Below are 245,046 nucleotides of genomic sequence, written 5' to 3'. Positions count from 1 at the left end.
ATCTGTTTTTGCCATCGAGCAAAGAAAGAAGAGGCCACAAAGGACATGGAAAAAACATATCAGAAGGGCATAACTGAGCCTTCAGCTGTTCCTGTGTGTCAACCATAATTCTTGTTTAAAAAAAAAAAAAAAAAAACATGGCAGATTTGGTTCCTGTGTAGAAACTACCTTGAACACTTTAAAAGGCTTTTCTCTGAGTTTCCATGAATAGATAATTCCCAAGACTCAGTAAAATTTAATCTGATTTTCAAATTGAATACTAAGTGAAGATTGGCAATAAAAATTGGCCCTAAAAATGAGAGAAAATGCTTTTACTGCAAGCATTCAGTGTGGTAGCCTTTGATTGTCGTAGTGGGCAGCTGCATTTGGGGCACTGCTAACTGCTCGAGGCTTTGGTCCAGGACTACTCCTGCCTTGCTCACTGCACCTACATAGCACCCTGGGCATGTGTCAGTACCTTTGAACAAAATAAGATATATTTACAAATAGGTTGGGGTCAACCCAAAGCTGATGGCCTGAAACTGCACCCAAAGTAATGGGGATTGTGTTAAAAAGAATGAATTTAGGTCCAACACATATAACAACTGGGAGGGAAATTCTACTGTAGGATCCTTGGACACCAGAGAGCTCCCCAGAGACTTCCAGATGTGCAGTTTTGAGGGACTTTAATCCTACCAGGGAAGGTTTTTTCCTGTGTTTTGGAATATTACATAACATTTGCATAAAAGGGGAAGGAAAACAATGTTATTTCACTGGTCATTGCGTGATCCACTATTCAGAGATTAAATGGTTCTTTTGACTTTTCCTCTGTTAACTGACCAGGGCTGCAAACCTCATTTTCAATTAGACACAGATGCTACTGTTTATGGACTGGGTATTGATACAGGAATTAAAATTACTTAATAGGATGACAGCCTATTAAGAGTAAAAGGCTAACCTCTCATGGGAAAAATTACCTTATGTTCTGCAGGTGCTTAATACTGTAGAATATGTTCACAGTACTTGTAGGAAAGAGGCTTCTGGTGGGAATGGACCAGCAGTGGTTCTTGAGATTCAGAACCAGAAGGACAACTTATTTCCAATACAGACTGGAATAACTGGTGCTATGGTTTTGTAGTAACCCAAAAGCGTGGACTGTGGCTTAACATTGACTGCTGTTGATGTCTTGTCCAAATAACTTTAATGTGATTGCACATGCCAGCCTGAACAAGCAAGGAGCAAAGAATTGATTGTTCAGGGCAATGAGCACGTTTGGGGAGAGGTGATTTTTTCCTCCTCTCCTGTATTTTTCAGAAGTGCAAATCTAGTGGAACAGTTGCTCCAGGGATTCCCAAGAAACTGAGTGATTCCCACAGAGAGAATCTGCTGCCAGAGTACTGTGTCATTTGCAACAGCCATCCTGGAATATAATCTGTCCCAGTGTGAGTGAAAACTCCTGTGTTTTTTTCACCTGAATGAAAACTGCATTCACAGTGGAACGGCTCAGAGTTTACCATCAAGTTCTGTATAAAAGATGAGAGGAAAGCAGAACATTATAAAGTTTATCAGATGGCTCTAGATCTACTGAAAAAGAAGGATGCAGTGTAATGTCATAATTTAAAAACTGCTGGCAATTTGATGTGTTGTAAAATGGTATGATCTCATTTGTATGGGTTACAAATGGATGTAGAAGTTGCTAGGAACCATTGAGACATAGGAAAAGACTCTCTTGAACAGGATTTTGCTAAGCAGATATTTCTGATATTTTTAATAAGGAGGAGTATGTATTATTTACTTGGGAATTTTGCAGCAGATCCCAAAATTATATAAAGATAAGTAGAGAAGGCATTTCCAGGACCCTGATTGCACTAATAAGTCTTGATGTCCCTGACCAGCCTCACCTGAGCCCTCTACTCACATTCCTTGAGAGACCAGGAGCTCTATTAAGCTCAGCCTGAGCCCTTCATTCTCTCTTTTAAGCTTTGCTGGAGAAATGATGGGTTAGAGCTATGCTATGCAGACAGATTTGAACCCATGCTCTGACTTCCTAGCTTGACCTGAACCTGCCTCATCATCACAATCTTGCCTGAAGACATGGATTCTCCATTGGACCTGGTCACCATCTCTGGGTTTGTGCCTACAGGTATCCTGAATCTCTGTGGGATGGAGCTTGGCCAGTGAGGCACCTGTCTTGGTGGCCCCAAAATTCCCCTTGGCTCACCTTCTTTTAGGAAATAGCCCTGCCCAGGTTGCTTCCTCACAGATATAAAATAGAGCAGACTGTAGCAAAGAAGATTAATTAAATGTGAAATTTTGGGGTGGCTCATACAGAGGTCAGAAGGAAGTTTTAAATTCAAAGTGTATAGATTGTGAGACTATAGGAAATTATTAAATACCTATCATCTCGGTGTAATGACTTCTGATATGATAGTGGAGGAATTTGGAGTGGATGCTGGCAGTTCAGCTGGTTTTCTTATCACCAAGAGGCAGAAATTAGCATTTTGTATTCCTTTTGAAGCTGTAGGAGTGTAGGCTAGTGCTCCTCACTCTTGTTTGGCGGCTGAAGACTTTGGGAAATCTTCTACCTGGAGGTTTTTTGTGGAGTAGCAATTATTTAGGTCATTCATAAGCCCTTTTTTCCAAAGGGAGAAAAAACCAAAATGTCCTACGCTTGCTGGGTGTGTTTAAAAACAACCTGTGATAAATGGGGCTATCTACTGCTGATATTCTGAGTGTGTAAGCCAGAAGTACTCCCCTATTCTTGGAGGTAGGTGCTGTGCTGAGACAAGACCCAGAGCACATGAGCCCTTCATTCAAAGGAAGCTTGGAGCTTCTCAGCCGGGGAGATCAGGACTGCAGGGTGTGCCAGAGGTCACTCTTTTTCAGTAGCAGCAGTGCCATTCCTCAGATAAAGAGGATTTGTTAAAAGCATCTCAGGCCCTGTTTGATTTTACTAGATCTAAGATAGTTCCTAAGTTTCTGGCAAATTTTGGAGATTATCATGTCCTCCCCACAGAACACACCACAGATGGAACTACTTGGAACTGGGAGTTTGAGTCCCTATCACTGCTTTGTGAAGTCAATGCTCATTTTATCTGTGATAATCACTGAGCAGCTGAATGGTTTGGGGAACTTCCAGTTCAGAAGAATTCCTGAAAATATCTCACTTAGATTTGATTTGGACTTGAATCAAGTCTGAAAAGCCCCCTCAAATTTCCATTGAACTGCAAATCTTGCTTTTGAGCCAAATTTGATTGGAAAACTTAAGCTGCCTAAACCTTGGATAGGGCCCTACACGAATCTGATGTGAATGCAAGTAGTGTCATTGGAGATAATTTGGGGTTCAGCCCTGGATATAAATTGTCATGTCCAAATGAGGCATTTCCATGGTTAAGATTGTTCTTTTCCCTTTCTCATCCTAAAATTTGGGAGAGTACTTGTCAATCTCAAAATTGCAAAGGCCATTTCAGTAAGAAGCTGTCCCCCCTGTCCCCCTCATTAGGACACAATGTGTGGGGTGCTGCAGCCACGAATTCCTGCTCATACACCTGACACTATTCAGGAGCCTTTGGTCATGTGTCCCTGCAAGCAGCCTGAAAGGAACCTGGGCATTGAGTGGAAAACTACAAAGACAGGTGCACTGAGCTACAATTTGGAGTAGAACATGAAAGCACAGTAATAGACAGGATAGTATCCCATAGATAATATAGAGCTATACTATAGATAGCTGCCTAAAGTAATTTGTATTGAATCCTCTAGAAAGACTCTTCTTCTTTTATTTCCCTTTGAAGGTGACATATAGGTGTCAACCTTCTGTCTTAAGCAGCTGTGATGAGTAAGTGAAGTTAACAGATAGGGCTGTGAGTTGTCTTGAATCGGATCCTAGAACTTCCCTTATAATTCTAGTAAGCCATAGGAAGCTGTAAATCTTCTTCAAGAAATACTGCAGTAGAAGTGATGGAGATTTCAATCCAAACAAAGTTATTTATCCAGAATCAAAGATACAAAAAGTCCTTTTTTGAGTCCCCTTCTGCTCAGGTCAACAGGGTGGCATCAGAGAAATAGCTGATCAACATGTTTCTCCTCCAACTGGAGCAATCTGCAATGGCCAAAGCTGTGAGTCAGCAGGTAAGAGGTGTTATAACACACGTGTTACTTGCTAGAATAGTTTTGACAGTTTAGAAACTAGTTTCTTTTATTCACTGCATGGATCCAGTTTGTCATCTTGCTGTTTGAGAATGCACAGTAGGAGGAAAAAAAAAATGTTGGCACAGGGAGATGTGGATCCTTTCACACTAAAGTTAAGGAATAGGGACAAGCACAAAGGAAAATTCCACAGTAGAACTTTTTTGTTCACAGTGCCAAGAAAAAGCATGAAAGATGATACTATTAAGGTTGGAAAATAGGAATCTCATGCCACTGATGTTAGAACCTCGGAAATAATGTGTCAAAGATGTTAGAACATTTAGAATACAATCTTTTACTGTTTCAATGTCATCAACATGTTGTTCTCGCTATTTTCTGAGACAGGAGAATTTATTGAGTCAATTTGTCTTCAACATGTTAAATGTACTACGTGTAGGAGGGCAAGTTAACCTTATTTATATAGTATTACAAGGGAGAATGCTAACTCACTTTTGCACCCGTGAAAACTGTATTTCTTCTGACAGAAAATGCCATGCATTCAACACTCAGGCAGGTGTGAGAATACTGTTTCTTAAAAGAATGGCTTCAACAAAGAAGAAATATACTGGGGGGTAGCACAACCTGTGGTGTTGAAGATAAACAGAAATGTTTATTTGGCTCTTGTTACTTTGCTTAAACTGCTCTCAGACCAGGTATTCATCCATCTTCCCTACGCAAATTATCTCTCAGAATGAGACACTAAGACATCTTTTCTTACTGACCTTGAAATATTCTTCCCCTTTCTGCTTCATGCATTGCTTCAATCTTGCCAGCTCCACTTTTTTTACTTGATTTTGTGTTGCTCTTTGTGATTTACAAAAATAATTTTTTCTCTTTTTCTGCCTTGATGTTAATTTTGTAACCCCTTTCCTGCAGGTGTTGATAGAGCAAATGAAACTCAACCTTTTGCATTTTTCTTATTTTTAACCCTGGCCACTTCATATCTGCTGTGTGATCCCAAGCATTTCAGTTCTCCAGTCTGCTCCTTCTGACTGAGTTGGTTTTTTGTCACTGTCTGGTACAACCTGTGCAGTACAACATCCCTCTCTGCTGCTGCACATACTCAAATCCAGCTGGAAGTTAGGCTACTTTGTGATAATTCCACATCTTGGGGCAATATTCAAGAGAATTCACCTCTCTAAGAGCTGCTTCTGACTGAGGTGCTCTTCCTACAAGTGATATTCATAGTACTGAATTTCCGTGGCTGTTCTTTTCACATCCCCTTTCCCACTTGGTAGCTGCCAAACCCCTTTGGTCTTTTCCCTGTTACTTTTCCTATATACCTGTTTCCTGTACACACACACACACAACTGAGATTGTGACTGTGTGTATTCCTGTACCTGTATTCACTGATACTTTCCTGCATTCTGTTTGAGATCAGCAGTTGTTTATTTGAAACTTTATCCTGAAGATATAATTTAAATATATGCTCTTTACGTTTTAAACTTTTGCCCTTTTCATTTGTCCCTGCACAAATTTCCCTTCTCAAAGCACATAATTCTGCCAGTCTCATCTTTTTCAAACCTTACTTTTTATGTTTTCTAAGTCGCTTTGTATTTCCTCCACTTTCAATGGCTGTTGATCAAACCTCAACATGTACATTTCTGCAGAGCAGTCATCCCATATAATTAAAATATCTAGAAGCCTTTTTACCCCCTAGAAAAGGTAGGTTTGGTAATATTTCTAGATCATTAATTAATCCTTAAATGCCTTCCTGTTTCTGAGAGGGATGCCATATGTTTGACTTTCCCCCCTTCAAGCAGAGGTGACGTAGCTGCTTTTGCTAATCATGTGAAAGGTGATATCAGATGCAGAGAGAGGATAACAAGCAGGCTGAAGCCAAACAAGTCTAAAGGGTTCACAACTTGAGAGGCATGGTCTGACACCTCTCTCCTTTTCCTCCCCACTCTGCCAAATATTTCTTCAAAACATGGCTGGCTTCTTCTCTTGCTAAAATAGGGGTCTTTGCCATAATGTGTCTTATGTCATAGATACTACAATCTGTTCTCCTTTGGCTTTATAACAGCAACCTTCCTTATTCAAGCTAAGCCACTAGATGCCACAGTCCTTGGATGTCAGTCTCAAAGCTTAGTCTCTCTTTCCCTCTCCACTTTAAATTGTTGTATCAGCTTTTCACACTAAGCAGAACATCATCAATTGCCTTTCAGCACTCAGTGCCTGTCTGGTGACATTTCTGTCAGTTTGAACCCAGCAAACACCCTGCTTCTACAAACTGGTATGGACCATCCTCCTTCCCTGCTCTCTTAAACCAAACCCATGTGCCTGGAACATTGTGCTTGATGTTGTGCCTTGCAGCCTCAGGTATCAGCTGCACTGCAGTAATCTTCTCATTCTTCTGAATCTTTATCATTCTTTATCATTAATGATATTAAATGTCAAAAATAAACAGTCCAGCTCTTAAATGTCAAAACTAGGCTCGTGCTTCATGGAGATGTACATGTCATTGTTCATTGTGGTGTCCCAAAGAAGAGCAATCTGAATGAAAATTTTGTAATGTTTGAGGTGTTTGCATGACTGCTCTTGCACACATGGATCCTTGATGACTAAAAATATCCTAATCTAAATAACCTTCTTTTCCTCAGCAGAGCTAATTGTAATGTTTCTGGTCACTTAATTCACTAACGCTTGAAAAATTTGGTCAGTCTGGAACCCATGCTGTCTGGCAAATTTGTTAAAAACTGTTAATGACTTGTGGAGGTATTCTGGGAGCGATAGATATGCATGTGCACACTGAGAACATGATTGCACGGATGAAAACCCTAGAAAGAAGCTTTTAACGTTTGTGGACACAATATTTACCTGTTTTATTGTTACACACCATGTTTATCTCCCCTCACTGACATACCTGATAATGTTGCCTCACTTTCTATTACTTTTATTGGGTGTCATTCATTCTTATACCAGCACTCCCTTAAGTTTCTGTGGATTTGAGGTTACAGGCGGCATGAGATTTCCTTCTCTCTTTTGTAGTTCAGATCATCATCTGCCGAAATAGGCCTGCAAAAATACCAGATGTCTGTATCCTGTGAACATATAAAATAATATATGTAAACTGCTTTCAAGGAACTCTGTAAGTTTGTGGGTTTGAGGATATTTTTACTTAGCACTAGGTAGTCGAAAAAATAGTTCTGAACCGATGTGAACTAGACATATAGATGTGAACTTGTGTATAGATGGAGAAGTTGGATACTTCTCTCGGTTTCATTGCTTTTCTTGAAAGAACAAAGAGTTCTGATGGCAGAGACCACATCTGTGTCTGCATTTTGGACAGTGGCAAGCACTCCATACAGTCATTGGTACGTGGGAAGGGCAATTCATAAATAGGGATGCTTTAATAACATTTCTAAACTCAGAATTTGGGCACTCCGTTAAGGTCCTTCAGGGCTTACACAATGTGAATCCAATTGGTAATAATGTTGGGAGCTTTATAAAATCAAGACTAAACAAAAAAAAAAAAATTAAAACCCAAAAAAATCACCAAAACTCTTCACTTGAGACCTAAAATTTTGATATTATATAAACCACAAAGGAAAATAGGGTGAGAAGTACAACTGTAGCTGTTGAAATAGGTCTGGAAGAATCCCCACTTAGTTTAAGTGATGCAAATCCTGCAAAAGGCAAGAGCTCAGTGTACTAGAGCAGGAAAGATATGAGTTATTTCTCTAGAGTGGATGAAATGACTGTGATATAAAAAATAACTTTTTAATATCTGATGGTGTTAGGGTTTTACCTAAAATGTACTTGCACTGAGAAATCATGACTTGTAATGGGACACTGCAAAATGAGGTCTGTCCCCATACTGTAATCTTCATGGTTTTGGATTTTACTGCGAATGTAATGAATTGGAGATAGGTTTGTCTAAATACGAGCAATAACAAGTGAGGTACTTAAAATTCAGGGTAAAAGAAGAAAACAAGATGGAGTTGCAGTGTCCCTGTAAGCTCTGTGGAGCAGGCTCTGATTCTTTCTCAGCACTTGCACCATGCCCAGATTAATAGAAGGACCCTAATTATGGATCTGGAGCAAGAGAATAGAAGATAAATTAATCTTCAAGAGACCCAAATCACAAAGCAATAGCATCTGAGAGGAAAATGTCATCAAATATACTGGAATTAAATCAACTAAGGGGATTCTTAGTCAGAAGATTTTATGAAGTTGGGTGCTTTTTCTAAAAAATTCCTATTGCATTCTGCATGTATATTAGGCAATGACTTCCAGCTTCCTAAATTTGTTATTTGTTTAATTTTTTTTCCTAATTACTCTCCTTAATTTTGTTTCATTACTTCTCACAATGTTAAACGACATAAAAGAACGTCTACAAAGTGAATTGCACTTATCCCTATCCAAAATGAAAGTATAAAAACCCCCTAGACCTGTTTACCTCGGCAGCTAGCTGCAGAATTAGGTCACCACAAAGGAAGATTCTTCGGTCTAGACTCACTTCTACCAATGAGTGATTCTGGATGTCATGCAGCTTTCACTGATGTTAATCTTAAAACTCAGGGTTTAGTCACTTTTTTTGAGTCATGCAATCTTACCCCTTGACTTACTTGGACAGAAAAGGAACTGAATGAAGAGTAGAGTAGAATAGAGTAGAGTAGAATAGTTACCTTTTTTTTCCCTGAAAAAACAATTCTGGGGAGGGAATGAAAAAGAGGAATGAACAAACTACTGGGAAAGGGAAGAATATATCTGAACAGGAGAGAAATTGAGAGATTTGAGTTGCTACACAAAGGGTTTCTAAGCAATGCTCAGATGTGTCCTTTGTCTTGTACCTAAAGTCCCTGTGAGGTAAACCTGAGTTTATATCTTTGATGCTTTGTTCTGGGGAGGTTCATGGAGTCTCTGCTTTCCAGGAAAAGCCCTAACTAGACAGAAGATGATTTTTTGGAATAGATCTATCTTCAAATCCCCTTTTTGCTTTTCCTCCAAAATTGACCTAATCATTCAACTACATAAGGCCAAATAATACCTCGCCTCCATTTGAACAACTTTCCTTATGAATCTGGCCACTTCTTTCCAAATCTTCATTCATCAGAAATAAAACATTTCAGGTCAAACAAAATGTTTCCTTTCACTTGAAAAGGAATGTTTTTCCTTTCCTTAAAGCTAAAAGTGCAACTATGGGTCATACTGAAGCCAAATGTATATTAGATTCAGCTACCAAAATCATTTATTAACACAGTTCTGTGGCAGGGTGTTTTTCATGGCAAATTAACAACTATAGTGTGCCTTAGGAACTTTGGATGAAAGGGATTATAGAACTGGAAGGGATCATTAGGTCTATTTAATTTGTCTTTTGTAACATAATGGAGGAAATAACCAGTATATTAAACATACATGAAATATTTTTGGAATGTGTAGTCTGTTGGAAAGGAATGAATAGTTCATGTTATTAGCTGAAAATGAAGTATATATAATCCACTGTGTGTGGTTGTCATCAAAGCCCTACTAGGAATGCAGGACTAAATGTGTTATTTTTACCTTTTTTCTTTCCTGCTTTGTTTGTGGCTTTGGCAGAACTAAAAAAGACCTGGATAAAATGAGAGAGATTGTTTTTCATTTATCATGATTGCGTTTGAGGTGCTGTCTTCAGCACGAAGGCACAATAAGCTTTTCATTTATTATTTGTATTAGAGTAGGGCATGGAAGCCTAGGCTGATATCAAAACTCCATCTCTAGGCACTCTGTGCTCATGGGGAGGAAGGGTCTCTGCATCTGAAGGGTTCATGACAAAACAGCTGTGGCAAATGATGAGGGGTGAACAGAGCCACAGAGGAGGAGTCCTGTGTTCACTCCTGCCTGGGACATCATGCCAGTGCTTGGTTTCTGCCCTGCTGCCTCCCCTGATCCCTAATGAATGCTCATCCCTATTGGAAGAGTGTGATACATGAGTCACTACCAAGTGCACACATACGTACCTGCACTATTTTAACTTTGTTGTGACAGAAATTTAAAAATAAATATATTCCTTTCACCTCCCAAATCTGGCCTGGCAAGAACATTCATTTTAAAAAGCTGGCGGTAATGCCATACAAGATATTAATCAGCCTTCAATCCATACCCTTTGTAAGAGAAAATGGGATGGTACATGCCTAGTCTTATTTTATTGCAGTATTTTAACAACAGATGCAATGCTGCCTTTGTTATTATCCTTTATTCCTCAGACAGTGTTCCCCCTCCTAATTATTACTTGTCGTCTTCAGTAAGATTGAGAAATGGCATTTTTTTGAGCTCAGGTAAATATCAAAGCAATCTTACTTGTAATGACAGAGCTGCTTTCACTGGGGAGTGAAGCGTAATGAACTAAAAAAGGAATTTAATATGCTTTCCAAATTAAATAATGTATTAATTTCTGCTGAACAGTGGTCCCCAGCCCCCTTGAAAACAGCAGGTCTTGTATAAATACCTGCAAAGTTTGAGGGTGCTTTAGCAATCAGTAGCCAAGAAGCAAAAGGTAGATCAGGGCCATCACCTTCAGATCAAAGTTTCCCGTGGTACCCATGGGTGGGCTTTGCCCAGGGTTCCCTGTGGGGACTCTGGGGACCCTGGGCTGTGTCTTTTGTCTCTCCCTTGGTTTTTGTCCCTTCCCCACTGGCAGTGGAGGGCCCCATTCCCACTCTGCGAGCCCCAGGTTTGCTCTCTTGCCATCCATCACAACGTGCTGCATCTTCCTTGCTGGAATCAGGATTATACCTCCCCCTCAAAAATGGCCGGGCTTCAGCTTTTGTGACAGCAGAGAACTGTTGGAATATAGAAATTCTAAAGGCTTGAAAATCAGAGGCATGTTAGAAAACAGGCGATTTCTCTTTAGTATTTCCTTTAGGCGGATAGTCTTTTGTTTCAGATACGTGCTTATTTAAAAGGAATAGGAGAAGATAAGAAACTCATTCAACTCAGTAGTTTTAACCTCGTGGAGAATTCTTTTGGACTGTGCTGAAAAAATCCATGCATTGAATGATTCCCCCCCCCCCGACAACATTTTTTTTTCTCTCTGAAATATATATTTTATTTCAGAAAAGGAACAAAAAAAATCCAAACTATTTTAGGTAGAATTTAGTGATTCCTCTCTGTAACATGCCTTAAGGTCATTAAAAGCACCATTGCTAAGAGCAAGTGTGGGCACAGAAACCTGTATTCCACCACTTCCACAGAATAACCATAGTTAAGGCTTTCCTATCTGGGCAGAGAGAAACAGACTCTCAAAAGTGTTAAGAAATAAAGGAACAGTCCCTGAAACTGAGAAATTTTCAGGCTATTGGTGATACAGTGGAACTCACAGAGCTGGCCAGATATTTGCTGTTTAAGAATTACTTTAAAAAAATCTAATTTAGTTCATTAAACTCAAATCCATTTCATTTAAATCAATACTTAATGAGTGAAATCATCTTTTTCACTTCGAGGAAAAAAAACCAAGGATCTGCTTCACAGGCTTAACTTTTCCATTTCTCTGCATATTATTCCTATTATTTGAAAACAAGCCAGTCGTACTCAGAGATATTCTTTATTTTTTTAGACCGAAGTGACAAAAGTACCATTTTTTTTCCTTAAAACATAAACAAGAAGCTGTTTCAATCAGAACTCAGAAACAGTTACTCATCATTATTTCTGCAGTAGAAGATTAAGTTCTACTGCACCACGGCGACGACTCGGGGAGCGCTCACATTCACACCTTCTTCCTAATACCTGGAATCAAGGTCAAAAATAAGAATTATACGTTAAAAAAAAAAAAAGTTATTTAACGCGAACTTTTCCCATTTTTATTCTTAACAGGCCCTTAAAAATATTTCGTCCGGAGAAGGATATTGGGAAGGCATTTCCTGTGAGGTACTGACCTTTAGTTTCCTTTTATGCTTTGCTTTTTATTACTCGGTTTTTCCCCTGGCTTTTCCGCCGACCCGGCCCCATCCCGCGGCGGCTCCTGAGGCGGCCGGGCGGGGCGGTGGCGCCCCCTGGTGGCGGGCGGCGGGAGCGGCCGAGCCCGCTCGGCCTCCCCGGGCCCGGGGCCTCCCCTCAGGGAAAGGCCGCAAGAGGAGCCGGGGGAGCGTTCATTTGGGTATTCGGGGTCGGGAAATTCTTCACCGAAAGGGGTAGCGAAGTGTCGGGACAGGCTGCGCAGGGAAGGGTTTGATTTGCCGGCCGTCACAGTGTTCGTGAAACCTGTCGATGTGGTGCTTAAGTGTGGGGTAAAATTCGCAACGCCGGAGGTTTATGTCCAGAAGAGAGACAGGAGTCATGTAACTGTATTTGAATAAAGAGAGAGGCCGTGGGGTGCTTCAAATTGTTGGGGGATGCAGCCCTCTTTTTATCCTAATTTTCCAGACACATCACCCTCTTCCTTCCCCCATTTGGCTGAGATACTTGGAAAGTACAGATTTCCCAAATCTGCTCTATGCCCCCCTCTAATATGCACCTCCCCTTTTTTTAAATCCTCTTATAACAAAGAAATATTCATAATTCCATTGAGTCTTTGTTCTTTTTCTCTAAGTCCAGGAATTTTCCTCAGCATTCACTAAGCAGCAGTCTGTGTCATTTAGGAACATTTTCTAGAACTGACAGTTTCTTCCATTACTTCCCTATGTACAAGCAGATTCCCATGGTTTGTTTGTAATACATTCACCCTATTAATTTCATTAGGGACACGGTTTGGTGGTGGGGCTGTCAGTGTGAGGTTACTGGCTGGACTCGATGACCTGGGAGATCTTTTCCAACCTTACTGATTCTGTGATCAGCCCCCAGAAGATGATCAGAGCTGCTGGGTTTCTCGCAGCTCCATTCTCTCCTGGCTTTGGCAGCCCTGCAGGGAGGACCTCGCTGAGCTGAACGCCCTGCCCCGTGCTTTCCTGGAGTTCCTTCCACGGGACTGTTGAGCTCATCCTGCTCCAAAGCACCTGAGTGCTCAAGTGCAAAAAAAATGGTGGGTCCTCAAGTAAATTGCCCATGTAGGCAAAGCAAGAAACTGAACTGTTTCCTTTCCCTCTCAAAAGATATGAAAAGGGATAAATTAAATGTATGACACACAGGCTACAGCCTGAACATGTTTCTCCCCTTTTTTTTCCAGACTAACTGGAAAATCTGCCTGCTTCAGACGTTTTCCCACAGATGTGTGGTCGGGTGTTTGCCTAAACTATGGGCTCTGTGTTCAGCTGGGGTCCAACAGATTTTCCTATATGGGAATAGAGCCTTGTGAGAAGAAGTCCTGTAGGAGCTTGTCCTGTTTCCAAAGAAAGGAAATATGTGGATCCTTTGTCTGTCTCAACTCTTCAGGTAACCGTGTTGTAGCTGGGAGAGTGAAGGGGATGATGACACTGCTCAGATCCTCAGCCCTGGAAACCTTAAACATGCACTGAAGTATTTCTGCTGAAGACCACACTACACACATTTGTAGTTGTTCATCTCTACACTCTACCAAGTTCTCGATCCTTATGCCCCATGTTTTTAGTATTTAGGTGAAAATGCTAAGCAGAGTCTGACTGAAGGCTGAAGAAACTCCAGGCAGTGATAAGTAGGTAGGTGGACAAATAACACAAATTGCTCACTCAGTGTATCAATGGGTGGCATCTTCCAGGTCATTCATTTATTACTGATGCAGCCTCAGAAGTGATGCATTAAAAGGTAAATATTTTATGGATTTCTTTTTTTTTAAGTTTTTGAGACAGTGTTAGATGCTCTTTGGGAAAAAAAGAAAGAAACAGGAACAGTTAGAACAACTCATTCAAAACAGTCATATTCTTTCATTTGACAAAGGGGGCAGAATTCTTTCTTTTGTAGAACTTTCCTATTATTTTTCCTTACCCAAAGGTGGAAAAAGGCATAAACAACAGCACCAAAACCCTTTTCCTCAAAAATTTGTATTTTTCCTTAGAAAAGGGAGTTGCCTGCTTTGTTTTACTTAAAAAGTGTTCCATTAATTTTTTTACTGGAGAATGCATGAGAAGTAAGTAAATGAGAAGGCTTCTTTCTTCTTACTTACATTGTCCTTTTTATTCCATGGAAGAAGATGGTTACAGAACATTTCTTCCCACACACTCTTATTTTCAGTTCTGTGCCCTTTTCTTTGAGAAGAAGGGGTTTAGAGATCACAGAACTTAAATAAATCCCTCCAAAAATCTTTTTTTTTTTTTTTTAAATATTTCTTCCTGTGAGAAAGGCAGATGCACGACAGCAAATAACAGAAGTGTTTTCTTTTAAAGGTGGTACTAGGAATTAAAGTAGTACTTTTCTTAGGGTTATGAGATTTTTCCCTTTTTCTGAAGTGTCTGCTGGGGTTTTTTTAAAGTTGTTTCATTTCTTTAGTCAAAAATCTGGAAACTGAAATTTTGTCTCAGAGTTTGAACAGAGGCAGGAAAAAAAAGTGAGAAATTTGGCAGGAACAAAAATCCTGCCAACGAGCTTCCATAGTTATACGAAGTGGGAAATGGAGCCATTGCTGGTGCTGCTGTTTCTTACTCACATGACATCTGGTCTGCATGAGAAATTCACATTGGCACATAAGGTGTAAATCAGGTGAGATCCTGTGTCCTCCTTGCCCTTTCTGGAATTAGGAACTCAATGGGGCTGTGGTTTCTAGGTAAAGCCTGGATTCCAGGACTGTCCAGATCAAAGACATGAGGCCATCCTAGGCAGAACAAGGATATGCCACCCTCACAGGAATGAAAAGGGGAGCAGGGAAAGGGAGAAGCAAATCAGGAATTAATATTTCTGACCACACTGATGAGCAAATACGGCAGTTACATACAGATTGAGGGTCTTTGTGCCAAAGAAGCAATCTTATACTTTTAGGAGTTGATAATTTTTCAGCCTGTGGCAAAGTTTAATGCTAATAAAACAAAACTTTTGAAGATTAAGCTACTCCTGCAGGTGGATTGCTCAGATATCTCCTTAAGCAGCTTCCAACCTCAGCGATGTCCTGCTCTGTGTTATTTCTCAATGGACTAGACATGCCCTGAAATGTTTAAAGCCATATGAGAAAGATGTGACAGAAAATGTCTAGGGAAAATTATTGCTGGGAAAACCAAATCTTACTGATATTACCTGTTGTCAGATTGTGTGCTGTGGCTTTCTGCAGTTTTGGTGGCTTCATTGAGATCTTTTGTAGAGCTCGAGTGTGAGGCAGTGATCTCACAGTCTGTGCTGACCTGAGCCTGGAGAGCACACTGTCCACATTGTAGAGGACAAATGGCACAAATCCCCATGGAACCTGCATTCCTGTGGACTCACCTTATAATACTTGGCAAAGTGCCCCAGAGGAGCTAAAACACTCAGTGGAGTTTTGTCCAGGGTATGTCCATTCTCATGCAGTTGTTATTCATCCTGTGTGATTCCAAGCACAGAAATCAAGAAGCTCTCCTGAGTTTCCCTTATAATCTCTAGAGGAATGTTTCTCCCACCCCTCCCCCTGAATGTAATTCAATTCTTAAGTAAGAAGCAGTGCATCTCCAGAGGATGATTTAGCTCATTCAGGTGGCTCAGATGAGCTGAAATCAGATCACCATCTCTTCTTTAATAGAAATGCCAGGATAGGCTCCACTGCACCTGGATCACATAGCAGTGAGTGCTAGCTGTTGAAGAAATTTGGGAAGCAGAAATATGAGACAAGGAGCAACAAAGATCTGATCAGTCCTTTCGGTGCTGGAGAAGGGCAGGCAGGGCAGTGCTGACCCTGACATGACCTTATTCTGGCAGGCAGTGCCTGCTGAGTCAGCACTGGCTCGTATCTCTCCTAGTGCTGGCCAAGGAGTGCCAGTGCTTCCCAAGCTCCCTGCACAGTCCCCTGTGCTGCTCTCTCCAGGGCTTCCCTCCCTACAAGAGCCTTTTCCAGAATGCCTTGTTTTGCTACTGTCTTCTGAATTGTTTTCCTCCTTCAGTGAAGGGTCAGGGTTATTTACCCCCACACCTTTTCCTCAGCAGTGGCACAGAGTAGGAGCACACATTGTTGTGCTCCAAAGGGGTGAGGGAAACCCAAAGTGGAAGTTCTATTTACAGAGTAACTGAACTCAACCAGCAGCACTTTGCTGCTTCCCTACCTGCACTAACTAGAGAGCAGGTTTGGGGCTAAAACAGGAGAAAATTAACTATTTTTTTTTCCTTCATGAGCTTAGTATAGGAGTAATGGGGATGTGTAGCGAGATGTGGTTTATTAATTGATCACTCAAAGCACATCCTTGGCCACTAAACCAGCAACAGTTACAGCCCGTGGGGCCTGTGCAGCTACCACAGCACCTTCATGGCCATCTCCTCACCCACATCCTTCAACAGCATCCATGTGTTTAGCTCCCATGCAATGTTTGTGTTTTTAAACCCAGCAGGTAATTAGAAATACTCTTGCAAATTGGTTTGAACTAAAAATGCTGTTGCACTCGATTCTGGTTTCAAAAGGAATTTTAGTTAAAGCATCCCAGCTTCCACAGGGAGGCAGCAGAATACCTGTCAATTTCTTTGCAGCTTTAAACTTGCTGATGCATTTTTTTCCTTCTTTTAAAGAGCTCTTTGACCCTGTATTTATATAGTTTGGATTAAGAGGTTTTAAGAATTTGAAGTTCAGATGAAATTTTTTTTTTGCCAAGACCAAGTTTGCCAAGATCAACATTCCCCTTATTTCCCTCTGAGCTGCCACCATAATGATTTGCAAGTTATATAAGAGCCAATTTTGAAAGAAATATGCTTTTAATTAGAAACTAAAAATCAGGGTGACTCTTTTGAGACAGTGTAGTTGCATTCTGTCAGTATTTCCATTATTTCAGGGATTTATCACCTCAGGAGAAGAAAGCATTCTACTCCAGTGAAACTTGGAATCTTAGTACTCAGTAGTAAAAATATAAAATAAGTAGAAAATAATACTATAAAGTACAGCATTTCCAAACCAGGCATTCAAATATCATGGAGCAGACATCCACCCTGACCCCTATTTATGTTATTGGCTTAAAAAAGGTGAAGGCTTTAAAATAATACAAATAGGGTTTTTTTTGTTTGTCTTCTGCCTTGTGAGACTTCATGGTCTCTACTTTTAAAATCTTTCTTTGCAACCACGGGGGCTAAAAAACATTTTGCTTTTTCTAAATGGAAGTTGAGATTTTTTTGCATGCTTGCATAACTCTAAAAGCTGAACTTTGGAAAAAAATTTCAAATATCAAAACTTGGTATCTTCACTAAATTCAGCTACATGTAACTTCTGAACTGACTATATGCCTAGAGTAGCTCTCTGGAAAAGAGAGCCAGAAATGTTTTAAATCAGAATGGACAAGCCAGGAATATTTAAATTATGTATTTGCTTCATTCATAAGTGGCTGAATTTAAATGTACCCTTCAGAGAAAAGATAGATTTTCACTTCATTTGGTTTTGGGTTTTTTCCCCAAATAAGCTTTCTCAGCTCCTTTACTCCATGTATTTGCAAAAATACTGCTCTCATGAGGAATCTCTTAATTGATCCAGGGTGGAAAATCCTATGTTCCTGGTGAGACTGGGGGTATTAGACTATTCTCTCAGGTTCAGTGGCTTTATATCTCTTTTGGCTATCTCCAGGAGACCAGATCTTGCTCACTTCATGGTCATTCTTTGCAGCACAGTGCTAGATTTGGTTTGTTCAACCCCTGTTTACTTAGGAAAAAGGAAGAGGATTTCAACAGAAATTTCAAAATTCTGTTAAAAGCAAAAGCCTTAACAATTCTAGTGCATTTTTACCACATACAGATATTTTCTTCATATCCTGTTTCATTGATTTACTCAAACAATGGGTTCCATTTTAAAAAAATCTGGTGAAACAGGTAACAGGTAGAGAGAGGTAGAGATAACTGCCCTGCAACAAACACACATTAAGTCAGGGAAAGCAGCAAAGAATGGTTTATGATCATAACCAAGGGACACTGTAAGCCTGTAACCTCGAGGTGGAAAGAACTCATTACCAGAGCTGTGAGCTGGGTACCCCCTTTGGAACATGGTTATAGGTAGATGGATGATAGAATTTGAATAACAGGTAGGTAGTGTCAGGCTCTGCTGAGGCCCTGGGTTCCTTCTCCAGCTCTAACATTGCTCTCTCTGCTTTGGAGGTGCTTCATTCCCAGTGGAAGCTGCTACCCTGAGCTGAAGGGCAGGGTTAGATGGCCCAGGGGGAGATGGATGGTGTGGCATTAGGGAAGAGCTAAAGGAGAGCTCCAGCTCCATGGTCAGTGGTAAACATGAACTGAAAGATTGGGCACAGCCTAGCAGTAGTTAGGATAACACCCCAGAATACATTTAACTTCCACAGCAACAGCTGGAAGAAGCCACCAAACTGTCAGTCCTGGTCCATCACCCTGGGAGTGCCTTAGGTCCCAGACCCTGGTGGGGCCTGTCCAGTTTCCCAGGCAGAGAGGACAATCCTCAGCCTCTGCCTAGAGGCACTGATGGACTTTGATACTGTGATCTAAGTGGAAGAACAGCTGCTGGGCATGGCGGGTGTGAGTCTTTCTGAGCCTTTGATTCCTCCTCAGTGTAACTGATGATCTCTATCTTGCAGGATTGCTGGGAGGGTGAATGCATTAGTCACTGTTCCTGTGAACTACAGGGATGGCTGTTGTCAGGTAATTTATTAACAGTCTTTCCTTCTTTGCAGCTTTTTTCTCCTGTGTTTGGAACTGGTATCATTGTGTCCTCCTGGTATTCACTATAATATTAAAAATAATCATCATATGATTAAAGGGCAAATGTACATCAGGCCCGAATTCAGGTAGGGCTACAGAAACATAGGACCACTGTGTTTCAGCAGTAACGAGGAGCCAAGAACCTGACAACAGGGCATCAATGAAGGTTTTTGTGATGTTTTCTGTTAAATAGATTCAAAGGCTCTGATTCAGGCTCAAGAAATTCATCTGCCTTTAAAATTAGCTGATCTATTTTTCACATCATAGCTGCAGTGTTTCTGTTCTCTGCCCTCCCTTTCACTTCATATGTAACCACATTTTAGTGGTAGATGAAGTGATTCCTATATATAGCATGTAAAACACTTTGTGATTCTTTCAGGGAATAAGTCCCAGATATATCAGATATTTATTTAGCACAGTACTTTTTAGTAGGATCACGGTCAGGAGCACAGCCTTGGAGCACTTTCTGGCTTCAAGCTCAAAGCTAAACCTACTGAATGTGACTTGACCAGAATGTTTGAATAGTAGACATGCTGAGAAGAAAAAACGAATTTCGTCTGCATCTTTGTTGTAGCAATGAGCTCCTCACCCTGGATTAATTGCAGTTTCCAAGGAGGCTGACAGTTCTGTCCATTTCCATAGGACAGGAAATACCAAAAAGTACACTCAAAGGAGGCCCTTTCCAGGAATTTAGGATTTGCTATACCTATCAGGTCAGATATCCTGTTCCTAACAGCTGTCAGGACATGATGCTTCAAAGGAAGTTGGATGAGTTTACGTAGCCAAAGCATGACTAACTAAAGATGGAGAGAACTGAGGTAAGCATCTCTCTGCGGTGCAGGACTCAGCTTTCTGTCTGTAGGAGGAGATCTGATTACCCCTGGCTTAGTACATCGTATAGCTGTAATGTTAGTAGCAATCATATTCAGACTTCTACAGTTTTGCCAGGTCATTACATTGTCCCTTTCAGTTAACCTTTTCAGCATCTGCTACTTTCTCCAAAGGTTTTACAACCAAAATAGGGTACAGCTCAATGAGGAGACACCACGTGATTTTTTTGTGGCCAGTTATGTGATTATTCTCTAATGTATTTTCTGCTGGGTCCTGATTTTTGAAACAGATGGAAAGTGGGCAGAGAGCTGAAAGCCTGAAGACCACTCAGCTTCAGCTGCTTTCCTGCCCACCAAATTACAAGGTCAGGCCTTCCTTAACACTTGTGAAAAGTGCCATATGCTAGAGATACCACCAGTTCTTTCAAGTGTCTATTGACTTCAGAGGCCAGACATCTTAAATTACCCTTTGCCAAGTGTGCTACTGAGGCTTCACACCACCAAGTATTTTATTCCATGTATTCTTTCAATGTGCCTCATCTTTTGAAAGCTTAGAGCGTTAACTAAATTTGTCATCCAGAGCAAATGGACTTAAGGTTTTCTAAACTATCTGAAAATTAAGAATTTGCGTACTTCTCATCTGCCTTCCCCTCCTCCTTGGGAATCATAAGTCATGTGGTGTTGTGCCCCTAGTGCTGCTCCCTTGCTTCTAGGAATGGGTTGACTTGAAAGTAGGTTGATAATTTAGTCACACTTATCTTTAATTATCTATACAGAAAAAGGATCCTTGAAAATGTTGAATAGGCAAATAAAACAGAGAAACAGTAACTTATTCCATACAGTCCTCAACTTGTATATGTTTTTTTTTGAAGTATGAGGTACAATAGAAGGAGAATATTTATTTTAAATTTTGTCGTGGAAAGGTAGGAAATTAAAGAGGTTCTATTATTCCAAATAATTTTATTTTAAAACAGAACATTTCTTCTCTAAATCTCTTGAGATATAATACATATCCTGTAGCATAGGAAAATCAATAGATAAAAAGGTTCCAGTTCAGTTTCCCCTGGATGTGATCAAGTACATTCAAATATTGAATGATAAATAGGCTAATTTACACATCTGCCAAACTGGCATTAGCATTTTACTAACTCCCTGCAGTGTCATGAGGTTTAATTAATGGTTGTAAAGCACTCCTCTGAATGAAAGGTATGACTTTTTACATTTGAGATTATGTAGAGCCATAAGTTTCTGCTGTATTTGTAACAGCTGTCTAAAAGACTAATGGCTTTGCAGATTTATTACTGTGCTGTGCTGCTTTCTGCTAGCCTGCACTTTTTGCAAGTTTGGTAGTGGTAGTAACTTTTAGAGATTAAGACCAATCCTAAATTTGTTTTCAGCCTGGAGACAACTCTTAATTGTTCAAGGCAATTTCCTTGTATTCTAATATCTGTAACTTGCACTGTGTCAAATTAATACAAAGTGTACCACATTATTCACAAGAATGGTGGTTTTCAAGTAGATGTGGAAAAAATGTCAATTTGTGCAGCCTCAATGAGACAACCCAGTGAAGAAATGACACCTTGTCTGGCTGCAGCATCTCTATGTTGGCTGCAGGAGCAAGGTAACATGCACTGACATCTCTACAAATGGGTTTAAGAAGAAGATGGGTAAAGGGGCAATTTAAAATATTTGTGCAGTTCTTATCTGAAGGCTCTCAATTTCTGCTTTTAGCTCAATGTGGTCTTGCATGCTACCCACTTGAGACTGCCCAGGGTATTCCAGTGAGATCACCAGTCCTATCTAAAGGTCATGATGGGCCCATCTTACTGAGGGACAAAGGACTTTTTTCAACTCTATCAGTCTGATAATTTGGTGTAACTACCCTTTTTGGGTGGTGGGAAAGGAAGAGATCAGAGTGAATGCATGGCCTTAACTTGAGCAGCAAAAATCTGCAGCCTGATCAAATACTCAGTGATTTTGGCCTTTGCCTTTTGGAGTGCTCCACATCACTCAGTATTGTTGACTTGCTCCAAAAAACATACCAGTTTTTTCTATCACTGGTTTGAAAACTAAAGAGAGACAAATAGAGCGTGGTTGCCTTGGTCACCCTGAAGACGTCCTATCCCCAGCTCCCATGGAGCTGCTGTATCCTGTCTGAAACCAGGAAGACTCCCCAGCTCTGCAGCTGAGCCCCAAATAATCCACTGCAATGCTCCATGCCTTATGCCATATGGATGGTCTCCTGAGGCTGACACAGCTGCCAGATCTTGACAGAGTAACCACCAGGTAGGCTTTTTTAGTATTATCCCATAATTCTATCAGATATATCAATATTAGACACAGATTAAGGCAGGGTATCCTGGGTCTATGCAACTAACAAGTGAATTATTTTACTTACAGAAGGATGTGGCTTTTGGCCACATCAAGTAGAATGATTACCCAAAGTGGCATTATGCATTCTTTATTGTTATATTGATCCTAAATATTGGGGATTGCCAACAACAGCCATCTCTGCTTTAATTACTTTTATTTGTATTGGCAGTGTAAAGACCAGGACTATAGAAGCACATATGTCTAAAGTGTTTGGGTTTTTTCCTTGCCTTTCCTTAGGATAACCAGGATAACTTAGAATTCAAGTGTTTTGAGAACCCAGCAATTCTCTGGCATTTATAACCGGAAATAATCCTGAATCAATCCAGACATGTGTTTTGATAATTCCTTTACTGCCTTTCTAACACAAGCATGGTGTTTGAGATGCACTATTTTTAACCAGTACCTCTCTGTGTGGAGAGCTAGAAAGCAGCCCAGCAAATAATTACCACCTCTGCATCAGTGTTGGAGCAGGAAGCAATGCTGTACCAGTGCTAGTGAAGGACTGAAAAATATAGAAAGGAGCTTTAATTACTGAGCAATTACCTCACAGCAGGTCAGCAACAAACTTCAATCACCATCATTCTTTTACTCTGTTTTAAATTGTTTCATTTTCCTGTGAGAATTATGACAAAAAACACCGTACAAACCTTATATGAGCTACATGTGACTGCAAAAAAAGATTTCAAAAGAGAAAAATCTCATTGGTGATTTTAACGAAGGTATCCTTAAAGGTAGTGAGTGATGCCTCTATGGAATGCATAGATACAAGTTGAAATTAAAAACAGTATATGGAAGTATGTAAGAAGGAAAAAGACAGGACAAGCAAATAAAAGTGTCACTGCTCTTGTATATGGAAGAACACGTCTAAGAGGCTGCAATTTCTTTAAGTAGGGAGAAGTTGCTCCTGAAGGATGGGCTTTTGCTCCTACTAACAAGACCGTACATCTGGAGCTTTTTGTCATCTCCTTCCATTGGCAGAAGTATTCCCAGCGATAGAAACCATGAGATCTTGGTAAGCACTCAGTGAATCCTCTATTTTCTTTGCAGAGAAGCAGCTAGAAGCCAGTAGCAGTGGGATATGCTAGTGGATAGCCCTCCTCTGTTCTGGGTACTTCCCATGAGCCCTGCAGGCTACTGTGGTAGAGGTGTGGGGGGTTGACCCAGGTGCCCACCAAAGCTGCTCTATCACCAATCTGTACCAATCAGATCAGAGCAGGATGATGAGAAATAAAACCAAATCTTAAAACCCCTTCCTCCATGCTTCCCTTCTTCCTGGGCTTAATTTTATTCACAAATTTTCTACCTCTTTCCCTGCAGTAGTGCAGGAGAACCAGGAATGGTGAGTTGGTCTTACATTATTTCTGCTGCTCTTTCCTCCTCAGGGGAAGGGCTCCTCACACTCTCTCCCTGCTCCAGTGTGGGGCTCCTCCCACAGGAGACAGTATTTCAACTTCTCCAACCTGAGTCCTTCCCTCAGGCTGCAGTTCTTCACAAACTGCTCCAGAGCAGGTCTCTTCCACAGGGTCAGTCCTTCAGGATCAGCCTGCTCCAGCATGGGTCCCACAAAGGGTCACAAGTCCTGCCAGCAAACTTGCTCCATCCTGGGATCCTCTCTCCACAGATTCTGCTAGGACCCTGCTCCAGCACAGGCCTCCCTTGGAGTCACAGCCTCCTTCAGACATCCCCCTGCTCTGGCATGGGCTCCTCCAGGGGCTGCAGGGGCTCAGCTGCCTCTCTGTGGGCTGCACCACAGGATCTCAGGGCAATCCCAGCTCTGGAGCCTGGAGCAGCTCCTGCCCCTCCTTCTGCCCTGCCCTGGGTATCTGCAGAGCTGTTCCTCTCATGTGTTCTCAGCCCACTCTTCTCTGTACCCAATTACAGCTGTGCAAGAACTTTCTTTTGTTCTTAAATCCATTATCCCCTAGGCATCACCACCTTCTCTGCTGGGCCCGACCTTGACCAGTGGCAGGTCTGTCCTGGAGCCTGGGCTGGCATTGGCTCTGCTGGACATGGGGGAAGCTTCTGGGAGCTTCTCACAGATGCCACCCTTGTAGCCCTCCCTTCACTACCAAAACCCGGGTACACAGAGCAAAATCAGGAAGGGACAAGTGCTGCAGCCATGCAGTGTCCTGTATCACCTCCCCAGGAGAGAACTGAGATTCAGCCTTGTTGGCCTGGTTCAGATTTGTGCAAACAATCCATTTGTACAAGAATGGAAGAGGGAAAATAACTGTAGACATTTTAAAGCAGAGAATGAAAGATTGACTTAATAAACAGAATTGTGCCATAATACTGTAATATATCCAAAGAGCCTCTATGCCTCCTTTGTGTTACCACCCACAAAGTTTGTTTGTAACTGTGTGGCACAATCTGCAGACCAATTGAAGGATGTGTCATGCCACTGATATCTGTTGTTTCATGACTTGAAATTGCATCTTTTGTTTGACATTAGACCACATTTGTAGTTCCTGAATTATTTTCTGTTGACATTTTAAGAACTGGATGCTGTTTCTAAGTAAAAGTGAATCCATCTATCCTGTCAGGAACGGTTCACTTTTAGGAAATAAAATAGCATTGTTCCTTGTCGTCTTTGTATTTTAACCAATTATTCTTTAGTCTTTATTCAGTATATTCATTTTACCTGAAATGCCACATAGCCCTCATGCTATACTTTGTATGTTCAATCATTTCTTTAGTAATCTTGATTTGCCTTTCAATTTCACCAATTAAGTAAGAGACCAGTTTGCAGGCAAATGGCCTGGGAAACAAATGCAAGAGAATTATATCACATAAAACCCCTCCAGTTCTTCTGTGCAGTCCCTGTTCTGCACAACACTATCTGGCTGTATCAGGAGCAGCTCATGGACAAGCTGCAGTGCACTGACAGCCTGTGTTCCTTGAGCAGGTGAGAGGGGAGTGTCCCACTTGGCTTTGTGCTTGTGTTACATGCTAAGCCCTTGAGGTTTATTGGCTGTGGACCTTTCCTACGTTTGTGAAATTTTGGCAAGCAGTGACTGTTGAGCAGGACGTGTTGCTGCCTTTCAGTGTCCAGTCAGAGGATGCTTTCCATCAGCCCCAGCATGAGGTTGGGTTATCCCCATTGGTCCAGGGAGACAAATAAGGTCATAAATAGTGGTTTGATGGTTTAGTACTGGGTTATGGCTCAGCCACTGCATAGAGAGCTGCAGTGTGTGCTCAGTGACATGTACCCACAGGCCATCTGCTTCTGTGCTGATGTGATTTATAAGTTAGCTAACAAGCTTCCATTATGGATAGAAGTGTTGCAATGTGTCCATAGTTGTCCATCTGAAAAAAACAAAATGAAAAATAAAAAAACCAAAAACCAACAAAACCCACTGTGAATTGAAGTTTTTTTGTTGTGGTTTCATCAAGCAGAGAGCTATTCCCTCTTTCCCCTGCACTGGGATGGGGGAGAAAATCAGAAAAAAGGCAAACTCATAGGCTGCCATAAAGACAGATTAATCGGACAGAAAAGGAAGGGAAAATAATAATGAAGATAAGAGAACATGCAACACAAGTGATGCACAGCATGACTGCTCAGTACCTGCTGACTTATGCCCAGCCAATCCCTGAGAAGCAGGTTCCTACATTCCAGCCAATTCCCCCAGTTTTAATGTTCAGCTTGAGGTCATATGGTCTGGAATATTCCTGTGGCCAGCTGGGGTCAGCTGTCCTGGCTGTGTCCACTCCCAACTTCTTGTGCAACCCCAGCCTTGCTTCCTGGCAGGGTAGTAGAAGCTGAAAAATCCTTGACTTAGTGTAAGCCCTGCTCATCAACAACTAAAACATCAGTGTGTTATCAACACTATTCTCATTCTAAACTCAAAAACATAGCACTGTACCAGCAACTAAGAAGAAAATTGTCTACCCCAGCCAAAACCAGAACATTTTTTAAGTGTGCTTTTGATATGGTGCAAAGTACAGTAGGAGCCCTGTGGACACACACATTTAGACAGCTAAGGAATTACAGCTTGGAAATTCTTTTCAGGCCTGGATTTCTCCTGACTCTCAGGTCCATTCCCAGGCTGACAAGCTGACTGCAGCTTCAGTTAGGGAGGAAGTCTCCCAGGGTGATAATATGGTGAAAAACAGAGTGGAATTCATAACAAAGATTAACACCTGGTGTCTTTCCCGTGGGATACATCCTGAGGTACTGTCCCAAGGATGTTTTTCCCAATTGTCCAATGAGCTCCTGTCCTGTCCTAGCTGCACATAACACACTTTAAATACGGGCTGTCTGTACAATAAATTGGCCTTTTTCCCCCAAAGAGGTCCGTGTGTGTTGCTGTCCTTTCTCTCTCTCTGCAGTGCAGTGACCACAGAGCCCATGGCAGAGTCTCTTGAGAGGCAGAGTGCAGACCAGTCTCTGCATTCAAATGTCACTAGCCTATTCTCATGCCCCATTTAGGTTAAAATATTTCATGTTCTTGGTTTTGAGACAAAAAGTTTAGACACACACTTAATGTCTCATTCAATAATGTGTTAGTGAGTTAATTATACCGAGAGAGCAATTTTATTTTACTGGCACCAAAAATTTCAGCAAATGTCAAGCAAGCTACAAATGAGGCAATTCCAGACTGGGCTTTTATTGAATTAAATGGATTATTTCCTTGGTGCCTTCAAAGTCTTCAAATATGTCTGGAATCTCTTGCCCATTTCTCTGAGTCTGCCGAAGCCAGATTATTAAAATGGCCCATTTTCCAAAATATCGTCCTGGGTTTTTCTCATCACTCCCCTGATTATTATAAATTGCGTGGTATGATATTTCAGAAGATTAATATTCCATCTGCTCTGCACACTGCCAGAGGATCAAAACACTTGGCTGCCTCAACTCAGACTTAATCTGCATGATAGGCTAACCCCTGTAAACACCCAAGTTGTTCATGGTGGGCTGGTCTACATGGGTGGTTTACACTGGTGGAAAACTGTCTCTTCATATTCAGAGATCTGTGCCACACATCACTGACAAAATGCTCTTACTTTTGTTGAGAGCTTTTAATTCTGTTGAGATTAGTAGCACTGTGGCAGTGGAATAAAAACTGTCGAGAATCAAGTTAATTTTGTCTGAGCTACCATGTTTTATTAGCTGTCCAGTTATGTTCATGTATTTCTTTGTGTCTCGTCCTGTCCATCTGCCTGAAGATTCCCACTTCTGGCCATCTGCTGCAGCACACTGGTAAATGAGAAAAAGGACCTATTGCTCACTGAAGGGGAGCTAGCATTAGTCCAAAGCTTTTTGGGACACCTACCCACAAGCCTGAATACATGAAGAAAATGAAATAAATCCCAGCAGTAATAGATAGCAGCCAGAAGTTTGTTTTGCTATGGTTTCTGTTTTTCAGCGTTCTATCTCAACAGCACAGTCTGTACCACCCTGTTCACAAGCTCTTCAGCTCTAGAGACTAAGGGGAAGTAATGTTGGCTCAATAGTGAGCCAGTAGTGAATAAGTATTACCTGGCAATTTATACTCTTTATCTGTCACAAAGGTAAGCTTCAACTCACAGAGGAACATGCTTCTGGTAATTTTTTAACACTCAGAACTAATCTGGACTGTAAAAACTCAAACACAGTCATGACAAAACAGTGCTGTTCACTTAGAGCAATGGCTTGTGGTTCTTCTTGCTCAGTATTTTTCTACTGGTAGCCTTTGCTGACCAGCTCTGCTCCAACTACTTCTGGTCACCATTGATGTCTGAAGCAAAAGGAAAGCATTCTGTGAAATGAAACACTGTGTTTTTGTGATGCTTATTTGTACATCTCTGCATCTCTCACTGAACAGGGTCAGCATGCTAAATTCATAACTTGGTGCAACCCCACTGTAATACCATAAATGAGGAATTAATTTGGTATGTTCTAAGTGGTTACTGGAATCACAATGTGTAGGTTGTTTAATCTTTTGTTTATCCTGTCCTGAAAAGAAACAATCCCCAGCTTGAGAACTTTTACTTGTTAATTTGGATTCTTTAGAAGTTGTTTCCCAACTCTTCTTTGGTCCCCACTGTTTTTGGTCCCCAGTTAAACTGCTAAAAACCATTGAAACTATGTGTGAGCAAAAACATATTATCTTATTTCTGTGTTGTTGAAGCAAACAAAAACTGCCCTGCTGGGTTTCATGCAAATATTCATTCTTCTCTGTGGCCAGGATTCAGAGCCTGAAACCTCCCAAACTGTCACAGAAATTTCTCTTTTGAGAAATTGAGTCTAAGAAGGCTTTGAGAACCCTCATCTGGTATTGAACTTCTAATTCAATTGGGGTGGAAATAACACAAAGGCAAAAAACACAGGTTTCTTAACACAGAAATTGTATTTCTAAAGGACTTGGCTGTACAGGCCTTGGGAAACGAGTCCACAGTTCCATTAATCCAGACCCACCACTTCCATATATCTGAAATTTTATAATTATTTTGTGAGTCTTCCTCTTACATCTTGTGTCTTGCAATAAAGTCACTGTATGTAGCCACCCCTGACCACACTGCAGCAATGGCTGCTCCAGTGCAATCTTCATCTCTCTTCCATGTTCTCCACTGAGTTCCTGGAGCCATCATGCTGCAGTTGTGGTCTCTTGCACAGGAGCTGTCCTGGTAAACAGTGAAGGGGCCAGAGCTGATGTCCCCAGCACACATCCCTCGGGTTTTCATTTTCTTTTTTTTCTATTTTCCCCAAGTAATTTTACTTGGCTGAACACCTTACAGTACTATGGAATGTGGACCTTACCATGTTCATTGCCCTACTTTTCCCTTGTTTTTTGGAAATTTTGAATTAGAAAGCTGTGATAAAATAATAAATAATCTCTTGGGGAAAATGAGAAGCCAATTTAGAACAGCACAATACCCAGTGTGTGTGTGCAGATCACTCTGCATGACTAGCTTAAGTGCCAAGGGACACTTTTTGAAGCAGGTGTGTTTGTCAGGGTAAACATAGACCCTAACTAAGGATTATTAGTGGAATTTAATTGTAAAAGTCACTCTGAAAAAGGTCCTGGATATTCCAATTGAATAAAGCTGGGTATTTTTTAAGGTATAATGGTGTGAATTATTCTTTATGCCAGTGCCAAGCATTATTTTTAGGCTCTTGAAGATGAAACCCTCTATTTTTCGAGTGTCCAACCACAGTGAGAGTCCAAAGTGCAAATTGTCCCAATAATTGTAATTGTTCTCCAGAACCCAATTTGCTACCAGATATTTAAACAGTCAAGAAAGGGACAGTTATTGTAGCCCTGAGAGAGTCCCACTGAAAGATGCTCTATCCAGTGGAAACAAAGACAAAATATGGTCATAATGAAAACTACCCTTTCTAGCAGAGAAAAGGTAGAAAAAGGTTCACAAGTGAGTGAAAGTATCCATTCATGCCAACTTCTACACTATTCTTTCTAAAATGGACTGTGAGGTTCTTCTAACCCAATTTGTTCAGCAGCAGCTGTTAGCTAGACACAAATGAAAAGAAACAACACATTCTGAAAAGTAATCAGTTTTGAAATTTGAATACATGCTAGTGTCTCTCTTTCACAGAAAAGCATCTTTTATCTGAAGAGTTCAAAGCATTCCTCAAACAATTTATTACATCTCACCACCTCCTCTCTGAGTCTTTTAAATATCATTTTCCTCATTGCAGAAGATGGAAAAATGGAGAAATCAAAAAAATTAAGTTACATTCCTAAGACCACACAGTGAGTCAGAATCAGAGTGAAGATTACAAGTCTGAAGTGATAACTTCAGCTCTGCCATTCAAATGCTGGATTATAGTTTGTCTGCAACATTCCCTAAAGGGAGAGGTAATAACTTTCTAAAGAACTGCTGTAATTCAACTTGCAAGTTACTGGGACAGATGTGTTAATTACTGGATGAAATTCTGTCACCTAGCTATTCAAAGGGTCAGGCTAGATGGTCAGAAAGGTCTTGTCTAGTCTTAAAATAGAAGAGTCATTGCCACCATACAAATTTATTTGCCCTTTCTCTCCTTCCAACAAAAATCAGCAATTAGTCGTGTTGAAAAGCTTGCTATGAAACTGCATTTTTCAAATCCAAGGCATATTATGCCAGAGGTTAGCAAAAATAGCTTCAGAAATCCTGAAAAATTGACAGATTGAATCTATCAAATCCATTTTTAATTTTATTTTGACAAAAATTCACACTGGGGCTGACAGCTCCTTGTAAAAACAACGTTGCTGACTGCAGTTTGAAACACACATGCTATAAAACCTTGGGAACAGGATTTATAATAGGAACCTGGCAGTCTCCTAACTCTACCAGTATTATCACCATGTGTGACAATAATATATTAGGACCATACTTCAGAGCTCCTTCATTAGATTCTGACATATGGAGGAGAAAAGAGACCCTGAAAACTAGGAGGACATAGAGTGCAGTCTCAGCTGTGCATATTTATCATCTAAATCAAGTGAAAGCTATTTATTGACTTATTGATTCTAATTCAAAATGAGAACTTAATTAAAAGTTTAGTTCATTACCACACAATTACATGGCCCTCAAGACATTTCCAGGATAGTAAAGTGCACATTTAATCATGTGGTATATTGGATCTTCAGTTGTTATAAATCAGACATTAGTGGTGCCATGCTAATTCACGCCATCTGGGGACAGGGCCTATTAGTTTTCTATGCAGGAGACATTTGTTATTGTTTTAAATAAGTGAATTACAGTTTAATGTTGCCCTTTGCTGAGCAATAGTGTTGACTTCCAACCAGAAGGCAAAGCAGTGATGAGAAATTTAGTTGTGGTGCCATATATACCACATATATATACCAGTTTCTGCTCAAGCAGTGTGAAGGACTGTCTGCTAAAATTATAACATCAAGCCCCAGAGAAACTGTTCTGCATTGGAAACAGACTTTGGTGACTCTGCTAAGAGAGATTCTGGCAGAGAAGAAACTTTTTTGCCAATTTCTCCACAGAAGCACAGCACTCTTGTGTCCAGATGCAGCCAGCATCTCTATCAATGTGCTGTGCCAGCTCTGACATCCCTTTTGGTTCTCAGCCTCCCAGGGCTGCACCTAAGCCTCACAGTTTGTACTGTTTCCCCTCAATATAGCCAGTGGAAGAGTTTGGTTAGGTAAATTTGCCTTCTGAGGTTCCTTGAATGCAGCAAATTTAGGATTTGTCCTTTCAAAGGATGAGAATCCTAACTCTATTTGTATTCACCTAATGCAGCATTCCAGGGCTTTAATCTTAAAGATTTTTGTGTCTTTCTGTATTTTTTGATCATTTTTACGTATTTACAAATAGTCAGAACTGACAGTCTGGAAATCAAATTGTGACAGACTTTCACATGCAGGCATGAGCTGTATTAAGCTATACAGCATTTGAGGGCAAGTTAAGCTGTTAATGAAGAATTATTGTGTATCTTCAGTGACTGAATTTCATTATCTAAAAGAGAAACTCCAAAAAAACTACAGATTGATACTATGCAGTGTGATCCACAATATGGCTTTGAAACTTTCACTTTACCTGGCATCTTTATTCATCTAATGCTTTCCACCTCTGAGCCTTGTAAAAAGAATTTGGGCAGACAATTTCTACATATGCTCATATTTTGGACTTTCAGCAGTACTGTGGGTTGGGCTAATGTCAAGGAACACAAATTTAACTGTACTTCTGACCTAAGGGACTAAAAGATTTTTCAGATTTTTCAGGTGGTATGTGCTGTACTTCAACACATTAGCCAGACACCAGCAAGGAAGTGGGACTAGAAAGAGTTTTCAGTCAATTTTTGGCTCCCATCTCCTAGGCTGTTATTCACACTTAAAAGAAAGTGCAGCTGGCAAGGCAGGTGCGAGCTGACTGAGCAGAGAGCACAAACTATACCTGTCCAATCTGAAGCAAGGGAAAGGCAGAGGGAAGGGAGCACTGAAGGGCACCAGACGCAGCCAGGAAGCTGCATTCAGGCATTTGTCAGCCAGCAGAGATGCAGGCTGTGCTGCAGGAAGCACAGTGATTATCCACCACAGGTACATGTGCTCGTGTGACTGCTGTGGTGGTGGCAACAGAGCCAGAGAAGAGAAGCCTTAAGTGGCTTTTGAAAACCCCATAGCCCAAGGAGTATCTATAAGGAATTGACTGGAGGAACAGGCATTTTAATAGCTGCTTATTAGGTGCACCTGCTACACTCAGTGTTCAACCCAACAGTATTTTCCAGCTATTGATTGAGCACATCCCAGAGCTGCTGAGGAGCTGTTTTTACATAATGCTGGATATTGTGTGTGACTTCTCTTCTCTGTTGTCTCGGATATTTCTGTAAAAAGGAAACACAGACTAAGATGGCCCCTGATATGTTTGGTTGCAGTATCTCCAGCTGGCAAGAACCAATGTTTTACCCATTACTGTTTGTGCCTTTCTAGTCCTTGCAGCTCTCAGCCATCACACTGAGTCTGCAGCAATAGCTGCATGAGACATTCTGCTCTCTCAGATCCCATTTACTGTTTCACTAATTGTCTTTTCTTTCCCTGCTTATGGTTTCTCCTAAGCTTCATTTTGGTAGGTTGAGATAGCACAATGTGTTTGTGTGTGGCCAGTAAATATTACTGGAAGGGACAGAGGTGTGAGTAAGGATAAACGAGTTTGTCATGCAGCCATGCTCTGTGCCATAGCTTGTAGACCAGAGTCGGTTTTCATTCTGCAGAACTTTTTTAGCATCTGAGAGAGAATTTTCCTGACACCTTATGAATCCTACTGAAGTCTGAAACTGAGTATTCAGGGCTAGCAGAGCTAAAACTGCCATCAATGTTAACAGAGCAATGCAGCCAAGCAGTTTGTCAGTGCTTTTCAGGTTTGCAGAAACTGATCTGATGCAGAAGAGCTCATGCTAGATAATTTTTACATTGATTTCAGAGAGTGTCCTAGTAGTGAGAGCAACTGAACATTACAATAGATGAAGGGGGCAGCATGATTGACACCACTTAGAGTCTTTAGGAGGCAGTTTGGATATCTTTCTAAAAGATATTCTTTCAAACTGGCTTTGGCATGAATGGTTCCTTCTGGCCAAGGAATCTGTCCAGAATGTATCATTCATTCAGCTCTTTCCTTCATATATAACAGGCAGAATAAGTCCTCAGCATGATCATGATTTGCATAAAGATAATAAAAGCCTAGGCTTCGAGGGTTTAGCTGGGTAACCACTGGGGTCAAGAAAGATTTTTTTTCTCTCTCTATACAATTAGCCAGATGTACTCTGGGTTAGTGTTTGCTTAGTTCCTCTGAAGCACTGGAAGCTGGCCATGCCTAGAAACCGACTCCTCCCTGGTGAACCTTGCAGTGTCCCAGGGTTACACAGACACTCCTCTCTGGAATACTGGGGGAAGCAGATTGCTCAGACCTCAGAGCATCTCCTGCAGCATGAGAGCACGGCTAGCTTGGTCTATCTCACTGTCTCTGAATGCTCTCCCAGCACCTGAGAGGCTTTGGAAATTAAACAAACTACAGTAAAGATTGGAGTGACTCCTTTGTTTCTAAATTCTGCTTCTTAAAACACCGTTTCTGGAGCTGTAAATGCCTTTCTGTGCTAATTTGGGGAAGACAATACCAAGAAGTCCCAAGGAGGGAGAATCTACATTAAATAATCAGGTTATATAGAGTTTCCTATATCCTTCAACCCTGCTGCTGCATTTTTCCACCCTGTGTAGGTGTAGCCACCACAATCCCATCACCTTCAGGCCCTCTGCCAGGACTGCAGATATGGGAGCTCAGGCACACAAGGGAGAGGTTGGAGGAGCCTGTGAAGGTCAGTGACACCAACCACACCCGAGTATTAAAACCTAGCTGGACATGCTCAGGGGCTGCAAAGCAGCCTTGCTGGGAGAAGGACATAGCACCCCCTGGGAATTGGAAGAGGAGATTAGAAGTGATAGTAACCTGCCAGTTTTGAGCTTATTTTCAGAGATGCTTGGCTTTTCAGGCATCTAACCTGTGTGTTGATCCACATTTGTAATGTGCTTGTGTCAGATTAATTTTTATTTTGTGGATACTAAGAACTGTCTGTATTATGCAGACTCTTAGACAAATAATAATTGCTGGGTTAAATCTTTCCTGTGTTAGTAAATACATAAATATAAAACCTATCAGCAACTCAACATAGATTTGATCCTTCTTTCCTACCTCCAGTGATTTTAATAGAGCAGGAAGAAGCCTAATGAGATTTGTCAGGAGATACCACTGAGATCGGGTGGCTGTGGCAGCTGAATGCTGGGTAAAATGTAAAACTCTTCATATAGTGCAGAGTGCTCAGGATGAGTCATTGACCTTTTACTATGGCTCCTTTGGCAGTAAAACTTCCATCTTTGAGACAAAGTAATGTTTTCATACAAATGGATCTCTAATACAGGGTTCCTGCAGCTCAAGAATGAGTTCTGATTCATTACTGTAAACTGTTGGTTTTAGTGGAGCTGCTCACAGGAGTTTGTCTCTCTTAATCTTGCCCAGTGCTGGAAAATGTTACTTTCAAACTTTTTTTTTACTCAGTGTGACTTCCTGTGGCTACTCTACTGCACAGGTTTGTTGGCTGTTAATAGGCTGGCACATAAGCTAATTCTTTCCACGTTCTACACAGTAGCTTTTCCCCTCTTCTTTTGTTAGGAGCTTCAACAAAGATGAATTTTAATGCTTTTTTTAGCTGTTGAAACCAAGGCTAAGGGAATATATCTAGTGTACCTAAATTCCTAAGGCAGCTCCTTGGCACAGAACAAGATCTGATTTGCAGTCTTCCTTTCTTACTGCTACACAACGATAACAGAAATATAGTAGAAACAGGAGATATTTTATGTATAACCGAAAATGTGTCTTGTGTAGGGTGGGAAAGCATCAAGTTTCTTAGAACTGAGTGTCATGAGATATATGTGTGCTCTGAGGAACTTCCTTTCAAACCATTTTTTTAGTATTTTCATGTGTTCTAATAGTATATATTTAGGCAGAGTGCTGATTTTTCAACAGTACTAAAACGGAGCTGGATTTGTCACATTAGATGTTTACAAAATTTTTCCCCCCTCTGTCCCATTGCCCCTTCCCCACGTATATTTATATTCTTTAATGTTAATAGCAGAGGTCCCTCAGAATTTTCAAAATCTAAGGAAAGAGTTTTCCAGAAAAAAACTCTGCTAAATACTGCTTGTTTTCAACCCTCCTGCAGAGTACTAAAAGACAATGGAATTTCTTTTCACTAAAAAATTTCATAAAGTCTAATTGTGCCTAGAATTTTTTGATGTTTTTCCAGTTTTTTGCTGCACCCACTGGATTTTGGGTTTTATGCTATTTGATAATTTTTTTTTTCCTTTGTAGGCAAAGATAGCACCTGATTTACCCTTAAACCTACTTCTTCTAGAACTCTGTCACCTTTCAGGGACTCAGGTGTGCAGGTTTTCTCCCTTCCTTTCTGAAGGGAACAGATGGTCTAGTTACAAGCCAATTTTCTTATAACCACAGTAATTCAAATACACATTGATTCTTAGTCCTGTCTTGCCTAGTGACACCGGTGTGTTGTCAGTGATGTGCCAGTGTGTGACACTGGGACAAACGTTTGCTCAGCAGCAGCCAATATGCCTGGCCTGGGGATCATAAACTAACTTTTACAAACCTTACCCAAAAAAGGGGAATTTTAGTTTAGAATATGTGTAGTTTAGATTGTATAACTGTTAAATATGAAGTGTTACCTTTAAAAGAAAATCACAGATGTCTGGTGTTATGCCAGTTGCAATTCATTTCTCTAAAAATATTTGAGTCAGGATGCAATCAAAAAAGAACTTATATTTTTCCGACCACTGCTAAAATTTTCCTTACTGACTCGTACTCATTTCAAAAATTTTAATCAGAGTTGCTTCTCCCACTTCCTGCAAGGTTTAGATTTGGTTGTTTGCTCCACTGTCTGACTAGGGTTGCAGTCATCTGTAAACACAGGGGACATTTAGAGTTAATAAAAGGAAAACATTGAAGCTTTGATCAGGGGAAAAGGAGGAGGTGGGTTTTGTTTTTGAATTTCTTCTTCATGATTTTACAGTTTATTAGCACCAACTTAAACAAGCTAATAGGTTCAAATTACAACAAAATAACTGCAGTTTTTTATAGAGCCACTATGAAATAACCTCCCTCCAATTTTAACCTTTCATCTTGGTCTCATTCTTATCTGTGGACTGCCCCTTTGCTCTCTTCTTCCACTTTTCCTGAAAAATAAGCAGAAAATACGTTTACATTATGTCTGTACACACGTCTAGGTTTTTTTAATATATCCCCAGAGGAAAGCAGATAAATAAATATACGTTTTTCAATAGCTGTAGAGCATTTGTTTAACATGGACTAACTCCCCAATAACTAGCAGAAGATTATACATGCAAATCTAATTTTCTGGCTAACTTAAGTTTCTCTTGGGAACCTTGGTGACTACTTGCAAACACTTTCCTTGAATCAGTAGTATCAGCAAAGATACATTAAGGTGCTAAAAGTATATAATGTAAAAAGTGAGCTAAAAAGATGGAAGAAGGTTTAGAAAGAAGAAGGAGATGGAAAAGGGAAGTACTATAAAGAGAAGGGCATCTATAAAGAGAGAGGGGTCTAAGCCTTTTACAATAGAGGCAGACTGAAATAACCATGGTTTCTTCTTTGAGTCGTGAGAATAGCTATTTTCTTGTTTAAAAGCTTAAAGAGCTATTAAGTTGGGCAAATCACTGGTAAAACAGCTGGAAATGTAAATAGCAATTTAAACAGTCCATTGCCCCTCAATCCAAATGTGGAATGTGCAGATCTACTTCAAAAAAGTTCCTCTGGTTTTATTATATTGTCAACGGTAAGAGGATTGAGTAGGCACCCTTTCTCCATGGGCTGAATGGAGACAGTGTGCTTTATTTAGAAAATCCACAATTTTTTTTTCCTTTTCTCATTTTTCTCCTTTTTCCCCCTCTTCTTTCCCCCTTTTTTTCCTTTTTCTCAATTTTTTCCTTTCTCTTTTTTTTTCCTTTTCTTTTTTTTTTTTTTTTTGCAAGTGAGCAGACGAGTCTCTAATTTTCACACCATTCTCCCTTAGAGACCTCCTTCAATTGCACCATTCTTTCATTATGTGGAACTAATGAAGTGCTCTGCAACCTTTAGGTCTCCAAAGAATCCATTCCATTGCTCTAGGAATATAGTCCTTAAATAAAACATGTTTCATTGGCTGACTTCAAAACACTATTCTTATGGGGGAGGGGGGATAAATAATTGGCCTGGAATCACTGTGTGAAAAAAAAAAAAAAAGAAGAAGAAGAAGAAATTACATTGGACAATTCTTTTAAATTATAGTTACAGTCAAAGGATACATTCAGCAATGGCAGTTTGGGTTCTTATTCCTAGTAAGCTGCCAAAATTGGAATATTATTTCTTTTAAGTTCTAGATTGCAAATCTTTTTATGACTATTGTCTTTTCAGTGCCTGTGTTCTATTGAGAGCGAATGGGTTTTGTGGTGTTAAAAAAAAATCCAGTAGCAGATCAATAAGACTAATAATTCAGCAGCTGAGTTGGAAGGCTGGCTGCTTGTGTGTCTTAAAAATTACACCTCACATTTTATAAATTGCTTTTCTTCTCCAAATTACCCACCAAACACTAACTCCGTCCTGTGGATTGTTTATTCAGCATGTGGAAGCACAGATCTGTTTTATCCATGAGGTATCAAATGCCTTATTCTCTCCTCAATATTTGTGGATATGAGGGCAGCTTATTTTCATCTGTCATTATGGACTATAGAGAACAGAGTTATTTCAAATTTGTCAGTCTCTTCTCTGTCTATGCAATGTCTGCCCTCTGGCATTTTTAATTGATTTGCCTTTTTTCTCTAAAGCTTTTAATTGGTCTGAGCCTTGTTTTCCTTCCCCTGTCCTAAAACCTTACAACTGAAATATGCTCGCTCATAATATCTTTGTCTGCATAATCTGCTTTTAAATTTAAAAAAAAAAAAAAAAAAAAAGGGGGTAGGAGGGATGGCAACGGGGGGAAATAAAGCTGTAGTTTAATGTAAGATTGCTTGTGTATGCTGGGTTTGTGTCTGAACCCAGCAAACAAATGTAAACATTTAAATTTTTATATTACTATTCATTTCCTTTCACATTGCTTATCTTTTGGTACTTGATTTAATTTGTAGCATATTGGATTCTGGCTTTTGGTAAACTGAAATAGCACTATCAGCATGATTATTGTTATAGTACTGGCAGAAGAGATTTGCTGGCTTAATTTCAGTGAAAACTAGATGTCTGTCTTTGGCTGTAAAACAATTTATATTTATAGAAGCTGTTGTAATCATTTATTTTTGAGTAGAAGGATTTCTTGGAGCATAACTGTTCTGCAATACCGAGGACTTATCCCACATTTCTAGTGTCAGAATAATATATTTAAGCTCTGTTGAACTGATTAGAAAAGAAAACAGTGCTTAATGAATGTAGGGCTTTAATTTTTGGGTGGCTAGGGATAAGTTACAGCCTTTAATTAGCTCCCACTGTATTTTGGTAGGACAGCACACTGCACTTTGCAATACTGAAGACTGTGGAGCAGCAGTCAAGAATAGGAACTAACTTTTGCCAAGGTCATTAGTAGCAGTGGTTGCCTAATTGTGGACCCTCTTGAGTGGCCTGATTTCAAACAGGCACAGAGCTTGCAGTCCCTGTGTCAAGCCACTCTTACATTTATAATGAGACACCTGAAATTCCTGCCAAAATCCTGGCTCTGACTCTACTTCTGGGTTTTCCTAACTTCCCATGTGAACTTGAGAAAGTAATGTAACCTCTCTGTATGAGCATTACCTTATCTTCTAGGGGAGAATAACACTCCCCTCTTTTGTGTTATGAGACCTAATTCATGAACATTTATCAATCTCTTTAAACAGAAGAGAGTTCTACAATACTGGCCTCATCATAAATAATTTTTGAAATTGCAAGTTGGAGACTTGCTGAAGTTTCTAAGCCTTGATATAGGAGTGATTCTGGAGCTGCACCCTCTCAGTTCCTAACGTGGAGCTACTTTTATGTAGCTTTGGTATCCAAAGACGTTTTGTTTTCTGCCCAAACGAAGTGTTCAGGCTGATCAGCTGCAGCTCCAAGCAGTGGAAGCACCAAGTGAGGCCCAGATGAGTCTGAGTGGCACAGATGGCAGCACTTGCTGCTGTGTCCCCAGGGATACCCCTGGTGGTATCCCTCCCTTGCAGAATGTGGACTCTACCACACCTCACTTGTGTCCAGGTTGAACTGGGACATGCATTTCAAACCTCCCACAGGGCTGACACTGCTGTTCTGCACTCTGCAGAGATGTTCATCACACTCTTTAGATCTTGCACACCCTTGACACAAATCTGAGTGTGCAACTGAAGGTCAAGCAAAGCTAGCAGAAAGCTCTACATTATTCTGAGATATATAGAGATTTTTGTGGGGTTGGACTTGCAGAGGCAGAAAGTAAATTAAAATTAAGATCCTGGTCAAGCATTTAATGCTCTGATTAAGCACTAGCTGAAGACAAAACAGACAGAGAGAGCTGTAGAAGGTAGGTACTGGCATGTCCTGTGTTAGCTCCATAAAAACATGTAGATGAAAATGTCTATTTCTAGGTTAAAAAAAGAAAAAGGATGCTGTGTTTCATGCAGGTTCTGAACATCAAGATGATCTTACATGTATTATCTGCAGTCTTGACACATGTAGATATATCTACATACATCTGGCCTTTTTTGTGTCCAAGGTGTCTTTCAACAGGAAATTGGTGACACAAGTATTGATTTTGCTTCTCTAATTCTATTGTATTTGATTGAAATTAATTCCAAATTATTTTAGATGTGTAATTTAAGTTGAGAAACAATGAGAATTTACCCGGGAGCTTTCAAGCAGTCAATAGCTTGTGCCTGCTGTATTTTCACTTTGTGATAAAATACATTTTTCTGATTTCATCAGCTCTCTGAGCACACTTTTATAAAGCTTTACTGTGCTGTAATCTTCTGCTAGCTACTTTCACTGTAATTTACTATACCTGTGTTAAGCCAATCCATCTCTAATGACATATTAATACTAACAAAAGCAACACTAATAATGGGTCTGCACTATGTATTTCATGTAATTTGAAAAGAGAAGCAATGAACATATGAGACTAAATCCTACTGTCTTTATTCATTCAGCCATGGCCTTTCAATAGAACAAAATAATATGCAGGATTAAGGTGAGTGGAATTTTACCCTTTCTATATCCAGGCCTCCTGAGGATGCTGCATTTAATTCTATTTGATAATCTTCTCTTTTATTTGCCATTTCACACCACCTGAAACTGCAGCTGCCTGTCAGGAATTGAGTTAGTCTGAGCTTTAGCTATCTCATAGGTAGCTTAGTGCAGTAAAGCATAGGCTCCTCTGCAGAGTCCTTAGGGAGGAGAACTCATTTAGCAGAAAATTATAATTGGGGCTTCCAAGTGGTTCTGGAATCGTCGCTGTATATTTGGATAGAATGATGTATTTTCAAAGCCTCTGCAAGTGTGTAACCAAGCAGGGTAGGCTTTTAAGGATGAAGTAGGCAACCAGAATGCCTTAATTCCTGGTCCCTTTAAAGGTGATAACTGGGAAAACGTGTAAGATGTACAGTCTAGCACTGAGATGCAGCATGCTGGCAGTACGAGGGGTCTGGGGAGGGCTGTTCCCCTTCTGTGCTGCACAGGGATCTCTGCTGGGTCCTTCACAGCAGTGCTGGGAAACGGGGCTGGTGTCTGTGCCAACATGGCCTGTGAGCCACAGGATCCCCACAGCAACTGCAACTACCCTGCAGCCACCATGGGACTGAAACAGAGTCCTGGGATAGGGAAAAATGTGCTAGAAGGAATGAAAATTTGCTGACCTTTTGTTTTGTTAAACTCAGGTTAGAACTGCAAAAATCAACACACATGGGTTATAGACTTTTTTTTCTTGTTTTATTTTGTTTTAAGAAGGGGAGGAGTTGGTTGATGTGGTGGAAAAATCTGAGGCAGAGATTTGAGCTTGGATATTTTCTGCATTATCTTCTCTGTTGGAAGTTTCTCGTAAACCACAGAGATCATGGCAGCCTGGTTCCATCAGATTTCTCTAGTGTGTTGACAAGTGCACCATGATTCTACACAGGACATGGACTTTCCTATTGTTCCCAGTTCTGTGGGAACTGAATTTTACTTATAGTATTCCCATTAAGAACCCAACTGTATCCTTAGGTCTAACTTTCATTTTTCATTTCCTTTGTCTAGTCTTTCCAATTAAAACACGTTCATTTTCACTGGTGGTGAGGCTTATAAGAATGCTCAGCATCAACAGTTTAAGCATTTGAATATCTAAAAATGTGAGAAACACAGCCAATATAAATTATAAAATAATATAATTCTACATTTTAAAATAATTCTACTTAATAATGTATATTTATTATAATTTTAAATTATTAAAATTATTTTATGCTATTTATGTACTATAAATTATACTATAATCTTGGGGTCTCTAGACTCAGTTGCCTTTATGAGAATATTAACTTTGCAATGCTGCATCCAAGTATTTTAAATATCCTACTGTGAGATTTATCCTTTTCCCTTAAAAGACAGTGAGGAAAAATAGTCTTCTCCCTGTTTTGAATTCTTCTTGTTTCAGAAGTACTATTCTGTTTACTGGAAAACAGTTGAAACTTCTTAATTGTCACAATCCTTAGCTAATCTGAGCATGCCTAGAAATGGAAAAGAATTACTACAGGACCATAGGAGACAGGACCCTCTTGTTCTCTTTCTGAACTTTTGATTGTGGTGCTCTGAAAGTTATTTTTCATCAGGTGAGCCCCACAGTGCTCATGTTGCAGGACTACAAGCCTAAATTGCTGCTGCTATGCCCCTGACACTCACTGGTCTCTCCAGATGACAGCTAGAACATTTCATAGTATTTTTTCACAGCTGAAGAGATTAAGACTACAGTGATACCAGGGGAGATGCAGGCTTCCTGATCAAAGCCCATCTCAGTTCAGCTGTGTTGAAGGAACCAAGCAACTGAATTAAAAGACATTTATATTTCAATATAGGCACCTACTTTGTAATAAAACTTTACTTAGTCTACACAGATTTTGTCTAGGATAAAAATTGTTACTGGTTATAGGCCAGGCATACTGGATAAAGTCAGGTCTTGAACTCAACCACATCTTTTGTAACATGATTCTTTTTTAAGATTAAGTTTATATGGCAATGAGCTTTAAATTTTGGATTGTGTGCAGTAAAGACTGCAGCTAAACAAGGGGATGAGTACATGTTTACACTTGATCTAAAATAAGCACATTGATTTTAGGAAATCTGTACTACATTGCTCTCACTACATAGCTGGCTTGGACTTGGATTGGTAAAGGGATTGATGCTCTGACCTGGTGCTTAGTCCTCCAGCTGGTTTTGATGGAAGAGTTTCTGTCCCTGCAGTGAATTGAACAGATGCTGCAATGCAAAACCATCTAAGTTTCAACAGCATTGGACTCTCTACGTGTTACAGCAAATTAAAGAGAAAATCTTGAGAGCAGCTTTGGTACTGTGGGCCTCCCTGAAGAATGCAGAATTTCAAATTAGTATACAAATCTCACTCTAGCTCTCAGTGGCTGGGTAAGTAGGGAAGGAGGAAAATTGCAGGAGCTGGCTGCATTACAGATGTTTTTCCTTCCTGTCTGGAGGAAGGTGTCCTGAGACATAATCTTTAATTGTTTCTGGAATTTTAGAGTCAGGAAAAGATTTTATTTGATGAAAAAGCTTCTGTTGGAATTTTTCTGAAGGTCTTGTTGCTACTATTAATATTAAAAATGAAATGGTTTTGGTTCAGGAAAGGTTCAAAAGAATTGTTGAAGGAGCCTTACAAGATCTTACCATGATTTGGCAAAATGTCCTGCCAACCCACCCACATCTGCAGCTGCTCTGCCAGGCTGCAGTTTAAATTTGCAGCCTCTGGAAGTTCTGGTGCTTCTGTGAGTGCTTTTGGTTTGTGCTGGGTTTTGGGCTTCCTTTTTTTTTTTGCTTTTTTTTTTTTTTTCTCTTTATTTTTTTTTTTTTGAGGGGAGGAAGGGCAGGTAGGCAGGGCTCTGAATTGCAAAAAAATTAAAATGTCACAATATTAAGTCTTCTGTGAAGCTGAATCAGCTTCTGCCTCTGAACTGCTGCCATGATGTGTCCTACAGAGCAGAGAGGAGTGCCCATGTGGATTAGAGCCATGTTAGTCCCCACAGCTGGTTTTGAGCTGTGCTGAAGGATAAAGGGACTGTGAGAGAAGGGCATGGCCTCTTCTCTTTATCCTGCACTCTACAATCCCAAATCTGTTGAGACAGACTTTGCAGAAGTCTATAGGCAAGAGTAGTCCTGCTGATAAATATGTGCATGCTTCAGTGTTCCTTGCATGTTCAGAGCCTTGATTAAAACGGGAAAGAGAACTGATAGCTGACCACAGATCATGGGTACAACAGAAAGCACCTCAGCCTGAGGGCCCAAAGTGCTTTGAAGAAGAAATCAGAGCCAGCTGTAGACATTTTTGAGGACAAAGTTCACTTTCAAACAAGAGGTCGGAAAATGTTTTCTAAAACAACCCTAAAGTTTTCTCTCATCTGCTGAGTTACTAATATTCTGTTTCCTGCCCTGTACAGTCCAGAGCAGTAAATGACTATCCAGAATTTAAGATTTTAACTAACTAACTAACTAACTAACTAACTAACTAACTAACTAACTAACTAACTATTTTAACTAAGCCTAAAATACTGAAGGCAGGGCTTTCCTCTGAGTTGCTTGCCATTTTTGGAGTGTGCAAACCCCGGTGTTCAAGAGGATTGTGTGTTAGAGCAGCATCAATACAGCATATTTCTTTGCAATCACAAAAATCTGTGAGAGTCATTTTGAGAGCAACTGAACTGCCAATGCTACAATACAATGGTAAGTCAACTGTAGAAGATTAGGAGCCAAAACGTGTATTAGCAAAGGTCACTGTTTTGAAGTCTTCAGTGGAGGAGTCATTGAGTAAAATTTTCATCCTACTCTAGTCTAAAGCTAGTGGATGCACAAAGAACAATTGGAATTTTTTTTCCCTTGATCTTTCCCTTCTGGCTCCTTTATGCCTCCACTTCCTAAAACCAAACCCTTTCAGAATGCCACTGCCCATCTCCTTGTGAACACAAGGACACACCACCACCACTTCTAAAACTATTTTGGCAACAGAGTTATCAAACAGGACTTTCAGAAGGTATCCTTTTCAGCTCTGTGTTTCCACAGCTCCTTGTCATCCTCTCCCACATGCTAAGGTATTATCTCAGAGCAGGCAGTAGGCACAATCTTGTTTTGTGAGTTCTCTCTTGCAGCTTTTAAAGGTGTCCCTTATTAATTTCAAGAGAGACTGCTGTAACCAGTCTCCTGTAAAATGAAGGTTATGAGGTTTTATCCAGATCTTTATACATCAAGTCCTTATTCACCTGTTTGAGATGTAACATCCATCTTGGCAAAATATGCTTTTACTTATAAAGGAGGATCTACTCTACTTTTCATGGTGATGGTGGTATTTTCCATCTCTTCATTAATGTTGTCATCTTTCCCTCTCAGTAGTTATAATTCAAGCAGGAGGGAAAAAACCAAACATCTCCATTGCTCTTCCTAGTAAGTCCCTCCTTTCCTGCCACTTTCTAGATGTTAAAGCATTTTTCTGAATGGAAAGCTGTTCATGAGACACTTAGGAGGAAAGAAGCTTATGGACTTGTAGATAGTAATGCTCAGTAAGCCTTATGAGCCTCATGATCCACTGTGTTAAAATAATTACAGGTTTAAGGAAATGCTTTGCATGAATCTTCATCTCTTTTGGCACCCTGGCAATGAAAGGGGAGGGACAGTTGGATGAAGCAGGTGACAAATTTTGGAGGAACGTAACAACACAAAGAGTAGCTGTCCTCAAGCATGAGCTGATACCTCGCTTCAAAGTCTGGCACTGACTTACACCTTTTTTTCCCCAGAATATCCAAATTTACCACTACTTCCACAAGGTACACATACTGTCTCACTGATGGGAGAGTGAGATAAAACTGATTGTGATCTCATCAAAGCTATGGAATAAATGTGCCCTCTTATCTGTTACATCAGCTGCTACATAATTCCCTGTTCCCTCCAATTAGGAAAAAAGAAGAAAAAATATCCTCATCCTCTTATATGCTGAATTTTCTTGTGCAAAACTTTCACTATAGATTATAGTGTACTTTTTTTTGTTGTTGTTTTTTACTTGCATGTACAAGAACAAATCATTGAATTACTTCAGCTGCATGCTGCTACTTGACTTCTGGGAAACTTACATGCTGTATTTTCCTGGAAAGAAGTAATAGAGCATTGAGTATGTGGTGCTATGCGTGTCTATTGCCTGTTAGTTTCAAAAGCTTCCCCTAAGTATGTGTACAAATGCAGAATGGTCTATATTGCTTTGAAGAGCTGGGCTTGCATTGTTCCTTTCTTCCTAATAGAAAGTACTTAAGTAAAGTTTGGAGATACATGGCTCGGGGTTCAAAGTGTAGGTGCTCCCAGAACAAATTCTAGCACTGGATTCCTTGTCCCCTGTCCAAGGGAGCCAGGTCTCTCTCCGTTCTTTGAAGTACAGTTCAGGAAAGGGATGAAGTTAAAAGGATCAGTGTTTATGTGCCTTTCAGGCCTCATGAAAATCCTCATTGAGGAGACAGACAAAATAAGTTCTGTATGTTATTTTGAGAGGTGCTGTATTAATACAGTGAAAAACAAGCCCTGCTACAGTGGGCTTTGACTGCAAATGGACAAGAGGGACAGAAGGAAGGAAGAGAAACAGAAATGGAGAGGTAAAGCAATTGGTTCAGGTTTGCACAGGCTGTTCAGTGACTGCTGTGATTCCCAGCACTATCAATAGCTTGTGCTGCCTCCTGAGGCAGCAGTGGCCCCAATATACAGGTGTTCATAAATAGCAAACCGGGAAACCAAATAATTGTGCAGGAGCTGTCCTGTCTTTTCAAAGCACTTTTGGAATGGTGCATATCTGTGGGAGAAGGTGTTCTGAAGGTGGGAGTACTGTTCTGCAGCCACAATTCTATTTATGCTCTTGCCTGATATGCAGTTTTTCATGGACCTTCTATTCCGTAAAAAGATGGCTCCTAATAAAACATACCTCTTTTATTATTAAGCATTATTATTATTTAATTGGGAAAGTCCCCAAAGCTTTAAGGGCATTAGTATGGAAGAACACTAGAAGCCAATTAACATGCTGCCCAAAGGTTTTTAGGTAGAGCAAAGTACTTTAGTACTCCACCTGCAGCCCGAGTAGCTCTTACCTATCCCCCTTACCCAGAGCAGGTTTACAGTCATGAATCTCCCTTTTACTGTCCACATTGGAAGAAGCTGCTTAGTCATTGCTTCTAATATTAAATTTCTCATAGAATCATTTGTGGAATTGATATAGAGATGATGTTAGATTATTATGGCAGAACGATTATTATGACAGGAACGTAATTACGGGTGGAAAAGGTGGAAATCCACAAGGATCCCTTTTCTAAGATGTGTCCTTTAGCAAGGAGGACTCTGAAAAGAGCTATCTGGAAATATTCAGCCTGGCATTGTAGACGATATTCTTTGTTTTATGTGATAATCCTGATTTACAGTTCAGGCCCTCTTTTGATAAATACAGTAGTTTTGTAATTCCTCATGTGTTCTATCTGTCAGGATCTTGATTTAAGGAAATACACAACAAGCTCGCTAGAAGATGGACACTGGATCTGAATGATCTTTAGCTTCCAGTTGTATGCCACCCTCAGAGTATGTGAGAGCATATATAGACAATGTGAGATTTGGGTCAAGGGGACTTCCTTTCCTGAGTACAGTTACAGATATAGTATAACTATAATATATAGATATATAGTTATATATCTATAACCACACAGGTGTTATTGACCATAAATGTATAGAGTCAGGCACAAGTGTGGTGATTTCTGAAACTCAACAGATGCAGCTAACATGACACTGACGCATGGCAGAGAGCAAGTCACCAAGGCAGTAAAAGTATTTTGTTGCTTTAGCAAACTTCTTTACTGCACTGTGGCTTTTAAAAAGTTGAGGTAGTTGGTTTTTAGACAATTCTAGTGGATTCCTTCCCGAAATACAAACTTCTTGGATTATTTATCCCATGACAAATTTTACTATTATTCCATGAAATTTAATGAAAAGGCCCGTTGTGAAATACTTTAAAAGAAACAAATAGGGGGGAAAAAAAGAATATCTATCCTGACTTTTCACCTAGGACCAAAGTCCTTGTTCCAGACTCTTGGAAAAGGACGGCGCTGGGGCGGCTGCGCCGTGAGGTGGCGCTCCAAGGCCCCGTGTGCTCCCTCCGGGGCCGGGCGGCACGGACGCGCCGTGGGGTATCCATGGAAGAGCCGGGCATGGAATCCCCGCTGCACCTCCGCCGGGTCACACACACACACACACACACACACACACACAAATAAATAAGCGTCCGGATTTAAAATAGCAATAGCCCTAACCCTAAGGGATTAAGGACGGGAATGCCCAAAGTAGAGGTGTAAACACGCGGAAAGCAAACAGCTCTGGCACCGCTCGATAGTGGTTTAGTTTTATTGGAGGGTAACGACCGTGGTGTGGAGTTTTACTAAGCACGCAGCTGGGCTGAGCAACTTTTCTTACATTTCCTTCCCATCTCTTCAAGCTTAAAAGTATTTACTAGCATTACTTTCTGGGCAAGTATGTTGTACTGATATACACGTACATTTGGGAGGAACTTGTCCAAAAGAGGCATCTAAGGCTATGATGGGGTGTGTTTGTCTGCCACGACAGACAGCCAGGCTCTCAGGGGAATTAGGAATTGAAACAACCTAAAGTAGCAAAGCATTTCAGCAGTGGGGAACCTGTGAAAGAAAGGTGTAAAGCCAAGAGGGGCGGCACGGCCGTAACAGGGATATCTGCCAGCTATTTCAGTCCTTTGAAGACAGTATGAAAAAGTTTAGGGTCATGGAACCTGCCTCGGAGGGCAGAAATGTCTCATGTTTGGGTTTAAAAGTGAAGGATTTTCGCCTCCAAGGTGGTAGTGACAATGACACTCTCATGGCTGTCTGCAGCGATTTTGGGGAGAGCATCTCCGCCGGGCCGGGCCGGGCCAGGGCCGCAGGGATCATTCACGGAGCTGTGGCTGGCCCGAGTGAAGAGCTTGGAGGAGCAAACCTGGGGCTGGAAAGGAAGCGAGCGGCTGGTGATGACCCGGGGCAAGCGGGAGCGGAGATAGCCGAAGCTAGGAGGTAGGCAGGGCAGAGGAGAGTTTAAAAAAAAAAAAAAAAAAAAAAAAAAAAAAAAAAAAAAAAAAAAAAAAAAGAGTTGTCTTTTAGCCTGAACCCGAGAAGGGGGAAGGATCCCTGGCCGCGGTTGCCACGGAGATGGGCAGTGTCCGCTGGCCTGTCTGCCCTCACAGCCACGGCGTGGGGGTGTCCGTCTGTCTGTCCGTCCGTCCGTCCGTCTGTCCGCCCGGCCCCAGCCGCGGGGGGGCGCAGCGCGGACGGTGGCCATGGTGCGGGGTCCCTGCCGGCCCTACCTGTCGGGGCGGCAGCGAGCTGAGCCGAACCGAGCCAGCCCGGGCCGCAGGCACCGCCCGGGCAGGGACCGGCTCCCCGCCGGCCCAGCACCCCCTCCCCGGGGCGGCGGGGCGCGGGGGCGGCTCTGCCCCCGGCCCGCCCCGGCACCGGCACCGCCCCCGCCGCGGGAGCCCCGGCGAATCAGCGGGGCGCTGTCAGGGCGTCAGCGCCGGCGGCTCCGCGCGGCCGGCCCCGAGCGCGTCCCTTATCGCAGACAGGCACCGGGGATCGCATCATTATCATGGGCACTGTTTGCTTTTCGCGGCGCTGCTGTTTGCTTTTCGCTCTCGCCTGGGCCGGCAGGTTGGCGGGAGGCAGCGGGGGCGCAGGTAAGAAGAGGGGGCTCCGCCGCCGTGCCGCCTTCCCCCGGCGCGGGCGGCGCGGAGCCGCGGCCCCGGGGGGACCGTGTCTGTCCACTCTCCTCTGCCCGCTGTAAGGTGCTCAGGGGGAGGTCACTTCTCGCTGCTCGTAGCGCCGAGGGTGTTGGAAGTTGCGGTGGGGAGGCGTTTTCTCGCGTGTTTGACACAGCCGGAGCCGAGGGATTTCTGCAGGGAGAGATGGGGAAGAAAAAGTTACTTTCCTTGAGTGCCTACGAGATAAGTCTGTGCCGAGCCCTGGAGACTCCGCAGAGCAAGCATTAGCTGGGATATCTTCACAGGTTTTCCCTGTCTGCGCATTAACCCAGAGACCTGGTGTTTTTAACAGCGGCGCTCGTATCAGGTTAATAGCTGTAATTATACTTCGTCTTTGCTTCGGTGTTTAAAAGAAACAAACCAAAAATCAAACACCCCCTCAATCCTATCTGCTTTGGAATGTTGCAAGCCCAAAGTGATTTCTGAAAGAAATGTATGCAGGTTTTGAAGTTGTGCGAGGAGAAATCTTTTAAGGTGAAGTATGAGTGGAGGCAGGCGCGGGGGGGGGGAGGGTGTGGAAAAAAAATCTCTGTTGCTCGGATAGAGGAGTTTAAATGTAACAAAATGAACGAAGTCAGCCTAAAAGTTCTTAAAAGTTCGAGTAATGCAATGTGAGATGTGGAGCAGAGCAGGGGCTCATACTTGGTTTTGCCCTTTCATTTGACTCATTGGCATTCACGCCTGACTCCCAGGCATCCTCTGGTTGCTGTGAAATGTCCCTCTTGGCTCAATGCAGTTTGAATTTTTGACGGCATTATAAAGAGTCCAGCTGTCACTTTTGCTGATCTTGATGGGAGATGGGTGCCGGTTTAATGACTCAAAAGTATGAACCAAAGCGTTAAAAAAAAACCAGAGCAAACTCCCCAGAAACTTCTTTTCTCTTTGTGCTTGACTGAATCTGTGCCTGATCTGGGCAACACCTAAGCTAATTCACGTAAATCATAGCTAGATCTGAACTGGCTCACTGTTAAAAATAAACGAATGGACAAGAAAGAAGGCAGCAGATTACAGCAGCTTTGCCTTAGTCCGGAAAAACACGACGCTCGGTATTCTGTTCCCCTCTTTCTTTAAAAAAAAAAAAAAAAAATCTCTACAACAACAATACAGAGTCCGGGCAATTCCCTCTCTGGGATTCCAGAGGTGCCCCGCGGGGCCGCCCCGCTCTGCACCTCTCAGAGAAGTTCTCTGCGGTGTGCCATGCTACAATGTCTGCTTATTCTCCGCTCTCTAAAGAGCCCCCTCCTGTTCCCGGTGACTTTGAAGGATCCGTGTGTTATCACTGGAGATGGCTGAGTGAGCACTTCTGAAACAATTAGCGTTAGGATTTCAGGCTAACAATAAAAACCGTTTTCACTTTAGTGCACCTTTTTGAGGATCTGTGAATGTAATTGGCATGAAACCGACTGGCCGTGCCTCTGTGGATGCCCGCCCGCCTCCCTGCGCAGCTGCCCTGTCCCCTCGCTCCTTGCTGACCACAAAGCGGGGGCTGTGCTCTGTGCAGCTCTGCGGGTCCCTCTCCGCTGCTCCCCCGCTTCCCTGCCCTTCCCGTGTCCTCCCGGGAGCCCCCGATGGGGCAGTGCCGTGAGGAGCCCGGTGCGGGGTGCGGGGTTGGTACCGCGCTCGTGGCCCGGTCCGGTCCGGCCCGGTGCGCGGTGGCACCGCAGCCCCTCGCGTCGGGAGCGGCCGTGGGCAGGGCGGGGGCGGGACAGCTTAGGCACGGCTCCGAGTGTTCCCAGCACATCCCATCCCTGGATAGGTCGGGCTTGGGGTTTTTTTTTTTTCCCTATGTTCACTTCATTAACATTCCCACGACCACCAGATCTCGACTCTGTCTCATCCTCCTCCCTCCCCATCCTCTTTAAGTCTAGGGGATAGAACGAATGCCCGTCACTGAAATGTTTGCTTCCTACTCTGAAAACAAGAAAAGCGGTCTGGGTCTCCCCTTTCAGAGTCAGACTTATCCAGTAAGGCACCACCACGACTGCTGGGACTTTTTTCCTCCTAAATGAGTGTTAGTCCAAGTAGATGATGTTATTGCAGGTTGCTTTCCTCTGCTTTACCTTACCGAGTTTCATATGGGCTTCCATGTATTTATTTTTTTGCTTCTCAGTCAAAAGTATTAATGTGGTTTTGCTTCTCAAATATTTATTTTTTCCATTCCCCCACCAGCATAGTTTATTTAAACTAGGGTCTGTCTTTATAAATTAAGAAAATCTCTGTGTCTGAACATGCAAGTGGTCTTTTTTTCTCCTCTTATAGGTAATTTAAGCATTCTCTTGTTTTACTAAGATATGGGTCTCCAGTATCAAACAGCAGAAGCTAATTTCTAGTGTCTAAGTATTTCATTCTTAGTGCAGAAATGTGAGACCGACTCCCTCCAGCTCCGTGGAGCAGTGCTTGTAAGTGATTTAAGGAGAATATCACGTTGTCTGGATTAGTTATTTGTCCTCAGATGTTCTCATTTCCATTATGACACTGAGAAGGCAGGGAGGCAAACAGCTTCAAGGGGAGTATCAATCCTTGGTGTTTTGTGTCTCAGGTCTCCCTTCTTATCTGTCCCCTTGGGGTTCCTTCTGTTCTTCCAGATGTTGACGAGTGCGCAGAAGCTACAGATGACTGTCACATCGATGCAATTTGTCAAAACACACCAAAATCCTACAAATGCATCTGCAAACCGGGCTACAAAGGGGAAGGGAAGCAGTGTGAAGGTAAGGACAGACCGGCTCCTCTCCTGTCTCTTCTCCCCTCCCTTCTTTTATTTGTTTGCTCTTTAAAAGCTTTTGTAAATAGCTGAATTCCTGAAACGATTAATGCAGATTTACAGCTGCTTAACCTCAAATCTGGGTGTTTATTGGCAAGCATCCCCCTGCTGCTTTTGCTAATTGTCCGGGCCGAAAAACGTTGTGCTCTCGCCAGCCTGCTCTGAAGAATAAAATAAAAAAGGGATGAGAAGGAGTAGCGTTCCCTGGTAGCACCAGCTTCTCCTGGGCACAGGTGGACCCAGGTGTGGCCCGGGGATGGCATGGGATGAGCCCCTGGCCAGCTCCCCAGCAGAGAACGGATGGAAAGGACTCACCATTGTTTTTCCCAGGCAAGTTACAGAAGGTGTATTTCTGTACCTACTCAGATGGGACGCTGGAGTTTGATTCTCTTTGACACTCTACATGTCATGATCATGTATTTCTAGTCTTTGGAACAATATTTTAAAAGGAAGCATTTCAGATTATTGTGTTTATACAGACTTGAAAAAACGTACTTTACTTCTCTATGTCCTCACATCAGTCTTGTAATTGAAGAAGACCTAGCAGGTTTTATTAGACTCTGTGTACACTTGTATTTTGGTATTTTGGATTTTATGCACTCTGTCTTGTCTATTGAATCTCGGCAGAGAGATCCTCTGATGAAAAGAACAAATATTATAATCGTAGCAGAATGCCTTCTAAGTACAAGATGCAAAGATTGTTATTTTTTCCTACTTATGGATGCTTAGTAGGTATAACATTTTCCTTCCCAGTATTTTTCTACAGCAGAATGCAACTTTTAGAAAAGTGTCAATAGACAGTCCATTAAAAAGATTGAAGACTTAGAAGTTAATTTGGTCTACAAAAATTTGAAACCACATATTATTCTCCACGGACCTCCAAAATGTTTGTTCAAGTGCCCTCAGAAAGCATTTTTGTGGTTGTCATATTTTTGTCTTTTGGGCTTAAATTGACAGAGACAAATTCTGATTGTCCACCTTTTGGTGCTGTAGCATCTCTGAGCTGCTGTTCCTCTGGAAGCCAGATTTTCTTTCTTGCAAACAGGATAATCATTCAGCGTCAGTTCTCTCTCTATTCATCCCTTCCAGGGAAAAGCTACAGAACTCTGGGAAAATGTACTCAAGGCCCAAGCTGTGGAGGTTACAGCATTGGTACTTGTATTGGTTTTCTACATTAAAAATTTCCTTATGCTTTAACTATTCATATTTTAGTTGTTGAGCTCAGTGTAGTGGTAGACATGGCTTATATTCATGTTTTTCTATTATACATCTGTCTCTTTGCCTGATTTGCCTTGGCTCAGTAAAGAAACGCCCAAAAATCCCAAACTCAGTAAGTAGTAAAAAACAACATTGATCCTTGTGATGATGTACAGAATAATGGAACATCTGATATCAAACTCATATCTAATAGAATGTAGTGTCTGACAAGCCTGATAAGTAAATTGGGGCAGACTCCAAGACGTTCTGCATGGATGTTCATGCAGCATTAATCAGGTAATGTAAGCTGTCTAAACCAGGTGCTACTGTGCATGATACAGAACTATTTTCTGCAATATTATGGTAACAGTTCTAAAGATTTTGTGCCGGTTCTGTGCCTTAAGTTGGTAGTCAATACCAAATTTTGGTAGAAGCAGAAAGCTTCAGAAAGGATCAGTGGCAGGTTTAAGATCTGCCTCGGGCCCTGCTGTACATGGAGAGTGGGCTTAATTTGCATCTTGAGGTTAAGTATTCAAAACTTACAGAACTAAACAGGCTAACTTAAATGATTGGTATTCAGTATTCTTTCACAACCTCAGTGATCAGCTGTTAGAAGTTATCTTTTAAGACAAAAGTGACTGTTAACAAAGATGAAACCCACTGGATTGTTTTTGTAGTGCTAAAACCAAAACTGAGTCATTAAATGGTTCTTGTCTCGAATCTAAAGCCCAGTCTTTATAACTGGGCTTTTCAAAGTAAGCCTTTTGATCAGTGGAACTAGTTACCTATGAGAAAAATATTTTGTACAGATAATGAGCCTATTTAGCTAAGTTGGTAGCAATCTACAAGTGTTGCTTCATGTCTGAAGAACATTTATTATATCATAACTGACTTGCTTATAGCCCAGGCTCTCTTGTACAACCAGATTTTACTAAACAGGTAGAATTGCCATTCATACAGTACAGTGAGCTTAAAGACATCATACTATCAAATTCATCCTGATAAATTTTAGTGAGCTTCTGGTTTAGGTGTTATTGAGGCATTGCAATTAATTTAGAAATGTACATGTTTGTTTATTTTAAAAAATAGTCTTAAATACTGCTTTAGTTCACTGAAAATCTGTTTTAGAGCAAGGGGTAGAGTATGGAAAGCAACATTTTTTTGGATGATTCTTAGGAGCACGTATTTGTACAAATATGTCCAGTATATCAATATGTATTTGTGTAGTCTTGTGTATTTATCTGTAGTTTTTCTAACCAATGGGATCCTTAGGCCAATGCAGTAAATGTGGAGCCCAGCCTGCTTGGGCAGGATTTTACTCAGGGTTTGCTGCTGTGAGCTGGAGGGTGGGGAGAAATACATATGACACAAATACTTCTTTAAGGACATGTGGAGAACTCTAGCATAAATTATATGGAAATGAAACATTTTCATGACAATCTGTTAAGTTTCTTCAGTAGGAAATTTCTTTCTGAACTTTGATTTTCTCTCAAAATGTCTTTTGGCCTGGGTTTCTCCAGAGCTTATGAGGACTGAGGATGACTTTTCAGTTCACTGATATTTTTCTTTGTTTTTTTTTTTTCTGGCTAGCTTTCTTGCCTGAGCCACTTGACCTGTTTCCACAGAGCACAGTTGTTTCTTTGGACAGGAGAGTTCCTCATTCTTATGTCTTGTCTTCTGCTTCCCTCTGTAGATTTCAGTTGACCTTGTTTTCTTTCTTTCATCAGGTATCTGTGGTGCTTTGTAAAGCCTCATGGTCAGCATTGCCATGATATTTTCCTGTATCACATAATCTATCAATATCCTTTGAACACAAATTCTCCAGCTGGCATTTTCATAGGACAGAATAATGTGTCCAACCCAGATAATCTTTAAAAAACAATTCTCTATTTCTAGTCAATATATGAAGTCCATTAATTTACAATTAATTAATTTACTTGCCCTGGCCCACCTGCTATTACCTAAGAAGCCTCCCCCATTGTGATTTTAGTTAGATTTTAGGATCTCAAATGCATTGGGCTGGATTCAGCTGCAGGCATGATCTTTCATGATCCATAGGACTTTGTCCTTGCCTTCTCAACATTGAATTTTGGCTTCCCCATAGGCTGATACTCAACAAAATTGTGTCAAAGAAATTCCTGAAGGTTCAAAAGGATTCCTGGTCTTGGGGTTCTTTATGCCTTGACAGAGCATTCTTTGTCTCCAATGCAATGTTGTGTGTTTGCAGTTGTAAGATATTGTCATTTAACGATGTATGAAGGGGGTTTAGCTCTCAAACCCAGTTATTTGGGGTTTTTACCCCATACTACTTCTCTGACTACTCCAAACTCTCATGCCATTAATGGTTAAAATAATCTGTATAGTTGTTGGTTGATGTTTACCTATGCCTTTTTTATATCTGGTTAGTGTTAAGTTTATTTTATAGGTTGATTTTTTCCTTAGCCTACTTTTTATCCTCAGTGGGACTGTTATTTCAGCGAGTTGCTCTAGCTGTTGGTTTTTTTCTTTTGGATTATACCTTACATGTAGGACCCTTAAGACACATTTGTGGGGACCTGTTGCTTCTGGATTTTTAAACTCCACTCTGTGCTTTCCCATATTGACTGAGATTTTCCTCTTGGAGCATTTTTTCTACTGTCTTTCATAGTATTTTCAGACCTCTGCTTCAGTTCTTTTAATAATTGATCTCATACAGTTGTTACAGTGTTTCTTGAACTTTTTGTGTACAAGAGAATTATTCACAATTTTCAGCTGGACTTTTTTGCTTTTTAAAATTCTCCTGTGAAGCTTCATAATGTTATTGATGGATTTCTTGCTGAGGGCAACATACACATACCATGGCAAAGTGTCTTGGTAGAGTCTGCCCTGAGAGGGTCATTTTCAGATTTCTGCTCACATTGGAAATTTGTGCTATATCAGCAGCAGTTCTACTTGACTGCCAGGTGAGTGGGATTGTGCAGTTCTAGTGATTTAAGTTGGTCATGTGTTCCTGTATTTGTAGTCTTTTTCTTTATGTAAATAATAATTTTAGATAAATAGGCAGGGGATGGTGATAATCTGCAACAAGGGCCTTTATTCTTGATTGTCCCAGTGGTAGCACCTCACTGGGTTTAAGCATGGTACAATCTCAAAATAAGTTAAACCATTCCTGCCTCAATCACAGGTATATTCAGCCTCTCTGTATATCCATTTGGAAACACAGAACAATTTTGTCCCTTCTGACCAGTCATTATCATCTTCAGTAGTTTTATGGATGTGAAGCCAAGTTTCTACTTCTACCTGTAACTGTTTGTTACATCTGTTTTTAATGGTTTTAAACAAATCTTAGCAATTGGAAAAACATCTCATCACTTTCATTTAAGTACTAATGATTGACTCTCTAGGCTTTACTTAATACTCCTCTTGCCATTTTAATCTTTCTGACCTGTTTAATCTTTCATTTTCTTAAGAAGCTCATTCATAGTCTCACTCATTGGATTTTCAATTTATTATGGTCTTTGAAATACCTGTTGTGTTATCCTCATGCTCTTGAAAAGTGAATCCAAATATTGTGAGAGGGCTGCTCTGAATCAATCAACCTGGAAACACAGGACTTTCCAGACTTCTCATTTCCTAGCTCCCAATCCAGTATCTCATACTAGAGCCTCCTTTTGTCTGCAGGGTTAAGTAAGTGAGGTGCTTCTGGATATCCTTTAAGTGGAATAATGATCCCATTTCTTTTAAGTCCCATCAATCCACTCTCAGCAATTCTTTCTCAAGTGAGTCATCTTCATCAATGATGTCCCGTGAGAGCTGGGACACTGTTGGGTCTTCTTTGGTTTCTGAAACTCTTGATGGCATCTTGGTGGCATCTTGATGCTTGCACAACTCCAGTGAGCTTACACTCGTTCTGTCTCTGCACAATAACAGTGATGCCACTGAGCAAGGCAGCTTAAGTGAGTTCTTCCTGATTGATGATTCTTGCAATTACAGTAGAAGGTGAATTAATACTTTCAAGGACTTCCTTGATCTCTGTGCATGAGGTCTGCAGTGGATATTAGGTGCTGAAGCTGCTGTGCTTTCTGGGGTTACAATACCTTGGCAGATGGTGCTCGTGTCATGTGTTGAAGCTGATGTCACCCAGCCCTAAGGGCCACGTTCCAGATGAGACCTGGTGCTCCTAAGTCTGTGCTGCTGGCTTTGTGGGGTTGGCTTGCAGCAGCTCATATGAGCACAGAGATACACACTCTGCCACTCCAAATTTTATGGATCAAATCTTCCTTCCCAGTTTGATTCTCACAGATTATGGCTTTATTCTGGGTGAGCTTCTGCACTGATTTCACTGAAGGCAGCTTTCACAATGAAGCAGTACATGTCAAAAATGAAGGAGGCAGGATGTAAACTAGCTCCTTTGATTTGAGCTGGTAACTGCTTCTTTATTTTCTCTTTCTTTTATTGGGTAGCTTGATGCATTTTATTTGGTTTGGGCTGATAAAAGTGTTCCCAGAATTGAATTCTGAATTGAATTCATCTATATCTCTGCTTTTTTCTTTCTCCTTTTTTGTTTTAATTGTCGGGTACTGTTTAATACTCAATTCTGACTTGCAAGTTTTCTAACTTGCACCAGGGGATGAATTTTCTTGGGGGATGGCGAAGTGGAGAAGTAGCAGCGAGTAAGAAAATACTCCTGAGAACATTCTGTATTAAATCAGAATTTTATTACAGCCTAAGTGAATTAACAGCTTATGATAACTTTTTTCTTTTTCCTCCTTCATGCTGCTTTCTGTTCAGTGAATAGGGCTTTTGTTTTGGTCAGTTGAGCCTTGATTTTATTTATTTATTTATTCAAATTGCTTTATTTTCCCAACTTTGTTCAGTAGTTCATCCACTAAAACCAGAATATCCCTTAGCTAAGCCGACATGCCCTGTTTAACTGCTCCCAGGGCCATCAGTCCCCATGTGTCACGAACCCTATTGTTTTCTCCTCTCCCTTTTCTTCCCTACCCTTGTCCTACCTCTCAGAGCAGCTTTTTGACAGCCCATAATGCTGCTTCAGTGAACAGCTCCCCCGGTGGTCCACTTTGGAACTCTTCCATTTTGACTTAGAAAAAGAATATTCACTCCAACTTTTTTTTTCTCTCCAGAAATGCTTCTTGGATGCAAGTATCACTACATTTTGCATAAACAAATACCATCCCATATGAAATATGGGCCTCATTCTTCAACAGCATTACACATCATTCTCAATTTGGAAAAAAACAGGGTTTTTTTCAAGGACACTTCTCTAAATAGTTGATAAGCTCTCTGTCTGCTGGATGGTCTGTGGGTACTCTGGGAACTTTTAAATATATATAAAATTTCACCAGCCTCAACAGTTGCTAAGCTGAAGAGCCCAGGGTGGCCTCCTGGCGTGATGTAAACTTGGTGTTTAGAAGGCACTTCTTTCCACCCAGATACACAACGTAAATTAACTGCCAGGAAAACGATACTGAAATGAAGGAGGATAAATAAAATGTACTAAGCTCCATAGGTCTGTCCTTATTTTGTCTTCATTCTTTTTACATCTGCCAGATACTATCCAGTTTTCCTTGTTTTCCCACCTGTCACCTTTACTTTTGGTGCAGTGCCTTTTCCTTGCAGTCTTCATTATGTTGTCTTCTGTACTCTGTTACGCAGCTTTTAACCTTGTCATTTCCCTACTGCAAATCCTGCTTCTCTTTTGTTCTTTTCTCATGTATTTTCAGTTATTTAATTTAGCTTTCCTTCCCCTGTCCTCTCTGGGGCTGGCTGCAGTTACAGCAGCATTGTTTTGAGAGCCAGTGTCCCACAGCAAGACCTCTGGGCTGGAGAACTGGCAGCTCTAAGTGTCCCTTACTGGTCTTTTCCTTTGAGTTTCATCTTTAAGTCAAAACAGCTTCTACCAGTTCTCAGATTTCCCCCTTTTTCTTGCTTTTTCTCCTTTTTCTCCACCTCTTTCCTGGCCCCCATCAGTAGCTCAGAGCTCACCTGTCTCTCAGCACATTCCCTGCTGTTTCCACCCCCTGCACACCCACGGCTCTTCCCTCAGTGGCTGACTGGAAAAGCATCTTTTCCTGGCTGATGGCCATAATTTGTTAGCTCCTCTTTTGTTATGGGCACTGTCTTCACGTGCATACACTGCACTGCTGGAATGCACTTTGCATTCTTTGATCTGAGGCTGATGCAGGACATGGCCAGGGAACCTCTGCTGGGATGGTGGCAGAGGAAGAGTTAGGGAATGTGACCTCCTGCTGCTCCCCTGCCCACAAAAGCTCCACTAATGCTGCTTTTGTCTCCTCTGCAGGTAGCATCCACTCTGTTCATTAGCACCCGTGCTGTCAGGGCACTGTGGAGGTAATGGGAATCATGGATGTGGATACTGGGTGTACCTGAGGAGGAGGATACAGTCCTGTACCCTTGGTACCAGTCCCAGGCTGTTCTAGCTGTGAGCATTAAATGCAGGGCAGGTTTGGCCAAACCTCGGGCAGTTTTGGGATGGAGGGTGTATGGTAGGAATTTGTAGGGAAAATGTGCGTGGAGTCTGGTGGCAAAATGAGTCGTACTCCCTCTGCACTGATTCAGGAAGCTCCTTTTCCTTGATGGTGCGTTTTTTTGTTTTTTTGTTTTTGTTTTTTTTAACACAGGGGCAATTGATGTGGGGCTATTCTGTGAAGAACATCACTGTAATAATACCCCCAAAGTGAAAGAAAATACAAAGGAGTACAGTCTGGCCCTGTAAGCATTTCTGCATTGAAATGTCAATGAACTGGGATATAGAGGTTGAGACACATGGCAGGGAGAAGGTAGTGGTGAATAAGGTGAATCGATTTCCTATCCTGGTTTAGTTTCTGGAGCCACTGTGGTGTGAAAGTACAGCATAAGGTTGAAAAAAACACCTACCAGAAGGACGTTTTGGAAACTTTAGCTGCCTAAATTTCAGAAGATGCCTGTTGAGCTTTGAGTTTATTCTATTCTTCGGGGAAGGGGCTAATGAATTTTTAGATTTTTTTTTGTAAATTTTCAGCCTAAATTCGGCCATCTTATTTCATCCTGAGAAATTTCCTGAAAGGTAACTTCCTGACACCTTATTGGAAACAAAATCTGAGAGTATTAAATCTGTTCAAGCAGTTGAGGGACATTTTTTTAAAAACATAGCAAAGCAGTGATTTTTCCATATAATCCTTTTAGAAAAAAGATAACTTCCTGGGTTTTTTGCTTAGTTTGTTTTAGTATATGTATTTGTTTTAAATTTTAGCTGAAAAAAAAGACTTGCCTTAAAGCAGAAAGAAAAATGTAGTTTGTGTGTAAATGTTTGGCAGAATTATAACAAACTGAAGATGGGGTCTGACAGACCCCCTTGAAATTTCAAGACTTTTCTGTACATTTAAGATGCTGAGCAAAAGGAATACCCTTATATTAGAGTTGGAAGAATTTTTTTCTTCAAGTGCCATGAATCACCAGAGTGCTCAAGCATGTGCTTAATAAGAAACTGTTATCTTTTAAAGTAATTCTGTTTAAGTGCTTTATTTAAATTTAAGCTACTGCCTTATTTTATGTTACAGTGCTGCTTCTCTGGGGCTTGTAGAAGGTAACAGTTTTTCTTTCAGTGACCAAGAAATTTAAAAAAAATCTGGATCATTGAAAAAGGTGATTTTGTACATGCTTTAGACCTAAACTTAGTGCAATTTGTTGGGTGCTGCAGGACCCATAGCAACGTGTTAAATTCAAGACCATGCTTTCACAACTACTGACAATGTTTTACAGTACAGCCATCAAAGAATCAGAAAAATTACATAAACAACTTTCAGATTGTTCTGATTCTTACAGTCAGTTTGTTAGGCAGATGAGCTGTTACCTCAGAGAATATAAAAGCCACTTTTCATTTACTCTCTCAGGATGAGGTTACTAAGCTTCATAATATCATTCCCGTGCCTTAATCTGCCTGAACCACTGCCAGTCCTTACATTTAACATCGTGCTTAGAGAGCATCAAAAATTTTATTGAGCGGGAAAAAAAACAAGAGCAATGCATAATACCAATTTGGTGATTATTAATGTTGTTGGAGGGAATGGTGCTGCTGCAGAAGTTGCATCAGACAAGGGGAACTTCTGCAGAAATAGGTATTTATTGAACATAGCATTGCTGAAAATACTACAAGATGTTACTGCTGTGCAGTAACATACTAGTTCTTGCTGTTGTAAGAGGGGAGCTGTACTGAAGTGCCTTTATTCTGATTTCATTATCTGGAAGCAGAGGTCACGTTCAGAACTTTCAGAAAAAGAGGTTACAGAAAAAGAGGTTGAAGTAAATGGGGTATTTGCTTTGCTGAGTAAGTAGGCTAGGTAATGCACATCTAAATTGTTTGCTGCACATGCACAGAAGGAATTTGATATCTGACTTCATACCTCTAGAGATGTCAATGTCTCTACCCAGTAGATTTGTGCCTTTATTCTATTTGCACATTTCTGTTTGCAGGACTTTGTTGGAAAAGGATTCCATGAAACCTGTGACTTGGAGACATGCCACTGCTTAACTACAAAGGACCAAAGTCCAACTTTATTTAGATATTTCCATTTTTTCCTGATGCATTCCAACCTGTCTAAAGATGCATGTGATCAAAGTTCCTCTTTACATCTCTGTCCCCTGCCTCCCACTTTTCTCTTAAAGCACCCGAATTCTTGCTTGCACAGTGGTGAAGTTCACCTGATCTTTAGTGCAGGTCTTGGTACATCACCCTCTGCAAAGGCAGGTGCTCTGAACAGTTTGCTCCTGCTCCCAGTTTGGGATTTTCCTTGGGATTTTCCCAAGGGCTGTTGTGGTGACTTTGTGTGCACAGGCACACTGGGGAAAGGCAGCGTCCTTTGACTGTGCTGCAGACCAAAGCCAAAGCCATGGGGGAGACTAACTGCATTATTTGACTACTAGAGGGCAGACACAAGAGGAACCCTCTGGTTTTTGCTTGGCTTGAATTCCTAAGGAAGTGAATTTACCTCTATTCAGATGGGAGCATGCAGACGTATTGAGAGTGCAGGAAACAAATGAGGGAGGGAGGGAGGGCTGCCAGGATTTCTCTGAGCTGTGGCTGCTTTGCTGTAAGAGTGAGCTAGGGAATGGGTATAAGAGAGGAATAGACAACCTCAGCCTGTTTGGAAATAAAAACCTGAGTACTAAAATGCTTTGGTTGGATATAGTCTGTTTCATTAGGTATAGAATGCTTCACTTTGTGAAAATGGGAGCAGCTTATTCTGCATACACACAGTTTTACCTTTAAGGACATTATGACTTCAGAATGGAAGAACTTTCATAATACAGTTTTCTCAAAAGCTTTAACAATGGAACCTACCCCATCAGATTGTTCCTAGTAAACAATCATACTAGAAACATACTTTTTTGTGATATGGGTAAACTCCAAGGTATTGCAACTTAAGTTTTGTATTAACAGGTGTATATTAAATGTATTTCTCTCCTTGGTCTTTCTGTCACTTTGCATCCTTTCTGTCTGTTTTGAAATTTTTTTTTCAATCTTTATCTTGAGGGAAGTGCAAGAACAGCATTATAAAAAAATACTTGTTGACTGCATCACATGTGGTCTTATGGAGAAAAACTCAAAACCTTCAGCTTTTATTCTAAATAGGAAATACACAGAAATCTATTCAGGATAGCAACAGCTGTAGCATTAATTTTCTGGAATAGCTTAATGACACATTTTACCTTGAGTTAATACAGAAGTTTCCAATGCACATTTCTGAGTTCTTTCACTGGACTTTGCTGCACAAAACCAAAAAAGAGTTACTAGAATATGTTCCTGTACTGCTCATGCTGAAAGGCTCTTAGTGATGTCCATAAATATTGATATTATGATTAGGTACTAGTCATAATTTTGAGCTGTTTTTAAGACAAATATTCTGGTGGTTTGTATGGAAGAAAAAAAAGAGAGTTGCTGTAGCCTGCTCCACAACATCAGTCTTTATCCTGATTAGGATTACATGATACAATGGCCTGAGTTAGCCAGAAATGGGAAATGGAAGGTGAGATGGGAATGCTTTAAAGTCCATTTATGTAAGTAGTACAAATTGTAGTTTACTTTTACCTTTATCTGTCAAGTACACACACAGCATCTATGCTTAAGACCATGCCAAGTATGAGCACAACTGAAAAGTCAAAAATACGGCACTGGGAAGTTTAGTGCATAATCTTATTATTGATATTTATAAAATTATGGGAAAAAGCATAATAGGAACAAACTTTATACTATATAAAACTGCAGAATTTATATTTTATATCTTCGGGTTTTTTTACTATTAACAACATATTGTTCCACTGAAAATCCAGTTTACCAAGAGTTTCTTCTTCAATAAACTTTATGGTCAACGAGGAAGTAAAAAACTTAAGAGAAATAAATACATGTCTTCTGGTCTGAATTAGTCACTGACATAGTCTTTTCTATTATAGTATTTGAAGCAGGAGGGAGTGCTTTAAATGCTTCAACCCATTTAACCTTAATTGCTTGGTTTTAGTAGACATTTGCTAACTAAAGGAACCAAATTATAGCTTGAATTAGGTCTTACTAATCTTAATTAAAAGCTCTACTTTATAATCGGAAACAGCCTATGTTTAAAACAGTAAGCCTTTCTTAAATGGCTTACTTTAAAATACTAGGGCTCTTTTGCTAATAATTGTTTAGACTGAATATGGGTTACCATTATTTTCCTTATATTGCACTTAATTAAAAATATCTCCTCCATGTGGTTTTGTGCAGTCTGCTGGCTGTAAAATTGTTTCACTGATGGGGGTGGGATTACTTTACTTTTCCTGTGGTAATTTGAAAACATGTTTCTGCCTTTGTTTTAAAAGTTTTCCAGGGTCACAAGTTACAAGACTAACATGTGAATCAATACAAACATTCGCTTCCTGCATTTGTCTGTCCTCAGGCAAACGCTTGTCAGTCACTTACAGCCATTAATAATACACCCTATAACTCATTCAGTTCAACATTCAAATTGTGCTCAGGCACTTGATTATGGTCTCTGCACTCCTTCAGAGACCTAAATTTCAGAATAAATCAAGTCTGTTGTACTGGGAGGGAGGCAGGACCTGGCTCTGTCTGTTGAGCATTTGGTGTATTAACAGAGCTCCTCTGCTTCAGGGCTGTCTGAAGAGGACAGAGAATGGATTTTATCTTTCCTAAGGTGGATCTCAGTAGTGCAGATCAGCCCATTTAAGCCGTTTGCTTTGCTTCCCCTTTATGGTTGAGGGAGAAAAATTTCCTTCATGCAGTTTTCCTTGCATTATTGGAGACAAAAATAGGTCAGATAAATCATGTCCTGAAAATAAGAGTTCTTTCTGACACAGATGTGGCCATCTACAAAGTTGGATGAGGTATATGAGGGTAAAGAGCCTGCAGCTGTGAGATTCAAATTCCATTGAAATTAATGAAGAATATTCTGTACTTGTGCTTCGAATTTAACCAGGACATGGTATTTTTAAGCTGCCATATTATCATTGGATTATGATTTAATTCATCCTCCTAGTCTCAGTTTTGTGGTTTTAATTCTTTCAAATTTTTTTTTGTGCATCCTACTCAGGAAGCACTACTAGACTGTGTGATCATACCTTTATTTCATTTGCAATGCTTTTAATTCAGTGGCTGAATCCCATACTGGCACAAACTAAACCCAAATTTAAAGTCCTTTATATGCTAAGTCTGCTTGACCTCTATATGCACTTGGGAGAAAATTCCATAAAAAGTCACTTGTGCTAGTTATGGAGATGGACAGAGCTTCTCAAATGTCAGTTTTGTTTGCCTAGTTATCAGATCTTTGAAAATCCCCTAAAGCATTTTTTAGAATTTCTCCTTGCTGTCCGGTCAGTTTCATGTTCTGTGTTGATGGAACATACAAAGATTTTTAAATTATACCCACTACAGGAAGGCAAAAATCAGGATTCTTTACAGTGGATGCAAAGAATCTGGTCCCTACCTAAGGGTATTTATCTTTTAATATCGAAAGTGTGTAAGCTGGCCAGACCAAGTTTGACTGAAGATCTTTCTAACATGATGTGCAGTCTTGACAGTGGCCAACAATGGATGCTTACTTTAGATTACAAAAAAATAAAAACTCCATGAAATGGAAGAATGCAGCTTGAGACTTAAAAATCTCCTGAACCTGAAGTTTCATTCAAATCACTGTGTTTAATGACATTTTCAGAATAGGAATAGAAAAATAAGTATGTTTGCTTCTCCAGGTATTCTGCAAAACTCACAGTGGTAGACAGGTGATTATCTATGCTCAGAATACTGGGAAAGAATTGTGCAGGAACAAGTGGTTGTGTGCACCTGTCTCTTTGCAGCCTCCTATCTAATGTGGTTTAATTGTGTTTCCCTGCATGGGCAAACCCTAGAAACCTGGGTTTTTGTCTTGGCAACTAACAGCATCTTCAGAATGATAGGCCTTCACATTGTTCTGAAAATGAGACTTCATTAAAGAGAGTCTCAAATCAGTTGTGAAAAATTAATAGGTACTTTGAAAAGCTTGACCTGGATGTTTGACCAAACTTCAGATGGCTACACTGTGGATAAACAACAATAACTCTATTTAATTTCTGAGCCTTCTACTGAGGCTGAAGTCCTTTATTATTTGTGGGTGAGTTAACTAGTCAGGCCTTGCTGCCCTGTTTTCAGTGGATAACCAAGGGTGTTAGGATGTGTTCTCTCCTTGACTTCTGTTTTTGTATCTTAGAAATACTGTGAATATACAGCAGAAACAGCTAAAACAGGGATTCTCTAGAAAGATGGGAAGAGAGAAGAAGCATGTGGAATTCATGAAGAACCTTCCAAGACGTAACATCTCAAACCTCTAGTTCTATTTTGGATGTACTCTCCAATTAAAAAGACAAAACAAAAACCCCAAACTGTTATTTGGGTTGTTAATCAAGTCTTTAGGCAAGACATTGCTACATTTTGCTTATCTCTGCATAATAAAATAACATTGTCGTGAAAGGCATCTCATAAGAGATCATCTGCATGAGAGTATTGGAAATAGGTCTACAGGACTAAACAATTATTTTTGTGACCTTAGCCACTTTTATCCCTGCACTGTTGGGGAGGTCAGTACAGTTGTACAGCTTGGCTTTCTGTGGTGCATTCTGTCAATAGCAGATTATTACCTGAATACTGCAAAGAAGTTGTAGGCATTCTTTAGTTCTCTCTACTTAACATTCTTCCCAGCATGATGAACAAATATAATTGCTTAAAATTCCCATAGGAAGCTATCCAGGCTATGACTATGAGCACTCTTCAATTTACAGCAAATGCCCATGTTATTATTCCTGTGTCTGCAGTTTCCTCCTTTTTTCATTTAATAATGTTAATGGAAGCTGTGTGTGCTTTCTAGTACAGGATATTTGAGCACTGGAGCCAAATTGTCTGATTTTATGGCAAAGCTGAAATTGCATCTTTTTGCCCTATCTCACTTTCTTGTCCAAACATCAGACGTGAGCACAGCTTATAAATGAAAATATTTGATGATTCACAGGTCAGCTATGCTGTTTTTCAGATTTGAATGTTAAATTTCATCCTTAGCACCTTTCCTGGACTTTTCCTCACTACGAAACTGGTGTTTGTACAGCTTGGCCTGGCCTCATCTAACCCTCACCTCGTGTCCAGCAAAGATGAGTGTGTAACTTCATTAATTCATGTTCCTGGTATTGCTTACTTCTCTAGTTGTCAAAGAGTCCAGGAAATGTTTTGAGAGTCTGGAAGGGGTAATAACGATGGAAAAGCCAGTGGGTTGCCTGCTACTGTTCACTATCTGAACATTTATGTCCCTGTTGTACACAGGTCAAAAACCAAAGGCTGCTTACCACTGTTTATTAGGTTTTCTCTGTGATTCTTTGTCTCTGGTGATAAACAGGCCTCTAGTTCACAAGACTAATTTCTGCATAGCCTTTTCAAAGATTGAGGAGAGCCTACATCATAGCTGATGAACTCTCTTTGTGGATAAAATTTTAGAATTGTCAGCGTGTATCAGTAGGATCGGGTTCTCTGTTTCAGGAATAAAAAAACTACATCAATGTGGTATTTGTTTGAAAATACAACCCTTTTGCATTCATCAACTACAACAACATCTAGGGCTTCTTGTTGATACTGGCCAGGTCCATGCTTTCAATAAAAATGGAAAACATTCAGTCTACATCCAAGCAAAACTGCATGGCAGGTACTTTACACGCTGTGGAGACAGAATTGTTGTTAAGAAGCTGAGAGAGGCTGTGCCAGAATTCTGAGTTGTGCAGAAAAATTGCCAACTGTTTTGGCATCTTGAAAATAGCTCCACATTTCATGCTTGTACAGTACTGATGGAGACAGCTTTTAGAGCTGTGAACTGTTTCAGACAGTGCTTGTGTGTGCTCACATTTAGGGTATCATCATTATTATCACAGGTTTAATAAGGTTAAACTTAATGAAAGTGAGATGCTGAAACATAAATCTGTTGCAAGCTTAAATTTTCATTACAGGAACAAAATGTGACTTGATCATCTTAAACTCTTGCATAGTAGCAAAATCTGTAGCCTAATAACTTTTGTACCTTCTAGATGGTGCACAGAGCCGAAGGGTGGCACACAAAAATGAGTTTAAGCTTTTTTGCAAGACTATCTCAGATTAAAAAACGGTGGTATTGTAAATATTTGATGATTTCTATTCAGTTAAGTCTTCTCAGATCTTTTTGAAGGGAATGCACATAAGTGAGCCATGTAAATGGCTTAATGTAGGGTCATCTCAACTAATTTTACTGTTTGTTTCCTAAAAATACCCATGGCTTTGCAAGGGACTCACGAGCAAAATTAACACCACTCTCCTGAAAACATAAACTAAATACAAATAATGCATCTGTATCTAGGCTGGAGCATTGAAATATATTTTTTTTAAAAAGTCTTCTTAACACCATAGAAAAGAGAAGGAAAGTAAGAAGTCTTCAGTATTATCTCCTGAATAAAAAGAAATTTCATATGAAATTAAATATTGGAAATCAGGCATTATGCTGGTATTAATAGATTACTCTTGCCAGAGGTACTCTGGAGTCTTAATTAGCATGAATGTGAGGGACTTCTCTTTCACTGAGTTTTAATGAAGGAGCAATACTCTCATTTTCAGTGCATTCCATGTGTTTCACAACTGTTTTACCATCATGTCCACCCTCCTAGACTGGATAAAAGCTTCTGCAGGTAGAAAAACTATTTACAGCAAAACCAAGCATAGTGATCCCAAACCGAAGATGGATCTGTGTTTTGATGAACCGAGTTACTGCCCAGTCATCTGCAGTTTTATGGGTGAGGAGTTAGAGCCTTTATCCCTGTGAAGGACTTAGAGTGGCACTCCTTGTAGGCTGCTCTTGACTGCTGTCTGCAAACCAGAATGCTGAGAGGCCTTCAGCTCATCAAGGATCTTTAGGTATGAAATAGTTTGTATTCAGGGAACAGGTGGCAAAATAGGAGGCAGAGTTGATTTCTGGGGCTTCATCAGTCTTGGGTCTGGCAGGTTCATGGTTTCCCTGTGGATCATATTTAAAAGCAGCCACACGACTTCAGTAAATGTTGAAATGAAAGGCAGCCCTGAGCAGGTGATTCCCTCATTGCAGGGCACACCAGAAGTGTAATGCAGAGCTGCTCTGCTCATAGATTATTTCTGTGGGACTGTCCTGACAGTTTTTGTAGGCTGGCAAAACTAATATCTGATATGCACCTCATACAGAGTAGGAAGTTTGACCAAGTGATACAAGATGACAGGAAGCCCTGTGTTTTACGAATCTTGCGTGATATATATTTCTATTCTATTCTATTCTAGTCTAGTCTAGTCTAGTCTAGTCTAGCCTATTCTAGCCTATTCTAGTCTATTCTAGTCTATTCTAGTCTATTCTATTCCCCAAGTGTTTAACCAGCACAGCCGAGTAGTTTTCAGCCAGGAGTCTGCAATGCCCCAAGGACTACTGTAAAGTACAGGTGGGAAAAAATAGTTTGACAAGGTAAGCTTGCTGTCAGAAGATGTAAATTTGCTATACAAGTGTTTCCACTTCTACTGGAAAACATACTAGTTCCTCATATCCAGGAATGTTGAAAACCACTGCTGTGTAGCCTCTCATACTGTTTGTGGTCTTGGCTTTTTCAGCCTGAAACTGAAGTGTCAGTGTGCCAGGGACTAAGGAAGCATGTGCTCTATGATACCAAGAAATCTTCCATTTAGCAGTGCACAATCTGCCACTGACTCATTCTGAAATAGGCAGGAAGCAACCTTCTGTTACTCTACATGAATGGCCACATAAAAAAAGTTAACATTCATTCACTGATAGGTAGTAAAGAAATTTACTTCAGAACTGAAGGCTGGGATTTTTTCCCTTGGTCAGTGGACAGACATTTAGAAATAAAACGCAAAGTAAGATTGGAGATAAACAATCTGAGAATGAGATGCCTGCAGAGTCTGAGAAAAAAGTAGGTGAATTATATCTGTATCAATGAACTAATTCCACTACTCGAAACATTCTTCTAAAAATTTTTAAGTGCATAACTTAAAGATCTAGGAACAGCCTACTGCCATGACTTACTGAAATAATTATCTTTAGGATGCATGCACACCAGCAGTGTCAGTAAGGACACAGAAATACTCTCCCATTAGATCGCCAAGAACTTTGAAGATTTGATGTAGAATCAAACATTTCCCATTACATTAAAAGAGGGAATTGGGGTGCAAATGGCTGGGATTTAGAAGTGGTGGGAAAAATGCTGTCAAATGTCATGTTTCACATTCATAACAGCTTGTGAACAGGAAACCTCTCTGCTTGAGCTTGTCAGGCATAGCAGCTACTAAATAAAGACAGACTCTAAAACTGTTACGTGCTCTGCAGGTATCCATCTTTATTTGAGTATCTCACTTGAGCTTCAAAGAACTTGCAGCCAATCTTTTAAATATCAGTTAAGACAAATGTCAAGCTGTTCCAAACTCTAATCAAGGGTTCAAGATGTTGAATGCAGGATTACAGTGATTTTAGGTTTATCTAGAAAAAAATATATATTTACTATATATGAAACCTGAATGGTCCCAAATAAATTTCCATCGTGCTGGTCAAGATGGCAAATGTCACACAGGGGTAATACTCAGATACATTAGTAGAACATAAAATGTACCCTAGGGACAGAACTGCTTAATTATTTTTTCCCATAAATGATTCCAGCTCTCCAAAGGTTTCAGGCATCCAAAAGGTAGTGTAGGTGAGAAGCTCTGTAAAACCTCAGTGTTAATGCAATAGGAAGACTTGGCAATTCAGCAGTCAGAAACTCTGTAAGGTCCTAAAGAGTGTTCCATATCACTTTTTTGCTCTCCTTCCCGTTACTGCTGCTGGAGTGTTATGTATGCCACCATACAGAGGATTTAGGTGGCTGGCAAGTGACACCAAATGCATGCAGAATCTCAGCTTTCAGTTTATGTTACCTTTTTTTTCAGTATTTTGCATATTTCTTACTTCATTGTACTTCATTGTTGGCTTTCCAGTGGCAAGGTATGTGTGGACTGAAGCAGGAATTCCTGCCTTGCACATCAGGCATTCTCAGAGAAGGAATCAAAGGGGTGGATTCCTGTGTCTGTTATTAGTTTGATTGGCATATCAATGCCAGCCACTAAAAATGTGCTTTCCACGCTTTGAACTAAGAGCTTAAATAAGGAGGGAAATGCACAGGAAAGAGAACAGTGACAGGAAATGGAGGAAGGGAAGGTGAATTTAAGAAAAATGGAAGGAAGGGAGTCTCCAGACACCATATTTCTTACTGATAAATGAAGAATAGGATGATTATTCACCAAAAATGTGAGCTATAACCATTGAGCTACTGCAGAAATTTTGGATTTTCATCATCTGTTGCCTTGTTTCATTTACCAGTGAGCAGAGTGAGCTTATAGCACTTGTTGCTCAATGCTGTCTCATCACTCGTGTCTTTAAGTGTGACTTTAATTCTCTTTGTATGATGCACAATATTTGAAGATCATTAACTAAAACTGGAAAGTAGCAAGTGCTAAACACACCTACATTTTCTACAGCTGATAAACTCAGCTCAATTACTTCATCAGCTCCTTAGAGAAGGACTAGTGTGTCTGAAAGCTGGTTTTGCCCAGCCAGTGAGGGTGACTCCTGTAAGGCCATCTGTACTCCGTGTGACTTCAAAATTTGATTCATGCTTGCTGTACATAGCAGAATAGTAGGAAAAAAAATTACAGACACAGGGCAAAATAGGGATTATTAATAGCTGTCTCTGTGCTTTCTTTAAAATGATAAGTTAATAATTGTGGTTAGGGAAAAATTATGAAATAATATTAAATTAAAAATTACAGAAAATTCACGAAGTCATATCTACAGGCATTAATAAATGGGATGATGTCTCATTTGTCTTTCAGATATATCCTAAATAGTTTTAGGCAAGATCATTCTAAGTATGAAACTGTTCACACTTTTAAAATATGTGTTTTGTTTAACCAGCTGGGCATACTTTTACATAGTTTGGTTTGTATTCAATTTCCCCCATTTCTTTCAGACAACACTTCTGCAAGATATAAAACGTGATGAACTTTGTGTTTAGCCATCACAGAAGGCAAGGAAACAAAACTGCTGCAGAGTACTTGATCTTTTCTGGAAACTGGATGAAACAGCTTCCAGAAAAACAGCACAACAATACCACAGATTGTATCCAAATCATGTCCACTAAGCTGGCATGGCCTTTTCATTTTATTGCTGGTTTAATACTGGGAAATAGGGGCTTGTGACATTTTTGAAGGAAGTTGTAAAATTGAAATTTTATTTTTTTTTTTTGATGAACGCACTAATGGGAAAAACATGGGAGAGGCAGTACCATAGTGGAAAGGCTCTTGAGGGATTTACACTGAAAAAACCTCGTGTTAAACAACGTATTGTACCTGTTCTTTCTCCTTCTCCACCGAGAAACATCCGGCTGCTCGCTCTGAATTTACCCTGATCCCAGCCTGCCCACCCTTGACCTTGCCTCTTAGAGAAGTCCTAATGGCTATCAAATTTTACAGTTTTCTTTGGCACCAGCGTCTTGAAAACATCATGGCAACTTGAAAGCTGTAAAAACTGCACTCTGTGTTCCTCTGATTCATTAGATTGTAACATTTACAAGGTCACAGCATCTAAAGAATAAAGATGTTAGCGTTTATGAGTCAAAAAAATAAAGTATCGCAGGAAGGGCCAGACGTAACAAATAATTTGTTTTATAAAGAAAGTGATTTAACAAGCTTTTTGTGGAAAGAGATTTTCAAAAATAGGCTTTTCTCTGAAGATGAAGTGGTTTCTTGGAGTAGAAATATTGAATGAGTCTAGGTATGTCAATATTTTCTTCATAAAATTTGGGCTTGGAGTAGATGCTGAATTCTGGTACCACAAAACACAGATGGAAATGGTATTTCATCAGGTCAGATTGAGTGAAATTGATAACATTTTCCCACCCAATTCTGCATACATGCATCAGATTTTGCAAATTTTAAGAATAGAGACTTCAAATATGTGGAAATGTGCTGATGCTAAACTCTTTATAAGAATCTAACATGTTTAGTATTGCTGCTTAGGTTGAGTGTTTCCCAGAGAGCTGCACTTCTGGCAAATTTCACCTGCACTTTCCCAGAATGGTCTTTAACCTATGTTTGAGCTTTTATCCTGGCCTTTGGATCTGCAACTGGTTCCCTTCTTAAGGAAAGTGCAACTTGATATGGGAAATACAAATGCCTTAGGTTCAGGTTGTCCAGAGTGTGATGTATATCTGCTGAAAGTATATTAAATGTAGACTCTGACAAACGTATATATAACTATATAAATATTTAATTAGTATTTATATAAATATAGAAATAATTAATATTTCTATAAATAGTTAAATATTCCCATGTATTTTTTACTTATTTTCACAGCAGTCTTAAACCCAGTTATAAAGAAGAATAAGATGCTGATCTGACCAGGACTGATCCAGTACTTGAACTTGTTTGTAGTTCTTGTCAGTGTGCATGTAACTTCACTTCCACCTGTTTCCTTTAAAGCAGTGCTGTCAGTGCTATGCTGCTGTTTGTTCTGAACTTGAAATGGGAACAAAAAATTTCAGTACTGATCCTGTCTCACATATCTCTCAACTGTAAATCCCAGAAAATATATCTTCCTGGCTTCATTAAGCCAGTGGCAAAAAAGCCTCTTGGCTTTTGTAGGATTGGGATTTCATCTCAGGCTATTTTATCTTTGAATTTTACAAGGTTACTTTCTTTCACAAGCATCTGTGATCAAGCTTGCATGAAGCTGTGCAATGGAGAGTTCTGCACTGCAAATCTATTCTTGATTGTGTAGTATTTAGAATCTAGGGGTGGGCCTTTTTTCCCTGTATTTTTCCATGGATATGAGGATAGTGCATTAGCCCTAGGAGGAACAGTGACCAAAAATCGATAAAGAATCAAGAACATTTTTAAAAGCTCTTAATAGAGAAGCCATAAAAGTGAAAAATATCACCACATGGAACCGTGGGCTCCAGCATCTTACAGTGTACTTTGCTGCATAATAGTGGTGGATAAGCAGGCAAGATGCTGCTGTTGCAGAACTGTAGGAAGACGTTTTTTAGCAGAAGACAACTGATAAAAGAAAATTTTGCATCTGGTATGCTTTGCCCTCTGTAGGGGCTAGCAGCAGCCCCTCTTCAAGCAAGAAGGTAAAGCACAGTTTCTTTCCTATCAAGTTTGTAAGGGCAATGTTTTTTACTGTCTCCATAGTGTCTTTCTGGCAGTATTTTGTTTAAAGCCGTTAGAAAAAGGAAGATGAATATAATTTTTTTTTTCCTTTAAGTAATGCAGAAATATATGGCATCATCCATCAAGATGGACTTACAAAGATCTTAATATTTCTCGCTATTTAATGGATCCAGCTTCTTTATGAGATATTCCACATGTCATAATATACCTCCACAATTGCTTTTGTTTGTGGTTCTCTAAATTAGAAGTTAATGTGGGCAGACAGCTTTCTTTGGCTATTTATTTGAAAGTGTCCAAGCACATAAATTACTTCTTTCAAAGTCAATTGAAGTTTTTGTTTACTAAATTAGCTCCAGATTTTGCTCTTATATTGCTAGTCAAGAAATACTTTTAAATGGACACAGATTTTATTCAATCCCACACCCATTTTGAACATCTTCTGTTGCATTGTGAGTGTTGGGATCTGTGGCCTTGACAGATGCCAAGATAAAAATTGTGTCAATGCACACTTTCCCATTTTCTGTAGAAATCTGTGGAATTAAACACTAAACACTGAATTTGGCTCATTGACTTCCAGGCCTCAGTCATTCTTCTTTTTGCATGTTAATAGCCATAAGGCTTCTTGTGACAGTTTAGCTGTGACACTCATCCAAAATTCATCAAATCCATGCAAGCATTTGCTTTGTTTCAGCAGTAGTGGTGCCCATGATGATCTGTAGCTGTGCTGACAAAGTCTGTTGCATGTGTTGGAATGATTTTTGGATATTCAGGAACTTAATTGCAAGTGATGCAGGGAAGAGTGGGAATGAATTTTTCTGGAGATAGACTTTTTACTTTCTTGACAAAAATTCTGTGCCACCTTCTAGGGGAGCTGGTTACTGCTTGGAAATGATGATTAGCACACAGTAAATTTCATGACACTGCTGAAAATGTTTAGACAAAATGGGAACCAGCTGTTTTGCAACTTCCTTGCTGTTTTACAGTTTGATTTGTCTTGTGGACATTAGTTATTGCATGCTGATGTGTCTTCTATTCTCTGCTGAAACAAAGCTGAAATATTGTGATATGGGAAGCAGAAGAGTTGGATTCTTGTTTTATTTTGAACATTTCATAGTTGTATGTGCTTCTGGAAGAGCTGCTTCTCTGCAGGGTGGCCTTGTGAGGCTTTTGAGATTTCCATCTCTTTGTGGCAGAATACACAAATTAAACAAATCCTTAGGGAGGGTCAGTTTCAACCCTAATAATGAAAGAAGAATCAACCCCATTATATATATAGGAAACAGTGGTCCCATCAGACTAAAAAGAATAAAGTCACTTGAAGAAGACAAATTCAGAGTCCCTCCCTATAACTAAAATACAAGGACACTAAATAATGGCATGTCCTCATGGTAACATATCCTCAGATTTTCTCAGATACTTGTCTAGGGGTTTCTTAAAAAGTTCTTGGGTGCTTGCATGGCTGTTGTGTAAGTAACACCACTGCTCCAGAGCATGGCTGTGTTCCCTAGGGATGTGCTCAGAGAGTTATTTCCAGACAGTAACAAAAAGATTCACTTCTGCTTTCCAGAAAGAATTAGGATGTAGCCTCTTTCACCTTGGTAAACTGAACCAATAGTCACTAGTACAGCCAAGTAAGCAAGTTTCTTTTTACTTCTTTTTTTCCTGATAATTCTATACTTTAAAACTTTACTTTACTTTAAAATGTTACTTTAAAACGAGTTCCAGAAAAAGATGATCAAAATTATTTTGCTAGCATCTGAGGATGTCCTTACATCCAGCCCTGGGACTGGGAGTTGCTGTCTCTTTTGAATACACTAAGCTCAGATAGGTTCTTGGCAAGTTGTGTCAGTACTAAAAATGTCTCTACATCTTCTTAATAATTTTGGTGCATTTAATTCTTGTCTGAGACTCTCATGATTCCTGCCATTGTAGTACCACATGAAATTAATTTCTCTTGGAGTGGAAATGCTGCAATTATCTTTTAAGGTAATTTCTTCACTAAACACCCCAATAGTTCCCCATCTGAACAGCTGGAATTTAAGGAATTGAAAGGTTTCTAAATATTTTGCCAGTGTAGATAAAAATTCAGGTTTCCCTTTGAAAAATCTTGCAAATTCATCAGCAGATGCACCTACATCCATGACAATTGCATGGTTGGATACCTACATTTATTTTTTTCTCTTGGTTTTGTTTTTTGTTATGGTAATTCCTTCATGATGAAAGACAATATTTAAGTGACCAAATGCTAAAAATGTTAAGCATAGTTGAAGCTACAAAATTAGCAGGGAAAACTTAATTTCTCAGAGGTGTTTAGAGTTGAGATTTTGATTAACACCCAATTCTATCAATTATAGGGGGAAAAAAAGAATAATAGGGTATGACCTAACCAAAAGGAAATGAACAAAGATGGCTCCTGCAAATTTTGAGGTTTACAATAGATGAAATGAAGAGCAAGCCTGCAGGTTTTATGTGATTGAATGTACTCCTGTTACTTTTACTCTAGATGAAGCTCTCTAGGGAAGCTGTATTCTGGCACGTCAGATGTAGCATTCTGTCCATAAATTATAGTTGTTCCAGACTGAGGCATTCTTTAAAGAATGTCTTCCTCCAGGTAAAAGAAAAGATGGAGTGGTGGTCACATTGTTTGCATTTCTCTTGGCAACTGGAGCCTCAAAAATGTTCAACATTTGGACTTTGCAGGCTTTGTGCATGTTTTTGTCAGGTTTTCTTGTTTGGTTGGGGGTTTTTTGTTTGGGTTTTTTGCAGGGGAGAGAGAGGCTGGAGGTTTTTTGGTGTGTTTTTGCTTTGATTTTTTTGGAAATGTAAATTCACCAGTCTTAGCTCCTTGGTTTTTGCTAGCCATACTGGAGATAAAAATTCCAACCAGCCTGCCAGGTGAAGTTTTAAATAGTTATGTGGGTTTTGGAGGGAAGAAATACCAAAAAGCCTCCAACATGGCTCTGAAAAGGAGGTAGAATGCTTGGCTCCACTTCTAGTTTTTTACAGCTATTGAGATGCAAAAGGGAGAAATAATTTTCTAATCCTTTTGCAATATTAGTTGTGACTTGAACTCCTAAGAGAACAAGATGCAAAGAATCTGTTTCTTTTGCTGTTTTTGTGGTTTCTGTATCTGTTACTTTATCCTTTCCATAACTTGAGTATTTGTATTGCATCATCACTTTGTGCTGCTAATCACAGCTTTTTAGAAATAAGTATTATATAAGGGGCAGTCATTCAAAAGGCTTCACATTTCTTTGATTTTTTTTGGTCCCTTTTCAAGGCTCTCCCACTGCTTATTTAAACAAAAAGTCCTGTTTGAGTCATTGTCTGAAATAAAAAGAGAATTAATTGCTCAACTCTTGGCATTCTGATACTGAGGAACATAACAGGTGATAACAGCTCCTTCTGAATTCCCTCTTCTGAAAAGACTTGTTGCTGGATAAAAGTTAAGAACAAACCTTGAAATGAAGATGCCATTTTTTTCTGAGTGTCCTGAGGGGAACCCCTGACACGTCTGACATCAAAATCATGTTAGATGCTTTGTGAGTATTGACTTGACCTGTTAAAACATGGCATTACTGTAGAGCTCTATTTTTTGTAGAGCTGCTGTTCCCTGTAGCCTGTAGGGAATGACAAGAAATTTCTGGAAATATTCATTAATAGTTATGAAAGCTGCAAATTTCTGCTGAGTGGAAAGCAGACTGTAAAATTTTGGGAATATCCACCCAGGCACATGGAGCTGTGGCCTAATGAGAGCAGCTTCTCAGAGACTGTATTGCAGGTTGTTTGGAATGAGCACTTGACTTTCTGGTTCTTGTTTTCAAGAAAAATCACAGATTTTATTTTTTTTTTTTTGAAAACTCTTTTTGTTGTCATACTGGACTTGGAAGGTAGAGCACAACCATGGCTGTGCCTAGTGGGCACTTGCACAACTCGTGGATGGAAATTGTTAGCAAGTAATGAGAACCTTCTGGAAAAGAACAATGTTTAAAGACTAGGAAATTTACCTTTAAGCAGCGGGTTTTATTTTTGTTTGGATCCTTTCTCCAGCTTCCTATATCTGTGATGCCAAATGCTGAGTTACAAATAGCCAGTTGGTTTTGCAGATGAAGCCGGGTCTGTAATTCCCTTTTCAAGGTGCTGAGGAGATTGTGGAAGGGGGACTTCAGAGCTGTTGGAGGCAGGTGAACAGAGACTTGGAGAATTCTGAGTTTAAGGTAGATTTTTGGGAGAGGCCAACGTGAGGGGGAAGACATGGAACAGAACCTGGGAGAAGCCTGTCCCAATGTGAGGAGGGACAAACCCAGCCAAACCCAATCCAAGGGCCAGGAGTGCTGGAAGCACTGAGTGCCTGAGTCTGAGCTGGCTCTTCAGAGGAGTCTGGTTTTCCCCAATCCACCTTGCCCTCTTGGGATTGCATCTGGATATGATACCAGGTAGCAAAAGTTTTTCATGGGGTACTTTTTAAAGGGGGGAAAAAAACAAAAAGAGAAACAGGAACCTGTTTCAGAAATACGTCAATCACCTCTGCAATGGGAGGCACATTTGAAATGTACTGGTGGGATAGTTCTGTAATAAAAACAGGTGGTTTTCTAAAAGGATAACTTTATCTGTTTATCATCTGCTGCCTAATTTAGGGAGAGTAGCTGTGGGTTTTGGTGTAGCACACCACAAATTTAGACCTGATACTTATCAAGCCATGAGGCTATCTTTAATCATTTATGTATTTTTAGTTGGTTGATGTACACCACTGAATTATTCACAAGAGTGACTGTGATACTGATGTTCCATGTAGGAGCCAAAATAGAGTTTGTAAAAAGAAGAAAGCTAGCATTTTCTAGAATGAGTGAAGAAGTGGGTTTTTTTGTGTTTTTTTTTCTTTTTGTATGAGGGAGGGAAGATCATAACAAGATTATTTGTAATTGAAACAGAATCCATCTCTCATCTTTTATGATCCTCTTTCAGATACAGGTCAGTGTGAAAAAATCCCAAACAACTCTATCATATCTTCTGAGAATAAAAAACTGGACTACTTGTGGGTCTTGTGGTGTGAATTTTTACAGAGGATTATACTTTATTTGTTACAAAAGGCATACTTTTGTCTCATGCCATACTAATAGTATGCTTCACATAGTTGTTTTAAGTCAAAGGTTTCACTCATTCTCTGCTTGATTATTTTGAAGACAAAAAATTAAAACTACATTTTAAATATGAAGTGTGCCAAAATCAAGTGTTCCTTTTTTATTTTTGACAACATACCATTGTTTACTGTGATGATACTCCAATTATTTTGGGAAGGAGTGTTCTATACATTGGCTTGTGCTTTTCAGACAAATATGACCCTGATATATTCAGTCCCTGACCATGTGTTGGATGAAGTAGGCAATATGAGCCTAAAAGAAAGATTAGGGATGTGCACATATCAGAAAATATGCTCATTGGAGAAATTATTCTGTATTGTTAGAATTCTGTTTTTATAAAAGCTTCTTTTTCCTCCTTTTGTGTTTTAGATATTGATGAGTGTGAAAACGACTTCTACAATGGGGGCTGTGTCCACGAGTGTATCAACATTCCAGGCAACTACAGGTGTACCTGCTATGATGGATTCATGTTAGCCCACGATGGCCACAACTGTCTTGGTAAGTAGTGAATACTGGCAAGAAACTTTCATTTCATCACGTGGCAAGAAGGCCTGATCTGTTTTCTGCATTTTCTCATCTAGCATGTCTTCAGTAAAGACTAGACACAATGAATACATTCAAAGCTGTGTGTTGGCCCCAGTGTGGTTTGGGTCAGACCCTTACAGCTGCCACTCAATCTCGACAGGCTCCAAGCAGCATGCCCATGTTTAATATTGCTGAGGAAAACCCTGACCCCAAAGCCTGTGCTGGATGCTTGGGCTTCTTCTTTAAGAAAAGTAATCTGTTAAATATAGTGAGATATATTTTGTCTGTTTCTTCCAACTTTTGTTGATGCCTTGAGGAGCTGGAACAGAGGCTACACACAGAGTTAAGGAGAATAAAATGGGTATTTATTGTGAGGCCTACAAAAACCACACCCCAGCAATACAAGTGCCACAGGTGGCCCCTGCCTGGATGGCTCCAAGATGGAAGGAAAGGAGGGGTTGGTCACAAAATCTCACACATTTATAGGTTCTGGTTTATTTGCATGAACCCGCCCTCCACCTTTCCACGTAGTTTGTGCTTAGGGCCTGAAGTTTGGAGAAACTGTCCTTGAGTTCTTAACTAGAATAGGACTGTTTTGTCTTCATCACCCGAGCACATCAGAAAAGCACATCCAAGGAGAACAGGAAAACTTAAAACTAAAGGCATCATTGTAATCCCAGTCCATTTTGTTATGGATTTTTTTCACACCAGTTACCTGGAAGTGAACCTACATTGCTATGTCCATTTTCCCATAGCTGCTTACTTGGTCATTTTTTTTTTAATTTCTGGTGCTTAGAGACTGTTTCTCACTATTCCCAATATAAATGCAATGACCATGTTTTGGTACAGTCCTAAGTTAATTTCAAAGTGATGTTTATAAAACAGTGTGTAAAAAGGATATTTTTTTCTGTGTCAGCAGCAGCTCTACTTTAGTAAAAACTCTGAGATATTTGCAATGAAATTCAAGAAATGAGGCAGTGGACCAGAAATACTGAAGTCCAGTATCACCAGTCTGCGCTAACTGAAGCTGTGAAAGAATTAGGATTTTAGGACAAGGATTTGGTTAGCCTTCCAGTACATGTATTTTGTACTGCATTTATTTTCAGACAGTAATATTTGTTCAGATGGATTATATATCCTGGCTATTGACAGGGATTTGACTCAAACTTCCAAATTTAATTTGTTATAGAACAGACTAAAATAGATTTATTTGCCTCAGCCTGAGGTAGTCAAATGATTAATGGTGCAAGAGGTGTTTCTTAGACAAAGAGCAGCTAAACATTAATTTTAAAAATAAAGAAAAACTCAATTTATTCTAATATTCATAAATTCTTACTAAAACAGGCCACAAACATAATAAAATAGTTCAAGTATTTGGAATTCAAATAACTGTGCATATGTGTTATTTCAAACAGCTTGCTAGTTTCAGCTTTGTCCAAAAAACTCCCATTATAGTGGGGGAAAAAAACCCTTTTGAACCGTGAACAGAAAAAGGAGTGACCTGATCAAGGATGAGCCATTAAGGAGAGCTGTGGGATTTTTTTGGACCTGCTGTGTTAACTGCTCTCTGGTCATGAAAAGAGGAGGCTAAATCTACAGAGAAAGTCACACTTCTAATGATATTTTCATTTATTTCTATTGAGCCACTTGATTTTTTTTTGGTGGATTTTTTTTGTTTTTTTAAGTTAAAAAAAAGGCCAACAATAATGCAAACAGGTGACTACAGTGAGAGTCATAGCAAAGATCTCCCTTTCTCCCAGTGTACAACCTTAGGACACTGAAAGAGGTCACAATTATCTTTCTAATTTTGATGCCATAGGCTGGGGAGGTTGTGTTTGCAACTAATGAATGGTCTTTACCAGCTCTTAGTAAAATATCTGGTTTTACTTACTGGCACTGAAAAGGGAATCAAGAGACATTCCCTCCTCCTTCCTTGCTTCTTTGAAATTTGAAGGAGTTTACTGAGGGCCAACATGTCTGGTTGTAAGGTTTTAGACTGAAGATTTTAATAAGATTTTAATTGTGACAGTGACCATGCTAGACTTGCTATGGCTGCTTGTTGTGTGCTGACTCAGATTTGGAACACCATTGCTAGAAAAGAGACCACTTTTTTTTTTTTTTTCTGGATGGCATTTTTCTGGCATTATTTGCACCCCACCTAGTTGCTGGCATTATCAGCTGGTCTGACTGTTGTGATAGCCTGGTTTTTCCCATTAGTAGAGTATCAGTTTTTGGAAAGGGGGCATTCTAATCCCTTCCCTTCTTGACCACCTTTATTTCCCCTCTCTTCTGCCTCCAGAAATATGTAAATGCAGTAAGAGGTTGCAGTGAGGTCTCAAATATAAACCAAATCCTGTATTTGCACATACAAATTTAAATTAGGATTTCTATAACATTTTGGAAATTGGTTTGCTTATTCCAAAGATTTTTTTTCACCACGATGACATTAAGCATTGAAAGGAATTAAAGTTTTGGCGAGTCCACTGGTTTCCATCTGTTCTTGCTTTTTGAGAAATCACTTGTTTTTCATGGATTTTATGGAGACAAAGGATGTGTCACAAGATGACTAACAATGGTTTTCACCTTGCAATGAATTCTTGTAATGAAAAAGATTGCATCAGAATTTCTGCATATCTTGTTTGACATCAGGATTTCTATGTATCTTGCTTGACTGAGGAATGTGCAAAATCTTAAGCCATCTCTTCTTGGATTTACATTCCTTTGGAAATCTTCACTGAATGTCTGTCTAGTAACCTCAGTACAGCAATATGATTAAAATCTTCTTTATAAATAGAAAACTTGGACTCTTCAATTACAGCAGATGATGTGAACAATTTAAGTGCTTTTTCCTGAGTCCTTCCTTCCTTCCTTCCTTCCTTCCTTCCTTCCTTCCTTCCTTCCTTCCTTCCTTCCTTCCTTCCTTCCTTCCTTCCTTCCTTCCTTCCTTCCTTCCTTCCTTCCTTCCTTCCTTCCTTCCTTCCTTCCTTCCTTCCTTCCTTCCTTCCTTCCTTCCTTCCTTCCTTCCTTCCTTCCTTCCTTCCTTCCTTCCTTCCTTCCTTCCTTCCTTCCTTCCTTCCTTCCTTCCTTCCTTCCTTCCTTCCTTCCTTCCTTCCTTCCTTCCTTCCTTCCTTCCTTCCTTCCTTCCTTCCTTCCTTCCTTCCTTCCTTCCTTCCTTCCTTCCCGATATCCTTCCTTCCCGATATCCTTCCTTCCCGATATCCTTCTTGACCTTCTTGATATCCATGTCTAGCTAAAAATTATTTTTGCACTTCCCTTTAATAGCAGTAGTTTTTTCTCAAAAATTGCTCTAAATTCTGCTCAGTGGATTCAAGACTAGTATTTGGGCTCATACAGTAGGTTTGAAATATGTTTTCCCTTCTTGTACATGAAATACAAATCTGGGGTGTTTTATAATGCTTATTTATTTCTTCTGATATGAATACCAATAGCTATGACCTGCTTTCATCTCTCCTTTTTGTCTGTTGGTTGGGGTTTTTTGTCATAGTTTCTTTCTCCTTAGATCTGATTTGTGATAGTCACTCTTTAAACAGGGAATAAACATTGCTTTTTTTTATAAACAATTCTTGGTCCCAGGCTGCACACGTTCTAACTCTTCCTTTTTCTAAAGATTAGGTTCTATGAATTCCTCTGCTTTTTAGTAAGCATACTAAAGATGATTGAAAGCTCTTCTTAGAAAGTATAATAAAAGATGCAAAGCAGCATGGACAAAAAAATGTATTCAGAGGCATACTTACTTTATTTATAGGTTTTTCTGTGGTCTTAATTGCTGTAGGAACATGCATTAATACCTTGTAAATAGTAACAAATTTGTCCTCAGAAAGTCCTGTAAGGAAAGGAAATATAATTTTCATTGTTTTATAGATTAATAACCAGATTAAGTTACCTCTCAGTCTTCACACAAGGCATCTCGATGTCTACACCATAGGCAGGAATAGAATCCTTACCCTTCTGCATCTCTGCTTTTATTTCAAATACTCTGTTTAGCTTTGGCTTCTCTTACAGAAAAATAGCAATTACTAAGTTTGGACATCTGTAATATGATATCTCAGTCGATCCTTTCGTATGTCAGACCTCCTGAATATAACTATAAAAGTGGGTTTTGATGATTCAATATAGTTTATGGTTCTTCAGCAGTTAATTCTTTGTCTGATTGAGAAGCATCCTGGGAAGCAGAGGGAGATTCTGGTCAGAAGTCAGGACAGAAATGCATTTCCTAGCGTGCCTGGTAGGTTCCATGGAGCTCTCTGCAGGAGCTGAGCAGACATAAGCACAGGTCAGCTGTGAATTGAATAGTGAAGTCCTGGCTGTGTCCACAACCTTGAAGGTGTGCTTGGGGCAGAAGGCCTGATTTCCCAGCCTGAGTAATGGAAATGAGCTTTTTATTTGTCTGTTCTCAGATGGTATTTTGCATCTCTTGACAAAGTGGCTAAGTCACTTGGAAGCCTGTGGGGAAGGAGAGGTGGCACTTTCCCCAGAGCACCTGAACCTGCTCCAGGGGTGGCATTGATTTGCCAGCTGTGGTAGGTGGAGCAAAGCAGCAATTCCAGCCGGGCACCTGGGAGCCTGCAGCTAAAGAAGAAACTTCTGAGACAAACCAGGAGCTGATGAGGCACAGACCTTGAGATGGCTGTTATAAAATAGAGCTTGGGATATCAAATCAGTATAAAAGTTCATGTTTGAAGTCACACACTTTCATTTTTTTTAAGGTCTGAGGGTAAGATCCAAGCCCAAGTGCCTGTCTTGAAGTGCTCCTTTAAAATCTCTTGGCTTATTTTAAGAGAGAAGAAGTTTAACCCTGGCATGAAGGCTTAATTCCTGGCTGGGTGGTAGTAATCTGCAATCTAAGATGAAAGAAACTAACATTAGTATATGCATAGAATCATCTAGGTTGGAAAAGCCCTCCAAGATCGAGTCCAACTTCTAAATGTATGTATCACATCATTCAATCATTTTTCAGTAAATTTTCCAGTGCTCTATGTCTTTCTGGTTTTATATTTTTTTCCAAAATAAACCCAAACCATTAGAAATTAAAATCTACCTGTTCCTACCCAGCTGTTCAAACATACACACTGGGACTTGGGATTGTGGCCTCATCTGACTGTCAATCTGAAGTGGGAGGAGAGTTGCAAATGTGTGAGAAATCATTCCTAAAGCTGACAGATGTATCTTGTCCAGAAGTATCACATAACTCAGGATTGCATAATCACTGGTGTGATTAAAGAGACCAATGTCTTCCTTTTAATTTAGCTGTATTTTTCTTCTTCTCCTGACAGCTGTACACAATTGTTGCTTGCTTAAACTCCAAGCAAATGCTGGTATTCCTGATGTTTATTTTTCTTTATGTTTCCCAACAGTTCAAATAGATTTTTTTTTCATATGAACATTTTTAATATAAAACTAAACAGCTTTTGCAAAGTTGTTTTTGGTTTCATAAAAACAAATATTTTAAAGAGGAGCTGAAAAATGGTTCATTTCCTTGGCCATCTTCTAGTTTTCCTTGCCCTTCTTTCATAGTTCCAGAAGACTGTTAGGTGAGCTGACAGTTGTGTTGTCCTTCTCTAGCACATTAGCAGGGTCTCTAATAATATTAGCAGTCATAAACTCTCTTACAAATTTTCCTGGTTAGTAATTCCAAGCTCCTTGGCAGATGGAGGAGGGTTGAATATACTCTATAGCCTTCTTTTGATAACTCTTCATTTCTATTAAAACAAATGTAAAATTATGGTATTTTTCTCAAGAAGGTTAATAATCTAAATCTTGAAGTTCTTACTCATTTGACACGTGGTTTATGCCTTAAGAGAAGCAGGCCAGACCCCAAATCAGGTTTCAGTAGTTGAGTAGCAAGGAGCTGTTCTAACTGTGAGGAGTCCAGGCCACAAGATGAGAATGGGAATTTATAAAATACATACTTATAGACAAGATGAGAGCTGTTGAAATGCAAGGTTTAACAACACATTTATCTCCATGTTTTAAACCCTTGTGAGCTCTGCCTTTCTGCAAAAGATGACAGATGGTGATCAGGTCCTTGGGGTGTACTGAGAGCCTTGAGATGAGGGGAGCTTCTGGTACTTAGGAACCTTCCCAAGACAAGCAGCAGTGAGCACATTCACACAAATCCAGGCTACAAATTGCACAGCAGACTGCCTTGTAGTGACAAATGTGTTCCTGCAGAATGAAAAACTTGAAAGCATTTTTTGAAGTTCTTTGGTTTTCAGATGCAAGCCTAAGTGACAAAGAAATTTGTTTCCTGATATACTTCTTCAGCAAACTGATTTTTACCATATTCCTGGTTTCAGATATTTTACCAGTCTTGTTTGGTCTGTACAATAGATTAATAAGAACAGCTGTGATTCATCACAGCAATTTTAAGTATCCAGTCTTCATGGTACAGTAGCATGAATCAGATTTTAGAACATGTATTGCTATTCTGCAGTTAGTGCTGATTGATGACTAGGTGCTGAGGAAATATGGATAGCTAGGATGTAAATGTTCTAGAGACAATTCTCTATTAGATGTTTACATGCAACTTCTGTATACATGTGTTTACTTCTGTTACTTGGCTGCCAGCATCCTGTGGAAGTCTCCACGGTGCCAAGTGGTAGCAGGCAGTCAGAAAACTAAATTAAATCTCTCTTTCAAGATGGGATTATAATATCTTAGTTCTGATGATCTTCCAACATCCAGTAAAAATGTGGAATTCTCTTTGTGATTAATGGAAAGATCTTTGGTATCCAGCCCTCTCTGAAGCTGGGATCTCAACACTGCTTTCCTTATCTTGCTTTTTGTATTTCTGTATAAAGTTTCCCCCTTTAAATGTTTGGTCACCTCACATTAATCTTTGGAGTTCAAATGGGATATAACTTTCTTTACATGTTAATTTGCCATATGTTTGCTTTCTTAAGCCAATGTGATCTGAGAAGTACCAAAACAAGTGAGAGTATAAATCAGCATAGACCAAAGTTTTCTGTTAGGTATGGGGAAATAATCAAAAGTGTAGAATAAATCTTGGTGGCTGTCAGCTATGAAGTTAGATTCTCAGACCATCATAATAAATTAGGAAACTGGGAGCTGTGTGACAGCAGCATCAATCTCAGTCTCTTGTTTCTGCAAGTCTTCTTGTTGTCTGAGCCTTTTTCTTTTTTTTTTTTCCAAATACTTACTCCCTGGAGGAGGTAATCAATCACAGCAAAGATTTCTCTACATGGAACATTCAGGAAAGTAAAGAATAAGCAGCTTAGAGTGTGAAGCTAATATGTATAAGTTATATCCCATATGGATGCTCTTAGTCTGATATGGCTGTAGAGAGTGTCTTGGTTCAACAAGCTCAGAGATACTGCATGCTTACTGCTTTACCTGGTTTGTGTTAGTTTTGTGTCTTTTGTCAATTCATCTTAACTTTCTCATAATAGCAAATTTCTGAGACAGTGTGGCCTATATTGATGTATACCTTAAGGGAAAAACTATAAAATACTATGCTATACTATAAAATTGAATTTATCAAAGCTTTGGGAGCTGCATCATGTTCAGCACTTACTTAAACGAAGGGAGAATGTGTGCTCACCTGAAGGTGCAGGATTCCAGCCTATAATGGGTGTGTCAGGTGTGTTATGGCATTCAAGCCCTCCCTAATGGAACGGTGCCTTTTTCACTCCTAGAAATGACATATTTCCAATTGAAACACTGAATTCATCATCAAAGTCATCTGATCCCTGATTTCAAAGAGAGTCACTGTCGAGCTATGCTTAGAATGCAGTCAGTTCTTGGCAGTGTTGATTTATGATAAACATTATGATTTATACAGTCAAGAAACAGCCATCACAAAGAATATCTGCTACATAGTTGCTGACTGTATTAGAAAATGAGACCTAACTCTTTTCCAGTAGGAATGAGCTCTAGATGAAAGGTTGGTAGTGAATTTCTTGTTAAGTAGATTTTAGGGTCTCAGATTTCCATAGTGCCCTGCCTTTGCTGTCTAATACTTTCCATGAATTTCTGTATCTTTACATTATTCTTTGGACTTCAGTGGGCAGTGTGCAAAACTTGAAAGTATGGATCAAAACCAAGATAGAGGCTTGTTTTTACTGCATTCATTACCTTCTGCAGACTTCAATTCAGTTCCTTTTCAAGCATCTCCAAATAGTCCCTGTTTCTTAGTGGAGCTGGATCAGAGCATAAGACAGTTTTGCATAAAAGAGGAGCAAGAAGGAACATGGAGTAGTTGATGACAGCATGTTTTAATGGGGCTTTTTTGATGACTGTAGCTAACATCAAAATAATAATAATTACTCATTAAAAAGTCACTGGACATACTTTTATAAGAATGATTGCTTAGAGAATTTGCAACATTTGGGATTAAAGCAAAATTTATGATTAAGAGCCTTATGAGATATGGAAAGAAATTATTAGAAGCAATTCACTCAAGTCTTCGAAAAGGACAAGAAAGAAGACCCAGGAAAGTAGAGGTCAGTCAGCCTCACCATCCCTGGAAAGGTGATAGAGCAGCTCATCCTAGATCCACATCTCTGAGCATGTGGAGGAAAAGAATCATAAAATCACTGAATGGTTTGAGTTGGAAGGGACCTTAAAGATCATCCAGTTCCACCCCCTGCCATGGGCAGGGACACCTTCCACTATCCCAGCTTGCTCAGAGCCCCATCCAGCCTGGCCTGGGACACTGCCAGGGATGGAGCAGCCACAGCTTCTCTGGGAAACCTGTGCCGGGGCCTCACCACCCTCACAGGGAACAATTTCTTCCCAATATCCAATATATCCCTGCTCTGTGTCAGTGTGAAGCCATTGCCCCTTGTCCTGTCACTGCAGGCCCTTGTCAAGAGTCTCTCTCCATCTTTCCTGTGGCTCCCTTCAGGCACTGGAAGGCCACAGTGAGGTCACCCCAAAGCCTTCTCCTCTCCAGGCTGAACAATCCCAATTCCCTGAGCCTTTCCTCCCAGCAGAGCTGCTCCATCCCTCTGATCCCTTGGTGTCCCTGCTCTGTCGTGGCTCCAGCAGCTCCCTGTCCTTGCTGTGCTGGCCCAGGGCTGGGTGCAGCCCTGCAGGGGGGTCTCAGCAGAGCGGGGCAGAGGGGCAGAATCCCCCCTCCCCTGCTGCCCTGGGGCTCTGGGTGCAGCCCAGCACAGGGGGGTTCTGGGCTGGGGCAGGGCCAGCTCTCACCCACAGCACCCCCAAGCCCTTCTGCCAGGGCTGCTCCCTCTGCTCATCCCCAGCCTGGATCCATCCCACACAGGGATGTGCCCAACACAGGGGCAGCACCAGCACCTGGTCTGGTTAAACCTCATCAGGTTCCCATGGGCCACTGCTCAACTTTGTCCAGGTCCCTTTGGATTGTCACTGCACCCTCAGCTCGGTGTCATCTGCTGGGGGTGCCCTCGATCCCTTTGTTTATGTGATGGATTCTCCAAGGGGAAATCACATTTGACCAGTTGGATAGCCTTCTGTGATGGGATGATGGGCTGGGCATGAGGGAGAGCAGTGGATGTTCTCTGCCTTGACTTCACGAAGGCTTTTGACACTGTCCCCAAGATCCTCGTGGATCCCCAGGGAGTGCGGGTTGGCTCAGTGGGCAGTGAGGTGCACTGAGCACTGACTGAACAGCACAACAGCAGTGCAGGGTCTGCCTGGAGGTCTGTCACCAGTGGTGGCCCCAGGGCTCAGTACTGGCCCCAGTGTTGTTCCTCTTACTCATCAGGCCCTGGCTGAAGGGGAGAGCACATCTGCTGAAGATCCAAAACAGTCAGGAGTGTCCAGGCACACCAGAAGGTGCTGCCACTCTCTGAGACCCAAACAGGCAGGGGAGCTGGGCAGACAAGAACCCAACAAAGTTCAGCCAAGGCAAGGACAGGGTCCTGCACCTGGGCAGGAACAGCCCCAGGCACCAGGATGGGCTGAAGTAACCTGATGGAGAGCAGCTCTGAGGAGAAGGACCTGGGCGCCCTGGTGGACAGTGAGCTGTCCCTGAGCCAGCAGTGCCCTGAGGGCAGGGAGGCCGATGGAATCCTGCATTTCCAGGGGCAGGGAGTGATCCTGCCCCTCTGCTCAGCCCTGGGAGGCACATCTGGACAGCTGTGTCCAGCTCTGGACAGGAGAGACATGAGACCAGCAAAGGGCTGTGTAGATGATGAGGGGACTGGAACATCTCTCCTGTGAGGAACCGAATGGAATCGGGCTCTGTGGAAGTCTGAGGGAGCAAGGCTTGGTCAGCCTGGGGATGACGTGACTGAGAGTCATGTCATGATCTTATAAATGCATACAAATATCTTCAGGGACAAGGGGCACAGTCTGAAATACAGGAAGTCTCCTTCTGAATATGAGGAAAAACTTTACTGTGAGAGTGACAGGGCACTGGAACTGGCTTCCCAGGGAGGCTGTGGAGTCTCCTTCTCTGGAGAGATTCAGAACCTACCTGGACACAATCCTGTGCAACCTGCACCAGGTGCCTCTGCTTCAGCAGGAGTGTTGGGCTAGATGATCTCCAGGGGTTCCTGCCAACCCTATCTGTTCTATGTTTTTGTAATGAAAATATATTTTGTTAAATAAATAAGAGTCCATATTGTGCCATAGGATGGAGCAAAAATGTTTGAAAAAGTTGAGAAGCTATTTAATTATTTGTGTTGTTTGTTTTGAAGGCGTAATTAAGAAACTGCTTCTGAAATTAATCAGAAACTCCATAAAAATTATAAGTATGACAGCAATGAAAGGGTTCTGGACCCAAGGATTTAGAGGGACTGGATTTGTACTGTGTGATCAGTCACATAGAGCTTGTTAGATAAGATGCTAAGCACTCTGGTCCCAGTGCATCAAAACTTCTGTGTGTACAACAGGTAAAAGTCATGATATCTTGCTGCCTGTACAACTGCAGTGCTTCCTTAAATGGGCCTGAGAGTGGCTGTATGCCACCAAGTGTTATTCAGTACTTAGAAAAAACTCTGAAACTCCCTGTATGAACATGTTAGGGAAGTCTAAGAGACTTGGTTTTAGTCACTTTAAAAATAACTTGAAGAACTCCTCCAAACTATAAAACCTGAGTGGACCACAGGCTCAGGCTGTTAATGACTGCACATTGAAAGAATGTGAGTACTCATTCTTGTGCTCTGAAATGACATGAATACCCCAGGCAAGGACTGAGTTTTGCTTTGAGTAGATTCCAGCAAGTGTCCACTTCATCATTTCACACAGGCTACGTGTCTGTGTGGGACCTCAGGGCTTTCAAGTTGCAGAATTTGTCAGTAGATGGTCAGTCCATTTGCCTTAACATGTAAATAGTTTTTCCTCTGATTTATGGTTCTGTGCAACCAATATTAGATATCTCAGTGTAAAAGGTAAGAAGGTTTTCAGTGGATTAAGTTGCCCATAGAAAGCTCTGCATCATTCCTATAATTTACAGATTAATTTACTTGCAAGAATCTATTGGATTGGGTCCAGCACAGGGCTGTGGAGATGATCAGGGGTCTAGAACATCTCTCTTATGAGGAGAGGCTGAGGGAACTGGGCCTATTTAACCTGGAGAAGAGACAACCAAGAAAGGATCTTACCAATGTCTGTCAGACACACAGAGGGTGTCCTGGCAAGAGGTGGGAGCCAGGTTCTCTTCAGTGGTGCCCAACAGCAGGACAAGAGGCAGTGGGCAGAAACTGCAGCACAGGAAGTGTTTTATGAGGAATATGAGGAGAAACTTCTTTACTATGCAGGCAGCTGAGTGCTGGGAGCCCAGAGAGGGTGTGAGGTCTCCTTCCGTGGAAGATCCTCAAAAGCCATGTGGACACAATCCTGAGTAATATGCTCTAGGATGACTCTGCCTGAACAGAGAGGTTGGATGATCTCCAGTGTATTCTTAAGTAAGAATTATTAAGGTTTTTTCTTTAAAAATTGCACACTACTGTATAGCTGTTAGAAAAATCCATTTATGTGTTCCCAAGTGCTGGCAAAAAGAATATACAGGTCTGGTGAATTTTACAGGGAAGGTGGAGTTGAGGTTGTTGTTTGTTCTGATTTATTTTGGGTTCTTTGTTTGTGTTGGCTTTACACTATCAAGCTCCAAACTTACTAAATTCATGCCTTCTCTACATAAATATGATGTTCCTGAAGCCGGATTTTTTGACTGCTGTTGTTTTTCATTGCTAATTCCCAGCTCAGGGCAATGCTGGTCTCTCTTTATAAGAGGTGAACGTGGCTGATGTGTCCATCTGTTGAGTTGCTTAGCATTAACACAACTTCCTGCAGCTTCCATGTTCTAATGGGTGGCTGCTGCTTAGCTGGTGCACAGGTGTCCAAATTTTTTGTTAAACCCAAGTAGTCAACAAAACCCCAACCAACCAGTCCAGCTTTGTACTGTGTGATACAGCACAACTGAGCTGAGTGGTAAGATAGTGTTGCCATTTCATGTTAAAAAAATTACTATTTGCTGTAAGATCTTAAATATGTTTCATGTGTTTCTGTCCAGAGAAATGAGAGAAAATATTTGTTCTAAGTACTGGATATTGTGTTGCTCATGTTTAGGAGAGTGGAAATGCTGAACTGATTTCCCAGGTGGCAAAAATGCCCATTTGCCCAAACATTTTGTGCCAAAGGAAGCATTCATTCTCTGAAACTATTCAGAAGCTGAGGTTGGGTTTATAAAACACTTTTCACCAATGGAGATAATTTCAGGAAAATGTGGTTGTTTTGATATGACCTACAGAAAGGATTTCAAGACTTACAAAACATTTTCAGCACTTTTCTGTTCCCCAAAAGTTTAATGAGTAATTATGTGTCTGACTAAGCCAATTTACCTGAATAAGACCAATATTCTTCTACTCCTACTATAGCTCTCATTTCACTGTATTGAAATTTGTGCTTGAGACTCTCCCATTTCTTCCACTTTTCATGGACCTCAAGTATTATCCACATGGAGCATGAGAATGACTTCACAGCCTATTGGAGGCTGCAGTGCTTAGATTAAAATCACTCATCTGAATCTAGAGAGGCCCCTAACTGTGTTGCTGATAGATAACAATGAAAATCTTTAGTCTGGCCATTTTCTAGACTTTTATTACCAGAGCTCAGGAAGGAAGTACTTCAAGTGGTATGGACCTACTTGGGATGGAGTTACTGTCTCATTTTTCATGTAAAGTTCATTGGTTTGTTTAACCCACAGCAAAATCTTTTTTTCATTATTGAAATAATAACAATACAACAACAACAAGTAGGTTTGAGTCAACCCAAACCAGATTTTTTTAATCTTAGTAGAATCTATAAGTAAATGTAACAGGAAGTAGGTATAGGCAATAATTATCCTGGAAGAAGGATAGTTCAGTTCAGTTTGCAGCAGTTAATGATGCTGAGGAAAAAGACAAAGTAAGGAGCATGATGATAATAGGCTAAATAATTTACTTACCTTGGATTTTTCCTTCAATTGATCTGGACTGCTGCTTGTTTGTATCTGTAATTATCTTCCCTCCACTAGTTTATGGAGTAATGTTAATCCAGCATTTGCCTTTTGGAGTTCCTACATATAGATGTCAGTGGGAACTGCAAACTCATACTAAAGGGGCTGTGGATATCTGTGCCTCACAGAAAGAGCTTCATGCCAAGCTGGAGGCTGCTGGCATTCCCTAGACAGTGACATAGATGAAAAGAAGTGTGATCAAATTCACACAGAATTGCCTTAAAACCTGAATCAAAGAGTGGATAACATGCACAAATAATTGAGCAGGAACTTGGTTGTGTTTAGGCACTGTTGTCAGGAGGCCACCTGTGAAAGGATAGAAACTACAGCTAAGGAGTCACATTCAGGACTTGGACGTTTATTTTGGAAATGCTAAAAGCTGTGAAAAGGGTTTTAGCTCTTAAGAGGACAGAGGGTGGTGCCCAGTTGTTTAAGAAAGGAATAAACAAGCGACATCAAGAGAGTTGAACTTGGTGCAACATCCACATAATATCCATGGGGCTGTTAGCTTTAGCTCAGCACATGGGCAGCAGTCACATGCAGCAGAGTTAAACTGTGAGTTACATGTGTGTTTCCTAGCTGTACAGAGCAAAGAAGTCTCTTGTAGCTGCATTTATGCCGTGTTTGCATACTGTGAAATTTAAGACATTCCACTGTGTGTCACAAAATAGCTCCAGAAATGATTCAAAGCATCCTTTTCAAGTTGTGCAGGCAAACAAGAAGGCCAGTCAGTGGGTGCTGAGTGGGAGTGGATAGGTGATTATAGCCCATTCAAAGACTGAATTCTCCAGGACAGATCACAGCCAACATTTTAAGTGTTCTATCCTTGTACATAAGAAAAGAGTTGTTCTAGGGATCAATTAATTAATCAATTATTTTAGAATGATTGTAGTATCATCACCCAGGAGCATTCCTGTGATTGTCTCTTTGTTTCCCGTCTGTAAAATGTGCTTTATTTCTCTGGGAAAAGTAGTTTTTCACACTTTTTGTTGGTTTGGGGGGTGTTTTTTATGTCTAGTTCAGTAAACATTGCCTACTGTAGGATCCATCTTCTGCAAGTGCATCTTTTCTCACCAAGGACTCTAGTGAATATTTTTGCAGCTGTGGGAGTGAATGAAGCATTGAATTCAAGGCTGTGGTGCCCTTTCTCCTTTTCTTCATCAGATTTTTCAGTTTCTGAAAGGAGGAGATAAAAAGTAGAATCTAGCCTCATGTGCAAATAACAGAAAATTTAGGTCCAGCTCTTACATTTTTGGTGAAGTCTGATTTCAGATCTGCTGGAGATTCAAGTGCTGTGCACAAAAGCAGCAACGTCTCTTGCCTCTATTATTTCTCCTGCTTGCTCATATAAAGTCAATCTAAGGAAGATGGTTTGGCAGCTCTTTCAATTAGCAGTGGTTCTTGTTTCCATGGCCCCTCAGCTGCTGCAAGGGATCACCCTCCCCACCTTCCCAGCGTGTCACTGCTTGTAGGAGCGTTCCAGCAGGAGCACCTGCCTGCAGCCTCTGATCTGATACCACTCCTACATGCCAGATTTGCTCTTTGGACTTACATGGGTATCTTGAGATCCCATCTTCCAAGACACCCACTCCAACAGAGCATCACGGTACTTGGAGGATTAGAGAAGTGAGAAGAGTGTGTTCCAAATGCTGCTGTCATTAAAGGTTAACTCCTAGAAATGAGCACATTTTGTTTTAAACATGATATACTAAAGTCATTTGAATTGTTTCTGTGATTATCTCATTTGTATGTTGCTGTGCTTCAGGGTTCAGAATAGATGAGGGAGACAGTACAAGGCTAAGAGGGATTTGTAAGATCAAGAAAAATTCAAAAAAAGCAAGTAGTGAATGAATATTTACTCTTTCTCACAATAATGGATTCTGGGGGCATTCATCCAGACTATGAAGCAGCATTTTCAAAATAAATACAAGTGTGTCGTTTTTATAAAACTTAAAATATAATCTCATAATTGAATTGCAGAAGTAATTTCCCCATCGTGTTGGGCTTATTGGAGATTAGAGAAATCCACATATCCAGTAGGAAAATGGTCTAGGAAGTGATTCAGGAAAGTTGATAGGTGTGTGATGGCTGAAACCTGGGAGAACATATCTGTAATGGTTCTATCCATCTTTACAGTCTTCTCCTGAGTATCAGCTACAAGGACAGTGTCAGAGATGCTGGGCTAGATGTGATTTTGGTATAATTATGACTGTAGTAAATACAGGAATGTGTTCGGGGTTTTTTTGAAAATTTTAATTAGACTTTCAGCCAGCTTTCTGACTAGAAATACTCAGAATATAATGTTTTTAAAATTCCAGAATCAGGCACCTACATTTTCCAAGCCTGTGGTTGCTAATCTTTTCCTGTACAATCCTAAGTGGTGTTTTGTTGCCAAAGTTTGAGAAAAATCTGCAGTATTGCTATGAGTGCTTCGTCTTTCTGTCACAATGTTCTGCACTGGTAAAGCAGGCATCTTAGAGACATCTTCCAAAAGTTTCCAAGAGTAGCTTAGAGGAAAAGAAATAGCAGGATCAGCTCCCTGGATCATGATCAAAATCCTGTTTTTAGAAGTCTCGGTGCTACAGCAAGTACATTTTACTATGGTTCCCAAATGGTTTGGAGATTTTGAAGACTCAGATTTATGAGGGGCTTAAGTGTTTATCAAAATGCTGACATGAAAGAGAAATGTCAGAAGGAAGGAAGAGAAGATCAGGGGAGGAAGAAAACAGTGGACATACTGTTCCTGGCATTGACTCTGTGTAGTGTTTCCACTTCTGTGTCTTCCTGCTGGTGGTTTTGGTTTCAGGTACCCTTAGCAGACCTTTCTCCCTCCATGGTATCCAAAGAGGACACTATGCTGGAAGAGCTTCTTTAGGCCAAACTCTGCAGGAAGCTCTGTGCCAGATCAGGGTGAAACACCAGTGAAGTTAATTTGAAAAATTCATCAGATAACTTAAATGAGAAACTGAAAACATTTGTTTATTTAATATATAAACCATTCATCTTTATCAACTGTAATATTTCCTACCCTTTGATACTGTTCCACACTACCACTCTCCAGAGGATCTCATCTTACTAAGGTACAGAACAAGAGTTTGATTATATGAAGGCAGTGGGCCAAAAAGCTAGAGGTCTTATGCAAATTGAAATCTGCATTGATTTACATAATGCTTCTGATATATAGATATAGCTATATATGTATGCATTTATGCAGCCATTATCTCTCTCTGTTGAAAGATCCTTCTCCTTTCCCAGCCTTTCCCTGAGCTGGCTCTTGCCCTGGTCCTGCTTGTCCTTGGTGAGGACTGGTCACTCTAAATCCAGGAGCTCCTCTCCCTGCAAACATAGGCTTGTCACTGTAAATTCTGTAGCAGCAATTCTTGCTTTTGTGCTGGTTGTCATCTGAGCTGTTTATTTGTGCTGGTAAGGAGCAGCTAAGAGCTGTGGAAACTGAGCTATTTCTAGGTGCTTCCAGCAGCAGTTGTCATTGGCAAACAGAATCACAGGACAGTTTTTTGTGATGAGTATTACAGAGAATGGCTTAAGAACATGTATTCACTCTCTACTGGTTCTTCATCCTCTTTTTGGGGGTGAGGGTTGGAGCAGCCATGTGGAATAACCATCTGAGCTCAGCTCAGGTGAGAATCTTTCAGCATTCTTTTGTGGGTTTGGACTGTAAAAACTTGCTGAAGTCTTCTTGCATCAGTGGGATTTTGAGACTCAGCTGTCCTGTAAGCACTGGATAATGTACTTTAGGAATCAGCACACTGTCGGGTGGGGAGACCAAGGTGAAGCTTTTGTCATATAAGGAGGCTAGGAAATGGATTTGACTTTCAATGCACCAGTTTAAAGGAATGGAGTCTTGCCCCTGCTACCTTGAGGCTGCCACCCTCAGAGAGAGAATCTGGTCCTGAATGATCAGTAGTACCTGATTTTATGTAAAAGTTTATGAAAGAGGACCTGTCTATTGTTCTAAAAGAAGAAAAAAACCTCTGTTTTATTAAGAATAGAGTAATAAATCAAGTTAGCTTTGTATTTGTGTGCAGTCAATTTAGAAGTCTTTTAATTGTTTTTATCTGGGGCTGAGAGTAGATGTTTGAGTGAAGGGATTTTATGCTATAAGTGACTTTTTTCGAATCTCTGGAGTTAGGCCCCTGGGGTACAGGTGTAAACTGTCACACAGTTGTCACACAATTGGCACCAATTAAAGCTCCTGAGAATCTACCCTCAGTTTTTTCAAAACTGTCAACAACCATGTTTGACATCCAGAGAGCCAGCAAAATTGGAGCTAAAAAAGCTTTATGGAAAACCTGACTGCTTATTTTGGTGTTTATGTGGAACTTAATCTCTAGAAAATCTGGTTCAAAATTCAGTCTCATCCATGCTGCACTACCGATGTTTCCATATTCAGGTGGATAAGTTGAGCTGCATTGAATGAGAATTGCACAATGAAAGAAAGAAATAGGCCCTTGGGCAGGTATTTCACTCGTGAGCTTTGAAAAAATTCAGAGACATTAAGGAATTACTCTGCCAGCTCTACCAAAACTTGAGCTTCTTGGAGTCAATGGAGTTCTCTTGCATAACTTCAGAAGACTATTTTATGCTGTTCTCTCAGCTGGGTTATTAATAAACTGATAGGCTGATCATAAAGGGCTTTATTGGAAAGAAATTCTACCAAGTGAAGAATTCAATAAATATTTTCCAGGCATCCACGTCCAGTAGATTGCTTGGTGTGGTGGATATTAAGCAATACTGCCTTTTAAGGCTGCAGTAATAGGAAGTGTTCCAAAAAGCCTAACCACAGTAGGACTGAGACCTGAGAAGAGAACATCCTGCAAAAGTAATCCTGCACTGTCACCAAGATCCATTGCAAGGCATGTAGTAGAGAATAGAGTAGTCCTAGATCCCAGCTATTTTCTTTCTTCAAATCTTTCTCATAAATGCATATTAAAATGATTTTGAGGCAAGTAATCGAACACAATTGGAAAAATTCCTCATAGAAAAGCTTTTTAAATAATTTTATTCTAGCCTATGGGTTTAGGGCTTTATGGTAAATTGATCTCTTTATGGAAGTAGTAAATCATTAGCATTTGCTACCAAGAGCAGAAGAGAAATGTTTACAAGTCATTGCATTCGTTTCAGATTATTCATCAGAGTTGAAAGGCAACTGTTTGAGTTACTTTGCAATACCATAAACAGAGCTCTGGGACGACCACATACTTTGTAGCATAATTTGGCGTTTGTGCATGTACCAACTGAGACTTTCCTTCAGTAAGTGTTCAGCTAATTTTCCAGAGAGGAGAATCTGGATTCCAGGCTGCTGTTCTGAAGGAGCAAGTTTGAGTTGGCAGTGATAGGGCAGCAAGGCTTGCTGGCTGACAGAGGAAGGGTCTAACCAAGATAGCCTATTTATTGTCCTTCTTGGGCAGCAGTAGGCAAGGAAAGTCTTGGCTTCCCCTTTTCCCACACACTCCCAAAATCTCTGATGGAGTCATGAAAATGATCAGATCTGGGAAAAAATAAGAACGGAGGACAGGGCGGATTTTGATACAGAAAATTCGAGTCAGTAGTGCTTAACATTTCCTGGTAAATAAAAAAAGGAGGGCTGTCTACTCACTTACATTGTAGTTCAAGACAGCATGAGACTGCCTGGTTTCCCTGGGTGCTGCAGTAATTACCCCAGAGCTTTTTTCTCTGTGAGAAAGAGCTACAAGTGCTGTCACACGAAGGCAGCACAAACAGCAATAGCTGAGCGAGCCAGCCCTGCATTCAGAGCTGCAACAGCACCAGCAAAAGCAGCTTGGGTTTACCTTAGTGTGCTGTGGCCAGTCCTGGTGGAATTCATTTCTGCAAGAGCTGTGCCAGCTCTTCTGAGGTTTGGAGTGTTGTGGATCATTCAGCTTTGTTGCGGTTTTTTTGCCCCTTCCAAAAATAAAATTAAAGCAAAACGTGCACCAACTCCATTGCCTACATGTTGGCACATACTGTGAAATAATTTAACTGGCTGAAGAGTCTTCATAAAAAAAGAAAAACATAGAATTTTCAGGTGGCAAGAAAAAAAGCAAAAATTAGATATGACTCACTTTCATAAGCAAAACAGGAGAATTGCAAAGTTGAATGTGGGTCAGATACCTAAGAGTGGCAGTGGTTTCCCAATGCTGATACATATGTGTCTGTTAAACACTGCAGAGTAAAAACAGTTATGCCAAAGAGAGGTGATGGGGGATAGGCCCTCAGAGCAGCCAGTAGCTAATGCTGCCTTTGTGGTTTTATATATTTGCCTATTAAAATGACAATACAGACATGGAACATTTAAGATTTAAGAAGCCTTCTTTTCACAAAACAACATTAAACAAACTGACAAAATAGGGGGTTATGACTCCAGTAATTGAAACATGCTGTTCTGTTCAAGACCAGAACTCCATAAAGACTCTTTTCACCCAGTAATGCCCTTTATGTTTGCCTGCTACCCCTGCTGGAAATTACTGTAGACCTGAAGTATGTCTTTCCAAGTGGAGTGGGAATGACAGAGTGCAACAGCACACTTGGCAGATGGGGTCACAACCTTTTTAGGTTGTTCATGTTCATTATGCATTGGAAATCAATTTGCAGCTCAGAATACATGAAGGCATTGTGGGATTCCTCTCTGCACTGTTTGAGGTTTTGTTTTGGGGTTTATTTCATGTTAACTTTAAGCCTAGGATGTAGGAAAAATAATTAGAAGGATTAATTTGGATTAACTGATTTAGGTAATCTTCACTAGGTTAATTTACAGCATGCCTTTTTGTGTGCTCCTCGCTCTTCTAGATTTATATTCTAAAGCTGTACATTATCCTGAATGTCTTTTTCCTTCTGTCTTCTAGATGTTGATGAGTGTCTGGATAACAATGGAGGCTGCCAGCAGATTTGTGTAAATACTATGGGTAGCTACGAATGTCAGTGCAAAGAGGGCTTTTTTCTGAGTGATAACCAGCACACCTGCATTCATCGCTCCATTGGTAAGTTTTCAGCATGTAAAATGTGCTCTTGAGATAACAGTGTTCAATCAGAAAAGCTGAAACAGTTTGGGGTTTGTTGGGCTTTTTGTTTTTTAATCTCCACAGTTCCCAAAATCATTTTACTGGTTGGTTGAAATTGATTGATTCCTCTGCTACCCAAACTTGTAGCAGAGCCATAAATAAGACAAAGAAACAGGCTTTGGTTTGACACACAAATTATACTTGGTTCACACAGCAGACCCTTTGTGCAGGCAGGGACAGATTTTTCAAATGGTAACTTTCTGCTTCTGAGTCTCCAGAACTTAAAATCTGTTTATTGGATAATGGTGCACCTGTGTTTCACCTTAGAAAGCATGGTATCTTAAATCCAAAAGAGCAGTTCGTTAGTTCTGTAAATTACACAGGTTACAGGGATTCTGCCCGTTGTGTAACTCATTACTTTGTTGCAGACTGATCATGGTTGCGTCTGTATTGACACAGGACTTTCCTTTGGTTCAGTACCCTGTCCTAGGTGGATTTAAAAAAAGTTTCTTTGTTGCCTCTGTACCAGCAATAGAAACAAGGAATCCTTGCAGAACTTTGATCCTTGTCTGCCACTGTTTTGAACTAGAATAAGCAGCTCTCTTTTCTGTAGATGTCAGACATGGAAGACAAGTTTGAGTGGAAAGGGAGAAAAGAAAACAACATAGTCATAAATCTTTGCAATTAACTGGACTCTCTCAGTGTTCATTCAGGCTTCTGTGACCCTGGCAGCAGTGGGAATATATGCTAGCAAACACATTTGCCAATAAGCAATACAGAATGACAAAGTAGCAAGATGAGACTGGTGATCAACAGTGTAAGCATGCTGTAAATATCAGCAGGTCACACAAATGCTTCTGAGCTATTATAACTGACCAATACTGACCAGAAAATCATACTTGAACACAGAGTATGAGTTTAGTTATTCTGTTGATAAGAAAGCAAAACGTTGTAGTTTTGCTACGACGCAGCATCTCAGAAATGTAGGTGTATTTCTGGCACTGTGTGTCTGCTTAAACAGAATTGTAACGACAAGTAGTGATTTTAGAATCGTGAAACTATGGAATATATTAACAGGTCCACTTTATAGCATGATTATTACATTTTAAGTATTTTGATTATGACAAGAATATTCAATTAAGCTACATGAACCAGTGCACGTTTGAGGTTGTTATCTAATAGCTTTTTAGTCATTCTTTAAAGCTAAATTGTCCAAATTTCTGTCCACCATAAAGTAACACTGACACAAAGATACCCAACAGAGCAAGGAATAGTAGCTGGAGGCTTAATGAAAAGCACTTGCAGAGTACTGCGCTACAATCATTATTTCAATTTGCACATTATAAAAATTCCCAGCTGCAATAAAAAAAGAATTTAGTTATCTGAGATGGAAACTAATTAAATAAATGAAAAATGAGACTCTAAAGGCAAAAGTTTATTCTAAGGAATAGTTTCATTGAGGGAAAAGAGTATTTTTTATGGCAGTTAGGATTCCTAGTTTGGTAAAAAGTCTAGGGGAGTGGATTTGAACACTGACTGCTGTGGGCATGTAATAAATATGCATGGAAAATATATTTGTGTTAACTTGTTTACAAAGAAAGTGTCTTACAAGACATAGATGTTTAATTTGAAGCAATATCTTGAAATTGGTTTAGATCTGAAAAAAGCCAAGCAAACTACCAAATAGACCAGTGGGGATTGCAGCGTGTTTTATGAGCAAATGGTTTGCAGCTTTTCAAAAGTAAAGTGTCAATTTACAATAACAGCAAACATTACACTGCAGTGTCATGATCCCTCACAGAAATACATCAGGTGGGTATGCTGGAGGAAGGAACTGAGATGAAATGATCTCTTTCACTTGTCAGAGGTGACTGAACTGCAAACAGTAAACATGCATGGTGAGAAAGCAAATGGCTTTTTTAATATCTGTGTTTACTCGCTTTCGTGGGTCTCACTTGTAAACACTGAGAAACTGTTGGAACACAAAAATACACATTAACATATTTATCCAGAATGGTGCCTGGGGCTATATTGTGACTGTACCTCTATTGGTAAACAGGGCTGGAGTGGACAAAGGCACACCACGCAGCCAGCACTGCAGTCCAAACACAAAGGCACTGACTTGCCAAAGCCCTTTAGCGAGTTTGTTGACTTTGTGCATAATAAGATCCATTCACTGCAGGATGGGTGCATTTCTATCTCTGTAAAATGCACGTGCAGTCACAGAATGTTGATGTCCCCAACATTATCTAAAGTCTCTCCAAGGACTCAGCTAGTCTAAAACCATCAGCCACAAGGATCTTCATGCAGTTTGCTGCCACCTTTCCCCTCCTGTTTTCAAATGCCTGGGGAAAAAAGGAAGGAGCACTGCAAGGTGCTTAGGACATGATTGGAGTTGGGATGAGTTCAGAAGGGAGGGAGCAGCACCAAGCCTAAGGATGCCTTCCCTGTCTGTGAGCCCAGCTCACCTGCCTGCATGCTTGGAACTCACCAGCACATTCGAGTAATGGGGTGGTTTCAGAGTTCAAAAAGGGCTTTGGGTATTGAGAGTTGAGCAGAGGAAGGAATACATCCCTTTCTGCACTTTCCAGGCAAAGGAATGGTGTCTTCCAATAAAATATATCCTCCTTAAAATTGTTGGCTGCTCTGTGAACTTTCTCATCTTCCAGAGATGCACTGTGCTTGTCCCAGTGTTTTTGGGGTGTTTTGTGTCACCATGCTCCTACCCACAAGTTGTGGTTAAAAGCCATATTAGAGTTCATGCTGGGGGCTTATGTTCTTGTTTCTCAAGTGGCATGTTGGCTTGCCATCCAGAAGTGGTGTTATTTCATGTAGACAAAAAGGATTAATGATCCACAGAAAAATAATCATTTTATACTAGTGGGAGGCCAGGCTTACATTAAAGTCAGAGCAAACCCTGGTGTCCCAGCATTTGCATTGTTTCCATGTCTTCATTACAGGCTTACTGGTTTCTTATGTTTAGTCCCGGTATCTTTTGGGAGGATGCTATGCCCAGTACAACTTACCTCATTTATTTTTGCATAAAACTTAATTTTGCTTTGCTGGGTCAGATTTCAGTGCTAGTTTACTCACAATAATAATGGCAAGAACAGGGAGAGAGAATGGGAGGGAAAATAGATTGTAGAAGTTACGGAGAACTTAACAGTTGTTTATCTTTGTGTATCTTAATTGCATGAGTGGATATGAACACTGGGGATTACACCAGAGACGAGATTGTGTTTGTTTCCTCATGACTTAAAGAGAAACCTGAATAAAAAAGCTGTTACTGTATCATCTCCAGCTCCAGAGGGAGCATGTGTTTAATAAATGTGGAGATTACTATCCTACACCACTGCTGTGACTGAGTCAGGTTAATGGGTTACAGCACCTTTTCACTGAATTTGAAGATTAACCAAAAGCCCTAATTCAGCAAAACCTTGGGGCAGATCCTTAAAGTCCTAATTTAGGAAAGCTGGTGAAAAACCTAGATTTGGCTTAAAAAGTATCAAAAATAGACAAAGTGCCTATAGATAGACAAAATAGACACAGTGTCTGTATCTCCTCTGAAGCTCAGAGTGAACACAGTGAAGGGTAGGGTACATCCCATTACAACTTACAAAAGGTATTTTGGGCAGAACCCTTGGCTTCAAACTGCCTCACCTACCTGAATTCCTACCTCCAGGGGCAAGTCCCCTAAAGCCCAAAGGGTTTTTTTGCCTACAGGAAACATACTGCAGGAGCCCTGTGGCCAGGAAGACTTCAGCCCCTTTAGATTCCATCCCCTGTCTATGTCTAGCATAGTTATATTTGTGGTCTTATGTCTGCTAATCATTCACTGCCAATGTTTTTATACAGCAAGTACCAAGTAAGCTGCAAAGGCAGGTGAATTATGAGTGGCAGTTACATGTGGAGATGAGAAGAGGTGGAGAAGTACCAGGCTATAGGAGGCTGAAATCATGGTGGTCTCATCAAGTGGTGAAAAAGCTTTTTACACAGTTGTCACTGTCATTTTCAAGGCTGTTAAAAAACCGCTTAGCAAGGAAATGCTTTTTCACCTCCCCTTATCCCATTAGCCTCAGCAGTTGGAGAATTCGACATAAAGTCAAGCTACCACAACTTAGCAAGATTCTCAAAACCAGCTTGTCTCTTTCTGTACTAAAACTGTGTGGGTTTAGACCCAGAGGAAATGTGCTAAGCCACGTTGTCTTGCACTTGCTGAGCAGGCCTGTGGAATGGCTTATCATGCTTTTGCTGATGCACAGAAACTTGTTAAACTTGATGGTGTGTTAAACCCTTGTTAATTTTGCAGTAGTAGCAGAGGAGTCCATTGGTCAGCTGACATCAAACTACTGAGTTTCTTCTTCTGAGGATTGTAAAGCCACCTTTGTTCAATTTTTTTCTTTTCTATTTTCCATGAATTTTTTTTGTTCTTTATGTGTTTTCTTAGTTCAGTGAGATTTTGTAGTGGTAGAATAATGTATTAGAACTCTGTGAGAGGAAGTGCTGTCCCCAGTCACTGAAGGAGGTGTCATAGTTGGGTTTCTGGGATTCTTTATTCCCATCTTTGCTGCTGATTCCTTGTGGGACTCTGGGCAAGAAGATTATTGTGACTCAGACTTTCTGCAAAGCACTTTAGAGGAAAGAGGTGCTTTTTCTACAGAAAACACAATAATCTATTCACATTTAAATTCATGTGGAAGGGTGACTTTAAGTGTTGCCAGCACTGTTCCAGACTTTATGAAGTAGGAGTTTCTCATCTCAACTTTGAAAGCTCTTCCATGATGATGTAACCAACTAAATTACTCCACTACCAGAACACACTTCACCATGGGTACCCTGAGTGCAGGCATCCCATACACAGAACAATCCTATTTGTCTTTTTTAGTTGGAATCCTAATGATTGCAAAGGAATCAATGTAAAGCAAATTTTAGAAAATAAATCAGTTACTAGGTAAAAGAATAAGAAAACATTTCAGGCAGCAGCAGTTTCATCTGGACCAATAGTGCAATCTTGGAAGCCTTTTCCTAAAACTGCACACATTATGACCTAAGTGTAATAGAAACTTATCTCTTTATATATTCCCATGATACATTTAGAATAAAACATTCAATTTATTATCTTTCACAGAATATAGGAGATACAGATATAGAAAAGCTATTTTAAATCTCACTGTACCCTGTTAGAAATGCATAACTTCTTAAAGTTGTGTATAACCCACAAAACTTGGGGTTCTTACTTGCTCCAGCATCCTGTGTGAAGGGCACCTTGCATTTTCTTTCTCTATTCCTCTGGAGTAGAAAGAGTTTTTAGTTTGTCTGGAGGGAAGATGCAACAGATGAAAATACGTGGCATGAATAAAAAGTAATTTCTGTTAGACCTGATCTCCCTCCTTTCATATACAAATTACTTATTAGGATTAGGACTAGTAAAATGAAACTGGTGTAAAACCAGTTTAAGTGTAACCTGACTTAGGTTCAGCGGTGAGAGGAAGCAGTAATGATCAAAGAATTACCAAATCAGTTTTAGGTGAAAGTTTAGGGCTAGATGTGATAGTAAGTAGTCTCACAGAATCCTAGAACAGCCCAGGTTGGAAAGGACTTTCAGCCTTCTGTGGAAAAGGGAGCCTGGATGAAAATACCAAGTTGTCTGTCTGGTCACATCTTGAAAACCACTAGCAGCAGTGATGGTAACTCCACTATGTCCCTGGGGAGATTATTTCACTGAATGGTCATTCTCATTGCAAAAATTGTCTTTCTTAGATCATAAAACAGATAAAACCCTGGTCAGTGCAACTTGTAACCATTGCTCTTTATCTTTTCTCCTTGTGGCTCCTTGAGAAAAGAAAGCCTCTATCCTCTTTGTAACTGCCCTCTAAGCACTATTCAAAGTCTGTCCAAATAAAACTGCAAAAGCAGAGTTTTAAGTATCAAAATTCTCAGTACTATTTTGTTGATTTTTTTTCCCCCCTTAGCTTTTCACTTTAGAACCTTCAGTAAATGTCAGCTTAAATGCTTAGGATGTCATAGAATTGGAGACAAAGGCATGCCATTTTTGGCTTACAAAAATTTTAAACGCATCTGAAACATGAGGCTGCAATCTTCCTTTTATATGTAAGAAAACTGAGGTGCAAATATTGCAGTATTGTCGAAGACTGTGTCTGAAATGAAGGACAGATCCCATCCATGAGAACTGCTGCAGTCCTGCTGCTTCAGAGCAGCCCAGACAGAAACCAGGATGTGAGAAAATGTTATGTGACATGAAATCAAGATAGAGTTTCAGTATATCCCGAGTTGCAGAGTTAAATACAGCCAAGTAAAGTTGATTGCAGTCCTCTGTTGAGTTCCTAGGGACCAGTTCAGATTCGTATCATACTTAACACTCAGCAAAATGTGACCAAGTCTCTGCACATTCTACTTCGGTTTTGTAGCTCACTTGCTTTCCAAAAGAAAAATCATGTGTTTCAAAATTTTCTGGGACTTTGAATTAGTTCTAATTCAGAAAGAAAACCAAATTTCATTGACTAGTCAATATTTATTGTTGCTTTGCTTCAGGTGAGACTGAATGCACTAGAAAAGCAGCAGTTATGAGGAGAAAATAGTGGTGAGTTAATTGAAACTCAAAGGAAAAGTCTGCCAACACTCAGGAACAAGAGCAGATGTCCAGATTTTGCCAAAATCTGGGGTTGAATTCCAAGAGTGTTGTGTGGAAGCAGTTCTTCAACAGGTACCAGATTTAAGCATACTGATCAGAACTGGCATAAATATTTTAAAAAGAAAACAGAAAACAAAAAAAAAGCTAAAAAAAACATAGCCTAGATGTGCTAGGAAACATCAATTGGTAGGTAATCTAGAAATCATATGGATATAGTGCTTGAATAGTAGATGCACAGCTGAATATGACTAAGTGGTGAACTAGGGCATGCAGATCATTTCTCAATGAGCAAGAATCTGAAATAGTTTAATGGTACAGTCTTTGTTTCTGCATGGCTCCATTGCCAGTGCCTTTTGGTGTGGAAAGGATGAAAACTAAAGGGAGAAAATTAGGCTGGAGGTGCAAAGAAGTACACCTTGGAAAGAGCAGCTGTTTGAAACACCCTGCAGCAGCATGACAGCCAGCCAGCTTGCCAGGGGCAGCTCAGGATTTGTAAGTGAGATGAGAAATCTCTGCACAGCTGTGTGACAGAAAGTGCAGCGAGCCGGCCGGAGCTCAGCAGCCGAGTGACTGGCGGTGCTGACAGGATGGGAAAACTACACGCACGAATGGGAAAACACACTGGAAAGCAGGACCTCGAGAAAAAAAATCAAAAGAGAAAACAGGCAAAAGAGGCTTTCACACTCAATCATTCAATAGCATTGGAAGCGAACCAATGTTCTGTTCATACTGTCTACTTTGGATATAGCAAGATTATACTAAATAAAAGAACTGACATGTTTTTTAAAGGCCTCTAGCATCCAGTTGACTGAAACATCAGGTGAGAAAGATCTGGGAAGAATATTAAGCCAGAGAGTACTGGAAAAAAGCTTGCATTCATGCAAAGCACAACAAATGGACTCTGTTTTAAGTATACCATATGTTGTATTTGTCATGTGTCTTTCTCTGAATGCAGGGCCTGCTCTGAATACTGTGTAAAGATGTTCAGCATCTTTCATAACTGCTGTAGTCACTATGGGTGTCTCTATGTGTGCCTCGTATTTTTCACTGTGCAGGGAAATCAATCACAGACTGTGTTGGAGGCACTGTTCCTCTTTTCTGCTCTTCATGACAAATCTCAGAGATGTGATCCAGCAGGAGCTCTAGAGACTGATACTGCAAAGTGTTTCTGGTTATAAAACAGTAGAAATTCAAGATATGAATAGCAAGTACCTGTTAATATAAACTGTTAGCCTCCTGTATGTGGCATGCATTTCATCAGTTCCATTAATTATTCAGTTCCATGTAATTATGTTTGAGGTTGCTCTGAGCTATTCTGAATTAATTCAGGAGTTAATGGAAATAAGAAGAGAGATGCATATATTTAATAGTCATGTATATTTCAAGCCTAAGAATACTTGCATGCTTTGTTAAATTTCTTATCATATAGAAGTCATGTGAATGCTTTCATAGCAGGAACTTTGTAGGAGCACCATGAGATATTTTTAAGAGGGAACACGAATGAAGATGGGAATGAGAGAAGGGTATGTCAGGCAAACAGAAAACAAGAGAAGGAGGAAGAGAAACAGCCAGCCAAGTGGGAATGAGTGAAGAGGAGGAGAATAGATAGAAAATGAAAAGAGTAAGAAACAACGTAAGGCAAAAATCCACACTTCTTTTCTCTCCTTAATTCCCTGTCCCAGCAGTAACATTTCTTTTCAATATCCGCTTCCTTTGAGTTTTCATGTAGGTAACTTCTCTCCTGTATAAGCCACAGTGCAGTCACAGGACAGTCATGGCAGCAGTGTCTTTGGAATGTTATTTTTTTCTCAGTGGAATGGATCACGTGCTGAGATGGCAATGTCAACCTGCAGTCATGAGCAAGTCGTCAGGATGATTTCCCTGCTTTGCTGCTCCCAGGATTCCAAAAATGGGGAAACAGAGGTGTTAAGTGTAACAGGGGGAGGAGAGCATCTGAACTATGTTCATTATTGATAAAAGCATTGAACCTGTGCAGCAAATCGATTAACCTGGGGTTTGTTCACGATGCATAGTATAACTAATCATTTCCCAAAGGCTATGCCTGACTTAACAGGGCTGAGAAGCTGCAAGTAGTCTTTCTTCTACTGTTTCATTATAAAACATTCACCTTGGAGTAAAAGCAACAACACTTTTGGCCCACCTTGATATGAAGGGTACCTTCTTTAAAAGTTCTGTGTTGATAGCTTGCCAAATCACTGTACATGCCATGTAAGCCCATATTATCCACTTTGGTGCTGCAAGCATTGTGTTACATTGGTGATTTACCAGAGCTGGCAGATTTTCTGCCTACACTTCATATGGGCAGAGGATGGTGAAATAGCTGCTATCTTCAATCCATATCAAACTGCAAAGTACTAGAAAGGCCAAAACTAAGAGCCTCCTTGCTAAAACATTAATATTTAACAGAAATCTACATGATCAGTGTTGGCATTTCAGTATTTAGTGTAATGAGAATTGGTTATTTAAACTGACATTTCTTTGCAAGGCTATAAATGCCAAGATGGGGAAGCAGGGAGGTGAATGTTCTTATGCTGTGTATTTCTTCTCCTTCTGCTTCTTCAGAAGTTACTTCTCCTAGTTACTTGCTTTTCTAATCCCTAGTTGGCTAGAGGATGTCACAGGAGTTTACAGGAACTACCTCAAGACTTTGCACCCCCTCTGAAAGAGGAGCTATTACACCATGTGCTGTAAGACATAGATGTGAGGGACAGAAAAGTTAAGTAATTTGCCTAGAGTTACACAGGAAGGCTGTAGAAATCACAGGAGCTTTCCAGAAAACCTGTGAAGGGATCATTTGTCAGTGCATGCACTTTACTTGATACTGTGTTGATTTCACCAAATCTGTTTTGTTAAACTGAGTATCTGTTTTTATGTATGTTCCTGCTATGAACAGAATGCAGATACCCTGAACCCCATTCTGTTGGTCGGTTTTTTAATGCCCTTCTTTCATCCCTGGTGCACTTTAACATCTGTGATTGATGAATTACACGTACATGTTTAGAGGTCAAAGTGTAGCACAGGGAGCCCGGTGGATAACAGTGCATTTCACAAATCCTGTTCTCTCCCTCCTTTCCTTCCCACATTTTTGTTGTCTTTGTTCTCTGCTGGCTCAGTGCTGTAAATTGAAAAATTTCTGATGGTGTCAGGCAGCTTGACTTCTCACTGAAATTCAGGATGCCTGCTGACTCTCTGCACTGTGTCCTTGTACTAGGAAGGCAACAAAATTGACATTGGAAATAGATAAGTTCTGAGAAGTGAGGAGGAATACAACCACCTGAAGAAGTCAACAAAATGTTGTCAGCACTATTTTTAAAATAAGTATATTCTCCCACTAAGCCAAATTTTGTTCTCTGAAGTAGCCGATTTTTCTGGAATAATAGTTACAATTATATATTTTTAAAAATTAAAAAATTAAAACCCCAAACTTCAAAACTCTGAAACATTTAGGCGTGGAGGTATTGTCCTTGGCACTGTGGAAGTGGTGTTTGGGCAGCCTTTTCTGCCTCTGTGGGTGGCTGTTTTATGGCACTGAGAATCCCTGGAGCCTCTCATCAGCCAGAGAGGCTGGTACAGGCAGCAGCTCAAACATGAAGCCTGATTTGCTGGGTGCAGGAGGATGTTCCTGCTAGTGCCTCTAAATCCAGTTTCCTTTCACAGGTGAAATTTTTCAGTGTCGGGGGAGCTTTGCAGGAAGAAAAAAGAGCGAAACAAACCCAAAGGGTCCTGCCTGACATCTGGGCAGTGCTGGAGGGGAGACTGGCCAGCCTGGGCAGCAGCTCTTTGTCTGCCTGCTCTTCTCCAGACTGGGATTCTGCTCCTCACCTTTCCAGACAAAATGCTTTCTGAGCTCTCTCCGAGCTTCCCAGGAAAAGCTATCATTTGGCCTAAGTGCTTACTTAATGGTCATTTGATTGTTCTGCTCTAATTTGGGTCTGAAAAACGTGTCATAAAATAAACAAACAAAGCTACCTGTAATGAGCTGGTTTAAAGCAGGATTTGTAGTTTCCTAGGCTAATCTGTGTCTCATACTTGAATGCAGATTAGTACATTTACTTGGAGATTTATTTTGAAAATGGTCTATGTGTAGATCTAAACAGGACTTCTGAGCATTTGGCATTGGTTCAAAATACTGTGTGTTGTTCAGTCTTCCTAGAATTCCCAGAAGGAAAGTGAGCTTTCATTGCTGTGCTGTCTCTCAGAGAAGCTGACCACTTATTGGCCCAATGAACACTGAATTAATCTGGAGGATTGCCTATCAGGAGCTCACCAAAATGCTCTATAAAACAGTCTCACAGCAAAGTCAAATGCCAGAAAAACAGTAAAATCAAACACCAGTTGTAATACTCAGTAATTAGAGCCTTTAAAAGGATCTAAAGGATCCTCCCTGGTGGGAGCAGAAGAGCTCTTTTCTGGTTTTTAGGTTGTTTTTGTTGGTTTTATGCAAAAGGGATATTACGTGACTAAAGGAATTTTCCTGTAGTCCATACTGTAGACTTGTTGTTTAACCCAGCTCTAGTGTATATGTAGTAGCATTCCTGAATGTGCATCAAATTCAATTCTTCCTATTAGCTATCAAGGGCCTAAACCCAAAATGTAAATAAATATACCTCCATCTTATTTTTATGTCATTTGGTAAAATATTTTTGGGCTTGCTTTGTTTCTTCATTTACTCCAAAAACACCTGCAAAGACTTCATTTTTTCTTAGTGTTTTTTATGACTCATTTCATGAAGATACTTCTGTGCTGAGCTATATGAAGTTGAGCTGTCTCAAAAACAACTTTGTGATCAGAAGTGTGGCTGTGTTGATGGACATCTTATTTTTCCTTTTTCATATTTATTCTCTCTTTACTTCCACAAGTCCTGTTTACAAGCAGAAACAGGTTTTCCTTGCTTTCCAATATGTCATGATGTCAGGAAAAGCACTGTCATTTTTTTCTGCTTAACCTTGACCACCAATAAATACCACCCAAATTAAAATCCATGCTCAGTGTTTAACTGATGCTTTTCATCAAAGTATAGAAATCAAATACAGCTGCTTATCAAGAAGAATTCTATTTTTTTTGTGTTCACCCAAGCACAGCAATATTGAATGCACTCTGTTTAGTCTTCTTCTGACCTCTGGCAAGCAGCTTGTAGATTCCTAAGGAATTTTCTTCACCTTTCATTACTTAGATCATTAAAGCCAGGGATTGCTACAAACCAGATATGCTGCTAGCAGATCTCATGCTTATTTCCATGTGCAGTCTGCCAATGCATCCTCCTCTTCACTCATTCTATCTTTTCACCTCCTAGCTCTTTTTAAGAAATGGAATACCAGTTAGGGCACACATGGTGACTAGGATGAAATAATACAGCATTTCCAGCCTATGAAATCTGTAGAGGCCAAAGACTGCTCCAGTCACTGCTGCAGTGTTCTCTCTGAAATGGAGATGAGAGCCAAGCCTGATCAAACCAGTTCTGAAGGCCACGGCCTCCCAGCAGTTTCAGTAATGTTTGAAATGGCATCACGAGACTGAACATATGCCAACAATGGAGACTGAATGAGAATCATCATTATTTCTTTGGTCAGGTAAAGAAAGTCAGGAATAACTGTACTACGATTCACTTCATGAAGAAGAAATTAGCAAATCATTTCACTAACCTGTAGGAGAGAAGTGACTCAAGGTTCTGTGCAGAGCTGTGAGAAACAGGGTAAAAAGCAAGAAAGAAACTGAGAGGTACTAAGAAGATTAAAGACCATTCAGTCCTGAAGAATATACTTGCAGAGCAATCACACAGCCTACTATTCCCAAATGCTACTAATGATTGTTATAAGAGCAGAGCTATAAACAGGGGATGCTCTTCACTTTGGCACAGAAGAGAGCCTGCTACTGTTAGGCTGAATAAACTATGCTGTGATGCTGAATAAGCCTCAATGCACAGAAAAAGAGCAATGATATGACAGCAGCAGTGTGGTTTGTGTACACAGTGGATGTTTCTCACCCTGAATGTGCCAGCAGAGCATATAGAGTTCTGAGAGAAGCAGGTTCTTCCACTTTCACACCACTATTGCCCTGTAAACATTTCATTCATCTCTGAAGTACAAATTGCAGATTAGACTTCCACTCATTGTGTTCTTGATAGCATTTGGTCTTAAATGGCTAATAACATAGGACTGCAATTTCAGGTGCCTCCACATGAAATCTGATGCTGAGTGCCCCAGAAAAAATTAACCATTTGTGACAGGAATGGTATCAAATTTGCTGCTTTGAGAAAGATGTATTTGCCTACAAATGCCCACTGTGTGTCTGTGTTAGGTGCTGGTTGTAACATTTGAACAGAGAAGCAAGAAGAATGTAAATGCTAGTGACAGTAAAAGCAGAAATTACAATTACGCTTTAAAATGGTAATATTACCTTTTGGCAATATTCTTGTTCAAATAATAAAGGATTTCGTTCCCTGAGGTAACTGGAAAATGTTTTTTGAGCACCTTAATGGCACTGTCTGAGTAAATCCTGATTGCAGGTAACTTTTCTGAAATGGCAATGAATTCATCATCCCCATGCTGCAGCCATCTTTCCCAAGCAGCTCTCACTTCCCCCCTGACCTAGACCCTGCAATGTCACCTTCCAGACTGTGAATCACTCACCTCTCTCCCTTGTGCCCCCACCAAATGTTATCATCACACCAGCTTGAACCCTGACATTTGATTTGTGCAAGCTACAATCGCTGCATGGCTCAGGCTGACATTTTATTCAGATTCCTCTTCTGAACTAAACTCAGGGAAAACACAGCAACATATTTTGTTTGCACAAAATGGCAAACTGGCTAACCATAAAAGCAAGTCCAGTAAAAAGTTTGGAAGTTCTTTAATACCTAAATAGCCCTTTCATATTTCAACTGGAAAACAACTTGGGTTGTTTTTTTTTTCTTTTTGGCTTAGAAAACGGTGTTATATCACCAATATATGTATATTTAAAATTTGTGTATATAAATACACATGCATTTTGTAAAAACGTTTGTCTAAACTATCCTTACCTTAGTGGCTGCTGTGACCCCACTCCTTGCTTGGTATACCCAAGGGAGGCAGCATTGATTTTCTTCTCTGAGTTTTGCAGGCTTTAATGAAAGCAAGGGAGAGGCTTGTGCCTACATTGCAATTTACTTTAATGTATGGGCAGTCTTTCAGACCTTTGTTGTTGGGACTATTCATGTGCTTAAGTGTTTTGCTGGATTGAAGCCACAGAGCAGTTAGCAAATTAGTGCACATACCAGGGTATAGCATTCTATTTCTTCTTCCCAGACATATGCATTTCCAGTATTTGTATAGGATACAGTGCGACAAGCAGCCTGTTTGCTTTATTTGTGAATTTGGATGTCAAAAAACGGGATATCATCTCAGTAGTTAGTATTTCTGTATTGCTTGCTGATAGATGATATTCTTCTTTTCTTCCTATCCAAACTCCATTCCCTACAGAAAGTGTGTGTGGTGGCTATGGTTGCTATGCTTTCTTATTTTCTGTGAAAGTAGCATTGTATGCATGATTTTTCCTCGTGGTATGTTCCAGACAGTGTTAGAAACAAAATTTAGCTGCCAGATGATTAGAGTGATAGTGACCACAGAAATTCATTGCAGGCTGACAGAAACTTCTTTGAAAGCACTTGCCTAATTCTGTGCTTCCAGCTGGGAGTATGGGAGAGTAGCTGTACATCTCCTTTGGAACGAAATTCTGGTGCTTGAATTGGAAAAACACACGTTTCTACACAGCTTATTAGGCAACAGATGTCTTCTCACTTCGCTAAATTATTTGTAAGCTTCTATATTGATACTTCTTTAGCAGCAAATTGATCAGGTGAGCCAAGGATCTCCACTCTCCCTCTGGCACTGCTTTCTGTGGCGTGTGCTCTCAGTCACCAGCCCTTTTATTCCACAGCTCTGTTGCGTTCTGCTTTCCACTTCTGATTAAAACTGAGTGGCTTTCTCAGAGCAAGGTCACACTCCAGTAGAGCCAAAGGCACCAGAGTTCCACCTTGCAGAAAGCAGGGCTGCTGACTGCATCTTACCTTGCATGTTGACACTATTTCCTGGAATTCTAGGCCTTTTTCTGTCCTGCATTCTGATGCTATCTCCATGCTTGGTTGCATTAACTTTTAATTCCTGTGTGGATTAGTAGGTCAGAAGTTACTTTAAGGCATGGCTATGTGTCAGCTATGCATTTGTATTCTCATGGTTCAGCTTCTGAGGTAGTTACCTATTTTTTTAATAGAGCACCTTTCATCCCGAAATATCCCAGGGTGCTTTAGAGGTGTGATCCTAGGAAGTGATTACCCTATTACCTCTGGACAGAGATGCTTGAATTTATGGACAGTATGGGATGTACATACAGCACGGGGTGGGTTTTACTGGAAACAAAGTGTGACACTACAGTCAAGTGAAGAGAATGAGGAGCTGGGGCAGACAACTGGAACTCATCAAGTAAGGAGGTATAGAAACAGGTGGAGGCACGAGCCTCTAAAAATAAAATAAGGTTTGTTGTCGTAGAGAGTGGAAATGCTGATGTGCAGCCAGGGTCAGAGTCAGTAGCAGGTGAAATTATTCCTTGAAGTGGGAGAAGTTCTGTGTAAGAGAGAAATAAGGAAAGAGGGGTTTGTAGAGAAAGCAAAGATGCAAGTGGTAGCTACTGTGTAGATAAAAGGAAGAAAACAGAAATGGTAAGTTGCAAGGAATATTATGACAGAAGAAATCTGGCAATGCAGTAGCTGTTAGCCAACGTGACATTAATCTGGGAGCTGGACACGGTGATCCTGATTGTTCCTGTCCGACCAGAGATAAGTTGTGGTTCTATGATTAGGGAAATTATCAAGAAAACCCAACAAAAAGAACACCACCTCTGGAAGATATAACTAGACTGAGATCAGAGAATGACAGAAGAGAATGGGATGAGTGATGTTAAAGAAATAGGGAGGGGGGAAAGGAAAACTTCCAGATCCTTGCTCGGAAGTCTCCCTTGCATTATATTCTCTTTCCCTTCATAAGAAGAGGCCAGTAGTTCTACTACCTCTGTGGGTTAGCATGTCCTTTTCTTTTGTACCCAAGGGCCCTGAACAGAAGCTCCACTGAGATGAGGCAATGAAGAGACAGGTTCTGGGCAGTGTACATACTTGAGCAGTTGGGCAAGGGACCCTCCCTTGTATTAGAGGATGCTTTAAAGAAAGCATATGCAATTTTTCTATTTCCAGGGACCCACAAGATGCATCAGATTGTATGGTGAGCTTTCCTGCCTTCACTGAGATCTAGAAGGGAGTAACCTCTACCCTGGAAAGTTAGCATAAATCTCTTGGAAGAGGGATGAGTAAATAATTTTTTTTCTTTTAAATTGCTGTAAACAGCCTCAGTAAAAAGTAATTAGTGGTAAATGTGTTGTATTGTATGTAGTACAGTACTCTGAGTTTGTTTAGCTACTGAAAACTAAAGTGGGAAGTGTGAAAGAAAACGTATCTGGGCACAGTAAAATCTCTCTGTGCTTATAGAAGGTGTATTGTCACATGCTGATTCATAAAAGTGTAAATCCCTTCACACACCAGTTTCATTCTGAAAATCCTGGAGCTTTCTGAAGATGTGTTGATATTAAGCATGTAAGGAATAGGTGGTAGAGGAGAGTTATTATCTGACACAGTGTAAGCACAGTGCAATATTTATGCAATCATTAAACTCTCTGCCTTGGATGGGTCATTTGCTAAAGTAATTTCTGCTCCTCGTGTTCTCAACTGGTCCCAGTTGGCAGTACCATTATGACCAACGGGTCTCAGGCCATCACAGCTGATGCCCTTTGGTTTTGAGTCTCTGATTATAAGTAAATGGATTTATTCTGGGATGGTATGAGGGAAAAGGACTTATGCTGTTTTCCAACTCTATGGAAAACGTAGTCATGCTGCCTTTAGCTGTTCCTGCCAGAAGAATACAGTGACTGTGTGTAGCACCCTCCTGTGGTGTCTTGTGGCTTTTACTGCTATTTTCATTTTCTCCTCTACTCCCTCTTTACCAAAGTTAGTGTCCTGATACCCACTACTTGTAGCCAAGACTGAGGACAGAAAGGTCTACCATAATGAGCAAATCTGTCCTCGTGGGTCTTACTCTTATTTCTGGATACTGCTTCATCTTTTCCCCATTCTGCTTGAAATCAGGATTTAAAAAATATTTATGACTTTAATCTTCAGGTTTCTGAATGTACTTAATCTCATGTTAAGAAGGTAATTGAAAGAATGAGGAATATTGTGAAAACATAGTATGAGAATGTGCCTTTTACAACATCTTTCGAAATTCCTCATTCTTGTTTGCTAGTGGCATCTCTTTTCCTTAATTTCTGACCCCTTGTCTGAGCAAGAGCTTGTTAGTCATGCTGAATTTAAAGTTTAAAGTCCTCATATGGAAGCATTCACCTCAGTGGTTCCATTTACTCCAAGAACTGAACACTTCCAGGGTGCAGTTCAAGCAACATTAGTCTGCTGTGATGCTCCTCCATTCCATACATTCTACTGTGTTCTAATCATCTTCACAATAAATACTGCAGTATCACTCTGCATCATCAGTAGAAGTTATTTCTATTGCATAGAGCTTGTTTTCTCATGTTTTCCATATGGTGTGTGTACAGGATCTCATCATTCATTTCTCCTTCTTCCATTCACCTCCAAGAATGTGTCTCTGCCATTAACTTTTACCTCAGAGTTACATCTTCGCAGAGAAGTGATTTTCTTTTTTTTTTTTTTGTTAGGTCATTCACAGTAAGGACTTTATAATTCCTTTGAAGATGATGAAAAACTGGGTGTAGAAGTCTTTTAAGATAAGCATCAAAAATTTGATGACACTTTAGTAGCAAGGCAGTGTAGAAACTTGGGGTGAACTTTATTGTGCCTAATCTAGGTAAAGCACTGCAGATTTTTGTAGCACCAGCATTCTGAAGCATTAGAGGTTTGGAGCCTGTCACCTTGCTCTAGTCCCATTGAAAGAAGATAACATCAAGAATTACTGCAGCCAGGCTTAGTGGCCGTTTTCTCTTTTAGGCACAAGGTATAGAAGATGCTGTAAACTCTGCTGTGATTTACTTACCAAGGAATGCAAGAGGCTTCTTCATCTGGGGATAGAACTGTCCAGTTAATATTTGACCAAAAGGGCCTGCAGAGTGTCTGCAAGCTGGTCAGAATCCTGTGTCCATCTGCATCATTTGCTGTGGATGAGCATTAGTCCCACTTTTTCATTATGATGATTTTAGAGGCACAGCTGAAGTGCTGCAGTGATATAACAGACTGCTGTTGTCTAAGCTTTTGGTTCCTTCAAGTACAGAATTTTTTATTAATATTATTTTTTCTCCCTTTTTTTTTAATAGATAAGCTCTGCTACATCCATAATAAAAACAGACACTATTTCATTAGGTTTGGAAAACATCCATACGAAAATTAGTTTGAACTGATAGATTTTAGACTCTTATCTGTGAGAGAATGTTGTTCCTTTTGTATAATATTAAATTGCTGCTACATGTCTCTGTAGAAACAAGAATGGTTAGATGGGTGATGGAAGATAGACTGGCAGAAAAGCACTAATTAAATACTGTTTTGCAAAGCCCTCATTGAAATTCATAGCTTGGTACCTTTGGGGACTTGAAAGCAGGGGAGATGGAAAGATTTCAATTAAAAAGGTATTTGTGTGGTTCTTTGTGAAGCCAATCATTGCCTTTTTAATATAATGCATGTAAGTATCTAATACGCTTTACAAACATCAAATATCTTGCCTTGAAACAATGAGTGTCTTAATAGGTCTCAGAGCAACATACTCTGAAATAAAACAAAAATCCCATAGACCTAAAATTTTATTCAAATTCAGTCTTTGCAGGTTTTTTAACACAATAGCAGTCTTATGTAATTTCTCTATTGACTGATTAGAAAATTTGAAAGGGAAAATATACATGCATAAAGAAATAATATTTTTAAATAACTAGTGTTATTTGTGTTTCATTGCAATTGTCATTTACAGATTTTTAATGTATATGATGATTGCTTTATTCTTGCAATACTTTTAGATTCTTTCCTAATTCCAGGGACTTCTGCAGCATTAATCTCTCATTGAAATGGTGTCTGAGCAACAAATAACAGAAATACAGCAATTTATGGCTACAAATTTATGGCCATCAGTTGAAGTCATTTGCAGGAGATACACAGTTCAGAAGGGTTCAGAGAACATGTATTCCAGATGCAACTAAATACCACGAGCCACAAAATGCTTGTCAGCAAAACAAACTCAAAACTTACATTAGAACCACAAAAGCCTCAACCATAATTTACCACAGTAAGAAAAAAGCAAAAATCCAGGCCATTGCCAGGTCCCTAGATCCTTGAAGTCACAGGGAGCATAAATGAAATTCCAAGATAACTCTAGAGTTCTGTGTCCAGTTGCAAGAGACTGCAAATTCAGACAGTTTGCTCTCAGCTTGATTTCAAAAAATAATTTCTCTTGTTCCTGAATTTCCTGGTCAGAATACGAGGGTGTAGCAACAGACAGACATTGGCAGGTGTTTTGCACAGCTGTTTTAAGAGCTGTAGAACCCACCTTGTCTCAGCAGTGTTCTTCACCTTCCATCCTCTCACTCCTACATATCCAGGCAAAGCCCAGGGCTTCCCACCACACCTCAGAGAATCCCAGCTGCAAGTGCAGATGCTGGAATTCAGAGCAAAGTGCCTGAGCAGAGGTGAGCCAAGGCAATTTTGCAGAGTCGTTTGGATCTCATTAGATCTTGTGCAACACTCAAAACCATATCTTGAAGCCAAAAAGTTTTCACCCTGTGGGTGTCTAGAGCATTGGCTGTAAAGGTATGGGGTTTCTTGACTGGAGCACAAATGGCAGCATATTAAATCAGTGCCCTTTCAAGGCAAAACTGCTCATGAATTTAATCATTTTTGCTGTGTCTAGGTTTTTGGGGGCATCTATGATGACAGCCCTTAATGGTTGCATCATTGGAAGCAGCAGAGCACTTTACACAAATACCAAAAGATGTGCCATTCTGATAAGACAAATTCTACCTCCCTTATTGAGTGACAGGAGGATGTAATGGAATGCCTTATTTGAAATAAATTATTTTACCTTATACCATCCCCCCCAAGGTTTGCTCATCAACTCCTTTTTTTTTTTCCCCCCAAAGTTGCCTTATTTTTCAGCTTAATCCACACCTATTCAGGAATCACTTTTCTGATTGTATTTCTGCAGATTTTTGATGTGGAATTGCATGGTTTATGTCCATAAACTTCCTCGTGGCTTTTTATCATGTAGCATAATTCAGGAGTCAGAAAATAACTGTGGTTTGGGGCCTGCTTGTTGTCTCATGGTCAGTGGAATGCTTTTCCATACTCATGCTACCAGAATAACCCTTGCTTAGTTGCACAAGCATAATTTCCCTGTAAACAGCAATGAAAACAAATGGCATTTAAGTAATAACCACAAATAATACCAATAGTAACAAGTAATAACAATAAATATCATTGAATTATTTATTTTATAACTGTTACTGCATTTTATTTTGAAGTAACAGCTACTTGAAAAGCTCAGATGCTTAGGTTTGCATTTTTCAGTTATGAGGTATTCTTAATTTTCTTTTTAAGAAGTTCTGTGCATAGCTTGAATGAAAACATATAGTCTCTTGAATATTTTTTTTTCACTTTTGGCCATTCGTTCTTGATGATTATGGTGGTTTTACCAGTTTTAAACATAGTAAGAACATAGTCTGCCAGTGGCAAAGCTTGTGCATTTTGCACTTTGGAAAAGCACATAACTATCACTTAGGTGACGAATATTTCAGCAGAGGAGCTGGCATTGAACAAGATGATGCTATTTTCTTTTTATACCACTGAGGTCTAAAAAAAGTTGCATCACTGTGGTAATTGCAGCACAAGTGGTAAAAATCTCTAATGCGTTGCATTTGTTTCGTGGACGGTACTGTGGCCAAAAAGTATATTTAGGTAGCACTGGTAAAGGGCTTGTGGAAAAGTAGTATTAATTTGTATTACAATAGCTTTTAGGTCTGGGTCTATTGTGTCAACTGCTATACAGAGACAGAGAGAGAGAGGCTGAGAGGCTGAGGCTCTCCATTCAGCCAGACAAAAGATGTGTATCCCTACTTTACAGGCAAGGAAGCGTGGTATTCGGAGGGCTCCCTAGAGAGAGAATGCTGCCTCCTGATTCCTAGCTCACTAGATTCCTAGCCTTCACTAACTGTGCTGGGCAAGATCCCACAGGCAAACTGTTCATTAGTTGAAAAATCATGTTTATATAACCTGGACTGATAAGCAAATTCGCAGAGGAATCAGAAAATTTTCTCAGAGAAACAGTAATTTGAGATGAATGCACGTACATTTTTTAGATGTTAGGGAGAAAAAGGTTAAAATATCTGCAGATTAAAAAAAATTATTTTGATTGTTTTTAAATGAAATTGTTGACGCTTCATTTTGCCAAGCAAACTGCAAAAATATCCACTGAACCTAAAAGAAACAAAACCCAAAAGTGTTTTAGCCTTAAAGCACAAAGCCATCCTCCCCTATGGATAGGATGGAGAAGCTCTCTGCAGCTGTAACATTCATGCTCAAGTCATTAATAGCAATGACTATGAATTCTAATGAAGCTGTGATTCAGAGTGCTTGAGTTGTGCACATCTCCAGAAGATCTCAGGAGCACTGGTATTAGATTCCTAAAATTAATACTGCAGATTTTTTTTTTTGCCCTTGAATTTGATGTGAATTCAGTACTGCAACTTAATGTCAACAGCTGGGAGCACAAGCTTACTTCCACTTGAAAAAGAAACCAGTGAAATCCTATTATAGGTCTACTTAGGCAGCAAGGAGCAGGATGCATTTGTTTCAGTCACAATTAAACCCCCACTAAGTAAATTGAAAAGAAATTTGCCTTTTAAATTATGAAACAAAACTCCATTGCACTCCAAATTTTATTTTAAATGGTAAAAATTGGTTTAAAGGTATTTTTAACCCTTGCAAATTAGCCTTTATAAATAAATATTTGCTGGGATTTTCAAAAATACATATCTAACTTTGCATTCTGTATTCTGAGGCTTGTCCACTCTTAATAATCTGGAAAAGTGGTTTGTAATCAATCCGAAAACTGCTGGGTGAGAGTAACTAGGATTCAAATATGCGAGTGTGTGAGTGCCGGTTTATTTCTGGGGAATTAGCAGCAGAAAAGCTAAAAAGAATAGCACTTAAGAAATGTTTCGTGTGCCCTTATGAGTAAAATAATTTCTTCATTATCCAGGAAAAGTGTGGAATGGTATAATCTGTTAATAATGGGAAAAAAACCAGAATATGTAGGCCACAGGGAACATGCCAGAGGGACTCTTCTTAGATAACAAGAACAGTGGTACTTGATCAGAGTACATGCCTGTCTTGCTGTAATAGCTGTCTCCAGTAATAGCCTTAAGTACCTAGGGAAGAGGAAAAGCAGGGCAGGCACACGTGATGCTTGCACTGAGTCCAGCTCAGGGGGATTTCCCAAGCCTGGTGTGCCTTGTCTGCCCTGTAGCCATTAGTGGATCCCTCTCACACACTCTCCTTGTCTGCCTTGACTGCATGCAGGCTCTCTGAACAGAACCCTTCAAGCCTGCAGCCTCTTGTCTCAAGAGCTGCCACATCCTGTTTGTCTCATCCTGGCTCCTGCTCCCTGCCTTTGGTGGCCTCCTGGTCCCAGAGGGGAGAGAAAGGGAGCTGTTGGTTTATGTGCACTCTCTCACACATTCTTCCTTCCTCATCCCCACACAGCAGATCTGCACATCCCCATCCATCCCCATCTCCCCATCCTAATCTTGCTGCATCTGCCTGCTCCAGCCTTGGCATGGGCAGCCCATGGCTGGAGGAGGTCAGCAGACCTGGGGCCAGCAGCAGATGCAGAGCCCTTCATGCTGATGTCTGTCAGAGAGCCACGAGAAACAGTGGGAGCTTGCTTGCTGGAAGATACTTGGTGTGATGTGTTTGAAAATGTAGCAAGGGAAAACCACGAAATATTAAGTATAAGAGAGATTTCTGAATATTTTAAGTGGGGCTTGTTTAGTAAAAGCATCAAATATGTTTCAAAGTAAGTAGTGAATGTAGCTGGAAAAAAATTCTATGATTGTGTTTCTCTCTGTCCAAATAGACCAATAGATCAACATAAAGTTCTGTTTCATGTAGGTGGGTTGCTACTAATCCACTATTAAGAATTACTTCTGTTGCACTTGGTAGGACAAAAAGTTCAATTTTTCTCCCTGACTTAAAAGATGCAGTGATGGTTTTACAGTGACAGGGAGCAAGCAGACATACTGCTTGCCCTCTCTCTGTCTTTGCTGCTGGTATTTCTTCCTTCCAACATGCTGTGCTGCCTAACAATTGCATTTCTGGTGTTATGGTCTTGTTTCCAATATGAGCACACCATTTTCTGCAACCTGCTCTACAGTTCTGTTGCTTTCCTGAGACATTAAGTTGGTACAGGTGTGAGGTGAGGCAAGAGGAAGCAGACTCAGTATCAAAGCTTCATCTCTGTGCTGAGATGAGGTAGAAAAAACAAGTAGCAGACTTGTCAACTGTGTCAAGGTAAAAATCTGAGTAACAGGGATGGAAATGTGTTGTTAAAAATGGTGCAGTGGAGTATTGATAAATCCCTTTTTGAATTACAGAAATAAATTTCAATTATCCTTTTACAGTTTATGCTGTGTAATGCGAACTTCTAGAAGCATGCTTACTCTACTCCATAACGATAATTTGATGTGACATCAGTGTGGTTTGTCAAAGATGAGCAGAGCTCTCTTTCTATGAAATAAAATCATAGGATGGAAAATAATGAATGGAGCCATGTTTGGCATGTAGTAGCAGCTTGTGGTACAGAGTATTAGGGCCTCTGTTTTGGCCCTAATCAGTTCTGAAGAAAGGAATTATAGAAGTGAACTGAAAAATTCAAAATTAAAATTGTCGTTTTCATATTTTTTTCAAGAATCACATTTAAACTGTACATTTCTGAGCAAACAAAAACAGTTATGGGATTAATCCAACACTACTGTATCAGTACATCTTTATGTTGAATTTAGCAGGATTAAACACATAATCACTGATTTTGTTTAGTTTCCAAGAGTTTTTCTACTCATGCTATTCTGCTGGAGGGTGTTAAGTTAGTTAGGTGTAATAGATTCCAATGAGCTATTACACAATGAATTACTTATTTTAAAAGCAATAGATTTCACAAATTATATAAAAACCCTTCTGCAAATAACTCATATTTAGTACCATTTGCATTATTTTCCCTGTTAGATCATGAAGCAAACCTGTGCTTTACAAATGTCAGTAGTGAAATGAACTTCTGACTCTAGGAGAAATGAGACTTATGCAAGATCTTTGTTCTCAGCTGGCATTCTGGAGCAGCAGGTGTGTTCCTAAGGCAGACAGCATGAGCATGATGTGAGGAAACTCTTCATCCTTAGCACAAGAAAAGTCGGTTTTCTATGCATACTTAAGAAAGATTAAATTTAAATTTATGTTGGAGACTGATACAGATGCACTTTGTCTAATGCAGGCATTTTGACACAATCTCTAGTATGACTGAACAGTTTTTTCAACAGCTTCAAGGAAAAAAAGTGCAGTGGGGCTTCAGATTGGAGCCATTTGGGTTTCTGGTTTTCAGCAGTGACAGGTGTGCCTGCAGATCCAGTTGGCTGCAGTCTGGCATTAAATTGACTAATTTTCAGAAGGAGAGTGCTTAGTAATTTCAGAAAATTTTGCTCCTTAAGCAGAACACAGAAGTTAGGTCCTGGAATACTGACACATCCATTTCTGAGAGCTGGCCTAAATAAAAAAGGAGCTGCTAAGTCACTGTCTCAGTCAATGGAAATATATGTCATTACTAATGAATACTGCATCAGACTCAACATGCCTACAGCAAGTGAATTCCTACATCAAGAACAATTCACTTAGTTCCATAGAAAGGACAGGGAACATTTGTGTTTAGAATAGGTCATACAAGTATATAGAGGTCCAAACCATTTCCTAGTGCTCTCTGACTTTCCCTCCTAAATTTTATTTTGTAATTTTCAAGGCTATTAGGTGTGAATCAACTTGCTTTCCCTTCCTTTGCAACCACCTTCCAATTACAAAAATAAGCTGAAGTGGATAACAGCTCTGGCCTTTTGCTCCCAGCACTCTATTTCTACTCCAGTGTGTTGTTTTTATGGAATGACTTAGGTGGTCTCGGTTCACATCCCGCTTGACTGTGGACTGTATTATAAAATCACTGTGTACAGATTCTGTGGAATTGGCAGCCCTTGCTTGAAATAAATCCAGGGCCGAACAGGCATAAAGAATTAATTATTTCTTGCTTCTGGAGAGGGTCTCTTTGGGTCAGGGTTGAAAGCATTGGCAGGCCAGTGTAGTGAAGCTTCCACTCCAGCTGCCTGCATTGAAATTAGGCTGTCGATAAATAGAGGACTACAGTTTTCAGAACTGCCAACTCCTTAGCCTTCATTAGCACAAATATTTGCTCAGGGTTTTATGAATGTTATATTTTCAGTGTGTACTGTTATATTTCGTTTCTAGAATGATCTCTCCAGGACAAAACATTAGGGAGTTATCTTTTTCTTTAATGAACATGCAGCAGCGTAAGCAAGGTGTACAGGATTCTGCAATTTTCCCAGAGAAGTTTCTGTAAATTTCTCAAAGCATTTCCTCTTGTCTATGGGTGTTGGGTTAGATGGTAAAGAGGTAGCATGAATTTTTCCTTCATAAAATAAGCAGGAGGCCCACAGGGACTCATAACTTGACTTCAAAAAACTGCTTTCTTAAGCCACTCCTTACGGCAAACTAGGAATCCCTGGAGAGCTGGGTTAGTTTGTGGTCTTGGCAGGGTTTTATTCTGGCCCACCAGGTCTGGTGCAAGCACAGGTAGTCCTAGGCATAAATAACTCTGATTTTAATGAAAAAGATTTATGTGGTCATAAAGGAAAAATTTCCCAGTGAACCAGTTCTGTACATACCTAAATACCTAGACACATATGTACAGAAAAATAGTGTCTTTTTTCTAGTATTATTCCACCACATTGACAATAGAGATGACTTCAGATAAAGTTCTCAGCACTGTGTATGAAGCTGATGGACATAAATTAAAGGAAAAATCGGCAGCGAATATCACACAAAGAGATACAGCATAGAAAAAACCTTTCTTCCCCAAAACAACATTTTGGGTTTGGACAACAGTTCTCCCTATTTCCTGGTTGTGAATCCAGTGCAGCATCAGGTGCAGAGAAGTGTGGATCTAATACATAAGTTAGGATGATCCATTGCAAATGTATTTTTGTGGATCTCTTCTAATTGTGACTTTCGTCACCCCACAAGCAGAGTTTAACAACAGGCAAGGGGCCCTGGAGCTCTGGCAGTGTGAAGGCATCCCCTTCCTCACAGGAATGGGACCTGACTGGAGTCAGATGCCAAAGCTCTCTCCATCCTTTTTTGAAGCAAAATATAGAGAGGGTTTGAAATGGTGAAAAATTAATTATATTGAAATTTCAGAAAATTTCAATATCGTGTTAAAGCCAAGGGTTTGCACAAGCAATGGAGTATTTCACAGTGGGATACAAATATCTTATTAGAGCTATAGGGCAGTCATAGCTGGGATCACCTAATGGCATAAGAAGCTTGGGGATTGTCAGAAGACTGGATTTTTTTCAGACTGACTTGATAGACATGGAAAACAAAAATGTTGAAAGGTAAATCTGAACCACGCACAATTGTTCTGTGTTTGACCAGATGCACAGAACAAAGCACTGGTTGTAGTGAGCAGAGGAGTGAAGGATGATAAAATCATTATCTCCAGTGTGGCAAAAAGAGGGATGGTAATAATTTTTCTTCAGGTGTTTCTCAGTATCTCCTCCATGTAGGTAACTTGGTGTATTTCATTGGTTTGTGTTTTTTGTAATAAAAATACATTGCTGAGGTGTGTCAAAAATACAGGTGACAAATATCACCAGCACAAACTTATCAGTAATTGCACAACAAATGGCTGAGAATTTTGTTATAAAATTCCTCAGAACTAGTTTTCTAATATTTAAAAAAGACATTTGACGAAACATAACATAGTTCATAGCTGCTGTGTTGAGAAATAGGTATCTGAGAAAGCAAGATCCAGCAATGCAAGACCCAATGTAACTTTCAAGCTTTGAACAAAAGATCTTTAAAGCAGCCTTCCAATCTATGTTATTCAATTATTTTATGAAACCAAGAGTTACTATAATTGGTGTTCTTTTGACACGATGGTGAGTTTGCAGGTAGACAGGTGAGTAAAGTGGTTGGGTTGGGTTGGAAGAGTGTTCTCTGCATCTAGATTGCACTTGTAACCCCAGGAGAACCTCAAAATGAATGTATATAATGAAGTCAAAAGAATGTGCTGTGCTTCTTAGTCCATATTTAACCCTTTTCAGAGAAGTCCAGCACTGAGCTGGCGGGAGAAAAAGGTGTCCAAACTTTTTAAAAATTGTTTGGAGACACCTAGCTTTTGTAAGTGCTTCTAAAGTTGCCCTTGAATAAACATGGAAAATAGTATCTCTGGCTGCATGACACTAAAACAATTATCCAAGGACTTTGAAGCTGAAATCTGTGGCTCAGGAGTTAATTTTTTAACAAACTTTTACAGTGGAGTCACTTCACATAATGATCAAGTCATAGTTCAAAAGGGGATATAAGGGGAGAAGGGAAGATTTCTGAGTATGCATTTCCCTTCTTTGCATTTTCAGGTTAGGGTGCCGTGTAATATTCTTTCCCACTCTACTTTATTTTATTTACAAAGCAAATTCCAAAATAGCATACAAATTATTTTAAAACTCTCCCCAGCTGGCTTTTCTATTTGAAGATTGCACAACCTACACCTTAGATGCTGCATCTCAGCCATTCCTGTCATCCTTAAATCCAGAGACAGTGACTCAGTCATGACCCTTTTCTAGCTTTTCCAGCCTTAGCTGAAAGATTGGGATGTTACAGGGATGTCATACTGTGACCTCGCCACAGAAAAATGAAATTTCCTATATTTCAGTGGAATTCTCTGTGTTTTAGTTTATGCCCATCACCTCTTGTCCCATCACAGGGCACCACTGAGTCTGGCTCCATCTTCTTTACTTCCCCTTTACTATGAGGTGTACACATTGATGAGATCCCACTGAGCTTTCTGTTCCTGAGGCTAAATGATCCCAGCTCTGTTGGCTTCTCCTCACAGGTCAAATGCTCCAACCCCTAAATCATATTGATATCTCTTCACTGAATTCTGGTGTGTCTGTGTGGAGCACTAGGTGCATAAACAAAAATAAACTCAAATTTCCAAGATTTTTGCTGCAAGATACTATCTCCAGGCTAAAAGAAACACTGCCATATCCTGAAGGCAAATTTGCATGGACTTGGACAAGTTTGGAAGGAGTTATCTCACACCCCCAGAAATTTTCTCTATTAACTAGCAGAAAGGCCATTTGTACTTTCAGGTCTAAAACTGACTGCTAACAAAATTATAGCATGTTTTCTGCTTGCTACCATTTTGTGAACAATTTTAATGTTCCACTATTTCAAGTTAAGCCTGTAAAGTGCACCTATTTCCGTGGCCTTTTTTTCTCTACTCTTCAATTTTGTTGTTTTCATTTCTGGTAGGCAAGTGTTCTTAAATGGCTACAAGAAAAAAATTATATCATTTTTAGACCAAAATACGTTGGTTTATTTGAAAAAAAGTTTAGATTGCTGTTTTTTCTGATTTTATTAGACTCATAGCAGGGATTCCTTCCCTAGTTGTAGGTGATAGGTAGTAAAAGGAAGTTCATCTTGGTTTCATGGCCTTATTGTAATCCAGTGTTACAAGAAGTACTCTGTCACACCTTGAATCTTGCAGTAGCAGAAAAGAAGAGTTTCTCCAGTAGTTACAGTTCAGAGCCTTCACTCACAAAGTAAAGGCTGTTTGATTAATCCATTTTTCAGTCCATATCTACATGCTCTAGAAGCTATATCTTCATGATTTATGTTACCACCATGGCTAGCACTCAGGTGTGAATTCTTGCTCACATACTCTCCAAATATTTCTTTTCATAAATAACGTGTAATTCCAGCTTAAAAATTGCCATTTCAGCAAAATGCTTTTGCCAGCAAATTATCTGAGTGAAATTCATTGAAAGCTTGCCTAAAAGGGGAATGCAACATTCATGGGCATTTACTTTAAAATACAGATGTACGTTGGGCATTAACAGTATTTTACAAGTATCTATTGCATTATTACTCAGGTCTTCAATCCTATGGAATTTCATAGCTGAGAACCAACATGTGTGTAGACCATACTGGTGATGATTTGTGGTAAGAACTGCACCATGTAATAGTAGGGTTTAGCCCTGAAAAATACCAGCAAATTACACAACTATCTCTTCTAAACCACACAGCAGTTATATGGTAAATACTCAAGGATCTGATTGAGCATAATTATCAGGTGAGCTGCAAAGACATGTAATTATTGTGAAGCCCTACCTATGATATTCACTGGTGGAGTTACCACATAAGTCAAATATACTTCAGAGCTCTGTACTCGCTCTGTCAGTGTAAAATCTTACCATTAGTTTTTGTCATGGTTTTTCTCCCAGGATTCCTTTATTTGTTGAGTTTTCAGCTCATGTTTCCCATTGCATCCTTACTGCAGCTGCCCAGAGGAAGGGCTCAGCCCACTTCTCACATGTGAGAGTCCTGAGGGAAGGGTCAGAAACCTTCCATGCCATCCATCTTCCCTGTCCTCCACTTCCTTCAGCATGCAGGTAGTTTTAATAATTTTGTTTTCTTGGGTATCATATGCTCCTGGCCTGCAGTCCCTGTGGACAGCAGCCAGCTGAGCCAGCAAACCTGACACCTTCATACTGCACTTCCAGCTTTGTACAGGGCAGCTCACGAAGAAAACCTACTTGTTCTAATAAAGTACAGTGCTAAAAGCTGAAAAAAAATTTCTACATGCCTCCCAAAAAAAGGCACCAGCTTGAAGAGATAATTGTTACCTACATTTCTTCATACTTGCATAGACAGACATGAACACCTAAAGGTGAAGCACAACCATGGCACAAATTGCCACCAGTGGTCCTGGTGGCAAGGAAGACTAAGAATAGTAGGATGAAAGTATTTTAAAGGCTGGGAGGATACATTGGTAGATGCTCCAGATGTAGTTGTTGCAGTTTTTGAATGAAATAGCTGTCATCTTTTCTGCTGCATTTTGTAATTTGTATCTCTAGGTGTGAAATCCTTTGCTAAGGAGCTTTTTTGCTTCGATGTTGTACACTGCACAGGACATGAACATCATAGTTTAACTGAAATGAAGCAGAGTAGCTTGGATGCTGGATAGATTTTTTGCTTGTTTTGAGGTTTCTTTTGAAAAGAAAAACACAGCAACTATACTCCTTTGAAACAAATAATGATTTCTTTGGTCGTCCTGTACTAGACTGTTGTCTTAGTGAGATACTTGAACACAGATCCACATGCACTTTTTTTAATCTCTTAATAATAGGAGTGTTCAGTCATATTTTCTCAAATTGATGTCCAAGTCTTTTTTGCCTCTTTATGTTATTAAAAGTGTGTTAGGTGACATGGACTGTTGGAGCAGGTCCAGAGGGAGGCCACAAAAATGATCAGAGGTATGGAACACCTCTCCTGTGAAGACAGGATGAGAGAGTTGGGGTTGTTCAACCTGGAGAAGGCTCTGGGGAGACTTTATTGCAGTGTTTCAGTACTTCAAGGGATGTTTGTAAGAAAGACAAAGTTTTTAGCAGGACCTGTTGCAATAGGAGAAGAGGTAATTGTTATGAACTAATAGATTCAGGCTTGATATGAGGAAGAATTTTTGTGTGTGAGACAAAACTGACATGATAGAAGACTGTTCTGCAGCACAGTGAACATATTCAGTCATCTTCCAAAATACATTCATCTGACCTCATGTTGGCAAAGTTATAGTTCACCAAAAAAACCTCTCTTTAAAAGGCTGAGGGAATTGCAGCACTGGAACATTGTCTCTGCACCTAATGTCATGTGTCTAAGAGAGAAGGAGAAAAGAGAGACTACATTTCTTCTAGAAACTATTTTAGATGGATTGTAAAAATACAGATTTCCCACTTTCACATCCCTTAGTTTCTTTGGAGTTACTACTGTAATCTTAGTAGTCTCAAATTTGGGTTTGCTGTTTGTTCGTGTAAAATGCAGTTGGTTTGGAGATTTCTGGGAAGCCGTATTTTTGCTGTGAGAAGTGGCAATTAAAATCACTGACTTAACTGGCCTTACTATAAAAACAACACTGTTTAATTTTCTTCAAACTTCTTTATTATCCTTGGAATCAGAGAATCACGGAATGGCTCAGGCTGGAAGGGACCACAGTGGTTCATAGGGTCCAAGCCTCACCTCAAGCAGGGCCATCTCAGAGCACAGGGCACAGGATTGTGTCCAGAGGGGTCTGGAATATCCCCAGTGAGGAGACTCCCCAGCCTCTCTGGTCTGTGTTCAGTGCCCAGGCAGTGCCCAGGGAAGAAGTTGTGCCTCCTGTGCAGCTGGAACCCCCTGGGCATCAATTCCTGCCTGTTAAAAAAAACTTCTGAAGATACTGAAAACAGTCATAATTACACATTCATTAGTTTGGAAAAGACCTCCAAAACCATCAAGTCCAACCTATGGTTGATCCCCACTGTGTCACTCAGCTCAGAGCACTGAGTGCCACCTCCAGTCATTCCTTGGACACCTGCAGGGACAGAGATTCCCCCATGTCCCTGGGCAGCCCCTTCCAATGCCTGACAGCCCTTTCAGTGAATAAATTCTTCCTGATGTCCAACCTGAACCTGCCTTGACACAGCTTGAGGCCATTTCCTCTTGTCCTGTGCCTTCTCCTGGATTGCACTCTCTTCTGTTCCCTATAATACTGATCCCTTGTGTCACTGCATGGCACAGGAATGCACATTAATTTATCCTTACTCCTAGAAAATAAAGTTTATCACTTGAGGCCTTTGACCTTGTCTGAGAGCATGAGAAATGACTTTACTTCTTCAATTTTAAGCTCTGAAAAGTTCTTACAGAACCGAAGAAGTGGATATTAAATGAAATAGAATACTTTCCATTGGTAACAAATCTGTCCACTACTTGTTTGTCTTGAAAAGGTATCTATGCAGAAGGGATCATTAAAAAGTAAGTTTTCACAACTTTTTCTTAATTAGCCATGTCAGGCTATCACAACCCATTGTATAATTTCCAGTGACAACAACAAGGGTAATTTATATAGAGTGACAATAAATTAATCTATCATACATTCACAATGAACCAGTAGCTTCAGTAATCATTCAACAAGTGGCTTGCATCATCTTAGAAGGAGGAGCCTGTATAATTTGCTGTCCAAACAGCCAGTTTCATTCAGATGCCCTTTCATACATTTTCCTCAGGGACTTCTTCTAGGATAACTTGTCATCAGGGACCACAAAATAATTTTCTGGTTTCCTTCTTGTTCTGACATTAGTGGCTTAGTTCAACCAAGTCAATCACAGTTTTCTTTTCTGTTCAAAGGGAGACCCCTTCCTAGCTAGTCCTTCATTAAGGAAATTAAGTGATGGTTCTGTGCTGAGTAAAAAGATTGCCAGTGATTATTGTGTAGTACTGTCCCTTTTGGATCTGAAGGCTCTTGCAACATCATAAATTCCATGCAAAAGAGCAATGACTTCTAAGTTACCAATCTAAGCTTGCTCAACATTTCATCAAAAACTCCTTTGGTAGGAATGTGTGTGCAAATGTCATCTTAGAAAAACACATTAGTGCAAAGCCTCTTACAAAGTACTACTTATTTGTAAGATTATGTGGGTTTACCTAAAATTGCTCTTAGATTCCATATTATTTCCAAATTGCCATCAGTAGAACTTGCATGCAAGAGAGAAGACCTGGAAGACAAGAGTCAGGGTGAAAAGTAACAGCAGCTCTCTCAGTACTTACGAAATCTGGCAATTGCCATGGTGAAGGGAGAAAGTAGAGTGGCTGCCAGTGGAGTTTCATAACAGAAGGAAAATCTCTGTCCTTTTGCTCTCGCCATGAAGTTGGAGATGGAAGTTCAGTGGCATCATTGTGGAGCAGCACGTTATAAATCATGTGAAATGGTTTCCTAGTGCTGGGAAGTTCACTGCTTTTAGACTGGGATGGGACATAACCTCGTTAGCAGATGTGCCAGACCTACAAACCTGCATGAGCAACTTGTGAAGGCGAGGTCATAAAAGCAATTTCCCAGAAGAATTGCAGTCAGAAGGGAAGAAGAAAGGTTTCCTGTAGCAGTTCTGAGAAGCTTAGGGGGTGCTGTCCCAGTTTTACTCTCTGGCACCCACCACTTGGCCAGTCTTCTTCATCACTTTTGGAAGAGCAAGCACTTCCAGTCTGGTAAACACACATCCTCAAGCAGCATCGTGTTCTCTTCCTTGGCTGGCTGAGTGATGTAGGTGGAGCTTGTTCAGCATATGTTGTGTTTAATTCAGATTGTGGTACCCTGTAATTTCCTAGGATGTGGATTACCATCAAACTGGATTTTAAAATTTGAAGTCAGGCCCCAGTGTGGGTTCTTTGCCTCTTTCATTGTTTCAGTGAGTGTAGAAAAAAAGCCCATGAATGATGCCCAAACCCAACAGTACAACATGTATTAAAATGGCATACAGCTCCCACCATGTGGGGACTTTCCAGATATACAAATAATTCCAAGTTATGGTAATAACACAGCCAGTTAGAAACATTGTCAAACCCACAAAGAACTCCACTTCTTAAGGACTAAAGAATGCTAAACTTATCCAGTCTCTTGCCTGGAGTCTGAAATTCCTGTTTATATCACAGGTTGTTTGCCCAGTATTTTGCTTCTAAACATAGAGAGTTTCCAGTGTTATGCTTTGGTGGATATTGATAATGATGGCCCTTATGCCAATGGCAGAGAGGAATGCTTGTTTTTTCAGTCTGATGTCACCCCACAAGCAGCCTGGGCACACAGAGCTGTGGTGAGAATGTCATAGATGAAGTCAAGCCTTCCCGAGAAATTGTATTAGAGATCTTGGAATGCATACAGGTTGTCAAGCCAAGAACTTGAGTGTCATGTAAGCAATTGTCATGTCCTGTCATTGAGGAATATGGGAAAGCTCGGTGGCACACCTTATCCTGGTGAGCCTCAAGGCTCTAGACAGTGACTGCTTCTGTCTGCTAGGCTTTCCACTTATTACTCCATTATCCTACTTTTTCAGTATTTTCTTCTGGGTTTTTTTCCTGTTTTTCTAGATGTAATGAATGTAGCTTACTGGTCTATGCAGGACACTACCTTCCCTATTCCATATCCACTCTAGATCACTTCCAGCAGTTGATCAAAAGCAGCTTTGCTTTCCTTCTCTTCATGGGACTTGCCTTTCCTTCTCCAGCATGGACTGTTACCCTGTCTGCTGGCTGCTCACATGCTGAGTGCCAGCATTATTCCTCATGTTCCCTACAGGCTCTGACTCAGTGGCAATGCCTGGCTGTCCCTTCATGCCTGTCCAGCCTTCTTCAGCTCCTTGTTTTTGCCTCCAGCACCCAGCTCTCATTTGCTTTCTCCATCTGAGCAATGCCCACACGCTTACAGCTTTCATTTTTCTCTCAGCCATGCATCTGGCAAGTTTCTTGGCAGAGATGTGTCACAAAAAGTATACTCTGTTACCTCCACGGTGATGAAAGAGCAGCTGTAAGATATTTGGTAGCTTTTGTTTTGCAGATTGTGGCCAAAAAATGTGTCATTAAATCTTTTCAGTGCCTTCTTTAAGAATATTTTAAAAATAATTTGGGCACCTAAGTGTAGGGCAAATACACCCATTCAAGTGGAAATTGTGATCATATAGAGGTGACTGAATCCTTGCAGAGGCCATCAAATCCTAAAGTTTTAATCAGGTTATATAATATGATATAGTTTGCTTTATTTTTTGACAGTCCAGCCACAGGCCACTATGGACATTAGGGTTCATCTTCAGGTTTCTTTTCTGCCAATATTCCTAAAACTGAAAGATCTTTCTCTTTTGAGAAGCACCATTAGTATTTAGAATATGTTAGCATAAGGAAGTTTGATTTTTTGACATCATTCCTTCTGCTTCTGCCTTAAAAATGATACCATTGTACAGGATCAAATGGAGGAAATTCCATCTGAGGATTCAGGGGACAGAAAAAAAGAATGATTTATATAATGCCTGATCATTGTGAAGAATTTAATTTTTTTTTAATTACTGGTAAAGGAGAATAATGTAAGTACTGGCATATCTTTTAAAATATCTCAGTAGCTTTCTTCTTTCATCAGTGTAAAAATTACAGAAGATTCTCTCAAAGATCTGTGTAAGAACAGTATCACACTGAAGTGACCCTTATGTATTGCATGTGTTCTGAGGTAACCTACAAGTAATTAATACTAAATGTCCTTTCAGTCACAGAGTTCAGCAGAGTTAGGAAACTGTTGCTTAATAAGACACATGTACACTTTTAATACTTACTTCATAAATTAGGCATATAAACTTCCAGTGGTTTTGAAATGATCTCAGAGGAGTTCAAGAGGCTTTTACCAATTCATCAAAACAATTGGTTTGTTTTGTTGACAGCCGTGCAGGAGTGTTGATCTGAGGGACTGGCAAACTGGGAATTACCATTCAGCTTTCAGCCTGCTGAGGCCAACTAGGAAATTACAAAAGTAGACATTTTCTTCCCAAGTCTCAGGCAAGTCGTAAGGGAAGGGAATCATAATGTTTCCTACCAGGAATTTGCGTTCTATTCCTTTGGCTTAAGAGATAAAGAGTAATGTTTGGATACTGAGAAACAGATTTCACTAATTGTTGTTTTCTGGGGAATTTGGTGAATAGCCCCTCAGATAAGCAGGGTTAGGCCATCAGCTGCCTTATTAAAGCCTTTCCACGGAGCTTTCTAAACAATTCCTAAATGTGTCGAAATCTAGAAAGAATGTGGAAGCTCTTTCTCTATTAAGGGGAACCCAGTCAGTGTTAGCATTTAAACTGAAGTGAGTAGCAGAAAACTTTAAAACATTGCAGAAGTTCTAAATAGAAAGAAAAAGAACTGGTTCCCACCATCTGCATATGTTGTTCCTCTTTACTGGATCACAATTCCTTTAGGATTTCCACAATGACAAGTTGAAAGCTGAAGGAGCTATCCAAAATGAGCAAGCATTATCTCTCTTTAGAGGTAGAGGGAGAAGCAGTGAGAAATCAAAGGACAGTGTAAGATCACGTGTGTAGAAAAAGATTCCAACATCTTGAAGCAGCCTAGCTAGCACAAACTTTCCATTGAAAATGTGGCCATATGATTAACTTCTTGTCTTTTACACAAAGACACTCAAATTCAGCTCAAGACCTTGGAATTGCATCATCTTATTGAATTCATGTTACTGCTTTAAATCTGATCTGTTTTCTGCTATGTATCTTGGCTGTCATTAACCCTGCTAGCCCTTTGGTCTAACTCTGTGGGATCTGCACATTCCTCATCTCCAACTCACACCACTCCTTTCTTCCTTTCCTCTACACTTTCCTCTTACAAATGTTCCTTTTACTACCTACAGGCAAGGAGAAGGAAGCAGAAGGTTTTCCATCCCCACCTTCAGCCTCTGACCCTTGTAAAGGTATTAAAGGAAGGACCAAAAGATACAAACAAGCCAGTGCACAGTACAGGGGCCTTTGCTTTATGTAGAAAGCACCAAGCAGCACATTCAGGGTTTGAACATCACCATCAGAGTCATGACAAAAGTGCAGTGTTTCAGAACGACTTCCTAATTATTTGCTATATGACTCTTAGAAGTCCCTGCAGTCAAATATTACTTTGGTAAAGGTTCTGTTATTTATGAACTGATTTTGTGTAAGAAGTGTATCTACCATTTTGCTTTGGCCACTGAGGTTTTAAACTGAACAGTGTTTTCCAACTGTTTGGTAACACATCTAGTGTTGAAATCCTGTTTCCCCCATTTGTACAGAATCAGAAAAGCTTCCTGTTATTATGTGACTTAAAAAGCCCAAGTTTCCCACTATAGACAACTTTAACCTGCTGGCTTGAAATTTATATTGATTCTGTCACTAGTCTAGTTGCTTTTGTTACGAGTCTTTTAGGTGAATGAGCAGGGTTCTGTAAATTTAATTGCAGCAGATGTTTCTCTGGGTTTTCTCTCTCTCATTTCACTCTGGATTTTAGTTGTTTTTCCTTGGAAAGGTACATGAAAGGGAAATCCTTGTATAGTCAAATGTTTGTTTTACCATCTAAAGCTTGCAAAGGGTCCTTAGCCTAGGCTGATTTCTTCTTGAAGAGCTGTAATTATTCATGGAAAGGGAAAAAAAAGCTTTTGTCACTAATAGGCTTCTTGGTGCTTCTTGTAACAGTCTTTATTATTCCTTTCTACATAATTTTCTATTGATGAGGTGAATAAAGGCTTCCTCTGCTGTTGAGAAAGAAAAGGTAATTGTTCTTTTTTCACATTTACCAATGCTTGTTGCGTTCCTTATGTGTTTAAAGGACAAGGATGCAGAAAATGATGTTATTGATGGCATCACCATGGCAACAGTTCTTTGGAATAACACATTCTGGCATTGTTATTCTGCACACACAAAAAAAAGGGGGACTTTCTTTTAAGCACAAACAGATTGTGCCCCTTTTAAATGCACCCATGAACTTTGCTTTTCTGAAGATTTACAGACTGGTTTGGGGCAGAAAGGATTCTGACATCATTTACCTCTCTGTGTACATCACATTATGGTGTTAAAAAAAAAAAACCACTTTGAAAAAGCTAATGGTTTAAAGAGACACAGTATGGGAAGGATACATAAACATTTCTTTGATCAGAAAGACAAAAAAATCTTGAAAGAATTTTGAAATTTATGAGCTCTAAGACCAGACTCACTAAATAATCAATCAAGAGACAGAGGAGACTGGAGGAGCCAAACACTCTGAGCTTATTAAAGTAGTTATTTAGTCATGACAATACTCCAGATAACATTGCTTTTACCCCAGACACTACACACATCCTAACACATTTTGATAGGAAGTTGAATTGCTTTCTCACAGGGGGTTTGCAAACATATATCTTGGCTTTCATATTCGGTCTTCCATCATCCTTGGGTATGTAAAATCCTGCTGTATTAGTGTTTAGAAGCAATAGCATTTTCTAAGGCACGGTATAATTTTATGCTTTTTGACTCCACTGCAGTTCTAGAAGGGATTACTTTATTTCTCAGAGACTCATCAGTGAAATGTATCTGTGTTTTTGTAAGAAAAAAGAGAAGGGAAGGTATCAAACTTTGGAATGTTTGAAATTCATTCTGCTCTCTGTGGTGCTTTTTCTGTGCCTACCTTCCTGTTACACTTCCCCAGAGAACAAACTATCTCCTGCATGCCAGTGGTGCATGGAAATGGGCTGTGCAAACCCTGGGACTTGGACACTTTGCACCTGAAATGAACTTGTGTTGTGTGTAAATGTACCACTTAAACCTACCCATAGTCTGATTTTTGAGAGAAACTGCAGTTGACTCTCTGGCTCCAAATGCACTGGTAAAGTTCTGGTTCTAAGTTGCATGTGACTTTTCTGCAAGTCACCACAGCTGGTAGAAATCAGCTGTTTGGTTGTTGGACTATAACTTTGACCACTGGATTTTTCTGCTCTCAAAATCTTGATGAAAATGTGAAACTCTGGGGACTATAACACAGCTTCCTATGGATGCTGCTTCACATTCAGCTTCCCAGAGCTGAAGTGACTCCCAAAAAACTGAACAGGAAGCTGGAAACTCTCTTGTTTTGTCTCTGACAAATGTAACCACCTCAGTGCTGCATGGTCCTTTCAGTTGAGGAATTCCTTAACATCCCAGTCAGTGTTTTTTTTATTTTGTGAGGAACAAGTTGACAGAATGAGCTTTAGATCTTTATCATGTTTAGCCCTACTACAAAAATTATACTCTTGATGTAAGAATATTCTTTGATCTGTGCTCTGTATTTACCTGGAGAAGTGTGAGTAGACTTCATTCTTTGCACAACATACTTTTGAGTTTAAGTAGCTTATATATGCATTAGTACATATAGAATGACATATTATTATGAATATTATATATAAAAATTTCTACCTATATAAAATATTATATTCTATTACAGTACATAATTATGTACTGTAAAATACGTACAATATGTACATCTATTACAGTACATAATATCTATAGATCCATATACTATAATGTCATGTATTGCTTTGCTAATTCTGTGATTTTGAAAGAAGTTGTGAAATTGCCCTGGGAAGAGTTTGGGATATGAAGGAGTTCCTGCAAAGAAAAGTGTTGTTGAAATATTTACTGTTATTCCATCTATCTGAATATACTCTGTGTGTTTGAAAAAGTGCCCTAGAAATATTTACCTTTAAAATATTTTATTAGAAATATTTCCAGAAACCAAGTCTATCTCATGTCAGTTGTGCAGATTGCAGAAAGAAAAAATTGCAAAATTTTAGTTGGGTTTTTTTTAATCCTATCCTCCCATTGCTTGCCTTATCTTTACACAAATGATACTGTAGCGATTTAATTTTTGCTCAGAACTTGTTCAAAACCTTCTCATGAAACAGTAATGAAAAGCCAACTTTTCAATTGATTTTTAAATTAATTTTTTTGAAAAGTGTCTTCTCTCTGAGATTATTTTAAGTCTTTTTATTGGAGACCAAAAACTTTACATCTTTGTGAGAAGTTTCACTTGGTAGAGGTGGTAAATGTTTGATTAAATACTGAATTTTCTTGTGACTAGGAAGGAAAAAACCATTTTCTTGCCATTGTCTGATCTTCTGCTATACTATTTTCCCATTTTATGAACAGGTACTAAGAGCGAAACTCTAGAGAAGAGTGAGACAAGTTTTCCTAACTCTAGTATGCTAAGAGCCCCAAAGACCTCATATGAATATTAAAAAAAAAAAAAAAAAACCCTGCAAGTTTCTTATTCTTGTGCCAACTCAAGATTTCTCTGTGTTTCCTCAATCGTGCTGTTGTGAGTGTTTGAGATCCCAGAGTGGGCTGAGGTGTGGCAGGGTGATTGTTCCACCCCCCCTGCCCAGCTGAAGGTGATGGAGCTTGTGGTGATGCTCTCCTGTCCTGGCTCTGCTGTAGTACCACAGCCCTGGTGCTCAGGATAGCCAAACTACTCCAGGTTTATTTGCTCTCACCGGGGCACCAAGATGCAGGAGAGCAGTGGTGAAGACTCAGATGCAGAAAGTGCATTTCTCTGCTCTGCCTCCTGCATGGCCTTTTCTCCCCTCAGGGTCACCTCCCTCTGCCAAGTGACATCATGTGGCAGCAACTCCCTGAAAAATCTCCCTTTCCTTTTGTTTTGCTTTACTCTTTAAGGAATATCTATTTAAAGATGAAGCAAAGTTAAAAGCAGGTTGTAGTGCTGACTGTGGTTTTTTTCTCTTTCCTTTCTTGTCCTTACCTTTTTCTTCCCTTGCCATTTATTTCCCTTTAATTTCAGGTGCCAAGTCTATCCTGGCAGGGATTCACAGCTGATTGTGCCAGAGCAGCAGTGGCACACGGCTTCTGGGCTATCTTGGAGAATTACTATTTTTTAGATAATCCATTTCTATGTGTGTGAAGGTACCAAGGACTATTGGTAGGAGTTTCAGCAAGCCTCAGCTTCTCTTGGTAGTTCTGCTACGTGGAAAAGCAATTGAGATTGCAGACCTTCTTTCATGTGTTCACCAAAAAGCCATCATATAGTCACAAGCTGGTCACAACCAGCATGGGATGGATTTCAGCCAGTTTTCCTTATTCTCTTCTCACTCCTATGGGAATTGATGACTTTTTCAGGCAACTCTGGAATCTGTTTCCTTTCCTTACTTCCATGGTTTTTCTCTTAAACTTGGACCATTCATTCTCATCATTCTCCTGAAACCACAGCACCTTTGCAGAACTACAAATCTGTGCTCTTACTGCTGAAAGGATGAAGTTATATTTCTGATACATGCCCGTTTCTAAATCTCAAGACAAAAACCCTCTCCATGTGGTTTCCTGGCTGCCACTCAGAGCAGGAACATCTTGTCAGAGATCAGACTGCAAGTCTGCCTTCTGAAGATGCTGGCCCTGAGCTTGTTTCAGATCCAAACTGAAAAGACATGTAATTGCTAAACAAACTTGAATTTGTTTATTTTATAATATACCAGCAGCTGTTTTCTTGTACAATGTCCAAGATTTCTCCAGACAATCTACTTAATAGTGTAGAATTCTGTTTCCTTGGGTCAGTTTGCCTGGTTTATTTGTTTTCTTTCCAACCTCTGTTGGGGTGAGTTGTAGTCATTGCAACAACCATTTTTTCTTTAGGCAGACGCAAGTAACTTATTTCAGAAATGAGGATGGGAAGAAAATGTTGTGTTCATTCAGTTAGCTGTATGAAAAGCATCAGATGTTTATACAGATGATTATATTTCCAGCATGCCCAGTGTGGGGTTTCTTACCTAGCTCTGGAGGTCTGTTCCTAGATGGATGCTTTGTACCTGTGGTGTTGTGATCAGCTGGGGAAGGGCTCCTGCTGAAGACAGCAAATCTTGGTGGGACTTTTGATCCTCAAGAAAGGACATTCTATTTTGAGATGAAAGCATGTTATTTGTCTCACTGGGGAGTAGAGCTCACCCAGACATTGCTCACATCCCAGAATCAGGTTCTTAGGAGGGAGCCAGAAGTGTCCAGAAGATCTGATGCAACTGTGCAGCATAAAGGTCAGATCCAGTCTGTTGGAAAACAGTCCTTTGGCTTTAATGATTCTGAGATCTGACCATATGTATTTGTTGACTCTAGTTGGGTTGTTGAGCCAAATGCTGCTTTTCCTCACCCTTGAGATGCACACGAGATCCTGGAGTTAGAAGGCAAAGGCAGGGACACTCCCAGGTGTAGATGGGAGAGCTGCTTTTCACAAGTCAGACAAAAAGTTAACAGTCTGTTTCTATATGACAAAAACTTACATGCATAATGTGCCATTTGGCTTAGAACAGCCGTCTCACATTTTCACTGACATCATGTTCCTGTCTCCATCAGAAACTTTGTGTCTTTTGGTTGGCTTGCATTCCTCACAAAGTAAGAACTCTGTGAGAGTTGTCTTTGTCAGTTTTCTAAACTGGCTGGTCATTGACCAGTGTGCTTTATTGTAGCACTGTAGTTTTACACAGTTTTTAAAAAGAGGACAAGAAAGAAATTCCTACCATGTTTGCAAAACAAGTAAAATGAGAATGTTTGTTTCCTCTTGTATTCTTGCCTCTCTCTGCTGCTGAAGATATATGTGATGCAACTTAGCAAGAGATCTCTCTGTGTACCTTGTGTTAAAATTAACTTATCAACAAAAAAGGGAATGTGATTATGTAGTTCTTAAGATTGAGTGGAAATGATGCAGATGCTACTGGGCATGTCAGTGTGTATGCATGGGTTAACTTCAAGATTTCCTGTATGTTCTTAGCATACTCAAGGACATGTAGTCTGACAGTATTGTGAAAGTTGTTGATGCAATTTAAAGTAGTCTTTTTCAGATCCTGTTTGGAATCAGCATGTTTATTTGAAATTTATAAAAACAGCAGCAATATAAATACAGAGTAAGTGAAATCATGGCAACATAAAGGATAATCTAAGCATATATGATGAGCCACACAGTAAAATAATTGCTATAAGTCTTAATTAAGATGAGACCAGACAGTGTTAATGAGAAATAAAGGCTGATCCATGCTTTAGTTGTCACAGTCAGCCTGATTTAAGCACTTTCAGGACCATTGAGCTGAAAACATTTTTAGAGCATAATACAATGGAGAGGCCATTATATCAGACTGAACATTTTGCAGAGCAGCACTATTAGGAGATTTGTGATAACTAGATGGCAGACTGGATTAATGTAGTAGACTCACATCCAAATCTCTCCTAGGCCAGGAACAAAAATGAATGTGGATTGTGGGTATACATAACAGTGACTGTCACTCTGCCATGAACAATCTTTGTAACATAGAAAAAAATTCAGGAAGGCAATAGAGTTTCTCAAGTCATATCTAAAATGCTGAGAGAGGATTTAGTTTAATTAGATCAGTGTTTTCCTTTCTAAAGTGACACTTCCCTTCCTGTTTATATTTTCCATTGGATTTTGTTTTGCTGTAAGGTGAATTTGCTGAGAATGTGTCTGTGTTTCAGAAGTTTATTTGACTGTCTACCAGCACTGCTGAAGAGACATGAACCCATTCTTGTGCTGGATTTAGAGATTACCTAAAGTAGCAGCGTTTGGGATTAAGACACTGCATTTATTAGCAGTTAATATATAAAACCTAGAACATTTCAACTGTGAACATTTTAGTGTCATGCTGATAAAGTAAGGATTTTGTGTGTGTGTGTGTACAGATTTCTCTCTTATCAACACTTAGTCTTTCCCTTCATTTGGGAGCCATGGTTTTTCACTTGACCCATAGTCCCATCAGTTCTAGAAGCTGGGACACACCAAGCACTGCAAAAATCAAGACGAGCTGGGAACAGCTCCTTGTGTTCCAAACCAGAGTGAGGCAGATGTGCACACAATGGGAGAGAGAGGGGGGTGGCAAGTTCTGTAAATAGTTCTGTAAATACCTGCTGGTGAGGGCTTGGATGGAAGATCCATTGCCTGGTACTTTGCCCAGGCTGTGTAACACACTGAGGCAAAACTGCAGTGGGCATAATTCTGCACTGACTTGGGAGAGGCCTCGAATAGTTCCCTGGGGTTCTCCCTCTCTGTCCTGTTCCTGCACTGCATTCAGCTCATGCACCATGAGAAGCACAGGGCACCTCTTGGTGCCAGGACCCATCTGCTGAGTTGGAGCTGATGGTGATAAGGAGAAAAACTTCCAACACATAAATGAGCAGCAGAATCCCATGCATTTTTTCCATGATAATGTTTTTTTATTATTATTTGAATGAGTAGTTTCCCCCCACTCCTTTCTGCAAATAAAGAAACTTCGACCTTGATTGTGGCAGTGGGGCTGGAGCCCACCTTGCCCTTGTCCTGGGGCTGAGCAGCAAGGCAGGCACTGAGAGGCTTAAATCCCCCTTCAACATTAGGGAAAGTTCTCCCGTGCTGTTACTCACACTCTGTGCCCCTTATGGAGAAAGCATGTGTGCATTAGGTGACTGCTAAACATTAAATAAAATATTGCAAAGCTTTCTTTCTCAGGGGGCAGTAGCAAGGAGAAATGGTAACTCCAACATCTCAGTGCTCCTGTGGCAGCAGTGTGAATTCACCAGAGCAGTTCTTCACTACCAGCAGTGCACCTTCTTCCACTGCAGGAAAATGCTGGAGATGGTTTATGGATTTCTGGTTGATTTTAAAGTTTGGACTACATCCTGCTCAAGAGAATTCTGAACAAAGTAACTTTAGGAGTATTTTTCTCTCCTATTTATATGCATTCGAATAGAAACTAAGATTAGTACTAGAAAGATACTTAGCATATTGTTGTATTTTCAGTGTTTCGTCTGTGCTGTATCATTAAAGATTCAGCATTGCCTGAAGAGTCAATTTGCAAAAAAGTAAACTTTATCAACAGTGATTCAGAAATTATTTGTGTATTTAGATTGATATAAAAGACATATGGATAAATACTGAATCTGAAAAATCTAAATCGAAATACTAATCTGAAAAATTATAATTTTGAATTATTACAATTACATGCAAATTAACACAGTTTTGGGTTAGATTGCATCTTTAGCAAAGTAAAATACTAATTTGCTGCATTCTTAATTTACTAATTTTTTCAGATTAAAAAGGTTTTGTTTAGGAAAATTTTTTGTAATTTAATTTTTAGGTATTTTGAAAAATACTGAAATAAAACTGAGGATTTTTGTTGTGCATGAGCTCCTGCTCTTGACTAAAAAATAATGGTCTATCATTTCACCAGAAAAAAACTTATATTTTCTAAAATAATGATTTTCAGGCTTAGGAGATTTCTGTGTTGTTCTCCAGCTAAACATGGAACTGAAATAGTTTTTAGACAATTCTGATTAATGCAATAGCTGGAATAATTAATACAGTAACTAAAATATTGTAGTCTTACACACAAATACCAGGATCACTTTTGTTTCTAAATGCAATGATTTTCATCTTCGTTTTCTCCCAATATTTTTAGCTGTGCACAGTCTCCGTCTTCCCGTAAAGGCAGATACTCAGTATCTACGAGTAAACACTGAAAAATCACTTGCTTGATTACACTCGTGGGCCATTAAATATCTGCTTTCATCTCTATAATTCCCCTCTTCTCAGGGCCTGGGCAGTGGGACTCAATCAGCCATGTGTTATCTTTCCCAGATCCCTTTCGGAGCATAGCGCAGTGCACAGGAATGCAGTTTGTCAAACACATTGTGTCTGAAATCCTTTGTTGGGAGAAGTGGAGAGAAAGAGATTATAAAATGCCTCAAACCCTTCAATAAGGCCATTCCCAGGTTTCTTGTATCTGTTCAGCCCAACAAAGCGTTCATACCTCGCTTTGATGTGTAGGATGGTGTATTACAGCATATAGTGTGTTTTGTATCTCACAGCAGCATCTGTTGTCCAGGCTGCAGTTTACAAAGAATAACTTACTTGGTTATAGCAACTTACTTTGTTTTGGCAAGTTTTTAGGCTCAAGGACAGCAGAGAGGGGAATTTAGAAGAAATAAATACATCTGTTGTCTATAATATTGGTTTTCATAGGTGGTGAGGTTTAAGACCCTGGTGTGTTTTGTAGGAGAGGTGAACAAAAATACCCAATCAGACCACAGATGTGTGTTTTTCATTATTCTGCTAATACATACCTCTCAGAGGTAAAGCTAAACAGTGTGAATAACTTCTTGAAGCTCTTAACTTCTGTCACCCTGAGGCAGTCTCTGTCTGACTTTCTGTAGTGTTTCCTCCTCAAAATTCTAGACACAAAAAACATTTATGTGCGATACACTGGCGCTGTAGGTTTAAGTTGAACATTTTGCACTGGAGTAGTTTTGAGAAATTTGCCTTGAATAGGTAGGAGCAGACACATTGCAAAGTGCCAAATGGGTTGCATTTGTCACTTACAGCAGTGTTTTGGGCAACACATGCAATTTTCAGCATAGCAAGCTGAGTTACAATGTGAATTCTCTGCCAATGTATTCTGAGAGAATTTGTCTCTCCTTTACAGGTCAGATATCCAAGGGGAAGTCTGGGAAGGCTTTGTAATGCAAATCTAGCTAGCCTTCGTTCACACAAGGAATGTTAGATGCTGACCCATAAGAGCTGAGTTCAAGATTTCTGTGAATATGTGGGATTTGAATTAACACGGTAATGAAAGGCTCTAAGAGTATAAGGTGCATTCAGTGTCTAAATCACTGACATGGTTTAGAAAGCTAAATTTGTCTCTATGATGATTAGAAGAAAGTTGGTTGATACTTTTCTTTGGCATAAACATTAGCAGAAATCCACCCATTGCACTGGGATGTTTGTTGAGCAGCTGGTGTGTTTTGTTTAATAGAGTAAAAGAGAAAAGTGGTAGTAGGTTTGTTGGAGATGTGCTGTGTTTATGGCAGATGACAGAGAATTGAGATGTAAAACAAATAGCAAGGAAACAGATCCAAGTAAAAATGCTTGGTTATATTATTTGGCAGATTTTGTGTGTTAGAAAATATAAAGCACATTAACAGCATATAAAAATGCACCAGACAGTAACAGCCACTCAATTTATACAAGAAAAAAATAACAGTGAGATAACTTATTCAGCTCTGTGGGACAGACAACTTCCTGGACTATTCTTTAAATCATGATATTTTCATGAAAGATTAAAATATAGATGCAGAATAGAGAAATGCCAAGTTTCTACATGAAACAGAGACACACAGTAGTGCTCATATTTGCCCCAGACTATGTTTGTCTTTTATTACACTGTTTTGTTGACTATATATCTCTTTTCAGCTCTATTCTTTTGTCTTGTAGAACACGGTCCAGGTGAAAAATAAAAGTTACAGATACAATTATTGGAGGACTGGATATGCACAATTATTTTGTAATTTTATTTTAATACTAAAATTTTCTATTTTTCTTTCCTTTTCCACAGAGGGTATGAACTGTATGAACAAAGATCATGGGTGTGCACACATCTGCCGGGAGACACCCAAAGGTGGGGTTGCCTGTGAATGTAGACCTGGCTTTGAACTTGCCAAAAACCAGAAGGACTGCAAATGTAGGTAGATGAAGATTACATTTCCAATGCCCAAAAATGTCTTGTTTTCTTCATTGTTGTTATGTTCCAGAAGAAGTTAATTTTGTTTTGGCCAAAGGTGATTTACAATTTTAGTAATGAGGGGTTTTTTTGCTGTAGAAGATGCATTTGGGGATGGATAAGAGGGATCAAATAATAAAATGTTGGCAGTAACTCATAACTTTTCTACCTTCTTATGAATGCAGAAAAGTGAAAGATCAGTTTAATCCAGACTTTCCTTGTAGACCAATACAAATAAAGCAAAGTGGATTCTGACTTGCAATATTTTGAAGGTCCACAAAGGTGGATGCATCAATGAATTTAATGATAAACCTACTAGAGCTATCGAATTAATAGTGTCAGTTCCAATTTTTTTAAGACAGAAATGATTGCTCTAATCTTGATTCCACTGCTCACAGTCTATAGTTATTTCTTGGAAAACATACAGCTGCATCATATATACTGTTCTTCAGAGAAAATCCCAGAGTGGTGTGTTCTTGAAGCTAGGATGCTAAAGATGCAGATACTCATTAGCCCACAAACTTAGAAATTGTTCTGCACAGGTTCAAATAATTGACCTCAGCATCGTCATCTGTAAGCTTCAGAACTGAAGAACTAAACTTTCTGATGGCTTCAGTGAATCTTAGATCTGGGTCCAATACCTTGCATTTCTGCTTGGTAGCTTTGAGAGAGAGAAAAGAAGTGCAGTAAAACAACATAGAATGTTTGTTGCTTTGCACAGGGCCAGTATTTTTACAACAGTCTTTCTTACACTTCAGTTTTTTTCTTCCTGAGATCTCCACTGTGTAAATACACATTGATGATATTATTTCCCAAGTACAAAGTCAAAAGAATCACTTTTGAATGTTATAAAGAAATGTCACAGAGTATTGTACAGCTTGATTTCTCCTTAATATTAAGAGGTTACACAGGGCCAAAGGCAAAAGCACAGAGAAAAATGCCCTTATGGTAATTTTCATTCTCAATGTTTATTAGAAGTGAATATTGCGTGCTGTTAATTGGAGTGCAACATCAGCTATATTGGTGAAGTGTGGGAGGATGTTTACTTATGTTGTTATTATTTGTTTCCTCAAATTCTTATATTCTTTGGGAGTTTCAGTAATAGATGGTGGCAGGAGGATGAGAGCCTTTTCTGGAACATTATAGAGTTTAATAGAGTAAAAACTTCAATTTATTCTGTGCCCTCTGGTGTTCAAACTGTAGTTGGAAGTATAATGAACTTTTGGTGACAGACTTCTAAGAAGGGACACTGAGTTTTCCAAGGCTGCAGAACTTTGGAGCACACCAGCCTGTAAATCCACAGCACATTCTTGCAACTGTGACCCAGAGTCTTATTTAAAATAATTACTTCTAGTCCTTCCAAATGCACAGAAGTATAGAGCTGTAGCCAGATAGCCTGGGACAATATGTGAGATTACAGCAGGCTATTTGTAGAAGCCTAATTCTGAAACCAAATCTCAACTTACAAAAAACCAAAAACTTTTTCACAGCTAACCATTTCAGTGGAATTGGCTTAAATCCTGACCTGCAGTTTTGCAATTGCTCAGTGCAGCTGTGTTGCAGGGCTGGACACCTCCCACTTGCCAGCCTGGGCTGGGGCTGTAGCCCTGTGTAACAGGGACTGGTAGGGCCTGATACACCCTTGTAAAACCCTGTATCCCTCTCAGCTGTGCTGGTTTATCATGGTTCTCCAGGAGTCCATGCCTTTCAGGGCTTGTCAGAGCTTGCTGCTCTGTTTTTTTTAATGTGAACAAGTGACAGAGAAAGTTTAGTACCTCTTAGTACATCTAGTACTTCTCTGGGTGAATTCTTATCAGCCAGTTTGGAGTTCAGTCAGACCACTGGGAGAGGTTTTCAAATGTATTGGCCCAAGGCCTTTAGAAACAATTCAAGTCTTCCTTAAAGGAAGGTCTTAAAATAAGTTAGAAAGCAGAAACAGTTGGAGGAAGGCTCCATGCTTTTTGTTCATGCATCACACGATTGTCATTACATGCTGGTTACATAATCACATCCCATCTTCTCGTTTACCTTCCCATGCTGATAAGGCAGTCATTTTTGCTTCATTCAGTGTCCATGATGGTCAGTGCTCATTGAACAGGCTTGTGTTCAGTAGCTTCCTCTCCATAATTTAGTCTCATGCCTTTCCTGCTGCACAGTATTTAAACCCTACTGTGAACATAAAATTTTTCGTTCCCTCATGGATTTTCCCATGATACTCATTACTGTGATATCAAAGTGCTTTGTACACATTTGTAATGTACAAATTTCAAAATACTCTTCTCAAGTTAAAAAGCACTGCTTTGACCATCTTACAAAAGAGAAATTAATAAAAATATATTAATGTCAAAGTCATTTAGTAGTGATAGGTGATTAACAAGAGCCACACAGAAACCAGCTAAGCATTTACAGCACATGAATATGATCCAAGCCAAACTCCTGATGGCTCCAGCTGTAGTTGCAAATTCCATAGGAAAAGGACTCTAACATCAGTAACCTGTAATAGAAGAGACACAAGTAACCTGCCAAGCTCTAAGTAGGAATTCCACAGTGAAGGCAGAAATAGGTTTGAGTTTTTAGGGCTCTTTTCACTGTCTGAAGAAGACTGTTCTTTCTTGACAGTCCATCTCGGGTTTGCTACTCACTCTGCAGCAGATGAGAAAAGATTCCCAGCTGTTTCCACAGCCCTGACTTTGCCCAGCTTCACTAGGCACTAAATGAGCAATTAGCGTTTTCTGCATTTGTCATTCAGGAGAGTTATCATGACACAACAGGTCTATGTATAAGTCTGGTATTTTGTAGCTTTTGAGTACTTAAGATTGCAGCCTTTATGGTTTCTTAGAGTAAATTTTAAGTATGTGATTTCGAGTTGCCCAACATGTTAAGAGAACACTGAAGTGTTGAGGCTGACAGAGACCTCAAGAGCCGTCTGGAAATACACCAGGCAGAATCACACAGATCCACACACGATCCCTCAGATGAGCTGCATCCTTTAGATCCAAAGCATCACTAAACTTCACCTTCTGGGAATTTACTGCTACTCCTGTAAACTACTTTTGTGGCCTCTGGTGTGCACAAGCCCAGTAGATTATGCTTTGTCAGTAATTTTCATAGATACTTGCTGGAAGCAGAAAGAAGATACTTCAGAGCAGTCCATTTGGCTCCACTTTATGTTGAAAAAAAAAAGGGAATTTACCTCTTCTTTCTACATCTGTATCCATGATAGATACTAAGATCCTGCTCCTGAGCACGATTGCATTAGAAATTTTTGATAAACTGAAGATTTCTTCCCCAAATATGAACAAACTAAGACATTTTATGTTCCTCGCTTTCTTGGCTGGAAGCTTAAAAATAAGAGGAAATCTAAAGCAGATTCACATACCTGCAAGTTGCAACCTCAAAGAGTTATAAACAATTGAAAGCTGAATCTTTTAATGAAAAATGCTGAGTAACCCTACCTACAGCTGTTTCTATCTGCCTCCTTGGATAATAATGGTTTAAGTGAGCAGGAAGGCTAGTGCAAAGTAATTCTAAAAATCCTGTCCAGTGCTTTCACAATAAAATGCCAGCCTCCCTATGCCAAGTGGCAGCTTTTCAGCTCCTGCTGAGAGTGTCCTCATGCCACTGTTTGCTATCAGTACAAAGATCTCCAGAATGTTAAAAATGTAAAGCCATACTAGAATAAATCATGTAAGCAATGTTGCATGCACAGCTTTATCACATAGAGGTGCCCATATATTTATGTAAATTATGTATTTAATGGTCAATTTAGTTAAGAAACAGTGCAGTTTTCAAGTTATCTGGAATGACAACATGCTCATTTGAAAAGCCCATTCTACAAAAAAGAAATATCTGTCTTGTGACAAGTTCTATGGCATCTGAGCCACGGTATTTATTTCAGTCCACATGTGGACAGGATCAGGACATTGTTATATTGGGAAATTTCTTAGGTTACCAAGTAATAAATGCTAGATTAAATAATTGGCCATGTGTTTTCAAGTACTTCTTGTCATGGCCATGTAAGATGGAAGAATCCAGAAAGAAGGTTCTGTGAAACTTCAGAGAAGCACTGAAAACAGGATTTAGGCTGTAGAGTGAGGCTGGATTCTGGTATTTTCTGTCTTCTGGGGAGGTTAGCATGGAATATCAATACTTAGTGGAATGCATTAAAATCCTTCTTGATCTTTAAGATGCCATTTCTCTTTCAAACAGTTGTTTCTCATTTTTCATGATCAAAATGTCATTTCTAGACTAGTCCATATATTTCTCTGGGTGCAAGCACTGGCCCACATGCCAAGCTGTGTCTCAGGACTGTTTGGCTCAGCCCAGTCAAACTGAATAGATGCTGCTGGTCCCAGTGTGGGCAAGTGGACAGGTAGGGCTTCATGCCACCTGCCAGGGCCAGAAAAGTGTCTGGGCAGCCCAGGACCCTGAGCATTGTAGTCAGTGAAAAGAATGAATCTGGTTTGAAGGCGCTTGGAAGCCCCAGTGTCAGCCCTAAAGCTCTTTATCCATATGGAAGAGTGCAGGGAGAGCTGACTGGTGATTTGGCTGCCAGCACTGGACGTGTCCAACGTGTCCCTGTGTGTCATTGTGGGGTTTCTCTGCTGTTGTAAAGGGCATTTCTCCCACTAAGGCAAAGAGCCCAGCATTTTGACTGCACTTAAGACACATGCAGATGCTGAAGCACTGTCAAAAGGTGGTGTTACTCTGGTTTTAAATCTGCCATTTGGGGATAAGTATGTCTAACAGATATGTGAATGTTCTCCTTTGGTAAAAAACCAAACAAAACAAACCCAACCAACCCAACCAAAAAATACTCACTATTTTCCATCTCTTTCATTTTAACATGATTTATGATATTTTAAGGTGATCTGTGTCAGTTGGGATTTACCATTTTGCCTCTGTTTCCCTTTTTAATATCACAGACTCTGAATGAGCACACAGTTGTTTGCATAGCTGCAGAGTCCAAATTTATCAGAAATAGTTTTTAACGCTTCATGAATGCTCACTGATACTGCTTTAATTCTTTCTGACAAAAATGGAGTAGATCTGGATGTCTATTTGCTTTTAAATAATTATGATTTTTCTTCCTCTAAGCAAGAGAAACTTCTCACTGTGTCACTGCCACAGAATGAGGGCTGGAAGAAAATTGAAGTGACATATTTTAGAAATGGATTTTGTGCCAATTTTACCTGTAGAGCTGTCAAACTTCAAAATGGTGACTCAAGTTACTTAAAATAAATAAATAAATTGTAGTCTGGACAGAAATTCAAATCCTTCAAAAACATGATTTACTAATGTTTCTAGGAGACAGGAAAAGGAACTGACCTACATGTGCATTCATGGACTGGCTAGAACAGGAACCAGTAAGTTTAATATGCAGGGAAGCTGTAAAAGTGTGTGATTCTGCAGGATTTGCTATAAATGCCATCAGCCTAGTACAATTTTTTCATAGACAAATATAGTAAGGAAAAGTTCCTCATATTACGTGGGTCAGAGCAAGCGTGTTAAGATATTTTCATCTCTGCCAGCAGAGGCTTTCAGCAAGGAATGCCAAAAATAACCACTGGAGTCACATTTTTAAATACACACTTTGTTGCTGATTGCACTTTAAAATCCTCAATAAAAATACTGTTGGCTAGAAATGTATTTAAACATCTGGCATAAACAACATCTTAAAGTTAATTTGTGATGGCATTGCAGTCTAACAAGGATAGAAACTCCACATAGTCCTAGAGGCATATGGGGTCAAGTAATAAGCATGTCCTCATTGGAAAGGTGGGAACTTTAAGAATAGAGAATTAACATAGAATTTTGTTTGTTTTGCATAAAAAATAAAACCCAAAATATTACTGTGTATTCAAGGGAAAGAAATGTTGCTTCCTTTGGATGCAAAGCAAAGCAGACTGATTTGCTTCAGCTATTTTTTCACAAAAATAAATTATTAGGTAAGCTATAAAAGTGGAGAAGGAGAAAGAATGCCCGAGGGTTGCTGTTCCTTAGGGAGTTTTGTAATGCAATTCCTTGCAAGTTTAGGATTCTTATGATTTGGGGTATATTCCCTCCTCTGCCTGGTTGGACTGAACCCACAATTTCCCTTTTCCAGTCTAGTGCACAAACTGTTAAGCTCCAGAAAGGGAACATGGATCAGGCAGGTCTCCCCATCTTTCTTACTGCCATTCTTTCCAGGTGGATAGAACAGTGATATTCCTGGAGAGTGAGGTGGGAATCCAGGCACTCTCTCCTCTCAGAGATTTGCACCAAGGCTGTTCCCTCTCTGTCTCTGAACAGCACAAGGGTTTTTATCCCAAGTGTACAGTGGGAAGGACCAAGGATGCTTTCACCTGTGGTGGCCTCAGTCTGTACTCACTTGAGAGGTGGACGATTCCTATTGTGATCTTTGCCAGAATTCAGGAGCTGAAATTGTAAACTTGTGGTTCTCATACTGGCAGGAGGTTTTAATGGGAATTCTGTTGGGTGTGCTGTGGTGGGTCTCCCTCAGTTGCTGTTTTTAGAACTGTTCCATTTTAAGCTAAATACTTCAGTGATTACTGAGAGTGGCATGGCTGCTCAGCACTGAGGAACTCACACCAGAGGTGGGATATTTCATTTCCAGTTACTGTGATGGAAAATTCCAGTCTACTCCATTTTCAGGAGCTAGAATTAAAGCAGGGTCACTGAGTTCAGTGAGGAGATATATGAACTTAGTCCTCTTGCATTAGATACAACCTGAGATTTTAGTTAGATACAGGATTTTCAAATCCTATTAATCATTGTCTTGATTTTACTGTATATTGCAACTTGCTACCCTGCCTCTTTTATAAACTCTTATCTAGACGGAAAATTCTGCTCAGACCAATGTGAGGAAGCTCCTTCTTATTACTGGGAGTCAGTATTTAAATAAATGTAGTCTGAATTTAAATTACTATAACATTTCAAAACATTTAAGTCCTCTGAAATGATAAATATAGAACTAAATAATGGCATATTGAATTTCCCCCATATTTGCCAGTATGTATTTACCAGTAAAGAACCTAGTCCAAATAAAGACAGTAAATTGAATTCAGAAGTCAGACAGATCAGAATTGTTATTCACCATCCAGGTGTGCAGCTGCAAAGGATGAAATGACACAGGGGCGAGTGAGAGGCTTTATTAAATCGTGCTAGCCAGCTTAATATTTTAAATCTGGTTTGTCTTAGCTGGCAGAAAATGCATTGTGTGACAAAGGTAATTAATTGAATCTGATCTATTGATTCATGTAACCTTCAAAACTCTACCTATTCTCACGAAAAATGTTTTCTTTAATGTATGTTTAGTACTTTTTTACCAGAGGGCACTTGAATTGCTAAAAGCTGTTCTTCACTATATTCCTGGAAATGAAAGTGGCATCTCCAGTGCTTCCTTCCTGGCTGAGGCCAGCACATGGCATAGCCATAACAGATGTGTATTTTTTGTTGCAAAGGAAAAAAAAAAAAAAAAAAAAAAACAAAAAACAAGCATTTCCTGTTTTATTTTTAAACTTGTTGCTTTAGGGGGCCAGCACTTTATATAGTGGATTTCAAGATTTTTGTGTTTCTGTTCTTGCTACTTGGTCTCTGCTTTCTCTACTGAGAGAATGAAGGGGCAACAAAAGACAGATGCTGTCTGTGAACCTGAAACTCTGCATTTGTATTGGTAGATTGTTAATTTCATCATGGATATGAAGCATGTAGCTTTTAGGAAGACATGGAATTGGCTAAGGGTCACACTAAAATTATTAATACAAATAGAGTGGGGAAAATACTTTTATTTTTTCTTTCTCTTTTTTTTCTTCATTGTATGGCTTGAGGGAGGGGGCAGAAGGAAGAAATAGAACTAATTGCAAGCACAAATGTTCTGTTGCCTTATGTCTTGGTATGTTACTGCTCTTCTGTGTTCTGAAAGGCTCTCAAGACTAATTGGTTTCATTGTCATTTTATTTGTATATACATATATACACATTCATTTGGGGCTTAACTAGTAACCTGTAACTATGGGAATGGAGGCTGCCAACACACCTGTGATGACACAGATACTGGTCCTGTGTGTGGCTGTCATCAGAAGTATGCCCTGCACTCAGATGGCCGAACCTGCATTGGTGAGTACTTCCCTGCAGCACGTTTGATTTTGGGTTGCTCAGAATTTCTGTGCCGTGTGTGTGGGGCTGTGTGTGTGTGAGGATGTGTCCCACAAGAGGTGTTCCAGCAGCTCCTGGCTCAGCCAGGCACACACGGAAGCGTTTGTGAGTGTTCTGTCGAAATGTTTGTTGGTGAAATATCCCTTTGTTACCCGCTTGTAACTTTTGTTTCTGTTCGTAACTATTTTTGAAGTAAAAAGGCGTAGAACGTTCATCGTTTTGAATGAAAGTTCAGCTCTTCACTTTTGTTAGTCAAGACTTCCTTGCTTGAGCAAGGTTAGAAAAAATACCTCCCTTTCTGAGTTATTACCAGGGAAAAGGAGTCATCATTATGTGCTTTCTTCCCTGGTGTATGTTTCATGATTCTGAAAACTACAACGCTTGTAGTGACTAAGCTTTCATTCAGAATATCAGCAGGAAAAAGCCGATCAAGACACGGAGCATCTTGGCAGATGCTTCGCAAATATTTATGATTATAAAGTGTATAATTTGCTTAACACCATTTCTTTCCACTCCACTTAAATTTTAAAAAGTGCATTTTTGCATAGTGCAAGTTAACATTTGAAAATTCTTACTCACAGATCAGAACCTGAAATCCATAATGGTTTTCATTGGCATTGCAGACGTGTTGACTTTTTTTTGTTTGTACAATTTCAAGTTCTTACAAATTCTTAGCCATTTCCTGAGGTTAAAAAAACACAGACACATATTTATCATATTTTCTCTCCTATACTGCAAGACAGAGCATTTGAAACTCACGGAAATCTGTCAGTTACCTTTAGCCAGTGTGTCTTGGTCAGATCCATGGCATAAAGCTCCGTGGCTGCCCAGAGCCTTGCTCTCTTCTCAGGGGTTTAATTGCACAAACTGTGGGGTAGGGAGAGGTTTATGCTGGCAGAGGTAAAGCTGGAGGGGGCTCAGAGCTGGGCTCTGCCTTTTTGTCTGCACAAGGTGTGTCTGAGTGCAGGGGATCTCTCAGTGAGAGCCTCTGGTAAGGCAGAGGGCTCCATCCTACAATCCCTGTCCTGGGCCAGTTCCAGAGGGAGAGAACTTGCAAGAGTGGGAGCTTTGAGAGCAGGGTTTATTGAATGCATAATTGATCTTCTATTTATTGTTGTTCACTAATATCCTTGGATTGATGTTTTATTTTGTCCAGCATGTAAAAAATTATTTTAAAAGCTGTGTACATTGCACCTTTTTTTTTTTTTTTTTTACTTTTTTTTTCCCATTTTTGTAATGTAATACATACAACTCCATGTTACATTCCTTGGTCTTGTGATGTAAGTCACATATTACTGCCTGTGCTGATTTTCTTCCCTCTAAAATAGTTCTTTCTCTTAGAATACTTCTAATTTATTTTTTTTTTACATTTATTTATTCCTGCTTTCTGGTGATGGTACCTGATTGCCTGTCTTGTCTGATAACTGACGTTTATTAATTATTTACAGAGAAAAAAAAAAACAAACAAACTCAAACAAAAGCCTCTATTGCAGCCTGATCCCATCTAGAACTTGTTAAAAACAAAACAAAACAACTTCTTGTTACCACTCAACCATGTAGAGTTGCCACAAACAAAACCTGCCAGCCTCCTCCTCCTCCTCACTTCAGTGATTCCAGTGTTTGCTGTCTTCAGTGGTGTATATATTCCAGGCATCACTGCAAGAATGCAAACTTCTGCAATGCCAGATAAATACTTGTTGACCCTTTGTCTAACATATTTTGTCTTTGTTTGCTTGTCTTAACCTTTTACTTTTTTATGTTTGCTGCATGTGAAAGACCCCACTTGCATTTTCATTTTTTGTTTTCCTAATGAGCATTTCCCTTTTCCTACAAATCATTTTATTTACCCAGCTGCTGCTTCTCCATTGCTCTCCTGTATCAGAAATCTTTAATTTTATTTCACCTACTGATCATCTCTTTCCACACTTGTGACTGTTTCTGTGTATTTCTAATGAAGCATAACCAAAGTCCTCATTATGCTGTATGAAACTCTTACATGTAGGATGTCAGAGACTACCTTATAAAGTGACCTCTGATGGCATCATCCTGCTCACTGCATGCTAATAAAATTACTAAACCCTCTTCTTGCAACATCTTTCCTAGCGTTGAATGTTTAGCTAGTAGTGTTTCATAGACAAGCAGGCAACCAGCACTGCCCAAATTGATCTTTTTTTGTGTTTGTTTGGTTTGTTGTTTGTTTATTTTTGTTGTTGTTGTTGTTGTTGTTTGATTTGCATGCTGCTGTTCCGTTTCTGTGTGTCCACGTGTTCCAGGCTATGGTGCATCCGTGCCCATCCATCACCGGACTCTTGTCTCTCTCTCTGTCTGTCTCAGTCTTCTGCCTGCCACCTTCAGATCCTGGTGCCCCCATTAGCCTCGTTTGTCTTCTCTAGTTTGTTTAACTAGCCTTCCTGAATTTTAATTTTCATCATTAACACCTCTCTGGGGCACCCACGTTAGCTGTCTCGTTCTCCAGTAGAAATCCAGCTTCCTCTGTGTGATTAATTACTTCTGAGTTGACCATTCTTCCTTCTCACCCTCTTTCTTCCTCCTTTCCCTAAACACCCTTTTAATTTTTTCCTGGGTTCTCAAAGGGAATTAACTCTCTAACGGGGATTTAGTGCTTTCATGCCTTGCTTCTTGGCTTTGGCTGTGCCATGCCAAGAAACTGTCTTAGGCAGCGGAAAATTGGGCTTGTGATTAACCAACTGCTCCATGTTTGTCCCTTACTTGTGTTTTAGAGAAGGATGAGGCTGCAATTGAGAGTTCTGAGTACAATGCCACGTCAGTAGCTGATGTGGACAAGCGGGTGAAACGGCGGCTACTTATGGGTAACACTTTTCTTCCACTTCCTTTGTTGTGCTCTCACTTTTGTCTGTATGTGTGTGGGGGGGAGGTTCTCTTTTGGTCTCATTTGGTTTTGGTCTCCTTTGGTTTTTGGTTTGGCCTGGTTTGTTTTTTTTTTAACCTGACTTCATCTGTGTGGAAAGGTCACCAATTTTGTTAAGTTCTCATCTGTTGTACAACTTCATTCCTTGTTTTTAAACTTTTTTTTTCCTAATGCTGCAGCTTTAATGTTCAATTTTCTCTGCATAGAAAGAAGCTTTTGCCATTAACCTTACTTAGCTTATGCAAGCTACTTTTTACATGTGATTTGTGTGTTTGTGTGTATGTGTTGCTGTAGAATTCCTGAAAAATCTCCTGTTGCAGACCTGCCTGTTGACTTAAAAGTGGATGATGATGATGATGACGATATAAACCAATGTTCTATTACATCTGTGGTGGTGTTAAATGAACAAGTATATTTGCCTAATTTAAATTTCCTGTTCTTTTGATTGAAATATAAATATTATAACTGGAAATTCATTGATTTCCTTTGTGCAGCTAGTTTAGTAACCACTGAAAGATCTTTCCCTAGTGACTAGTGAGCTTCTGTACATTCTTCTTTCTGAGGCATGGCTTGTTTCTCTGTGTTGTTGGAGCCTGAGTGTGGAAGAGAGTAGGAAGTGCACTGAACAGTGAAGATAATTCTTTAGCTTCTGCTCTCAGTTAACCCATTGCACACCCTTGTGCTTGTCTCCTTCACTTTACATTTCTGGCTGTTAGTCAGAAGGACCTTTTGGGAATAGAAAGGGTCGAGTGGCTGGGCCTCTGACAGGCTTTGCATGAGACAAAGAGCACAGAGTAGCACAGACTGCTGAATGATGCTTGGAGGTTTTCAGGTGGTTTATTTCTCTGTATTTTCCACTCTGATGCCCTACTCACCTCACAAAATTATTTCTACTGGGTTTTGAACATAGTGACCATTGGTGAGATGTACCCAATGGACCCACTTACAAGACAGGGCTTCATCACCACAGAAAAGATTCTGGCAGGACAAAATTCTGCTCTCCTCAGGGTTACTATTTCTTTTCTTAAAACCACTGAGTCCTTTGCAGACTGTCCTTCTGGCCTTTGGAAAGCTCAGCTCTTCCTGTGAGTATCCATACCTATCTGGAGTGACCACCTCGAGGAGCCCAGAGCCTCACTTTGACTATTTAGTTGATTGGTGGGCTAATAGTTGCAGTAGATGAAAATATTGATAAAGTTTCCATATCATTTGTATCTTGTCATCCATGACAAAAAATCCATTTACCCAGAGGCCAGCATACAGCCACTGTGTAGGAAATGGCACAGTGCTGTGACTCTGTAATGGTATTAGATGACAAGATTGAGGTCAAATATCTTCCTTCATGTGAAAACCTGGGCATGTGCTCCTTTATTTTTAGATTATCCATGATTGTTAATTTCCAGTTAGTTTGCACACCTAGCAAGTGGCCCATATAGTTTTATTTTTTAATGATACACAAGTTTAAATAATGTAACCTACCAAAAGCCAAGAGACAGCTCATCTTGCTTTATAAATGTGCTGTTAACACTTTTAGCTATAATTTCAGTAAGATCCATAGTCTCACGAAAAGTCAGGAACATAAATGTGCCAGAAGGCCTCTAGACCACTGTAAAATGCAACCCTCTGGGTCTCAGTGGTGAGCTTGCCCAACCACAAATAGTATGTACAGTATTCTCTAGAGGTACTGAGCAACATAGTGCACTGTGTTGATGCCTCAGTCTCTGAAAAAAATAAATTTCCAACCTGAAAATAAGCTCACACTGCTTCCAAGAGTCCAGGCAAAAAGCATTAAGAAGATTAGTAACAGCCTTCTTAATTATACCAGGTCTGCAAGTTCCAAGTTGAACATAGATGCTAGAAATAGGCTTAGGGAGAGAGTTTAAAATCCAGTTTGCAAAATACATTGTTGAACTCTTCAGTACCTGCTATATTAGCAGGTATCAGCTGAGAATTTCTGAACATGCTGTGTTTAAACCACTGATTCCTTAGAAAAACATTAACTAGAGAGGAAAATAAATTTAATTAGTAAGTAAGATCTGAGGGGGTGGCTTAATATTTACTGACTTTTCTACTTGCTTGTTTCTTCTGATTGCTGATACTCAGAAATTTTTTTTAATGCAGTCTTACTCATTTCCAAAGTGTAGTGGCATTTCCATGAAATTCCATATTGTCTTCAGATGTCTTCTAAACAGCTGTCTGAGGAAGTACTGGAAGGCTCCTCAGGAAACTTTTTTCCCAGTTTTTCTAAATGGACTGTGATTTTTGACCCTCCTGCAGGCAGTCTTGGGAGAGCAGGAAAAGCAGACGACTTTATGTAATTTTAGTATTCTGATGAAAGGTGCTTTCAGTTGCAAGTCCTGAGATGATAATTGCTAGTCCCCTGTCATTTGCTGCATGCTATCAAAATGAATATGATCTGCAGAACCCTTAATGTCAGCCAAGGCTCAGAATGAGCTTGACAAGATTGCTTTGGAACAGTGTTTGCCAGACAAGGCTGCCTATAGCAGTCATTTTGCTACACCAAGGCTGGCCAAACTCTGTGTCTCAGACTGGCTCTTACAGGAGCCTGTGTCTGAGTCATGCTGTAGCCCTGTGACTTGTGGCTAAACCTTAAACAGAGAAAATTAGTTAAATACACAATTTTCCTTCCTGTTAGATGCATTCTTATCTAGATCTTGTGAGGCAGATGAGAAACTGGTCTTCTCTAACGACCTACAAGAAACTTCCCTTTGGTACTGTCCAAAGATGCCAAGGAATTTTCATCCAACTTCTTCATAATGTTTGGACAGACCCTGAGGTCTTCCAGCTTTCACTTGGATTCAGAGTCAAGAGTGTTGCTGTTACAGAGAAGGCACTGAATTGTTCTTGTCTGGTCAGTGAAGGTTCATACAGCTCCTTTCCCTCCTCTTCACTTCCCTTGGCCATTGCCATCATGGAATAGAGGCAGTGCAGCCTTCATTCCTCTCCAGGGGGGCTCCTGGAAAGGTTCTGCCCCAGTTCCGTGGTGGCTGCTGTAATCTGGACCTTGAGCCATGAGCCTTCTGTAGATAAGGAAGGACATTGATCCTGCAGAAGTGCACAGCTCCAAAACCACGGTCCCTAAAGTACATTTACATTCCCTTTGTCGCAGAACACCTTGCCCTTGCTACAAAGCAGAAGGGCACAATCAATGTCTTCAGCTCTTCTTAGCATCTGGTATGGTTCATCTTGCAGTTAGTTGAGTACAGCCTTCAGCTCTTAAAATTATGTTTAAATCTCTGTTTTGTATGGTATAACAGAATTCTTTCTGAAAATATTTTGTGTGCTTCTTAGGAGCATCACAGAGACTTTCTCCATTTTCCTTTACCTTCTTTTCCTTGGAACCCCTTTGCCACAACTGTTTTTTCTGTCATAGCATCACAGCATGAGTCAGCCCTACCTGGTTAGAGTGGACTGGTGCATTTCACATATTTTTCTGTCTAAATCCAGAATGAGTATGAATAACAGTACATCTGCCCTGCCTACCTGTATGAGAGCCATTCTAGTATGGGCACACAACTTTAGAAGCAAAAAATTTCCAGTTAAGCCTACTAATACGCATAACTTGAAAATATTTTGTCCAGTGCTACATCTTCAGCAATGGAAGTTGCTTTTATTCATGTTTCCAGATCACTTTTTGCTGTTAGAACCATAGGTAGAATTCATAAATCAAACATGCCCATCATAGTCTAAAACTGTAAAAATAAATCATCCAGCAGCCTAGCACTTTATCATTAAATAAATTGTAAATAATTCAGTCTTATGGGCTTAACATTCTCCTTGGCCACTGTCCTTCGCTCAAAAAGGCTACAAGGTTTTTATAGAGCAATTTTCTGTTGATATCCTGAAGCTTTCTTTTAAAAACCTTTTAGAAACCCTCTTTTAGAACTTGATGTTCTTGTCACAGAAATAGAATTCATAGCATCAGTTATGCCATTGGGCTCCCTCATTACAAATAAGTACAAGTGCTTACAAAGAGGTGACAGGCAGCTGGAAACTTCCTCTTTGAGGAACCAGAGCTGTAGAACTGTCTGAAATTTAGATTCAAGGAGTCTTCCTCTCTGAGTCAGAGAGAATTATTTGCTCTTCAGCTGCTCTTTAAATCAACTCTTTAAACCAAGTAATTTTATGAAGTATTTTTTCTGTGCTGTCACTTGCTACGTTACCATCATCCCAGGCCATATTAGACTGTGTGAATCTGTAAAGTGTTTTAGCAACACAATCATGATGTTTTGTGCAGGCTCTTTGTTAGATCCTGTCCTCTGGTCAGCTCTTCTTCAAGAGGCAGACCTGACTCATTTCTCACTGTGTTTCATTTTCCCTCCTCTACTCTTTAGCAGTCAAAGGATCAGGTTCATTTTCCTAATGTGACTTTAGAACAACTGCCAACACCGTGCATCTTCCTCACCTTCAATCTCTTTCCCATTTTTCCCTGAGATCACTGTTGTAAGAACTCTCTTTGGCTATAAAATGTTCTTGCTCTGGCCCTAAAAAATAAAAAGTTGGTTCCTTCTTGTCACAGAAGAGGGGTGCACTTTTGAGTATAGCAAAGAGGAACACACCAATGAGCCCATCCTGAAGTAGAGGAATTGTTGTAATTTCCCTTGCATGCTTAAGGGAAGCAAAACGGACACCATTGCTAGAGGTGTCTTCAGAAATCCAAACTCTGCACAGAAATTCACTCCTTTACAAGACATATTCACCTAATTTTGTGTCAGGGCAGCTGAGGATTTTGCCATTGGACACCAACTTCTTGGATCATCAGTAAAGTTATTTGCAACCCACCTCAAAGAGAGTGATGCAATTCTCTTCCCTGGAAGCTGCTTCCTAAGAACCCTCCAAAGTCATATACTGTCAGCTGAAACGCTGGTAGAAGCTGTAAAGTGCATCAGAACTGTGCTGGTCTTTGTTACTTCTCAATTTTACTTCTGCCTAGATTGCTTCTGTGGTGCCGTTTGGAAACCAACCAGGACCAGCTTTGCCATGCTGGGATATATGTGCACCTGAATTACATTTCATCCCTGGTTTCCTAGGAGTTGTTCACAGGCAGGGCTGTGGTCTGGCTGTATTTCTGGCACATAACCAGCAAATAAGGTGGTATTTTCACTAGTTCTGTATTTCCCCTCATTGTGGCAAGAATCGTTTGATTTCTGCAGATGTCTCCTCTTCCATTATCTTACCAGTGGCTTTCCAGATGTTTATAATGAGCCCCCAGTACCTGCCTGGAGAAATGAGTGTGCAGTCAGCTAAGCACAGCAGTCACCTCTGCACAGCAATAACTCGAGATGTGAGCTATGGAAATTGCAATTTGGGCATTTCTGCCATGGATTAGTATATGACAGAGAATATCCTCCCTGTATGTTATGTGGGGCAGAATCATCTCTTTGTTTGCCTCTACATGCTGTGGAAATTGTTCTTCCCCATCAGCTCAACTCCAAGGATCCCAAAGGTTGCAGTAAACAGCCAAAGCCAGTTCAGAGTGATAGATCACAAGTGCAAGTCCTGCTCTGGCCACTTTAATGACATGCCAGCACTCCCTTCTCTGTGTGTTGGTCAGCTCTTTCATCCAGTCTTGTGCCTCCTGAAGGTACCTGGAAACATCAGCCCAGGTAACTGTGTTTATCCTGTCCTGGCCAAAGCTGTTTAGATTTCATATCTTTAGCCCAGTAGCTACTGTGGATTTTAATGAGCTGCTCATACCATATTAAATAAAAAACCCATAACTTGAACTTATGGCCATGACTTACAGCGTTTGTAGCAAAGGCAAGCATTTAAATATATGTTACATCAAAAAAAGGCAGAGAGATTTACAAATTTAGAGCTTGAGTTTACCCATTTGAACCAAAATTTGTACTCAACATCATATGCCTTGAGTCATCTAAGTTTAATAGTCAGCCATATGGCATCTTTTCTTAACCCTCAGTTATCTAAGGATTAGGCTGCCCTATTCATCCTGAACATCAAGTGTGCTTTGACTGACTTGTCTGGAGCACCTGACAAATAAAACACTTCTTAATTTCTCTAGTGTGCTTCTTTTTACTTCCACCTCTCTGTATGTCACACAGTACTCTCTTTGAATCACTGTTTTCTCTTCAGGAGAGACATCCAGCTTTTTCTTGATTACAGGAAAATAGAATCCACAAAGTTAACTACAATTACCATAATTAAATTTATTTTCTCCTGCCGTGTTTAAAATGACAGCATATCAATATGGAAATTTTCCTTCTGTAGTCTTCAACATCCAGAGATCTCTCTGCTGGTGACTCAGTGTGAATAACTTATCCAAAATCAAACATCTATCTTGAAATACTCTATAAACCACACAGTGACAGTGTAGATCATATGGAAATCCACCACTTTCTGGATTTCAGGACTCTGTGGTAGAGCCATGTTTAGCTTCTTTGCAGATCAAGCAAGGAGCTGTAGAACAGTAAAACTTACTGAAACCAACCATTCTTAACCTAGAAGAATCTTGTCATCTGATGAGAGTTTTCTGTCAGAAGCCTTTTTTCTTGAAAATAGGTTTTATGGGAAAACTCAATGTTTTTCACAGTGCTTTTGCCTGAAATAATCTTCAGAAACAGGGAGACAGAATGTACACAGACAGAACGTACTTATTAGAATATTCATTTCAAATATGAGGAAATTATTCTAAAGACCCTCTCACAGTGCATTGCCACCCCTGTTCAGGGAAAATGTTGTTCTGTAAAGTCAGACTAACTCATTATTGCCTCATGTACATGCTCCACCCTTGGGATCACTATTGGTAATCAATAGCCCAATAAGGGTTAGGGATTTTTCAGTTTCAGTAGACATAAAAGCATAGAAAATCTGACCTGGGTTTCTAACATGCAAGTTAATGCCTGAACTACCAAACACTGGAGTAAAGAATGTATGAGCTCTGGTTTGCCATCAGAAAATTTCCAAAAGTCTTACATTGTTTCATTCCAACCTGAATTAAGAACAGATTCTGCAGACTTTATTTTTGTCTTCCTTCAGAATGAGGATGATACTACTCCCAGGTTTCTGTCTCAAAGAGCAGGATGATGGACAAGTTAGTTTGTTTTCAAGTGTTCTTTCAAAGCAGTTAACTTCTATCACAGTTACAGCCTACCAAGGGTCACTGAGCCAAGAGCACCTTTGCAGTGTGTGCTTCAGTACCTAGCTTTGTTGTACTGCCTCCTAGGACTCTTTCCAATTACTTTAAATATGTCTTTATTTTTCTGAATGGCTTCTACCCAGCTTAGAAATGCTCACTGTCAGAAAACCAAGCGTGTGGGTCTGTATGCATCATAATCCTTTTGTGCTTTAATCAATAAAGAATTGCAAACATTTCATTAGCAGGCATATTGCTAGGAGTATAATTCAGTTGCTGACTGTGAAACCAAGACCTTACTTTAAGTCCTTCTGTCAGTTCTACTTTGCTGTATGAAATCATAGCAAACAGGGGGAAGGAATCTCTGAGGTCATTCATGCATTCTCTGTCTCCCAAGGGCAGATCTTTTCATCTTGAGTTACCGTCACTTTTATTCACTGAGTTTGTGAATGGTGTGCTATTTCCTGTAAAAATCCCTTTTCTTCATTTCTTTGCTGATGATAAAGACTCTGACCTTATCCAGAATTCCTGGCAATACCTTCCATTGTTTTGCTTTGCCATTTTAAAGGAAAGGATTTATCCAAGGTCAGGAGATAATGCTCCTTTGCGATGTTCAGAGAATTTCGGTTTTTCTTAAATGTAGTTTCTCTGTCTAGAGAGAGCACCACAGCTACAAGTGTTAATTTTAAGAACCCTGCTGGACTCATAGGATGCATATAAAACACCTGATCCAATTTATCAAGTGACATTCCCTCAATATACAGTGTTCCCTGAAGAGGAATCGAGTTTTTCTGAACTGAGAGCTGTGGGGTTCATGATTCAGTGTAAAATTCACCTAGTTGTTTCTTCACACATTCCGTATGTGGCAGAGCAGGATTCTCATCCTATTTTCATGCAAATAAAATTCTACCAATCATGAAATTGCAAGGAAATGAGGAGACAAGCATAACGAAGTGAAGAATTCCACATCCTGCAAGTTACCCTTTCGGTCTTACCTTTTTCATTCCCTGAATATGAAGCTCTTTCAGTTTCTCCTTCATCTGTTCACAGCTATTTGTTTCTTTCATTATACTCTTGTGAATGCTCTTTCTCTCTCCTTTCAGCATCACAGAGCATAATTTGCATGAGAATAGCATAGTTCTCCCTTAACTGAAAATTGAAATATTTTGTGTGTTTAGTTTCTTCTTGTGCTTGTTGTCCTTTGGGTCCCTCCCTGTACCCTGAACTCCTGCCACATAGCACGTGTACCTCATGTGCTGCTACTTTTAGTAAAATTCTTTTTATGGATGGCAACAGCAGTCTTAATCATCTGTTCTCTGTCTCATGGCTTTCTTACTCATACTGCATATTCCCTCTTATGTAAAGGCAAGCTCATTTTATAATCCACAGAATTTTTTTTTAATGGCCTTTCCTGAGATAAGTTTGAATCTCTTCCACGTTTCAGGCTTTCAGAATTTATGCATTTTTGGTCAGAATTTGCAGAAGATCTTCAGTGTGGTTTTTTAAATTCAGTTAGGAAGTCCTTGTTCTTAGGCATGGTCATGTGCTTCACCTACCACTAGTGGTTAAAATTATTTCTGGATTCTCTAGATAAAAATTAGAAGGAGGAGAAAGAACTCCAGTCCAAAACCCCAGTGTGTCTGGAATGCAGAAAGAGCTCTTTTTGGTGGAGATTGTGCTGTGGCACCAGCGTGAAGGAAACAGATGAGATGCACAGGCAGCCTTTGAGCCAGATGGAGCAAAGTGCTTTTTCAGATGTGAGAGGAGAGGAGGTACAAATTAAGGACTAATTTGACTCCAGACACTTTGTGTATCAAACTGAATGAATTCAACATTCTTTAAGGGGAGGGAGGCAGTACCACAGAGCTGAGCAGGATCTTGCCCTCTCATAGGACTGCTCTAATACCTTACCATCATCACTTTTTCAAAACTGCAGCATAGGTGGCACAATGGAGTTGGTCCTTATGAGTGCCCCAAATCACTACAGTGATGCAAGGAATCATAACAATTAATGGTTTCAGATTAGACCTTCTCAAAATTCTCCAAGCCAGATATTTGGCTATCTTTAACAGATGTCCTTAGTGTTTTCTCAGTTGTTTGAAGTTGGTGTTTCGCTGTGAATTAAATACAGAGAAATAAACTCATTTTTATGTGCTTAGGATAGGTGAACAGGTTATCTCTTGATTCAGAGACAGTAGGAGTTTACAGCAGCTTTAGTGACAGCACGTCTGCTGAGAAACAGATATTGGGAGTATTTATCCTTTTTGCCACTCCAGTTGCCAGCAATTATTACTTCAGAGGCACCTTTTTAGCAAAAAATGGTCTAATTAATCCATATACCTCCTTGTTGCTCTGGCTGAAACTGTGAGTGCACTAAAGCTGCCATCCTGCTTGCACCATTTAGCTTTAGTTGCATGAAGATCAAGTTATTCATGTGTCTGACCCCTGAATTTAAGACATTTATTCTGAGCATAAGATGCCATGTTCAGGTCTTGTGCAAAATTCAGACCAGGTGTAGAAATAGATACTATTACAATCTGAGTACAGTTACTCATAACTTTGCTTGGACTATGATTTACTTGACAGGACATGATGGATTCTCTAAATTCTGAGCTCCAGGCTACTCCATCAAGAATTGCTCTTGCCTAGCATAAATGTTGACTTAGAATAAGCTCAAAATAATGTGGCAAGAGTTTTGAGAGCACAGCCCAGTCATTCTGTTTCTGCTGACCCCAATGAGCTTCAGTCCACTGCAAATTAATTCCAAATAAAGGCAGTTTGAATTGCTAGATTTATTTAACTTGCCCTTTGGTTGGTGTTATCAATTGGGCAATCATAGGAACTAGGTAGTGGAAAAAAGCATTTTTCCACTTTCAAGACCACGTCAACCTGAACAGTTTATAGAAATCTGCCAAACTTAGAGAATACTCTTTGTTTTGGGGGAGTGCTGTATCTTTACCTGCAGCCTAGCAGTTGCTGCAAAAAATCCTTTTCCTCTGCACAAGGCCTTAAGACAGGGTCAGTCCAGCCTACTTCTCTGAATCAGAGGAAATGGCAATCATAAGCCCTACACAGCAGTCATTTAATTTAGTCCAAGAACGAGTTTTTCTGAGCAAGAAGGAGCCATTCAGTGTCCTTCTCATGCTTTTCCTAAGAGACAGATGCTGCAAGGCTGCCTTGAATGTAGGTGATGGCTTCAGGGGCTTCCCTCTCCCATTTTCACTTATGTTACATAGTTCTCTTTGTTTTCACTACATCTGGGTTTTTGTCTTCTGTTAAGACTTCTTTGCATATTTTATACACATTCTTGAGAGCAACTCTTATGTTTAGAGTTGTTATCCACTCTTTCCAGTCATTGTGTTATGGAATGTTCAGTAATCTGGAAACAAAAAAGGTTTTTCTGGATCCTGTGCAGACTGTACCCTTCAGACTGCCATGATGGGGAACAGAAAAGATCAGAAAACAACTTCTCCGTATCTCTAAAGAAAGCACCTTGGTGCTAGATCCCCCTCCTCTTGCCTTTATTAGTGTTTGCCTTGTCCAGTTTTAATACTTGTCCTCTTGATTTATCCAAGATTATGGAGAATGACCTAGTTAAGACATAGATTGGTGCATGATCCTCAGATGTATCCCTGTTAGTCTCAAGGACTTGTGTAATTTTGTTCTGCTTTGCACCATATCTCAGTTCATAAAACCGGTTTGGATCTTAGTCCAAATCAAAGTTTGGATCTTAGATTGAATCAACAGTGAATGATAAAAATCCCAAGATTTGCCTGATTTTGATCAATAGCCTTAAAATCATGCCATGTTCTTTTGTTCATGAGATAAATCGAAGTCACGGAAATTTGCTTTATAAACTAATCGGCTGCTTAAAAAAACCCAAAATAAACAGATTTTTATTTGAAACTTTTAAATTGTTATATTTACTTATTTCATAGAAGCTGAAAATCAGGCTTTCAGAAATATTCTCAAACCGTGAGATGTATTTGGAATTTCAGGCATTTAATGGTATTCAAAGCCAAAAAACCTGTCTAGTGTGACTCTTCTTTTTAAGAAAGTGACTTGTTGCAACTGGGTAGAGATTCTGCTTTAGTTCAAAAGCTTCAGACATAGAACCTGAAGAGCTGCTCTGTCACTGCTAAACCATTGCAGGCACTGGAGTAACTTCACCTGGCAGCTGAGTCAATGTTCCTTATCCGGTGCAGAAGGACTAACAGCTCAAGCTTGTGCTTTTTAATTGGATATTTTGATATTCAGAAGCAGTGCATATCCCATGTGGGCTAATGTTAAAGCAAGAGTTCCTGTGGATTAAAGCATAGCACATTGGTAATGATTTTATTTATTTCTTGTCTGTGGATCCATTGAGCAGATACACAAGATATTGTTCCAGAATTATGAGCTTACACTGGAAAAACACAATGTAATGTCTCCCAGACTGCCTTACATAATTAGATGTCCTTTTCTTTAGATCCCTGTTTCTGCTTGAATTTTCTGGTAGGAATTCAATAGGGATGTAGATGGGGCTGCAAACATCACTTTAAATTAACAGGAAGGTCTAATTGTTTCAGATTAGCTTTGTCATAATTCAAAAGGAATCTAAATGTCAGTAAGATGACACTGCTTTAGTTATGTCTTCTAGTTCTTTTTTCTGCTACCTTGTCAGAACAAAAAATAAATAAAAACAAAAATATGCAAAAAAAGCTTGAAATAAGTAAAACAAACAAGAAAAAAGGCTAAAACATTAAGGTTGTTTTTCACAGAGAAATAAAAACAGCAAAAATTGTCTGTAAGATCAATATCACCATGAAGACATGATCCAATTTTTAACATCTGTTCTTTCCCTTCCATAGCTTCTCCAGTGTGATAGAATGGAAATTAGTAATTTGCTTCTGCTCTTGGCTTGAAGTTGTATTTGTGTTTCAAATACATGCTGAGGTTTGGTAGTGGTGAGGTGAGGGATGAGTTGGTGTCACCCCTCTCTCAAGCACAGGTGGTTTCTGAGCACTCAGTCTGTGCTGTGTGTAGGTCTCAGCTCCTCTCTTTGATGTAGCCTCTTTCCCACATTCTGCTATTCATGTTTGCTTTCTTTTACCGATGTTTTCTCACGACCTTGAGTTTAAGGAATTTCATCAGTACATCTCTCCAATTATCCAAAGTGTGAGAGGTACTGTCACATGTCCTCTTGCTCACTTAGATCTTCATTCTGTTAAGAGTTCATCATGTATGAAAGTCAGAGTTGCTAGGAAGGTTGCAGGGTATTTATCCTTCTTGGTTTGTTTTATTAAATCTGTGTAAAAATAAGAAAAGCTGGCTTGATTCCTTCTATTTATACGTAGAAATAACTCTTGTTCATTGAATGACCCTTACCCTATAGATCCAGTCATCCATGCCATGGGAAAAAAAAATTGTTGTGTCTATTCATTTTCACTGGATGTCATCCAGAAAGCAGAAATATTACTGCTTATGTTCATGTTGTGTTGAAGCAGTGCAATAAAGGAGTCTTCATATGCCAGAGTTAATCTGCAAACAGAAGATTTACTGCTCTTTGCAGTGCCATGCCAAATGTAACCTTCAGCCCTTTTTCCTGAGTTTTAACCTTAACTCTTTAGTCCTGGTGAATCCTCCTGCCCCTAAACTGTGCCCAAGTTAAAAATTTTAAATGACATGAAACATTCTTCCTTCCCTGAAACGTAAAATTATTATTTGATATGTTGGTCCACAAGGATATGCACATGTTCACATACAAATGGCAGCATGTCACTTGCAGAATTCTTCAAGCAGAAGTTTCAGCCTGTAAGTCTATAAAATAGTGCCTCCCAGAGAAGTAGATGAAAATGAGAACTATATTGATTAAACAGTTAGGTTCAGGTCCTGCAAGGTGAGCAAGAACTGCCTGAAAATCAGGAGCTGCAGACTCAGCTCCATTTTCAGAAAGCCTTTCCAGAAAATGTATCCATTCATTTGTTAGCTGTGCTTCCTGGCAGTTATATGCAAATCCATTTCTATACTGGTAGCTCTTTCTACACGATGTTACTACATAGCAAACAGACATAAAAATTTCAAATCTATCTGGAGAACCATGTGTGAATGTATATGGGCTCAAAGATCTGTCCCATGCTGTTAATGCATGTGTGCCCCAAATCTGTGTTTCAGTTTGTTCTTAAATGCCAGGAGCTTATTTCACAACTGGTGGAGAGGCCAGTCCAAAAGAAAAGCAAAGACAGTTATACTTTTTTTTTTTTTTTTTTTAAAGCATTGAAGTCCCTCCAAATGGCCAGTCTAAGTTCACCTTGAGGGCAAAGCACAGGCTACTTTAAAATAAAAATCTTTTAGTGCTAGTCAATAGAAAAATAAAGCCTCTTCTGTTCTGTGTAAATAATTTTTGATCAATGTACTGTTCTAAGGCAATTCCCAATTAGCATATCCTATAGCTGATTGTCAGACCCTGTCCACAGGGTACAATTGTGACACAGGCTGTGAATATTCAGCAATAGGAGTCTGTAAATCTGAGTAAGTAATGACAAAGCCTCTTTAGGGAAAGAGGTGAGCTGAGTAGAATAATGGCAATCTTAGGGGGCAGTGGGGTATTTTAATTTAATCAAATCCAGAGCAACTGAAAAAGATACTATTAAAAGGACTTATTCTCTGAAGTAAATACTTTTCAGAAAAATGTACAGTTCAAACTGACGTGCTAAATTGGCATCCTTACATCCACTCCATTCTGTGGATCAAAGCAAAGTTAATCATTTCCCTTGCCTTTTATCTCTTTTATGGATGTGTTTGTGAGTATGTGTGCATATGCATGTGTACGGTGTGTGCATGTGCATACATGAGTAACACGAAACAATGGCAGCGAGGGAGGGGTTCTTGCTTTTTCTGTAATGAAGTTGGAGATTTTATTTATTTTTTTTTAATCTAGTGATACCTAATAGTCACTGCCCACTGTAGTAAAAGCTCAGAAGTATTGCAACTTTCTCTTGCCTGTGTTTGCCCAGCCACCCTTCTACACACTACAAGCACTGGGAAATTTCAATGACACAGCTTGGAATGGGTTCAGTGACCTCAATTATGCCCTCCCACCCACTCCAAACTCCTTTCAATTTGCAAAAAGCTTTAAGTGGACAAAACCCAGATGCCTTTTGCTTGTAGTTCAGTAAGAACAGATTGGGCATGTAGATTCTTGTCAAAGTGATATATGTAGTTCATTTTCCATTAACTCTTTCTTAACTAAGGGTTTAAAATTCTCAGTTCCAAGTCTAGCACTCTGCTTTGCTTCCTACTGTTTTTAAAGTTCATTATGCCTACAACATCATCTAAAAGTGAACCTTGAAATACCTCAGCTAGACATTGACTGATACAAAACAGAATGTTTGGTTCTGCTTTTAAAGGCAATCACTGTTTTTTACTTTTTCAACTTGTTTCATATATAATAAGCCATCCTATTGTCTAAGAGAGTTGAAAAACACTAACTAAATGCACTAAGTAAAGTCTCCAGTTTGGGAAGAAAAGGAAACCATGACTCGTGGAAATGATTTACCAGTCAAAACCGGTACATGAACCCTGATGACCTTGAGCTTGCTTCAGTCGGCTTGCTTAAAACTTATATTGCTTTTAATATGTTGTAATATTGCCCCAAAGAGGCAGTGCCCTTCCCCTCCCCCAGAGCATTTCATTACCCTGCCTTTCTCCCTCTCTCTCTCCCTGTGTCTCTTTCATTCTGCAGAAACATGTGCTGTCAATAACGGAGGCTGTGATCGGACTTGCAAGGATACCGCGACAGGGGTACGGTGCAGTTGCCCAGTCGGATTTACCCTGCAGCCTGATGGGAAAACGTGCAAAGGTCAGCCTCTGTTTGCTTTGCAATGCATCATTTGCCTTCAGCGGGTCCAGTACAAGGTGTAAATATTCAGTTATTTAATCAATACTTTTCAAGTCGAGGCAATACTGGTGTAGGGGTTGCAATTAAGTCCATTAGGTTTCTCCTTCCCCGGTTTTTATGTATTTACCTGGTTCAGTTGTTTTTCTTTTTATTTATTAGAGGGGTTTTATTACTGCAAAGAAATGAGAAGCAGAGGTCAAACTGTTTCAAGCTGAGCAGAGATTTAGAGGAACAACTCGGGGCTGCAAAAAGCCTTTCGTTTCAAAGGATATTCTGATACCTTTGTAAAACCTCAGTCATCTAATGGTGTCTGCATTTATCTATTCAGAAAGTGAGCTAAAATTGTCAAGCAATACTTTGGTACCTTGGGTACTTTGCTTATTGCTAAGTGAAGCCAGATATTGCTCACAAAAAAAAAAAACCAAACACTTTCTCATTTCTGCACCTTCAAAAGATAAATAGCCAGCTACAAAGGAAAACCAAAATAACATTTACAAATTCAGGAGTCTAAAACCACACAGCTGATGCTCAGGTTTTACTGCTCCAAAGGCAGCACGGGAACCTTGCTGTTCTGTCTTTCATGTGTGTGTTAAAGCTGAGGTCAGGGGAAAAGAGAGCAGAAAAGAGCATCTGATAGCACTGTCAGCATGTGCTCTCAGTTAAAGAGGCAGGGACAGCTCTCAAATGTCCCCACACAGTCACACTTTAGTGGCACATGAGGAGATTTGGGTACATGTTGGTAGGACCAGGCCACCCATCAACCCTTTTCCCATTTTTCCCACTTTCCTGTGTATTCCTTTTGAGTTTCTTTGCAAAAGACTTGGAGATGGAGATCCAGGAGGACATGGCATATATTCTTGTCACAGAGAATATTTTTCATCACTCAGTGGCTTAGCTTAAGTTGACCTAACATGCTAAGAAATTATTGTGACTTTTTTTCCTTCAAATTAACCAGAAAGGTCAGAATATCTTCAGTCCAGGGCTTGATGTTACTTAAAATAGTAAAACCCACAAAAATAAACAGAAAATGTGTGGTTTCCTCTTGCTCCAGGCTGAAAAATCCCAGTGCTTGGGCATGATCCTGTTAGTATTTATAGAAATAACAGTCCATTTGCCTGTTTATTTGAAAATAAAACATTTAAGCTGCCATCGCACACAATGTTAATAGTTAAGGGTGAGCACACATCAAAACTCAGTCATCTTAGTTCAAGCCACATAAAAATAAATCTTCATTTTTACCAGCAGAATAGCTAAGCCATAGCAGAACAGTAACAGTGATTCCACCAAGTGCTTAAAAAGGAGGCATTTTAATAATGTAACATACACCTAGGCTTGATCATAACGTTTATTATTGAAACTGTGTCATGAAAAAAAGAGTCATTCTAAATTTAGACGTTTGGCCAGAGAACTAATATGAAACAATATTTATATAATAATCAAGACCATAATTATTTCTGCAGACAAAATGAAATATTCTACTGATTCTCAAACCAAATACCTTAGCTCTAAGCTCTTTCACATTTTGCTTTTTCCCCTTTTTTATGAGTAGAAAATTTAAGAAACAGAATCTGTATTTTTATGATGCTGCTAGTTCTTTCTTACTTTCTTAAAATAAGCAGCAACTGGAAATTAACACAGATGGTGTAATAAAGTAATAAGCCATTTCTTTTTAACCTTTATTGACATTTTAGGAAATACTCTTTATGATAAAATGGTAAAATATACATTTTGAATTTAATTTAATTAATAAAATTTATCTTATATATTGCACTGTGAGATTTCTGGGCTAGATCCTGCTCTCTTGAAGCTGAAGTGATTTTCCATTTAAACCTGTGCACAAAGGATCCTGCACTTATACTGACCAGTGAAGTTTCTTGCACAGCTTTTGCAGGCAGCCCTTAGTCCAAGGGGATGCTCTGTAGGATTTGCATCTCCTGAAGGCAAAAGTGAACTTTTTGGTGAAATGACATTGATGTCCTGTTGGCTGATAGGTAAAGCCTGGAGAAGACCAGGCAGGAGAAAGTCAGTGTGTACATATTCCTTCCTCTGCATTCTCTAGAAAAGAAAAGAAGAAAGTTATCAGTACGAGTTTTCTCCTTGGACTTTTGTTCCTCTTTACTCTCCTTGATTTGACTGGTCCCCAGTTTCTCATATATCCAGTTCGTAGTTTGCTCCAGCTGTAATTTTACATCTGTGTGGTAAGAGCAAGGGATTATCTCTTGGATGCCCTTTAAAGCATCTTCAGGGATCATGGAGCTGTCACATCCTGTCTTTCCTGGGCAGTTTTCAAGTCCATCGAGTGTCACATCATGACCAAGTGAGGTTTCTCATAGAACATCATTTTAAGGGAGGCTGTGTTTCTAAATATAGAAGAAAGATATGCCATTGTCTGTTAAGGGAAAGGAGAGATGTAGGGCATGTAAGAAAAGCTGAGAGGAACTGGAAGGAGAATTAATATATTAACTGAAAAATGCAATTGTGGGTTGAGCAAAATGATTAATGTGTTTAGCTTTAATTTAGCAAATAATGTTGACCAAAAATAATGTTTTTATTGGAAAGTCTGTGATTTTTTTTTTAGTCCATTTTGGCATCTTCCTCTCCAAGCCATTTTACACAGTGCACCTACTACATGAAATTATGTAGATGCTTAGATTCAAGAGGCTTAAATAAGACTCAAAGAAACATCTGAAATTTTGGGTATTGCAAAGTGGACGTCGGGTAATTTATTAATGTGTAATTCTATCTCACTTGTAGGTGATTTCCTCAATACTGTGCTTTTGCTATACTGGTGATTCATGGAAATATGCTGATAGATTTCTTCCTTTTTTTTTACCCAGGGAATGAGTTAATTTAAAAAAAAATCATTAAATAAAAATACTATTTTTCTAAATAACAAACATTTTTTTATGGTTCTGTTCAACCATCAGGACTCCAGTCAATTTTAGGCATTGTATAGACATGTAATGGGGAAAAAAGTTTACTGACCAAAATGTCCACAGGTTTTTGTTTAGTAGTTGGGAATTACATTAATTGTTTAGTATACATAAAATTGTTTAGTTATACATAAAAAAGGAAAGACAAGTTCTTAAAAGAGTATAAGCAAATATGCTTGATTGCCAAAATGTGGCATGTAGGGAGACTACTGTCCACTGTTGTGGAGAATTGCTTTGCTTCCTGGAAACTGAAAAAACCTTTTTAATCTCTGATTAAAAATCTCTGATTTCTCTGTTACATACATTACTTACCTGGTCTTGCAGTGAAATAAGAGCAAAAGTGTTGTCTGTGGTCTAGTTAGGATGGTCTTCAGATGTATTAATGGTGCTTGGATAAAAGTTCATTAAACTTTTGCTGTCTTTTAAAAGTCAGTCTTGAACTCAAGTCTTCCTTCAGTTGGCTTGGCACACAGTGGAGAATGCTCCTTTATTCCCTTCAGCTTTGCTGTCAACTTGACTCTCAATAAGGCAAACCATGGAAGTTTTTGATAGCTAAGAGAAGAGACATTCCAGGCAGAAAGAATTCCATATTCTCCCTCTAATTAATGCTATTTAATTTCTACTGCCATTGTAACTGGGTGATGCTAGCTTGATGCTCAGTTCATTTGGTGCTGTCAATTATTGTGCTACACATGAGGAAGCAGTGTAGGTCACTTCCTTGAATCCCTACCAAGTTATCCCACAGAATTCAGCCAATTCAGACAGAAAGGGAGGCTGAAGATTAAAAGACGTAGAGGCCCAGGATGCTTCTTGCCCATTACCTCCTACCCATTTTTTAATATCCTCTGAGTTGTCCATATCAGGGGTTCTGTGGTCCTCAGCTCCCTTGTTTGTTGGTTTTTGTGCCTTTTTCGTGCTGAGTGACGTTTTCATGGATCCAGCTCCATTCTGCCCTCAGTTAGAAGATTCATCAGTTCAGCATTTTAATTATACTGAATACAGCTCGGGTAACTGATAATGCAGGAGGCTCATTTGCAGAAGACTTGTGGGGTTCAATAGGAGTGAAGTCAGACTAGATTAGATTTAGCAAAGATTTCTGAAGATTGTTTGAATCCATCTGCCAAACTGGATCAAACTCTAAAGAGCTCACCTTCCCGAGGGCAGCTACAGGAGGCAAGCTGAGCCAGGGAGAATTCTTCTCTCAGGACTCAAAGGAGAGAAGGACTGAGAATGATGGCAAAAGATGATGTCTGAGAGAGACAGGGACTTTCCTTTGTGGCTTCTCTAAGAAGTGAATTAGAGCAAGAGGAAGGGCCACAAGCTTCTAGCATGGTGTAAAATGTATGACCATGTGTGTGATATAGATGCTCTGTTTCTGCCCTGGGACTTAACAAAGAAACTGCCCCCAGGCACTCTTGTGCCTGAGTAAAGCAACTTCCCAGCACTCTGCACCTAGACACAGAGGAGCTGTGCAGGCTGCAGCCCTTGAGTCAAATGGCACAGCAAATGAAATTTTGAAGTGGGAGAAACTGGATTTCTAAGGGTCATTGAGCAAAAGCAACATCTCAACTATGACTTTTCCACGAATATCCATAAAGTGCTACCTCACTTTGCAATATAATAGCAAGATGTGGATTATTTTGTTCAGATAACTTGCTGTTTTACATCACTTCACCTGCATTTCATCATTTGATTTGCACCCTTAAGGGGAAGGAGGCTAACAACAGGATTTTGGGATAGTCAGCTGGGCTGGAATGTCAGGGGGTTTAGTATCAATGTGATATCACATGTTCATAAAGTGAACTCAACCAGCTGTGACTAAAAGATGAATTCCTGTGCAGGAATAGGTCTGTGCCAAGCCCAGGTGACCTCACAGACGTGTGTTTAGGAGACAGAAAGTTCCCTTCCCATCCCCACCTGGAGATGGAGCATTTTCCTGGCCGTGTGACACTGGCTCAGCCCTTCTGAGCATATTTAACTAGAGCAGTGTTACACTGGGGTTATGTGCCTGCATGGCAAACATTTCTCCTTCCTGCTGTCTCATTGTCATGGTGACCCAGCAATGGGGTGGGCTCTCCACTTCCTCGAAACAGGCCCCCATCCTTCAGCATTCAGACCTAGCAAAGAAATGTGGCACTTACACGCTTAAATACTTGCAGTGGGAGTATCAGAAATGCCTGAGTGGTGAATGATCTGTCCAGTAACTCAGCTCTGAAACCTCCTTTATCGTTAAGCAATCTAGGGAAAAAAAAAAAATTAAAAAATTTAAAAACCAGGAGCTTAGAGTCTGATGAGAAATTTCAGTCAAAGGACTGCATCAAAGTTTATTTCAAATAAAAGGGAAATTTAGCATTGGCTGTGCTAGCTTGATATTGTAATTACTTTATTTATCTTGCTTAATTGCAGCCTATTTACAGCAGGAAAATGTGTTTTAAATCAGTTTTGAGTACACAAGAAAATGAAACCCTGAAAGTGAATTAAATTTTGAAAATTGATTTGTTTCTGTGAGAAAAGAGTTTTTTGGAGAATGAGTTTCAATGAAACAAAGTATGTCATGTTTTTTTAAATATGAACTGAAAGGTTTCATTAAATTAAATGCCTTAAATTAATGCTTGACATCAGTTTGGTATAAGATTATGACTCAGATGCTGAAGGCTCTCCTCTCTTTTCATTCAGAACACACTAACACTAAGTGAAAAGCTCACAGTGAACAGTTTAGCTGGCCAATTTGGCTTCATTTCCTGGCTGCAGAGTATCTGTGAACAGTTATGATTTCCTCCATACTTATATTAATCAAAATTACTTAAAATTTATTTTAGATTTTTTTTCTCTAAATTAGATTAAATTGACTTAGCACTTAGAATTGCATCTCGTCAGTCTCAGTCAATTCATATGAAACTGAAAATGTTTCCTCTTTTTTAAAAAAAGAGTACAGGTTATTTTTACTGTTTATTTTTAGTCATATATAGGTGTTAATCTCGTACATCCACTATTAGCTTGCCTGAATTATGATAATACCTTTATTTCACTGTGATTGATTAGGTAAATTTCAGAGTGGTATGGTTTTTTTTCATTTGTTGCCCAAATGCAATGTTTTTAGTGTCAGAGTACCTTTGATTTGTTTGGAGTTTTGTTTGATTAATATCCTTGATCAATATGACTTGTTTTACATGTAAGTAAAAATTAGACAGTAAAATATAACCCAGTGCAAGAAAACCTCAAAAATGTATGCATCAGTCAAGTTGACACTAAGGCAGATAAAACTTTAATGGCCTATATGACCACATTTCTCACAACAATAGGGGTCTCAATGCCTTTAGAGTCAGGACTGTAAGTTTGGAACAGACCTTCTGAACTAAGATGGATCTGACCTAAGAGAAAAATACAAGACAGGCCCAAATGATTTCATGTGAATTAACTTTTTTTTTCCTTAGTTGTAAAGTGATCTCATTGAGAGTAGTCACCCAAATACAAAGCTTTCCTTGGTTGAATTCGTTCACATACATCAGCATTTTAAATGGAAAATTATTTAAATTATCTCCTGAAGAGTTTAAACTTTAACATTTAGAGGCAAATCTGTTCCTAGTTACTCCTATAGATTACTCCTGCTTTGATTGCACAGATTCTTTCTGTGCACCTCCCATGAGCAGTGTGTGCAATATCTGTGATGCTCCACGCACTGAAAGGAGTGTCAGTGGCCTTAGAGCAGGTCCTGGGGCTTACAAAGAGAGTTTTTCCCAGCTTACCTTTCTCTAGCAACATGAATGTTTTTTTCAACGAGTGTGAAGAAGTCAGTTCAGCTCCCTCCATATAGACACATAGGGTTTTTGAGGAACGGAAGCATTATGAGCCATTAGAAAAAGAAAAAAACAAAGAAAGAAAAAACATGGATGCATGCAAATGTTGTGAGAGTATAAACTCAAATGAAAGAAGTTGCTGACAGTCATCACCTCCTCTGCAGTCAGAGTGCTGTGGTACCAGCAAATGTCAGCATAAATGTCAGCTTCAAAATTACAAGCAGCAGTGAGTTTTTGAAGAGGATGTCTGGCGAAGCCAGAAAGGGCAGAGACCTGCTTGTCTTATTCCCTCTTCTTCTGATTACATTTTCTTTGCTCATTGCACCATGGCCATCTGCTTACATGTCTTATCTTTGAGAGAATTTAGGTAGTTAATAGAGTGATTGTAATTTTACATTTGATTCTGGTTCATAATGTCAGTGCTTCATGCCAGAGAAATGTGGTGTATAGCACATTAAATTTTGTAACATTCTGCTGAAATAGTGCCTGGGATTCATAGTTTGGTTTGGAAAGGAGCATATGGGAAATGGTCCCTTAGCCTTACCTTAGTCAAAGGTACAGTGCCAAGGAGTGAGGGCAGCTTTTCCTTTAAGCTGATGAGCAGCATCTCTGCTTGCTGCACATAAATGGAAATATCTGGGCTGGATCACTCTGGGATATCCCAGACCTGAAGTGTGCATGTTACTTAGAGTCTGTCAAAAGTACCTAGGGGAAAGACTGGATTACTCTCAGCCTACTTTAACTTACTCTGCTGGAAAAAAAATGCCCAACTTTGCAAGTAGAATGAGATTGAGGTATACTGAGTGCTTAGACTCTATGAAGTCGACCCAAGCACATAAACCACTTTAACCATGATTCTTGGGAATGACAAGTAGTACAAATGTTTAGAGGTAATAAGTCAGATACCCTTCTGACTTTTTAGGGGAAATTTTCTCAGACATTTCAAAAAACTGAATGCTCATGGGATTTCAAGTCAAGAACCTCAGTAGAAAAGGCACTGAAAATTGCTGTTTCATTTTTAAAACAGAGGTTGTCATCCTCAGGCCTTTGTTTAGACTCCACCTTCTGTAACTCTTCATTTGATCCCCAAGGCCACTCTTACCCTACTCTACTTCTACCCAAGTAGAATTTCCATCCTGCCTCCTATGCATCAGCCCTCAGAGGGCATCAAATTCGATTTCAGGGGGTATCAAATTCAATTTTGCACCTCACACCTTTTACTTCTCTCAGGAATCCCTCAGTGAACTGTGTTCTAGAATAGTCAGAAGGAGGGAAAATAAGCACATCAGCCTTTGGTAATTCCTGATGGGATTAGAGGTCTTATATCATGTGGCTCAGCTACCTCCTGTTTGTACAAGCTCAAAGAGATGTGCATTGGGAAATAACATGGGACAGCTGGTACCCTCTGAACTCATATCTTATTGCAATATCATGCTCCTAAGGACATGGAAAGAGTTTAATACCAGCCTGTAGGGTACCCACTTTGCTTGCCTTGGAAATAGCCTTTCCACTTCCCCTCAGAGTCTAATAAGGGATAAAGTGCCTCTCCTTGAGCTCAATGATAGAAACTAAATATAAGAAAAAGTCTTAATGTAGTGGTGCAAGGAGGCCTGTGTTGTCCATTCAGATGTGGAAGTCAGTGCAGGACAAATTCTCAGTCCCTCTCTGGTTTTCTTCAGTATTCCTCCCTCTGAAAAACATCCTACTCCAGAGGAATCAGAGTGCCTTGAGTTTTTTTCAGTGACAGGCCAAAGCCAAATGATTTTGTCAAATGATTTTGTCAAAGCCAATCCACAAGCTGTCTGAAGTCAGGGGGTAGAGTTTTAGAAGTTAGCTATTAAAATATGTGTTGTCTTTTAGCAACTCTTAATTGTTTACTGAAGTGGTTCGTTTTGAGCCATTCTTTCCCCCAGATAGATTTCTCATCAACTTAAGCCAAGAGTAAAGTTCCCAATAATCAAATCAAGATCTAGTTTCCATCATTCATTATAAGCAATTCTACTTCTGTCAGATTCCTTACACAACTCTGCTTTCAAGCTGCAGCACCTTTCCCTCCCAGTGTGTGCCAGGAGAAATAAGTGTGTGTTCAAAAATAAGCACCATTTGAGTTTGCTTCTCTGTACCTGCAAGCAAAGAGCTATCAGAAAACAGATCAGGTGTAATCACAAGCCATGTATCAAAACAGAGAATACCTTTGTCCTCTCCATGCTGATCATAAGGCAAATACAAATCTTGTGGCTGAGGTCTGTCTTTTAGCCTAAAAACAAGGAAAAATAAATAGAAAAAACCTCTTATGTCTTTGCATGGACAGAGGGCCATCTTTTCTTTGCTTGAGAAGTTGGCACCTAAATTAATTCATTAATGTGAGACTGATGTCAAGAATGATAGCAGTGAAAATATGGCTGCTGTAATTAGATTAGTGCTTTTAGGAGAAACAATATTCATTGAAAATAATAATTTTCTATATATGTGGTGCATAGATTAAATGTGCAATTAAATGTTCCGTTAAAATAGCCTAACTTCCTTAAAATTACCTCCAGACCAACCAGTTCTGACCATTATCCAGTACTTCTGCACAGTTAAAAGGTTTTGAGACCACATGCCATTTTCAGGAAGCAGGCAGGAAGCCTTCCTGGTAAAGAAACATTTATATGAATCCCAAACTGCTCAACTGATTTACAGAAACCAGCAGATTTTTTTGAAATATGTTGCAGCAGCTAGATCACCCTCTCTCTTTCCCTTCCCAATACACCTCTTTTTCTGACCAAACCATATGATTGAAAAAATAGAGGCATTTGTGACAAACAAAAACCAAAGGCAGCCAGTGGGTGACTTCATGCTGTGAAACAATAGATGTGTCTGCCCAGTCAAAGAAAAATTAAATGAGAGGAAAATTAGGAATTTTATCATGAAAACAGTGATCCTGTTCAGGGCTTGAGTACTGGCAAGACTTTCAGAATACACACTTTGGGAAGCCCCCAGAAGACTCCTATAGTTGGACCCACTAAATTCCTCTACAGGGAAGCTTTTGGCACATGAATCAACCCCATGCATGCTGCAGAGATAACAGGTAGGCTTGTAGCTGGTGAAAGAAGAAAACACAAAAGGAACTTATTTGCTAGAACTGACAAGTGAAAGACTAAAGCCAAAAGGGAATATTAAAACACAGAGGCAGTTTTGAGGTTACTTTTTGTTTGATGGGACTCTAAGTGAGAAGCAGGACCATCTGTGTCCAAAATAAACCATCATAAAGATTAGAGGGAAAACTGAGTAACCAGTGGGAGAGCAATAATCAAGTTCAGCTTATCAGAAGAGATGCTTGTTTTAGAAGAGGTGGGTAAGACTCTCAAATTGGAGGAGAGCACAAGTTCCCAGATAGCTCCAAAAGGATTTTCAAAATAACTACCTAAATGTGGATTAAAGAAGCAAACATTAAAGCCCTTTTGCTGATGCTGCAGTCATTTTATGCTATTCCATCCATGTTGTCCAGGTCTCAAGACAAAGAACACACAAGATGAGTCCAATGTGAGGAAAACAGCTCAGCATCCAGCAGGCAGCTGGAGCAGCTCAGTAGAAAGCTCTGTGTCATGTCCAGGGAGAGAACCACAAACATCTGGGCCAGCAATGCTGCCCTGGAAACAGCTGTTTCAAGACTTGCTAAGGCTGGGGAGTGACTCAAAACTAGATTTCTAATTTTTCCCCCACTTTTTCAGAGCAAACAGGGAGTTGGCTGTTGTTGGTGTGTGATAAGAGAGGTGATGGAGTATGTGACTGAGGAGAAGGCTCAGAAGAGCTCATGGTAAAACCATAAATAATGGAAGGGATGTTGGAGAGGGAAAAAGCTGCTGGTTACCAGCAAAAAATGAGTGAATGAGTGGGGCTTGAGGGAAGAAAAGATGGAAAACTCTTGGTGGTAGGTAGTGACAGTGGTCAGAAGCCTAGTGTGGCAGTCAGAAAAATGAGCAATTGGACACTCACTGAGGAGTATGTACGGGACTATTTGGTTTAGAGACATAATTGATTCAGACTTTCCTAGCGACAGCTGAAGTTTCAGACCTCAGTGATGAAAAATGAAATTATACACTCATGATTTTTTGATTAAAAAAAAAAAGAAAGGAAATGCAAGTTTTAGATATCAACACTGTTGAAATTTGTCAGAAAGAAGAAAACGGAATGAAAAAAAAAGTGAGAGAGAATGGAGAGCAGAATCCTTCTAACTGCTGCTGCAAATTTATCTAATCCAGAATATGTATGAAACTTTCACTGCCCCTTCCCTATTTTTAAGGGAACTGTCTTTTAGGTTTTCAGTTGGGCCTTGGGCTTGGGGTTTTTTTGGCTTCAAGAGATACAATTCATTTGTCTGCTGTAGACTTGTTCATGACAGACAAATATAATATAACAAATTATCTTCCATTAAAAAATTGCAGACTTGGGTCAGCTGCCATGTAACTCATTGTGTTTCATTCCCTCCCAAGGGTTCCATCTATCCCCACAAAATAAATTCATGTGTACTAAGTTAGGGTTTTTTTCATGACTAGGCAATATCCCTGTTCCCTGGAAACTTGCAGTTGTTATTTGTCTTTGTGAACCTCCCCTTTGAAAATGCCAAATCCTTTAAATTAATGCTTCAGAGGGTCATATTTTGCATTTCAGTTGTTGAAAAGACCTTGCATTTATTCAACAATATAAAGCCCCTTGAGGATCAACAACGACAGTATATTATGGAAAAGTGTGCTGTGCTTTCTGTTACTTGGGAGTTGATTACTCACATAATCATAACTTACAACATTCAAAACTTACAGTACTTTTTTTCCATTCTTTTATCATTGTCTTTTTCATCATAAAATTCAGCTTTTTTTTTTTCCTAATATGACTAGATCCTGCTCTCAGTGATGCCTCTGTCTTCCCTGGTACAGAGCAGATTCCCTGGCTGGATGAAGTAGGGTCTTCAAAAACTTTTGGAGGGTTAAATTTTGGTCAGCATCCAAATTTCCTTGATTGATTAAGAGCTATTTAAATTATCATGGGCTAATTGTATTCAAGTGCCCCTTTCAGAAGGAGTAGCTTTATCCCAGGAAAGCTAGCACAGTTTCACTGTGATTTTAGAGAGAACATCAGTACCTTTAACTGCCCTTAATGCCAATTTTATTTAATTAAACAAACACTTTTCTAGAAGCAAACTGAGATTCTTGGAAATCAGCACAGAGCTTTCCTGAGCAGTTAACAATTCCAAGGAAGTAAATTAAAATAACCATGAGTAAATGTAAATTGAGTTCATACATTAAATCTAGGGATTTTATTTTATTTTAAATTTAGGGATCTTGTACCTTGGTCCAGTAGTGCAGTTAGCTCACTTGCCCCTTTGCTCTTCATTCAGACTGTAAGGAAAAACTAAACACAGTGAGAGACAGGCCTTGTTTTTTAGTGGCACCTAGCACAGAGAAAATACCCAGGGATGTCATCCCCACAGTTCTGTCTGACTTACTCCCTAAGAAACACTGAATTAACCCTTTTATTCTTCTTATTTACCTGCAGCAACCCATTTAGTTCTTCTGCCTCGGCTCCTGCTGCATAAACATTACACATAGAGTTATTCTGGTGCTAGTGGCTGTGTGAATAATTATATTGCACATGGAATTATTCTGGTGCTAGTGGCTGTGTGAATAATTAAGGTAGGTAAGCAGCCAGCCCAGTGTATTTGCACTGTTTTACCCACAGCCTGCAGATCTGCCTGTGCTCGCTCACAGGTACAGCCGAATTTCCCAGAATTTGATGTCCTGTACTTTCCACATGCTCTGTAAAAAACAGAGACACATTCTTTGGTGCCCCCAAGTACCCATGTGTAAATGCATGGGAGATTGAACAGCACACTTATTTCTCCCTCTCCAGGGTTTTATAAAAAGCATTTTGATTGACAAAAGCATTTTGATTGATAAAATGTTACAGGAGGAGGAAAACTACTTTTATTTCCTGGGATTCCTGCAAGGTTTATCTTTGCTTCTGGCAGGGGGGTGGTGGGGAGGAGGGGTAATTTTAGCATTTAGCTCAACCTAGACAGTAAAAAGACTATCAGTCTGTATCTTTATGTCTCCAGTCCCCTTCACATTCTGGTGTCACAGCCTCAGACAGCTTGCACTGTTTGGGTTCGTAACATTGCACTAACATGTTTTTAAGGTTAGAAAAGAATTCAGTGTTCAGCAAAAATTTTAAATGAAAATCCTTTCTTTTCACATTAGATTTAGTAAATCCCTTCCCTTTTACAAATGAGAAATCTGGGCCTAACCTATTATGACAGCATTTCTGAGTTTTTCACCTGTGAAGGTTTTTGTGTTTTATAAACCTAATTAACTGTAATAAGAAAATAATAGGACATAATGTTTGTTTTACAAGGTGATTGATCTCTTGGCAGCCTGGCAGACTCTTTTATTGATTGGTTGGTGGATAATGTCAGAGTGGATATGTCCTGGAGGAGAATAGCTGACACCTAAATCCATATGTGACAGATTACCATCTGTGTTGGAAGACAGGTTTCTTCGTGAAATTGCGAAGATAACAGGTGAAAATTGAGAAAGTGACATGAGGGAAATGTGTTGAAACCTGCCTCAACCTTTCCATGCTCTAAGAGCATTTACACAAAGCTCTCTATTTTGTGGGCAGCCTGTTTTCAGGATGAGGGAGATTAAATTTTAATTACATTCATTCCTGTCTACCCAGTCTAGATTTAATCCTGTTAATTAGGAAAATGTCTTGTCCCACAACCTAACTATAAAGCTAATTAAACAGAGAATCTTCATTTGCTACTTAGTGGAACTTCAGTTCAGTAATGACTATCATACTTTACAGTTAATTAGCACAGTGGGAGGGAAAATGAGGATGTTGTTGAAGCACAGAACTCAAATTAAAGGTGCTATAATATATGCTTTATTTCATTTTGTAGCTATCTGATGCAGGCAAGTTGCACACTATCCTACCTGCCTCAGTTTCACATTTGTTAAAGAAGAATTAATTAAATGTATCTCTCCTGCAGAAGTGTTGTGTAGGTTTAATGTAATGAAGATAATAAGCTGCTGGCCTTTGAAATCCACAAGTAGAAGATACTGCATAAATAGAGTTATTCCACCCTGAAACATGGAAGAGGCAATGAACTATGCAGTTTCAGGTGGAGTGGTGGAACAATAATTACACCTCCTAAAGCAAACATGGCCCTAACAGTCCTGCAGACATTCACAAAATTTTCCAGTGCAGAGCACTGTCAGCATGGAACCTGCTGCTGGATCAAACCATTCTGAAACCCAGACCAGAAATTTCAAACAACTGTAATTTGACTTAAACATTTTGACAGCAAATTACTTGGATTCATGACACCTTGTTCCATAATAGTGCATTTTAAAGTATTGGTCCTGAGGATACCAAGTGATAATTACCAATCCCCAATTTTACAAATGAAGTAGAGCAGAGAAGTGCTACACCTTGTCCAAATGTTGGGCAAATCCATTGTAAAACTGGAACTAGGACATACAACCACCTGGAAACTAACCACACATCAGCTGGATGGAGCAGCAGAGCCTGTGTTCTACTTTGATTTAGATTTTCTCATAGTGGCACTGATCCAATGAATCTGGGGATATGAAATTATCTTTCTGCCTTAATGAGATATCCCTGGCATGTGTTATATAAGGTGCTATGCAATATACATTTAGAGTATTGCAGGTGGAGCCTGGTAGCTTCTCCTTATGTTAATCCTGAGTTTACAAGTTCTATTGAGAAGTGGCAGACAGATATCAAAATAATTTCAGTCTGAGCATTGGTGGCTCTGTAATATTTGTAACAGAGAACAGCATGCAGGACAAGGTGTTTTGTGCAAGCCTGTGCTGATTGGCACCCCAGGGTAACCTGCTGAGTTGTTCACTGGGCTTGGATTCAAGTGTGGATGAGTTAGTTATTTTTTTCTGTTCCTCTATTCCCCCACCTCCAGCATGGGGTTAAAAAGTTTTGTGGCTGCTTTATAAAGTACCTTGTGGTCTGTGCACATCAGGGAACTAATATCTGTGTCAACAAGGCACTAGTCCCAAATTTAAGGGGACACTGGTGATTTGTAAAACCATGAGAAAGAGCAAGGGAAGAAAAGCAAGGGAAAATTAGGAAATCAGGGAACAAAAAGGACTAGCAAACCAGCCCACCTCGCAGAAAATATATTTATACCGATGTCCACTGTATACTGGTAATAGCATGACTAATTCCAACACACTGGCTTTCATTATTAAAAACAAGGTTATGGAATTTCAGTAATTATTTTAGGTTGATCTGGGAGTATATTATTTTCCTGGAGCTAGGTAACATTTTAAATCTGCAAAGGATTAAGCAGACACAATGAGTTCAAATATTTGTCCAGCCATTGAAAGGAGGATCCTCACTTCCGCCTGTGATGAGGCTTTGGAAATCTCCATCTCCATCATTGTTCAACAGCTACGTGAAGATTGCATGTTGATTACCCTTTCAGTCGCCTTTAAGCAGCTTATGGGAAATGTTAAGTTCTAAGTTATCTTAAATCCCAACTTTTTAATTTGTTCCCTGGCTTGTATGCAGTGAGGCAAATCTCTGTGGGTTTATATGAACACACACAAGTGCATACATGCAGCCTGATCAGAACCAGCTCCTTCCAAACATGAATTGCACTGAGGAGAGCTTAAAAAAGGTGCAGGTGGAACAGGAGCAGGCATTCCCATTAATCTTCACAAGATCTTGAAAAGAAAAATAACAGTCTGCCTGCTTAGCCAAGTCAAATTGTAGGTATGCAGCTTAGCACAAAACATCTGAGTTTCTATACTTTTATTTGAAACTGTAAAGCTTTACTTAAAGCTAATTCTACTGCCTCCCTCACATTTTCAGAACCTCAGAGAAAATAGGATAATCTATAGATTACAGATTATAATAATTGTATTATGTTATGTTATGTTATATTATATTAATTATATTTACAAACCCAGGGTTTGTTTCTGGGTTCACATGGACACACAGCTTTTGTGATGGTGTTGCTGAGATCCATCTTGAGACAAATATTTGCAATTGGGGTTTTTTCCTTCAAATATTACAACTTTAAGGAAGGTGTTAGCTTCCTTGTTGCAAATCTTATCTTTGCTTTTGTTTGTATTTAATTGCTTGGGAATTCAATGAACCATTTTCAGAGCTAACAGGAGGCTTGAGTGCTGAGTTGCTTGTTAAACCATACCTTCACCTGATAGTTTTGACCATAATTTTCAATGCTTCTGTGGTTTCTCACTGGCCTGTATTTTCATATCTGCATGTGTCCCAGTTTGGTATTTTGTAGCAGATCATCAGCTTGTATGAGCAAGGTATCATTTAACAATATTGACTTACTGCATTGGGAGAAATCCTTTGGGATTTTATTCCCAGTGCACTGAAAGCCCATCAGACCTCCTGATCTGAAACTACTCTCACTATATCATCAGGGCATTTTGTGTGCAACCCCCATGGAGGAAATACAGCTCTTTACATCCTTTTGCATTTCTGAGGATAAAGGGAAGCAGAGCCTGTGGGAAGTTGGAGCTATTTTTCTGCAACCTGCATCTTAAGGAGCCACTTGAGGACTGTGTTTGAAGAGAGCAGGTTTATGACTGCTGCACAGACAGTCCCAATAATAGTAGGGGAATATTTGACTTAGTCATGTCAAAGCTGGTAGACACCACAATGGGTTTCCACTGTGTATTTTTGTCCAACACGAGAGGCAGACACGCTTACCCTCTGTGAAGTTCAAAGAGGCACTTGACAAAGTTGGGTACCAGTGAGGTTAAAGATGAATGGGACCTCACCTTCTCACACAGTGGAATTATTTATTTTCACATGACTCATAACACAAATTATTTATAGCCAAGGAAAGAAAAATAGTGGGGATACAGACTTGCTGCAATTTCTCTGAAGCAGTTAGACATGATACATACAATTGGATACTGCTCTCTTCCAAGTGAAATGCAGCAATGTGCTGCTCTCCACAGAGTGAAATAATTTTTACATGCCTTGTCAGTCTCGCTATGGCCATGGAAAGAAATACAGTGAAAGCAGAGACATTGGCACTGTTTATGTTATTTAGAATGTTTTTGCAGCTAACAGTTTTGACCTCTCTTCTGTTTTGATGGTCCCTGTTTCAAAAGGTCATGTCATGTTTTCCAGTTAGAAGAAATGAATAAATACTTTCTTTTCCTGTGGACTCTCCCAAGTTTAACCAAGATCCTGGTTCAGAATTATTCCAAAAAAATTGCTGGTGTAAAGCTAATATGCTGCATTGTCAGTGGAATTACAGTTATTAACAGCCTAAAATCTATACTCTGATACCAGCAGGATTTAATTTTTTCCTCTTATGGTCGTGAGAGACACAGAAAAGAGACTGGAATTTGGAATTTAACATGTGAAATCCAGGGGCCGTCGTTTAAAACATCAATCGTTACTCCAGAATGGTGTTTGACAGGCTGCAAGTAATTTCTACTTCAAGCAGTCTCAGGCAGCAGAGTAGCCCAAAGGTCATGTTGTTCTTATCACGGGTAAAAGATACTTTCTTCATGATGGATGACTGTTCTGGGTGTTTATGATGCATAACTTATTAGTAATTTTAATTCACAATTCCATTTGTCCCCCAGTTTTGTCAGGGCAAGCTAAACTGTAGTTAGGTACACCTGTGCTGCACGAAAGGATGGGAGCTGTAATCCATCCTAGCACCCACACCACAGTGCCAGCTGCACCTTAGGGAGCTGGGAGGAATCAACTTCTCCAAAAGGAAATGCCAGGCTGCAGGAATTGGGCCAAAAATTTTTGTCTTTTCACTGCCAGGCTTGGGCTGTGCAGATGATGACAGCCGAAACCAAAGGGTTGCTGCCTCCAGTGTCGTGGTGTTACACAGAGTGCAAGATCTGTGTTCTTCACCACATCTATCAGGTTGGGAGCTCAGGGTTATCTGTTCTTGGCCAGCCAAATGCCAGAACTGCAGCACCACAGACAACAAACAGACTCCTGATTTTGGGGCACTTTGGGAACTTTTTCCAAGACCCAAAGATTTGAGCTGGCTTTGCACAAAGCACTCATGGTGTTCCACAGCTGCTGCCTTCAATTTACCCTCATTCTTTTAATTGGATTGGATGCAAAAGCCACTCCTCTGCAGAACCAGGCACAAAAGGAATAAGCACCAGTATTAGTTCAGAGGGCCTGAGAACAAATTTCCCATCTCCTTGCCATAAGTGCAACTCATAAGAAAACCTTTATAACAATATACATTCCTGTTTGAGCCCTGGACATATTTCTGTCAGTTTGTGTGCAACAAAGTGCTTTTTTAGAAATGATGGCTGAATTTGCCTCTCAGCTATTCAAATTTTTAGATCTACCACCACACTCCTCTTGCTGCTGTTTATATTTTACATACAGAAATGTGGTAAGCACTGCACCACTTTCCCGTGTTGGAATCTTATGTTTCCAAAAATTAATTAATTACTTCCACTAAGAATCCTCCTAAATTCAAATAATTTTTAAATTATGCCCTTCATTCACCATCATCTTGCTGGTTTTGATAAATTTCCATTTCATATATTAGATCTTTTGCCATGTAGATTTGCATTTTTCAAGATTTGCTCTTTACATGGCCAGCTGTTACCTCTAAGTTTCAAAGATCTTATAGCAAGCTTTTCAAAAGGAAGCATCACTATCCATTTAGTTCCCTGAAAGATCTTGTTTTCAGTTCCAGAAGTGGGCAGCCAAGGCTCAATTACTTCTTCATTGTATGCATTCATAAAAAGAGCTAATTTTTTTTGCACAGTTCTTCTCCTGAAAAATAATATAAATACTTTTTTTTTTCCTTTTTCAAATAAATATGGATCCGTGGTTTTATAACTGGGGGAGGATGGAAAGATACCCTGTATTTCAAATGAGGTTTTGTGGCCTGTTACATACTTACTTCACCACCTTTTATGGATTGGAAAAGAGGTTGGTCATTCCAGTTGTTCAACACCTCTGGGAGAAGTTAAAAGGAGTGGGAAGTAGAATCATCAGTATGAAATTCAGAACAGAGGTCTTACCAAGTTCATCACTCCACTTTGTAATCACTGTTTGAAGTAAGAGCCATTGATCCTGTCCTTCATATACACACACACACATATATATATATATACGAGGCTTTCCAATGAAGGCAATAGGTGCTCTGTCTTCAGGATAACTGAAGAAGCAACGTTTCACATGCACTTACAGTTAGTTCCTTTCTGCTGCACCAAGTGAAAAAAGCTTGATATGTGAAAATACTGTATCACTGTGTCACTGAATAATGAGCTAAATAGCTTATAATGCTCATTTTGAAAAAATGTATCCTTGCATTTGTTTGTGTAAGTAGGATAGAGTATTTCTTCAGAATTCAAGTATCTCTTAGCTTTTTACTTTGTTTGTTATTACTTCAATTTTTCATGTGTTCTTATGTTTCGATAGTTCCTATACAAGGTAAAACGATTCACGTCCTCCGCAGGTTGAAGTCTGCTGTCAGGCAGAGCACTCCATCTGCAGAGGAGCTTCCCTGAATGTTCCCTAACACCAAAGTACCTCAGCTTGGGTCATCTGTTGGTTCCAGTTCTGAGAGAATCACCTCTATCTCCTCAACAGCTCAGCCCATAGCTCTCCTTGTGAGATAGGTGTGGGAAGGGACACATCTGACCAGCCTGGTTCCTGACAGGGACAGCAGCCTCCTTGGGGATCAGAGTATATGCCTGCATTCCTGCCCTGAACGACTGAGTTGCTGTCACAAACTACATTTTTTCTGTCATGAATTAAATCTTTGCTGTTCATTCCCTGCAGATATTGATGAGTGTTTGGTAAACAATGGTGGCTGTGACCATTTCTGCCGAAACACGGTTGGCAGCTTTGAGTGCAGCTGCCAGAAAGGATATAAACTGCTCACAGATGAAAGGACCTGCCAAGGTAATACCTCATTAACCTTACTCTTCGTGTAATGAGAGTGTTATTTCCACTGGATTTTGTTGTTGTTGTTGTTGTTTTTATACTTAAGTCATTTGTACTGCAAGTTTTAATTGTACTGTCATAGGAAGTAAGGTTAGAAAACACCTGTGAGATTTCTGTTTTCTGAGGTGGGATTAGAAGATTATTGGAAATGTCTTGTTTCAATGTTTTTAGTAGTAGGAATGCCAGTGCCCTGCTGAAGTGTAAAAATCCAAATGGCATAGTGGAATAGCCTGAGGCAAAGAGTCTTATGTTCAAATCCTCTCATTTGCTATGATCTGAATGGGACAGAGGCTTATCTTATTTAGACCAGAGTCATTTAGAGTAACCGACTGTAATACAGCATTTGCAAGATTTGAACTACAAAAAAGGGTTTAATTTGTGAGCTCACCTTTGCCTGAGAGAAGCTATTTATTAAGGGATAATGGTGGTGTTTTGTGGGAATTCAAATGAAGTGTGTTTTACATCGTTTGCTGTGAAGGTCATGATTTGTTACCTAAGTCATCTGATGTTATGTATTCTTTGACTAATTAAATGCATAACCATTTCCAACTAGTGACCATGTACCTTTGGAGAAATGACATTTAAACTCTATAGCTTTACTTTTTAAAAAACTCATAGAAAAGGCTAGAAAGATAAGCATGCATCAAAAGAGAGAGAAAGGGAAGGAAGATGTATTAAATTAAAAATTTGCACAGAAAATGCCATTTTATTAATACGTGATTATTTGCATGGATTTTGAATAAGTAAAAGTGATGAAGTCCAAAACAGCATTGGTATTTTAGATCTTTTTTGTTTATCCACAACAGAGAAGCCACTATCTGAAGATACATGTGTCATTCCGAATTTCTTCCATTGCTTCTCATTGGTGCTTCCATCCAGCATTTGAGAGGCCACCTCCACCCTGACTGTGTGATGAGGCACAAAGGAATTAGTGAAAGCTTGGTTTCAAGCTGGACAGGGTGGAAAGAGCTGAGATTAGCACAGCTCATGCCTCATGATTCAACAGTAATTACACTGTACGATCCTGTCAGACACAGGGAAGTTGTCAGGTTTTGATTTACCTGCTAAAAACAGGGATAGAATATTAAAAAGAAACGCTCCCTTCATGATGTATTTAAATATGGTTGGGAAGACCTTGTTCATGAATTTCATGTGTGATGACATCTCTCACTGCATCAGTCCAAGGTTTCACCATTGAACTAATTGTTATTACACCAGGGAAAACTCGAGAAAAGTTAGGCAAGAGCTGGTGCGGAATTTATTTGTTCATTATGCAGAGGGTTAATAGCAGGCTGTAAAAGCTCCCTGTAAATAATCCGGTTTCTGTGATGACAGTGAGAATCTAGAAGCAGCACTGTAAAGGCTGTTCGAGTGAGTTTTGTTTCTTCACATGCCAGAGCTCCAGAACGAGAGTCAGCAGTAACAATACACACACCGTGCAAGGACTAAAGCAGCAGCTGATCTCATGTGATCAGACATGGAATTATAACCATGATCCGGCCACCCTGCTTTTCCCATTGTCAGTGAGGAAGGGCAGGCACTCCTTCTTGCCTCTGCATTATACATTGACTGATAAACTGTGGCTTATCTGTTGCTGCAAAAGATAGATTCGTGCAAGCCCAGAGAGTTTTTGGGCTGGACAAGTTCCTCCATCCCAGAAACTCTGGTTCTTCATACCATGAAATGGGGAGGACAAAGTCATTTCCTGTTTAAAGTCTGAGGTATTTGGGCCCCAGCAAACATATGGCTGCTTAGTGGAGGGATCATTGTGATAATTTAGTTCCTGTCTGGTGCTTAAGGTGATAATTGGTGACTCATGCAGTCAGTATTAGCCTGCTAATGAAGAGAGAAGGAAAGTGAATGTAGAGCAAGAAATCACTGCTGTATGAATCACCTGCACTTTGCTTCTTCCCCTGCAAGAAGAATATAGTCAGGGGAAGTGGTTATAGTTATTAATGTCAGGTCCATCAGGAAAATGTGGTTTGGGGTTAGTGACTCTCCTGGGATATAAATCATCCACATTTTGTTATTTGTAACAGCCGGTCAACGCTGACCGTAAAACATTAATGAGAGATTCAGGGAAATTTATTTTCGGTGTATTAGCCTTTCCAATGAGTGAAACAGAACAGTCTAATTTCTGTTTATAAAAGATGCTGTTGTTCATGTTACATCTGTTGTTTTGATTCATAATAGAGTTTCCATGATTTATGATCTTTCTGTCAACATTGCCCTTCTCTTCTGGTTTTCATTTTTTAAATAAAGATTTCTTTCAGTTACTAATCAACATGTTTACAAAACATTCATTTAGGACCTTAGAAGTCCGCATTGTTTGAGACTGGGTCCTGTTTCGTTCAGGTGGTCTCCCCAGTGTACAGAGCATTCATCTCCAAACGTGTTCATCATTAATATCAGCACAAGGCAATTCTGCATGTTTCAATATTAAAAGTTCCTTCCTATTCACAGTGAAATTCTGAAATTGTCCCACCTCACCTAATTTCCTTCGTGTCCTTTCATTGTAGACCTCAGAGCTGACTTTGAGATTACAGGGGAATTGTATCAGTGGCAGACTTTGTTCTGGTTGTTTGCAGAGCTCCCAGCCTGGTCGTACCAAGTGCCTTCCCCACATTCATGCTCTCTGTGAAGAGGAAAGCATTTCTCTTTCAGTTTTTAGGCAGGAAGGGTGAAGCCAAATATAGTAGTTTGCCTAAGATCACACATATAAATGCCTGGACTGCCCAGAGAATAAATCTCCAATTTTTGTAAATCTGCCCCGCTCATTTGCCCATAACAAGGTATTATTTTGCTCTTGTGTTTGTGCTCATATCCTGATGGGAGAATGCCTTGATTTTTTCAGGAACTCTGACACTTGGTGCTCTCTTGGTGACACCCTGCATGTTGAGTGCCTGTATAAGCAGCCCTTGCCTTTGGGAAGGGCCTTAAAATGTTCTGCATTTGTCTGTTTACAGCTAAACCATTTTTAGCCCGGGCTGCGAAGAAAACCATTGTCAATCACAGATTACTTCTGCTGGGGAGTGGTTCTCACGCTGTGGCTCCTTGTTAGACAAGGAGAATGTTGGGGGTTCCCTTCCCTTCCCCTCCCCTGCATTCCAGCCATTTAAAAGGAAAATTATTTGTAACCCAGAAGGTGAAGAATCCAAACTGCCCTGCCGGTAATATTGTGGAGACTGATACTGTTTTCCCGGAGTCTCTTTTTTTGTTCAGATTTAAAAATAGATTTTTTTTTCCCCTTTGACAGGGAAATCACTGTATGACAATACCAAACCCATCTATTGTGTATTACTTTAATTGATCCCGTAAGTCTAAGGTATTGCAAATACTTTGGTGCAGGAAGAAACAGTTGGATCTATTTGTATAATCCTAGCAAAAAGAGGTCTGCATCTCCTTTGAACAAGTAGTAAAAATAACATAGCTATATTTATAGCAAGGAGAGCTTGTGTTTGTAACCTTTTTGGTAATTAATAGAAGGACAACAACTCAAATCAGTTCTAGAATGACATCAGCAACAAGCAAGCAGGCAAGACTTGATGCAGTGAAATAAAGCTGCAATGAATGTGTGTAAGCTCAGACATAATTACCTTAATCCTCAGCCAGTATGAGTGTTAGAACCAGTTAACTTAATTGCTTATTCAGTTTCTGTTTGTTGTGCAGTGATCTTGGAAAAAAATCAACAATAAGCAGTCTCTCTGCTCCGCTCAAGTTCAAGCTTCATTAAGCACCCAGAAAAATGTGTGAAATTCTATGGTAAATAATTTTCTCTTCCTGCTCTAGGCATTGCTTTTTGCAAAGCAAGACAGTGAGAGACAGCACACACATTTGTTATAAGTCTCTCCAGGGAGTGGTAGAGATAGAAAGACGCTTTGCCTTCAGGAAAAAAAATTGCTTTCAGTTGATCCAGTGATGAACATATAATATTTTGGGCTGCTAAATCCACACTCACCCTCTGCCCCTCACTACCTCAGTTCAAAATAGAGACAAATCCTCCCACGCTGAGGAATTTAAACTTTTGCAGGGGGCAAAGCTCAAGGCATTTACATCCTTCTGGTCCACTTACAGCCTCCAGAGTAGGCTTTAAGTAGGGTTTGATATCACAGACATGATAAAGTCTACTCAAGTTGCCTTCACACCAGCCATTTGAATTGGTACAGCCACTGTAATAAAAGGAGCTGACTGTCCACCAGGCAACAGTTCCTCCAGGGCATGTGGAATACCTGCATGGGCCACCTGGCTTTCTTGGGCCTTCTTTACAGCCACAGATGACAGCATTTTTTATTTGCTTTGAAGTATTGCCTGTTTGACTGTTGGTTATTCTTTACTACCTTCCTACCAGATTTTAAACAAATGTAATTGACCCTTTTGTAGCCAGGCACTGGAACACAGGGTCACAGTCTGCTGTTGATTCTGCTGGTGTCTGTCCAAAGAAGATTCAGTGATGCATGTTTCTGCAATAGGAAATCCCTAACAGAATTTGCCCCATTGCTTCATGAATAATTGAATTTTCCCTCTAGTGATTTATGGGCACTTTTTGCTATATTTGGATAGCTACAAAGCTCTTTAGTAGAGGTCCAAGTACAGCTGATTTGAGGTGCTTTACCCTCTCACTACAAGATATGAGCATTTACAAATATTTGATATTTGTACTTTTCTTTCATTTAAAACAAATGTGCTTCTTATGCCCCACTGTACCCCCCTTCCTCTCTCCTCAGCCTCACTTCCAGACAGTTGTTCCTCAAGATGTGATGCTCATGGAGTGGAGCAGCTGGGAGAAATGTTCTAGAGCAGTGATGCTGTGAGCAGATATCAAAGCAATTTCCTTAGTTACTCTGGCAGCATTTTGCAGTGCTGTCCTGCAATACACCTCAAACCTTGTCCAACTCTGGATTTCTTGTTTCCTGTTTTGTTTTGGTTTTTTTGTTTGGTTTTTGTTTTATATCTCTACATATCTGTTAGTAGAGGGATGCTTTACATAGGGCTTCCAATGCCTAGTGTCAGGAGAAGCTTTCTTTCATCCCAGAATGAGAGAAAGAAAAATAACACCTTGAAAATCACAGTAGCTGTCTGTGATCCAAGGATCCTGCAGGCCTGGTCCTGAAACATTGCCCTATTAACTGGATCGGTAATGACCTCTCATAATGTCCATCTTCTAACTTATTATACGAAATATGCAATATTTGCCTTCCCAAGGTAAGATTTGGATCTCCCAGCATGGTATCTCCGCTTTAAAAATTAGTATGAAATGAGGGATTAATCATGCAGGGAAGGACAGATAGAAGGTGTTTGTGGGAATTATTTTTGGCCTAAAGAAGCCCCTAAAGATTAGCTACAAAGATCTCATTATACTCTTCTGTATGGAACCATTGATGATAAATGTGGCTGTACAGGACCAGTTTAATCCCAAATAAATCAGTGCGTCCACACCAGCAGCTCTGAATCTCCAGCCATCTTTGACACAGAGTAACCAAATTTAAAAATTAAAAATGGCCAAAGAGGTTTGCACCCTTGGGTTACCTGACAGTGACTTGTCACTCACATTTGATCATATAACCCAACAAAGGAATGGGCTTTGTCCTAATGACATAACCTGATGAAGATCCCAGGATTAGGATGCACCCCTGGCATTGATTCATACAGGACACAGTCACTCATCTAAGATAACAAACTACATCAGAGCATAGAAGTCAGGGCTGGAGCATCTGGCCCCTCAGATTCAGTTTATCAACATTGTTTGGCCAAATTTCCAGTGAAAAGGGGTGGAAAGTTTCATTGTTGGTCTAACCCCTCTCTTTCCTTTTCTTCCCCTGTTAAATACATGGAAAAGCAAATGTGTTCATATACCCATCCCCATCAGACAGATGTGCCCTAACATATAAAATGCATTGCCTTGTTGCAGGCTGATTTTCATCCAGTCCAGCTGAGTCTGGCCCAAGTGTGTTTTAATTGTGGGAACTCTTCATATATATCCAACAGTGCTGGTTCAGGCATTGGTGCTCTGGAGGAGATACTGGGAGCTGCTTGTGGTAATCAGACTAGCTCAGAGAAAGAAAACTCAGGATGATTTCCCTGTCACTGATGATGTTCACTCCCTATGCAGATTTTCTCTGTGGCATTCTGCACCACTGAGCCTTACAAAAATATCTGGCTTACGACAAGCACCATATTGCTTCTTGCATCAAGATTTAAAAATGCTCCACTGGGTAAGCAACATGTTACACTGTCAGTGAAAGGAATACTTCTCAAATCCTTTCTGTTACACGGGGTGTCAGTGAGACTGTGAATATTGGTACAGTCTGCCTCTGTGAGAAAAAAGAGTTGCAAGATCATACCCAGAAACAATAAATGCCCCAGGTATGAAGTAAAAACAGCTCTAGCCAGTACAAGTTTGTTTGCCAAGTGATAGTATCTGCAGTGTTGGTTGTAGCAATTAAGTCTGCTGAAACATGAAAACAAACAGATCTCTCCACCACCTCCAGTTCTCCCCTCTGCAGCAGTATTTTCATAAGTTAAAGGGGAATGTTCTTTGGTTGCTGCTTCTCGGAAGGCATATTAAACCTCACAATCTAGGCTTTAAATCACTTTCTAATAGAATGAGCTCTAATGTGGAGAGGGCAGATGGGACAGATTATTCCACTTCTGTTTTCCCATGAAGCTTCTGACACAGGCTACTGTTGGAAGTTAGATAGTAGATTAGTTTGACCTCAGGTCTCATTCAGTATGGTAGCTCTTATACTGTTAAACTCTATAAAGTACACTGCTATCAAATTGCTTTTTACAGCTCTGTCTGGCCCCCTCCTCTTGATGATGTGTGTGGGAAGCCAAGCAAAACGTTCCATTAGTGTTTAGAAAGAGAATTTGAGATCTATTTTTCAGTTGATGTTGTAGGATTTATGACTTATATAGTGCAGAAATTACTTTACTGGACTGGAATCATGTTATGTATTAATGAATTACCAGGATATGAGTCAGCCTTGGAATAGTTTGAGCAGGAAGGTAGCATTCTTCCACAAACAATCATCTGTTGATAAATTGTGCTGAAAGCTGTAATTCAATAGGAATTGTTTTTAAAGAGAATCAGAGAAAGACTATATGTGTGTGTCTATTCTGCACTATGGGACATTAATGCCATGTTACTGTGCTCAAGCATTCAGTCACACTGATTATAGGCAGATAGCCTTTACCCTGAGTGCTAAACAGAATTGCAATAACATGACAGCCCTATTCCAAGTATTAAAGAGTTTCATTTTTCTGTGCTTGCATCTACACTCCTGGGCCTTTCAAAAGTGCCCTGGTTTGTTTATTTTCTTCTAATGAGAAATTTCTAACCTGTTGAAACAAAGGAATGTGATTTTTCTTATATTAGCCATGTTACGAACCACTACTCTTTGTTTTGGTGGCTTGGAGATGTGGCCTTAGTTAGGACAGGTGAAATAAAACCGAAGATCTAAGCTCAAATACTGAGTCAGAGGAATGGAGGAGTGTCTTTGGGGTTTTGCTGGGTGGAGGATTTTTGAGGCACGTTTGCAAATCATGGTGTTGGTGTTTTCAGAGCGATACCTGCTGGGATTCTGCAGAGGTCAGCCTTTCTGGGCAGGGTTTTTAAGCAAGCCTTAGAGGCAGAGCCAGAGGACAGCAATTCTTGTGTATATTCAGTGGTCCCTTGACTTCAGCAAGAGCTTGAAGCAAGCTGGGAATGCACAGGTCCACGGGAAGTGAAGTGCTGCATTTGAGTCCTCAGCTGAAAACTGAAACTGTGTTGTTGTACTTGCTCTTTCAGCACCATCAAATAACACCAGGCATGTTTTCACCCAGACTGGTCTCTTGTTCCTTCAAGAAGTCTCACTAGCAGCTCCTACTAAAGGGTGATAGAGACAACACCTTAGCAACCCGAACAGTTTTCTCTTTTCAAAAATATGGCAAGAAAACAAATGTACTGCAGGATAGATGGAATATTCCTTCCATAATACTGAAAGGATAAAACCTTAATTATGTTCTCCTCAGGCTGTTATGCTGCTCTTACAGAGTTGCTGTGTAAATAGTGGCTTGAGCAGAGTGCAGACTAGTAAACATATTTATGTTTGTAGGAAAACAAACCTGCCTGAAGTTTCTTTTAATGCACTTCTCTTGATATATGGCTTCTCCTACCCCAAGCTCTTGGAGTAGTAGCACAGTTTATTCCTATAATAGCAGTAGATAACTCAGCTTGCCTTTGCCTTGGGAAATTATTGATACTGGAAAGTTTTTAAAATCCTGGCGGTGTCTTGATAAAGTACTTCTTAAAAAACATTGGAAAAGTATTGACTTTAATTGCATTTTAGATTGTCCTAGCAAAACAATGGTAAGAGGATAAACGTAATAGGAGCCAAAGCCAATTGCCTCCTGCTGGGTTCCTGAGATTAACAGAGGAACCTGAGCACAACAAAACCCTCAAGTAATGGAGAGGGGTGGGCAAGAGCTGGGACAGGTGAGCATAGGCCCAAGAGCAAGGGTAATGTCTGGGAAGTCTAAGCATTGGCACAACTTCTGTCTCCAATTCCGAGATGTTCTTCCCACAGAAAATTAGGCTTTTGCCTTTCTGGTCACAATTTCTCTTTCACTTCATGTCCCAGCAGATTCAGCCCTCAAAGCCTGGAGGAGCTTGTGTTGCTGGGAAGTGATTGTGTCCAGCTGTCACATAGAGAAATACAGGTTGGCTCAAGAGGATCTTTATTTTCATACCATAAAAACCTCTGTTTCAAAATCTTATGTCAAAGACAATCTGTACCTAATGTGAGGAAGCTGTAAAGCCAATAAATTCAGTGTCAGAGGTGTGCTGAGGATGGTGCTCCCTGCTTCTGCCAAGCAGTGCCTTTGTTAGCACCAGTGCACCTTTCACAGAGCAGTGAAGATGTGGTTGCACAGATTGGTCCCTGAAATGCTCACACATTGGAAAAAGCTGTTATCCAAGAGCTGCATACCCTTGATGCCCACAGTGCCACAACTTCCTTGGTGTTAACACACATAGCAGCTTTCACTTCATCAGAAATGCCACTGGCTGCTGCACTTGGCATTCTCCAGGCTAAGCATTCAGGGGGTACAGTTTTAAATCAGGCTCATTTATCACATCTTTCTTGACCTTTCTCTGATTTGCCGTTGCTGAAATGTTGAAAATGGACTTGGACTTTCTTTGGCCTTCCACCAAGCACTTCCATCCCTCCTGATGCAATCATGAGAAGATTTTGTAGCTCCTGTGATCTGACTAAATGCTTGCTTTAACTCATTTCCTATTGATTTTAAAAGTAATAGGTTATAAAAATGAATAATACCATTAAGTGTACTTAGGCATTTTTTATGCTATTAGCTTTGGTTGTTCGAAGATAATGGTGCTTTACTCAGGTTCAGATCCCTATAGTGCATTTTGATCTGTTTAAAAAATCATTTCGAAATCTTCTTAAAAATTGTTATTCACAAAGACAGCAGTAAGGAGAAAAAGCAGGAAGAGAGAACTGCCATGAGCTTATGGTGAGGTTAAGTGTGATGTGCTCAACAGAGAACATCAGTACCAATTTGAAATCTTCCCTTCCAAATGCCTTTATAGAACACCTCCCTAGGCTCACTTTGTGCCTGTGACCTTGGACAGACTTACTAATTTTATACCATTGTGTCTAGTTATTGGTAGGTTTTTTCCACGTTCTATAAGAGACCAGGCAAACTTCCTTACCTAAAAAATATATATATATATATATATGTATACCCCTTTCTTTTTTTAACTTCTCTGTTTGAAAGTATCTGCAGAGCTGTCTCTGGTGGCCAGCATTGGTTTTCTCATTTTTCCCTCTGATAGGACAGCTGACCAAACTCAGACTTGAGCTCAGATGAAGAATCAGAGGAAGAGGGAAACTGGGCTTGGCATTTGAGGCCAGGCACCTTTTCTTCTCAGCAGTCACATGGCAAAAAGTTGACACTGCTGTTCCCCAGCTCTGCTTGCAGGACTGAGATTTAGCAAGTAGTTTTTCTCAACCATGTTTAAAATATTAGAAGAAAGAACTATTTGCCAAAATTTAATTTATCAGGTAATCCTCTACCATTATTCTGTTTTTAAGTTTGGTGCTACCCACAAAAATAGTAGATGATGGGACAGGGAAACATATCAGAAATCTTTTTTTTTTTTTTTTTGTCCAGCAGCAGAGAAATAATAATGTAATAATAATGGTGGTAATAATGATGATGTATTTCATTATAGAAAAAGCCTTGGTCCAAATCCCACCACCTACAGTCAAAGCAACCCCCAGAGACCCCAAAGTTGGCTGCCAATTTTTGCCTGGCTGAAATTGCCAGATTGTGCAGTTTCCATCCAAAAGCATAAACCTTCCCACCCCTTGGGCAAAGCTCTTGGTGATCCAAGAGCAAGCAAATCCATGGCTGATGCATGAGGCAGAACAAAGCCATAGTGCCTGGGAGCAGACTTGGCTCTGCAGTGCTGACAGGAAGAGGAATGAGTGGTGGTCACTGGGCTTGGCACACGAGCTAAGGGGAACACACACATGTGTTAAGGGAATAGGCGTTTACTGCACTGAGATGTTGTTCCACAGCCCCGTTTCCTCAGACTCAGAGGAAGTCCTGAGGGAAGCTTGTGGAAGAGAAGGAGCTTGTGGATTCTGTGTGGAAGAAAAACTAAATATGGAATTTTTGAAAGAAACTGAAAAGAGAAGGGAAAATTAATTTGTTGCTACTTGAGATCACGTAAAGCTCCCTTGGAAGAGTTCCTAAAGAAAAGATTGTGTTTACTGTGGAGAGGGAGCCTACAATTTTATTGCCAAGTCTGGTTTTTTAACCTGCTTTCCTTTTGTTTTCAAACCCCAGAGATAGCACAGTGGTTCACAGAAAGTGCAACTGGTCTCTTTTGATAAGGTCTGATAGCAGAGATAAGGAAACAAGCTGCCATTTGCCTCGCCCCAAATGTACTGTCTTGTTCCTCCTAAAAGCAGTTGCCTTTGCTTTAAGGTCTAGGTAAATAGTGGGAAACCAGTTGCTGTGATGTTAATGAGGGTGGTGAGTTTGCTGGGTGAAGAGTGGTCCCCTTGGTGCTCAGCATCAAAGAAGGATCTGCCTGCTGCAGTTCTCTGACACTGAAGGGGCCAATGAAAGATTGCTGTCTTTTGAACTGAGGTGAATTCACAGGAATTAGTAGAGGCAGCCAGCCAGCCCAAGGGAACTGCTTAGCTGGAATCATTCCTGCTTTCTTGCGTGTAACCTCAGGCCCAAGAAAATAATATGAGAAATCTAAAAGGATGTACCTGCTTATTCCTGAAAGGATCAGATGTGCATTGCACTTTTTAAGACAAATTATTCAGCCTTTACAAAATTTAGCAGTTAAAAAGGGTCGCACCAATTTGAACTCTGAACGTTAAATTGATGGAAAAGATTAAGGGATCTGTTCAGGAACACACCTAGATAACCCCTTCTAGGACAGGGATGCTTTTAGAGTTTAACAAGCAAAGACTGCTTAAGTACAGGAGCTTGGACTAAATGATTATGAGTATTTTACGCTGGTATTAAATATCCTCATTCTATCAAAATAAACATCCAATTTCTGGATTATGTCTTGGAAGACATTATTCAATTTCAGACATGTAGCAGAAGTGTGAGAACACACGGTAAAAGGAGAAGTCAGTGATGCTCGGATATTCCTTAGAACAAAATGAGAGTATCTAAAAATGATCAGACCAAAAAGATAAACAACAGAGACAGCTGTGGCTCCCTAAACTGCACTTGCACCAGAGCTATATGGAGTGTTCATTCTGCATCTGGTACTGCATGAAGACAGAGAAAGACATGGCCTGTGAGTGACAGCCCCAGGAGCAGAGATAGGGGGTTATTGAACTTACTGTGGGTACAGATAAGCTGGGAGGAAGGGGAAAACAAACTGTTTCCAGGATCTCAACATACTGAATAAAAACATAGAGACAGGATCCTCAGGCTGTGAGGCAGAGTTAGGTAGATGAGCACATTTTCCTTAGTACAGCTGTATACTGTGTGCCTGTCCCTGAAGCTGAGGAGCAGTCACTTCGTTGTGTACTGCTAAATCCTTGAAATACCTCCTCAGTGGGATGCTTACATAATAAGTCACAGGTTTCTAATTATTTATTGCCTCTGTCCCAAACATATATTGCAGGTTTCTTTTGTTGTTTATATACATGTATTTGTTTTACTACTTCTTTGCATTCTAACAAATCATCTCTAATAAAAAGCACATTTCCTTGCGAACAGAATCCATTTCCTTCAGAAGTCTTTCAGCCCCTGATTAGTGGGTTACATTTGGTCTTCACTAATCACATACTTAACTGTGAGCAATAAAGTTCTTAAAGAAATAAATGCTTTGGTCCAAGTCAACATTAGTCATAATGGAGAGTTTCCCACTCAAATTTCTGAAATACAAGATAAGACTGTGTTAACCTGGACACTTAGCTTCCCATTAAAAGTACAGCAATTAATGCCAGATCTGTTTTTTGCTGCAGGTCATTAGGTATGTTATTAACAATTAAGTCTCAGCAGCAAGATGACTTGATTGCAGCTCAGTAATGCAGAGGGAAGTCTAAATGGGTGTGGGTTTTCAATTACTTTTAAAGGCCTGGGGTTATGGCTATTTTTTTCCCCCTTTGTGTTAGCCTGTTCCAGAAGCACTCAGTGGGAAGGTAATGAAGTAGAAGATCTGTACATTACTTCATCTTTCCCTGCTTCCTTTTCATTGGTTTTATTATTGTAGGCTTTGAAACTTAAGGAGAAGTTAGCTGTAAGCCATTCCTCCCGATCAGGGCTGGCTGTGTATTAGAGAGCTGCATTCTCACATGGAGGATGCATTTTTACAAACTGTGAACAGGGCTAAGTCACTGCGGATCAAAAAACCTGAGATGTGGTGGGAACCCCATCACACGGCTGCTGTAGCAAAACAATGCCTTCCCAGCATTGAATTTAAACCATTTGTTGGGGAACATAGCTTGAATCATGGCTCCCTATGGTCCAGCAACCACTCAGATTAAGATATGTGGTTTCCCTAATGTCTGTCAAATATTGTTGGAAACGGGGCTGGCTGGGCTGTGAGGTGAACAACATTACATGGGTGGTATCAGCTCCCCACAGAAACTGGAGGTGGGGGAGGAGAAGACAGAATATAACTTTCAGCCAAAATACATACAAAAAAAGCATTAGTGTTTATTTTAAAAACATCATGTAACACTTCTTTAGAGTTTCTATGTATGTGTGCTTAATGAATGAGAACAAGGAAAGGCTCTGTTTCTCAGAGGAGCCGATAACTTGGAAGCTGAGAAAGGTGAACACAAAACATTCTGACTAACCTTGAGTTTGGCTTGTGTGCATGGCCTGGGGTGCTCCACATTTGGCCTGGGGGTTAAAAATAAACCAGAGCTGTGTTGAGATGGACAAAACAGAACTACATCTTGCACAAGGAGAATGTGCCTGGTTAGGAGATAACCCCAGTGCCCTGAGAGTGGCTTTGCTGTGCCCACTGCACTGGGACACCTGGGCCACTGCTCCCAGCCTGGGCTCAACCCCCACCAGCACCTCAGTCTGAAACCCACACATTCCTTGCTGTGGATATTCCTCATAGCAGCCTGGGCAGCAGTTATGAGGTAAATTAAAATCTTTGCTGCCATAACCAAGGTATACCTACCTTGGGAGAATTGGGTCTCTATGGACTCAGAGCTGTAACAGTACATTAAATTATTGCTGTAATATCAAAAATTACCATTTTTGACTGATCTGCCAGCATTCAGGGTGCCATCAGTCACTTCTACTGATGAAGGAGTTGATAGTAGAGATAGATACTTCCTTTTGTTTTTATTGTACACTCTATTTCTAAGTAAAAAATATATTTATGTTTTACTTCTCTTTGAAATAGTATATTTGAATTTATCTATTTTGCAAATATGCAGTGATTTAGTGCATACTTCATGTCTTGCCTCACCAAACACAGACAAGTCAAATATAAGATGGGTTCTTTGCTTACAGTGTCCAGAATCTTTAGTCTGCACTCTGTACCCCCTGCCTGATTGTTTTTGAGCCACTCCTGTCTTGCTCTCTGTAGCACAAATAGCACCACCAAATAACAATGATCTCTCCTTGCCACTTTTATTTTCAGATCAGGTGAAAAATACTCCAGTCTAAGACGAAACTCTGATGCAGTTGTGATACATGACCTGTGTTTTGGAAGGAGGTTCCCAGTTTCATAAATTGACCTAGCTGCTTAGAGTATGTCTCAGAGAAAAGCTGTTGAGACGACCATTAGTTTTCTCTAAACAATTTCTTCACTTGTTCTTAATATTAACAAAATTACATTAAGGAAAAGAGAGACGGGACAATCGTCGTTTTTGAAGCAGATTTTTAATGTGAAATTGGGAAGCTGGGCATTGAATTCTTTAGTTCTGTAACCACAACCCCCAAATCACACCTCTGTGCAAGTGAGTTTTGCACATGTGCATTCTGTCAGGGAGTCACAGCAGCTCCTGCATCAGTTTGCAGTTCTAAAACATCTCTAAATCCAGCAGGATTTACCAGTCTCACCTGTGTCTGCTTGTTTGTAATGCTAATGCTTTTTTGGAAATGTCCTGCTTTAGACTTTGATTTCCTGTTCATTGGTGCCATTTAATTACTCTGAAATTTATTTTAGAGCAATGACAATCAGGAGTACAGGGTACTGTGTCTGAGGGCTGGAAACAGGGTACAGAAAGGAGCCTTTCACTTCAGAGCTGCTGGTTGAAATCCAGTTCAGGTTCAGGTTAGCAAAAATCACCACTGTGTGATGGATCTGGGTGCCCTGCACTCTACATCCACAAGTGAGTCAGTGTCCACATCACACAAACCACAGAACAATTGGTGCTACTGTAATTGGCAGTCTAGTGGCAGCACCAGTGGAAAGGGCAAGGATTTGAATGAGCATGGAAAATGAGCTGCTTTATTCCCTGCTCCCTCAGGTCACCTTTGAGACACATCTGTTTGAGGAAACTTAGAAGAAATTCGATCTCTGGTAGCTCCCTTCTGGAGATAGAAGAATTTACTTTGCAGTACTGACAATCTGACACCCACTAAAAAACTTTACATTCAAGAAAAATAAAGATCATTATGGGATCGTTTAACATGGGAAAGCCTGAACTTAAAAAAAAAAAAAAAAAGAGCTACATATGATTGAAAAATCAACAATAAAATCCAAATACTGACTTGAAATAATAGGAACCTAGCCAAACTAATATTATCAAGCACGGCCACCACTGCCAAAAATTGCTTCCCTCAAAACCCCAGGGAAATCCTGCTCTTTTATTAAACAATTGAACAATCTCTTCCAGTTGAATCCCTCCTAGGGAAAAATTAAGGAGTGTTTCCTGAAACATTCTCTTTGGAGGTGAGAACATGGATTGCTAGAAGAGGTATTGGACTTTATTCAGCCTGAGATGATGCCTTGATGCCATGGGAACAGGGGCTGGAAGGAGAGCTGTCAGCAGCACAGGACACCATCAAGAGAAGTCTGGCACTGCCTGTGTGCCCATGAATCCTTGGAGCCTGGCAGGGACCTTTGGAGGTCACCTGCTCCAACTCCTGACCTTGGCACTTCACTGGGTCTGCTGTGAAGAAGGGAGCTCCTTTCTTAGATTTTATAGGTATCATTAGTATTCCTAGGAAAAGCTGGCAGGAAACTCACCATGTGCTATCAGCAGGGAATTTGGCCCCGTAGTCCCTGCAAGCTTCAAACAGCTCAGCTGTGAAGACACCTCTTAATGTGCTGGAATGACAGAGTCACCTCTGCTGATTGCAGTGGTGAAGGTGGCATGAATTTTTGGCTAAGTGAAAGTAAAAAAAAGTGTTTGATGTCAGATAAGTGCGTTAGCAAATCTGAAATGTTCGGAGACAGCTTGGACTACATGTGAATTTATGCCAAATGCGACCAAAAATAGAATACAAACTTCAACCTTAAGTTGAAGTTTTCCACCCCAGTTCCTCAAAACTACAACGTTTTGACTTTTGATCTTAAAACAGTTTAAAAAATTAATTTAAATAACTTTAAGTCATTTCAAGAGCATCTCAGACCCAGGAAGTTAATTTATCAGTATTTATTTTGGGGTGTGGGAGGGGAGAAATGCAGAGCAACACAGTACAAAAATGTTTGTGTGTTTGAGTGTGTAATGGGGATGATGGTGAGACTATAACTTGCCACATCTCTGCTTTTGTATTTTTTTACTTCTGCTCAGTAGATGAGGCTACCAAATTTTGTAGTACAAAAGGAGAACAGGGTTTAGATGCCCACGTTTGTTCCTCGTTGTTGTGGTAAAGCAAGATTTGAAACCCAAGGCTGTGAAGGTCAAATTCCCAACTCCCCTGGTCTCTTGTGAGATACACCTGTGTCATGAGGGTGGTGGGAAATAAGCAAATCCTTTCAGGCTGAATATGGAGAGGTATTGTGAAGCACCACAGAGGTGTGAGGGCCAGCTTCAAAGTTCCTGGGAGCCCAGGAATAACAGCATCCAGAGCACAGATTTCAGAGTTTCAAAAAAAAAAAAAAAAGGAGAGAGAGGATTTCAGCATCCTGTATCACACCACCAGTCTCTTGTAATGAAGAGTATGTGGTGCATATTTTTGCCTTTTCTATGACAAGTGCTGAATTCCTCAGGGGGCTGGTGATTGTGCAGACAGGGCTCTGCAGAAAGCTGAGTCCCTCCCTGCCTTCCCCAGCCGGGGCTGAGGCTCAGCCAGGGGAGCCTGCACAGGGGCTTCTCCTGTTCCTGCAGCCAGAGCAGCGTGCTGGACTCAGCAGACTGAATTTCTGACAGCAGCAGCAGGAGACGGGGATGAGGGCTTAAAAAGGTGAAAAAGCTGTGGAGTAGAAATGCATTTGGCCATCCCGAGTGCCTGTTGCTTGGCAAGCAGTGGCCGTGTCATCAGGCAGACTGTTCTGGGAAGTGCATCCTCCTTAATGTGAAGAAAAATAAGCCAAATAGGCAGCAACACGAAGTGCTCCATGTGAAAGCAGTGCATGAACACTGTGGACTAAACTAAGTGCAGGATAAGGTCACTGTTGAGGAATATGAAATTGGTTTTGAAAAAGAGACTCCCAAGGTAAGTCAGAGGCCAGAAAATGAACTGCTTTTGTAAATTTCCCACAATTCCACACAGCAAACGAGGTTACACATGAATGAAACCATGATGTATGATTTGGCTTCTTAAGCATTAAAAATCCTTTAAACTATAGCTGCAGTGTTCATTCCCAAATGATTTCACTTTGTGTATTTATTTAGAGAAAGCTGAAACAGTTTGCCATTTATGTGTATTCAAAAGCTGCATATTTCCAAGACTATAAAGGAAACCTTAAAAAGAAATTACTTTCAGAACTCAAATGATGATATTTTAAAATCGATTTTAAAATGCATTAAAAATTAAATAGATACAAGAAAGAGAAAAATCTCAGTTACCATCTTTTTGTGACTCGATCATAGAAGGTGATTGTGATGCACACATAAAAATGGATAGCACAGATTTCTGTTCATCATGTTTCTTTCTTTTTAAGTTATGCGTTTGCCTGAACAGTTGCTTCCCACATTGTGAATTATCTTTCGTGTTTGTTTTGAAACATTGAAGTTGGAGGTCATATAAAATGTAGCTGTTTGAGTCATCCTAAATTTGTGCATAACTCACACAGATTTCAGTTCGTGTACACATACAGGAGATCTTAATTTTATAGTTCTGGAAGGTAAGTATTTGCATTTATAAGGATAAAATGAGACTAGAATGTTTCATTAAATGTCAAAACTATGTAAATAATACTTGGTTATAGGAATTGGGTAGAATACCTTAAGTATGGTGAGTTTTCAAGTTTTTTCAGACACCAACAGTTTTCCAAGCGTGTACAATATGAAAGTCTAAGTTACATTTTGTAATGGTGTTGTTCAGGTTTTGTTCTTAAAAGGTTGTTCTAGAAAGTGTGCAAACTGTCATAGGAATGCTATTCCAATCATTTATAACTCAGGAGCACTGGAGGAATGAGATTTGTTGAAATGACCGCTCTCAAATAATGTCATTGTATTCAGTTTTCTGACCTATAAGCAGAAAAATTAATCACTGAAGAGAATTTATTAAAAAAAAAAAAAAAAAGAAAAGAAACAAACCAAAATTTACTCAAAAATGTTATTTTACACAGATATCTATTTAAGGTACCTTTAATATTTTCAGTAAGTCCATTCTGTCGGGACTGCTGTCAAATCAACCTCCACAGCACCTGCTCAGCAAAGCCTTTTTACTGTCCTGGAAGCCACATGCTCTTGATTGCTTTTTTCATGGCCTGCTGGATGGAAGAAGCTGTGTAAGCCAGGGTTTCACATTGCTGAGCAGTGATAATTAGAGATGCCTGACTTTTTTTAAGGGGAAGAGGTCATATTTTCTTAAGCTGGGTAGAATGTGGGCTTTGGGCTAATATTTTGTGTGCTAGGTGCAGCTTGTCCATTCCTTGTGCTGGCTTATCCTCCAGTAGTGTTTTGCTTTCCCTCTGCAAGTCTGTACAGTCTTTTAAGGCAGAGCAGAAGTCTGGGAGCAGCTCCCTATCCTGGTGGCCAACATGTCAGCATATTGGTCAGTGAAAGAGGGAATTGCTTGATTCAACCTAAACCTTTATTCCATTGTGCCACTAACTTCCCCAAAAGCTCCATACTCGCCCAGCCCTGCTGGGTCAGTATGATCAGAAGTTAAAGGTTGCCATCTAATGGGGAATGTACATAATACAATCTTCATCGGGTTTTACCAAATTATCTCTGCTTGTCCTTCTCCATGTGCCTATAAGTATTTTCTTTACAAGGCACTAGAGGAATGAGAATGATATTTTATTCAGATTTTACATGGGATGGTAAATGATTCTTTAGCAGTAACAAGACGTTGCAACCCAGTGAGAAAATCCAGTCATTCAGTGTAACCTGAATTAAATTGAATTAAATTCAATTCCTTAATGCCTTTTCTATTAATTCAGATATAGATGAGTGTTCCTTTGAACGGACCTGTGACCACACCTGTATCAACTACCCTGGAAGCTTTGAATGTCTCTGCCACAAAGGCTACACCTTGTATGGACTGACACATTGTGGAGGTTTGGAAACTGAGCTTTGCTTACATGTGTGTTTGTTTGCTTTGTGTACTGTTTACAGAGTCCCACATTCTTTTAGATTAAGGTTTTATAATTCAAGGTGATAAAAATATAACGTTAAAATAAAATTAAAATACCATGATTTGACTAAAATTTCAGTATCTCAAATTTGCTGAAGCATTCCCAAGAGAAAAACAATGAAAACCAATGTCCCACCATTTTTTGATCAGAACTTCCACAGGAGTGAGGTTACCCACAAGTGTAGGGAGGCTTCATATGATGGGCAGCAAAGAGAATAGGGGAATGATGTCAGTTTTGCACAGTTTGTGTATTTTGGCTCTGTTGGCATTTGTCCTTACCAGTCTGTGACATAAACTGCCTGTGAAATGCATAACAGAAGGCTGTGGTGGATCTTTCTCCCATCTTCTGGGCACATGCTTTCAACCTTTTTTGGTATGACTGGAAAGAATTGGTGCTGTAATGTTTCATTATCTAGGAGAGGGATATTTTTGAAGTGCAGCATTACCACAATGACCAAATTAGAGTTTCAGCTGATGTTAGCAGCAGCAGATGCTGGCCCCTCACTTCTGAGGGCTGAGTTCACCTGATTTTGTAATGTCAGCATGAGACCCTGCTAATGGTATCTCTGCAGGGCTTCTCTTTTGGGAGACAGGTGCAGGAGGTGTGTGCTGGTCTCTCATGTATGGAGAAGTATCACGTGAATTCATGGTAAGAGTAGAGGCAGGCAGGAAGAGAAATAGGAATCCATCTAAGGAAGTGATTTGGGAACAGACCCCACTTGAAAGCAGTTGTGAAAGCAAATTCAGAATCCAAAAGGTTTTGGGACTTGTGTTATGTGAGATGTGGAGAGACTTGTCTTCAGTTTCACTGTTAATGCCTTAATGACTTAATGTACTAATTTGGGGAAAGCCTCAATGTTTGGGGTTCTGCCTCAATCTTTAAATAACCTTCAGCCTTGGTTCAGCTTCAGCTTTTCAGTAAGACTGAAGAAGGACCAAAACTCTACCTGGAAATACTCAGTGCTGAACTTTGACCAAAAACATAACCAGATGCAAACCTCCTGCTTTTTTCCATTATGAGTAGATACAAAATCACAGCTGTGAATCCTGACTTGTCCAGGCCCCAAGTTTTCTCACTTAGGCCTATCATTAGTTTTAGTCCTTGCATGCTTAATTTTGAGGTCTAGCAGTGAGCCAGAGCGTTAGCAATTCTGTGTATTTCCTGTTGATTCGGTGTCATTTCAGCTCAGTAAATAAATAAATGTCCTTGCTGCTGGTGGGAAGAGAGGAGATGAGAGATTGACCTTGTTGGCATGAGTATATGAATTCTGAATGCGTGGACTAAAAAGGATACACCTCATACTGGCTAAATACCTCTCTAATGTAGCAAAAGTTGAAAGATTTTCTGTGGAATATCAATGATAACATATACAATAATGTCTTCACCTTCTTGCAAGCTTTACCTTTTACTTTTATTCAAGGAATAGAAGTCTAAACTACACTTCAACTGCTTAGTTTCTTTTGAAAGCATCATTTCCTCTTTCACCTGAGCTTCTAAAAGAAACTTTGAGAATCACTGTGGAGAATTTATCTCCTTGTTCTGCAGAAGTGATGTAATCTCATAGAGGTTTATGCCATTTTTCTATATAATGCATTATTGTCCAGGTGCTACAGAGACTTTTTTGTTTTGTATCTTGTGAGTACTTTCAAGATTTTCAGTATAACTGGTCCTGGCAAGTGAACTGTATCAAATGCATAAATCCTTGGGAGAGGCGGAGCTGTACAGTTTAAGGACAAATACACATGCAATATGCACTAAAGTTGTTTGGCACTGTCTTTACACATGTTTATACAGACTCAAATGTAAAAGGTACAGTAGAAATAGGTTTCCTTATGCAAGTCATACCTTAATGCACAGTATATGTGTGTACACGTGATTAAGACTTCACAATTTTAAATATATTTTCAGATATTGATGAATGCAGCATCAGCAATGGTAGCTGTGACTTTGGGTGTCTTAATACCATGGGGAGCTATGAGTGTGTCTGCCCACCTGGAAAGAAACTGCACTGGAATAAAAAGGACTGTGTTGGTAAGTGTGGAGCTGTGACTCAGAGGTGACTGTGAGGAAGCTCCTGTTCTCTGAGGTTTTGTTTGAGAAGCTGCATTTTCACCATCTAGATCCCCAACTTCATTTTATAAACTGAGATAACCCCTGAGTTTATCCTGTGGAGCTCCATGGGCTAGGATAAACGTTAGGTCCATCAGTGAATGAGCAATATGTTAGGTTTTATTTGTGTGGAATGTTTTTTTAAGTTTATGAGTCCATTCACAGAAATTTAAGTATTGTTATTATCTTAGCTATTTTATACTTTTGTCCCAATTTGCCCTCTTCCCATCTTTGTAATGTCAGCTATAACACTATTTACCTCTTACACTAATTTAGAATATTCAAAATATTTAACTGTTTACAAGTAGGACATAGTAGGACATAATACCTACATTCACAGAACCATACCCCAATTTTTCAAGTTATCTCTAAAGGTGTCCTGCTTCATATAAAGTACTGATAATAGCTGTGTCAAAAATGTTAATGACAATGAGCACAAATCCTGAGACCAGAAAAATTTGGCACTTGCTGCTACTGCCACTTTGTGGCAGACCTGAATTTCTGTATCCTTTAAAGAAATTACTTCTTTTTCTGGAGTCTTATTTGAAGCACAGCAAATCTTGGTCGTGGCTACAGCCAAAGTATTTTCCGTGAGATTTTAATTCTCGTTTTTCATTTTTAATGAGAATGGCATACCTGGGGCTTTTCATGGCCAGATTTTTTAACCACAAATAACTTCTCATAGGCACATTTAGGGATGATGCCTAATGTTTATGGGACTTGGATATTTTCATATTTAATGACTAGTGAGGCCAGGAATACACACCAGCTGCTAGGACTCTTCCTCTGCACTCAATCCAGGTCAGGCAACATTGATTCCAGCTACTGCTTTGGACCTGCTTGGTTTCATGATGGCTTTACTGGGCTTTTCCCATGGCCCTGTAGACCCAAACCAGTCTGGCTGCTGCAGCTCTGGTGTCAAAAGCAAACCCTACCTCAGTGTGGTCTACTGGTGAGCTGACAGGTAGGAAAAATGACATTTACAGTACCACAGTCAGCAGTGAGAGAAACAAATGTCAGCCAAGCCTATCTTGTAAGGTGAGCAGATCTGGAAGAAGTAGCAAGAAACAGTTGGAGAAAAATCATGTACCTGAAACAGCATTTCTGTGGGGCTGAAGCAAGAACTGCCCTACAGCCACCTGGCTGAGATTTAAGTAGCTGCTGCAGTGTGGAAAAGCTGCTGCACCTGAGGTGGTCAGCAGTCAGTGCAGAGGGGAACCTCTGGGGAAAGAAGGGAAGCAGTGAGGCTTCCTCCCTATAGGAAGTGATGGCCTGTGCCAGCTGCAGCCAAGAATGAACCTTGTCATTTGTGGGGGAAAAGATGTGCTTAAGTAATACTTCAATCCAAAAGGATGGCAAATTAAAATAAATGCTGGTTTATGATTATGGGTGTCATACCATCTTCTCAGGGTGAAGCACAGAGAACTTCTCCAACAATTAACAACAACTTGACGTGTTTTCAGCTGAAACACAAGCACTCCCTTACCCAAGTATGAAGAGTCACTTGTGAGACCTGCAGGGTGCTCTGTGCTCATCCTGCCATGAAGCCAAGAGGAGAAGCTGGGTTTTTCCTTCACATGAGCTGCAGAGTGCCTCATGCTGTAGGCACTGATGAGAAATGGCTCTGTGATCTCTGTGTGTGTCACAGGGTCACTTCTAGCATTGTTTGGGGCATTTCAGCAGTGTGTGAAAGGGCCAGCAGGATTATCCATCTCCATCCTAGCATCTCCTGCCTCACCTCTGCCTGGCTGGGAAGTTTTCTAGCTCCAGAAGCTACAGCATGGAGCTAAAGTTAAAAAGTCAGTGGGAGTTAGAGAATTAAAAAATACGATTTCAGTGGTCATCTAAGTGAAGAGACCACTGTGCACAGTATGTAGTTGGTCTGTTAAATCAGAGAGCTGTGCCTCCAAATCAGAGAAGGGACATCTCAGGTGATGAGTGTTGCCTGTTGCTTCTGAGATCAAGATGTGCACACAGAATTGTTCTCATAGAGCACAAAGATCCCAAAGTAGAGGATAGGAGAGAAAGACTGATCTAGAGTTTAGGTCTAGAAATGTGAAGGAGTTTCATTTTCAAGTACAAGCTCAACATCCCAATCCAGATGCTCTCCCTTAATATGTGCTTATTTCAGAAATACTTGTATCTGTCATTATGTTTTTTGCCACTTCCTGCCTTTTCTCACCATTGTATCCAAGTGTGCACACAAGGTTCTGGATGGGACAGTGTCTGATTGTTTTACATTTCTTTTTTTTTTTCTCCTCAGAGATGGTGAAATGTCTCCCAAATGGCAAACCAGCTCCCAAGGCTCAGCTAGTCTGCAGTAAGACAGGAGGCATAGAGAGCTGCTTCCTGTCATGCCCATCCAATACTCTTTTTGTTCCAGGTTTGTGCAAAGTATTTGTCCTCTTACATCCAGCATGGGACTTGTTGACTTTTCTCTGTTAATGTATTCATGATTCTTGCATTCGTTTTTCCTTATGGACAAAAGTAAATGAGAAAAACCTTTTTATAAATTAAACCAAGAAGAGCTGATTGTCAACTACACATGAGAAGTTTGGTCCTTCATTGTTTAATGTGAGGTGCCAGTTGCAAGGGTGGGCAAATTCTAACAAAAAGCTTGTATTGAAAATAACAGGAATTCACTGAAATCAACTGTTCATTTTTGCCCTCCCTTTTGTCACAGCAATTCAATATATAACAAATTTTTTTCTGCACCATCCTGGTTAGGGTGGATGTGTCTCTCAGTCCAGCTGAGTGTTATTTATAAAAAATTGGGCATTTCATTCCCCTGCCTCCTTTTTTTTTTTTTTACCATTTGCTACTGATAGTTTTCATCTTCACAGTTTTGCAGGGAAGGGGGGGATTGCTACTGCTTTTTCATAGATGTTCTGGCACATGATTATTTTTGGGTCTCTACTTTTCATGTTTAGTCTTAGCATTATATGCAGTCAAGCTAACATTTTATTCACATTTTATTTTCAGTTTAGCAGAGATTACTGGAACTGTGCATTTCTCTAATTGTAAGCACCAGGACACAGTTTTATCTCTGTAATATGTAAACACTGTTATGGTTCTAAGTATGCCATTTCTGTTTCTGCAAATAAGTTCTGTTGGAGCCTGAAGCTAAAATTATTATGAAAGTACATGGTTTATTTTCTAAATTACAGGGATGATCAAAGCAGATGGACAAACACAAAATATTTTTTACTTGTGCACAGCTAACCTCGTGCCAAATCACTTGTGAAATGTATCATTTCCATGCTGGGAGAAACAAACCTTGTAGTCAACGCCTTCGGCAAAGTATTTCAGCCGCTTAAAAAGTTCAGCCTTTAAAATGTTTTGTTGTTTAGCAGCGCTGGGAAGTTGAAGCCTCAAGCAAGTGCTCTGTGAGGCTGCTGCCCGTGTGCTGACCGTGTTGTGTCCCCCAGAGCCGTGTGCTGACTGTGTTGTGTCCCCCAGAGCCGTGTGCTGACTGTGTTGTGTCCCCCAGAGCCGTGTGCTGACTGTGTTCTGTCCCCCAGACTCAGAGAACAGCTACACGCTGAGCTGCGGTGTCCCCATGCAGCACGGCAAGGCACAGCCCAGGCGCAACTCCACCCTGCCCAGCTGCTCAGGTGGGTGCTGCCCTGCTCGCTCCCCCTTTCCTGGGCCTGGAGGGAGGGCATGGACCTCGGGGGATTGCAGGACTTCAGGCTCCATGCTTAGGTAAGGCAAGGGTTAAGGTGTTTCCTAAAGGAAAAGCCTCGCGACGGAGTTGAAGTGGTAAGATGAAGTAATTCTTGCAATAGAGTTAAAGTGGTAAGGTGAAGAAGTAGTTCTTCAATGAAAGCTTTCAGGTGTGCAGAATATGGCTCTGTGCACCTGTGCTACAGAATTTCTATAATTCTGTAAGGTTAATTAATTATTATATCTGGCTGGGACATCCAGTAAGAAATCAGTTACCCCAGTAACCCACCTGTGGGTCAGCCCCCCTGGGGCTTCTTTGCCCTATTCTCTTGTTATGTCTCCTAAGTTCTGGTTAAAAACAAGATTCTCTTCTTAAGGATAAGGCTAAACAGAATTCCAAGTATGTGTTAGTAGAGTTGGCTTATTATTTTAAAATGTAAGAGAAAGGATAGGAAAAATACCAGGAGCTATATAACCACATATTAACAGTCTACAAAGCTACAAATATATAGAAAATGTATAAAAAGCAAAAATCTTTTTGCATGAAAGGTAGCCAATGTTCCCTTATGCACACACTCCTTTTCTGCAGCCTCTCTGTGAGGGTGGGGTGTGTGGAGCTGCAGCGTTGTGTTGGTGGGTCAGTGTGGCAGTGCTGCAGGTTTGAGATATGCTCAGTAAGGACAAATATTTAGAATTATTTGTTTTCCATAGTTTAGCAAGGCAATAGTGAGCAAATCAAAATGGGACTTTTTCCCAGGTTTGGGAGTGAGCCAGAGGGGACTCAGCAGTAGCACAAGAGTAGATCCCAGCCCTCATCTGCACAGCCCTTCCACAGGAGCACAGACTCTCCTACTGCAAGGATAAAAGATTATCCTCCCATAAAAAAAGGTTATGAGACTTCTGTGAGAAAATACTGCATTTCATTCGTCTTTTTCTCAAATATGGCTGGACTGTTTTTGCAGAGACATTTCAAATGTTTGTGAAAGCTCATAGCATTAAAAAAAACCACAACTTGAAGCCTGGCAAAATTAGAAACAACATCCAGCAGTAGGAAGAGTCAGCCCACCTTACACATATCTGTACTTCTCTCCCATCTTCCAGTCCTCCAGCCATGTATTTCTTACATATTTGGGACATGCTAGGAGGTAGAGTGCTGTGGAGTGACACATGGCAGCACATGTGTCTGCTTGTGGCACAGGGTCAGGCCACCTCTAAAGTCCTGATTCAGCAAAGCCCTACCAAGGGAAGAGGGATCCAGGCTGTGGCATCACCTGGGACCACCCTCCACCTTCTGCAGGGCCAGCAGGCTGGCAGATGACAGCCAGGTCAGTCCTTTCCTCCAGGAATTCATGGGGAAATCAGCCAGCAGCTCCATTTTCTACTCATTGCACAATTGTATAACAGCCTTAAAACAAGACTGTGCAACCTGCCTTGTGTTTAAAGGTGAGGGATAAAGCTGGCAAGCCACAAACTGCAGCAGAGGCAGCTCCTTTCTATGGTTTTCAATAGCACAGCTCCACTGAATTAATCTTACTGGCACTAGCAGGAGCAGAACTACAGGTAACATGGCAATTCATAGACAGAGAGTCCAGAAAAAAAAAATTAAGTAGGAATTAATCTTTCTCGTAGTAAAAGACAAATTCACTCAAAATCCGAGAAGATGTGCAGAGCAAGCATGGTACTAGAACATTCATTGATCTGTGTGGGTCCAAAAAAATCACTTAAAAATGAACTTGAGGAAATGGACTCCCTTGTACAAGCTGTGTCATTCTTGGGCTGCTTCTTTCCTAAGTCATTCTGTTTTTAAAAATAAGTTCCAGATCTTGTTTCATTTCCATCCCAATGGTACCTTTTTTTCTACTTTATATCAACAGATTCCCTAGCCCCTCCAATCAAGCAGAAAGCTCGTTTTAAAATCAAAGATGCAAAATGCCATTTGCGGCCTCGCAGCAAAGAAAAAACAAAAGATTCTGGGAAGCAGGCTGTTTCAGGTAGGTGATTTCTTCCAGCAGCACTTTAATTTTTTTTTGTTTATTCGTTTGCTTGTTCATGCTTTGTTTTCACACTGCAGACAGGAAAAAATCAATGGTTTTCATATTTGGTCTCAATTTAAGTTCAGGCCAAGGTTCCCACTCTGGCTGAACAGTGCCTTGGGTTTGGATCCTGGGTGCTGAAAATCTCCCCAGTTGCTTTGAAAAATCTTTTTTCAGAAGTACATGACTTGGGATTTAAGCTGATCCTTTTTTTTGGCCTTGATAATGGCAGAAATACCCTGAGACAAAAAGCTATGACTAATGCAAAGTTATGTGAAAGAGTGTCAGTTTGGTTTGGTTTGGTTTTCTCAAGTGAGGTTTTTTTAAAAGAAAACAAAAGGTATTATTTGTTTAGTTTATCCTGGATTAGTAACCTATTGTAGCACCAAAGACAACCCCTAAGAAGGAAGGTTATTATGAAAATCTGATGTTACACAACCTTAGATCTTTTGTTATGAAAGAGTGAGTAGTTATGTTAGAAAAAATATTTTTAAGGTTTAGGTGTAATTAATAAAAATGTGGTATTTAAAAAGTTATATTCCTGCATAAAGCAACTTAGCAGCTTACACCAAACATCTGCTGGTGGTGCATTCTCTATTGTGAATTTGTCTTACCACCACTTTCACTAGTGAGTAAGAAATCTTACATGCATCCTGAACACAGAAGAATAAGAACAAAAATACTCCTCGCTTTCCAGAGAAGAGTAAAAATAGCTATTTTTTTTAAAGTGAATGGTTTAAAAATTTTGTTTTTAAAATTTAGACTTGTTTCATCTCTATCCTGCAGTCTGCACATTTATATCTCTAATTGTACAAGTATTGACTTAAGTCTTAGTCATCACAGTGCTTACCCTGTGAATAAGATGTGATTATCAGACTCATTTTTAAAGTCATAGAAGTTGAATTTTTTTGGCCCATACAATCACTATGGGAATGTATTTCTTGGATGCATTTCCTTGTCCTTTGCTTGCTTTGTTTTGTGTTTGTTATATCATCTGAACCTCTGAATCTAACAGTAGGATTACATCATACAGCCACACCCTCAGAATAAAATCCTTCTGGTGGCTTGAGTGCTACAGATTTCTCTCTCTTCCATCACCTATGGCAAACTACGATTCCTGCTCAGATGAAAACCTTCCAATACAACCTCACAACCAAAGCCTTTTAAAGCCTTTGCTATCTGATGATCATCACTTCTGAAAGAAATGGAGAGACCACTGATAGTTTTTATTTATGCAATTAACTCTCTTGCTTTGTTTAGCCATCAAATATGGTTTATACTATTTGCTGATTTTAAATAATTTCTGTAAAGAGCTTTCTAACCCTTATGCAGAAAATGGCTGGGCAGTTTTAGGAATGGAGGCATCACTGTGCAGCTGAGCATGGCCAGGCTGTGCCTTTGCCTTCTGCATTCACCAGCAAAATGAGCAAAGCCAGCACTGCCTGGAGAAGGAGGAGTCTCAGACACACAGGAGGTGTTACGAAGCTGTCACTGCATTGTGAGATGTAACTTCTTAGCCTGTCACTTGCTACTTTGCCACTTGATTTCCTTCCTGTGTTGCTTCTCTCATGCAAAGGAGGTCAGTTCCCCTGCACAGACAACTGCCAGGTGACCTTTGTGAATCTCAAGTGTGATTCCTCCAAGAAAAAACGCCGGGGCCGCAAGTCACCATCAAAAGAAGTGTCCCACATCACTGCAGAGTTTGAAGTGGAGATGAAGTCTGAAGAAGTCTCAGGTTTGTGAAAGATTGGTCTGTGGAGAGAAATCAGAATTTAGTTCCTCAGTGTGTTGTTAAAATCTCTTTGATGCTATTTCATCAAGCTGCCATGAACACCTTTTGGCACAAGCCTCATTCAACAGCCTTTCCAAACTCAAAGTTTCAGATATTTAATTAAAAAGAGCCAGGGATGAAATTAAGCCAAAGGAAAGAAAATTGAACCTGCATCAAAATTCCTTCAAGGCCTTGAGTTAAGTCATGTGCTTTTATCCAGTCTGATTTGTTTAAACAGCAGAAGTGCTTATCAATGTACAGTGAACATAGGTAGTAGTTCTGCAAAAACGGTAACAAAAATGTCTTCCAAAATCTAAGTTGCTGAATGTTTAGTCTGCAAATCAGACAGTTTTATCACACAGTTGAAAAAAAATCATGTTTTCTTACCAAACTTGGGAATAAAACTAATTGCCTCAAGTTATAAATGAGATGGAATATTATGTTATAAATTTCAGCCAAAGAAAATGTGGACTGAATCCTATAAAGATGTCAGTCCTCAAAGGCAGATTTCTTAACTTTGAGGGGCACCTCATAAGCCAAACAGTAGTTGTACTTGAAAGCACCTTTCTTTTTGTCACTGACACAAGGGTGTTTTGGTCAGGGAAGTGGCAGGAGCTCCTAATCAACTGAGAAAAGCATGGGCAGAGAAAATTCAGGAAATTAATGGTTTCAGACTGAACACACACCTGAAAGGAGAGCACATTGGGATTGATGCTTTCTGCAGCACTCAGCGTGCTCTTGCAGGCCATGGAGCTGTTCCATGGACCTCAGGAAACTGTCCTGTTCCTTTGAAAGGCCTGATCCTGAATATAGTGAGCTGCTGCTTCAATTTATATGGACAAGACAGTGAAAGAAATAGAGATTTCACAGTGCAATGCAGGCTAAGCTTTTTGTTAAGCACCTCTTTTAAACATGAATCTCAATTGCTTCTAGTTTTGTTATCATTTCCCATCTAGACACGTGTAACATTGACTGTGTTCGGAAAAGGATGGAGCAGAAGCTGCAAACTGCAATCAAAACATTGAGGAAATCTATTAATAAACAGCAATTTTACATTCAGTTTTCTGGGACAGAATATGAAGTGGCTCAGAAGCCAGCTAAAGCTACTGAAGGGCATGAAGCATGCAGTACAGGGCAAGTACTGCAGGATGGAAAATGTGGTAAGTCCAAGCAGCTCAAATATTCAGTCATATCCCCAAAACAAGCAGTCTGCAATTACCTTTTCCATGGTGAACCAGGGAGGAAATCTCTGAGATAATGATTTAAAATTTAATGATCAGTATTACTCAGCATATATGCATGGACTGTGGATGGTTCATAAAGAGTCTGAAGGGAATTCATTAGATGGCTGTAGGAAAACAAAAGTATAAATATGGATACATTCCCATGCTGTCAGCTGGTGGGTATCAAAACCTGCCACAAGATAATGTTGGCAGTTAGTTCCCAGTTGCTCCCATCTAATCAAAATATATTTGCAATTTGGTAAAACAATAATATGATGTTTACCTAGTTACTATATATTTACTCTCATATCACCAGCATCACTCTCCTCACCACCAAATAATCTGTGATCCATGCATATGTTATATTTAATGGTCAAGAGGTCCAGTTAAAAAAAATAGAAATCTATTTTATGTAAAATCCTAACTTTAAGCCTTTTCCCATATTATCAGGCTCCAGTCCTTTGCTGGGGATGGTGTGCTAGTGCAAATTTATTAATGGCAGTTCTGAGCACTGCAAGCTTTCTAATCACTTACAGTCTTTTCAAAACCAGCATACCTATTTTTCCAGCTTTTGAGATACCAAGTGATTTACAAGCCAAAAGAAATCACATCTAATAGGTGCTTCCAGTGAGTGGGTTCAGAGGTAGCTGTCATCATATGGGAACAGTGACTTAGAAACTGTATTTGAAAGGCTGTTGCTATCAGTATCTAGAAACTCAGACCTTTTAACCACCTCTATCCAGCAGAGAAAAATGTGTAATGCAGCTGGAAGCAAGAAAAGGACGTGTATTCGTGTCTGTATTTAAGAAGCTGTACGTTGGGGTATTTGAGTGGCAAGAGAGAAATTATTACAGGAGACACATTGCCCGTGGAGAAATCTCTAGAACTGATCTCAGGGGGATCAGGGGACAGACTTTTTGTAGTCATCTGCCATAAAACCAACTTATAACTGCACCTAGGATAAACTAAAAGCTCACACTTCCCACACTTTATGCAGCACTGCTTTAATAAACTGCAAGATACTGTTTTAAGATTGCACTCAGCTTTGTTAACAAGACACGTGTGATAAACACCTGAGTGCATTACAAAGCCATTAAACTTTTATATTTAAATTTTATATTTAAATTAAACAAATCGTTTAAACAATAGAAGCAGGACCTCACCCTGATACAAATTGACCTAAGCCACAGTGGACATGGGTCTGTTTATATCAGGCGAGGATGCTGATTTGTAAAGCACGTGCCATCATAATCCTGTGGCCGAAGACATCCACCTTCCCTAAATGTTTGATATTAGGGCAAATAATGTGATCAAAGTGCACATCCTTCCATAGGACCCCTTTTGTTTCCTCAGTTACCTGCAGCACGGGCACCTTTTATAGCGGAGAGCACAAGCAGTGCGTCCCGTGCTCGCCAGGAACGTACCAGGACACGGAAGGCCAGCTCACCTGTGAGCCTTGCCCCAGCAACGACGGCCAGGGAGTGCCCGGAGCCCGCAACGTCTCAGAATGTGGAGGCAAGTTGGACTTGATCATAAAAGCTTTAGGTGTTTCCCTCCCCACCACACACACAGACACGCCCTGTGAGGCAAGGAGGCTGAAAGAGGAGAGAGCCTGCCACAGTGGTGCCTTGTAAAGGTGACAGAAGAAATCTCTGTGCACTTACAAGCAGTGATGGTTCAGCTCGGGCCATCCACTCACATTGCTGGCAAGATGGGATCTGCTACAGCAATGGGAGTTATGGGATGGAAATGAGAAAGCCAAGCAAAGCACTTTGTGCTTCAACTCAGGTGTGGAAGTACATTGACTTGTATGGACTCATCAGTATATTGTGAGCCAAAGCTGGATAAATCCAAAGATGGATTACTTTGAACTGGTATTGATGAGTCTAATAATTAACCTGCTCATTTTGTGCTTTGCATGAGATGCAACTTACCTGCTCTAATTAGCAGCAATTATAAATTTGAGATAGTTGTGCTGCAGGGATCTGTAACCCAGATTCAGAACTAATGATTGCAATTTTCAGCGCTGCTTGAGTGCACTGTAGCTTTTGGCAAGCAATGTAGCATCTCAGATTCAACTTCATGATTTATAAACTGAATTATACTGATGATGATACATGGTGCTTCTACCATAATTTGATCAGTCTAAGTTTTTAAGATACAACTGTGTAGTGGTTTTGGTTCACAAATTTGAGATTTTTTATCTGTTAATTATTTTCTTTGCCTCATTTCATTACAGGCTATCAAAATCTGGTTTATAGCAGATACATTATCTGACTTTGAAATAAATCATTCCTATCTGCTACACAAGTTCCAACTTGAAAACTCATCCATGTAATTTACATTAATCCATTCTTCCAGGATATCTAAAGAGAACACATGGCAAATGTCACTTGACAAACTGCTACTTTTTGCCATCTACTGAATAAAAAAAATAACTGCAGTCTCCAGTCCAAACATATGATAGATTTTGCTGATTTGCTATAAGAAGGAACATGTAATTTGAAACATCTGTGCATCTTTGCTATGCTGATTTGTATTTATCCATAACACAAGAAAAGCTTATCAAAATACAGTCTGAGTTTATAAAGATTGGCTATAGTATACTGACAAAAGCAGCATAAAAACTAGAAGAAAACGACTTTTGTTTCAAGGCTGACATTGGAATTATTGTTCTGTATAACAACAAAAGCAACCCACTCTGATTATTTTTGCAGGGTGGATTTATTTCACAATGCTTATTGTCAAATCAAACCAGTCTGTTTTTCTGCTCAGCTCTCCCTTTTTCCTTTTGAAGTGGCAAGAGAGAATATGGTATGGTCTTCATAAATTTCCCTTTCAAAGATTTTATCAAAATTTATGTCACCACACGTGATGAAACTATTTTTGATAACAAGACTTCGTTGGAAAGTCTGTACTGTCTGTACTCACTGCCAGTAATCAATAGTATTTTTGCATCATATCTTCCAGAGCAGAAATGCCTGTGCAGTTACCAATAAACTTTTACTGAAATCCTCACTTCTAAACGCGAGGAATTTACATTCCACAAGTATGTCAGAGATTTTAAGTGCCTGTTGTGCAGAAATCACTTGGAGCTGCAAGTGAATTCTGTGCTGCAGTGGGTTGCCCCTGCCTGAATGCCAGGCACCCACCAAAGCTGATGTCTCATTGCCTTCCTCAGCTGGAGAGGGGAGAGGCAGGAGAACAAAGGTTCACGACTTAAGGGCAGGGAGAGACCACTCACCAAATCTCAAACAGACTCGAATTGGGAGAAAGCAGGGAATTCATTACTAATCAAAATCAGAGCAGGATAAGGAGGAATAAAAGATATCCTAAAGCACCTCTTCCACACCCCTCCCTCCTTCCCAGCTCTACCTCCTCCCACCCAGCAGTGCAGGGAGATGGGAATGGGGGTTGTGGTCAGTTCATCACACTGATGTTGTTCCTGCTGCTGCTCCAGCATTGGGGTCCCTCCCACAGAAGACTTCAACTTTTCAATGAGGCTCCATCTCACGGGCAAGAGTTCTCCAATACAAGTCATTTTTTCCATAGGGTCGGTCCTTCAGGCACAGCCTGCTCCAGCATGGGTCCCCCACAAAGGTCACAAATCCTACCAGGAAACATATTCTGGCATGGGTTCCAGTAACCAATTGGACCAGGCCAGGTAGATCAGTTTTGCTCCTAAAAACAAGAGCGAAATTGTCCTTAAATTAGTAACATTGTAATACTTCTCTGTGTCACAACAGCCAGTTTGTACAGTCATATTCCAGTCAGCTGGGATGGGAGCACAAGTAAATCCTGGAGATCCTGACCCCACAGGTGTCCATAGGAGTTTGGCTTTTGTGGGGACAGAATTTGAACTTTGCTTTCATTCAGGAGCTCTAATTCATCTTAAGCACCAAAGTTCCTCACTCATGCCAAGCCCCAAGATACTGAATGTCCCAAACGTTTCCCAGCAAGTATCAGGGTTCTTATGAATACCTAGAGCTCTCAAAACTTTCTTGTTTGCAAGCCAGTTGTTTCTGTCTGGTGCTCAGTTCTCAGGGAAGCTAAATTACAAAGTACTGGGATTAGGCAACCTCAGGGAATATGCAGCATCTCACAGTGCTGGTGTCCCAGTCTGGAGTGGTGTGAAGATACACATTCATGCTATAATCTTGAAAAACCTGACATCCTGGTTCTCAGGTTCACAAAGTACTCAAGCTAGCAAGCACCAAGCCAAACAAAAGCCTATCAGAAATTGCCTGGAGAGCAAGTTTGGAAACTTCTGTCAGTAGATGCATTCACAAAGCAATTTGCTTTACACAAATCACCATTTCCTGGCAGAGGAGTACCTGACAAGCACTGGTTTTCACAACTACGTGAAAAGCTGCTGGTGTTAGGTGTTCTCATAGACAAGGTGCTGGACTGGCACCATCCCATCTGGTAACCCCCATGATCTACTGTCCATATCTCTAAAATGAGGATACAAAAACTTGCTTCATAGGCATGGCACAGTTCCATTTCTTCCTATAAAGTGCTTTGAAATACTGAGATGAAAGACTTGGTGAAAGTACAGAGTATTCTAATGAAATCTTAATAGACCCCTTTCTAAAAGAAAAAAATCAAAAAATATTCCAAACAGAATCATAGCTGCCAAAAAGCATATTATGAAACTGGTTCTATTTACTGGTGGTGGTTTTAGGAAGAAGATACAGGAAGAATACAAAATTTGCAGGTGAGATTAGAATTTGATCTGCAGCTGTCTTGATGTCACATGTTTAAGTGAAAGCAAGCCTTGCTAACTACTAGTGGGTTTTATACTTCATCCAGAAAAGTCAACACACTAATACAGATGATTGCTTTCAATTTCTAGGGCAGTGTTCTCCTGGGCACTACTCTTCAGATGGTTTTAAACCTTGTACAGTCTGTCCTCTTGGTACCTATCAGCCTGAGCCAGGAAGGACCCTCTGCTTTCCCTGTGGCGGTGGGCTTGTGACCAAATACGAAGGTGCTGTTTCCTTTCAAGACTGTGAAACCAAAGGTGAATTCAAAATTCTTCCACAATTCATCTTCCTACTTCTTAGCCTTTGGTTTATTATCATCAGTGCCAAGGGGCTCTTGAAGGCTCCAAAACAAACATTGTCGCTGCATGGGCATGTAATGGTCAAGAAATCTGTGAATGGGAATGGTCTCCTTAGGGTGTGCAGACTGAACAGGATTTATGGCTTTCTTTGGAATTTACAACAGGCAGGTTTGGGGTCAGCACTGCTACTAGTAAGGGAATCATCCTCACTGTGTGGCAAAAAATAACACAAATTTGGATTTGATAATTCTTTAGCTTTCATGTCCTGTATATTTTTATTTACTGTATTAAAAAAACTAAACACTACAAAAGTTATACAAAGTTAAGGATTGATTACTCATGGGCTAGGCAGAAACTGTAAGTGTGCAATGTGCTCTGTATTCCATAATGTTAACTTCCAGTGCCAATGCTGAAGAAGGAATCTGCCCAAATGCATTTTGGTTTACTTACTGGAATGACATGCTGGCCCTGTCAAACAGACACCCATGGAAACCTCTCTCCTGCTACTGTGAAAGTAATTTTTCTTGTTGAGGTGGATTTACATCCACTTCCATTTATTACAAATATATTAAATACAGTGAGAGATATGTATCACGCATTTCTAGCTCATAAGGGTTTAGCTCTAGTCATGAGGTTTTAGTTGGAAGATCCTTTATACTGGGAAATACAGAGAGCTGGTGCCTTTTCTGCCTTTTATGTTGCAGACCAGGAATGTCCAGGGCAGAGGAAAGCTCTCTGCTCTGGAGGTTGCTACTTTTTGAAAATAACACATCTCATCCCGTGCAGTTCACTGTTCTCCTGGACACTACTACAACTCCACAACACACAGATGTATCCGGTGCCCTGTGGGAACATACCAGCCTGAGTTTGGTCAGAATTACTGCATCACCTGCCCTGGCAACACCAGTACAGATTTTGATGGCTCCACCAATGTCACACATTGCAAAAGTAAGTCACATTTATATCAGTGACACAGAGCGTGTGTTTGGTTCTGAACTGCAGCTTGAGGTTCTGTCTGCCAGGCTGGAGTTCAGTTTTGTATTTCCTAGTTAGCAAATACCTACTGCCAGAGGGGATAATAAAAGTTGGGAAAACAGTGAGGAAAAAAGTTGGGAAAGTAGCACTTGAGGCATATGAGTGTTTTAGCTTTACTATGATTTCACAGAATGCCAGCTACAAGTTAAAACTACAGAGCCTTTAATTTCCAGGATCCTGTAAGTTGTGTAACTGATGCATATTTCCCTATGTCTCTGTACAGCAAAATATCTTCTATCACAGTAACTGCCATTTTAGAATAATTGTAAAATATTAGAAGATATGGTCATGCATGCTGCAACTGCCAGGTAATCACTTATGATAGTGAGATCTTCTTGGAGGTTTGTTTTGCAGTACTCAGCCTCCTATCCTGATTACCATTTTAAATATCCCCAAGGATTTCAGTGCAGTTTTATTTGATGCTTTGGGAATGACTGATTATTTTAGGCAAGTTTTTTTTTTTTTTCACCACTACCCTGCTAATTTAAGAGAATATTTCTATAATAATTAAGCTTTGTCATGTAACTATTCATGTATAGATCTCCTGTAAGTTTTTAGTCTGATTGTGCCATGTGTTTTATAAGCCCTTCATAATTTCTAATTTCATTTAGAAATCATTTACTCATCATTTGAGTAAATTTTATGTTTGTATGGAATTTGAAGAAGTTTGATGACTTTCTGATAAAATAAAACCATCCTTGTTACTCTGCTTTCTTAGATCCTCTCAGTTTCTGACCTTGCATAATATTTGGGGGTTGGATTAAGCAAAATATTTAAACATATATCTAATTTTATGTGGATGAGTAGGCTTGGGGAGATCAAGCTTAAGTAACTTGTGCCAAATTCAGTAGGATTTTTGAAAACTGAGAAAGAAAAACTGACCCATCAATGGAGATCCTTTATTAACTGGTTTAATCTAAGATGAAGCAAGGCAGCTCTCTAATCAAGTAAGGCTGGCTATTGGGACCAGCACTTTCATTCAGCTAAACCCAGTTAAAAACCAGGTAAGTGAAAGCAGAATATCTTCTGCATGTCAGCACAGTATCCATGATAACCACAATTGGATCATATTTATTTACCTGGGTTTCTCAAGCAAAGTTAAAGCAACCTGGATGAAGCATTTAAGATTCAGGTTTTTCAATCAGCTGGGGCAACATTTGGATCCAATATTCCTTTAAAGCTGGAGAATTGTTTGCATTTCTAAAACCAAAAGGAGTTTAGACTTGCTTGTGACAGATCTAGAGAAACACCTCCAATTAATTTATCAATTAACACAAATGCTAATTTTTGTTTCTCCCCAGACCAGCACTGTGGAGGAGAACTGGGGGACTACACTGGCTACATTGAATCACCCAACTATCCTGGAGACTACCCAGCTAATGTGGAATGCATTTGGAATATAAATCCACCCCCAAAGAGAAGAATACTCATCGTAGTACCTGAGATATTTCTCCCAATTGAAGATGAATGTGGCGATGTTTTAGTCATGAGAAAAAGTGGTAAGTTGCCAGGCATGGGTTATATTTCCTGCAAACTGATGGAGTGAATTTCATGTTGAAGGGATGACTGTCTTCAGTGTAGCCAGCGTTTGTAAAAGGTTTCTTGAATGAAGTGGCACAGCAAGTTAGAACACTACTAATAACAGTTAGCAGTGATATTAATTATTCAAGTTTATTGTCTGAATCACAAAGCTGTTAATGGGCTTCTGTCTGGCCCAGTTACCACATGGGGTAAATCACTGCCATTCTAGAAGTCAACAATGATAAATTATATTTGGAGACCTATCTCTGTAATCTGTACAAATTGTGCTCTCACTTATTCCTTGTAAATACATATATGCTGCAATTATCTGGGCAGTGTGTCAGGGCAACTGACACCCTCAAGAAATCTAAAGTTATCCCACTTTTCTGTGGATTGGAGGGGATGCATTGTATGTTTGGTTATGAAGTTAATTCAACAACTTCTGAAATTAAGATTCCAATGAAATGCCCTCCTCTTTTGCATGGAGGATGTGGACATCCTTCTGGTAATTTGTTGCTAAATCAAGAAGCACCAAACCTGAAAGGCAATTGTTCATACGAAGTTTTTGTTCAAAACATTGTATTTACTCACAGAAATGGTGTCTTTTATTCACTACAATTTTCACAACTTTTTATCCCTGAGGGCCCGTATTGACATCCCTATATATCAGAAGGAAGACACCAAGTCACTATAAATGGAAGGAAATTATACTTGTGCAGATGAGCTTTTTTAAAGCAAAACACTATAAAAAAACACATCACTTGTCCTTCTAGCCCCAGACTGTGGCTCCAGCAGTGACCAAAGCCAGTCACATCAGGGCAAAGTTTCACTTCAGGCATGATTTGCCCTTAGTGAAGCTGTGCTGACTGTCACCAACCACCTCCTCACATCCGGGTTAACTGTTCTGTGGGACTCTGCAGGGTGTGACAGTCTCTTATTCAGAATTACCATACCAGACATTACATTCTGTTTTTATTGTTTTTTAATTTATAAGTAGTTTATTGCTGTCAGATGAACTCCCCAATCTGGCCATGTGAGGGGCTGGCTACCATGTCTACCTGGCATGCAGCTCACATGTTCTTACCTGTCTGGGACAAGCACATGGGTACTCTGGGATGCAATGCTAGAGTAGTAAAAAAAAAAAAAATTCTGATAGTAGTTTTATAGACAGCAAAAATTATACCTCAACATCTGCTTAAGCTTCTTGCTGAGGGACTCCCATTACCTTTGTAGGAAAAACCTACTTCTTTTTATAGGCAAATGAGGACAACATCCATTCTATCACAAAAAGCTTCTGCTCTCAGGAATATGTCAGCTGAGAAGTATCTTGTCAGTTTGACATCTCTGACCCCTAGATGAGGAAGGGTGCAAAAATTATTTTATAAAGAACATTGTTTAACTTTATTTCTAGCTTCTCCTACTTCAATTACTACATATGAAACATGCCAGACATATGAGAGACCTATTGCATTTACCTCAAGATCGAGGAAACTATGGATTCAGTTCAAGTCAAATGAAGGAAACAGTGGCAAAGGATTTCAGGTCCCCTATGTGACTTACGATGGTGAGAATGGAATTGGTTTTCATCTTTGTGTTGTATCTGAATTACAGAAAATTTTCGTTTGCAATCTCTCTTACACTGCTTGCAGGGACAGAAGCATGAGGAAAATCTTTATGTGCCTCATTTAATTTTAGTAGCAAAGACTTTGAAATAACATACATATAACATGTAATGTTTGAAAAGTCATTTTGTATCCCTGTTTCTTCATCTCTAGAGTGGAAATAATACAGCATTATTATTGGGAGGGAGTATTTTTTTGAGGATGTTAGTATTTAGGGATAATTCAAAACCACTGTTATAAAGAAATAGAGAATTTTAAGGTGATTAAATTAGAATACAGCAGCCTGAGAGACACTCAATGATTAACTGGATATGAAATTTCTCAGCTTTGTCTTCAAGAGGAGGTCTAGCTCATGCCTGACTATTGCCCACCCAAAGGATGATACAGTCACTCAGCTGATCTTTATTTTTCAGAGGATTATCAACAACTAATAGAAGACATTGTTCGAGATGGCCGATTATATGCATCAGAAAACCATCAAGAAATTCTAAAGGTAAGAAATTTCTGCTTTCTTTGAGGCCAACCAAGAGTTCCTTTTCCTAAGCATTTTCCTAAAATAGTTCTCAATACCTTGATAGAGTCATTATATTTAAAGCTCAAGGGTAACCCCAAATTCAGTTCTCAGTCTTCCTAAAATCACGTAACTGAGCTGGGCTCAGCATGTGCTTAATCCTTTGTGGAAGCAGGAACTAAATGAAATGTATGCTAATAAGATTATATGTTCGAAAAATTAGTTAGCCAAGAATGAAGGACCTATTGTTTGAAGAGCCTTCTTCAGCCTCAGTCTGGCATTTAAATGTTTAAATGATTCGTTAAATTTGCTGTGCATTAAAAAAATTTATTTACCTAAATCACTATCTTGCCTCAATAAGAAATGGTTTTTCCAAAGATACAATAACACCTGTAACAACTAATTAAAACTGACAAAAGGCTGGTCAGAGGGCAAAATGGAAATGTAGGGCTTGGAAGGACAGGAGCTGAGGAGGAGCTGGCTCCCTTGGCCATCCCTGCCCAGCACTGTTCTCTCCCTCCAGCTTTTGCCTTGCTCATGTCCCAGCTGCAGTGCACAGTGCCAGGCACAGGCTCAGCTGAGGCTCTGAATCAAGGCTCTCCCAAGGCACAGGAGAAGGGCCCCAGAAAAATCAGCATCACTGAGGACCAGCCTTGTCTCCCAGGCATGGAGGGAAGGCCTGGACAGCAGCACGGAGCAGGTGGGAAGGGCAGCCAGGGGGAGCCTGCAGTTCTGTCTGACATCTGCTGTTCTCCTGTCTGACATCTGCTGTTCGTGGTTAATTTGGTGCTGCCCTCCCAGGGCAGGACCTGCCAGGAGCACTGCAAAAAGCATCCAGCACAGCAGGGACATCATCCCTCTAAAACTCCACAGCAACATGGAGCAGTTTCCTTACACTGCTTTACCCAGACTCAAGTTTTGCAAAACAGACCTGATTGTTCCTCAGTTTTTAAACCTATGTAGACACTAAATCCAAACCTTGCTTTTATCTAACATATCTGTGCTGTCTTCCATAGGACAAGAAACTGATTAAAGCTCTCTTTGATGTACTGGCACACCCTCAAAACTATTTCAAGTACACAGCACAAGAATCAAAAGAAATGTTTCCAAGATCGTTTATAAAGCTACTGAGATCGAAAGTTTCCAGGTTTCTACGACCATACAAATGATCTAGTGGTATTCAATTTTTGGTTACTTTGCATTCCTGTCAAATATTGTCTTTCCTCCATAGTAGAAACATTTGCTAATTTGAAAGCTGTTTTTTGGAATCTTTGTTGTCAATTGTTATTGAAGAACACCTATAATGTTTTATAATTGTTAAAAGTCAATGTTCTGAATGGGATTCTCACTACAAAGAAAAAATTATGCATCCCTGAGTACATCTAGTTGTAGATCCAAATTTGTGTCTGCACTAGTGTATCGTCACTTTCCATCTGAAATCTGATGATGTAAAAATATTCTTTCTAGCTTTTTATTTTTCATCAATAACTTTTATCGAAGAAAGGAGGAATCTATTCAAATACGATTAAACTACCTGCAGATAAGTTCTGTTATAGAAAGAAGTATGTAGTATAAATAATACTTGGATTTTGAATTGCACTTGAAGTTTATATTTGAATCTTTAGAAGAAAACAAAACAATCTAAATTTTGTTATTTCTCATTTGTGGCTTGGTGGAACCTCAGTCCAACTAGAAATCAAAAAAAAAAAAAAAAAAGAAGAAAAAAAATGTATAATTTTGTTTTATGAATTACATGAAATTGAGTCCCATACCCTGATGTCCTACTGTTTTTATCTGTCCTCTTCTAAACTTCTTCAGACGTTTGCCAGGTTAATTACTTAATTGAAACAGATTTAGCTCTGGATTTCCATGCATCAGTTTGTCCCTTTAAAGACATTTACAATAGGATATGTGAGAAATGAACAAAAACCCTAGTAGTCTTGGTTTTCTTTCCATTAAGAGAGCATCTAATTAAGTACAATATATAAATATATAAATATATACTTCTATTTGTGGGTACATTAGTAATGTTATCTCTAGTTACTGTAAATATTATTCATGCTTAAATCTTTACTCCCACACACCCTATTTACTTATATCTATATGTAACTTTGTGTAGACAATTAAATTACTTCTCCAAGTGCTTGTCACTTCTATTAACACCCAGCTGAAGCCTTTTGAGGTTTTCTAATACTGGATAATGGTTTCCTCTGGGACAATCTCTTCCAATTCGTATTATTCCGGGAAAAATAGCATCAGTGAAGATGCAAGTGCTGCCCAGTAAAGTGTCAGCTGTTGCCTCTTCCTTGGGACCCCCCCATGCACACCAACAGAGTGACCCTCAGGACAGCACACGTGGCAGGAGCTCAGCAAGAGGAGCTGTGGCTGCTCCTGCTGTCCCTGAAACACTGGGAACACAACTGTGTCCAACCCCACATTGTCAGGGGCTCAGGGCTGAACAGGACACAGGTTTGCAGAAGAGTTGGAGGACAGGTTCTGTGTCTGCAGAGACCTGGATCTCCCTTTTATCCCAAATTTGTAGTCACAGTGCCCATCAAGCACAGGGACTGCAGGAGAGCTTGAGCCTTGTGCTCAGGCCCTGCTCTCAGAGCAGCAGTGGGTTTGCCATGATGATAAATCCTGGGTTTCCTGCTGTTTCCTGGCACAGAAGCTAAATCCAATGAGAGAGGAGCCTTTTTTTATTAGTATTTCAGCCTCTTTCCTTTTCAGTCCCTTCCTCTTGTGTATCATTTTCCCTTTTGATGCTACAAGTTTACTAGATGGAGAAATGGACTTTCCTGGCAGCATCCTTTCAGTTTTGCTTTGCTGCTTTTTTTTTTTTTTTTTTTTTTTGCCGGTCTACTCTGTAGTTTAACACGTCCTTAGATGTTCTCAAAGACATACATTAGGGGCAGTGATTTTTTTTTTTTTTGTCCTTGAGCAAGTACTGCTTAAATTTACTCACTTGGTTTCTGTTGATGACAAGTGGTTGAATATTCCATTTCATGAGAACCCACCTTAAGTATTCTGTTGAGTTTTTCTATTTAACCAGCTTGTAATTTTGCTTGCCTTCTTTCCTTTTCTATTAAAGAATATAATTTTTTTTCTTTCTATGCTTGAACAGCTTGACCTTATAGTCTAACAATTCTTTTTTTTTCCACTCATGGACCTAAAATCTTTAGTGAGCTTTCTTTTTAATATATACATTAACCCTTGTTAAAAAATGTTACTTGTCCATAGAATTCCTTTGTTAAAGGCTGTTAAACCTAACTTTTTCTTGAGGATGTTAAAACTACTTTTATTTATTATTCACCAAGGGTCACTAAAAAGAACAAATTTTCATTCATTTTTTGTTTAACAGTAGTCATTTGTACAAAAAAAAAAAAAATGCAAAAATCTTTTCAGGTACTCAATTATGCAGGAGTATATACCTAAAAAACTACTTTAGCCAAACAGTAGTTCAAAGTCTGATAGGTTATTCAGAGTTTTGTTCAGGTCCATTAGGATGAGTCAAGATTGCAGCCGTTCTACTGAAAGATATGAAGGAAAAGATATGAAAAATGTGGTGAAAAATAACTTCCTCACTTGGCAAATTATTTACAGTGATCTTTAGTATTTCAAACTTGAGTAAGCAAGCTTCAGACCCTGAGTTTAGTAAAATCCTTGCTAAAATTTTTGTTTAACAACCAACATGTTTGGATATAATACCATTGTATGATGCTGATGCCAGACTCCAGAAACCACTGGCAGCACCATAACATTTTCCAGGTTCTTAGCTCAATGGGAAATCCAGTGCCAGAGAGAAACCATAAAAGGGACATGTTCCAGTTCTGACCGCTGGTAGTAGGACCTCAGTTGAGCTGTGAGAGGTGAACACAGGTGAGAGAAATCACATTTGGCTCTGGTACCCCTTGCCCTGACTTAAAACCACACCAAAAAAAGCAGAGTTTTGTCCAGTTCACCCTGACAACCACTTGAGAATGAGGCTGATATTCCCCAGAGCCACGTCAGGGCAGGGATTCCACAGTCAGGACATGGCACTTGTGGACTTCTGTGGCAAACACAGGCTTGGTGTTGCTGAAGGAAGGTGCTGAAAGAAAGAGAATAATTTGACCCTCAAAAGTTGACACTTAAATGCTTGTGAACATAGAGGGAGTTCATATCTGATATATTTAGAAAATTAGTCAGGTTTGAACGCTTGCCACTCTGCACAGGAGTGCTCTTGGATGTGCAAATTTCTAATGAAATAAGTAATGACAAGTGGTATATAGGGCAGTCTGAACTGGTTTCAGTTGACTCAAAGAACAGCACAGAATTTTTATATCAGCTCTGGAAGTTAAAAATGCTTTGATTTTCATACTAGATTTACAGTTACAGAAACTGGCAGTCACCAAGTAGGAGGTGAGTTCAGCTCTTCATATGGTAGTGTAGGATGCCTTTGTTGTCAAAGTCTGAGAACCTGTTGCTACTACACAATAACAGCACAACAACAAAGGTTGTTTTCTTCTACAGAGAAGACCTACACACATTTGGGAATCAAAAACCATACAAGGAGAAATACAGCTGCCTTTAAGCAAACCAGCTCATTGAACGTGGCAGAATATAACATTTTAGCTCTTACCCTAAATATGAAATACTGCATTTGAACATATCAATAAATACAGCCCTGCATCCGTTCTTACAGAATTACACATTGTCTGCAGGACAGGTGCAACAACACATTTATGTGTAATTACAAGTAGACTGAAGAAGTGCCCATTTGTGATTGCCCAATTCCATGGCACAAACAGAGCTCTTTATTTTCAATTTGCAAATGCCTATATGCTTAAAAGCTGCTCCTGCAGCACTTACCATTTTAAGCCTCTCTTTCTGCTTTAAATACTGCACTTATGTTTAGTGAGGTGATGGTGAATCATCCCTAAACATTCTCACAGACCACCAAATCACTGCCTGCACACCTGCTGCAGTCCAGGTCATTGCAGCAATCACAAGTTGCTCATCGAGCCCTGAGTTGTGCCTTGAAAGTGCTGAGGACAAAAAGGTGCCTCTTGTGTGTCATTAGAGTACAGGGAGCAGCAGGATTCTGTGTTCAGTGCATTGCCACCTCTTCTGCCACACTACATCTTGCCTTCAATAACAAGACTTATTCTGACTGGAGATTTAGCTCACTGAAACTGGATTTTAAAGTTCTGAAGTCTTTCTTTTAGCCCATTTTCTTGCACTGTCTTCCTTCTTCCATCATACATTAGATTTTTACCTAAAGACCAACTTTTCAAAAGAAATTTATTTCCTCATTGTGCCTCCCCTATAGAGTAAAGTTATTACTACTTAAGATTTAGACTAATTCTTCCTACACAGCAGTTCATCCTAGAGTAAGCTTACTTAAAAGTAAGTTTACTTAAAACTAGCTTACCTTGTAAGCCAGTTTTAGTTTAGTTTAGTTTTAGACTAGCTTAAATAAATACAGGATTGGTCAGAGTTTTCAGAGGGTCCACATTCTGATTTGTCAGTGGGTTTTAAAGAGCACAGCTCACCTGAAATCCTGTCTGTGAGCAGAATGCAAGGATGCTGCCATATGAGTGAGAAACATCCTTTACATGTGTTCAGCATTCCAAAAGGACAGTCAAAGCCCACCCTGTGCTTTTTTATAAACCTGCCCAACACATTCAAATTTCTCAGATCAGTCTTACCTATAAAAAACCCAGTTTTAATCTTGCAGATCACAGGTTAGGAACTTCAGGAGCAAAAGTAGTGCTGTGATTCTTATGCAGGGTCTGCTGACAGGTTGGTTTTTTTTGACAGCAAAATTCACCTGCTCTGTGATAGCTCCCAAGTCTGGACTCTAAATAGCTTTGAATGCTCTTAAAAACTTAGCTGGAGTAAAACCTTCAACAGCTGGACCCAGTGGCAAATTTCTCAGCAACCTCAGGGGTCTGGATGGTTTTTTTAATCATGGGAATGAGTGACACACACAGTTCCTTATATCTGTATCATGAGTTCAAGGAGTTGCATTTTTTTCATAGTTTAAAACCACTGATTGACGGGAATGGGAGTAACTGGAGGAGTTCTTATAGAATCCCAGTACTTTGGGACTTTCATGAAATAGTTTTCTAGAATGAGATACTGTTGTAAGCACTTGGGAAAAGGAATACTTTTGTCTTCCAGAAGAATTTATGGAAGAAGGGAAATTTCTGTAAGGTACTATGAACTTACTCCTCAGTGAGAGACTTGGATTCAGAAACAAGTCTTGTGTTTTATCTCTCATCTGAATAGAAGCAGAGTGGGAAATAAACAATGTCAAAAAATTGTTATCTAAGGATCTGAATATATACAATTCCAGTTTGTTATTTCATTTATTTATTCTTTCATCATAAAGCTTTTAATCTATAAAATTAATATGTAATATACAAGAGTAAAATGTACAGAAGTACCTTTAGATCTAATAATTTAAACCATCTGTATTCAGAGAGCGGAGATAACAAGTTTAAAGATATACAAACAATTGCAATTCAATTTTCTCAATATCTAGGGAAAAAAAGTGGCTTTGATTAATTAAACTTTATTTTAATTATTGTGAAAATATCTTTTCTAGAATTTGTTTTTGTTACTTTTTTAATTAAAATTATTTTGTAAATATTGTTCTCTATGTTTTATAACTTAGAAAGGCCATTAATTTGCATTGAGAGCAGCAGGGACTCGACATGTTGATGATAAAGATACTTCAGGAGACCGGGGTGGATGTGAGGCAGTTGCCAGATTTATCATTCCAGATTACAGATCCTGTTATTTCTTCAATTTCACTGGCATGACAGGAAGAGTTTTCTGGGTCAATTTAACATCCTGATTTAAACAGAATTGACTAAGTGTCATTCTAAAGTGCTTCCCATTTTCATAACATAAAAATAATATGTATTTTAAAGTTAATGCTTGTTCTTCTTCCATTGTTAGGATAAGAAACAACACAGAACTCAAAAATAAAAGGGAATTTAATAGATTACATATATGGATAGTGGAAAGACAAGGAAAGCTGTGGGATCTCTATGCCTGTAGGGAGCAGTGGAAGTGATAAAACCTCACATTGGATCAGATCACAGAGCCTTTTTTAGGCAAAACCACTGAGGCTACCTACAAAAAAGTTCATTATGATCACATCCAGCACCAGTTTAAGCAGAAATTTCTGGCAGGCTGGATTTCAGGGGGAAGCACACGGGGTGTAATACTGGTTTCTGCATCAATTTGCTCCATGTAAACCACTGCGCAGGAGTGAGATTTTAAACTGAACTGTTGTAGATGCTGCTGGGACTTCTAAGCTTTATTACCAATGTAAATTGTGTACAAACAGCTATTTCCATATGAAATGTACAATAACAGTTTAGAGCAAGGGTAGTGAATAACTGTACAAAATTTGATACTTAGAAAATAAGATACAGTGCTAAGCTTTACCAATATTTTAACAATTCTGTCAGATTTATAGTAGAAAATGTTGTTGTAAATGTACCTTATAAGAAAATACATTTCCTTTTGCCTCTGTATATTAATAGCTTTGATTTCTATGTCAAAGTTAAAAATGAAGCATGTAATAAAACTTTTGTTAAAATCACTTTCATAATAAACATAAAATGGAATGGATACTCCTGCCTGCCATTTATTTGTGCATAGGACAAGGCTTCTTGCACAGATGTGGACAAGAATCAGAAGAGAACTTCTCTATTTTGATAGCATTTACATATTTTGGTCTAATTTTCATCATTTAGCAACAGAGAGCTTTTTCTTTTTCATCAAACCACTGGAGTTTGTGGGACTTTGATGTAAATTCCTTCCAAACAGGTTTCATGGAGAGCTGGCTACAGTGAAGGATCACATCACCAATATCCCTGCAGGACTTTTAAGTACTTGTTAAACCTCTGGTGTTACCATGTATAGCTCATGCAGCTGCCCTTTGTCACAGCCCTCTATTGAGAAGCAGCCTCAAAGAAAGAGGAAGGAAGCTCTTATGTTCCAGCACAGCAGGTGCCATTCTGCTGCTATCCCCATGGAAAGCAGTTCAGCTTGTTAAGAAAAAGCATTTATGATGTGACAGTATCAGCTTTGCTGATTTTATATGTACTGTTCATTGTATAAATACTGTCAGTATTACTGATGACTCTCAGTGTCTGGCAGGTTTGAAAGGCATCAGGAAACTGGCTGCAAAATATCAATTACTGCCTTTTTCAGCTGGTAGGAATTCACTCAGGTAATATGGCAGCTATCCTCACTGCATTCCAAGAAGACACAACATCACTTTTATGGGACTACAGACATGCTGTATGAAATGGCATTCAGCTGTCCTTTAGCTAAGCTGAGCTTTAAATAAGTAACAAGAGAAGCCAACTCCTATCAAAGACACAAAAGCTGAACCTCAGAGTTCCTAAAAGTCATTGGAAATCAAGCTCATTACTGGTAATGAAGTAGCTGTGCACAAGGACAAAATCTGGAATGAGAATCTGGAGAGGTCCCAGCTGACTGGAAGCTGGCAAACATTGTCTCAATTTTCAAGAAGGGCAAGGAAGGAAAATTCCACAGACTCCAGGCCTGTCAGTGTCACTTCAGTGCCTGGAAAAATGATGGAAAAGGTTATTCTAGGAATTACTGAAAAACACCTGGAGGATGACACAGGCACTGGTCACAGCCAGCATGGCTTCATGAGAGGAAAGTCCTGCTTGTCAAACTGATTATTTGCCAAACAAGGGTAGAACAGGCAATTTTATAACAGCCACTTAAGTTTCAGCAGTCATGACAGTCCTCATTTGAGTACAAGATTCTCATTTAGTGGAACAGGCATTGCCTAGGGTAAATTGCAGAGGGGTCCATTCTCAGTTCCAATCTTGCAATGACGTCCCAACAAGTATACAAAACATAATGGCCTGAGGAACAGCACTCTGGCAGAACCCAGCAGGTAAGTGAAGGCAGGCTGGGCACAGATTATTTCTTTTTTTTATCCAGGAATCAACATTACCTGATTCCTGGTGTTACAGAAAGGGCTTATCCTGTACAACCACCATAACTGGCTATTTTTGCCTCTTAAATACAACATCTAAATGGGCAGTCAGCACACTATGAGGTATGCTACACTCCAAAAGCACTTCTTAACGTTTAGAATAACAGCACCTCCACCTCACTTGTGTGTGTAGAACAGTATTCCTAAGTAATGGTCCAATTTTTATAAAAGTAATATATTAGACAGCATGCTATGTATGCCTAAAGACATGAGAAAGGGAAGAACAGAGATCTGCCTTTCTGAAGGCACACAAGCAGCTGGTGAAAAACTGCAGCAGTGGCTGTGGAGGTACAGCAGGATGCCTTAGGACTGAGGGCAGCATTCTGGACTGCCTACAGGGACACAAGACCCTTGGAGCTGCCTGGCAAGGTGTTTTTTCATTGTTTTACCCCCAGAATGAGGGCAGCCTCCCTCTATCCCAGTACTGCATGAGCAGTGAGAGAGTCTCTTTGAGAGTAAAACACCTGCACTTGTCAGTGTGTGTTATGTCAGCACATAATGGGAGTGCAGTAAATTTGTCTCTTAGGGAAAACACTCAGTGGAAGTATTGTTTGTGCCAGACAATTTGTTTGGTTTATTATCCTTCACACACTGATCTCTTGCCAGACTTTTAGAGAGGAGGCTGAGTCCAACCTAAGATCACTCATCCACCTGCAGGGTGTTCTCCAGGGCTCTTTCCAAACTCCACACTCACATTGGGCACTCATTCCAAGGTCAAAGCATGGGTTTCCCTCCTCACTCGTGAGCATCCAGCCACACAACAGGACAGCACAGCCCCACTGTTACACAGTAGCCAAGGTATGGGACAGACCTCATACAGACTCCAGCTGGCAAAAGGGTGTTGCAAAACCTTCCCAAAAGTTGTACCTGTCCACAAAGCAAGCAGGCAAAAGCTATACACAGTAACTGCTTTTTTGATGCAGAAGAATGCATTTTCCCTTCTTACAACAGCCTTCTTACAAACCTGACTGAGGTTTTAAACTTATATATACAGCTATGATAAAGTATTTGCAGCAAATTATGTTCCTCTCATTTAAGCCCCAATCACAGCTCTCCATGCTCTGAAGTTCTAGTTTTACCACAACAGAAAGCTGTTGACTTGAAAGCAAATGGTTTATTTTAAAAAATATTGCAGGCTTTATTTTAAAGTACACCAAAAATACGTCCTTTCATCTCCTTCTCACTATGATGTTAAGGGTCTCTGCTGCCCCTTATATCCTTACCTCTCTTAAGGAGGTTTCCATGCCATGTTAGCAAAGAGGAAGGTTCTAACATTAAACAATAGGAATATGAAGTGGGGAATGCACATCAGATCTATTTGGATGAGATAGCCATAAACACTTGGAATAAAGCCACAAACTGCCAGCCTCACAGAACTTTGAAAAACTCTAGCTGTGCTTGTTGGGGGCAAATGCTACTTCACATATGCTAAATCATGATAAATTTCTGCTGCAGACTGCTGCAGGGTGGGAACTAAATGTGGTGGTGGTGGATAAGTCATGGGGCCTGCTGTGAGAGAGAGGCTTGAGGGCTCCATGAGTTGGCTTCCTATGGATAGTGCCAGAAGGCTAAATCTTCTTATTTTAGACTGGGGTAGCGCTAGTAAGCTCAGCTTTGCTGAGACCTTTTTGCATTCTCTCTGAATATCTATGTAAAGTAACCCATTAAATTTAACAAGCAGATTGCCTGAGTAAGGGCTGCACTGTTCAGGCACTGTAAATCAGCCATTCTTCCTAAGGAAACTATCAGAATAAAATACTGTGGTGACTTTTCTTTACAAAGATTATCCACAAACACCTGCTTTCATGAGAGGCTGGCAGTGGTACCTCTGGGCTACAGCTCTGGCATCCATCAGAGTAGGAAGGACTGCTCCTGAAAGCCTCATGGTGCTTGAAGCAGTGGTAGGAGAATGGTGAATGCTAGCCCCCACTCCCTGCTCCAGGAATTACTCCTGTTGAGGAAAACCAGCAAAAAAAGTAGAAGAAGCTGCCTAGCACAGCAGCTGAGCAAGTCCACATTTAGGTAAGTGCTGGACAAAGTTAGGGAAGAGCCCATTTACAGTCTACTCCTAACATCAGTGATTCTCACTGTGTCTTATTTATTACTTGGAGTTTATCAACAGCAGCCCCCAGACCTGCAAACTCACCCAAACAACCTGGAACCACAGCCAGCCAGCCAGCAGCCACAACTCCCATCCAAAGTGAGGTGGAAGTGCAAACGAACAGTGAGAAAGCAGCTGCCTACACTTAGTGAGAAAAAGAATTATGTAAATCTCATGTTCGAACAGGATCACATCAATCACAAGATTGATTTTTTTTTTAAGGTAAATAAAAGATTTAACTACATAACATGACGAAGTGAGGGAAGGGTGGCCTTTTCAGTAAGCAAGGTCCCCAGGGTTACTAGTAAGTGGTCAAATGTCCACATTTTACAGTACTAGGGCAAGATCAACACTACAGCCATCTTATTTTCCTAAACCACAATATTAGCAAAAAATGTGCTCAAACTCAGGGAACACAGTCAAGGAACACTGGAAACCAAAACTATTTTTTGATCTTCTGCTTTTTAATCAGAGAGGTCTCCTTAGAGACATCCTAGTGGAGCCTTTATTCTGAGGAAATGTGGGAACACAACACGTGGTAAGGCAGACAGTCTCAGGCAAAGAGGAAAATTTGCCTGCATTTACTATTCAGATATCCAACCTGAAGATTTGAGTTAGATCCTCAGCTGCTGAGTGGTGATGTATAGTTACAGCACGTAGGCACCATTTACAATCTCTACTCTCTCTCTGCCCAGCCAACCTATGATAGCCTTTTAATTTATACTTTCCTCCTGAATAATTCTGTGATTATGTGGAGAAAGAGATTGTTGCTACTTTTTGGGTAGTTACAGAGGATACCAGTCCAGCAATACTAGATAGGGCAGAGAGCAAAGAGGTATTTCTTCAACATGGCACGTTCTCCACTGGCTATAATCTGTGAATGTGAAGCTTTCTTGACCAGCTACTAGATCCTAAAATCCTATTTCTTGAACCTGACTATTTCCAGGGCTGTAGGACAGCCCTCCAGCACAGTGCTGCGCTGCCAGTCAAAGCAGCACTGCAGTTGAATCCTTGATTTGAGGATAGGCTGGCAGGAAAAGGAGTTTCCACAGTGTGTGGAGCAGTAATCCACAGAGGGAGCGATGTGGGTGCTCCCAGCAGCAGCAGCGGGCACAGCAAAGCCTGACCCGTGCTCTGAGCAGTGTCAGACACCTTTTGCTCTTAGAGCTTTATAACCATACCTGAGGCAAGACAAAGCTACCCGTAATGTTTAAAAAGCCTCAGGTTAAACTGGTTTCAGCTATTCCCCACAAAATCTTAGAAAGAAGGGATTTTCTTAGAAATGTCTTCTAAACAATCCAAGGAAAGCACTGGGAATCCACTACTCTTCTACATGCACCTGCAAAAAGCACACCTCACTCTTGTACTGACAGATATTTAAGACAGGCCTACATGTTAAAATTCCCTTGTCAACGTTCAAAATTAAAAAAGCTTTCATTTAATAAATGATTTGACACTGTATGTTTTTCCTGAGCATCACAACTCAGAGCAATTCCCACTGCTGCGGCCGGCAGTCAGTGCCTGCCATGCCTCAC

At 39.9% G+C, this 245,046-nt stretch overlaps 1 protein-coding gene across 3 annotated transcripts; it reads left to right on the top strand.

Annotated features, from left to right (window-relative positions):
• The first annotated feature begins 48,784 nt into the window (after positions 1-48,784).
• On the top strand, positions 48,785-239,174 carry SCUBE1 (signal peptide, CUB domain and EGF like domain containing 1). Of its 3 annotated transcripts, XM_088164796.1 has the most exons (24): positions 48,788-48,936; positions 51,606-51,728; positions 79,256-79,384; positions 99,737-99,871; positions 146,672-146,797; positions 154,837-154,953; positions 157,734-157,823; positions 172,720-172,836; positions 192,446-192,568; positions 211,623-211,739; positions 213,726-213,848; positions 216,190-216,309; positions 217,448-217,540; positions 219,467-219,583; positions 221,202-221,360; positions 222,353-222,556; positions 223,973-224,134; positions 227,475-227,642; positions 228,471-228,632; positions 230,021-230,218; positions 231,652-231,804; positions 232,276-232,355; positions 233,390-233,549; positions 239,035-239,174. In XM_088164796.1, the coding sequence occupies exons 1-23, from the start codon at positions 48,849-48,851 to the stop codon at positions 233,540-233,542; spliced, it is 3,057 nt and encodes a 1,018-aa protein (XP_088020922.1). In that variant the 5' UTR covers positions 48,788-48,848; the 3' UTR covers positions 233,543-233,549; positions 239,035-239,174. The 3 variants fall into 3 exon arrangements, with proteins under 3 accessions (XP_014736556.2, XP_014736565.2, XP_088020922.1); XM_014881070.2 differs by lacking the exon at positions 239,035-239,174 and having other exon boundaries at positions 48,785-48,936; positions 233,390-233,917; XM_014881079.2 differs by lacking the exons at positions 157,734-157,823; positions 239,035-239,174 and having other exon boundaries at positions 48,785-48,936; positions 233,390-233,917.
• The last annotated feature ends 5,872 nt before the right edge of the window (positions 239,175-245,046 follow it).

The sequence above is a fragment of the Sturnus vulgaris genome, chromosome 5 (assembly GCF_052056855.1).
Source record: "Sturnus vulgaris isolate bStuVul1 chromosome 5, bStuVul1.hap1, whole genome shotgun sequence".
NCBI lineage: Eukaryota > Metazoa > Chordata > Aves > Passeriformes > Sturnidae > Sturnus > Sturnus vulgaris.
This window is presented reverse-complemented; position numbering and strand designations above follow the sequence as displayed.

Excerpts from the sequence above, each read along its gene's own strand:
- SCUBE1 (XM_088164796.1), top strand. The coding sequence starts at position 48,849 with ATGGGCACTGTTTGCTTTTCGCGGCGCTGCTGTTTGCTTTTCGCTCTC. Across the intron at positions 221,361-222,352 it reads GAAGTCTGAAGAAGTCTCAG|ACACGTGTAACATTGACTGT; the intron begins GTTTGTGAAAGA and ends TTTCCCATCTAG. Across the intron at positions 231,805-232,275 it reads CCCCTATGTGACTTACGATG|AGGATTATCAACAACTAATA; the intron begins GTGAGAATGGAA and ends TTTATTTTTCAG.